Source organism: Natator depressus, chromosome 2 (assembly GCF_965152275.1).
Source record: "Natator depressus isolate rNatDep1 chromosome 2, rNatDep2.hap1, whole genome shotgun sequence".
NCBI classification, from domain to species: Eukaryota; Metazoa; Chordata; order Testudines; family Cheloniidae; genus Natator; species Natator depressus.
The window spans coordinates 61,573,977-61,862,334 of record NC_134235.1 but is presented as its reverse complement, the minus strand read 5'-3'; the positions used below and the strand labels follow the sequence as shown (position 1 = coordinate 61,862,334).

At 41.1% G+C, this 288,358-nt stretch overlaps 1 long non-coding RNA gene across 2 annotated transcripts; it reads right to left on the bottom strand.

Annotated features, from left to right (window-relative positions):
• Window positions 1–170,981: 170,981 nt before the first annotated feature.
• Window positions 170,982–177,639, bottom strand: LOC141981395 (uncharacterized). 2 transcript variants are annotated; one of them, XR_012637761.1, is made up of 4 exons: window positions 177,411–177,639; window positions 175,652–175,691; window positions 175,110–175,189; window positions 170,982–174,310 (listed from the first exon to the last, which is right to left on the bottom strand). It is a non-coding gene; the product is annotated as an uncharacterized LOC141981395 (long non-coding RNA). The 2 variants fall into 2 exon arrangements; XR_012637760.1 differs by lacking the exon at window positions 175,110–175,189.
• Window positions 177,640–288,358: the final 110,719 nt, after the last annotated feature.

Sequence of the window (288,358 nt, the reverse complement as noted above, 5' to 3'; positions counted from 1 at the left end):
CATTGGGGTCTCCCAGGCAATTTGGAGTGTATCTGTATGTAAGTGTACCACACTCTTCATCATGATATGAGTCTTTCCCTCTCTCCACCCAGCGAGCTATTTTAGCCAGTGCAGCGAATGGCAGAGGCATGGCTCCACCCATGTTCTGGCAGCTAGCATCCCCTGGGGTGCTAGGAAGGGACAATCACATTGTGCTAGGCACATGCATAGGGATGCAAGGGGCAGGAGGAAGAGGCACATTGTTCCCCCTCCTCCATCTGCATATCAGCTCCTGGAGGGATGGGGCCACAGTTTGGCCCTAATTGATCAGGATTAATGTTATAACTGATGCCACAAGAAAATAATGGATGCTAATATCAGTAAGAGAGACACCCTAAAGGTTTTTGCATTTAAATAAGATGTATTGAATTACAAAGTTGTATCTGGAAATGATTTAAAAACCAGGAGGGTTACTGAGACTATATTCAAAAATACAAGATGAGACTAGAAAAAGAATTACTGAGCAGATTTAGAGATATATCATTTCTTTCAACGAAGTCTTCCATTTAATATTCAATGAGTCAGTCTTTGCTGTCTGGAACACATTGAATTTAAACAAGAATTTGGCCTTAATACAAAAATTAGTACCATAACCAACCACAAAATGAATGTTAACTGAACACTCCATCACAGAATGCATCTTCCAAAAGGGCTTATCTGCATATGTTTATCTCTAAAATAGATAGTCTTCTCAAAATTGTGCCAATCAAAAATCAGCACATCAAAACTTCAGTGGCATGCAACCTCTGTGAAGTTTAGTCCTGGTGCTGCAACTGCAATGCCAGTAAAGAGACCAAAAAGTTTTCGGCAAAGTATTTTTGTTTTTTGTGAGGTTTTTTTGGATGAAATACAAAAACTGCATTACATTCTTGAGTGGATAGGACTGTATTAAAATTCTGAGAAAAAACAGTGTTTTTCCATCATGAAATGCGAATCTACTTAATTCATTTTCTACCTGCTGATTCTTTTGGGTTCATGTGGGATCACACACTTCTAAAAATACACCTAGTGACCCATATGTATTCCCATTGAAAGGGTTCAGAGTGGCTGATGTTCCACACACTCACTCATATACACACACAGATACACACTCCTTGAATATTCATGGACCCCACAAAAATGGCATATTGAAATGGTGGGAGAAAATATAACACATTCCATTTTTATCTTGAATTTCAGATTCTGTTTTTTAAAATTTCTTAGCGAATGTTGCACCCATTTAAGGTATTGGTTTGGTAACCCTGGAAACTGAAGTCCTCTATCCACAGAACAGCCATGGCATGGACAGTGAAAGTGTAAGCTTCCATCTTGCTAGAGTGCCTCAGCCCTAATGTGGAGGGAGCATCCGTGGGGTAAGTGGCTAGTTCAGTTTCCATACTACTTCAATTCCTGGTCCTGCAGGCTGACACTGCCGGTGAAGATGTTGATTGGGCTAAAGTGGGATGTTGACATGTCCCTCTAAAAACCTGAGTGAAACCACCAACTTATTTCACATAGACCACATAACAGCCATGAGATTGTAATGTTACCATTCTCTTTTGCCATCTAGACCTCCAAATAAATTTTCACTGTATATGGAATTTAAATTCATAGTTAAATGCCCCTGTTATTTCATATGGGTCTCTTTAAGATCTCCGGTTATGTCAGAAAACCTCTCTCTGTTTCCAGGGCTGAAGATATCAGCAGTCAAGATGGACGTATCTGCCTATAATAAGAAAACTATGCAACCTTCCTATGGAGGTGAAATGCAAAGGATTTGTACACTATAAAAATAAATGAAGTATTATACAGTCCCAAGTTTCTGATCCTACAATCTCTCCTATCCCCTACAATCAAGGGAAGTGCCATATGCCAAGGGATTGCAAGAACAGTCCCACAGTTGATTTTTCCAAATCTGATCATCATGTATGATTTGTGGACCTGCAGGACATGAGAGTAGCGTATAAAGTAAAGAATGATATAGACAAGATAGATTTTGAATTTCTGTTCTGCCGTCACAACAGAAGAACCAGAGGACTGTCAATACAATTAAAAGATGGGAAATTCAGAACTGATACAAGTAAATACTTTTCCACACAACATGCAATTAAATTGTGGAACTCACTGCCACAGGAAGTCCTGGAGGCCAATAATTTAGCAAGATTGAAAAAGAGATCGGATATTTATATGGATAGCAAGAATATCCAAAGTTGTCATAATTAATTATAAACATTTAGTTTAAGGGATATTAAACCTCATCTGCCAGGGCTTAAGCCACTCTCTGTCTCTTATAGATAAGAATGAGTCCTAACATAATTACCCCACATCTGCCTACTACAGGATTCTCATACCTTTCTAAAGCTTGTGGCTTTTATGACCATTACTGGGGACAGGATACTGGACTAGATGGAGCTCAGTCTGATCCAGTTGTATAATTCCTATATTCCTAAAACATTTGCATGTTATATTTTTTATACAACCACACTTTAACCTATGGGTCTAGTGGCAATTAGTGAATTTTCAAATGAACAGAAAACTGGCTCAATTATAGAAAATAGCACAATATGATATTTATGAAGTGCCAATTTTGTGTAATTAGAGAAAAATCAGTAATTATCTGCAGATCTATTCATTAATATTTGAATGTAGGTAAATAGAAATGTCATTTATTCATTAAAATTCAAGAAAACAAAAGAATAGCTGATGATTATTATGCATTTGATTCTAGCTCTATGTGTCTTGTAACGAGGTGGTTAAGATAATGGCACCAGTAGTGCTCAGCTGAATATAGGTTGCTTTCTTTGATGTGTCGGATAATATTCTGCTGCTGTATAATTATAATGCCAACAACCACAGTAAGAAAAAAAAACAAAAACGACAGCACGAGAATTAATCGCTTAATAGCTGTAACTATTAGTATAAGGCAAAAGTGATCCCACTAAGTTATATACAGGTCACAGGCCTCTTGGTTTATTTACTACCATGAAAAGAGCCATTTATCACCACTTAATTATCGCCACCATACAACATAATTTTTGCTATGTGATATGTATGTGAGTAAAAGTATTCCAAACAGACCATCAAGCTCTGAGCTGATCACAGTGCCACTGAGAACATGTGTAAATGCCTTATACATCTCATTACCAATAACTGCTATGAATTGTGATCCTGAGACAGAATGTTTCTGAGTATTTGAACCCAACTATTAGATTTTTATTGTCTTTAGTAATTTCGAAGGTGAAGCTGACTCATGGTCCTGAATGCAGATCTATAATTACATGATGAAGGCTATCAACTTCACAAATATAATTCAGGCACCTTCCACTCACAACTAGCACAAGATCCTGCTGGTGACAGGGCTCAAAACATTTGACTACAGATCCAATAGACAGTAGTTTCAAGACCGCGCAAACCTGTTGCAACTGATCTGGGAGCGTTTTATTGTTTTGATCTTTCGAAGTCATGAATACAACTATTCACGATTGCGCCTTTGCTTCAGATAGACCCTTCCATGTCCGCTACAAGGCATACTGAGCACTGTGACCACCATCCAGCAAATCACATAAACACACACTTAACTTTAAGCAGGCGAGTGCTGGTAACGCTGTTGACTTCAGCAGAATTTCATCCAGGCTTAAGATGAATAGGGACCAGAGCGCTCAGTAATTTACCTGATTAGACAGTAAATCCCGGATGGTGGCAGAGTTTACTGAAACTTTTCCCACTAGATTCTTATGATTTATTGGAAGATTTCAATTTATGTCATTTTCCTTTTGGGAGTTTGGTTACATCTCAAACTTTTATCAGACTAGATGCTTGTTTTTAGCCATTATAGAAAATTATTTAATTTTCTAGTAACTATTTTGTTGCACACTCACTGCAGATGGAGTTTTTGCAGGTAACTAGAGTAAATTTTGCAGTCTAAGGATCTTTATGATGGAAGTGTTGTTCACAACTGCATAGTTAAAGCTGGATTCCATTTTTGCACTTAAAACAAGGATCCAACCTCTTTATATGTTTGAAGTCTATAGATAATGTATCCTCCCCAAAATAATAGCAATTACTATCTGAGTATCGAATGAATTTTCTGAGAATTTACAAGTAAATCCAATAATAAGTGTACAAGTTAAAATTAATTACACCCTGGGTCTTTTAAGAAACTGGGCATCTGTGTCAGTCTTTTCTTTTTCCTGAATGATCTTAATGGAATAATGCAGGTGCTTTATACTTTCCATATAGTTCAAATTAATTGAAATCTTCTGCATAGGCTTTATGTGAGGAAACTAGGATGTAATTAAGATAGTTATTAATGATTTTATATCAAATTGTTCTGATTATGTAGGCTGCTGACAGGTTTAGGTAACTCTTAAGTAAGTCCATTGTGATATCAAAAGTAACTCAATGAATATCACTCACATTCTACAGCTAATTTCAGTGTAACAGTTTTATTGGTTCAATGACTCAATGGTATGAGGGAGAGTGGACACCTGTTAAGAGTTTTCACTGGTAGACTAACTGGTGCAACTGTCACTGCTCTTTAAAGATTGTGTGGCTGTGTACAAGGTGGGCATTAGTGCTTGAAATGTTCCTTATGGCACTGCTACCTCAGCAGTGTTGCCGGAGGAACTGAGGCAGGAGCCCAGATACATTGGGACACAGGGATTAAGATCTCCCTAGCCCCTCTCCACATAGTGCTAGTCTCATTAACACAGCCCTCTAAAACAAATAAGTCAATTGCAAATTAAGGGCCAGATTTACTGGTACACTTCAGCTGCTTTGTGCTGCTGTGGTAATTCAAAGCAGCTGTAAACTGTTTAACTGGCTGCTTGCATTACTTGGGTGTATTTGTGAATCTGCCCTTAAAAGTTAAATTTAAAAAAAAATTGATATTGTTAGAACATATCTTCAGATCACTAGAAATACCATATCACCATGGTTTTTTTGGGGTTTTGTGTTTGTGCATAAAATATTTAATTATTTTTAAAAATTAAGGAAATTCCTAGACAAATAATTACATTAATGTAGAGTCAAGGCTGAGGCGTGGGTTAATTTAAGGGCAAAAAACGTTAGTAGAATACTGTAATTAGCCCCGTACCAATTATTATGACTTTAGGAAATTGAAAGTTAAAAGAAATCTAAATATATTAAGGTAACAAATGCCTTGTTAAGGTACAAAACAACTTTTCCCCATGAGGGTGAAAAATAGGAAAAAATCTAATGTGTCATTTCAAATAAGTTAATCTAATCAGGGACCACAAACATTAAAACACCTTAACCATAATCAAGTCATTATTGCATGGTGTCACTAGTAAGTGTAGGTATTCAGATACGTAATGAGGCACAAATATGTAACAGGATAGATAGAACATGCTGTGAAAGATACTGCTGGTATTTTGACATTTTAGCCTATCAGTCTTGCTGTATTTGGATTTTAATACAGGCTAACAACAATCATACAAGGTGATGTGCAACTTAATACAAAGCAACCTTAGGGGATTCATGAAGCATTTATATATCACACCACCCTCCAAGTTTAGGATTAAAATGTATTATCAAATATAGATATATATGGAGAAATAAACATATCTGTGATAGTTACATTATGTTTGAAGAGAGAGACAGAAAATATCCATAGAGGTATTATATCCTTCTTGCTGCTGGCTGGCGCTGATGTGAGTTTGACAGAGTAATATTCCTACACTAATCCCATTTGAAAAAACCAACCCTTTGTGCATAAATATATATTGTAGTAATAAAATAATATTTAGGATCCATTCTTTAAAAACTGTCTTATTATTTCCTGTAGGAACAAAAAATAAAAGCAGCCAATGTCTGTAATGCAACTATGAAGGGAAAAACACTCCACTCTTACTTCGCTGTAATTGGTATTGAGCATCACAATGCACGTGCACTTGGTCTTACTTGTATACTTCAGGGGTTCCATGCTATTTCTACTTGAACCCATTTTTTGATATGGCTCAGCTCTGCAGTGCTAGCTACCTCTTGTTATGCAGTTGAAAAACTGTGGCCATTAAAAATAGGATACGGTGTGATTTTGTTTTGCAGCGCTGTGTGGAAAATCAGTTGCTGTTCATAACAGCTCTGTGGTTGGTTGATTTATAGCAGGAGGGTGACTTTGAATTGACAAGCAGGCAGTTCATGAAAAAGAATATTGTATCTTTAAGGCTTTCTGACTGATTGTGTTTAACTGTGCTACTCAGCAGGCAGTAATTAGGCTGTAGCTTTGCTGAGAGACTCAAAGCAAGGACTGTGTTGCTCTGTGCACTTGATTTTGTTTTTTAAAAAGCACAACAATTTCTGGATTTGAACAAATGGGATTTTTACTGTTTTTTAGCCAGTATGGGAGCAAACAGAAAGCAGACCCCTAGAGGCTCCTAAAGTTATCTCCCCATGCAGATAGTCTCTAGGGAGTTATGGCTGCTTGCAAAAGGAAGCAATGAGAACCATTATAGAAACACATGACACTATTGCTGAAGGTCAGAGTGGTACTGGAATAAAAGAGAGGCTGCTGATACAAAGTGACATGGCTGCCGTGTCTTCTGGCCCAGTTCACAATTTTGATTAGCATGTAGCTCAAATACATTGTTAATGTCATTAATAAATAAAAGTGCATAATAATCATGATGGAATGAACTGGTGCTTCCCCAGACTGCTTTGGTGGGAGGTGGGGGGGAGGAAGGTGAGGGAAAATGGGAATCTTAGATAAAAGAAAGCAAACAGGATATGCAGTTAGAATTCCAGCCTGAGGAAACGTTTGCTCTGGAAATACTGCCGCAGTTTTATGAAGTGGACACTGAAGTGAACAATTGCAAACAATGTCACATTGCATGTGAGAACAACTCATCAACCTTTTCCTTCAGAGCATAGTGACAATGTAACATAATGTGGAGAGGAAATACCACCAACTTTACAATCCAGTCTCCGTATAAACAGCACAGGACCCTCATTACTAAATTAGTTTGGACAACATTGTTTTCCCCTCACACCTCCAGTTTTTGTTGTTGTTTTGATATTTTTGTGCTCTGAGATATCATCAAATAATACCAATTAGGCTTTTGTAACACTTGAGATTTTATTACATGGTTGCTCTCTGAACTATAAATTAAAGATATATTCTCTTCTACTCTACCAGTTTTGTTTAAAACAATACGCTTTTTTGATTTTTTTGGTGCTATTACAGACAAAGAAGAAATGATACTGTTGATGGTATTAGCCTATGCCGTGTTTAGCAACAGTTAATAGTTTATGCCAATAGGTCATATTTTAAGTCAGAAGAATAGAAGAATATTATATATATTTACTCCAGAGTGCAAGATTGTTGTGCGAGGTCCAGCACAACTGTTGTGATGAATATGGCTCTGACTCTGAAAAAACATTGCTTCTGATAGTCCAGATAATAGTGCTGGTAATTTTGAGGTAAACTCATGTTTCCTTTAGAAATTAGTCTCCTTTACCCAACTCTCCTGTTAGCTCAATCTTTTAGTTTATCTCCTCAGTTCACCTTAACAAGAAAATAAACCAGCATGTAAATTGGCAGGAGCAGTGAGTGCATCAACCCATTGTCCTGAGGTGTGCAGTTTTTAAAAAGGGTTAATCCAAGTAAATTATGAAAGTTTATAAAAATTCTCTCGCTGAAAGATAAGAGCAAAAATTACTTTCCAAATATAGCTGGGCTTGCAACAGCTAGATGGATTCAGTGCCACTGCCTAAGATTCACCTATCTATATTTCCTGTTGTTTTCAAGGTTGATTCATTTTGTGTAGTTGATAAATGCTCTTTGGAATCAGGATATACAGAAGATCACAGATTAAATTGCAAAAGTATTTTTTCCAAGTGACAATGAGCCTAATTCACTGTCAGCTAATGCCAGGTGTTTTCCTCCCTAGTTCTTCAAAACAGTGGCTGTATAGGACTATTCACAGAGGCTTAGTGCAGGAAGGAAAATGATTACAAGAAGTTGAATAATATGAATAATTCATGACATCACATTTTGTAATCCTGGTGTTAAGCATAAAACCAGTGGTTTATTTTTCAACCAAATGTTTTTGTATCATTTCAGAGAGTGCAAAACAATAACTGCATACATAATGTGAAAAGTGTACTGGCAAATAGGACACCTTATAGCGCTTTCAGTGTCATCTGGGGTATTACAATAAGCATGCTTTGAGGCAATGTCTGTGGGTGCCCATCGTACTTTGGAATCTTCTGGAGTCAATGGAATGGCTGCCTTTTCATTTATTTTTAAAATATTGCCCCAGATCTTTACCTCTAATTTGAAAATAAATATTTATATATTGATAAAAATACATACTCTCCCCATCGCATCATCCCTGTTAATTTGCAAGGTTATTCTACTGAGAATAAAAACAGTGATTAAACCCTTTCTATTTTTCCATTACTATCTATCTATCTATAGAGAGAGTATGTAATGAGAACTGTTGTTCTCAGTTTTATTTATATATATAATTAATTGGATTAAAAAATTAATCATGATTAATCGTGCAATTAATCACCCTGTTAGACAATAATAGAATACCATTTATTTAAATATTTTTGGATGTTTTATACATTTTCAAATATATTCATTTCAATTACAACACAGAATACAAAGTGTACAGTGCTCACTTTATATTTATTTTTATTACAAATATTTGCATGGTAAAAAATAAAAGAAATAGTATTTTTCAATTCACCTCATACAAATACTGTAGTGCAATCTCTTTATCATGAAAGTTGATAAAGTCGAATTATGTACCAAAAAACCCTGCATTAAAAATAAAACAATGTAAAACTTTAGAGCCTACAAATCCAATCAGTCCTACTTCTTGTTTAGCCAATCGCTCAGACCAACCAGTTTGTTTACATTTGCAGGAGATAATGCTGCCCGCTTCTTGTTTACAATGTCACCTGAAAGTGAGAACAGGCGTTTGCATGGCACTGTTGTAGCTGGCGTCACAACATATTTACATGCCAGATGCACTAAAGATTCATTTGTCCCTTCATGCTTCATGAAGTCCATGCTGATGACGGATTCTGTTCAATAACGATCCAAAGCAGTGTGAACCACCGCATGTTCATTTTCATCATCTGAGTCAGATGCCACCAGCAGAAGGTTGATTTTATTTTTTGGTGGTCTGGGTTCTGTAGTTTCCACATTGAAGTGTGGCTCTTTTAAGACTTCTGAAAGCAGGCTCCACACCTCATCCCTCTCAGATTCTGGAAGGAACTTCAGATTCTTAAATCTTGGGTTGAGTGCCATAGCTATCTTTAGAAATTTCACATTGGTACCTTCTTTGCATTTTGTCAAATTTGCAGTGAAAGTGTTCTTAAAATGAACAACATGTTCTGGGTCATTATCTGAGACTGCTATAACATGAAATATATGGCAGAATGTGGTTAAAACAGAGCAAGAGACATACAATTCTCCCCCAAGGAGTTCAAATGTTATTAACGCATTGTTTTTTTTAACGAGTGTCATCAGCATGGAAGCATGTGCTTTGGAGCAATGGCCAAAGCAGGAAGAGGTATATGAATCTTTAGTGCATCTGGCACATAAGTATCTTGCAATGCCAGCTGCAGCATTGCCATGTAAATGCCTGTTCTCACTTGCAGGTGACATTGTAATTAAGAAGTGGGCAGCATTATCTCCCGTAAATGTAAACAAACTTGTTTCTCTTAGCAATTGGCTAAACAAGAAGTAGGACAGAGTGGATTTGTAGGCACTAAAGTTTTACATTGTTTTGTTTTTGAGTGTAGTTATGTAACAAAAACCCTACATTTGTAAGTTGCACTTTCATGATAAAGAGATTGCGCTAAAGTACTTGTATGATGTGAATTGAAAAATACTATTTCTTTTGTTTATCATTTTTACAGTGCAAATATTTGTAATAAAACATAATATAAAATGAGTACTGTACACTTTGTATTCTGCATTGTAATTGAAATTGATATATTGGAAAATGTAGAAAAACATTCAAATATATTTAATACATTTCAATTGTTATTCTATTGTTTAACAGTGTGATTAATTTTTTTAAGTTAATTGCGTGAGTTACTGCAATTAATCGAGAGCCCTAATATATATATATAAAAACTAAGAACAACGGTGACAGTCCATTGAGTGAATGCTGGCATAAAGTGTTATTTATTCCTACACAAAATGTATTGACATTTTAACAAACTTTACATTTTTTCTTTTTTGCCCTGAAATATTTATCATGTAGAATATTGGGACAGAAGAAATTTTCAATGAAATGCAATCCAGTGCTGTTTGAAGCCTGACACTATCATCTGATGGAACATCTTTCTTTCTAAAAATGACCCTACATGAGAGGGAGGTTGTTTTGCGTCCTCTGTGTTACAGTTTTCAGGTCAGAGCTTCTGGAACAATGCTCTTACATGGGGCTGATTATTATGCCATCATCCATGCTGAAATAATTGTGTACCTGGGCCATCTGCGTCTGCCTTTTCCAGCACCTTCCTAGGGACAGCTCCAGGGCACTCGCTTGAGGTCAGAATGGACTCCTACTGGGTTGTCCACATATTTGTCTTGTAGGAAAGAACAATCTGTCAATGAATTTCAAAGCTGTTTAACAAAACATCCACTGCTTCTAAATATCACAACACCAAATATCATCGATGTGTACACACCAAACAAATATATCTATGTAATGCAGTAAACACGTCAGTTAGAACTCTTATAACTGCTAGAATGGCATTTTAATCAGTTTTATTATTTAAAATAAAAAATTAATGATTAATTATGGTAGTCAGTCATCTTCAAACTGGATTAAGATTCTGGAAGCTCCTGAGAGTAATATATGAGTGTTTGTTTCGGATTTAGGCATGTTATAACCATTTTTGCCTAGTTTATATTTCTGAAAATCTAGCAGAATGAATTTGTCATTTTGTAGAATTCAGGGTTTTTAAAAATGGCTTTAGTGTATTACTATATAAAACAGGTCTTTTTAATTTAATCTTTTATTTAAAGAAATGTTTTCACCCAAGATACTAAAATAAGAACATTATAAACGTATTCAGGGAAAATGTAATAGATTTAGAGTTTAATTGTAATGTTCTGTTAAGAATTTTTAATGGAAAACCTGATGACCCAATTATAGAATGAAAGTAGAAAATCAGAACACAGTATCTGGATTTGAATATAAAAATGCTGAAATGCATAATACATAGGAGTTTGAGATCTATTCTACTTCTTGTCAAGAAGGTACAAAATTATGAAGAATTAACAGAGAGAGCAGACATCAGACCCTGTAAAAGAGCTGATCATTCTGTGGAAGAATATAAATTATATTTAAAATCAGAATAATAGTACCACAGAATTTACTCCTAAACAGACTCTCAGTGCAATGCCAAAGAAGTGATTTTCTTTTGCTCCTGTGTTGTCATCCCATAGTTCTCTATAACATCATTGCCTATAGTGTCACAAGTGTTAGCTTCTGGCCAAGACGCTACTGATTATCAATCATGGAATCTGCTGGTTTGGGGAGAGATTTTCAAAAGCAAAAAAAGCAGTTAGACACTTGACTTCTTTGGAAAGCCAATGGGAGTTGTGCGCTTAGCTGCTCTTTGTATCTTTGAAAATCTCCCTCTTACAGCATAGATTTCTCTAATGCCTACACTTCCCCCCACCTTTTCTCTTCCTAAGAGAACAGCTGCAAAGTAAAGACTCTTCGCATAACGTACCAGTTCTGGTACAGGATAGTGATCCACTACTATTTGGTACGGAGATAAAATATTAGTCTTCCTTCAGTAAATGATACTTTGGATTCTTCTTAGTGGTGGCAAGGAGGGGGTGAGTGTGGCTCTGGTGATGTCCTGATTTGGAGGAAAGAGGTTATCAAGCTAAGTTCTTAATATATTTCCCTTCACTTGATGAAAACATGCAGATATGCTGGTGCTAAAGACAGCAAACCCATTAACAACATGATATGTACTGGGTTTTTTTGTGGGTGGTCCTAAACTCCTAGGCTCAGAAAGGCATTAGGTCTTGTGCCCTTCAATAAAAAGGGCTTAGTCTACCTGAGCTGGTCCCTTGCGTGCATGGGAGGTTACGGCTCAGCCCTGTGTTGGCTCTGTGGCACGAGCTGTTCTTTGGCAATCCTCCCTTGTTAGCAGGTCTGCTGTTGATCAAACACAGCACCTATAGAGGATTATCTGTGGGATGAAGGATGTTTCCAAGCACAAACAGGCTATGACAGACCTTTTGGAACATGATGTGCAGATGTTTTTTTGCCTCCTTTCAAGACTTAAATCCACTTGGGCTTGGCTACCCCTTCACCTCTCCAATTGGCACTCACTTATACCCAGCCTCACAGCTTGGTTTGTTCTTATAGTTTTTCACAGAGAAATGACAGGGGATAGGACTGGAAAGCACCACTCTCCAACTGGATTGTGAACCATAGCATCATGCACTGGGAATGCAAATGCAAATTAGCTCACGAGCCCATTCAGGAGAAAGCCGAAGGATGAAGTATGATGACATTACTTATAATTGCCCTGGATTCCTTTGTCCAGATCTCTCAGACATGGTAGCCAATGTTTTCAACCTGGAAACACGAAGAGAGATTAAAAACTGATTACAGGCTTTGCTGATGGAGTATGCCAGCTAAACTCAAGGTTATTGGTTGATCCCGTGTAGCAGGCATGAGTTCAGCTACTGTGCTGAAGAGGGTTGGATTTGCAGGGATTCCTACAGCTTATGTTGCTAAACCTAACTCTATTGATCCTCCAAGGATTCAAGTTCCTTCTGGGATATGTTGAGTACCCTCACCTATTGAGACAATTGGGAATTGAGGGCTCTCAGCGCTCTTTGGTAGGTACTCAGCTCCTTGTAAAATCAGGTTCTTGGGGAAGACTGCGTGTAGAACAAAGATGGAGCCTTACCTCCATCTTCTATTGCCAGTCCCACTAAAAGGTGGATCAGAACAGGTAAGACTCCTGACTCCCAAAGAAGATATCGTCACAACTGAACTGCTGCCCCAGAGCCCTTTCCCAGAAGTAGGTAAAAGTCTGAAGAAATTCTTGGTGCGTCTTTAAGGGAATGAAAAGACTGATGTTTACTTGCAGACGGGCTAAGTGAACTAAGTGTTTTAAAAATACCCACAGAATTGGGAACTTCAGTTATCTGATCTTAATCCAAAGTAAAGGTGTAGCTGGAGTTTTCCAAAAAAGCAAAATAAATCCCAAATAAAATATTCAAAACTAACAGGTTCAGCCAGACCCTAAGGCCCATTTGAATAAAGCCTCAGTGTAGCCTGGAAGGAACTCTATTTCCAAAGCTGCAATTGACATAGGCAGCCCAGTGTGACCCTCAGTCACAGCGGGATTTACAATCACTGTCTAAAACAAGATTTCAGGGTTATTGATCCAGGCATGTATTGAGTTTCCTACTAAGGAGCTTTGCTAGTATGTTCAGGAAAAAGATACTTTGAAACCTAAAATAATTATAGAACGTTAATGATAGAGAACTCCATACAGTATTTAGTTCTTGCTCTTTCTTTCCACCAGTTTTACTTACACACACACACACACACACTACCCTGCAACCAATTAAAGCTGATGAGCTAGTTATAACCCCCACCAACTCAAAAACGTTATTTCAGTAAGTTGAGCAATGCAGAAATATCAGTGGCAAAATAAGGATAGTTAAGTGGAAAACATAGTCAATAATTAATCAGCTGAGTAAGATCATACATTTTTAATACATGTTTAGAAGAATCTGTGCATAATGCTGCATTTGTTGCATACCAAAGAATTTGCAAAGATATGAAATGCAGAGCATATTGTGTGCTAACTTCAAATAGTTCAATATGTGAAATCAACGAAAGATCATGCTGATCTTTTATTGCCAGTCCTGCAAGGTATTGTGTACCTTCCCCGAAAGGTGTGGCACCACTCAGCTACCATTGACTTGGGTATGATGGCCCTCAGGAGAAGAGCTTGGCATGTTTCTGCATTGGAAGCTTACTCACTACTTCCAGACAAACGATGGGTGTGTGAAAAGTTTCTGTTTGCTTGGCACATAATGCAGAAAGGTGGCTCTTTATTTACTGCTGCTTTTAACTGACTATAGAAATTATGAGTGCAGGGCTGACCAACAGCTATGCAAAAATAAAACAAGCTTGAAAACTTTCTAGTTTGGCAACAACTTGAAATTTCTGCAAAAGGCAGATGTGCTCAAAAAATTTAGTTTAGTCAAAACCCCAATTTCCAGTCAAAAAACAATTTTGACAGAAAATTTTGAAGTACTTGAAGTACCTTGTGGAATTAAGGCCACAATTCATAAAAGAAGAAGACTGTAGTGATAGGCAAATCATCACAGAGTAATGCTATGGTGACAAATGTAAACTGATTTTAAAGGAAATTGTTGGGCTCTGTACATGGTTCTGCCACAGACTTACATACCCATGAGCAAGTCACTTAATCTCCCTGTGCCTTAGTTTCTCCATCTGGATAAAATGGGGATAATAATATCAACTCTGTAGGGGAGTTGTGAGACTTAGTTAATTGCTTATAAAGCAATTAGATCCTCCAATGGAAAGTGGTATTGAATGCACAATGTTACTATTGTTTTCAAAGCTAAAGATTGTCCACAACATTTGCTCAGAGATCATATGACACAAAGTAGTACTCCTACATACTGACTAATACTCCAGTACCAGTAAGGTTTGGGAACACAACCCAAGGAACTGTAAGAAGCATAAAATTCTGGATACTAGAGAGCGATTTTTTCCCCTCTTCCTGGGACAGTACACATTGAATTTTGTCAAGCTGATGTGCTTGGTGCTTGCATAGAGAAAGAGAGTATGAATAGGTGTGAACTACCCCTGCTCCTTGAAACTCTCTGTTGGTTATTCCATGGAGCAGCCTTGATGATGACTCAAAGAAAGACCATATGTCCAGACTTCAGGCAGGATGAACAGTTGCTGTGGAAACAGTCGCAGTAAAAGGGAGAAGAGTCAAGTGAGGGGAGGGCTACATGAACAGATACAAAAGAGATGATCCCAAATAAAGAGGGTGTATGTGTAATAATCCATTGTGGAATGGAATGCCTAAAGGATTTGCCAAAACAAGAGTCAACTTTCCAGTCAAAATTACCTTGGATGTTTTTTACTTAAACCATTACGTTAATTACATTGCCACTCTCTATGCTGCTATAATTAATAGTTTTACAGTATTTCCATTATAAACTGAGAAAATGAGCACCAAGAATAGCAAATACAAAGTGACTGAAATAAGTGAAGTTTCTGGGACTGGTAATAGAATGCAGAGGTTTTTCTTTTATAACGGTAAGAAACTCCAAACCATCCAAAATAGTGAATATTGTAAGCAAAACCTTACAGGATCATTTACTTAGAGCAAACAGTATATTTTAAAAACACTGAGTGGCACAGAATTCTGAGGATGCACCATGATACCATGGCGATGGGCATCTTTATAATAACCTAAACAGCTAGCAAAGAAATCAGGAGGGTAATGAGCAGCATGGCTGATTAGTCAGAGATTGAACACTGTGGAAGAATGCCTCGAAGAAAGATATGAAAGAGAAAGAGAGAGAGCACAACTTGGAGTGAGATAAATAGACTGAGTAGAAACAAAGGCAGAAAAAGATCTGTGCTTGTAGGAGAAAGAATGAGGTCCACAGCAGAAAATACCGGGCTTAGAGAGGAGCAGTTAGCCTTGGGCCATGAAAGAGCATCAGGAGCTGAGTGAAGAGATGCCTAAATAAAAGGGTGTACATGAGGTAAAGAGAGAAAAGCTGGATGATAATAGCTATACATGGGGGTCAGGGGTCTAGCTGGAAATGGTCCAAAGAAAGGAGAGACCCTGATGATTGGAGAGGAAGACGGGCATGGTGACTCAAGAGATGACAACTGTTTCTGCTGATGAGGTACAGTTTGTTTGGTGTTTGTTTGTTAGCAGAATTGTAACAAGGTTTCCCCTCTGTCCCTTAAAAAAGAGAATTTCAATGGGATTAAAGACACATTCCTATTTGCCTTCGCCTCCGATGTCTGTACCTTATTCCTCCTTCAGCATGATTTGCTGCTCTCCTCAGTTCTACTCTCTCCCTCAGTGCTGTCCCTTGTCTCGCAGACAGGTGCTTTCCTGCATAACCTCTGCATTTGTACAATGAGCAGGCTCAAGTACTCTTGTCAAGACACCTTCAAAATGCTAATTCACATTTCCCTGTTTTTGTTTTCTCTTAGGGTTCCAGGCTCAGGTGAAATTCACTCCTATGCATCAGGCTGGCACAAGGCCTATGCGTCACTTAAGCCTCAATGACATCCTTACGGGCTTAGTGCTGGCCTGCAGCAGAAGCGGGGATTTCATCCTCAGTACCATTCAGTAGCTCTAAAACCTTTCTTTGAAAGTAAATGAATTTCAGACACATAACATCATCATGCCCCTTGTCATCACGTCTTGAACTTGGTTGTAGACTAGTGGCTTCTTGTCAATACACTAAGCTATAAGAGTCATGAATTAAATCTTCCAATCTTTTCTTCTTTGTTTGGGTACAACAATATCAGTGGGACCTTCAACACTTATTTTAGCCCTTCTATCTGCTGAGTATAAATACCAAAGCAAATTAATTGATAAAGGTGCACTTTCTTACCCTACCTCACACACTGAATCAGTGTTGGTACAAGCACTATACTTCACCTAGTACTACTGGATCACATTGTGATAGGTAAGAAGCTGTGTATTTTTAGTGTGGATGAGCACACAACTATGTAAACACTTGTGTTTCTGTAACTAATACATCGAGAAATTCCCAGTGTTAGTTGGCTGTCAAACTCCTATTTCTACCTGTGTGTGTTTTCAGCTGAATATCATATTGCCTTTTGTTGCTGTAATATACATTTCAAAAGGAACTCAAAGTTGTTCAAAAATTGGCAGAACTAAAGAAACAGTTTGCAAAGGGACTGATGCTGCAGTTCTGTATCCAACCATGCTCTAGAGGATCAATAATGGGAGAACGTTTGTATGCTGGGATTCAAGGTCAAGCCAACAATCTCCTGGAGAAAGTAAAAATGAATAATCATTTGATTAATGCATGTAGTGAAGGACCAGAAGATTAAGGGAAGATGTAATTTGGGCACTTTAATTTAGTACCCAAATATCTTTTAACAAGGACAGCACTTTGCCATTTAACTGGATTTCTCCTCACCCCCTTTTAAATAGCTAATGCTATAAACTAAGAGCTAAAATGAGTATAGTGCCACACAGTTACATAAAAATCATTCTTGGAGAATTTCTATAGCTGCCTTTTATAATACAAAACAAGACAATACCCCATATCCTTATCTTCATCAGAACTCCATTTGGCGTAGCTGAGGGGGTAGCTCCATTTGGTGTAGCTGATGTTAAGATCTTTCTAGACATGTAAGAAGATAAGGTTGCCACGCAGAAGAGCTTATAATGTACAGGCCCAATTCAGCAAGGAAGCTCAAGCCTTACTTCCTATGGAAATCAATGGGACAACTCAAATGCTCAATATTATGCTCATGTTTAGGTATCTTGCTGAATCAGGGTCTTAATAAACTATATATTCCCAAGCTCATTATATATTCCCAAACTCATTGCTAAAACACTGAAGGATGCAAGTGTGTCTGAGTGGGGTCCAGCTAACACTTCAAAAACAATTTCTCACTTACAAAATTTCAAGTCCTTGCAAAAAAAAAAAAAAGGTAATTTAGTCTGGCAATGAAAGAGTTCTAGAAATTCCCCTCTGCCTTCATCACTCATTGTTACCCCACCCATTTTATATCTATCCTGAACTGTTCCCCCTTGCAGTCTCTTGTTATATTGGTTATGAAATGTATAGTAAAGGTATTGAAATAAATAGTCTCAGAATACTTAAGGTGTTGCCTAATTTTTGTACGTTTGCACATAGTGTGATGTGCTTGAAGAATATTGTTATGAACAGCAATGGGATGAGTAATCTATTTGATATTAGGAAAGAGTGTGTTTGATTATATGATGTTGTAGATTGATGTAAGTGTATGTAGACTCTGAAAGTTTATATTTTTAATACTGTGTGATAATTATACTGCATTGTAATAAGCTAACTCGTAGTTTTTATAGCAAGTCAAGTTGTGGTATTTGTTATTGTTATTTTAGAAAAGTATAGAATAGGAAATGTGACTTTATAATCTCTTAGGGGTAGATTCTGTAACCCTTCCTCACATAACTAGTCCCATTAATGTCAAGGGATCCATTTCCAATATATTATAATGCTCACAATAAAGGCAAACACCAGGAAGGAGATAAATTTGGGCTGAATATCCAGAGTGAAATTCTGTCCCATTGAAGTCAGTGGGACTTTTGCCATTGACTTCAATGGGATCAAGATTTCACCCCCTGTGTGCAGCCTCTGTTCAGAGTACTATCATATTAGAAATGTTATTGCGCCATGTAATACGTGAAACACCTATAAAATATTTATAGAGTGACCGAGGGAGATAACATAACCACTAGCAACTGGCGTGATAGTATGCAAGATCTTCAGCTTGTGTAAGTTGGCACAGCTCCATTGAACTCATCTGAGAATTTGGCCCTGTACCTATAAGTGCTCTTGTCATATTATTTGGAGATACTAAAATTATATGAATATTCATCCTCTCTGCTAGATTTTTTAATTTTTAATCTGGTTAAAAGTATTGTACATTATAATAGATGTTGCATATTAATTTACCAGTTGGGGACATTTTAAACATAATTTGATTAAATTAACTCTCTTGTTTAACAGCAAATTTCCTTGTTTAACAGCAAATTTAGGTATTCGATGCAAATAGTAAAATAAGAGTTGAACAAAATTGTTCTTGAAAATATAGTACAAAGCTAAATACCTTTATATAGAACAACACTCTGTTGTCTTTTTTTGATGATAATTCTAACATATAAATGCAAGTGTACATCTCTGCTGTTCTGTGAAATATGGCTTAGTTCTAATTGACTGGAAGTTGTGAAAGTCTGGTTTAGAACTGAACATGTAGAGAACAGCTAAATACACAATATGGGAATGTGTTTTAAATTCTCAGCTCTTTTGTTCCCCTCTGAAGAAAATACATTTAGTTCTGAGCTGAACAATGCTGCATTTCTACCATTGCACAAAAGCAATAAGGTAATTGTTTCTTTACTATTTTTTTATTATAGTGTTACAAACTGTACAAAATAGGAAAGTCTGTAATATTAGGTGAAACCTAATTTCAGCATGGTTATCGTACAGTTTTCATTTCCCTGAGGAAAAAATAAATACATTTGCAGACTAAGATTTCAGATGCAGAAGTAGAAGTATGAATGCTTCCCCCTTTCCTTTTATTATTCACTTTATGAATTAGCCCTCGTTTACTTGTTTCGATTGGTGTCGACATATTTTTGAATACTATTAGCATTGCAATCAGGCCTGTTCTCAGGTTATTGAATACTGTGTTGACTTCTGAAATAAATAGATATGCAGTGTGAAGGACGAGCTGTCACTTTGGGAGAGCTTTGCAGATCTAAATTAAAAGGCACTTCTAATTGAAAACTGTAATAGCAGGTGGGTTAGGAAGACAATGGAACCACTCAGCCCTTTTCAGTTTTTGTGGGGTTGTGTTTGGAAATATAGGGAGAGGAGTAACTTGACAATATTATGCTACAGTAGAAGTAACAGTATTAAATTATGCTTAAGTAACCATATCACTTTGATGCACTTCAGATATTTGCTTTAGTCCCTAATGGAACTTTACTGTTACATAGAATACAGCTTTACGATGCTGATCCTAAGGAGTGAAGGATTCCTGCAATTCCTGTTCAAGGCAATGGAAGTTCTTGGTGTCCAGCATGCCTTAAATCCAACCTCTGCTCCATCATCTTCATTACGGGCCCAGTCCAAAGCCTACTGAAGACCATGGAAAGTTTCCCATTGACTTTAATAGATTTTGGATCAGGTCCTAAGGGCCTGATTCTGATCTCAGGCACACCAGTTTTACCGTTATGTAAACACCAGTTTTATCATTATTACTGGCTTCAATAGTCGCTCCTAATTTACACCAGGGTATGTGTGCGATCTGAATCAATCTCATTGATAATGAGAAAAGCATCTTTATCTATGAGGCAACATAAATAAAGGCATAAATAAAGTTAAAAGAGTTTGTATTCTTGTGTATTAACTGCAATCCTATCTGTCAAGTGTTTGTTGTAATTGCTGTGAATGGGTATTTGTGTAGCACTGATATATGAAATATCATACTAAGGATAGTTTTGCAAACAGCTACACTTCTTCATCAGTGTTTCTAGTTACATATTTTTTCCAAAAAATAAGTTCACTGAAAATAATTATGGAAAGTTAAACTAAGAGCTAAAATAACCTCTGGTTTCTCTTATTTGAATAGCTACCAGCTATCTGAGCCTGTTTTTTTCCTTTTTTATTCTGGTCCTCTAAGGGTTAACAATTGAGGCCTGTCTATAGCTCATTTCTATAGTAACAGCAAGACTGAGACTTTTTTATGGGCACCTAATAATTAGAAAGTGCTAGAAGGTATAACAATATAATGAATCAAAACTGATAGACTTGTGGGTTTCCATAGAAACATGTATAATTATGATAATCGGTCCCTGGCGTACCCTCAGAATCGTATACATTCAGTTAAATGCAATAAACATTAGGCACTATTTAGTGAGCTGTGATGCAGATTAAGAGTGTGAGATACAGGGAGGCTATGAATAAAATTGCTGTACAGTTTATCTCAAACTAATTTCCCAGATTGCTTTAATAGGCATGCTATGTGGATGTGAAGAATTGAAAGTGTATTTTGTTAGTGGTAAAGCTAACAAAGATAATATTTCATAAAGTGGCTGACTGATTGTTAATTTCAATGCAGATCAAAATTTACTGCAGCACGTTATTACATGCGGGATCACAGAACCCACAGAGCAAATGACATGGTGGGGTTCAACTGATTTATTTTGAAAAATTATAAAGCATTCTTGTTTCCAATTTTACCCCCTTCTTACCGGTTATTATTATTTTTTGTTTTGTTTATCTTGCTCTTATTTTAGCAACACACTCCACAACGTTGATGATAACAGGGCCTAACACTGATGCCAGATTATCTAGGGCAAAGCAAAGGTCTGGCAATTTGGCATGTGACTATTCAACATTATATGATCTCCCTTTCAGTTTTCGAGGTGACCTATGTTTGTGTTTTTAATAGCTTATGGATAAAAAGGATCTAAAATTCTGTGATCGCTGGTAATTTTAGGTATATGAGCTGGAATGTAGGTCCCCAACACAGCTCTCAAACAGTAAGCTGTCCATAAAGGATAGAGATCTGTGGGAAAAAAACATATGGGGGATGGAGCCTTGAGGTCACGAGTTCTGGATGAGGTGATCCATTTAATCATACTTTAATCAATCACAGTGAAATTCACTCGCATGCACTTTAAATTCTACTTAATCCATTGTTTTGAAAATGTAAGTGGACTTAACTGAGGCACTGGTCTTGCGCTGGCCTTCTGTCACACCTAGTGTGCACTTTATCTTTGGGTGGTGGGGAAAGGGGTGTCTTTTTGCTCACCTACTCCTCCAAATCAGTTTCTCCCTTTTTCCATTCTCTAGCTACTGGGATAGAGGAGATCTGCCATTCTCTCTCTATCTTGGCTCCTAGAAGCGAGAACCTTCTTCTGATCGAAGTTAGAATAAATTCAAGAGGCTTCTGTGCAGTTCTGAGCAGTTCTTCCTTGCTTTCTCCTCTCCCTGAGGAAGGAAGAGGGGAAAGCGTTTGTCCATTTTTCTCCTCTTCTCACCTCCATGCTGGGGTGAACTAGGAAATTCCTGCACAGCCAGGTCTGGCTTGCTTCTTACTGCTGTTCTTCTGAAGTCCAGGCAGAGTGAATGGAGCACAGATTAGCACACTTTCACAGCAGACCAGGTAAGTGTGAGGGATTCTTACACTGCTGGTAGGACAAAGTATCTGCATGGCACACGTTCATTTGTCACTCAGGCATTCATAAATGGACATTTCCAATGTGTAAACATTTCAGCCTTCAGCACTTCCTATGTGTTGCCCTTTTAGAAAAGAGTGACTTCCAGCGGAGACAAAGCCCCCTTGCTGGTTTGGTCAGGTCTTGAATCTGTTTTGACTCACTGGAGGAATTCTACTAGCAGGTTATGCTTCCAGGTGACCAGACTTCAATCCCATGTGCAGCTCCCAAAAGGGGAGGGAAATCAAAGTATCCAAAGAGCAACATCCAGACAGGTTTAGCACAGTCAGTCTGACTAGTTTAGCAAGGCAGATGGTGCCTTTTGGTTCACCTGATATATCTGCTGCCTTCATGATAAGTGTCAGGGTTGTAGTTTCAGGTGCAGTAACTTAACAGAGGATATACCTGAAAGCATCCATTTAAAAAAAAAAGACCCCAGCCTAATTTTGTGCCTGCAGTTTGCATCTGCATTATAGTAAACTGTGGGCATAAATTGATAGAATTTAGATAAGCAGCTACCTGATTTGACAACTTCTTCTCTTATGCTGTAAGCTCTTTGGGGCAGCCACTGTGTCTTTGTATCTTTGTGCAGTGCCATGCACATCTGGACCATTATCCAGATTAGGACTTCTGGGTGCTACTGCAATAGAAATAATATTAAGCACCTCCAGTGTCATATCTGCCTTCCTCAATTGAGTATATCTTCAGAATATAACCCTCAATTGATTTCACCCCCAAAATCAGAGGGAGGCTGTTTTTGAAAATGTGGTCCATCAGACCCAGCCACTGGGTGAGGGATTCCATTTAATGATTAAGACACCACCATAATACCCTTCAGTTGTGTTTCTGCTTGTTCTATGATAAAGTGGGTCTCCTGGGGGAAGTTTCTATCACTTCCTGAATTAAGATTTATTTTCAAACCCCCATACACAGCAGTTCTTGACTTGTACCTCTCACCTGTTGCTAGATTTCTTTGTGCGGGCAAACATCTTGTTCCCCTGTGATTTCTTTTGTCATGGCAGAGTGAACTCTTTCTCATAGGCTTACTCAAAAGGTTCATAGCTATATTTTCATCTTACTTCTTTGTGAGTCAGAGCTCCCTACAGCTCCACATCTTATTCTTCTTTCCCATGTTGCTACAGTTGATTACCTCGGTATGTGAGCATTTCTAAGCAGCAGCTGCTGATCATATATGCAGAGTTATTGACTTAAATTTCCATTGCTTGAAAAATTCTAACTACAACCTCTCTTATAATATGGTTGTTCAAATGCTAGATGTAAGAACATTTCAAATATTAAAAACTAATAGAAATTTGTTATGCAGTAGAAAAATCAGGATATGAACATTCTGTATCTTAATGTTTGTGAAGTGTGGTAATTATCACTATTGATCATTTTATTCATTAATTATCTGTGGTTACAATTAATTTCAGGCATCCACAGACCTTACAGCGGCAAAAGAGATTCCAACCTAGTAAATGGTGAATATTTTTGTGTTTAAAAATTAAAAACAAAAAACATTTCTCCTCCAGGGATTAATTTCTCCCATATTTATATCCAGGAAATGAGGTCCAGAGATCTCAATGGGAGATATTAGAAACACAACCTTATTTTTCACAATATTTTATTAAATTGAAGATAGTGTCACCCAGCCTGAGTGCCATGAGTTCAGTTGTCTTAGTTTCCAGTAGCTTTGATAAAATAATAATAACTGCTGGGACAGGGTCAGGCGAGATGGCTATAGGAGAGTAAATTTTTTTTTGAAGCAAAAGATATTTTTATTTGCATAACACACTTACAAAGTAAAAACAATGTGCAATGTGTAACACAGCAACCAATCACAATTGTTTTCTCATTAGCTTCAGGGGAGGGAAGTGTTCAAGCTTGCCCGGGCCCAGAGCAGGGGGCTTCCTCGACTCTCGTGGTCTTCCACCCTTCCGAGTTACCTGGTGGCCCAGAGCGAGGGAGCTTCAATCGACTCCCGTGGTCTTCTACCTCCTCGAGTTACGTGGCGCCACGCCCGAGTGTCACCAACAATTCCCTCTTCTGAAAGAACCCAACAAGAGGGGCAGGCTGTGGGGTGGACAAGCCGGGGAGGGTCACGTGCACCCAGGTGTGAGAGGACCCCTCTAGGGTGGTGGTGTCCACAGCAGCAATGGCTGAGGCTGGGGTCCCTTATTCTCTCCCCCAATCAAAGGGTCAGACAAAGGGACCCGGACAGGGACACCAAGCAGAGAACCTCGGACAGCGCCCACTGCTCCTCAAAAGCAACAAGGGAGTCGGTGGACGCCGCCCAGAGGAATTCCGCCCGGATACGTGAATGGACCGAGGATCGGAAAACGGCCCCACAGTCACAGGAAACTCCATCGGCCAACCTCCTCTCTCTGGTTTTATAGATGGCCATTTTAGACAGGGCCAGGAGGAGGTTAACTAGGAGATCCCTCGACTTTGTGAGGCCACGGATGGGGAGTGCATAAATAAAAAGGTGAGGGGAAAAATGCAACCAAAAATGTAATAAAAGATTTGTGAGGAGCCGGAACAGGGGCTGCAGCCTGGTGCACTCCAGATATACGTGCGCCAGGGTTTCCCTCACACCACAAAAGGGACAAGTATCTGGGATGGGGGTGAACCGCACCAAGTACGTGCCCGTGCTCACAGCTCCGTGAAGGAGCCGCCAACTGATGTCCCCGATGGGCCTCGGGACCAAGGTGGAATACAGGTTGGCCCACCGGGGCTGCTCACCCTCCAAAGGTGGCAGAAGGTCTCGCCCGTTTGTGTCGGGGCGGGACACTAGGGTGAGGGCGTGAAGGGTGTGGAGCGCGAGCGTGTATAGTTGTTTCCTTGGCACGGTTTGGAAGCGTACCGGCTGCAGTTCATGCAGCCAGCTCGCAATGAAGGGGGGGGGGAATTGGATCTGCGGGGCAGGAGTCCAACTAAAAAGTCCGGTGGGCCTGGGGTAGAGGGTGGGCGGGGCGTGCCCTCGAGCAGGACCTGGTCGAGGTAAGCTCAAGCAGCGGGTGGTAAAGTGGCCTTCACCTCCTGAAGTACGCGCCAGGCGGTATGAGGTCTGGAGAGCCGCATGCGCCGGGCGAGCATCAGGGGATCCAGCCAGTCTCCCCGGTCATAGTCCAGGAGGTCTCCGACTCTCGTGACTTCTGCCAGGATCAAGCTCTGGCACACCGAGCAGGACTCCGCCACCTGCACACGGAGCTGGGGGTTGTGTAGCAAGGGCTCCGCGAGGAGATCTACCCCCTCGGTGGCTGCTACGGACCTGGTCATTAAAAACAGTTTCCAAATTCGGAGGAGGCCCTGGTAGAAGACCAGCAGCCCAGAGAGGTCTCGCAGAAGACCTCCCGGATGGAGATAAAAGAGCTGCCAGTCATATTGGAGCCCTCGGATGTGGCGCAGGATGGCGTGTGCCAGTGTGCTCCACGCCGAACTGCCTGCACCATAGAGGAGCCTCTGTAGGGCCTGGAGGCGGAAGACACGGACCTGAGTGTGTAGACACTTCAGGCCCTGTCCTCCTTCCTTCAGGGGTAGATGAAGGACCCCTACAGGGGCCCAGTGCATTCCTGACCTAAAGAACCCCAGAATCGATGTCCAGAGGTTGGTCAGGAAACCCGGGGCTGGGACTAGGGTGTTGAGCCGGTACCGGAGCATGGACAGGACTAGTTGATTAAGCACCAGCGCTCTCCCTTGGAGGGAGAGACATTGGAGTAGTCCCGTCCATTTCTGGAGCCGCTCTATCACCCCACCCCTCTAAATTTTCCAGTTCTCCGGCGGAGAAGGATGCGTGGCAGAAAGGTAAACGCCAAGGTAGAGCAGCTACCGGATAGTCTGAAGCGCGGGTGGGAGGGAGCTTGCCTGCCGCCAGTCTCCTCCCGCCAACCCAGAGCTCTTGACCCAGTTGACCGGGGTGGAGGAGGCTGCCGAATAGATGGCCGCGCCAAGTTGCCGGGGTCCTGGATCATGAGGAGCACATCATCAGCGTACACCGACAGGACCAGCCACAGTTCCGGCTCCCGCAGCACCAACCCTGTCAACCTCCTGCAGAGGAGACAGAGGAAGGGCTCAATCGCCAGAGCATACAGCTGGCCCGAGAGGGGGCACCCCTGCCGTACTCCTCGCCCGAAGCTGACCGGTTCAGTCAGTGTCCAGTTGAGCTTAACCAGACACTCTGCAGAAGTGTACAGCACCCGGAGAAAGCCCACAAACTGGGGTCCGAAGCCAAATGCCCGCAGAGTGCTCAGGAGGTACCTGTGGTCCACCCTGTCGAACGCCTTCTCCTGATCTAGGGACAGGAGGGCGAATGACAGACCGTCTCTACGCCCAAGTTCCAAAAGGTCCAAAACCAGAAATAGGTTATCAAAGATACTGCAGTCCAGGACGGTGTAGGTCTGGTCTGGGTGGATCACATCCACCAGCACAGACCCTAGCCACAGCGAGATTGCTTTCGCTACGATTTTGTAGTCCGTGCTGAGGAGCGAGATGGGACGCCAATTTCGTAAATCGCGGAGGTCCCCTTCTTCGGCAATAAGGCGAGCACAGCTCACCTGCATGAGAGAGGGAGGACCCCGCTCTGCAGAGACTCGGCCCAGACGGTGACTAGGTCTGGGCCGAGGACGTCCCAAAACACGCGGTAGAACTCCACGGTCAGCCCGTCCATGCCTGGAGACTTATTAGTGGGCATACGATGGAGGGCTTCCGAGAACTCGGCCAGAGTGAGAGGCAACTCTAGCCGGTCTCGGTCGCTCGCGCTGACCATAGGGAGCTTCTCCCAAAGCACTCTGCAAGTGCTAGGGTTGGTCGGATCTGGGGAGAAAAGACTTGTGTAGAAGGCTTGGGCCCTCCCGCACATCTCCGCCGATTCCATGAGGGGGGTACTGTCTTCTGCCAGTAGGCAGGTGACGTGTTTCTTGGCCCCCCTTGTTTTCTCCAGGGCATAGAAGAAGTGGGAGCCGCAATCCATCTCCCAAAGGAGGCGGATGCGGGATCGAACAAAGGCGTCCCGGGCCCGATGTTCCTCGAGGGCCCGGAGCTCCTCCCGCTTCTCCCGGCACACTCTGCAGAGGAGCGGGTCTTCGGGGTTGGCGGCCAGATGCCTCTCCAGCTCTAAGACCTCCCATTCCAACTGCTCTATCGCCGCATTTCTCCGTTGGCTGGTGCCCCGGGTGTAGTCGCGGCAGAAAAGCCGGGTGCACACCTTCCCCAGGTCCCACCATCGCCGCGCTGAGGGAAAGGCATGCCGCTGCCTTCGCCAGGCCAGCCAGAATTCCCGGAAGGACGTCACAAAGCTCTCATCCTCCAACAGGCTGTTGTTAAAATGCCAATAGGCCGGCCCCGGCCTCTCTGCACAGAGGGAGGCTGTCACGGTGGCTAGGTGATGGTCAGAAAATGGGGCCAGCCGAATGCTGGAGGAGTGGGCTCGTGAGAGATGGAAGCGTGATAGATAAATGCGGTCCAACCGTGAGTGGCTCAACCAATGGGCTTCCACCCAGACAAAGGTGAACGTGAAAGTGTCATCCGGGTAGTGGTCACGCCAGATGTTCACTAGGGAGTGATGTTCAACTATCTCCCGGAGGGTGTCCGCGGCGGCTGGGCACTGCTCGGTCCCCGAGAGGTCTCGCTCCTCGAGGGTGGTATTAAAATCCCCTCCCAGGACCAGGCACTCGTGAGAATCTAAGGTGCCGAGGAAGGCAGACGCCTGCTGATAGAATTGCAGCCTCTCCGGGCCCGATGTCGGGGCATAGACGTTAACGAGGTTAACCACGAGCCTCTCTATATGGATCCGGAGTTGCAGCAGGTGAACCTGCATGGCCTTGGCAACCCCTAGCACCTCGGGCCATAGGTCGGGGGAGAACAGGGTCGCCACTCCAGCCTGCCAAATTGTGGAATGGCTAAAGTAGACCCTGTCCCCCGACTCCAGCCGCCAACTATCTTCGGCGGTCAGATCCTTATGGGTCTCCTGCAGGAAAATCACAGAGTACCCTCCCTCCCGAAGGAAGGAGAGCACCTGGGACCTGCGGAGAGCCATCCTACAACCCCGGGTGTTCAACGTTGCGATGGTGAGAGGTGTCAATGGGAGGGCGGGGGGGGGATCCTCGCTGGCAGGGACGCTCACATCCCCCAGCAGGCCGCGCAACAGTCCCTGACCCATCCCGTAGGTGAGTAATTGGTCACGGAAGACACGGACCCACCAGTAGGCGGTGGCATCCTGCTTCCCCGTCCCTTTACCTTCCCCCATGAGGGCCCTTGTGGCCCGGAGGATTTGAAAAAAATCCCCCCATCGCTGGAGAGCAAGCTGTACCTTGTTGCAGGAGCCACAGACATCCTCTAAAAACTTCCGCAGCTCTCCTCGCAGCTCATGGGGGGGTGGGGTTACGGTTTCCCGGTTGTTCCCTGGCGGGGCCCTTGGTGTAGCCCAGTGGCCCACTAAAATGGGCAAGCAGGGTGCGGACCCCTGACGGGGTGCCTGATGGGCTGGAGCTTCTAGGCCTGCCTCAAACCCTGGGGCGATAGGGGGCAGTGGAGGGAAAATAGCAGCTCCTAATGGGTTGGGGCAGGAGAACACAAAGGCCGCTCCCTGGGGGTCATCGGTTGGAAAAGGGAAGGAGACAGCCCCAGGGGCGGCAATAACATCGCAGGAGGTAGACTGGATAGGGGCAGGGGCAGAGGCGAGGTTCTGGGTTTCGGGAGGCAAGCAGCTAGATGGTGGCGCCTCCCGATCAGGCTCGAGGGTTAAGTGGGTAGGGAGGGAGCTCTCAGTGATACCGGGTGCGGGCTCTATGGTGGATTTAGCGGCTACAGCATCAGGAGGTGGATTATCTTCTGTTGGGCCCCCGCCCGGGAAAGAAATCGATTGCTCCGCACCAATGGGGGGTGCCCCTGTCGGCTCGTGTCCCGGCCGCGTGGCACCGGCTGTCACCTGAGCAGGCTTGGTGGTCGTCAGCGGGGTGCCATCAGCAGCTGGGTCGATGGAGGAGTCTGGGGGCTTCTCGGAGGTGGGAGCAGAAACAGCAGTTAGGGGGAGGGAGCATGGGGAAAAAGAGGGGTGGAGTGAGGTCGCCCAAATCGAGGTTTGCTAGCAAAAGGTCGTTCTCCCCCTGGGTGACCGGGGTCAGATCTAGGGCCTTGATCTCCTCGAACATGGAGGAGAGGACACTTTCCGTCGCTCCGGGGTTCTCCCCGCTGGCACCCACCACGACGGTTGCCTAGGGGTTCACGCGGGCTTTGGGTAGTGTCAGGACAGAAGGGGCTTCCTCGAGGGTCTCGGAGGGGAGGGTTTTCCGTGGAGGGGAGACACTACCTTCCGGTGCTACCACATCTTTCCCGGCTGACACCGGTGGATGGGACGCACTCTTGGGCAAAGCGGAAGGTTCGGCATCGGTGTCCCCCTTCCTGGTCTTCCAGGGGGCCTCCACCTTGGGTAGATGAGGCGGAGCTCGAGCCTTCCACTTGCCTCGCTTCCCCTGGACTAGGGCCCAGCCCTCCATGGCATCATCTGGGGGCTGGTTAGCAGGGGTCATATCAGGGGTAAAGGCGATGGCTCAGGGGCTTTGGCGGGGGGGGGGGGACGGTGGGGCGGCATAAGGGAGGGAGGATTCTCCCTGGGGCAGGCTCTCTCCCATGCCTGGTGGTATCTCTGCCACACCCTCCTCCATAGGTTCCTCCAGATTGTCAGCAGCGAGGGCAGGGCTCTCCCGCTCGTCTGGGCATTGTAGGGGAGGTGCCCCTTGGGCCTGAGCAGGAGAAGTGGTGGTCCGAAGAGGAGCGGGGGCGGGTTCGGGTATCGGGCAGCCAGGGGCATCAGCAATGACGGGGCCGATGTCCTGCCGGGTCTCCTTGCCAGGCTAAGGGGCAGTCCCTCCAGACATGCCCTGATGCCTGGCAGAGGTAGCACCGGGCTTCCCCTGTGGAGAAATACATCCGGCAATGGGCCCCCTGGTGGGGGACTAGGAAGGACCCCTTGAGCACCTCTCCGTCACGCGCCGCCGACGGCAGTAGAAGCTGTACTTGCCGGCGGAAGGAAAAGATGTGACGGAGGGTGGGGTCCTTGCAGCCCAATGGGAAAGGGCTGATGACAGAAACAGGTTTCCCCGGGGTGGAAAGGGCGGGTAACAGGGCAGCATTGGGGAAAAAAGGAGGGACAGAGGTCAGGACCAGGTGGACGCCCAGGTCCTCCAGCGGCTCTAGGGGGACAAACACCCCCCCCCACCGCCAGGCCCCTCTCCACCGCCTCCTGGGCGGCAGCCTCCGATGCTAAGAGGAAGACGACCTTCCCATACATTTTGGAGGCCACCACAATGGCTGAGGGCCCCACCACCCTCGCCAACGCCCGCACGTAGGTCTCCACATGGGACGAGGTGGGCACCAGGAAGCATCGGACACCATGCTTCCTTGTCATGATGGGGAAGGAGCCCCGGCCACTGTTGATGGTGGTGGACGTGATGGGTGGGAGAGATGATGAGGCGGCAGGTGGGGGGACTGCCACCGCCCGGGCATACGTCCTGGGGGGTGAGGGAGGGACACCCGCAGAGCCGGTGGAGGGGGCAGTGGGGAGGGACGCCATGGTCGGTGGCGGGGCCGCAGCAGTGGGGGTGGCCCCTGCCACAGAGGGTCTGGTGGTTTTCACGGGGCCCTTCCCCTTCTTCTTGCCCTGGCCTTTCCCGCCAGCTGGGGGGTCCCCTAGAGTCTGGAGAGGCGGTGGGCATAGCAGCGGCGGAGGTCACCTCGGTGCCCTCCATTGCTGATGCCCCAGTGGGGGCGGTGGCAGGTGGTTAACTGGAGTTGGAGTCAGGTAAAAAGGAACAGATGGTGGGATGGGCAGTTCGGGGTGGGGGGGGGCACATGAACCACCATATGCTTGTCCAGAGAGTCCTGTTTGGTTGGCTGGTGCTTCTGGCCCACACGGTGGAATCAGGGTGAGCAGCTAAGTTCAGAGGCAGATGTTAAACAGCCAGCAATGACGATGGAGGGGGCAGTGATGAGGATACTAGGGTGTGTGTGCAGGGGGACTCAGATGGATCAGGGGACAGCTCCGTGCCACACCCCCTGTGTCCCTACAAACACAGTCACGACACAGTCAAGGCCTCCCCCCACACGAGAGCACAGTTCAAAAGTTACTCAGTCTTGGGCCCCCTCCACGGCGATTTGTAGATTCCCCGGGCGGTGTTCCTCCGGTAGACGGCTGTTTCCCTTCCTTGTCCGGGCTTTCTTTTTCACAGCTGCAACATTCCAGGGATGCCGGAGCAGGTGATAAGAAATTCTCTCAGCCGGAGATGGGTCCACAAACAAACAGCAAGCGGTTGGGTCTGGGGGCTGGGTCCTTCCACTCCCCCCCTCCGGGGAGCAGGTCAGCAGGCCCCCCCTCTCTCGGGGGGGGGTTTCAGCTGGAGCGGCAGCAGCGTCCGAGGGCGGGGGGGCTAACAGCCGGCTGGCAGCCGGCCAGCACTTTAGCATCAGCAGAGAAAGAAAAAAAACACCAAAAAGAAAAGAAAGGGGGACAGCGTCTGGCTCAGTCAGGGGGGAAGCCAAAAGCAGGGGCAAAAAGCAAGAAAAGCCCAGGCCAGAAGGCAGCAATAGGAGAGCAGGCTAAGTAGGTCCCTTTTCCCTGGGTAAGGTGACAGGGAAGGTTCCAGAAGAATCAGGAACCTTCTGGAGACAAGACAGACAGGCTGATTAGAACACCTGCAGCCAATCAAGAAGCTGCTAGAATCAGTTAAGGCAGGCTAATCAGGGCACCTGGGTTTTAAAAAGGAACTCACTTCAGTTTGTGGTGTGCGTGTGAGGAGCTGGGAGCAAGAGGCTCTAGGAGCTGAGAGTGAGAACGTGGACTGTTGGAGGACTGAGGTGTACAAGCATTATCAGACACCAGGAGGAAGGTCCTGTAGTGAGGATAAAGAAGGTGTTGGGAGGAGGCCATGGGGAAGTAGCCCAGGGAGTTTAGCTGTTGCACAGCTGTTCCAGGAGGCACTCTAGACAGCTGCATTCCACAGGGCCCTGGGCTGGAACCTGGAGTAGGTTTGAGGTTCCCCCCAGATCCTCCCAACTTCTGGTCCGACACAGGAGGAGTTGACCTGGACTGTGAATTCAGAAAAATGGCCAAGCTGAGGGCTGTTGTGAAGCTCCAAGGCGAGCAAATCTGCCAATAAGCACACGACCCACCAAGGTAGAGCAGGAACTTTGTCACGCTGTACATGGCACTAGCTGGCCAACTTGTTGTCAATGTGGCACAAAAGCCAATGAGTGAATGAATTTTGGTGACTGAACTAACCTCAAGCTTTCACTGCAGTATGAAGGTTGCTTTTTAAATTTAAGAGAAGGTGATATGCTATCAGACTGGTTTCCTGCAGTGACAGTGTGTTGTATGTATACAGAAGAGACAGAAGACTTTAAAAATGTTTGAATCCTTGCTGCTTTATATACTGCCTGCAGGGGCAGAGTGACCTTTTGCTGCTTTTATTACTGCTTATGGCTGAGCTTTTGACTGCCTTCAAGAGGTCTCTCATTGGCTTTAGGAGGCAGTGGGTCCCATTTATTTAGTTTGCCTACACCCAACTGTTTATTGGAACCTTCCCCTTGCTTGGGGGGTTTTTTAGAGTGGGGATGGGGCTGCTTTCCTAAGTCCACATTTGGCCCATGGTTGTTAAAGACTTGCTTTGATTTGTAAGTTTGAGTATGAAATTCAAGTGAGTGTGAGAAATTGACTCTTTTCCTAGCTCAGCCTGTATAGGAGGTGGGTTGAGGTGGCTAATATTGTGAATCATGCTTAGTGAGACAGCAATGAATTAATTGTTTTCTAAATCACCAGCTGGAATAGCTATTCCTGAAAGTCTTAAAAGCTACTCAGAAAACTGACAGCTGTTTTTCATCTGACTGGAAAGCAGGGCATTATGGATGGCTGCAACATGTTCTGGATAAAAACTTGCAATGGGTGATTTGCAGGAAGTGTTACAGGAAAGAGTGGGATATGTGAAAGTAGTGTCATTGTGATTGTTGGCAAGAACTCTAGAAGAAGCAGCATGCATATGGGGTGCCTTGCAGAGAGATTAAAGAGTCTGGGTGTGTGTGGTTGGAATGGTGAGCACAAAGGCAGACGGACAAATAAGGTCCTGAAAACAAGTTAAATTGCTATGTTAAATTCCTGGAGAAACTGTAGGAATTGCAGTATTAGTGCACAAGTATCCAATGTATACTTCCATGTGCATGTGTGAACACATGCACACACAAAATAGAGTACATTAATAACTTATTCCTGTTGCTATCTTTGAAGTTATACTAAAGTAGCACCATTTTACTATTCAAATAGTATCTATACTGCTATCACCACAGATTATAATTAAGTCATACCATTTTATCAGTTAACCATTTTAATTGATACTTTAAGGATTTTTAGAATAATTGATTTGTAAAATCCATTGTATTTCTTAAGATGTCATTCCTCCCCCCTCTCCCCCCCGGTCTCATGCTGACCAATTAGTTTGTTTTGGCATGTTGTAAAAGCAGGCATTTTTAATCCAGAGAGGGCCTCAGATTTATTCATTTAAAAATATTTTGCCTAATTATAAATCATTATAATGACAGTTTAAAAAAATACATGTGAATCTTTCATAGTTCAAATCAAAAGTTATACTAATTGTATTCTGAGAATTATGCAAAAGAAGAAACTCAGTATAAAATTACCATGGTAAATTTAGACTTTGTAGTTAAAAAAAAAAAACCACACACTCTGTGGTTGAACTGTAATTATTGTAATATTGTAGTAAATATACAGATAATAACTTGCAGCTATTATTCAACATAATTACTATAGTCTTACTATTATTAGGATCGATTTACCATAGTTTTAATAAACTGCAGAATAATTAGTGGGTTTACTATAATAACTGTAGTTCAGTTGTAATTTTATGACAAGATCTAGAGCTTTATTATACAGTAATATATATTCTGGGATGAAATTATAAAGGGAAGTATCATTAAAAATAAAACTGAGAAGTGATTTAATGTAAGGTTTCACCATTTTTGGTATGGTGTAGTTGTATACGACAAGAATAAATACAAATTTAAGTAAATAGCTTTACAATAAAAATAAATAAAATCTATTGATTTAATTTCTTCTGACAAAAGATGAACTGAAAACACAAGAACTAAGACTTTCTTCCCAAGCGAATGGCTCATTATGGTCATCTCACCACTCCCTCACACATACAAAATTCTCAAGGTGCATATTTAGTACAGTACATGTTGTTTCCATACTGAACACAGAGTTCAGTAGTTGAAATGTAAGCTCCTTGGGGTAGTAACTTGCCTTCCAATGTGTTTGTAATATGCTTGATATACTTATGGCATGCTAAGTAATACATAAACAATAATAAAAGTAGAGGGGAAGATGTTTATCCAGATTTTTCACTTTTTTCCAGTCATCTGTGGAATGTTATATAAAAGTTGTGTCAACACCCGTGAAAAACCTGGGCACAAACTCTCCCCTACAAAGGAAAATAATTATATTGGGGATGGATTTCAATTCAGGTTGAAGTTGGGGTAAGGATCTGTATGGCTTTTGGGACATCTGCACAGAGCACCAGTGCTTTTACAGTACATCCAAATTTCTTTCCAAAATGTCAGCTTGGCTCCTGAAGGAATCATGCTGTTAATCATAGAATCGTAGGACTGGATGAGTCATGCTGTTAATCATAGGATCGTAGGACCTCGAGAGGTCACCTAGTCCAGTTCCTGCACTCATGGCAGGACTAAGTATTACGTAGACCATCCCTGACAGGTGTTTGTCTAACCTGCTCTTAAAAATCTCCAGTGATGGAGATTCCACAACCTCCCTAGACAACTTATTCCAGTGCATCCTCATTGACCAATGCCTCAGACTCTTTTCATAATGATTCACCAAGTGATGGAGGAATACATGTAAGATCACTTCAATTAGATTGAAACAATCTAACTCATGGGGTCATTCCAAATAGCACAGTGAGGCAAGCTGTATACATCCCTACATCGACAGGGACATTTGCCCTTATGTCAACCCATCAGTCTTGAACCTGGTGGTGCATCTGTAGGATAAGTAATTATATTTCTCCAATAATAATTAGGAGAATGGGGAGAGATGCCATGGAAATTGACCGTCCCCATGCTGCATGCCTAGACCCACTTGATGTGCTTCCTCTATGTTCATGGCAGAGGACGTTACCACTGGGCCGTACTCTTTTAATAAAATCTGTAACTTTATGAAATCTATTGGGCTCTAAGGTTTCTTATATCTCCACAAGTTACTCTTAGAGTGTGGAGCATGGCTTCACACTGAAAAGAACTTTAAAAAATAATTCTAGGTCAATTTTCTGCATGTGAACATTGTGAAGTAATAGCACTGGTTAGAGACAGGCGTAGTCTGGGCAGAGGCTTTTCAAGTGTCTTTGAGGCCACGGTTGAGCCACTAATGAACTTCTATCCACCCTAGAGATTCTCTTGAACAGAAGATGACACTTGTACTAAGGTATGAGGTGGTTCCATATTGTGGGCAAATGGAGACTCAGCTGATGTAAATCAGTGTTGCTCCATTGATGATGGTGGGGTTACACTGATTTACAAGAACTATTGTGCTACCATCAAGTTCATTTTTAATAATACAGTTCCTTTCTCCAAAGGATTTGAACCTGGGTTCCAGAATTGCACAAAGGTGCTGTGGCACTTGGCCTCCATAGAATCCTTCCTGGAACATTACAAAAGACCCCTCAAAGGGGAAACAAAACAATTATTAAGGATTTCTCTGAATACACTGTCTAGCTATGTTTGTATTTCCCTGCAATACTTAATTCAATGCAAGATACTAATTAGTTAGGATTAGCTGAACCTCAGCCAAGTTGGTCCATCATCCTCTGTGCGTAACTAATGGGTCAGTCTTTGTCGTAGTCGTAAATATAGATCTAGAAATAGATAAAATCATGGGATTTACAAAGAAAATTCTTCAAAGCTGCCTTCCCCTAGTACTTCATTTAAAGCACAGCTGCAAGGTCCAGACATCTATGTATGGAAAAATAGAAGGGGTAGAAATGAAAAGAAAGATGAATTGGAATGAAAGGGAGGGGAGAACTGAACCGAGCAGAGGCAAAGAGATGGATGAGTCAGATTTTTTTTTCCAAATTTGCTCTCATGTCCCTTTTCCCCCTTCTACTCAACTAGACCAAACTGAAAGGGAAGATTGAAGCAAGCCCTGTGAAATCCTAGCATTAAATACATTTGAAAGTTTGAAACTAACCTCTTTGTGAGGTTTAATATCTCTATTTTAATATGGTGCCAAGTCAGAGCATTCAGCATCTATCCAGCCTTTTAGGCATATGACATCATGCGCTCCACAGATTCTGATGCCAATGCCTTTACGAAGCACTAAATTCCTGAATACAGAGAGGCCTGGCATAAGAGCTCAAACAACTCTCTGCAGAACCTTGAAAATGCAGCTAGCTTATTTATTTTGAATTTACTGCATAGTTCTACTCTTAGCAATAGTTATTGGAGAAATGCCATCTTACTCAACAGATATATGCTCCTTGTGAGCATAGAGAATCATTTCTGCTTTCTACAGTGACAGAAATAGCATTTACTATTTACTTTCTCCTGGTAGCTCTGGAGAACCAGCACAGCTATGAGTGTTGAGTATGAACTAGATTTGCTCTGTTTTATGTACAGTCAACAACAATCCAAGTTCTAGTCTAAATTCTGTCCTCACTCCATAATTGCAGAGAGGGGGATTAGTTAAAACCATTCTTCTCTACTGAACATGATGAGATTGCACAGATGTAATTTAGGGCTTGTTCTGAAGACAATGGAGCTGCAAAAAGGGCTGAATTTGGCATACTGATTCATTATTGGTGATCATGCATGACAAGGAAAGAGCTCAGCTTGAATTCAGTGGCTGCAAGTTTGCGGCACTAGCAAATTCTTCTTTCTTTTCCTGTAAACTGAGTAAATTTTGATTTTAAAATGGTTGTGATCCAATAAACCTGGACCTACACAGTACCATTTTTAGAGTAATTTTCTAGGCTAAGTGTGCATTTGAGAGTGATAAACTCAGGTAAAAGGAGAAATACTTTCATCCTTTACAAATGAATCATTTTGACTCGCTCATAAAAACAAGACCTGCCTGTTTCTTACGTATGACAACTGACTTTGCATTGTGTTCTCTATGTTAATAGTGTGCAGGGTGCAGTGCTGGTATAACATTTTCCATAGTCTTTAAGCTAAATTCCTCTGTGGTTTTTTTCTTTTACAGTTATAGGAAGAATTAAATCTTTCCATTAACTTTATAGAAAAATAATTTCTCCCAAAATTCAGCTGCACCAGCAGTTTACAATGTGCTCTCAAGGGATCTCAAGCCAATAGCTGACTTCTGGGAAAATTAACTTCCGTTTAATTTTCAGTACTCTATAACAGAGCCCAATTAACCTTTTATTTTGGTCATTTTGAGTTACGATTGATACTTGAATTTGTCACAAGTCAGTGTTTAATCCAGTGTTATGCTGGGAGTTAGGTGAAACCCCATTGAAGCTACTTGGTGCGACAGCCACCCTTCATTCAAATGTCAGAAACAGTTAAGCTCCTTTTGGAGTAACATAGCTGAAACAAGAGGAGCCTCAACCCAAAACACCGGCAGGTAGGAGTTGAGCTATGTGAGCTGGGGGCTGGATGCAGACTCAGGCGCTGGATATTGTTTTGATGGAGCTGTGTGTGAGCAGACACAACCAGAAACAGCACAGAAGCAGACAAAGAAGACAACAAGGAAGGCCCAGAGACAGCTAGACATAGTCTGACCTCGAAAGAAAGCCAACAGAGGGAGCTTTGTAGGGAAAGTTCTGGTTGGAAAACAGGGCTTGGAATACTGAGCAAAGAAACTGCCTCCTGTTGTTTGATACCTACTATGTTCGGAGAAACTGGACTTTGTGTATATTCTTTGTAAATAATCAGGATTGCACCTAAGAAATACCTAACTACATCATCAGTTCCCCCCTTCTAATGCAAACAACACACAAGTCGCCAAATATTGGCTAACTGCTCAGAATAATGAAGTGGTACGCTGATATATTTTTAAGCCATTTCATCATATGAAAACTAATTATGTGGAAGTCTTAAGGATTACTTAGCAAAGAGATCAACATTGTATTAAAGGAATTTGCCATGCTAATTTTCACCCGTGGCTTTTCAATCTAAATACTGGACAATATCTCAAATTGGAAAAGTATCTCCGAGAACAGTTTTGAGACATGCATGCGACTTTTTTTTTTTAACTGAAAACTTGGACAAAGAGACTACAAAGGAGAGAACTTTCCCCAAGAAAGGGTTGACCCTGCTTTACTAATACTTTCACTCCTGATTTATGTATGTAAGCCAGTATGGGTCGGTACGGCATATTGGTAAAAAGTGGCTTCCAGTACCAGCCCGTATCCAGCTGACTTTAAAGCACTGCCATGGCTTTTGTTGTTAATGTCATTGCCCCTTTTGCCCCCACCTCCAGCTGCCAACGGAGGTGAGGGCAAAAGGAGCAGCTGCCCTGGGGCCAGTGATTTAAAAGGGCCTGGAAGCCCAGGCCCTTTAAATTGCCGCTGGAGCCCTGGACGGTGCAGGCCAGGCAGCGCGGATGGGCTGGCTGGGGGACACTGACCCCCAGCCCTGTCCCTTCTGCTCGAGGCCCCACCCCTTCCAGGGGCTGAAGCAGGCCCCTGTACCAGTAAGTCTTCCACTTTACTTTTTCCCCTGACATAAATACATACATCAGCATCAAGAACAATAGTTTTTACAAGATGGTCTTGTGGGTAAGGCATTGATCTGAAACTCAGGAGCTCTTTTCTCACCTTTGCTAGATATTTGCTCTGTGACCTTGGGCTTGTTATTAAGGGCTCCATCCTGCACCCATTGAAGTTAATGACAAAACTCCCATTAATGCTATGGTACAGGATCAAACTTCAGCTTCCTCTTATACTTTTACACATCAACACTCATAATTGCCCAATTTTTATGCAAACTCAAAGGAATACTAGAATAATACTGTAACATAAGATGGCAAAATGTCCCACATATCTATTAAGGAGGTTTTTGATCTTCTGGTTACAGAGTCCAGTGTTTTGAAGGGTTTTTGTTTCCACAATATGGGCTTAATCCTACTATGTGCTGAGCACTCTGGCCCTGATCTAACTAAGCACTGTCATGTGCTCAAAATTAAGCACATGCTTAAGTTCTTTCCTCAATCAGGGCTAGCATGCTCAGAACCTTGGAAGCTTGAGTCCTATGCTAGCAAGTGCCAAAGATGCTGGAACTTTGGACTACTCCCCTGTAAGGATTCTTTGAAAGAACCTTCCAGCTAGCAAAACAGATTTTGGCTTTGTGACTCAAACAGAATATAACTCAAGTTAAATCAGTAGTTCATGCACATTACATTGTGTTATGCGTCCAACCTGTAATTAGCTCAGACAACAGAGAATTCAAAACACAAGAAGCCCAATCAACAAAAGCTATTTACAGCAACAACACAAGGAAATTCTGCTGAAGTCAGATCTCATGTACTGACAGTGATAGTGACACTTCACAATAGCAGCATTTTTCTACATTCCAGCTCACGAATTCTCATTGTGAGAAGTTAAAGAGACACCAGGGAAATTTTATTAATCTGTTGGTAGAAGGAGCATATTTAGAGAAGAGATGAAAAAGAAACTCTGATACCAGGAGAAGAATTAAAAAAAAAATACACCATTGTCTTGGAATCTGGAAAAGAGAAACCTGAAAATGGTAAGGATGATGGATCTTAGAGAGAACCTTACCTGATAAGGCATAGAAATTGAGAGTAGGGCAGATGGACCACTTTTTTTGTTTTTTTTAACTGTTGTGAATACTATGGGTGAAATCCTGACCCCCATTGTCAACATGTCAACAGCAAAAAAACAAAACAAAACAAAACAAAAAACCCTGTTGATGTAAATGTGTCCAGGATTTCACCCTATTTCTTCATAGATATAAAGATGTTTGTTGCAATTCATACTCCTTTTATAGAGGAAATGGTATCAAAATCATTTCAGAAAGGTGTACTGGAGAGACTGGATCACTCAGGGAATTAATAATGAACTATAGAATGTTTTACTTCTTTATACAAGTTTATATTTGGCCCAGATCAGTGGTGACTAAAAGTTGTTACCAGCAATGGCTGCTTACTAACCTATATCAAGTGTGCTGGTAGATTTAGTATATTGTCTAGTATACAAAAAGTTTTGCACATTATCACTAACAGGGAACCTTCCTGACAGTATCAGCTGAGAGGCCAAGGACTGCAAGGGCCTGGAGACTGAATTGCTCTTTCACATCCAATTCAGTTGCTATCCCCACATCCCGTTCCTTTAGGTCATTGTTGAAACTAATTGACTGGTCAGTGTGGGGACACTTCAGCTGACCGTATTCAGCAGAGATAGCAGCAGTGCAATACATACATCTGCACTTTAGCTGTTTGATGGATAAGATGGAAGTGCTGTTAATGGGCATGTTACACTAACACCAAATTAATAATAAATAAATAAAAGAAGGGCTTGCTGAAAATCAGGGATGCTTAACAGTAGTAAAATGGGTAATTTTGCCATTTGAAAGGGTATATGCTAGATCTGTTTTGCTAGCATTGATAAGGAGATAACTATGCTATAGATAATAAAACTTAGTTCTTTTCATAGAACCAATTCTAATTCAAACATCTGTACTTATATAAAGAAGTCATTGTTGCATTTCTTAATGAAACCTACCAAATCACAGCTTTATTGAAACTAGGATAGAAAGTGTTTAGCAGTTGTATTATTTCCCATTAGTCATACTTTAAAGGAATGTGTTTTTCTTGTCAGCAATGTTGAAATTAACATATTGGGAAGTGCAATGTGATGAGATCCATTACAGAATTGCTATTCCTTTGCTTAAATAGATGTAACAAAAGGGTGTATGCCAAGAAGAAAATCAATCTTGTTCCAGAAACTTTATTATATTAATTTACTGTAGCACTGTAGGGTCTCATTGTGTGGGTAGGAGAAAGAGGAGATTCCCCAGCCAAGGGAGACCGGGGTCCCTGTGGGAGGAAGGTGAGGGGAATGATCAGGGTCTAGAATTGGGACCCTGCCAGGGTTTGAGGGCAATGGAATTTGCCCTTCCCTCAGCAAATAACTGATTTGGTGCCCCCACATCATCTTGTGATCATCTGGTCTGACTTCCTGTATAACACAGACCATAGGAGATCATTTCTAAAGCATTTTTTAGAAAAAATATCTAAACTTAAAAATTGCCAGTGATGAAGAATCTACCATGAGCCTTGGTAAATTGTTCCAATGTTAATTCCTCTCACTATTAAAAATGTAAGCCTTATTTCTAGTCTGAATTTGTTTAGCTTCAACTTCCAGCCATTGAATCATGTTATACCAGTCTCTGTTCAATTGAAGAACACATAATCAAATATTTTTCCCCCAAGTGGGCACTTATAGACTATGATCAAGTCACCCATCAACCTTCTCTTTGTTAAGCTAAATAGATTGAGCTCCTTGAGTCTATCACTAAAAGGCATGTTTTCTAATCCTTTAATCATTCTCGTGGCTCTTCTATGAACGGTCTCTGGTTTTTCAACATCTTTCTTGAATTATGGACACCAGAAACACAACATTTCAGCAGTGGTCACACCAGTGCCAAACACAGAAGTAAAATAACCTCTCTACTCCTACTTGACATTCCTCTGATTATTCATCCAAAGACTGCATTAGCCCTTTTGGCCAAAGTGTTGTACTAGGAGCTCATGTTCAGGTAATTATCTACCACAACCTCCAAATATGTCCGTGTCACTGCTCCCCCAGATTCCCCTATCCTGTAAGTATGGCCTACATTCTTTTTTCCTAGGTGTATATGTTTACATTTAGCCGTATTAAAATGCACATTGTTTGCCTGCACTGAGCTTACCAACCAATCCAGATAATTCTATCAGTGACCTGTCCTCTTCATTACTTAGTACTTCCCCAATTTTTGTGTCATCTGCAAACTTTATTAATGATCATTTTATGTTTTTTTCCAAGTAGGTCATTAATAAGTGTTAAATAGTGCAGTCCAAGAACTGATCCCTGTGGGATCCCACTAGAAACACACCCTCTCAATGATGATTCCTCATTTACAGTTACATTTTGAGACCTATCAGTTAAATAGTTTTTAATCCATTTAGTGTGTGCAATGTTAATTTTGAGTTAATTTTATGTCTTTTCATATTGATTGAAGAAAAGAAAAAGGTTGACCCTAAAGCAAGGATATTTGAAAAGATTGGGGACGTATATGTTTAAAAAAAACCAGTCCAGTACACTAGGTCACTAATTTAGAAGCTGTTGTAAAACACAAAGTTGGGAAAAAAGTATTTTAAAACATAACAGGGTTTGATGTTGCTTCTCAGCCACAGAGTTGCTAATTATTGCAAAGAGCTTAACTACTGATCCAAAAGGGTGCTGATGCAAAGAACTTTTAACTCAGTGGAAAAATTCCCATTGATCTTAATGGATTTTGGACTCGGTCCATGTGGAGAAGGTCCCTGAGCTACAAAGTTCGTATCTGGACCTGAATTTCTCCAATGTTTGGTTTGTGTTCAGATCTTCAGAGTTTTGGTTTGGTCTTTACAGAGGGAAAAGCTAGGCAAAAGGTTTGTATCTGGACTTCCTTAAAGTCCAGGTATGTGGTGTTTTAAAAATGTTATTTATTCAGGCCTCCTTCTATAATAATTTGAGACCAAATTTAAATGCAAAGTCTATGTGCGTAGTTTGACTAAAGATATACAGTACTAATTCTATATGAAGAACTCTTTGGGTTTTGTTTAAGATGGAGGGAACAAAAGTTTATGGCAAATTTCTGGCTTCTTGAAAACAGACAAAAGGACCAGGAGTTTCAAAAATAGGAGCCTAAAGTTAGGCTTCTAAATTCATACTAAGGCCCCACCCAGTCCTAGAAACAGGTACACATGTGTGTAACTCTAAGCACATGAGTAGTCCCACTGAAGTCAATGGGACCGCTCACATGCTTAAAGTTAGGTAGGTGCATGCATGTTTGCAGTATCAGAGTCTTAACACCTAAATATGGGGCCATATTTTCAAAAAAATCTGAGCCCCCAGCAGCTCCTGTTGACTTCAATAAGAGCTGTTGTGTGCTCAGTATTTTTGAAAATCAAAAGTCACATTTTTAGCAGTCTAAATATGGATTTAAAATTTTAGGTTCATATTTCTGAAAATCTGACTCTTGCTTTGCGTATGTACAGCACCTAGGTCAACGGGTCTCCAATCTCAGTTGATGCCTTTAAGGAGTACTGTATTATTTTTAATCACCTTTCAACCCTGGTTCCTTTTGGTTCCCATGCCTGACTTTATTTACTATTGTAGCTGTATGCTTTCTTTGTTTAGAATGGCATTTAGTCACATCTTGAATTCAGTTATGCTGCTTGTCCAGTGGGCTTTTATAAACAACTTTCCTTACCCTTTTTTCTTCCTAATTTTCTAATAGCAACATTGGATGGTCTCATTTTTGCATTCTTTGCAAGTGCAATTAGCCTGTTTTCCCCACAGATCATTTATTTTTCATTTTTCTGCAATTTGATTTTGCATTCTGCTGTTTTGCGTATCGTGGGATGAATGTTTCAGATGCATTTGTTCCTTTTCTGAAAAATCCTGGCCAGTATGGTGCAATGCCCTCAGCAGATGTATTAAAGCCTTATCTGAGCATAATTCTCGCTTCTATTCGCAATATATTTCTCTAAGAATTCAACTCAGTATCTTGTTTGTCTTCGCTGCAGCTGCACATTGGGTTCAGGGCTGCAAGGATATTATTTTGCAATAACTCCCAAATCTCTTTTCTGATCATTATGCCTCAGCACCTTTCCAGTAAGCAGATATTTCCTCTTTTTTATTCTTTGCTTTAAAGCTCATTATTTTGCATTTATCCGTATTGAACCATATTTGCCATCTGTTAGCCAAGGCACTTTAATGTTCTAAGTCCTCCTATATTGGACTGCCGTGTTTCTCATTATTTACTCTTCTTCTCAATTCAATATAATCTGCAAATATTGAAGGGTGAAGATATGGTAAGTGCTAGCTGGTCTTGTTTGTGTTTTTGAACAGATATAGGATGAGTTGGGATACCAGTGCAGAAAAATAATGAAAGAGAGTAATCATGATATTGAGAATGGTCCACTTCTGTCCATATATATCCATACAGTTCATAATGCATCTTTCCGTGCAGAACTGGGTCCAGTCTCAATATCAGGCTCTATACCCTTAATTAATAGATTATTTGGAAGAAGATTTTACCAATATGTAAAGTTCATATGACAATAAAGGTCTGTGTAACATTGAAAGTGATTTATTGTGAGTCTCATGTAATGAGCACACAACATTCCACAGGACTATAGAGAGAGATCCTATCTGTTTGTGTAGCCCCAAGGAAGTCAAATTCACAAACTTGTTTGAAGTGGAAAAAATTGCTATTTTTAACTATGAAGTGGGAAGTTTGTTTTGTTTGTTACTTACCAAATTCTGCCCAGGTACAAATTGTGGGTACTGGCAGATTGGCTCCAGAAGAAAAAAATCTAGTACAGTCAAGCAGGATACAAGGAACTAAGTAATCAGGGAAAGAAAACTGCACAATTATGATTCAGTAAATGTACAAAATCCCTGGATTGATTGTTCCATTTCTTTATAGCATGTAAATAACTAGATTAACTTGGTACAAAATAATATATACTAGTGTTAGTAGAAATTATGTAATAGAGGTTCAAAGCAATGTTGTGAATGAATTACAAATCCTGGATAGAATTATTTATACAAGGAATACAGCTATAATTACCCAGTCATTGACCAGTACTATGGTATATTCATGCAACATATTGATGCTGTTTAAGGTAGCATAGTCTCAAAAGATTTTTCTTCTACTGAAAAGTGCTGTAACATGCTACAAGAATTCTTTATCTCAAGAAAAATAAATGTCTTGATATTTTTTAGAACTACTGCAAATAAAGAACAGAATGTACAGAACCTTCCTTGAAACTGACAGAAGAAACTGATGGCTTTGGTACTACAGCCAAAGCTAAAATACTTAATCAAGTTAAAATTCACAACTATTTCATGGCCAAGAAATTAGAAATATATTAATTTGTCATATTTTATTATAATACAATTTCCTTTCAAATGTGTGTGTGTGAGGAGTCACTTATTTTCTTGTCTTGACTGTGATTGTTTGATTCATGCAGGCACAGCTGTATACCTGTGAGCAGTCAACTGCAGGATCAAAACACCAGTGGGCATAATTCTTAATTGCTGTGAGTGAGTCTCCTTGACTTCATTGCGACTACTTGCTTAACTAAAGGTGAGCAGATTCAGACTTTAAGGGCCTAATCCAGATCACATTGATTTCAGTGTTTTTTTGGATCAGACAGTCAGATGTCACACTGATGAGTATAATACGAATGAATGAATTGTAGAGCTGGCCAGAGGATGACGATTTCAACTCAAAGGATTTTGAGATTTTGAAATTTGGCTTTGTTTCAAATTAGATTAAACCCAAATATTTCAAAATTCTCTGCAAAAGCAAAATTTTAAAAAAATATTGTTTCAGAGCAGTCAAAATGTTTTTTTCTCCTTGACATTTTGTTTCAATTTGAGCCTTTAGTTTTTTTTATCTTATATTGTAATAGAAATAAATAAATTTTTTAAAAATGTGAAATGAAAATTTGTTTCAAAATGGAAAACATGAAATCTTTCATTCCAGACATGTTGAAATGGGTTCTTTTGCTAAATTATTGGAATTTTTTTTCCTAAATGAATTTTTGCTGAAATTGGCATGATTTCATAATTTAATCAGAACTGCATTGTCTGTCAGAAAATGCTTCCATCTGCATTTTTCTGAGCAGCTCTAGTGGACTGCTAAATATGAAGTGTTTGCAGGATAGGGAAATAGAAAAAACTACGCACAAAGCCACTCACAGCTTCACTGCACTGTCGCTTGTATTAAGCAGTTAGCTACAACACAAGAAAATAAAGTGCATTGTTCCTCCCATTGTCATATTACATATTTACCTTTATAAACATCTAAATCCATGTATTATAGAAAATAAAATATATAACATTAAAGGCAAAAGTCTGAGTTTTCCATCCTGCACAAAGAGTGAGGGATATTTAGGTGAGTTTCAGATATGGTCAGTGTCTGGAGCAATGAGTAGCACAGTTGGGAATCATCTCCCCCACCCATTTCTTCTTGCCTCAAGGTCAACAGCCATCTGGTCTGACTCACACTGTCTCTCCTTTGAGAGACAGAGCTGCTTTTCCAATCATGCCCCAGAACAAAGCCAATGGCTGAATTATGGAAAATTTAGATTATGCTGTTATAGCCATTTTCAGTATCCCAATTGTTCTGCAATATGCTCCTGCGACATTTAATGTCACAAAGTCAGCAGAAAGTTCAAGAAAGGAGTCCGGGAGGGGCAGTGTGAGGGGAAATGTGCTTTATACTAGCTTCACTCTGCACAGTAAGATAGTTCTGCAGAATGCCTAGTTTAGGTAACGAATCAAATTAGAGCTCTGAAACCTTAAAAAAATTCTGACAATAAATGCTCTCTTACGGTACATCTGTGCTGCAAAAAAAAAAGTCCTGCAGGAGCCTGGATCAACTGACTCAGGCTTGCAGAGTTCACTATATAGGCTAAAAACAGCAGTGTAGATATTCCCTCTCAGACTGGTTCCCTGGCTCTGAAACCCAGCGAGAGGGGGTGGTCTCGGAGCCTGGGCTCTAGCCCCAGTGGGAACATCTACACTGCTATTTTGAATCCCATGGCATGAGCCCTGCAAGCCTGAGCCAGTTGACCCAGTCTCTGAGACTCGCTGTCACAGGGTTGTTTTTTTGTGTGCTCTCCAAGCTGAAACGTCGTCATCTTTTTTCCCCTTCAGAGATGGGGAAATGACATTTTTTACTACTTTTAGGATCACATTAATATTTTGACATATTTTTACCATGAAGAAAATTCAAAATAGCTGTACAATGCATGTCCTTACAAAACAAAAGTGTATTAATGCTAATCCTTTCATTCGTCTGGCAGCCCAAGTACTGAGGTAACGCTCCTCATTTAATTTGCATGCATTTTGTAACAAAAATAGCGTAAATGCTATCCAGTGTGAATGCTATCCAAGCAACGAATTGCAGAATGTACTCTGTACCATACAATATGTATAAATGTATATCATCTTGAAAATATTTCGAATACATTGAGCCATTCATGCACTCTCTAGTAAGCAAATATATAAGTGATGACTATTTTGTTCATCCCATATCCTAATTCTGATAGTGACTCCCTCTCTTATCTTGGGCAAGTCACTTAATGTCTTGTCTTCAATTAGCCCCCCATGAAAGAGATTTTTAAAATACTTACTGATGAGTGAAAGGGAAGAGACTGCCTGTGGGAAAGGGGGACTCCTTACCCAGTTTCTGAGACCTGGATTGCACCTCATTTCATAAGTTTTTTTGTTTTATGTATGTGGATATATTAAAAACCCTTGCTGTTGGCTGCTTTATCTTATTTCTGCATACCTACCCTGAATTCCAGTGGCTCAGGTGGGAGATCCAAAGGATGGGCTAATGGTAAGTTATGACCCTAAGATTTGGGTACAAGTCTCTGCTCTGCCAGACTTCCTGTATGACTTTGGGCATGTAGCTTAGTCTCCCTGCATCTCAGTTCCCGCTCTGTAAAATGGGGATAGTTGAACTTCCCAACCTCATATCATTGTTGTGAGGATAAATATGTTAAACATTGTGAGGTACTCAGAAGGTATGGTAATGGGTGCTGTATAAGTACCTAAAATAGTTGTGAACAGACTGGATTAGTTTCCCTCTGGCATAGAGATAGGTGTAAGCCATGACGTTTAGATCTTCAACTTTCCCACAAAGTTCCAGGCTGTTTGGACCTGATTCATAAAAATCAGACGGAACTTGTATTCTGCTTTTTTAGCAAACAATAAACTGTATCAGGCATAGCGGGTGAATTCCTGGCCCCACTGCAATCAAATGGAGTATTGCTATTGACTTCAAAGGGTTAAGATTTCATCCGGCATTCTTATTAGATACAGATTTTAGTTCTAAACCTAAAACTAAACTCCTGCAAAATTAACAATTTGTGCTTCCTAGTTATTCTGGGTGTAAAATCTGAGATTTTTGTGACTATTCTCAAGAACTTGGATATTATAAATAAGGCAAAGTTTGGCTATTTCTGGCAGTAAGAACAGCTCTTGTTGAGATCATGGCAATATTTTCCTGAGTTATAAACAGGTGGATCTCTCACTGAACCTGAAGAGTTTTCATGGCAAACTGTTTCCATGATGGAAAATGAAAAATCTTAGAATCTAGAAAATTTTTGGTTTTTATGTGAGATCTCCAAAATGCTGATTTGTTTTATTTTGCCAATAAGCAGGCTTTCTCTTGCAGTCTTAATCTCAATCTCGTAAACATAACCCAGATAGTTTATCTAAAAGACTAAACAGTCTTTGATTAACAACCATGGGAACTGCAGGTATTAAAATCATCCCCAAGTGATTCCATAGTGTTCCAGGAATCTATTAGGAACTTATTCTGAATTACAAAGAATAATTAATTAAAAAGTATAAGGACTACAGAGCTCCATAAAGTATGCTCCCTTGAGTTCATGCCAAGATCTATATGCATGCAAAATGTCGTAAATAAGATTTAATTTGCAGTATAGTTTGCTTCTTCAATAACAAGAGGAATACAGAGAACAGTGACTTTCTTATGTATTTGTATTGCTATTGAGCCTTCCATAACAATAACTTTAGTACTGATAGAAGACCAAGACGGTCTGAAGCACAAAATATTATTCCAGTACTTGGAATTGTAGCAATGGCAATACTCTAGAGAAGATGGTCCCTCAAATTTGGCTTCGTAAAACAGCAAACCATAATGCTCTTGCCCTCAGTTGGCCAGAGTTATTAGGCTATCAAAGCCATAAGTGAATTATGAAGATCTTTAAAACATACAAACTTAACAGAACAACACCCTGCACATTCTGTTTATTCCACATATGTCTCGTGTTGATAGAGGGTCTAATAGAAGCCCCCAAAGCTATGTTTCTCCCCTTCTTAGGCCCATAGTATCTAATGGCCAAATATTCAATGGTATTTAGGCTTTTAAAGATACAGATAGGTGCCTCGAGGGATTTTCAAAAATGCCTAAACAGGTTAGGCCACTAAATCCCATTGATTTCAATGGAAATTAGGTGCCTACCTCCCTAGGCATTTTGAAAATCCCAAGAGGTGCCTATCTCATCTGCATCTTCATCTTTGGAAATCTGGCCCTAAAGCGATATTCATCAGATCACATCAATCAAATCAAATGCACGTGAGTAGTTATATTAGTCACAGTTAAGGAAAATAGTTAGGCCTCGATTTTAAAGGTATTTAGGCATTGCTGCTCTCAGTATTGCAACGGCTAATTGATTTAAGAGCCCAAGATGCACTTCTAAAAGTGATTTAGACAATGGGATTTTGGCTCCTAAGTACCTAAATCACTTCTGAAAATGAAATGGAGACGTGTAGATCAGTTAGGCATTGAAATGCTGAGAGCAGTAGCACTTCAGTACTTTTGAAATCTGGGCCTCAAGCACTTGCTTAAATCCCTCCACATCCAGGACAGCACTTAAACATTCATTTTTTTAAACTGCTGTCCTAAACAAGGGTGTTTTGCTGACTCTGGGCTATCGAAGCTAATGAGACTAATCCTGTGCCTAAAGTTCCTCATGTGTTTAAATACCTTGCTGAATCGGGGCCACAGCTCTGATGGAAACATTTAAGTGATGAAGCATGGGATGGAATTTCATGACATCCCCCAACTGCAGAATCATGTCAGATTCTATCCTAGTTTGTGAAATATATAAGTTGATGTTGGTTATGTTTTGTATATATAGACATCATATACAGGGTATCTATCTGTATACAGAGACCAAACGATGTGAAGGTATGTAGTTGACCTACTAACATCATAGTCCTTTTAAAATGCTTCACTACTGCATTTGGTACACAGAATAAAGACTGTGTATGAAAGAGACAGTCAGATCTATTTGTTTTCTATCCAAATGGTTGAAAGCATTAACTGCCATTGCTATAAGAAACAAGTTTGTCTTTACTGTCTAGTTTAAGTAGCATGGCTGAATCCAACAACTCTTTGCTTGCAAAGCTTAAAGATTAAGATTATATATATATATAGCAACAGCCTGTATTGTTTGTTGTCACTGCTGTCATTTGTGCTCTCAGCATAGTGCAATTTGGACAAGCATGCTAATTCAGAAAATATAGGCTTAAAAGCTGTGTCAAAATATATGCTTTTCATATAAGCAAGAATTTTGTGATTTAGTTTTCACTCTTTTACTAGCCCCATCTCAACCCAAATCAAGTTTACTTTCGTTCCTCCTGCTGTTAGTTGTAATTTCTGTCTAATTCCACGAGAACCACAATTAAAGACACAAGGCATTTCTTTGAGTACTATTTTGCTCATGAGTAGTCCCACTGAAATCAGTGGCGACAACTTGTGGAGTAAGGTACTACTCACTACAAGTAAGAGTGGCAAAATCTGGCCCACAGTTAATTATTTGGGGCTGGATTGTGCCACCTAGTCAGTCCATATTAAGTAGCAGCATGTTGCGGCACCATCCCAGGGAAGGAAATGTGGCTCAGGGAGACACAGTTCTCTCCCTGCTCCCCACCCACTACTTCCTCCAGGGGGTGGTTGTACACTGCAGATATATACCAAAAGCAAATATTCCAGCAAACTGAGGAGTGGAAGGGGGACAGATCCAAGGCAGGGGGTCAGATTCCACCCCTATTTACCCATTTCCTACCTACTTGTTTAGGAAGGGGAAGTAGCAGTTGCAGAGCTTCTACTTACTTCTGCATGCCCAGACCCAAGATATGGGTTTCCCTCCCAGAGATCTAAGAGGGCTTTTAACCCATAGAGATTCTTTGCACCCCTCCAGGGATATGGGGGTACAACTCAAGTAGAATATTGGGAAAAGTTTATTTCTGTTTATCACTGATCGCATGGACATGTAATATTTCCATCTACCCAAACTCGGAACAAAATGAAAACCTGGGTCATTTAGCTAAAACATGGGGAGGTGAAATCCTGGCCCCTTTAAAATCAAGGTCAAAACTCCCGTTGCCTTCAGTGGTGCAGAATTTCACCCTGGCTGTTTTTGCTTGGGGGATAATCCTTTCTGGATACAAAGCAGCAGTAAAACCCTTTTGACTGGTGTCTCTCTGTGTGATCGAGCATGAGAAATAGGAAGGAGAAAAGGTTCTGACACTGCAATAAAAATGTTTAGAGGTAATTAGAACTATATTTCCTGTACACTTTCTCAGTCTTTGCCTTTGTTTTTTCCTGGCAAGGAGTAGAGATGATGCTCCTTGGCCCAGAAAAGTTTGAATGCCACTGAACACACAGACCAGTGATTTGGTTGGGTGTTTTTCCCCTGAGACAATTCACGAGACCATTTTGAATGACATCAGTGCAGGAGGCCATCGCTAGGTGTGACATGACAGCATTCAAGAGTGTTGATTGGCTGCTGAGAAGTTTAGGAATGTTTCCTGAGATGATGTCATTCATGATGATACCTGGCAAACTCATGACCTACCCATAAGCAGATTGGCTATTTTTTAATTAGAGTTAGATTAAGCCTTTAGATTCATCCTTGAGTAAGGGTGGCATGTAACTGCGCCACACTAAGGGTATATCTAGACTATCAGAGTTACAGCGCCAGCAGTCACAGAGCTGATTAGAGAGAAGGGAAACCACTGTGTGTTCACACTGTCAGCTGCCTGCGCAATAGCATGTTCACACTTGGGGCACTTGCAGTGGTATTCGAGGCAGTGCACTCTGGGCAGCTACCCCACAGAGCATCTCTTCCTCTTCTGCCACTAAGAGTTGTGGGAAGGTGGAGAGAGTCACGGGGCATCCTGGGTCCTGTCCCAATGCCCTGTGATGCATTGCTTGACATCCCAGCAATCCCTGTGCTTCCGTCCGCATTTGGTGCCATCTTTCAATGGTTTGTGTACACCTCTTGTCGGGATGGATTCTGAACTGCTGACCAATACGCTGCTCGCTCTCACTAACATGTCATGAGTGGCAGTGGAGTTACTCCTTAAACTACAAAGGCAAGAGGAGTGCAACATTGATCTCACCAGGTGTAGCAGCAGTGACACGAGATTGCTTGTGGCATTCACAGAGGTGCTGATCACAGTGGAAAGCTGCTTTTGGGCTCGGGAAACAAGCACTGAGTGGTGGGATCACATCATCATGCGCTTCTGGGATGACGAGCAGTGGCTGCAGAACTTTTGGATGAGGAAAGCCACATTTACGCGACTGTGTGATGAGCTCTCCCCAGCCCTGCGGCACAAGGACACAAGAATGAGAGCTGTCCTGTCATTGGAGAAGTGCATGATGATTGCATTGTGGAAGCTGGCCATTCCAGGCTGCTACCAATCGGTCGCTAACCAGTTTGGAGTGGAAAAGTCGACCATTGATCGTGGAAAAGTCGACCATTGATCGTGTTGATGGAAGTGTGCAGGGCCGTTAATCGTATCCTGCTCCGAAAGACCATGACTCTGGGCAATGTGCGTGACATTGTGGATGGCTTTGCACAAATGGGCTTCCGTAACTGTGGAGGGGCGATAGATGGCACACATTTCAATTCTGCCACCAGACCACCTAGCCACTGGGTACATTAATTGGAAGGGGTATTTCTCAGTGGTTCTCCAGGTGCTTTTGGATCACCATGGGCGTTTCACAGACATTAACGCAGGCTGGTCCAGAAAGGTGCATGATGCACGCATCTTTTGGAACACTGGCTTGTTCAGGAAGCTGACTGTAATTGGTGCAGAAGATGCACGATGAAGATTTAAGAAAATTGCCTGTTGCTTTGCAGGGCTTTGTTTGCTTTCAATAAATGGAGTAAAGATTGCTTTAAACAATTTTATTAAACAACAACTGGAGGAGAGAGACAAACAACAAAAAAACACACCAGTACTGAAAGGGATGAGGGTTGGTGGGGTCCCAGGAGGAGGTGGGGTCCCAGGACTGTTAAAGATTTGTGGATGTCCAGGTATCATATGCAACCTTCTCTTTCGGAGTACAGTGCAGCAGGTACTGTACTTCAGCAGGGCTAAACCTCCGAAGGATGGGTGTTGAGTGCAGTGGATACTGGGAGTCCACAGGGCTGGACTGTGACGGGGCAGGAGTGGAATGCAGTGGGTACAGACTGGAGCCGGGAGGTTGATAAGAGAGTGTGTCAATCGCCAATTGCAGGGCTGTAATCGCCATGGTGTCTACACTGGCACCGTGGCGCTGTAGCCCCGGCACAGAAAGCTGTATGCTTCTCGTCGGGATGGTTTTTTTACAGCACTGCAACTGTGCAGTTTCTGTGCACTAAGTGGCTTGGCAGTGTGTATGCCTAGGGAGTTACAACACAGAAAGCTGCTTTACTGCGCACAAACTTGCCTGTGTAGACGAGGCCTAAGAGCAGGCCCGTCAGAGAAATGCAAATCAGAATCATACTCCTTTCCCTTTCCTATCTTGCTCAAGGGGCATGTAAGTTACTGCAGCCTTTAAAAGGAGACCGCTCATGTCACCATTGGTGACAGACTAGCTATTCTTGGTGCGTGCGGGGGGCAGGAGAGTAGTCAAGGCTCCATGTACTGTCTGCCCCTCTCCACCTGCTCCCTGTCCTTCTCCACACCGTCAATACCCCCTCCATCCTGTCGCCGCCCACTTGCTCATGTGGCGAGTGGGCAGATAGAAAGCAGAAGCTGCACTTTGTTCCAGATCCAATATCTGGGCAGGCGTAACAACAGTGGGGACAGGAGCCTGCTCTCCCTTACTCCGTAACTCAGAACACAACCTAACACTTAGTCAGGCTGGTCAGGGGTATCAACACCGATCCATCTCTAGGGGAAAGATGCTTTGAGGAGGAGTATGTTTTAGGGTACAATCTTTCTCTTCAAACTACAGACTCCAGAAAGCTGGAACAGGGAGAAAAGACACAAAGATGAATACAAATTTCCATTTTTTTGGGGGGTAAGAATCAAATCAATAAAAAGAAATGATTTTTGAAGACAGTAAAGGGTGTAGCTGCCTGGAGCATTTTGTTTGTACTTTCTGGATGCTAAAAATTACTCTGTGTGTGTTTGAATATAGCATCAGGTTAACTACAAAGGACAAAAATGCAGTTGTTTATGCTGTTCTGCACATGCTCCCTCCCTGTGTTCACTGCCCATGCCTTCCTCTTCAATTTCATTTTTTAGCTCATTGCAGACCTTGTTCTTTAATAGGAATTGCTGCTTCTCCCTCTCCCCCAATTGTATTTCTTATAAAACTTTCAGTTCGTTGCTGTGCTTTCTGTAAAGCTAGAAAACATTACATGCCAACAGAACAAGCCAAGATTAGAGCCTGCACTCTGAGCCATCTGGAAGAGTAAATTCCAATAGAGAGTAAAGCCTCAGGCTTTTCGACAAAGCATGAAAAGCTTTACCCAGCCTGACGTACACTCCCAAATTCCATAGACAGTCCCTTGCTTGCCAGTCAATTATTATATAACAATCATTGCAGTATTTCTCTGGTATATCAAATTCCCCTTTTAGAGAGCTTGTTCAGATGATTCTGGACAATAGTAATTTACTGGATGTACCTTGGCAGCCTCCCTCTAAATCGGTACAAAGAAGCAGTCTCTCTCTTTTCTCGGTTTGGGAACTGCACTGCTTAGGAACCACATAGTAATTGTCCCTACTTATTTGATATTGCTTTGGAACTCTTCAGTACACCTTCATTTTCTTTCTGCAACATCAGCATCTTAATGCACTGCACTTACAACTGTATGTCTAGTGCCTTTCATTCCAAGGACCTGGTTTGTGAAACCCTTATCTGTAAGGGTGAGGGCATTCATCTGAGGAGTCCCACTGAAGTAATGCAAGTCTGGGATGCACAATCTATGGTGTACCAAAGTGGATACAGATTACTGCCCCAATTTTATCTATGGGGAAACTGGCACAAAAACGTTATGCAACCTGCCTAGATTTTATTTACTGTGACTCAGTGGCAGTCCAGAATAGGACCCATTTTGAATATCCCTATCTTACTATGGATCTGGACAAATCTGCAGTAGCCTTAATATTGGGTGTCCAGCTATTTCTTTGTTTAGGATTCCAGAGATGTTTTGTTTAACATCTGGGCCCTTAGGACTCAGTCCTGCAAAGGGTTAAGCACCTTTTGCGAGGTGTTGAATGCCTTCAACTCCCGTTGGCCATTAATAAGGTGTAAACTTTTAACAAAGAGTGTAATTAGCCATTGGATCATCTTGCTGATGGATGTGGTGGTGCCTCTGTCATGTGAGGTCTTTAAATCAAGATTCGATGTCTTTCCAGAACAGATGATATAGCCAGAAGTCATTGGCTCGATGCAAGAATCACTCACTGAAATTCAGATAATCACAGTTTTGCCTTCTGGCCTTACATTCTAAGAAAGGATGGGGGCTGAGATTGCTGAGTATCTCCTGGGGGAAGGGTGCTCAGCACTTTGTAAGATCCACCCTTTGTGGCTTGGTTTTCAAAAGTGCAGAATAGCCAGTAATTTCTGTTGACTCCAGTGGGGTAAGGAGGTTAACTTTTTGCCTTAGTGGGTAAACTTCTCATCTCTCATAATGATCAAGCTTAAAAATATATATTTAAAAGATAAGCCAGAATTATTATTTTTTTAAATAATGGCTGACTGATAACTTTTTCCTGCCTCTCTCCTGGAACTGTGAAGGCCTTTTTATTTATGTTCTATCTTGTCCTTGTGTTTATGCCCCACTGGTTTTGATATCACATTGGGAAGAAAAAAATGACTTTACATTTGTCTGCCACATCCTGCTGCTTCTCTGCAATTTATTCTTATGCAGGCAGTTTTAAAAATGATCAAGAGTAAAGCAAAATTCCTGTGTGTTGACAAACAAATATTACCAATGGCTTGGTCAAGATTCCAAGACAATTGTGCAGGCTCTCTCTCAAACAATTACCAAACATTCTGATGATTCTTATTTATACATTAAGTTACCAGAGCTTTAGAAAGCAGAGGAAGATTCAGTTACATTAAAAATTATGTAAATTGCTGTTATGCAATTTTCCCCTCCAGCATGAAAATCATGGCTAGAATGTCCATAAAATGTGCAGTACTGTAGTTGGGGGGTGGAGGCGGGGGGGGGGGCAGCAGGGGAGAGGACATGTGTGCAGAGTGAGACATGATCACCCTGCACACATTTAGCAAAACTCTTAAGCAAATGATTAACTTTAATCACAAAGGTAACCCCACGCCTATTCATCAAAGCACTTGACCAGGTGCTTAACCTTAAGCATGTGAAAAGTCACATTGAAGTTCAAAGGGACTACTCACAGGCTTTAAGTTAAGCATTTGCTTAAGTGCTTTTTGGAATAAGGATGTGATTACTCATGTTTTTAACTGCTTTACTTTACTGGGATCTTATTCTGGACCTGGGCAATGGGGTGATTCTTATGCTATGGTTATGCTTGCTTGAGCTCATGCTACTCTTGCAGGAGTTGAAGATCATACCATGTTATTGGAAAGGTAGCTTTCTCTAGTTGTGCAATACAATAAAATCTATTCAAGATTTAATCTATGATCTTGAGTTGCTGGATTTGAACTCACCCTAAACTATTAGGAGTTGCACACGTGTCATACAGTTTATTATTGTAAAGGTAATTTTAAAAACTGAAAAGGGTTTATGATGTACTATTTTTACCCAGCATGCCGGATCTCGGGGTGCCCACGACTGAGAGGCACCTTGTTACCCACCTGGCCGCAGTAAGAGGAAGATTTGTTTGTGCTTAACTGGATGTCAGTGTCCTGACATCTCTCATCTATTAGCCACCCAAACACTCTCCTCAGGGCTAAGCCAGCCCTTGCTTTGCCTTGCAGATTAACAATAAATGCTCCTCAGTCCCTGAGCCCCTTTAAAATGTTCCCCTGTAGTGTTCAGTCTCTTATCCACTGAACACTCACAGAAATACCAGGTTTGCTATCTTTAAGTGGACACTAAACACACCAGCTTGAATGACTCAACTCAGGATCAGCTCTTTGTATAATACCACAGCACTGAGTTATATTTATGGTGCAAACAATCACAAGTTCATTATCAAAGATTATGATTTAAGAGAGCGTGTAAAGATAATGGAAACAGACAGGTTACCTTTAAAACAAAATCATAGCATGCTTTCTAGAGATTAAACTTAACAGGCTACCCTTCTGTCCAAGGAAGTCTATCTCGCCCAGATGTCCTTCATAATGCTTCCAACCAGGGCAGGATGGGATCCCATTTTCATGAGCATAATCAGACTGCCCACAATTGCTTCCTTGGGTGCAGGGTAAAAGGGTGTCTTTTTCCCTTTATCTTAAATTCTCCAAAGTTCATTGTCTGCATCCAAACACAGGGCAACTCCCCATGGTTCATTCTCTGATGAGCTCCTTTCCTGTTGACTCAGTATGTCAATGGCTATTGTGTTGGTTTTCCATGCTTAATTTACATTTCGACAGATACACATCTTACCTCTTGTCTAGAAGAAACCTGTTTTTCTCTTTAGTTGTTGACAGACTTTAAAATATATTTTCAGTACATATACACAGCTCCTTAAATGTCATCCATCCATACATATCAGAATGATTACAAGGCTCTGTGTGACATAAGTTTTAGCAGAGAACTTACATGACATCATTGATGGATAAATACCACGAAAGCAGCATGCTCGGTGTAATGAGTTTGTCAGGCCTGTTAGGAGTTGCGGTTACACAACAGTGAACTCTTTGACTGTTGGCATTGAAGGGTTCTTACAGTCATGCCCAGGTAAGGAGCTCAGAAATAGGGGATGATTTAAAAATAGGCAATTAGAAGTGGAAGACTAGGGCAGAACAATTCCATACTATGTTAGCATTGTAATAAATCACTGACAGATGCTATTGAAGTAAGCTCTGTAAAAAATATTGAGACACCTAGTTATTTTAGAACCAAAGATTATGTTCAAAATGCAATAAAGTGCAATAACCCTAATGTTAAGGAGAGCAGAGCTCTCTGGCCACATGCTTTTGTATATTTTTGAGTAAGAAGATCTGCCTTGCAATTATTTTTTTTTATTTACACATGGGTGGACTGATAGTTTGGGTCCCTTGTCACTGCATTTTCTTTTGCCACTCATGAGCAACATATGTAAATTAACAAATACAGGATTTAAAGAAAGTCTTGATATATTCCCTCTGTACAGTATGTATTCTTATATACAATACACACGCACAGACACCCACCAACACACACAGATGCTTCAACTGGTCAAACAGACAGGTCCACTTCCTGGGCAGACTATATCATACCAGTTTCCCTCACTCTGCACTGACTCTTAATCCATTTCCTGATCTTCCTGAAGATTTTAAAAAGAATCCTTAAAGTGGGCTGGGGCATATTTTCCTTAGATACAGTCTCTCTTCCCAATATTCTCCCACAAAAACTTACTTCAACTAGGATGTTACAGCTGATGGAGGCCAAGAGCGTATTTGGAGAATGGGCATTCTCAGGCATGGGCCTCAACCCTGCCACCAGCGATGAGTGAGCCTAAATCTCACTGCCTTCAGAGCACAAGATACCATTTTTTTTTTTTTTTTGCAACAGTCTTCCCTCCATAACAATGAAGACTACAGAATTGCCAGCAGTGCCCTTCCTGGAAACAAAGATTTACAGATTTTTCAGGCCAAGCAGAGGCAATTTTGATAATCTAGTCCAGGGTTTCTCACGAGGGTACTCCAGGTGGTCCATGAGTCATGTCCGGGGCCACCAGCCCCGCTGATCAACTCTTACCCCTCCCTCCTAGTGCCTCCTGCATGCCACAGAACAGCTGTTCAGGGGCATGCAGGAGGCGCTGGGAGGGCGGGGGAGGAGCGGGAACAGGGAGTGCTGGGGGGGACAGACAGAAAGACAGGGAAGAGGAGTGGCAGGGGTGAAGCGGGAGAGGGAAGAGCTGGGGTGGGGTCTGGGGCTGAGCGGGGCCCACAAAAAATTTTAAATCAAAATGGGGGTCCTTGGATTGCTAAAGTTTGAGAACCGCTGATCTAGTCTGCTAACACAGGGCCTAAGACTTCCCTGAATTAATTCCTGTTTGAACTAGAACATGTGTTTTAGAAAAATATCCAGTGCTGATTTAAAAATTGCCAGTGATGGAGAATCCACCACAACCCTCGTTCCAATGACTAATTACCCTCACTGTTAAAATTATTTCCAGTCTGCATTTGTCTAGCTTCAACTTCCAGCCATTGCATCTTGTTATACCTTTGTCTGCTAGACTGAAGAGCCCACTATCAATTTTTTGTTTCCCTTCTAGAAAATGCCAAAGGCGGCAGCAAAAATTATGATTTGGAGATCAGTGTTCTTTTGTTTAGAATTTATGCTCTTTAATGTGTATACATGATGCCTTCATCACTACGGTGCTGGCCACATTAAAAATGCCGAGGATCTTTCCATTGTCTTTCAATTAACTTCAGCGAGCTTTGGATCAGGGCCATACTTCTCCTATCCTATGTCAGTATTTTGCTTCTGTGAATGATTCAGAGTTTAATTAGTCAGATGGCATATTGGAATATATGTTTTCAAAGCAGACTGAGGAGCGCACACATGCAAATCAAATCTAACCATTTGTTAATGGAACGTGTTCATATCTATCCGCCCAGGCACCCGCTGCCCACTGTGAACTTTTCCCATTACTGCACGTCCTCTGTTGCTGCTGAGTGTGCTTGAAGCCCATGGCTTTGAGTGAATGCTGTTACTAGAGGTGCAAATCCAAAGCCATGCTCAATTCTTTTTCACTTGCAAGTCATCTACATATTGCTGTATGTCTAAAAATGGGATCATGAGAGTGAATTCTACAAATTATTCTGTGATATTTTTTGAAGGCTGTTAAAGGGTTTCACAAAAATATTTGGGGATTTATGCCTCATGAACTATGTAATCTCAAATTAAATAGATACTGTATTAAGGCATCAAAGCAACAGCTGTAATCTGTTTTTCCCAGTTTTAATAGTTTAAGAGCTGAACCTTATCAGAAACAGCTGCTACTAATGACAGCCTAACGTTTGTTATACATTTTCCATTATTTTTTCCCCTGTATTTTTTCTCTTTTAACCTATTTAACCTATTTGTAAAAGGTGGTGGTTTAGCTGTTGCCTGAGGGGTCTTATTACTCACTTGTTTTGTATGCCTGGCTTAAATATTTAAAAGCCTACACTGTGAAAGTTGTAGTGTCTGGCTGGATTTTAAAAAAAGTAGTTAGAGTTTAACTGCAGTGTGGATCAGATGGAATTTTTGTGATTATGTGATTATAGTAAAATCATTCTGATGATTTAATATTTCCTTTCACTGTTTATTAATATGTCAGCTGGATGACAATGCTTTGGGATGGAGCCATTGAAATTCATAGGATGGAATGCAGCTGTCTGCAAAAGCTTAAGGTCTCAACCCTGCAATTTGTTCCATGCAGGTTCAGTAGGGTGCCATATAGGCACAGGAATCTGCAGGACAAGTCACAGGAGCCAGGACAAAATGATTAAGGTTTGAGATAATTTCAAGTGGGAGAAGATATTAATTATGTCTTGACAAAGTTAAGCCAAAATATATTCCAAATAGGGGTGTGTGTGAGAGAGAGAGACCACACACACACCACACACACACACACACACACACAGAGTGTGGATTTAGGCTGAGCACTGCATATTTTGAATTCCAATATTATATTTAAAAATATATATGCAGTGCCATGATTATTGTCATCTGCAATATTACTAGTATTTGGTTCAACATTACGGAGTGTTTGGTTCATTTTGTTTTGATCAAGTTTTTCTGATGTTGTACAGTGCCCCAAGTACCTCAGTGGTCATGACTAGGATGGAGCTTTATACATAAGTTATTCATTATTATGTATTTATTTTTAAAAGAGCGCAGCTTCAGATGCAAAAATAATCTTTCCTCGCAGAATTGCTTTCATGGAAAAGTTGGCTTTGTAAAAATATTTAATGTATTTCTAGCTTCTCTTAATACAATTTAATAGCTGGAAACAAGGAGGAGAGCCAACGCAGTGTGACTTGATAGCCTCTGCAGACTACTCGCAAGTCCTCTGCAGACCACGGATGGTCCAGGAGCCACAGTTTGATAACCACATCACTAATCAATCAATACAAATAAGACAGCACCATCAGTCATTCTGGAAAGTTCATTCTTTCAATCATCAAACTGCATTGCCTTCTTTTTACATAAACAGGAAATACATAAAAAGGCAGCCATCAATTCTGAGCGGGGCAAGTCAAAAAAATTCAAATTGAAAAATTTCTCTGTGGAAAATAGTGACATTTTTGCGAAAGTATTCTTGAAAAATTGTCCTGTTTTCTGACCAACTGTACTCACAAGCAACAGAAATAATACATGGAAAAAAATTGACTCAGTGCAACAGTGAGCAAGGTTTGACAACTTGCTGCAGCAAAATTCTGTGAGCCAATCTGTCTGCAAGGCAGAAAGTCTATTGTGCTAGGTGTGTGCCTGACCATATACCACTGCAGCTCTTGGTCTAAGTAAGGGCTTAATTATCCCCACTTAGGCCTTTTCTAGGTTGAGACAAATTATGTTATTGGGATAATTTTAAAATGTCCATTGCACACCATGTTGGCAGGAACCATCAAATACATCAAAAATGTGTTTTAAGTCACACTGTAGTCTAGAGACCAGAACGTGGTTTTCAGACACTGTTTTCAGACAATTATGCCCAGCCCACACTGGCCATCTGAACCATAGGCGTATGGCAACGGGATGCATAGTGCTTACACATCCTTACACATCTACAACTTCCATATGGAAGGGGGGGTTCCTCCCCTCCTGCTCTTGGACACAGCTGTACACTTTGTGGGTTCAGGTCCCCATGGGAGGAGTTTGGGAGGCAGATTGAGACCAGGAAGAGAGAGGCCATGTACAGTGATGAAGAGGAGGGACCACAGGTTCCTGTCTTCCTAATTCTTCTGCCCCTCCTCATCTCTTGTAGGAGTGAGGTCCATCTTGGAATGTGAGGTCCATAGTAGAACAGTTTCACGTCGGGCCAGTGAAAAGGAGCAAGCATGAAAATGACTCTGTAGCCTGGTGGTTGCCCACAGCAGTGCTCTAAGCGCCAGCGTGGTCAATTTCATTTTCAAGGTCCAATACACTAATGCAATGCTGCAACAAATGGACTGTGGACAACGTAGAGCACATCTATTTGTTAAGCCAAGCAGTTTTATTGGGATTTATGGACCAGTCCTGCAATTGTCTATTTGTGTGGGGGACACACACATAGTCAATTGTAGGATCAGGGCCTAAAATAATATTGATGGAGAGCAAATTTTTCCATTGGTCTTTGGTTTTATAAAGATTTATTTTTCCAAAATTAAATTAAATGTTGGTCCAAACTTGACCTGGTAGTGTCCTACTAAAGAAAAAATGCCCTCAGTCCTAGATTTAGTTTCACTGAATACATTTTGCCAGTGGAGTTTAATCTAAATTATTTTTTCTATTTATTTCACATTTATACACTTAATTACCCATAGGACATATCCAGAGTATAGAAGAAAACCTTTGGTAACTTTCCTGGGAGAGCCTAGAGAAGAGTTAGCTGCATTTTTCCCTGCAGCCATTGCCTATCTCTGAATAGTTCCAGATCAGTTGGTAGTAGCTGCCTAAAAGTATGTGAAGTTGGCTGGCCACAAGGACAGTAGTATATCTCATCACTAATGAGAGCGACCTTTTCACCTCTACAGCTTTACATGATTGAAATCAGGAGAAATTAGTTTAGTAAACTCAGATCTTATGTAACTGTCAGTGCTAGAATTGAAATCGTTGGTCATAGTGCAAAGGCTGAATTAATGAATACTTGGATCTATTTAAAAATATTGCAGGAATCAGAATGAAGATAAAAGAACTGTGATTGAACCAACTAGTTTCTCTATAGTTTTTGACTGATAGGTGAAGAATAATAATGTCTCCAACGTGTCTAGCCTTCCATCTGGCGCATTACACATTTAACTGGAAAATCAGTGCTGCTGAACCAAAAGCCCCACTGCTTATACAGCTGACAAAGGCTGTGTTAGAGCACACTTAAAAATATAGACAAGAACATAGGTTTTGTGGAGAGAGTTCCATTGGTGTGTGAGCTGAAAGGTAATGTTTGAAATCTCTGCTGATCATGATTCAACCTCATCATTTCCCATTTATTGTTATAATTTAACATAATAGGGGCTTTAGATCTTAATTTTATATATACTATTATAAAATATATATACACACACACTCACCATATAAAATACTAAATACTTTTAACATATTAGAATGTTAAGATTGTTCTAAACATAAATATAGGGGAAATTATATCATTAAAATATATCATTTTATTCAATACAAAAATATAGCGGTTGGGGGAAAAAACCCAAGACCCATGTAGTATGATACACTGTTAAATTCCAGATAAAGGTGATTGGAAAATAATTGCTAAACTGAAATTCACTCTCCATGTATTTTCTCATGGGGAATTATCTCAGCTTCCACTTGAAATATAAACTAACCGCTTTTATTTTATACAGATGTAATACAAGGATGAAACACAAAAGCAGCCCCGTCCTTTGTAATTTTATGGTCCCTTCTAAAACCTTATTGTGTAAGGATGCCCTTTTATAGGAACTTTTCCACAGCATGGCTTTCTGGAGCTGATTCTTTACATTTGGCAGAGGCAAGAAGCTGTAGCTCTCAGGTGGCCATTTTGTAAATGGAGGCTGCTTTTGCTGCTGTTCCAGCTGAATAAGTATTTTTAGTTTTCCTTTTCTTATTCCTGTGAAGCGGGCACATTCTCACAGCCTCAAGGGAGTTTTGTTTTCCAAATTTTAACTCCTTCTGCTAATAATAAGAAGTATGATTATTTTCTGTTTTTTCGGCTCCCTGTATCTAAATGCTTAGATACTATTATGATGGTTGCTTAAGAGAAAACTGGAGAAAGATTATAGACATTTAACAGCATTGTCTTTGTTTGGCACTGTATGGCTGTAACTACCTCTGTATCCTACAGTCCTGTGTCCTTGAGGTTTTCTAGACTGTCCGTGTGGTAAAGAACTGTGTCTTGCGTTATTGCTTGCTGAGATCTTCACAGAGGGGTCAGACCTCAAAAGCATTTTTTCCCTTCAGACTAGAGGCTTTTATGAGTTTAACTCAACAATGTGTCCAATGCACTAGCTGACATTGAGGATAATCCTGGGATGGACATTTGAAAAAGATAACTTTTAAAAAAAACTTCTCTAAGTGCAAAAAAGGCAGCTAAAATCTGTTATCTGGTAAAAATACCATCTTCTCATGCTCATATCTTAAAAAAGCAGCCCAATGGAGTTATATGAAACTTTCCAAAAGAAATTGACCTTTGGATGAAGAAGGAATAGGAACATTCCTAACAGAATGTAATTTTCTCAGAAAGTTAGGCATTTGAAATTGGGGACTTACATTGAGTGGACTTCTTCAACTACAATTGGTAGAGTTAAAGTGGGTATCAGGGTATCTTTCCGTTGACTTGACTGGACACTGGACTGAGCCCTTATTGCCTTTTTAAGGATGGCTGGAGTTCCAAAAGAATCAGGTAGGAGACATGCTACAAAATGTCACCTTCTAGAGGCTGCCAATTCCCTTGCAGAATCCTTCCCTGAGCTCCTGAGGGAGCAGTGCACCTTCAGCACTGCCATCTCATTGGCCAGTGGCAAGATGACACAATTTGGCCCCATATTTTCAGATAAACATCCAGCCTGAGCTATCAAATGTTTTGGGTCTTGTTCATCACTACAAAGATGAAAGCTAATTAACATTTTTCATTCAAAACTCTTAACAAAAAATGACCTTGTTCACAAATTTCCCCCTAAAATTTTCTGATTTTTTTTAATGGAAACGTTTTTAAAGTAAAAATTTTTAAGAAAAAAGTTGGGGGGAGGGGTCAGTTATTTTTCCCCTGTTCTGTCCCCTTTTTCCCATATTTTCATTGGCAGAATGGAAAAAGAGAGAATAAAAGAAGGGAACAGGCGAGGAGGGTGGAAAAGTGGTCAGGGGGAAAGGGAGAGAAGGGGAAACAAAATGGCCAAAACCCAGAATGATTTTGGTTTTGTGGTTTTTCCGTTTTTGATCAAAACATTTTAAAATGCAGAAATATTTTGTGAATATTTTTGAGAAAACAAATTGTTCAAAATGTTTCATATGAAACATGCTTGCCGTTTCCATAATTCTGATATCTATTTCTTTAAGGATTTCACTCATAAAATATCTTGATCATTAACTTTCTTACCTTCCATCTGTTATGTCTCTTTTCCTGGGAATTATTTTGGGTATTGACCCTAAAATGAAGTCAACTGAAGTAAACAAAATGTTGAGGCTACCGTGAAAGAAGCAGACCCTAAACAAGCATACAGTATCTACCTTCTAATTACACTGATGCAGTGTACACTTACCACTACATTTGAAAGTGATATTTATTTGTAGGAATTTTTTTTCTGATGTGGAAAGGTAAGATTCTTTGTACAACTATACCAAAATGGCTGACTGACAACCCAGCTTTATATAACAGGGTTTGTTTGTTTTTAACATATTGTCTAAGATATTACACAGGTTAGACTGAAAAGCTACCAAGAGTTCTTAGCGCTACCAGCCTTTTCTAGTTTCTCATTCTGCTATTTTAATATATCAGGAGGAAAATCCTTAAAACATTACAAAGGGTACAGTAATGACATTGGTATAAATATCATGTACAACAGAGTTAATGAGCTAGGTATGGATGTTAAGGGTGAAAGAAATATTCACCTAGATAAAGGTTAAATGTAGTACAGGGGTAGGGTGTTTACTAGGGATTTATACTATGACTTTCTGTTGCTTTTCACCTTTTTTCACTTCAGGGAGTCACAAAATCTTTGTCAGAGTTTGTCGGAAGTAGGATTTTTTTTTTAATCTGGTCATTTTTACCATATATTGACTTTGCATTATGAACTTTATATGTTGCATATGCACATTTTGTTACTGAAAATACTTGTCTGGTCGGTTTATCCACCTGTTGTTGTTATTTATGTATTTGTGCTATGGTAATCCCTAAACATGATCAATGGTCCCATTGTGGTGGGCACTGTACAAATTCATAGACATGACAGACAACGGATGAGAGAGGAAACAGAGGAAGAGAGAGGTGAAGTGAGTTGGCAACAACAGTGAGGCCCAGCCCGGTGAGGCACAGCCTAGGTTGTGAGCTCTCCATGTCTCTGTGTTACTTGTTTGTACAATGCCTAGCACAATACCAGTGTGGGATGCTTAAGCAATATCACAATAGAAATAATTTTTTTTTAAATGTGACAACATAGTTGGAGTTAATGGCTTTGAGAAATGAAATAAAACCCTTAAGTATTATTTGTTTGTATGAGGGTATCCATGACATTTTGATTTACATTAAGAACAATTATTTCCCTGCACCAGTATAATGTTTCACCTTATGCCCTCATCCCCACCTTTCTGCCACCTCAGTATGTAGCACAGGCCAGCGTGTGACGATGCTCATTACCAAAGTTATATTTGGCCGACAGTTACCACACAATGGTATCTGAGACTGCCATAGTTTGCCCTGAATCTTAGAATGGAAAATATATGTTGACAAATAATAAATATTTAATTACATCTATGGTACAGCATTATTTCTTACTTCTGAATTTGGTCCAATGATATGAAGAAAAGAAAAGTATAAGTAAGCCATTGAAAATAATGTTGTTATTAATTCTACTGTAGACTTCCTCTAATGGATCCACTTCAACTCATCCACAGTAATTCACTCAAGTGGCAAGTACTACAGATGGATCAGGAGTAGTACAGATTATCAATCAAACATATCATATCATATAATAACTTATGGTATATGAGAAGCTGCAATGTACACACAAAACACACAAATTGATTTTGTATTAGCCCAGTAACAATTTTTTGGGAGACACCGTCTCTAGCAGTCTATAAATCATTAAAACTGAGGGAATGATTAACAACAAAATGCCTGCAGTATATTTGCTATTTGAATTGGGTTGTTTAGTTGGCTGATCATATAATTCACATAAAATTGTTCCTGCCTTTATTAATATATTTGCATTATGAGCCAGATTTTCAAACGTATTTAGGTGCCTAAAGATGCAGAAGGGCACCTCGTGGGATTTTCAAAAGTGCCTAATGGGAATTAGGTGCCTAACCTCTTTAGGCACTTTTGAAAAACCCACGAGGTGCCTATTTGCATCTTTAATGTGAAAATCTGGCCCTAACTCGTATAAATACTTACAAAACCCAGTTTTGTGAAGATACGGATTTGATTTTGAAATTCGCTTTCTGCAAACATTTGTGAGAGCAAAGCTCAATTTCCCCAACATTAATGAAAAGTAAATGTGAAGGGACACTACCATGACCAATGCATACATGTGACAAAATAGCTGTATTTTTTGTTTGTGTGCAAGTTCACACACCTTTGTTAATCATCATCCATGGATTCAGGGCCAATTTTGCAAAATTAGACACATGCAATTGCACACATAATTTGTATGCAAATAACTGATGTATCCAAATACCTGTTGTTCATATAAAAATTGTGTCTTTGCTCATGCATGTTGCATGTGCATTGATGCCTAATCTAACTGTACACTCATGAATGAAATGCCTGATTTGTGTGCATACAGTCATTAAGCAAAAATCACTTCATTGATTTATCCAATTTATCTGTCCTTCACTGTGAATTTTCAGCTGAAATAGAATGAACATAGGTGCCATGAATAGAGAGACAGACTTTTTAAAGTATGTTACTAATTGTGTAAGGGGACTGTTGCCCCCTTGCTAACATTCAGTGGGGGTGTTTTGGTTGGCTAGCTTCCAGTACTAAAAGGGGAAGGGTCTATGGGAAATCAGGACCCTGAGACTGATAGACCCCAGGAACAATGGGGAGAGGCCAATGCTCCAGGTCAGCCTGAATGACAGGGCGAGCAGGCTAATCAGGGAGTCAGGAGGCCAGGGAGGTCCTGTCCTCCGTGTGAGCTGGATTAGTCTGGGTCAGACAGAGTGGGGCCAAGCTAAGGAGAAAGAAGGGGCCCAAGCTAAGCTGGGGAGCAGAGCTGTGCCAGATCCAGAGGGACCAGAGAAGCAGCCCAGAGAGAGCAGACCCTGTCCTGGGAGCAGAGCTGCAGCCCCAAAGCTAGAGGCACAGCCCAGAGAGAGCAGACTTGCCCTGGGAGCAGAGCTGCAGCAACCAGAGCCAGAGGGGCCAAAGAAGCAGCCCAGGGAGCTGGAGGCAGAGCAGCAGCAGCAGTGCAGAGACAGAGTGGTGGAGCTGGGGCTGGAGCAGTCCGGAGCTGGGTGCGGTGAGCAGTTGGGGAGAGCGAGGGGGACCCTGGGCAGCGGGCCCAGTGCAGGGAGACGCCTCAGCCAAGAGGCTCTGCTCCGTAACCCCGACAGGGTGGGGGCTACACTGGGAAGAAGGGTCCTACCACTTAGAGCCTGATAGCGTGTGGCCACCACCAAAGCAAGTGTCCAACCCCAGCATCCCTGCAGCACAGCCAGGGCCTGAGAAGAAGGCCTGGGACTTACAAGGAACAGACTGTGAACTGCCCTGACGTTCCAGAGACACTGTTTGTGATGTTCCCTGCCACAGAGCGGGCTGATGTGTTTCCTTTCCCATTTTTCCTTAGTCTTTTTAAAATTAATTGTTGATTAAATAACTTGCATTTGCTTTAAATTGTATGTAATGGTCAGTGGGTCAGAGAAGTGCCCAGTGGGGACACCCTAGCCCCTGTCCTAGGTGACTACAGCAGGTTTGGGGGTCGAGCCCCCCAGGAATCCTGGGCCCAGCCTTGTTGAGGTTACAAGGACTCTGCCAGACAGGCGAGTGGAAGGGGAGCCCTCAAGGGTAGGAAAGCCACTGGGTAAAGGAAGTGGGAGCGAGGACTCAGATCCTTTCGCTAGCCCACTTCACCGGGGTAGTGCAGAAGCCAGGAAAGTTCCCCACAATACCGGGACTATTTCCCCTCTTACATATTTATATACTTCATCAACAGCTAAGTGCTTTTCCAGTGCAGCTTGTAACCCTTGTCCAGCCATCACCCTAACTATTTTTTAACTTTTCCTTTCTTTTTGGTAGTGATCTTTTTGTTAAAACTAATTGGGTACTTAAATATTTCTAAAGCTAGCAATTAAAAAGTACTCCATTGCATAACCAATACATCTTGGGAGGAATACATAAACAGAAAAAAACAACTGTCAAGCAGCCCCACAAATTAGAAGACAATTCTGAATGCCTTGACTTTTTCATACCTTTTATAAATAGCACAAGAAAATACTCTGAAAACAGTTGATGAGGAAGTAGATATTGCAGGCCTTCTTTATTAACACTGTACTCTGAAAATTTGAAACATAGGCAAATCTATGTTTAACTCAAGCATACCTAGGTTTGACACCAAAGACTGAAGCTAAGACTTTCGGGGGGGGGGGGGGGGATCAGTTTTCTCTTGAGAACTGAGAGTGGGAAGGGAAAAATGTCATTCTATGTGAACTATATTGATTAGCTGCTTTCAAGTCTATCAGTTATTGCAATTATATACATATAATGTTTAATGTGAGAGCTTCTGAGTTCAAATGACGGGATTATTTCAAATGCCTAAGAAAGAGAATGTAACTGTCAGTGGTCAAAATTGTAATTAGAATCAAAGAATAATTTGTGATTGGAAAGGATTTTCGAAAAGGTGCTCTCTCTCTGTCACCTTGTTTTTATAATAGCTCTGTGGAGGTGGTGAATGTCAATTACAGCAGACCTAATTACCTGAATAAGGATCTGTGGTGGCTAATCATTAATAAGTATTCAAACTATATAATTCTCACCTAAAATACTGAAAGTGTCCAATAGAATCTCATCAAAAAAAGCTAGCAGCTAAAGGCCTGGTTTTCATTTATACTGAGGCCCTCTACACAGAGCACTATAGAGGGGTCTTAGTGTAAATGAGAATCAGACCCGTAGTCTTATATCTGAGCCGTCAAATTCATTCATCTAGAGATGGATTCTGACTGAAATTAATTACATTGATTTAATTTGTTTGAAATTTAAAAATCTAACCATTCAATCCATACACATCTTTCAGATTTCTGAGGCAGGGACCCACTTTTCTTCGTGCATTTGTACGGTGCCGAGCACTGGTCCATGTCTAAGGCTCATAGATGCTGCAATATTACAAATAATTATGGCTGTCAAGCAATTAAAAATATTAATCGCGATTAAAATAATTAATTGTGTGATTAATCGCACTGTTAAACAATAATAGAATACCATTTATTTAAATATTTTGGATGTTTTCTACATTTTCAAATATATTGATTTCAATTGCAATACAGAATACAAAGTGTACAGTGCTTACTTTATATTTTTGATTACAAGTATTTGTCCTGTAAAAATACCAAAATAAACAGTATTTTTCAATTCACTTAAAAACAAGTACTATAGTGCAATCTCTTTATCATGAAAGTTGAAATTACAAATGTAGAATTATGTACAAAAACCCCTTCATTCAAAATTAAACAATGTAAAATTTTAGAGCCTGCAAGTCCACTCTGTCCTATTTTTTGTTCAGCCAATTGCTCAGACAAACAAGTTTGTTTGCATTTGCAGGAGATAATGCTGCCCATTTCTTGTTTACAATGTCACCTGAAAGTGAGAACAGGCATTCTTATGGCACTGTTGTAGCTGGCATCGCAAGATATTTATGTGCCAGATGCACTAAAGATTCATATGTCCCTTCATGCTTCAACCACCATTACAGGGGACATGCATCTAAGCTGATGACGGGTTCTGTTCGATAACAATCCAAAGCAGCGCAGACTGACACATGTTCATTTTCATTATCTGAGTCAGATGCCACCAGCAGAAGGTTGATTTTCTTTTTTGGTGATTTGGGCTCTATAGTTTCCTCATCAGAGTGTTTCTCTTTTAAGACTTTCTGAAAGCATGCTCCACACCTCATCCCTCTCAGATTTTGGAGGCACTTCAGATACTTAAACCTTGGGTTGAGTGCTATAACTATCTTTAGAAATCTCACAATGGTACCTTCTTTGCACTTTGTCAAATCTGCAGTGAAAGTGTTCTTAAAATGAACAACATGTTCTGGGTCATCATCCGAGACTGTTATAACATGAAATATATGGCAGAATGCAGGTAAAACAGAGCAGAGGACATACAATTCTTCACCAAGGAGTTCAGTCACAAATTTAATTAATGCATTATTTTTTTAATGAGCGTCATCAGCATGGAAGTATGTCCTCTGGAATGGTGGCCAGAGCATGAAGGGGCATATGAATGTTTAGCATATCTGGCATGTAAATACCTTGCCGGCTACAAAAGTGACATGCAAATGCCTGTTCTCACTTTCTGGTGTCATTGTAAATAAGAAGAGGGCAGCATTATCTCCTGTAAATGTAAACAAACTTGTTTGTCTTAGCTATTGTCTGAACGGGAAGTAGGACTGAGTGGAATAGTAGGCGCTGAAGTTTTACATTTGTTTTGTTTTGGAGTGCAGTTGTATAACAAAAAAACCCCTACATTTGTAAGTCGAACTTTCACAACAAAGAGATTGCACTACAATACTTGTATGAGGTGAATTGAAAAATACTATTTCTCTTGTTTATCATTTCTACAGTGCAAATATTTAGAATAAAAAATAATATACACTTTGATTTCAATTACCACACGAATATAATATGTATGAAAAACATCCAAAATATTCAATAAATTTCAACTGGTATTTTATTGTTTAACAGTGCGATTAAAACTGCGATTAATTGCAATTAATTTTTTTGAATTAATTGCATGAGTTAACTGTGATTAATCAGCAGCCCTACAAATAATAAATATTAATCAAAGGATTAATGACAAAGAGCCTGGTCCAATGTCTATTGACTTCAGTGGGAGTCTGTTGACTTCAGAGAGCCTTGGATCAGGTCAAAAGAGACTGAGCTCTCCTAAATACGTAAACCTCTTCATTTACAAGGTATGTGATGGAATGTCCACTCCATGCAAGGCCTGAAAGGGTAAATTAGGCCAATTACCCAATACACTGCACCTGGAGGAAATCCAGGGAGTGTGAAGACCTAATTGCTGATGAAGTCCAGCTGGGGGAGGAGCTGAGCTGGGTTTATAAAGACAGGAAGTTGGCAGCAGAAAGGGGCTGTGTGGGAAGGAGTTTGCAGTCATCTGGGGGGGGAAAGGAAGAGTGTTTGGGGCTACAGTGCCAACTAGCCTACATTTATTCTCCTGGGAGTTTGGGCTGGTAAACCTAGGGGGAGAGCCAAAAAGTAGAGCTGAGAGGCAGGAAGGAGTCCAGGGGAAGAGCAAAATGGTCTGGGAGAAAGCAGGCCACTGTTGCTAGTGTTAGGGTCTCTGGACTGGAATCCAGAGTAAAGGGTGGGCCTAGGTTACCCTACCAGCCACTGGAGGAGTGGCACAGTCAGGGCAGTGATGGGAGACTGCCCTTTTTGGAGGGACTTTGTTACCATGGAAGATGAGGACTATAATAACCTGGCTGGAGGGCTGAGTCATGAAGAAGGAGCACCCTGAGTCCTAGAGAAAGAGACAGACCATAGGATGAGGAACCAAGAGAAGGTGGCATCAGACCTGGAACCAGCTAAAACCCAGAGCAACCAGGAGGAGGCAGTCTAGTGGTGACTGTGAGTTACCCTCTGACAAGGTCCACTTAACCCACTTGGTACTTTTAGAAAAAAAAAATAGGAGAAAGGGAAGGAGTATGGACCTTGTTAAATGATTAAGGGGCTCTGAAAGTATCTAACAACTTTTGCAGAACTTGCCACTTGTTCTTTACCAACCAATCAGTGATCTGTTAGCTTTTCCTTTTTTTATGGTCTCTGTGGGACAGGGAAGATGATCCATAGCCAGCCAGCTGCTTTGCCAAGAATAGGTTGGCCTGAGGTGGTGGTATTTAATTTTCAGGGCTGGAGCTCTGGGACCAAAGACTTTTGTAGGAGTGGAGAGCTCATTAGCATGAACACATCATTAATGAGTTCTATTCCACCAGCAGTAAATCTAGCTTGATTCATGAAAATTTTTATATCTGATTCAGTTTACAGTGAGATGCATTTTGGGGAGGGAATGCAGTAACTCCATCACAGGTACTTTGGGTGTGGATTCTGGAATAAACTTGGCATGCATACAAAACTCTAGGGAAAGACAGCATCTCTAGGCCTCCTGACATGAAACAAATGTCTACTTTGCATTGGAAGGCTTGGTGTTATCATTCTTCGTGTTTAGTGATCATATTTTAAAATGTAGCTTCTACCATGTATTGGTATTTCATGTACTTAAATCTCGATATGGTGAACTCTTCATCCCATACCATGGTGAAATGTTAAGATTTTAAATGCAAGCAACTTTTTGGTGATCTTGGGCTACTTATATCTTTAATGGCTCACCAGCAGGCTCACACATTTGTTGTCTGAGCTCACCTGGGAAAAAAATGCTTGCTGCTGAAAGGCATGGGGAGAGCACTTCTGGACTTGCTCTATGGCAGTGGTTCTCAAACTTTTTTCCCCACGGGCCACTTGAAAATTGCTGAGGGGTCTCGGCTGACCACTTTAATGATCTTTCCAAATGTTGTTTGTACCGTTAGCTAACCGTTGTATAGCGCTTTTATCCAAAGCACTTTATAAAAATAAATATTTTTGTTCTACAAATAAAAAGCACACAACTCCTTTTAATATCCGTAGTCTTACCTTTCTTGTATGATGGATGTGCCCTCTTTCCCCCGTCATGTCAGCCACAGAGCTGAAGCTGGGAAAGAGGGCTGTCTCTCCCTGGCAGCTGCAGCCTTGGAGCTGGGAAAAGTTGCCTCTTTTTCTGGCCGCTGCAGCCCTGCACGTCCCAAATTCTTCCCACTGGCCCCTCCCACCTACCTCCTATTCCCCTCCAAGGTCACCACCTCACCTTACATATGCGTCTTCTCCCGCCCACTTCCTGGATCCCAATAGGGCACACAATAGCTTAGTCTCCTGAAGGCTGTAACACATTGGTCTAATTCTGGTGGTTAGATTTGGTGTGTGGGTGATGTTGGTGTCCTGTGATATACAGAGGTCAGACTATGTGATCTGGTGGTTCCTTCTAACCTCAAACTCTATGACTCTAGAAGCATTTATGTTCTTTCCATCAGTGTTGTAGTTTTTTAGTCCTTCTGGTTGTAAATTGTGATGTTTTCATTGTCCATATAAATGCCCTTTTTATTTTAATCTTGCTAATTCATTGGCCTTCAGGATATCTTATTGCAATGAGTTCCACAGACTAATGGCATATTGTGTGAAAAATATTTTCTTTTGTTTTAATATGCTGTAAGAACAGAGAGTGGAAGACAGGGACAGCAATGAGATCAGGTGGCTGCTTAAGTGCACAATGGGCATTTCTTAAAGGATATGTGGGTTTTTATTTCTTTATTTTGTTGGGCTTAGAAATGTAAAATCTATTTTCATTTCTGACAAGAGAAAAGCATTTGGATTTCATGGCACTGTGCATGCAAGTGGTCATCTTGTAGCAATAATGCTTCCAAGTAATACGTACCACTTTACATGTTCAAGTCACTGGGCAGGTATTAAGTAATCCTCACAACCCTCAGCTGTGAGAATAAATATTCATCCACAAACTGAGGCAGGGTGCTAAAATGACCTGCTCAGTGCCAAACAGCAAGTTAGTGGCAGAGCCTTTCCAGAGCTCTTGATTCCCAAATCATCATTCATTTCTCTAGATCACATTTCCTTACGAAAAGGGTGGGATGGACAGAGGGAATTACGAAGTAAAAGAATTGAGAGGAAAGGAGCGGAGCAAGATGATGGCTGCATGGATGAGTCGTCATTCATCGCACTGCTGTGAAAGCTGTTCTCTCGATCTTCAGCAATTTCTGTATAGAAATCTAGTAGTTGCCAGAGGCTTAATCTCCAGCACAAGTTTTGAGATAGTTTTGAAGACCTAAGAAAGGAAGAATCAGGTGGCAAGTTCCTTAAAGCAGTTCTTGGACCAATAAACTTCAGTGACTGTAACTGGAGTGAAAGCAATTTTGCCACCCTGTTCCTGTTGCACTGAGCCACTTTGGAAGTAAGTACAGCTGCAAATGTTGGTGTTGATTCCTTGGAAAAGACTTCTGTATTGTTGGGGCAACTGAAATGTTGTTGGATACTTTCTTGAAAGTTTTTGAATCAAGAATAAGTTCATTTATCCCTGATTAGATTGTTCTCAACTCCAGATCAATCAAACAAGGTGCATGGCTTCTAGTCAGAAATGGGTAGCCCTAACCTTTTCTAATGTCTTGATTAAATAAGACAAATTTATTTAACAGTCAAAAATGGAGACTCTTCAAACTATCATTAAAAATGTTGGGACATACTAGCCCCATTGAAGTCAATGACAGAAATACCATTGACTTTAGCAAGACCAGGATTTCACCCTTTAAGCTTAGAGCCTGGTTCTGCTTTCATTTACATTAGTGTGGAGTAACTCGACTCGGTGTCATATTGGGAGTTACACCTGTGGAAAAAGTAGTGTAGCTGAGGAGAGAATCGGCCCTTATAGTAATAACTCTCAATGAAGGATAGATATCCATCATCCATGCAAATTCTACTATCCAAGTGAAGAGAAAATGTTACCTATTGCTTAAAGGATGCCTTTCATATCCCACTCAAATTTATACAGAATCAAAAGACTTTGGAGGGGCCTAAAACAATTACCGTATTGTGTTCCCGCTCTTGATTAAAACATAAGGACTAGAGCATTTCTGTGGTATGGGTGTGTAATCTCTTTTTGACCTGTACCTATTGCCTGATCTATAGACATCTGAGGATCCTGTAGGTGAAAAACTGCCAAAACTTTTACTGTAGTTGCTTGGTTGGTAAAATAGTTCTATGTAAATAGATATGTTAAATTTTTTTGACAAAGATACTTGGAAACAATTGGTAATTGATGTACCCGTTATTGCAGAAAGCCCTTTTCAGAGCTGGCACAAGGCATAAGCAAACTAAGCATTTGCTTAGCGTCCCGAGCAGTTCAAGGGGCCCCCCATTCACTTTTTATTTGGGGTGTGTTTGGGGGTGTGTGCTTTACAGTGAGCTGTAGCTCACGAAAGCTTATGCTCAAATACATTTGTTAGTCTCCAAGGTGCCATACGTACTCCTTTTCTTTTTGCGGATACAGACTAACACAGATGCTACTCTGAAACCTAAAGAGGACCAGTAACCCTAAACTCAAAATCTTATATTAAGACTTATTCTGTCTTGGTTACTGCTCTGGTTCTAGAATCTAGAACCTTCTGGAAGTTTGAAGTTCCTGTTTCGTTTTATGATTTCTTGATAAAAACATCAGTCAATAATATTTAATTACATATTTGACATAATTGTTTTTTCCTACAGGGCTTGACCCTGCCCTCTGATAAATAATGTACATCACTGGAGGGGAAAAAAACCCCACAGCTCGTCTACTTGTACACATGAACCACAGCTGATCTTCCAAGGAACACAGAAATATGTATGATATATCAGAAGGCAGGATCAGTAAAAATGAAATGGCTTAAATAATGGCAAGAAATGGTTCTATGGCAACTCACCATACAGAGTCCTGGAAAAATATGTCTAGCCCAGAGGAAGAAAAGAAAAGGATATGTATGTAAAAATATGTATAAGAATGAGATATATAGGTAAGCAATTATAGGAAAGTAAAAATAGAGAATAAATTAGAAAGGGACATCTGAAAGAAGATGTCAAACTAAACATAATTCAGAATGTGAATTTTTTTTAAACTGTCCAGTGTTGGCTTAACTTCATTCCTACTGGAGTCCATGGAAATATTATCATTGACTTGAATGATAGTGTTCAATGGAGTTCAGCCAGCACCTAGTGCTTTTGACTATCTCACCCTTAATCAAAACAAATTTTGTTTCATTTGGGGGGTCGGGGAGAGAGAGAACTTCTGAAACAACATGAATAGGAATCAGAAGAATTAGTAACCAACAAAATAATTATGGTACTGTAAACAACAACCAATACGAGACTAGCTAATAATTCATCTTAAAAAATAAGAACAAAGAGTCAGCATATTGTATGAAGCATTGTAACTGAGGCTGTGCATTTCAATGAATGGAATACAAACTGGGGAAACAAAGTGTGGGGGGGAATAACCAATAATTTAGAGGTTAGTGGGATAACAAATGCACTGTGAAGATGAGACGTTGTTTTAAAGATGTACCTTTCTTATTTCAGGTTTAAACACAGTACAGTCCTTGCTTCAATATACAGTTGAATTACTCATTTTTTTTCTAATGAAAAACACAGTGAGAGGATTGTTTTTTAAAGTTCTAAAATGTTTTATGGAGCGCTGGGGCTGCTAAACTATGAATAAAAAGCAGACTCAATTATCGTTGGTGATTAATTTATTATGCAGATAAAGGATTAACTTAAGGAACAGTAATAATGGAAAAAAGACTGCAACTTCATTAACCACAATAGACACAGAAAAGGCCAATAGTTTTTGCTGCAACTACTGCCTGAGTCCTATTAACTTTCAAAATTCCCATTGCTGGTTGAGACACCTTGGGTAGATCCTCTCAAATGTATTTTATCCAAGAGATTACAGCCACAATTTTACTGCTACTCAGGGCATTCCTACTGTTTCTCTTCTAATATGGATGGAAGAAAACTATTCTATTTCATTTCCCTAATAACTATTCCATTTGATTTCCCAAGTGATCTCAAGCTGTCAGCCCACTAAGTTGTTGGTGCAAAGAACAATCAATATGGAATTGTCTCCTCCTGCTATTTTGATAGTGCAAAGAGAAAACAACAATTAAGTCTGCTTGGTGATCTCTGCACAGATTTCAGAGTTAAACCACCCTATTGGTCCTGATCTGGTCAAATTTGTGGCTCTCAATCCCTCCTATGAAGGGCCTAATCTTGCAAGTTTCTAACTGTCCTCACCTCCCACGTCTACTGCTAGAGTCAGGACTCTCCAGTCTCTCCTACAGGTCTGTATGTACCTCTCCATACATTGGCCACGCACTGGAATTACAAGTCCTATGAAAAGTGATAGTATAGGACTTCTGTCTGCTTTAATTAAATTTCTTTTTTTTCTGCGGTTCACCTGTGACAACAACAAAATAAACATTTTAAGAAAGTGCATTTTAAAACTCCTCCAGAATGTCAAGATTAAAACAGAGGAGTGGATCCATAAATCTGAACGAAGAGGGAAAGTGAAAGAAGCCTGTCAAAACAATATACTTCTGTTAAATCCTTTTCTAAAGGTGTAAATTGCCATTCTGCCACAACTGCCAGTCTGAGCTATTTTGTCTGATAATGAGTTTTATCAAAAAAAAAAAAATAGCTCCCTATGGCAAGAAGACAGATGGGCTATCAATTCCTGAATTTGGTAGCCCATGAAACAGATCATTTATCAATATTTATACTTTACCTGGACATAATAAAATACATTTTAAAGCTGACTTGTATTTCTACTTTCTTAATGTTCAAAATTGTGAGTTTGGATGGGATAGCTTAATTCCTAGGATTAATCAGTTGATTGATTTTACTTATGTTTTATGTCCTCAGGCCATTCCTAACTTAAAGGTACGGTGATCAGGTGTCCCATTTTGACTGGGACAGTCCCCTTTTTCAGCTCTGTCCTGTGCATCCCGACTTTTTTTGCCAAAACTGGGCATTTGTCTCTGCTGATGACTTGTGCAGGCAGCGCTGCTGCCAGCAGCAGTAAGAATGGCAATACCATACCACACAACCCTGCCTGCTGCGCAGATTCTAGTGGCGGCTCTGCCTTCAGAGCTGGGCGCCTGGCCAGCAGCTGCAGCTCTCCCACTGCCCAGTTCTGAAGGCAGTGCCGCTACCAGCATCAATCACATGTTGCACATGTGATGCTTTTGTCTTCTGGCGGGGGCTTGTGCGTATTTGTGTCATTAGAAGAATCAGTGGTTTGTGTGGTCATTTATTGCTGTAAAACTTTGAGGAAATGTCTGTGTAATTTTAATGGAGACCTCCAAAAACAGGTCAAGTTTTTAAAAAGACACCTCGACATTGGCCAACAGCAAAGTTGTATATGAGACATGTGGAGCACATTTATCAGTTGTCCATGGTAGCCAAAATGACATTACCCAGCACCTTCAAAGCAAGAAACAGAGTTGCTGATAAAAGTAAGTGTTCAACACCAAGTGTTTCAGGATTTTTTTCTGAGCCAAGACACAGAAGCTGAAAGCTTTTGCCAGTGAGCGGTAAGCAAACACTCAATGTGGCACAGACACAGTTTCCAGTCTAGTGACTGTTCATCACAATTAATTAAGAAACGATACCAACCTAAGTTTATTTGCTTGCACAAAATCTGAGGCAATCATTTGCAACATCTTAGCCCCATTTTCCATTGAAGTGGAGTTTGAGTTGAAAAAATGTTCCTTTATTGCGCTTAGTGTGGATGCATCAAACAAAAAGGAGCAAACACTAAGTCCTTTTCTTGCACAGTATTTTCTCCCACTGAGTGGAGTTGCACAAAAAATTGAGTTTTCATCTCTACCTGAAGAAACATCTGATTTGCAGTGTGCATTCATCCAGGATGTGATTGAGAAGTACTCTTAGTGACAAAATTGTTGGAATTTGTGCAGACAAGAGCAACACTAACTTTGGCAAAAGATGCGGGCAAACTTAGGAAAAGAGACCTTAAGTATTGATGCATATGGTGAATAACTGCCTCCAAACTGCAGTCGACTGTCTTCCTTTAGACATGGAGATCTTCGATGTAAAGGTTTACACATACTTTCATATCTATACAGTGCATTTTGAAGAGCTGAAAGACTTCTGTTGATTTGTCAAACTCAAATATATCAAATTACTAGAGCAAGACAGCACACGATTCCTCTCACTGGGACCAGCAATACACAGGATTTTTTGATTTATTTGATGGACTTAAAGCATATTTTTTTCTCTAGAGAAGTGCCAAAATGCTAAAGAAGCTCTTTGATGATCCTGGTACTCAACTGTGGCTTCTCTTTGCCAGCAAACTGCCACATTCCAAAAGATAATGGAGACGATCGAGGAAAAAACTTGTTGGTGACAGAAGTTGCACTGCAAATACGTTCCCTGCAAATTAACTTATCGGAGAGGCTTGGAGAAAGATTTGTCACAACAGAAGGGAAGAACCTACTGCACACTCTTGTTGAATGTGGGCAAGTAAAAGAAAAGGAGTTTTACAATGTAGTCAACAATTTTTACACAACATGCCGGTCCTGCTTAGAGACTTGCCTTTGAGTGCACCCTGCTGAGGAATATACCACAGTGGAGAGAAATGCATGACAGCCTGTTGCATGCTGTTCCAGAATTCCCACCTTAAATATGTTGGATGAGAATCATCTCTTTGAGTGGTCCAGTGCAAAATCAGTTGTCTCCAGTTGTCTTTTAGACTGGAACCATCAGACAATGCCCATGACCAAAACGTGGCAGAAAATTTTTTGAGAGCTGGACCGTAACCAAGGCTGTGGAATTTGCGCTGTGTCTGCCTGGTACTGTAGTGCCCATTGAACGTGTCTTTTCAAATATGAATGATGTGTGGTCTTCTGAAAAATCACCTTTTTGAATGTCTCCACCCTGAAGGCTGTCTTGTGCATGCAAGTTAACTTTTATCTGGACTGTACTGCACCCTACGACAAGTTACTGGAAGACAAGCAAACCCTCGGGGAAAAATAGCACCATCAGAGAAATACAGCTGGTATCAATCAGCTTCACACCCTGAAGAACAGCAGCAAGACAAGGAACAATGCCAGTAACTACTGAATTGTAAGTAATGTATATGAAATTATAAAATGCATGAACTGCGTTATCTTTTGTGTGTACTATAATTAAACTCCCCTGAGCACTGACCATCTCTTACCCAGTGTCTCATTTTCAGTTTAGGAAAATATGGTCACCCTACTGAAAGGGAACAAACCAGTCAATACTGTATTAAGCGTCTAATAACTTGTATTAATGTGTTTTTGGGTCCTCAGCTTGAATTGTATACATATTTCCCACTAGTAATCCCACAACTAGACATCTTCCAGCCATGCCTGTCAGTGGAGGAAAGCTCTCCAACCATGAGTGCTACAGCAACCTTCAGGGTACAATAGCGACTGTGGAAGAGCTCCCCTGCTGGTCTCCTGGCGTATGGAGGGAAGGATTCCTTCCCCAGCTCACATGGATTTCCCTAGAGCTACTGTAACCCATGCCTGCTTGGTGTGGCACTCTGTCCTCCTCTAGTAGTAGCTAGAGCAACTAGAGATGGATGAGCCGGCTACAGCCTTGGCTAAAAGAGATGTATCTTTTAGCTCCTGCAGTAGAGGTTCATGTACTAAGATCGAGAGGTCTCAGGTTTGTTCCCGGCCAACAACAACGAGGGTCTGTCAGCATTACACAAGCACAGTTAGTCATGTTTAAGGCTCCATGTGTGTCACAGCATGACAGTGAGAGGGAGCCCAGATTGGTAAGACAGAGGGCTCAGTGGTACCCCAGTTCCAGGTTGCACCCCAGGGAATCCATCACACTGACATACTTCTAAAAAACATAATCTTGAGTGTCGCACACACACAAAGGGAATAAGGGGCAGAGAGAAGCCAAGAAGCCAGTTTAAAGCAGCAATGTGTAATGAGCAGGATTGTTGTATTCATGTAATTGAGTGTGTGCTAAACAGTGTTGGTCAGACGTGTATTCAGTCCTTAATGGGATTGGAATTTGCTTCTGTTTTGAAAGGGTGATTTGTGGAGTATGGCCGCAAACTTTTTTTTTTTATACATAGCACCTACGAGCCCTAGTCATAGATCAGAACTTCAGTGTGCTAGATGCAGTACAAACACAGAATCAAAGAATGGTCTAAAATAATGGTGTGGATCAGGCTGTCATAAAATACTCTTATTTACTCGTTGCTCCTTACACTGTTCCCCTTAAATTGTTACTGTGTATGTACAAAAAACCCAGGAGATGAGTATTTGCCTTGGCCTCATTGATAATCTCTTGGGTTTCTGGGTCTGTCTCAATGTTACCAATTCTTGCCATGTTTGGTGGGGTTTTTTTGCTTGCTTTTAAAGCCAGGTTTTTATGTTAGGATCTGAGCTTTAGATTTTTTTTTTTTAAGTAAGTTTCTAGTCTTCATGTTTGCAGAGGAAAACATGGAACCAAAAGGCTCAAAACCAACCAGACAAACCCAGAAGACTAAGAACTCAACACGTATTTTTTAAAAATCTTGTGCTTTTTTTTTTAAGTTAATTCAATATTCTGGGGGGCTAGATTCATAACGTTTGAATGCCCGGGATTGGCAATGCTGCAATCATTACTGCACTCTGTTCTCCATGATGCCTTCATCTTCCCTAGCCAAATCTGAGAGACATGCCATTTGTTTGTTTTATTCTCTTATCCAGCAAAATTGTGTCTGACACAGCAAGGGGCAGCTGTGATTGTTATTGAAATTATAAAGGATCAAAGATTTGCTTAAAATTCAATCTAGGTAATACCACTTTACAGGATTAACTCAAGGAACAGATGCAGGTCAGCTTTTAAGATAAATATTTGCTTCATGAAGAGCATATACATGTGAATGCTCTCTTTCCTGTAAAACTTGCATCATTCCTATAAATGGGAGATCTTCAACTTTTTGTGTGTGCACTTTCTGTGTGGTGATTACTGCACTACCCCTCAAGAAACCTGAAAATAACTCTTTTTTTCATAAACTGTAATTACTTTAATTGCAGTATAATTATATAAATAATGCATTTGAGTGTAGGTTTGTTTTTCTTTGTTTTCTAAATATTATCATTTTTCTGTGTTTTCAGTTGTATAAACAGGAAACATTTAAGTTAAGATGCAGAGCAGGTGAACTGCATGTGGTACCAGGAGAGACAATCAAAAGATGATTAGGCTATTGAAAACTGTCTAACTAGGTGATAATTTTTAAGTGAGCAGGTGTACTTAGTCATTATAACTTTAAAATGGAAAATACATTTGAATTAACAACTGAAATCCTATATGAACAGGTCTTGTTTACATTAACAAAAAAAGCAAGGAAGTTCTGAACTAAGGTTGAAATTCACTTATTAATCCCAGGGATTAGTTCATTTTTTTAAGAACCAAACCAACAACAGGAAGGATATACAAACTTGCAGTTTCCAGTCAGTGATGGAAAAGCTTTTTGCTTTATAGAAGACATGTTTGTTTCCTTATTTTTATAAATGGACTGCCGAAGCTGCTAGAACCAAGGAAATATAATCATCACGTCATTATCCCAGTTGTCACATCCCTGGCAGGACCCTTCTCTTCAGGTTCCACTGGGGCCCTCCCTTCTTTATCCACAATTCCTAAGACTTCCCAGAGGGCTCATTCCTGGGAGTATTGCTTGAGTAAGGACTGGGGGAATCAAGTTGTTTAATGGTGAAATCCTTACTCTGTTGCAATCAACAGCAAACTCCCATTGACATCAATGAGGCCAGGTTGTCACCTTAAAATTTTACTAGTATCAGTTGATCCTACCATATGGTGACAATTCCACATGTTTATGTTCTCACCCCTTTTCCTAGTACAGATTCATCAGAGAGTGGTACAATATCTAGGCATGACAGAACAGCCTAACAGCGGTGGGACTAATATTGTTTTGGTTAAAGTTTTTAACTAGTCAATAAACAACCTTTGATTAATTCAAATGTGTATGTGTGTAGGCTAATCTTGTGATTAAAGTGAGGACCAGAAGTCCAGATGGGTCTACAATAGTCTTCCAATGCCACCTTCAGAAGATCACTGAATGTTTCTGTATCTTAGTTTTCACATTGTGTGAGGTGATTTCAGATTGAATTCCTTAGTGTTTACTAAAGTGCTTTGAGATCAATAGAAAATCCTCCGGGAAAAGAAATACATACATTGTTTGTATGATGTTGTCAAGAAATAGCATATAACTAAAAGTTACTCAGTCTTTTTGTTGGTTTGTTTCATTTACTTATTATATTGAAATACAATAAGCAAATCTCCACAGTATAGGATAGGTACAAACAGAACACAGGTACCGTGTCCAAAATGCTGAAAGTTAGGCATAGGAATCCACACTTCGACATCTGCCAATAACTAAGTGGCCTGATTTACAAAGGGTTGCTGGGCCCAAAACTCCTGATTTTTTTGTTATTTTATTGGTAGGCTTCTCTCTGCTACTCATTGCCAGAGTAGTCGAGCACATGTTAACAACTTTGTCCTTGTATCACTCCTGTGTGCAAGGTGTGGATTATTATCCCCATTTTTACAGGGGGAACAGAAATGTTTTCCAAAGTGGGTTGTAATTTTTGGTCCTTCGCTTTTTGAGCACATGCCACTCTCCTGCCTCAGCGCATGGGGGAACTTGATGGATCCCGCCATGAAGGGTAACAGTTCCACCAGCAGGGGGGGAAGGAAAACATTCATTGAGGGACACCAGGTAGGTCCTCTTGCCCCCGGGAGTCTCTGGCACCCATTAGCTAGCTGGGGGGGCGGGGGAGGAGAGGTGCTGATTGGCCAGCATTCTCCAGCTCCCAGGAGCAGCGGGGAACAGCAGAGCAGCACACAGCAGGAGTTTGCCTGGGATTGGTGAGTATCCGAGCGTGTGTTTGCTGGGAGGGCAGTGTGAGAGCCTGAGCGAGTGCCTGATTGGCTGGTAGCCTGCAGGGGGCGGGCATTGGGGCTGTCTGTTTCAGGGAAGCCTGGCTGTTTAAAAATAGCCAGAGCTTCGCGAACCAGCTGAGCAGCGGGGAACAGCAGAGCAGCACACAGCAGGAGTTTGCCTGGGAGTTCGCCTGGAGTGAGCCCAGTGAGGCTTACATCTTGCCAACTTCTCTGAGGAAGCTCATAGTAGGAAGGTGATATGGAAGGGGGGGGTTCAGCTGTTGTGACCTGCACTGGATGTGCCATGTTTGTCTGTCTGCCACAGGACAGAAGCAACTTTGTCTGTACAAAGTGCAAGCTGGTCTCCATACTGGAAGAGAAGATTGAAGGTCTGGAGCAACAGATAACGACCCTGCGTTGCATACAAGAAACTGAGGATTTTCTGGACAGAAGTCAGGATATGCTTCTACGGGCACAAAGCTCTAAAGATTTAGAGCAGGTTGCACAGCGGAGCCAAGAGGCCAGTGAAGAAGCTTGGCAACATGTGACCTCCAGAAGAAGAAGGGGGAATGTCCGGGTTTCAGCAACGCGGACACAGGTAACTAACCGCTTTCATGTTCTCTCCACAGGTACTAATGCGGAGAGTGGACCAGATGATACGTCTGAGGGAGGGGAGCAGAAGGAGACTCCGCTGGTTGGAAGGCATGAGATGCACTGTCCTGAGATGGGGGGTTCCACGACCACCACTCCCAAGAGAAGGAGGCGGGTGGTGGTGGTCGGGGACTCTCTCCTCTGGGGGACTGAGTCATCTATCTGCCGCCCTGACCGGGAAAACCGAGAAGTCTGCTGCTTGCCAGGGGCTAAGATTCGCGATGTGACAGAGAGACTGCCGAGACTCATCAAGCCCTCGGGTCGCTACCCCTTCCTGCTTCTCCACATGAGCACCAATGATACTGCCAAGAATGACCTTGAGCAGATCACTGCGGACTACGTGGCTCTGGGAAGAAGGATAAAGGAGTTTGAGGCGCAAGTGGTGTTCTCGTCCATCCTCCCCGTGGAAGGAAAAGGCCGGGCATGGACCGTCGAATCGTGGAAGTCAACGAATGGCTATGCAGGTGGTGTCGGAGAGAAGGCTTTGGATTCTTTGACCATGGGATGGTGTTCCATGAAGGAGGAGTGCTGGGCAGAGATGGGCTCCATCTTACGAAGAGAGGGAAGAGCATCTTTGCGAGCAGGTTGGCTAACCTAGTGAGGAGGGCTTTAAACTAGGTTCACTGGGGGAAGGAGACCAAAGCCCTGAGGTAAGTGGGAAAACGGGATACCGGGAGGAAGCACAGGCAGGAACGTCTGTGAGGGGAGGGCTCCTGCCTCATACTGAGAATGAGGGGCGATCAGCAGGTTATCTCAAGTGCTTATATACGAACGCACAAAGCCTTGGAAACAAGCAGGGAGAACTGGAGGTCCTGGTGATGTCAAGGAATTATGACGTGATTGGAATAACAGACTTGATGGGATAACTCACATGACTGGAGTACTGTCATGGATGGTTATAAACTGTTCAGGAAGGACAGGCAGGGCAGAAAAGGTGGGGGAGTAGCACTGTATGTAAGGGAGCAGTATGACTGCTCAGAGCTCCGGTACGAAACTGCAGAAAAACCTGAGTGTCTCTGAATTAAGTTTAGAAGTGTGTACAACAAGAGTGATGTAGTGGTGGGAGTCTGCTATAGACCACCGGACCAGGGGGATGAGGTGGATGAGGCTTTCTTCCGGCAACTCACAGAAGCTACTAGATCGCATGCCCTGGTTCTCATGGGTGACTTTAATTTTCCTGATATTTGCTGGGAGAGCAATACAGCAGTGCATAGACAATCCAGGAAGTTTTTGGAAAGCGTAGGGGACAATTTCCTGGTGCAAGTGCTAGACGAGCCAACTGGGGGGGAGCTTTTCTTGACCTGCTGCTCACAAACAGGGAAGAATTAGTGGGGGAAGCAAAAGTGGACGGAAATCTGGGAGGCAGTGACCATGAGTTGGTTGAGTTCAGGATCCTGACACAGGGAAGAAAGGTAAGTAGCAGGATATGGACCCTGGACTTCAGGAAAGCAGACTTCAGGGAGCGGATGGGTAGGATCCCCTGGGGGACTAACATGAAGGGGAAAGGAGTCCAGGAGAGCTGGCTGTATTTCAAGGAATCCCTGTTGAGGTTACAGGGACAAACCATCCCGATGAGTCGAAAGAACAGTAAATATGGCAGGCGACCAACTTGGCTTAACAGTGAAATCCTAGCGGATCTTAAACATAAAAAAGAAGCTTACAAGAAGTGGAAGGTTGGACATATGACCAGGGAAGAGTATAAAAATATTGCTCGGGCATGTAGGAATGAAATCAGGAGGGCCAAATCGCACCCGGAGCTGCAGCTAGCAAGAGATGTCAAGAGTAACAAGAAGGGTTTCTTCAGGTATGTTGGCAACAAGAAGAAAGCCAAGGAAAGTGTGGGCCCCTTACTGAATGAGGGAGGCAACCTAGTGACAGAGGATGTGGAAAAAGCTAATGTGCTCATTGCTTTTTTTGCCTCTGTCTTCACTAACAAGGACAGCTCCCAGACTGCTGCGCTGGGCATCACAACATGGGGAGTAGATGGCCAGCCCTCTGTGGAGAAAGAGGTGGTTAGGGACTATTTAGAAAAGCTGGACATGCACAAGTCCATGGGGCTGGACGAGTTGCATCCGAGAGTGCTAAAGGAATTGGCGGATGTGATTGCAGAGCCCTTGGCCATAATCTTTGAAAACTCGTGGCGAACGGGGGAAGTCCCGGATGACTGGAAAAAGGCTAATGTAGTGCCAATCTTTAAAAAAGGGAAGGAGGAGGATCCTGGGAACTACAGGCCAGTCAGCGTCACATCAGTTCCCAGAAAAATCATGGAGCAGGTCCTCAAGGAATCAATCCTGAAGCACTTACACGAGAGGAAAGTGATCAGGAACAGTCAGCATGGATTCACCAAGGGTAGGTCATGCCTGACTAATCTAATCGCCTTCTATGATGAGATTACTGGTTCTGTGGATGAAGGGAAAGCAGTGGATGTATTGTTTCTTGACTTTAGCAAAGCTTTTGACACGGTCTCCCACAGTATTCTTGTCAGCAAGTTAAGGAAGTATGGGCTGGATGAATGCACTATAAGGTGGGTAGAAAGCTGGCTAGATTGTCGGGCTCAACGGGTAGTGATCAATGGCTCCATGTCTAGTTGGCAGCCGGTGTCAAGTGGAGTGCCCCAGGGGTCGGTCCTGGGGCCGGTTTTGTTCAATATCTTCATAAATGATCTGGAGGATGGTGTGGATTGCACTCTCAGCAAATTTGCGGATGATACTAAACTGGGAGGAGTGGTAGATACGCTGGAGGGCAGGGATAGGATACAGAGGGACCTAGACAAATTGGAGGATTGGGCCAAAAGAAATCTGCTGAGGTTCAATAAGGATAAATGCAGGGTCCTGCACTTAGGACGGAAGAACCCAATGCACAGCTACAGACTAGAGACTGAATGGCTAGGCAGCAGTTCTGCGGAAAAGGACCTAGGGGTGACAGTGGACGAGAAGCTGGATATGAGTCTGCAGTGTGCCCTTGTTGCCAAGAAGGCCAATGGCATTTTGGGATGTATAAGTAGGGGCATAGCGAGCAGATCGAGGGACGTGATCGTTCCCCTCTATTCGACACTGGTGAGGCCTCATCTGGAGTACTGTGTCCAGTTTTGGGCCCCACACTACAAGAAGGATGTGGATAAATTGGAGAGAGTCCAGCGAAGGGCAACAAAAATGATTAGGGGTCTGGAACACATGACTTATGAGGAGAGGCTGAGGGAACTGGGATTGTTTAGTTTGCAGAAGAGAAGAATGAGGGGGGATTTGATAGCTGCTTTCAACTACCTGAGAGGTGGTTCCAGAGAGGATGGTTCTAGACTATTCTCAGTGGTAGAAGAGGACAGGACAAGGAGTAATGGTCTCAAGTTGCAGTGTGGGAGGTTTAGGTTGGATATTAGGAAAAACTTTTTCACTAGGAGGGTGGTAAAACACTGGAATGCGTTACCTAGGGAGGTGGTAGAATCTCCTTCCTTGGAAGTTTTTAAGGTCAGGCTTGACAAAGCTCTGGCTGGGATGATTTGATTGGGGATTGGTCCTGCTTTGAGCAGGGGGTTGGACTAGATGACCTCCTGAGGTCCCTTCCAACCCTGATATTCTATGATTCTATGATTTAACCTGGAATGGGGTCTTATGGAGCCTTTTTCATGTTTGTTCCAGCAACCTCACTCTACCCACATTGATCTAGGAATGGAATCCAGCCTGACAGATGCTATGGGTCTAGCAGATCGTCCATTTGGGGGTCAATTCTCCCATGAGCCAATTGGCAGAGGACCAGGGAGTTTTCCACCTTCAAGCCACAGTAAGTTAAGTAGGAATACATTTAATATCTAACCGAAGTACTTGCAGCCTGTTTCCAATGTGGTTAAAAGGATAAAATGAACAGTTCCCAGAGGTAAAAGACCTGGGATTTTGGTGATGGGCCTTGGGCTCATGGGATAGGGTGCAATCCTGTGTTGGCTGAAATCCTTTGTTGGCTGAAATCCTCACCCTTCTGCACCCTCTGTCCTCCTCATCGGGGGAGGGGGGTGGTACTAAGACTGAGAGAGCTGAGTCCAGGACTGGTAAGCTGAGGAGATCTTACCCCCAGTTATGGATTCTATGGTAAGGATCCCTGTAACCCCCACACTGGAACCAATTAAATGCCTGGTATTGGAGAGTATAGCACTGCTTGCCTGTGCTAAAGTTTTTAACTAAAGTTGCAGCCTGTCACTTAATTCTATGCATATGTCTGTCCTCATTTTGCCTTTGTCTTCATCAATCAAGTTTTGGACTCTTAGAGGTGCTGAGCACCATCTAATCTGTTATCAGTGTGGGTGTCCAGCCTTCTGATGCTGAGGCAAAATCTGAGCCACCCAAAGTTAGAAGCCATTTTTTGAAAATGTAGGCAAAAGTGTTTTCCCAAAGGTCACAAAGTCAGTCTATCATAGTTCCTGAGTCTCTGTCCAGGGGACTAACCACAGGACCATTTTCTGTCACCACCTCAAGTCTTTGAAGTCAATAACAGTTGTCGGTGCTCAGCACTTCTGAAAATCAAGCCACTTATTTAAATTCCTAAATATGGATTTGCCTAACAAATTAGAAAAGTTTGACCAGTGTGTTTCTGTTAAGCAGCAAGATAGAATAGGATGTATTAATTCAGCTAACTCCTAGTCTGTTATGGGAAGCATGAGGCTGGTTGCCAAATGCCATTAATGAAACTAAGCATGAATTGATGTAACACAATTCTTGCCACTAAAGTGCCTTATTGTCATCATAAAATGTTATAGGACAACTTTGTGTGTATATATATATGTATGTTTCTCACAAGTTCTGAGCCCAGTGACTTATACTGTATGACACTGCTCCCAATATTCTTATTAGCAAGTTAGCTCATTGGTTTGTCCTGGCTAGATTTTTAGAAGATGAAACTTATATTTAGACATGTATATAATTGAGTTCTGTTGTTCTGGGCTCATTTTCAATCTGGCCAATTGGTTTTTAGATCTTTTCTATGAACCCTCAATATCTCTGCAGTCTGCATGATTTCCTCCAAATCCTTCCTTTGTTTAAATTCTGTGGAGCTGTTTGCTGATTTGGTCAATCAAAGTATCATTGTGATCTGACAAATAAATCTGCACCACTACACTGATGTCAAACCAATTAAAAAATAAAACTCAAATTCCCCACAATGAATTATGGTTTACCATAGTCACAGCTTGCAACTCTTACTGGCAAATCATTTCATCCACTTCTAATGTCTGTTTTATTGGCACTTCTTTGAATGCATGAGGGCCAAGTTCCTCTCTTGATTACACTGATGTAAATTCAGAAAACTCCACTGAAGTCAGCATTTAGATACCCCAGCACCAAGTGCTTTAATGCGTACAGGTAGAACCGAGAGCAGAATTTGACCTGTAGTCCTTCTCAGTACACCCATCCATAACAAAAGTGTGTTTAAGTTGTGTACACTTACACAAGCATCCGGCTACTGTACTCTCTTATATCAGAGAGGCTCATCCAGTACACTTGTGTGGATTTCTTTCTAGTCCACATCATGCTTGGCTGTAATGAGACAGTTAGATATTTTCCATTTTGGAAAGGGGGAAAATGTGGCTTGTGTGTGTGTCTGAAGGAGACATGTGAAAGGGATTGTGCAGTGAGCTTCCTTGGTCTTTTGGAGCATGCCTGTGTGGCAAGGCACTGGTTTGTACTGTGTGACATTGAACAAAAAGATTAAATGTCAGTCACAAAAGTCTGATAAAACAGTTACAAGAAGAGACATTCACACTTTGTTCCCTCTTTAGTTCTGTATCCACATGTTGTAAATTGTATAGTCAGTTGCTTGACCATATGTTTATGAAATATATTCAAGAGATCAAATAACCACTATTACTTTTATTGCTAAAAGTCGTCAATAATATAGTACAGGAAGAAGATTCAGTATGATAGCAGTTTCTGGGAAGCCGTCTCATGCAGTGTTATCTTCACCTTATGCAGAAAGTGTGCTCCCAAAGTTACACCCCTAAATCGGTCCTTTTTATAACAATACTGTTTACAAATAGAAAGGTGCTAGGCACCTCATCTGAAACTAGCTTTAACCAATCAGCTGTTTACCTCTTCTTTTTTTTTCTCCCTCTGGTACCATGGTGTACTCTTTATCTCTTTGTTCTTTACACACATATTCTAGCTACCAAGGGGCATGAAGGCACTTCCTAGGTTTGTACCAGGGGAGAACAATCCTACATCTTGTCCTTTTCATTTGGAACATTTCAGTACTGCCCTGTGATAGTAACTCCTACCTGTTGCTATGGTAAAACATCCATCTGTCCTGAGCCTGACAGTTTTCTGATCTACTTAAGCCAAAGCTAATTTCAGCTAATGCAAGGTATTATGGGATACTTGACATGGGTGAACAGAATTATGGGGAGAGTATAATACATTGTTAGCATAACTTCCCAACACTTACGTTAGGCATAGTATTAATATATGTATTTGTTAACATGATGACACACATTGGAGTGCATGCACACATAAATACTGCCACCGAAACATGACAAGAAAGGGAAAAAAGCAGCAACAGCAAAAGGCAAACTTTCTTCTAATTGCCTGTTCCTGATCTCCCTGCTGTGATTTCTCTAAGCTGGTGACTTGAGAGCAATTCTGATGCCATTATTATAGAGGAGTAATTTCATAATGACAGAATTAAAGGCAGGAGAAGATTCTTGTTAAGATTGTTTAGATTTCATTTATCAGATCCTGATCTCAGTTACACAGGGTAAATCTGGAGTAACTCCACTTATTTCCGTCTGGCTCTATAGTACATTAAAGCAGGTCCTATTAATATATCTGCTCTTTTATTTAGAGTTGATTTTACTCAGGTTTCATTTTTGGTGGTAGGTGAATTATGAGGGCTATGTGAAAACAGCATAGAATTCTTCAAGAAACGATATTCCCAATATTGCCCTCCAAATATATTTTGTGGGCCAAAACTTCCTTTTATGTGGAATTTTCACAAAAATGTTGACTTTTCATATTGAAAACTGCAAAATTGTATGTTTCTCTAAGGAAACTAATATTGTGTAAATATACTTGTGAAATTTACAAACCCTCCCCTCCCCCAAAATTAGGACCTTTTTTAGTGAAAATACTACAATTTTGAACCAACATCCACAGAACATCAGTTGTGGAATTGAAACAGAATGTGGAAACTACAAGTTTTGAGGGCTTTGAAGTTTGCTGAAAATGTATTGCACAGTTCTAATTATTATCAGCGATAACTGTTCATTGCATTTTAATAACAAAAGATATTTTTGTTTCTGTAAACACAGAAATCTTCACAAGATATTTTATGCACTTGCTCTGTTTCCATTTTCTTTACAGCAGAGTATACTGTGGCCATACTGATTTGATAAGGCCTGATTTTGAAGCTCATTGAAGTCCATGGGAAGACTCCCATGATATCAGTGAGCTTTGGATCACGTGCGCACGCATATATATATATAAAACCTACACAGAGTACACCAAAAATTGTGGCAACATCCCCCCGAACCACCATTCCCAGAGACATTCTTGCTCCAGGTGACAATGGATCATCATTTCAGGCACTGTTAATCCATTCTTATAATTACAGCATTTCAAACCTACATTTAGTATATGGAAAGCCTGGATGTTCACCAGCCTGCTGTGCTCTAAGTTTCCATGTGAACCCTGCTACCATGCACTAAAAAGTCCATAATGTGCTTTGATGTCCTGCTATTTAAAATGGAAGTACCTCCAAGCACAGTACAGAACTTGTAGTGCACTGTAGCAGGGCCAGTGAGTATGGAGCAAGTTAGTGTGCTGTACATTCGTATCCTGACTTGCCACATTCTAAATTGCCATGTGATCAAGCCTGTAGTTACTTCATGATACCAGAGGGCCTGATGGAAGTCTGCACACTGCCCTTTGAACCCCAATATTTAAAATGAATCAAATGCATCAAAATGTATGCCTTATCCCAGAAGTAGGATGTGTCCTCATATTTGGAGATACAATACTTGTGTTTTCTGCAGTACTGTGATCATGACGTCTCCACTTATAAACTGAACACCTTCCATTCTTACTGTTCTTCCTCACAGCTCTTAGCCATTTAAATGGTGGAAGCTGTTTATAGTGCATTAAACATTTATGCTATTTCATGTTTCCCAAGTCATTTATTTCCATTGTCATATGAAACCATGATCCCCAAGGCCCTCAAAACACAGAGAAACAAAATACTAGTAGTGGACATCAAGAAGCAAGAAGTTTGTGGGTAATCAGCTAAGTCCACAACTGTATGAATGATAGAAGTAATGCTACCAAATACTCTGCAGTTTGTATCTGAAGGATTTAACTTTCTGCATATTTTCTAGTAAAGGAGCATTAATGATATTTTTGAAAAACAGGTGGTTATGGTGCATTTGTTCACTAAAATATACTGAAAGGTCACTTTTAAGCTTCCTGATGCATGATGTCATCTGCTGGATGAAAATGGAAAAGTCAGGAAGCTAAGCTGTTTCCTTTAATTGGAAGAGATGGCAATTTCTCCAACAAGCAACCCTATATCATAACACTACAGTTCAGAGAGAGAATTGATTGTAACTACATTGTAAACTCAAGAGCTTCCCAATCCATATGAGAGAGCTGTCCATTTGAACAGTTGTTCTGACTGGCTTGGACAATTAAGTGTTGTATACTTATATGCCAAGTATTAATTACAGTATTTCAGATGTAGTTACCATGTGCATTAGGACTCTTGGTTTGCATTTCTTCACTTAGTGATATTGTCCCTGTTTATGCTTCAATGGATACTTAGTACACTGCAGTTGCAATTTAACAAACACTATGTATGGTGAATGGCTATAAATAACTATGATGCTTTGCTTTGCTTTTGCTTTGAGTTCTAAGAAGTTGCATAAAACTTCAGTAATTATTTTGGGATCATAGTATATAAAGCATAAATACAATGCTGTATATTTACATGTAACATGAGAGGCTTTTCAAAGTGAAATTGGAAATGTCATGTGGTGATTAGAATAAGTGTCTTTATTCCTTTTACCATTGTATCTGTCAGGCATATAATATCTTACCGTTGTAGGTCTCTATCCTCGCTCTAGAGGTACTGATGGTCTTTCAAGGGAGCAAACACTGAATAAAGTGATAAATCCATTCCATTTATTGATATCAGTTATGGTCTCTTCTATAGGTCAGAAGTCTTATGGCTCACATTAGAACTGGACCTGTGCCCTTTTGCTTTCCCAAGTTAATTATTGAACTAGGAGCTCAATGGGGCCAGTTCGGAGGTAAGAATGACATTGTGTATCATAGTCAAGCTCAGGAAAATATTTAAATATGAAGGACCAAATTCATCTCTGAACCCTTTTGAAATAAATGGAATCATATAAAAAAATTCACATAATTTATAGACCACAGTAAACCCCCTGAGCACCATACTGTGTGCGTCTTCTCATTTCTAAATTCTAATTATATTCCCACTCCATCTCTTGAGAGACGGTAACTAATTTTGGTCATGATAGATCTGGGCCTAATTTGAAGCCCTGGTTCTCTCCTATCACATCACATTAGGGGGCTATTCAATCCATCAGCTCTTTTGGAATGTTGATATTGTAATATACTGAGCCGTACAACTTTGAAATGTAGCTCCCGGACAAAGATGCTATTTTATAACATCTATATTTACATGATAAACCTCTGCATCTGTTGCAGTCTATGCTAAAACCAAGAAAAAAATAAGGCCTCAGTCAAGCGCGAGATCAATAATACATTTTAGTTTAATAGAAATTACCAGTTTAATAAGAGAGAATTTTGAAATACTTAACTGAAAAATAAAATTATAGCTATGTATTAATTGGAAAAATAGAAAACAGGTCAGACGAAATTATCACAGGGAAATATTCAAAAAAGAAGCTGTTACCTCAAAAACCATCCCTAAGCTTTAAATTGCAGTATGGAAGAACTATTCCTCTGTCTTCTCTCCTCATTCATCTCTTGGATTTCCTTTCTCATTCTTCACGTCCTACAGTTGTTCTGCATGAGCAGAAAAAAGAGAGTATCCTTATTTTCTGTATGCTCTACACCAGTGGTTCTCAACCTGAGGTATGTGTAACCCTGGGCATATGCAGAGGTCTTGCAGGGGGTATATCAGCTCATCTAGATATCTGCTCAGTTTTACAACAGGCTACATAAAAAGCACTAGCAAGTCCAAACTAAAATTTCATACAGACAATGACTTATTTATACTGCTCTATATACTATACACTGAAATGTAAGTACAATATTTATATTCCACTTGATTTATTTTATAATTAGATGGTAAAAATGAGAACATAAGCAATTTTTCGGTAATAGTGTTCTGTGACACTTTTTAGTATTTTTATGTCTGATTTTGTAACCAAGTTGTTCTTAAATGAAATAAAACTTGGGGTTATGCAAGACTAATTAGACTCCTGAAAGGGGTACAGTAGTCTGGAAAGGTTGAGAGCCACTACTCTACACAAACATCTCATATTAAAGGTTCTCCTCATCCCTGGGGAATTGTTAAAAGGAAAGTGTGGAAAATTTCTTCAGTGTTGTGTTGTGGATGATTCACTTTACCGATGAAGTAAGGGGCACTTACATAAGCTCCAATATAACTGATTAATCGACACTCCATATCTGTTCCAAAGTGGCTAACTCTGAATGCACAATGATTCTTATTGCCCTGCTCCCAGCAGAATTACCAATAATAAGAATGAAGAAGCTGATATGGTTACCAGGCCCTCACTTTCAATATCAATATTCCTTGTTTATTCCTCATGCTAAATATATTTGTTAAATTCATGGATCCTACTGCTCCCCTTCATAGTCCTGATCCCCAACTGCCTGACTTAGATATCTAAGACAAAGATACTTAGCCAAATGGGAAAGTGGCCAAGAGGAGGAAAGGATCATCCCACTTAGTCATAGTGGACCCATATGGAGGGACAATAACTTCTCCAGAGATTTACTACCAGTAGTATATGGATGTGGATGAAAGCCATATGGAACATGGTCACTATCGTTCAACCACAGATAGCCTTAGGTGAACACTTATGCACAATTTATTTGGGTTAATTTCTGAAATCCTTTCATCGAATCATAGAATATCTAGTCCAATCCCCTGCTCAAAGCAGGACCAGCACCAACTAAATCATCCCAGCCAAGGCTTTGTCAAGCCAGGGCTTAAAAACCTCTAAGGATGGAAATTCCACCACCTCCCTAGGTAACCCATTCCAGTGCTTCACCACCCTCCTAGTGAAATAGTGTTTCCTAATATCCAACCTAGACCTCCCCCACTGCAACTTGAGACTATTGCTTCTTGTTCTGTCATCTGCCACCACTGAGAACAGCATAGCTCCATCCTGTTTGGAACACCCTTTCAGGTAATTGAAGGCTGCTATCAAACCCTCCCCCCCTCCTTCTTCTGCAGACTAAATAACCCCAGTTCCCTCAGCCTCTCCTTGTAAGTCATGTGCCCCCGCTCCCAAATCATTCTTGTTGCCCTCTGCTAGACTCTCTCCAATTTGTCCTCATCCTTTCTGTAGTAGGGGAACCAAAACTGGATGCAATACTCCAGGTGCGGCCTCACCAATGCCGAATAGAGGGGAATAATCATTTCCCTCGATCTGCTGGCAATGCTCCTACTAATACAGCCCAATATGCCATTAGCCTTCTTGGCAACAAGGGCACACTGCTGACTCATATCCAACTTCTCATCCACTGTAATCCCCAGGTCCTTTTCTGCAGAACAGGCTGCTTAGCCTGTAGCTGTGCATGGGATTCTTCTTTCCTAAGTGCAGAACTCTGCACTTGTCCTTGTTGAACCTCATCAGATTTTTTTTGGCCCAATCCTTCAATTTGTATAGGTCACTCTGGACCCTATCCCTACCCTCCAGCATATCTACCTCTTCCCCCAGCTTAGTGTCATCTGTGAACTTGCTGAGGGTGCAATTCATCCCATCATCCAGATCATTAATAAAGATGTTGAACAAAATTGGCCCCAGGACCGACCCCTGAGGCACTCCGCTTGATACCAGCTGCCAACTAGATATCGAGCTATTGATCACCCCATTGAGCCTGACAATCTAGCCAGCTTTCTGTCCACCTTATAGTCCATTCATCCAATCCATACTTTTTTAACTTGCTGGCCAGAATACGGTGGGAGACCGTATCAAAAGCTTTGCTAAAGTCAAGATATATCACATCCACCGCTTTCCCCATATCCACAGAGCCAGTTATTTCATCATAGAAGACAATCAGGTTGGTTAGGCATGACTTGCGGTTGGTCAATTCTTTCCATTATAGCTACTCTTCCACATTCTACAAAGAGTAACATAAACACATTGGAACATTTAACTCTCCTTTGCCTTGGTTTTCATTTTCTCTCCTCCATTTTGAATCTATTCAAACATTGTGAGTTTGAAAGTCTGACTTGAACTAGGACATGGGGGAGGCAGGTTCACATTTACACTAATGCCCTTCTATATCACACACACTGTAAAGAGGACGCAAGTATAATTTACTCTGACTTTAAGGCCCTTTTACACTGCCAGCACAGTGTGAAGGGGCCTTAGTGTACAGAAGAACAAGGTCCAGGCTGTTGAATTTAGAAAAGTCTGGGATGAGGAGGGGCAGGTGCAAAGCAGAAAATCCCAGTGAACAAAATGAATCAGTGTTTTCAAAATAGAAAAACACAGGATCTGATTGACTTCCCACTGAAGTCAGTGGCAGTTCTGCATCCAAGTGGCAGGCAAGTTTGAAATCTGTGTTCCATTGGAAGATTTGTTGAAAGTTAAAACCGACACACATCTGCAAAACATGGTCTTCAGTGAATTGGCATTTTCCAACAAATATTCCATCTAAAAATTTCTGACCAGCTGTACTCATGAGCAGAATTTGGCCCTCATGTGTTTTAGAAGCTGAACCAGAATTTAGAAGCCACCAAAATGGCTATATTTTGTCGTCTGCGCTTTGTACATTCAGGTAGGTTCCATTCCTAGGAGGATAATTCAGTTTCTCTCTTCACACAGAACGTTAATACAAACACTAGATAACTTGCACAGATTTCAAAAGAGAACTATGAAAAATGCTTTATAGCCTTAGAAAAGGAGACCCCCTTCTCTCTCTCTCTCTCTCCCCCAGCTTTATAGTGAACAGCCATTCTTTAAAAAAAATTCAGTTGAAAATGGCCAACTGAATTTTCACAAAGCATTTCTGGTCAATGTAAAACTGGGAGGGCAGGGGGAAAGAGTGTGGTTGTTTTCCTAATCTCTGGATCAAAGTGGGTGTCCTACTGCTTCTGAAACTTAACCCCAGAATTCAATGAATACAGATATGAGCGGGGGAGGTGCTTTTATTTGGAAAAAATATTTAATGTTACTTAATTTGAAAACAAGAATTTAAAAATATATTTGGTATGACAATGCTATTGTTGAAATGAACACAAATAAAACTCAGCCATCTTCTATTCCTTTTGTACTTGAGTTTCAAATAGCTACCTAAGCTGTGTGCCTGTGTCTTGAATTTTTTAGTCTGCCCAATATTCAACATCTTAGATTCACCATCCTATAACATCAGGGCACCTTTTACAATGGTGAAAGAGTAACATCACTCTCCAGTTACTAAGATAAAGCAGCCAATTTTCTGGAATAAGTCAATACAAAGAACCACCTGTACAGTTCATACATACATACATACATGACTTCTTCTGTGGTCTGGGTAAGCCTTATTCCATTTTAAATGTGTTATGACTGTCAATTCCTGACAGAGGAATTCACAAAGCAAAATGGGATGTTTAGTATGTCCATTTTCATGGATGTACCTAGATGCCTTTCAGTTCACAGCTGTTCCATAGCATTACTAGTGTTGGCGCTCCAGGAACAACCTAAGGGTCAGAGTAGATCTACACTGTAAAAAACCAAACACTACCAAAAAACGACAGCGAGTCTCACAGCCCAGATCCATTGACTTGGGCTCAGGAGGCTCAAATTATGGGGCTAAAAATAGCAGAGCAGACTTTCCTACTTGGGCTGGAGCCTGGGCTCTGCAGCCTGGCGAGAGGTGTGCAGTGTAGACAAAGGCTTGTTTCTGTGGATGTTCCAGGGTCATAACGGTCCTACTTCCTGCTCCTCCATACACGATAGGCTCCCTGTGTTCCCTCAGGTCCAAGGAACCTGAGGGCTGGGGAAAGATAGAACCTGATTACTTATCTCATTTGTTTACGTCCCCACCCTGAAGTTTTTAGCAGTTCTGTCCTGTGCAGCTGCTGTTCCCCCCTTGCTTGCTCTTCTGTTCTCAACGCTGTACTCGGATCTACCAGTGGGTGTGGAGAGGAGCAGCTGAGGAAGACAGAAGGAGAAGCAATCAGCCACCATTTCATTGTGCACTCTGCCAAGCTGGATGCTGGCATTTCTTTTAATACCTCAGGCAGCAGCCAGTCTGGGACCGTGGCTGGAATTGTGAATGACTCACATCTGTTTCACAAACCTGGGTTGCGTCTGGACTTTTGGCAGCTCTGTATGCAAAAATGTGCCACTAAAAAAGAGCAGCAGGGATAGACCATTAATATATGACGACTCTTTGCCTGGGCCCTCTGCATGGAAGGGATTCTGCGAATTTCAGGAGTTGGGGTGGGGGAGAGAATGACAGCTGTCTGCAGCACTGTGCCCTGCTCCACACCTGGATTTAATTTCTGTATAGAAATCCAGGCAGAAGGAAATGCAACTTGAAGCCATGCTCAGTTGTTGCTGAGCAGTAACAGGGGACACATCCTGTGTAAGAGTGGCTCCAGCTGGATCCATGCCTCCAGGAAGAAGAAGGAGAAGAAGACGAATTGAACAGCATGGCTATTAGCCTTTCCCTGTGAATCTTGGAGATCTGTGGGTCCAAGGAAGTGAATTTTAGAAAACCCACTGCTTCCCTAATCACTCCTGCTGATACCTTCCCATTATTTTCTCCCACTGGAGCAGATGATTTAGCCCCATATTATTAATTTAATCAATAGAAAGTTCCTCATGTCTGGAAGTTTAGTACATTATGTGGTACATTCCCGCAATGACTGGCACGGGGATCTATGTGCATAACTTGCACTAACATCAGTGGCAGCTATTGGCTTAAATCTCTCATGAATTAATAGGAAAATCAATTCCTAAGCATTCAGTCAAGCTACCTTCTTCTTCTTCTGTCATTTTACTTTTCATTGAGTTGAAGCTGCTCAGAACTTTGAACAAGCATGAAGTTGCTTTTAGAGAGAGGTTTTTCTGCCATTCCTGATGCACTGGTGCATGTATATTTATATGTAATCTCAGCTTTACTTTTGTTGCATTAGCATTCGATAAACACGTGTGGAGATGGACACACACACCATAATGCCATAATGACGACAACCACTAAGCTGATTCTGCTGGGGACAAAGCTTTCCTCAAGGCTTTCATGTTTTGTCTAGGTCTGACTCAACAAAACATACAATAATAAATTAATAAACAAGTAACTAGGTAAATAAATAATTGGATCATTGCTGATAGTTTATATAAATACAGTTTTCTTGAAAGCTGCTTGGATTCTTATTTATCTTTTCATAAAACTCAATCACTTGTGCCACGGTAGATCATTTTACTGCAGAATGAGGTCTTGAAATTGGCATCCTGGCATGTGACATATGCAGGCTCACTGTTATTCCTTCTATGGGCTTGTTTTCATCTGGGAGAGAAACACATCATCCCCATGAGAAGCAGCTTAGTGGTCCAATTATGGGTGCAATATAACCCAGACCCTCTGAAACCACAAGTTCAGATAGTACCTTTTCATGTGTATAATTAATTCCATCTACTTTATTGTTGGGCTCTTTCAGGTGAGATTTTTATAATCTTAGGTTCTGTGAACAATGAAGGTTGTATGGCATTCTTCATCAGAGTTGAAGCTTGCCATGGCTGTCTCATCCAAAAATGTCCCCCTGACGAGCTGCTGCTGTTCCCTCACCCCAGAGGTTGTTCTATAATTATACCATTTGTAAAAAAAAAAAAAAAAAAAAAAGGTCTCGTTTATATGTTCATTATAGGCAGGGCTAGTAGCATTACTTTTAGCTAAGGTTGTCCAGCACTTCCCATTTAAGACTCTGTTTTCAGTTGCTTATAACTTTGCTAAATTTTAACAGGTCAGATGACATTTTCCTTGCTGAGTGTTTTTTCCAGGATGAATTTTGTTTGGAAAGTTTTAGCAAAAATGGATCCACTATTTCCAAAAATGTGATTGGGGAAAAATGTTTTCCCCATGTCAAAAACAGTCTTACAGCTGTTTCGTTGAGATGTTCTAGAACCTCCATGCTTTTGTAAGCAGAGTCAGGATGAGCTCCACCCTGACATCTGGTGGTGAGGTGTGGCAAGTTGTGGAAAAGAACTTCAGGGGCTGATCTCATTTGCATAGGCACACCCACCCCGCCTAGAATGAGGCCATAGCTGCCCAAATGGTCACTTTGGCTTCTGTGGGATCCCCAGTGTCTCTGTTATTGGGGCAGGAAGAATAAATTGTTATTACCCTGATTATGGGAATCAAGGACAGTGGAACTGCACTTGGCCCTTTGTTATGATGGAGGGACTCGCCATCAACTAAGTAGCACTCACTAGGCAAGGGACATGGGTTCCAAAACTCTGTGAATTGAGAGAGGCTGGAAACAGGTATTAATACTTGGTGGCATCGGCCCCCTGGTGAGGGCCTTACATGCTAATTGCACTTCCTCCTCTCTCCACTGTGGAATATCAGAGCTAATTTTGATTCCATTAGGAGTCTAGTTACAGGCTGCTGAGCTGAATTCACTTTGGGCTAATGGTGCACCAGCACTGAGGCTCCCCTACTACAAGCTGAAATCACAAAAGAGCTAAACTTACTAAGAGCTGAAATCACTGAGTGTTGTGTTAAGTAGTGGGGGAGCCTGAAAATATACGGTGGAGCAGTTTGCGGGATGGCGAGCAGAGCGGCTGGTGGAGCAGAGCAGTTTGCGGGACGGCAAGCGGAGCCGTTTGTAAGATGGCGAGCGGAGCCATTCGTGAGAGAGCGGAGCCGTGCGGTGTGGAACGGAGGCATTCGTGAGACGGCGAGCGGAGCGGAGCCCTGTGGAGCTGTGGGGTAGTCAGCTTCAGGTCACGTAAGGTGCCCCTTACTTCTTTCCCCCCCGCCACAGGCACATTTTTACTCAGACTGGGGAGTAAAACTCTGCAGATAAACTTTTGGACTCTGGGGCTGCCCTGACCAGGGACAGAGACTTTTGGGTCGTTGGACTTTTGGGACTTTGGGTGATTTTGGGTTGCTGGACTCAAGAACTAAAGGGAAAGGACATGCCCCAATTTGCTTGGGGTGGGTTTTTTGCTCATGGGTTGTGTTATGAATCCTGTTCGTGGTGTTTCCCCAACATAATGCCACATTGTTTCTCTCTGTTATTAAAAGGCTTTTTGTTCCACTCAGACTATGTGCTTGCGAGAGGGGAAGTATTGCCTCTTGGAGGCGCCCAGCGGGGGTGGTATATATTTGTCCCAGGTCACTGGGTGGGGGCTCGAGCCGGTTTTGCACTGTGTTATTGGAATGGAACCCCTAGATACTGAACCCGGCCCTTGTTGCTGCCAACTCTGACAGGCAGAAGGGTTACATTTTCATAAGTGCCAGACACTGAGCAAGGTGGGGTCAAGGATTTGCCTTTTTCTGTTTCCATGGGGAAAAAAACAGCCACATTGAGCGAAGTTATACACCTTTGAAAAATCTCAGTTTGTACAGGCTCAGATGAGGCTTAGAGTTTAGCAGCCACATTCTCCAAAGACTCCACCTTTACTGAGAGCATGCTCTAGCTTCACACTGCTCCTATGTGTCTGTGCAATCTTAATTTGCCTCCCTTGTGTGTACGCATTATGATACAGCCTTTAATTATGTGAACACATTTATTCCACAGGACTTCTGACTCATTCAGTGCACAGGATATACTATGTTCTGGGGATGAATCAGGGTTGTGTAGTGAACATAGCTGTTATCTGAAGTCCCTCGGTCTCATTTGTTGCAGAAGTTGGAAGGTGTGTGTGGTGAATGATGCAGGGGACTGCAGGAAAAGAAAGCATAGTCTCATTCCTGTATGATGCTATTCAAGTCACTTAAACCAAACTTTTCTCAGGTGGCCACTAATTGTGCTTTCCTAAATTTCTGGGTGCCTTGCTGAGGTCTGATTTGCAGAAGTGCTGTGCACTCACAGTTGCAACTGAAGTCAACGGGAGCAGTGGTTTGAACATATAAAGTACCATATCATGCCAGCTTAGTACTCTGAACAGGTGCTAGGAATCTCAAATTGGGCACCCAAAATTAGTGGACCCTTTTGACTTTAATTTCTTTGTGCCTCAGCTCCCCATCTGTAAAATGGGGATAATAATACCACCTCATCTCACTGGGGTGTTGTGAAAATATGTTAATTGCTGTTCTGAGAAGCACTGAAAAATCAGGAAAAAAATTGATTTGTGTCTAATAGAAATGTTTTTTTGTTTTTTCTTGCTGAAACAAAAAATAACCCAAAAAATCATTTTGGGCAAACAATTTTTTTTTAACCCAAAATGATTCCCCCCTTCCAACTCAGTTTTTTGTTTCATTAGGTTTGGGGGTGGTTTTTTTACTCTTGTCTAAAAAAAAAACCTAGTTAAATTTCTAAATGAAACACTGTTTCAAAAAGAAAATGTGAAACGTTTATTTTTGAAAATATCTAAATGAAGCATTTTAACCTTTTTTATTTTTTTCATTGGGCCAAATCTATTTGCCAAATTCTCTAACAGTTTTGGTTGCCCCAAATCTGTATCCTTCAGCAAATTTACTGTTCAACCAAAAAAGTTCACCCAGCTCTAATTCTGAGTATCTACAGGCAGACTTGCTTTTTGCTGGGATTTCTAGTCTGGTTTTTGCAAGTGGAAAAAGCCCTTATTTTAAAAAAAACAAACACAAAAAACCAAAACCAATATGGTTGTGTCATTTATATTACCTCAATCAGGTTGAATAAATCGATTCTTTTCAGTTCTACACAGATATAGCTCACTTCAGCACTTGTGAAGGATTTGTTCCTTTCTGCATCAAAATCTGTACCAAACCTCACCATGCAATAAAAATACAGTATCGAGGGGACAATGAATTTCTGTAAAATTATATCGCACAAACCAAGCTTTCAAAAAGTACAAGTCCTACAGAAATTAAATCTTAAGTGTTTTATACATAGCTTTTCAACTGTCATCAAAGACCAAAAAAAAAAAAAAAAAAGGCACTAAGGGCTGGTCTATGAATTCTCGCTGCTCTGTGGTAGTGCTTTGCACAATAATGCTGATCTAAAAGGAAACTGCAGCTCTCTGCAATCCTTAAACTTCATGAAAAAATTCTTTTAGAAATGCTGGCATCTCCGAGATGATGTAATCTGTTCACTGGCAGGAATCCCACATAGGAATAAAAAAAATGTACCATAGGAATTTTTTATACTATCTAAAAATAACAAACAAGGTACATGACTAGTCACAATGCATATGAGTATCTGGTGAGTAGGTCAGTGTCACCTCGGTGGTTTTGTGATAGCTACAAGAATTCAGGGGAAAATGTAAGAGATAAATATCAGTCTATCATATTTTTCACTACTTGGGTGAGAAAAATCTCAATTGACTCATTCCTTTCAATGCCTCCATTATCAGCATTCTTTTTCTCACCTCCAAGGTCAGGATTAACTAATTGTCTTTCACTACTTTTACCTATGAAGAATGAACTAAATAAATTGAATCGACAGATAAAGTAGTTTATGAATAAATTAGGAAGTCTTTCCCTCTTGTCATTGTCACCCCTTGAAGTGACTGATTAGCTGTTAATCTAAAATCTATCAAGTGGATTCTTTGGGGGGTGAAAAACCTAGCTAAATAAAAACAGCTATAAAAAGCTTTTGTTTTCAGCAAGACAGAGAATGTGCGAACGCTTGGGGCCGCATCTTTCTCTCGACTCTAGAACTGGGGTTTATATGGATTTTTAGTGTCTGGAACACCAGTTCCTTTTTGAGGGAGAAGGGATTTCCAAGTCTGAGAAATTCCATTCACTTCAGGTTTCAGAGTAACAGCCGTGTTAGTCTGTATTCGCAAAAAGAAAAGGAGTACTTGTGGCACCTTAGAGACTAACCAATTTATTTGAGCATAAGCTGTAGCTCACAAAAGCTTATGCTCAAATAAATTGGTTAGTCTCTAAGGTGCCACAAGTACTCCTTTTCTTTTTCCATTCACTTCAGTATTACCTTGCCCTTCTATCCTATTCAAATGGGATGTGATTTATCTTTGTTTCTAATTAAATGCATCTGACAAAGTCCTCTGGCTCATGTTTCAAGTTAGCTTACTAACAGAAAATTCAGATTTCAGAATAGCAGCCATGTTAGTCTGTATTCGCAAAAAGAGAAGGAGTACTTGTGGCACCTTAGAGACTAACCAATTTATTTGAGCATAAGCTTTTGTGAGCTACAGCTCACTTCATCGGATGCATTCCATCAAGTGAGCTGTAGCTCACGAAAGCTTATGCTCAAATAAATTTGTTAGAAAATTCAGAGTTGAGGCTGCAACTTCATCCTCACTCTACCTAGCTATGCCTGCATATTGCAGCACATATTGAATGTAACATCCTGCACTGATCTCAGACCTTAAACTATACAGACACAAAAGAACAAATTAAGGGCAAAATCCTCCTCTCATATCTGCTATGAATGGACCAGGGATAAGCACCTCAAATTACCCACCTGCAATGCACAAACATTATTTCATGAGATCCCCTCTAGGCTTCAAATAAAGATTGTGCCAGCTGTGCACAACATCATCTCTGGGCCAAACAAAGTGCCAAGAGTGTGTGGTCTGCCCCCCCCCCCCCCCCAAAAAAAAAAAAAGAATGCTTTTACCCTGAAGTCTCTTCTCCCATTAGATATGTTCACACTTACACAGTCCACTGGACAGGAGATTGAATCAATACATGAAGGCAAGGTAAGGAATGAAACATGACCACTCAGTACAATAAATACATTAAATATTGCATTATCCTCAGCCTGATGGGAAATTCAAGTTGTCTTGGAGCATTTTATAGTTTCTATACATAGAAGTACATTTTCTCTCTATTTTGTATGTTTAGCCTGATTTACTTATACTCCAATTAAAAGAAATGTTACTTAAATTTGCTATGTTTATCCTTTGTCAACCTATCCAGTAGGAACCTGCTTTATTACTGCATGAGAGAGATTTAGTCTGCCTTTAAAGTTAATGGCAGCTATGCATGTAAATAGAGCCCTGTGTGGATACCAGATTTATATCCGCAAATGCAGATATCTGTGAATATAAAATGGACATCCGGGGAGCTGCAGGGCTCAACCAGGAACGGCAGCAGCAAAAGCAGCTACACATTGGGTTGTCACTCGCAGGAGCCAGCACCCCACGTGGGCAGCTCCTCCAGCATGGCTGTACTGCCCTCAGCCCCACCCACTGAGGCGGGTACCAGACTCAGAGACTTACATGCTCCTGGGCAAGTGTGACCAGGAACAGCTGCTGCTGAGCCTGGTGCCCAACCCAACTGGATTGGGCTGGGGGCGGTACAGCCAGGCCGGAGGAGCTGCGAGCTGCGGCCCAATGTGTGGCTGCTTTTGCCACTGCCGTTCCCAGTAGAGCCCTGCAGCTCCTTGAATATCCGGTTTATATCCACATCTGCGGATAGAAATTTGGTATCGATGCCGGGCTCTACAAAATTCCCCAGCAATTCAATGGGCAAATGTCCCACACACTGAATTAAATGTGAAAGAAGTCTGCTTTATTTACCTTTAGTTAACAAGTCACATCATATTTTATATGCCACAGAAAGAGAGAATCTCCTCAAGGTATGGTGAACTGGGAACCCAAAGCCAAATTCTTATCCACCGAACTTCATATGTCTTATTTTAACCACACATGTACCCGTGCTTCACAGTGAATGTGTTCGTCCCAACTCCCAAGTAGAATATCTTTCCCCATTCCCAGGAAGGCGCAATCTTGTGTTTTGTCATTACAACAAGCATATTGGAACAAGTAAATATATTGCCCTCTGTCCCTAGATATTGAGATAGTTAGTGGTGAACCAGTAGCTAGGTTTTTGAGATGTATTTCAGAAACCACTCTTGCAGCGGGAGATTTAGGAATGTGCTAATGAACAGAGATCTATAGACATTTGAGAGAACTGTTAGGATATAGACATTCAGGCCTGTCTGCAAAGGCCTGTACTTTAAGAATTTAGGTGTATTCTTATCACTTGGCTAGTTAGAGGTATAAAAGAAAGAATCAAAATCACTGTCTGCCAGTGTCAGGTCCTTCTCTTACTGTGACAGTCTGAGGCCCTGTTCTTAGGCTAAGGCCTTTGGCTAAGCGACAGCGGCAGCCATGAGCTGGGAAGCGACCGGTCACATCCTCACATTCCAAAGTAGTCACATTAAAAGAAGGTGCTATTGGGCTGTTAGGAATACAATCCTGTCCTGATAGTGCCTATCGCCTCCAGAGAAAGGGAAGTGCCTAGAAGATGTAAAAGGAAATTGAGGTTGATAGTTTTCTGTCTGGTAAGAACTCACTTATCAATAGACACAGCTGGGAAACTCTTATGTCTTTATAGATGTAGTTGTGAAATCCTCACTTCTGTATTGTTTTGTCATTATAGTTCCCACTTTGCTATTGTTTATTGGCATGGTCTCTGTCTGGTTCTGTGATTGTTTCTGTCGCGGTATAATTAATTTTGCTCAGTGTAAACTAATTAAGGTGGTGGGATATAATTGGTTAGCTAATCATGTTACAATATGTTAGGATTGGTTAGTTAAATTTCAGTAGAATGATTGGTTAAGGTATAGCTAAGAATATTACTATATAAATTAGGGGCAAACAGGAAGTAAGTTGGGATTTGAAAATAAGGAAAAAGGAACTTGTATTTAAGCTTGCTGGAAGTTCACCCCAATAAACATTGAATTGTTTGCACCTTCGGACTTCTGGTATTGTTGCTCTCTGTTCATGAGAGAAGGACCAGGGAAGTGGGAGAGTGAAGGAATAAGCTCTCTAACAAGAACAACCAGGCTTCAGGATTCAACCTTAAGGATGGATTTTGAAACCGTAACTTTGAGTTGGGTTTGCTTGATTTTACAGATGGGTAAATTGAAGGACAGGGATGTTATCAGCTTGATTTTTCAAAGGTACTGAGAATGTCCCATTAGTATTAAGAATCTTTGAAAATCAAGCTAAAAGTGACTTGGCCTAAGATGACATAGGAAGCTTATTGCAGACTTGGGATAAGTGCCAGCTTTGTGCTTTAGCCACAAGACCATTCTTTTTCTCTATTTAAGCATTTGTTATTGAAATTGTTATAAGTATAGGCCAGTTTTTCATCGCTCGTATAAATGGAGTTGGAATTAATTTGGTCCCTAGATTTAGTACCTTGTTTGAATACAAAATATCAGTATTTATTAAAATATTATTGCAGTGTCATTAGGAGATTTTTCAAATATCATGGTAGTTGTTTTTCTCTTTCAGTTTTCAAAAAGCTTTCTCTGTGCTGGGACAAGTGCAAGATCAGATAATAATGTGATACTTTTTCCATTATAGAACAGTCTTTAGCAGAAGGCTGAAATAGGCCCTTATCAGGTGAAGTTGTTTACGAAAGAAACAAAGCTATTCAGAAAGATAGTGTCTCTTCGTTTTTCTAAATTATTTAGAAGGAACTGTTGATCCATTGATAGGTAGATAGCTATCCCATGTTGTGTTCACCATCACCTTGCCCAGGTGTCTTTCTACTCTCTTGTAATTACTGAGCCTTAAAAAAGAAAAATGTATTTTTTCTGTGGGTAAAGTGTAGCACTTTAGATAACATTGTAGAGGCCTATTCTCCAACATACTGTAGATAAGCAGTTTTTCCTTGCATAAATAGACACTCCTCTTGGATGATTTCATTATCCAAAAACTTCCGAACAACCGGCTTAGGAGTTCAGAACTTGTCTTACCAAATGGAAGAAGACAGGCTTTTAGGGGTTGTGGCCTGTGTCACACACGAGCATTTAGGAAGTGTGCTTTCTCTCCTACATGCAGAGACAAGGGTGTAGATGTGCTCTTCCCTCTACTGGTGCCTAGACAGCCACTATCATCACTGCCCTAGAAATTTTTGATTTATAAATACAGGAGATTTGTGCTTGCAGGGTGTTTCAAAGAACACTTTTTGCAAGCTCAGGTCAGCTTTCACTTTTTGAATATTTGACTTTTTATACTATGTTTTCTATAAGTGGAATTTCCTGAAAGATGATTTTGTGATGTTTTTCACTGACATCTTGAGTTTTGATAGTAAAAAGGGATATTCGACAAAAAAGTCTGTCAAACAACTATCGAGATGGTCGAGACATTTCAAAAATCCTTAATTTTGAATTTCAAGGGGGAAAAGGGACAACATTTTAAGCATTTCTGTGTGTGTGAAAATTTAGTTCCAAGTTTGACCAATTGCGAGAGTTTAGAGAGCACCTCTGTAATACAACAGATGCAATTACCCCGTCTTTGAAAACAAAATAGTGACTTACAACCAGAGGAACACATCTGATCACTGTACTTATTCAAGTAGTCCTATGGGGTAAGGCAAGCTGAATTTGGATAGAGTCAACAATGTGAAAGATAAAATGTCTAAAATGGGCCAGCACCTGGGAAAACAAAACACTTGTTTTTCCAAGGAGGGAGAACCTAGACAAAAAGGCTGCCAGAGAAATTAACATCTATCAGCATCCCAGATAATCCCATTGACTTCAGCAGGAGTAGAATTGGGACCAAAAAACCAGTTTATAATGCCAATTGTTGGAGACATTTCTGTAAGGAGCAAGGTAGGCATTGTTCCTTGGAGCTGTACTCTTGTTGCTACAAACCCCAATGCAGCAAGCTTCCCAGCATAGGTTGGCCCTTCCACCCACCTAGAGTTCCATTGATCTTGGCGTCCACATGAGCACAAGAGGTCGGCCCAGGGAGATGAGTTTAAATTAGCACCTAAACCTGTTCATCTGACTCACATGCAGAGTCTCACTGAAGATAATAAGAGTACTCATAGGAGGTGATCGAGCTTTGGCTCAGTGTCCAAAAAGAGTGCAAAAAGTGAGCAAACATCAATGCAAGGAAAATAGAGCCCTTAAGAATTATCTAAAGGTCATAGCAAATGAATAAATATTAATGCACTTATGCAAAATCTGAGCAATGTGCTGTAACGACTGAAATATTATTCAAAGACAAGTATTGTAATTATGGGTGGGTTTTTTTCCCCCACTAGGCAGTGAAAAAGAAATCTTGGGTTTATTTTCTGCCTTTAGCTAAGGAGTTGTTGTTTTTTGTTTTTTAATTCTGATATGAGTTCTTTCAGGCTGAAAGAATAGCTAGTTAATACTTCAAAAGTATGGCACTCCTGTTGCGAAGCATTTAATTTTTTCCACCCTGTGCTGTTACTTCTAGGTGTGCTACTGGGCTGCAGCAGCTGCTAGTTTGTGTAACCCCTGGAAGTCAGAAGGCATTAGAGTCCCTAGAGCTAATACAAAATGTATGGGCATGTCATATCTGGAAATTCCTGCTCTTGGAAGGGCAAGCTTGGAGGGGAGCCAGAAAGCCTGAAGGGGAGAGGCAGGGACAAGATTTAGAGGAGAAAGGAAAGCGGGAAGAGAGAAAAGAGAAGAAAGTAGGGAGCATAAAGTGGGTGGATAAGAAAGTGAGGCCTGAAATAACTGGAACAAGAGAGGGGCTTTGGAAGGAGAGAAAGCTACTACTCCATAGTGATACAAACCTTTTTGGGATTATCTCAGCCAGATCCAGAAGGGTACATTTTTCCCTATCCCACATAGATGTTAATTAAGTGTCCCTCCCCACCATTATTCTCAAAGGCCCACGATACCTACTGCTCCCCTGGATTAGGAAGTCATAGTCCAACTACACAAACATGACAGGCAGCAGCTCAGTGGAGTGGCTATTGTGGAGGTGCCAGCTGACACACAATGACAAAAGCAATCAACAATATTGGTAGTATTTCTGTCCATTGCCTCCTACACAACATTTGTGAAAGCAAGAGTGAAGCAAGTGTTTAACAGCCAAAATGAATTGAGGAGGTTAGCGGCCTTCCTGCTAATTATTTATCAACGCACAGAGAAGCAACGTAACCCGGTGTGGTGAAAGCTGCAAGCATGCAAATCTACTGTGAGATAGTTTGTGCACATATTTTGCTAGTGCAGGGAGAGAAATGAGTGTGAGGGGATAGACAGCATAGAGGGCTGAAGGTGGCAGATTTTAATGTTATAATTTATTATTGTTTTGTTTTGGTGGTTGAGTGTTTGACCGTAGGTGATGGCTGGGCTTGCCCCCTTTATCACAGTGTAATTAATATTGTTAATGTATATGGTCTAGGGCAGTGGTTCTCAACTTGCAGCCCATGGGCTTCTTGCGGCCCAATCAGCACACAGCTGAGGCCCATGTGACCTCCTCAGGGCCATAGAGGTACATTGGATATAGCCCACATGACACATCGTGGGCCACATATACGGCCCACAAATGTAACTAGGTTGAGAACCACTGGTCTAGGGTGAGGGAATATTATGGGATAGTGAAGGAGGTAGGTGGCCAGTAGGCTTTAAATGGTAATGTTTTGAAGGTTAATCATATTCTGCTTCACAAAATCCTAACAAAGATGAATGTTGAAAAAACAACTTCATTTAACACACAACATTCACATCATTTGAAATGAGTAACCAGTGTAAAACCACACCCAGAGAACAAACCATTGTCCATATATAAGTATTCTAGAGACAGGCGAGGTGGCTTGCATGGGTTCCTGCTCTCTTTCACCTGGTCACAGGTGACAGTTAAGTGCCATGGTAATGATCAGGAGGGAATAGGTGAGAATAAGGCACTGCTACTGTCCTGTATCATGGCACTATTTTAAGGAGATAGTCCATGATGCACATGGCCTGTGGATGGCCATAGTGTGAAATTTACCTTTGTCTCTGCATGTATACACTGAAGAGCTCCCTGTGGCACTCTTCCTTCTGCAGCCACATTCACTGTCATGATGGATGTGACATGGCTTCTGTCTCCTCTTCCCTAATATCTATTTTGGAACTCAAATTGTGGGTTAGTTTGCCATGCTGCTTTTCTGTTTCTTTAGCTCCGCATCACAAATTCTGTCATTGTCCCTTCACAATCCTCTGAAGGTCAAGAACCCATTCGTCTTTGTTCTCTGCCTCTCACCACAGAGACTGGTCAAACACTCTGCCTCTCGTAGTGCTGATGGTCACTATCCTGATCTCAGGGGATGACAGAGGGCACAGCTGAACCTTTTCTTGTCAAGCGGACTGACTTCTGTTACTGCATTGTAATCTCGGGGGGGGGGTCCTTTAATGGGGCACACAAGTCTCCACACAAGGCAGGAAGGTGTTAATAGGCTATTGAAGGGCTAATTAGCCCTAACTGAGGCACGTGGAGCAGGAAGTGGGCTTCAGGGAGGGACTTAAAAAGAAAAGCCCTGCTTAGTTTGAGGAAGTAGGCAGAGAGAGCAGATGTGGAGCTGTCACTGTGGGAGAGAAGGATGGTCAGGGTCAGACTGGTGCCTAGCAGCTCTCGTGGAGGAATGGGAAGAGTTTGTGCTGCTTCATACCTGTTATGGATTTTAAGAACCCTGAAAGGGTAAGAGACCTAGCAAGAGGGCTAAGTCTTTGCAACCCAGAAAGTGTTGGAAGCTGAGTGGAGCAGAGGAAGAGAAATTGGAAACAGGGTCCAAGTGGCTGCTGCACAACACAACACTGAAAGGAGGTGCTCTGGTAAAGACATGCAGTTACATGTGGTGGAACATGCGGGTAGGTGAACAGACCTGGGACTTGAGTGGAAATTGAAGCTTGTGAGTAATTGACTGACACCTCACCCAATTTGGGTAGTTGGGAAAGATGGAGGAGCTAATATATCCGCTGTGATGGTGTGGCAGCAGAAACAGCAGCAACAGACCCAGACCCTGCTCCTGCAACTGAGGGAGAGCCTGCAGAAACATCAAATGGCACAATTTGCAGGTCAGCAGTGGTGGCAAGAGGCCCCCTTCCAGCAACAAGAGTGGTTGCAGAAGCAGTTAGGCCAAGGGGTTCTAGGGACTTCAGCTGGTACTGGAGAGGGTCCCAAGTAGCCCAAAACAAGGGAAATGACAGAGGAGCTACCAGTGTGCTTCTGGGGTTGGCCAGGAAAGTCATTTGGGTGCTTCAGTTGTGTCAAGCTTGGGCATATCATGCAAGAGAGCCCAATAATGGAGAATGATTACCTGGTCTATTTTCACAGCTAGGTTTGTGACCTGGGGTCCTCTCTGAATGGCACTAAGACTTAGCCAGACATCCTTCTAGTCAGGTGGTGTGTCAGTGGAAGGTGTGTCAGTGGAAGGCCTCATGGACTCCGTTTGCAGACATACCCTTCTCCAGTAAACAGGGGTTTGGCAAAGATGGACTGGCCCTTCCCTGTACATGTCTTGTGCGTACTTGACAAGATGTGGTCTACCCCATGGAAGAGGTTGATCTGGGGGGTCCTGCGCTGGCTATGTGTCTGGGCACTAAAGGATCTTCTGTGGCCTGTCACCTTAGGAAGAGACTGGTACTGGCCCTGATGAGGAGGCATGCAGGCCAAAAGCTGGAAGGGAAAAGGTATAGTGAACCCACAGCAACAGCCTAGGATGGGTAAAAGCAACGGTCAAACAGAAAAGGAATGGAAGGAGCTGGAAGGGCCAAGAGGAAGCCCTCAATCATCTTCAGTGATTATGGGAACAGCTGAAAGATTGTCAACAAGAGATGGAGAACATAAGCACCTCCCAACAGAAGATTATCACATAGATAATTAAACCAAGAGTTTGCACGAGCAGGGGTGAAAGCAGGGCATGGGAAACAACAGCGCTTGATGCCGGAGCAGTAGTTGGCCATACTCCAGAGAAGGGTGCCAGGGAATGGAAGTTTATGATAGAGACTGAGCAATGTACAGTAGAGACCTAAGCCATATCTCATGCAGGAGCTATGTGGGTGACCTACAGCCCCTCACCAGCATGCCAGGTAGGTGGCGGGGGCAAAAGCAGTGTTCCCTTGCAGAAGGTGAGCCAGGGGATACCCATCTGGAAGAACTGGTAGCCACAGAACATGCTCCACAAGTGACCGGGACAGGAAAGGCGCAGCATACTGCGGATCATCCGGTGACTCAGGAAGAGAGAAGTCGCTTGCTCAAGATGGTTAATGAACTCAAAGGAAAGTTGGGCCCTGCATTCAGAGACCCCAAAATCCCAGGGAAAGAAAGTGACATACCTTGTTGGGTACACTCTTAAGAGGGAACAGGTGTAAGGGGGCACATTAACCTTCATGTAAGGCAGGAAGGGGCTAGTGGGCTACTGAAGACCCTGTTAGTTCAAACTGAAACACTTGGAACAGGAAGCGGGCTCCTGAGAGGAGTTTAAAAAGAAGAGCCCTGCTCAGTTGGAGGGAACAGGTAGAGGGAACATACATGGAGCTGTCACTGTGGGAGAAGAAGGCTGGCTAGGCCCAGGGAATGGGGAAGATTGGTGCCTAGCAGCTCTCCCAAGGAATGGGAAGAGTTACTGTTGCTTTATACTTGTGGATTTTGAGGACCCTGGCAGGAGTAGAACTGTAAGTGACTTGGCCAGAGGACTCAGTCTTTGTACCCAGAATGTGTTGGAGGCTGGGTGGGGCAGAGGAAGGCTGATGAGAAACTGAGGCTGTGTGGCTGCTGCACCACACATGTTGAAAGTTGGCGCTCTGGTAAGGACGTGCCATAAGAGCGCCCTTCTGCCTAAATGGCAGGTTGCATCTGCCCGATTCACACCAACAATGGGAGTGTTCATACGAACCCAGAGAACTGTCATAGAATCATAGAATCATAGAATATCAGGGTTGGAAGGGACCCCAGAAGGTCATCTAGTCCAACCCCCTGCTCGAAGCAGGACCAATTCCCAGTTAGATCATCCCAGCCAGGGCTTTGTCAAGCCTGACCTTAAAAACCTCTAAGGAAGGAGATTCTACCACCTCCCTAGGTAACGCATTCCAGTGTTTCACCACCCTCTTAGTGAAAAAGTTTTTCCTAATATCCAATCTAAACCTCCCCCATTGCAACTTGAGACCATTACTCCTCGTTCTGTCATCTGCTACCATTGAGAACAGTCTAGAGCCATCCTCTTTGGAACCCCCTTTCAGGTAGTTGAAAGCAGCTATCAAATCCCCCCTCCTTCTTCTCTTCTGCAGACTAAACAATCCCAGCTCCCTCAGCCTCTCCTCATAAGTCATGTGCTCTAGACCCCTAATCATTTTTGTTGCCCTTCGCTGGACTCTCTCCAATTTATCCACATCCTTCTTGTAGTGTGGGGCCCAAAACTGGACACAGTACTCCAGATGAGGCCTCACCAATGTCGAATAGAGGGGAACGATCACGTCCCTCGATCTGCTCGCTGTGCCCCTACTTATACATCCCAAAATGCCATTGGCCTTCTTGGCAACAAGGGCACACTGCAGACTCATATCCAGCTTCTCGTCCACTGTCACCCCTAGGTCCTTTTCCGCAGAACTGCTGCCTAGCCATTCGGTCCCTAGTCTGTAGCGGTGCATTGGATTCTTCCATCCTAAGTGTAGGACCCTGCACTTATCCTTATTGAACCTCATCAGATTTCTTTTGGCCCAATCCTCCAATTTGTCTAGGTCCTTCTGTATCCTATCCCTCCCCTCCAGCGTATCTACCACTCCTCCCAGTTTAGTATCATCCGCAAATTTGCTGAGAGTGCAATCCACACCATCCTCCAGATCATTTATGAAGATATTGAACAAAACCGGCCCCAGGACTGACCCCTGGGGCACTCCACTTGACACCGGCTGCCAACTAGACATGGAGCCATTGATCACTACCTGTTGAGCCCGACAATCTAGCCAGCTTTCTACCCACCTTATAGTGCATTCATCCAGCCCATACTTCCTTAACTTGCTGACAAGAATACTGTGGGAGACCGTGTCAAAAGCTTTGCTAAAGTCAAGAAACAATACATCTACTGCTTTCCCTTCATCCACAGAACCAGTAATCTCATCATAAAAGGCGATTAGATTAGTCAGGCATGACCTTCCCTTGGTGAATCCATGCTGACTGTTCCTGATCACTTTCCTCTCATGTAAGTGCTTCAGGATTGATTCTTTGAGGACCTGCTCCATGATTTTTCCAGGGACTGAGGTGAGGCTGACTGGCCTGTAGTTCCCAGGATCCTCCTTCTTCCCTTTTTTAAAGTTTGGCACTACATTAGCCTTTTTCCAGTCATCCGGGACTTCCCCCGTTCGCCACGAGTTTTCAAAGATAATGGCCAAGGGCTCTGCAATCACAGCCGCCAATTCCTTCAGCACTCTCGGATGCAACTCGTCTGGCCCCATGGACTTGTGCACGTCCAGCTTTTCTAAATAGTCCCTAACCACCTCTATCTCCACAGAACCACCTCTATCTCCTTTACAAGACCATTCAGACACAACCCCAAGCAGTAAGAAAACCATAAAAAATAACATATTCTGGGTAGAGGCCTTTGCCTTCCTGAAGTCCTCCTTAGACCCAGAGATAGCAGTTGAGCATGTCTGGGACATCTCTGCAGCTCCTGCTTCCATTAAGAGATCTTGGGAGACCAGCAGTCTTCGGTGGCCACTTTTCCAGTTCAAGAATTGGACACCTCCCTCAGCATCAATCTCTGTCCTCTTGGTGTCTTAATAGCATGCTGTTCGGTATCTTGGTGCTGTCCAAAATGACCTCTGGCTCTGTAGATGCGCAGGTACTGAGAACACAGTCAAGTTCATGATAAAAGGGGTAGGTGGCATGTTAGGAGGACTTGTTGCACCACACAATTGCTAACTTGTGCCTGCTGTCTGCATTGGCAGAGACTGACAGTGGAGGTCAGCATGGCACTCTGAGCCTTACTCAGTGTAAGTGGCATCCAAATGGTGACGTGAACACCTGTGCACCTTTGATAGCAATTGTGTGTATGTAGGTTGTGGTGTGTTGGAAGTGAAGGAGGCACATGTTGGTTAGCACATGAGAATCCACTAGGACAGACTAGTGAGAACAGAGGGACTAGGGGGCTTAGTAGGATCTGACAGCTGAGGCACAAAGGACAGGAGTCTTACAGAAGTCAGACACCAGTTATTTGAAAAAAACAAAGCATCCAGCTGTCTGCTTAGCAACCCAATCCTAGAAGGCCCCTCTAGCCATTGGGGCTGTCTCTCTGATTTTTTTTTTTTTGTAGTAAGTTTTTATTTTTTCCTAGTAGGAAGTTCTGGCAAGTCTCTTCTAGCCCAATTTTGCAGACTCCAGAATTTTGGATAGCTTGGATAACCTCATTTGCAACTGAATTTTGAATCGTATAGGGTGCTCTCAAAAAAATCACTCCTGGTGCGCTCCAAAATCACTTGACTGTCTGATAGAAAGAGTGGCCTGAAGGTGGTGGGGAAACAGATTTAGACAGATCAAATTTAAGGTAGTGGCTGAAAAGCTCCGATGCAGTAAAGGCCTCTGTGATCAGATTTTTTTGTGTTGTAGTAATTGACTGTTACTGGAAGTGGTATAGACAGGAAGGCTACAGTTAAAACAACCTGATCCTGAAAGACCACTGCAAGCAGACCTGCCTCTACATCATGGGAGATCTGCATGCCTAGAGTCTGCAGGAGTGGTCTTATGGTAGATTAGGCCCTGAATGCTGAACGTACAGCTGCACTAGGCAAACCAATTTTTTAAAAAAGCCTGTAAGCTCATACAAATCAGAAAAGCTGACCATCTTTTTCAGCCCTCTGCAGTTGTAGGTGTGATAGACTGCTTCCTGTTAGCTTACTTTGATGTTGCCACACTAAGGCAAGCAAGTTTCAGAGTAGCAGACGTGTTAGTCTGTATCCGCAAAAAGAACAGGAGGACTTGTGACACCTTAGAGACTAACGAATTTATTAGAGCATAAGCTTTCGTGGGCTATAGCCCACTTCATCGGATTCATAAAATGGAACATATAGTAAGAAGATATATACCTTCTCTTCCAACATGCTTCTCTGTACGCAGAAGTCAGACACCAATTATTTGCTATATATCTATATATCTATATATCTATATATATATATAATACTTACATACAGAGAAGGTGGAATTGCCATGCAAACTGTAAGAGGCTGATTAATTAAGATGAGCTATTATCAGCAGAAGAAAAAAAACTTCTGTAGTGATAATCAAGATGGCCCATTTAGACAGTTGACAAGAAAGTGTGAGGTGTTGTCGTCATTATGAATAAGTTGGAATATGAACAAGAGGCTGCTAGGCAGCTCTCTAACTCCACATTCTACAGGCCATTATCCTCTGATCCCACTGAGGATTACCAAAAGAAACTACACCATCTGCTCAAGAAACTCCCTGAAAAAGCACAGGAACAGATCTGTGCAGACACATGCCTAGAACCCCGACCAAGGGTATTCTATTTGCTACCCAAGATCCATAAACCTGGAAATCCTGGACGCCCCATCATCTCAGGCATTGGCACCCTGACAGCAGGATTGTCTAGCTATGTGGACTCTCTCCGCAGGCCTTACGCTACCAGCACTCCCAGCTATCTTCGAGACACCACTGACTCCTTCTTCATATACACATCTTCTTACTATATGTTCCACTCTATGCATCTGATGAAGTGGGCTGTAGCCCATGAAAGCTTATGCTCTAATAAATTTGTTAGTCTCTAAGGTGCCACAAGTACTCCTGTTCTTTTTTTCTAAGGCAAGCAAGAGTAATAAACACACACCAACTAAATAGGAACTGCCAGGAAGCAAGGGAGGGGTGAAGCATGGTTCCAACCCATAATACTGTGAGCATCCCAGTTAACCCTTGACCAAGTATGTGAATTTCCTGAGTAGGGAAGGAAGGGTAAATATGGCTTTACCTTGCAGGATTTTTGATCTCGTTGCAATGGAAGGTTCAGGCTTGACAAAAGGGAGGAAGCAAGTGGACTGTCTTTTGGCTTTCATAGCCATTATATTGGGTTTTATTTGATGCCTGTAAATGTTACTGAATAGGCAACTTGTTTTCTCTGTCTTTATATGCACCATAGATGCTACTGGATGCAGGGATAGCTCAGTGGTTTGAGCATTGGCCTGCTAAACCCAGTGTTGTGAGTTCAATCCTTGTGGGGGCCATTTAGGGAACTGGGGCAAAAATTGAAGTTTGGTCAGGAGGTTGGACTAGGTGAGCTCCTGAGGTCCCTTCCAACCCTGATATTCTATGATTTGTAATCAAGATCATGACGCATCTCCCAAACACCACAGTGTTGAATTTTCATTCTGTTTTGTTTTGAAAATGTAACATTAAACCCTGGCTAAATATCAATATAATGAAAAATGGGGGAATGTCAAGCAAAGCTGTCTGCAGCCCACAATACCATTACTTTAAGATCTGGTTGTGCAGCTCAGCAGGCAAACAGTGTGCACTAGTCTAGAGCAAAATGGACTACACATAAATTAAGCTTTTCTAGGAGGCGGATGGGATATTTTCATGTAGACAGCAATGAGTGTCATCACATACAGCAAAAGGATAAACAGACTTGGGCCAACTTGATGAAAATTGATAATGACTTGTACATCCTTATTCATAGGCAGTCATATCCAGATTAAGGCAGTTTCAGCCAGCAATTTCCAGAATAATCCTACATAACACTTCCAGGCTTCCCTAATCATTAATATGTGTTGATTTGGGAAAGAGTTTTAATTTGCTGATTCAGGGGTTCCAGCAATTGCCTGCTGAATAATGAGAGGAGAAACTTTTTCATTTTCACTTCTTATTGAAGGCTAAGAGGTTATTGTTGGAAACCTTGCTGTAGAAATTCAGCCTGAAAGTATGTAGATATCTGATTTAGTCTGATTAATGACATCTATGTATGAAAAAATGATTTAGCCCCAGGATAAATTTTTCAAAAATACCTAAGTGTCCTAGGCACATTTGACAATGTTAGACTCCGTGTGCAGTCTGAAAGCTGAAGCATTTTAGGCAGCGTATCTGTTATGATCCTGTAACCACTGATTTGCACCAGTATTTTCTCCCATGAGAAAAGTCAAGGAACCAGCACAGCAGCAACATGCATTTAAAATAGGGGGTAGGCAATCTGGAGGGATTTGGTTTCTTGCTACAAAGTTTTTTCAACCCCAGCAACATTTGCTTCACAATATGTGTCCTGATGTCACTCCCAAACAGCTTTGGGAGAGTATTCCCCAGAGCACACATGGCAGGAGATGGCTCGCTATAAGGCAAAGCAACTGGCCTTCTGCCATCCTTGATCTAGGGATTGTGGAGCATGATGCCTTCTAGGCCGATGTTGTGACACACTGGGATGTAGTCATCCTGGTAACACAACACCAAACTTCCTGAACCTGAGCGTACTTAACGTCAGTGCATTCAGCAAACTCCCAAAGGGTTGCTGTGAGGATCTTCTGAATAGTTCTTCTAACAGGAATCTCTGGTTCTGGTAGAGCTAAAGTTCATTTGGGATTTTGACTGAATTCCTTCTAGATGTTTCAAGTGAAGGCAACATATTGGTCCAAATTCATCCCTGGTAAAGCTCTGAGTTTGAAGTTGGTCCATTGGTTTTAACAACCAGACAAAATACAACTGCAGCTAATATTAAATATGTGGCACATGAACTGTGTTGCTGCCCAGTAAAGAAGAGAAAATAGATGGGGTGCATTACTATTTAATGTATCAAGGTGGTAGTATCAGATAGTAGTATCTTACAATGATAGAATGTCTAGATCCTAAAATTCTTTCCAGACAGATAGACAAACTGTAAAGTGGGGTCACTAAAGACAGGAGAGAGAGATTCCATCTTCTAGCCCGCACAATATATAGCCCTCCCCTACTCAGGCTTAGCAGAGGGTGAAGACTTAGCCTTTGGAAGGTTGACAATTAAAAGAGAAGAGAAAGCCCTTTTGATAGGAATAAACATGATTTACCCTGAGTCCTGGTATCTGTTACTATAGTGCCAGGTGTGTGTCTACTAGTAGGTTTCTTACTGTATTATATAAATACTCCCCAGGTAAATTAGGTTGGCATAGGAAGATACCTAGTAGACCTCATGGGGTCTTCTGGTCTTCTTTGGTTATACAAGTCTCTGCTTAAAATATATGTATATGTTTTAAAAAATATTCCAGTAAAAAAAGGAAAAGCTTGATCAAAGAGGTTCTTGCAATATGTCCTAAAACTAGTTGGACTCTGAATAAGTCTGAGTTCCTTTGGAAATTCATTCCACAGCTGAATTGTCTCAATGGAGAGTGCTTTATCTTTGACCAGGTGAAGCTACATTGTCTCAGAAGAGTACAAATATTTTGTAGGCTCACAAATGGGGATGCGGTAGCTGCTGTAGTTGGCACCTGACTTGTTAATGGCTTTGAAGATCAAAGCTAAGGTACAAAGCCAACAATGGGGTGGGCTAGGAACCAGTGGAGGGACTAAAGTATAGCGATGGATATGCTTAATAGCAGCCTGTTCCACTGAGGAAGCAGTAGCCATATTCTGTACAAGCCGGAGCCTCTGCATTGCTCCCACCTTCAGCTTCAGTTACAATGAATGATAGCAACACAGTCTGCAGCTGATGAAAGCCTAGATCACTGTGATCCTTGTCTGGGAGGAAAAGACAATGTTTCATTGCGAACTGGAGGTGGAAGAAAGCATTTTTCACCATATATAGTAACTGATCTGCTGTGTTCAATGATAAGTTGAACAGGAGGACCTCTGTTAACAAAAGGAATGGATCCCTTCAGTAGAAGGGGAGGACATTATTGTAGCCAGTGTTCAAAGTGTTCGTCTTCCAAACAGCATTAGCTGTCTTTTCTGGGTTCAGATTGAACCACCTGTTCTTCATCTGGGAGCTGATCTCTTGTGGTCAGTGTGATATCCTTGTTAAAGCTGTGGTTTCATCTGTGGAAATTGAAATATAGAATTGAGTCTCACCAGTGTTTTGTTATCATGTTACATCATTTCTTCGTTAATTGTGGTTTTACTCTGAAAGGTGGCTCTGTAAAAATAGTATGAGTTAGCCCATGCAATCTTAATTCAGCCCTCTTGTGCATATTACTCCTGGGAGAATTCTGCACTCCAAAAAATAAAATTTGTGTCAAAAAATTAAAAATTATGGACACAATATTTTAAAATTCTGCAAAATTCTGGATATTTTATTTTTCAAAATAACACTATATAATCATGCCAGTTTCAATTATTTTGGTAATTTTTTAAAAAGACCTGCTAGCAAGTACGCTTGTAACAATACAGGCAACAAAAAAGATTCAGGAAATGTTTTCTGACAAATAGATTCCTTACTAGGAATATTAATACAGAACTTTGAGTAATAATTATTTTAAACTACAATACAGAAAAGTATTTCCTGCACCCCTCAGAAGCAGTGCAAAGGCTTGAGGGAGTCAGAGGTAATGGAAGAGCTGAGGGAGAGCGAAGTAATTGCTGGGAAGGAGCCTGGGAATGCACTTGAAATGTTGTTGAGTGTGGGTGGGAGAAGTATGGAACAGGGTTTGTGTGTGTGTGTGTGTGTGTGTGTGTTTGGGGTTGTTAGGGAATTGAGAAGCCTCTCCCATGCAGACCCTGGTTGACTGCCCTAGTCTCCCCCATTCAGTCAGGCACATCTGTCCCTGTCTCTGTGTGTCCCTTCACCCGCACTTCCCATTCAGCCAGGCATATGCACATGTCCCCATGTGGTCCTGGACCCCCACTCCCTTATATGGCCCTGCACCCTCAATCAACCAGGCATAGCTGCCCTGTCCCCATGTATCCCTGCACCCCCACTCCCATTCAGTCCCTGGCTCAGTGTTGTCACCCCACTAGCTCCTATACCTCTGCCCCTCTCCACTAGCTCTTCTGAACCCCAGTCTGTGTGATCCACATCCCCCCCCGTACTGTCTTGAACTACATGTCCACATACTACTTTTTCCCATAAGACCCCTGCCTCAAAGTGCTAGACAACCTTAACATTGCTGCCAGCTCCATCTATAATAATGGTCATTCTGAATAAAAGTGCTGTTTTACAACTGAAAACCTTGAACTGGCTGCCAGATACATTAGATCTTTGTTGTGTTCTTCTTCTATTGATCCTGAGACCTATCTGAGCCTCACAGAATGTCACTGAAGTACTTTGAGATTCTCAGATAACAGACACCATTGGCAACATTTTCTAATGGTCACTATTTTAAATGCTTCAGTTTTTGAGTGTCCAGCTTGAGAGGGGTGCTGAATGCCTGCAGTTCCCATTGATTTAAATTGTCATCAAAGGTGCTCATGCTTTAGAAAATCCGGCCCAAAGTGTTTCAAATCTGAGTACCCTAAAATCAGGGGTCACTTTTGACCCTTATATAAATGCAAAGTTTATTATTATTATTAATATATTTATTGTTATGGGACACTTAAAGCCGAGAGAAACCAAGCTGATTCTCTCTCACACACACACACACACACACACACACACACACACACAAAACAACCCACTAGAGACACACTGACTTGGAACACACAATGTGTTGAAGAGCCTGATAAAACTGAGGATTTCTAGTTTGTGAGAAATTTCAATTATTTTTTTTTAAATTTGATTTCCTTCCGAATGGGAATGAAACTAAATTTTTCAAGATTTTGTGTGAACTGGAAACCCCAAAACGGTGTTTTGGAAACAGGGACACATGGTGTTTCTGAAATTAAATATGTTCTCTGGGACCAGCAGCTGCTGAGTGAAACTGACATTTTTGTCAGTTTAACCCTGGTGAAATTGACAAGAGTGTCAATTTGTCAGCAGTTGCCTGGGCTCCCAGGTGAATTGACCTGGGCTGGAGTCTGGTGCTTAGCTGACAGTCTGGAAGCCTTGGGGTTCCGAGTCTGTGTTGTTTTTGAGTCACAGACCTTAGAAACTGGGGTACCTGGCCTCAAGGAAATTTGTATGGCAGGGCAAAGTCCAGGACCCAGAAGTCTGAGCTCCCCAGCAGCCCACCAGGCTAGCTGGCAGGGAACCAGGTAGGTTTTGCTGTGCTTGGCAGACAGAGTTCCACTGGAACCCTGCCTATGATGTGACAAAAATTTGTCAAACCCAAACTGTTTTGCCAAGATATTTCGCATTCAACAAACTAGCATTTAAGCTCGCTTGCTGAGACATAGTTACACTTCATACGTGTATATGTCTGTGTGGAATTAGAGGAATAAATCGAATCTTTCTGTTTGATGGCACTTGTAGCAATCTGAGTGACTATTGCCCTTCATTGGAAAGCACAAAATAAGCGCGGTATCAGAATGAGTGAGATAAATAGTGAGCACGGTCTATCTCTAACTCATTATATAGCAAGACCTAACAATTAGACCTGGTGGCTACATCAGTAGGAGGTGTTTAATAACTACTCTAAGCTGAACAATGCCCTCTAAAATCAGACACCGATACAGAACAGTTAGAGAGTAGGTAGAGCTTTGTTTCACATATGCATTATTTAAGCTGGGCAGAAAAGCAAACCAAATTTTATTTCTCAGTATTGTCTTTTGAAGCAATGGTGTGGAAAACTGTTTAGAAAAGTACGCATTGAAAAAGAATCTCTCGCTAAGAATAAAATGTAGTGAAAGAAGCTCAGAGCTCTCTGTTGCTAGACTGAGATGAACAAAACCAGCTCGATACCTTGGGCCAGCAGATCTGGAATTCCCTTCATCAGAAGCACTGATTCATATTGCCTAAATGTGTCATGCTGGTGAATCCTGAGGTTAATTATTAGATTATTCTAATATACATCAAAGGCTTTTGGAGGTTCCTGAGTCTTTGCAGTTTAATATGTTCATTTATCAGGAGCAGGTAGGAGAAATGAAAACTAGTTAAATGATTTTTTAAAAGTCTTTTAAAATTATCTATTATTTTCAAATCCTATTCATGGAGCTGGCTCAGTGATACAGAAGGAAGTGCAGTGCGCTGCTTGCGGGAGACCTGGGTTCCAAAGATGGTACTCACTGATTCTCACTCTTTGACCCTGGGCTTTGGGTGTACGGCTCTGTGAGCTTTTTGCATCAAAACTTGACACCAGGCAAAACTCAGCTGGGGCCTGATCCATTGCCCTTTGAAGTCAATGGGAGTCTTTCCTTTGATTTCAATAGACTTTGGATCAGGTAGTTGGTGTCTGGTTTCAGGCCAGTGCTGCCCTTTACATTCCCTCCTCTTTACAACTGGCCTAGGCTCCCCATAACTACATGAGATGAAGAGTTCAGTGGTCTTCTATTCTCTTGCATTCCTAATGTTTTCAGGGACAGTCATCTGGCTCTCAGTCTTGGACTTCAGGAGGCAGCTAGCTGCCCTCTAAATCTTGGTGAACTTTCTTTGGGGGAGTTTTTAGATAGAGGAGAATTACATGCCCACTTTACATTTCGATTCCTATTACAGAAGTATCTCTGATCTCCTTGCTTCCCCTTATCGAGGACTAAAGATGATATGCTACAGAATGCAATAGGATGATAAGAATTCCCAACTGGAGGAATGCAGAAGCTCACAATTACTTTGTGTTCTGGTATGTTTCAGTTCCAAAGTGTGGTAAAGGGACTCGATAAGTAGCAAGAGCTGGATCACAGGAAATTTTCATGGCCCTGTTGCAACAGAGCAGCATAAAGGTGTGCAAGCCAGCAGAGTCCACAAAGACATGAATGAAATGTAGGGGGAGCTGCCTACATTCTGGAACCTAAAATGCCAAAGAGGGAGTGGGCTAGTTAGCTACCCAATGAAGATATCAGGAGGGAAATGTGAGTAGCAGATTACTTCAGCCTTAATTCAAGACATGTATTGCTAAGAAGAGAACATGATCCTGTTGGCAGGAAAGCGAATTATGGTGGATGGTGAAGCTCTCTGCTCTCACTGCAAAATCACTGAGTTTTACTTAAGTTTATGTAGAAGATTTGTTACTACCTAATTTTTGAGTCTGGTGATATGAGGCTGTGTCAAGGGAAAGGAATGGGGTTATATAACTGGAAAAAGTCCTGCAGGGAGGAGGTACAAGGTAATTACATTTCATTTAAACATTGTTCACTACTGTTTGGTTGGAGCAAAACAAACGTTGTGGAGTTTTACATTTTGCACTTTCCTAAATAAGTTTTCAACAGTCTTCTCTAAAAATGAAATATTATGGAAGAGCTTATAATATGAAAAGGAGTACTTGTGGCACCTTAGAGACTAACCAATTTATTTGAGCATAAGCTTTTGTGAGCTACAGCTCACTTCATCGGATGCATACTGTGGAAAATAGAGAAGATGTTTTTATACACACAAACCATGAAAAAATGGGTGTTTATCACTATAAAAAGATCTTCTACACTTTCCACAGTATGCATCCGATGAAGTGAGCTGTAGCTCACGAAAGCTTATGCTCAAATAAATTGGTTAGTCTCTAAGGTGCCACAAGTACTCCTTTTCTTTTTGCGAATACAGACTAACACGGCTGTTACTCTGAAACTTATAATATGAACTGATTATTATTTTTTATTATGCTGTTGTGTAAGGAGGGGAAATTCTCCTTTAAAAAGCATTAAAGTTCAGAAGAACTTTTTGTTTGTTTTTACCGTAAGCACTCTTTTGCATGTCTTCCTTGGATGTCCAAAATAAACTAGGTAAAGAGTTTCAAAAATGACTAGTAGTTTGGAGTGCCTCCGGTTTTTTTGGTGTTCGTTTGAAACCTTGTAAAAGGGCATGATTTATTGGAGGGCAAATGCTCAGCACTTTCTGTAAATCAGGTCCCGTCATGTTGCCCCCCATAATCACTACTCACCTTTGACAATCCTGGCCTTCAAATATGAGTGAAAAAATAAAATACAACAACAGACGAGTCAAATAATCATCTCATTATTATTTAATTTACATGCATCATATCCATTACCTATTTATATATACTGAACATGGCACCAGTCTTTTCAGAAAAATCCTTACGATAGCCTTGCTTTCTCCTGTTATGCAAGTTTCCCCCCCCCTTGCAAATTAATCACCATTAAGTTTGTGGAAAAGTCTCTTCCACTTAATGCTTCTGTATCTTCCAAGGCATTAATATGTTTTGTTTTTACCACTATCAATCTTGAACAGATCCAGTTCCAAATTAGGATCTCAGACATCTTTAACCCATACTTTTATCTCAATTCTTAGTCTACTCTTTATCTCTTTATTTAAATTTTGAATGCATAGAATGTAGAGATCCTGCTCACCAATTCTATTACAATGATGTATGTTTCTAGTGCCTGATGTATTGAGTTACAAAACAGGATATTTCAAGAGGTATTTGTAGTGAATGAATGGAAGTTTGAACTCTTTAGCATATATTCTCAACACCATGACCAGCGGTCATTTCAATATAATTTGTTTTAATAGTAAATTAGTGAATTCATAACATTATATTAGTCAAACCAATTTGTAGATTTAAAAATTCCTCTTGCGATATAATTATCCCAATGCATTACCTTTACTTTTTACTTTATCAAGGATTCCCTCCCCCATTTTTTAACGCTTTTGTGAAATTCCTTAGACGCAATTTTCTTTTAATCACATGCTCCCTTCCAAATTTTCTGTGACCAGATTCAGAATATATCAGCTGACATTTAAGATATACCAAATAATCTAAAATCGTGAAATCAAAATAAGGAAAATGTCAATAATTGGGGGGGGGAACATTTGGGATTTTGGATATAACCTTCCCACTAAAATTCCCAGCCTGTATTTTTGTAGCAGAAGATCCTGAGTTCTATCCCCAGTGTCAGATGTGTGCAATTTGGCTGGCACTTGTGGTGACCCTTGTTTGTGGTCATAGATTTATTACATGCACACAGTATTTTTAAGCTTGTGGGTGGTACTCTCAGCTGGAGAGGTGAAGGGTGGCCCGCTCTGGAGCTGCATTGTGTGTGGGTATTATTAGGAAGAATAACAGTATCGGCTTGGCTAGGACAATCTGTCTGGTGTCCATGCTGTATTTAAGTGTCAGTGATGTTGTGTCCTTTATTTTTAACACAGAACATCTGTCCCTAATTCTGGTATGCCTTTGAAAAAGGTACCTGCTTAACCTTTCAGTATCCTTCATTCCAAGAATAAGTAACCAAGTGTTCATGATACTAATGAATGGCTTTTTGGTCCATAAACTCCAATCTCACCCTCAAGTGACTGTAATTTCCATTGGGTGCAGAAATGTCTGATTTCTAAATTACCTAGCTCTTCCTTCAAGAAACAGAATGGGTTAGGAAAGTCTGTGTGCTTTTCTTATTGTCCAAGTGTACCATAAACAGTACAGCACTATCTCCAGACTGATTAAAATGAAAACAAGAAAGCTCACTTCCCCAGTTGCACACATATGCACACTCCATACACTGATAATACAAAGACTTTTTTACCATTATGCTTCTTTAAGGATCTTTTAGTATCTCGATACCAAGGTGATAGGCACATTAGAAAGACCATAGATAAATAGCTGGACATTGGCAGTGCATGGATTATTCTACTGGTCATAGTGTATCTGAATAACAAACAAAATGTGCTCCCACTCTACTGGTTCTCTGCTACAGTAAAGAAGCACTAAAGTCAATTTATGATTCAATTCCTCTGTGACTATACCTCCATATTTTATTCTCTTCTGACTCTCTTGCTCAGTCATATACACCAATACAAACTCCTTTTTTACTTTTACATCTGAAAATTATTTTAGTTATGTGAAAACAATACATTTCTTGGTGGGAAATGTTCTTTATTATAACCTTGGGCAGTTTGAACTGCAGAAGAATAATTCACGGGTATTGCTGTGGCTAATGACAGAAAGGCTAAGATTTGAAAGAACATTTGCAATCATAAGGTTTGTACTTTTTTAAAAAATAAATAATTGTGAAGAATATTTTATGAAAAGGTCTGCAATGTCCCAGAGTTGTATCTCCCCAGTGTCACAGGCAGGGGGAGCGGGGAGGAAGAGGGTGAAAATATACCAAGGAAATGCTGTCTCTAAATTAAGTTCTGTATCTGCTCAGTTACCAAAAATAATAATTTCATCCACAGCTAGGATACAAATGTGTGGAAAGTGAACTCAGGAAATTAACTGTTTACTTCATAGAATCATAGGACTGGAAGGGACCCCAAGAGGTCATCTAGTCCAGTCCCCTGCTTTCATGGCAGGACTAAGTACTATCTAGACCAGTGGTTCTCAAATCCGGTCCACCGCTTGTTCAGGGAAAGCCCCTGGCGGGCCGGATCGGTTTGTTTACCTGCCACGTCCGCAGGTTCGGCCGATCGCGGCTCCCACTGGCCACGGTTCACCGCTCCAGGCCAATGGGGGCTACGGGAAGGGCGGCCAGCATGTCCCTTGGCCCGCGCTGCTTCCCACAGCCTCCATTGGCCTGGAGCGGCAAACTGAGGCCAGTGGGAGCCGCGATTGACCGAACCTGCGGACGCGGCAGGTAAAGAAACTGGTCCGGCCCACCAGGGGCTTTCCCCGAACAAGCAGTGGACCGGCTTTGAAAACCACTGATCTAGACCATCTCTGTCTGCTCATTGTACCAGGCTCACATTGGGCACTGACTGTCTGGATTAAGGCAAGTGTATAATGCAAATGTTTTGTAGCATAGAGAAGCAGATTCTCTTCTAGAGTTTCTGCACCATCAGAAATTGATTTGATGACTATGTCAATTACTTTTGGCACAAAGTTTTCTGTGGGTTACTTTCTGATTTTTTTTGGTTAGCTGTAACTGTTTCCTCATCTATGCATATTCTTCTGGATTTATTGACTGCATTGGCTGTCATAAATCATGCATTTTTTTCCGCAGGTGGAACTTCTGGTGATATTGTTTGGGTCACTTCTGATTATTCTTTCTACTTCACAGGTAGTAAGAGCTGTTGCTGAGTAATGCCCTCAGTTACAAAAGAGCTCCACCAACCCCAGTCTTGATTTGTGAGGTGCCTTTTGAGGATTTAACTTATCCACAAAACATCAGTGTTTGTCACAGCTTCGCCCTGGACAAATTAATGGGAAAGGCACACACACCAAGTTGGGTTTTAAGGTATTGTTTATTAGGTGGCCATCTTGGTCTGGGATAAGAACAAGGTGACCTCCATGTTGTGACAGGTTCTTGTTCCCCTACACTGAGCAAAAGGCAGGAAAGTAGAAAGAGCGGGAATCTGTTGTTGCTAAGCAACCAGTTCCTATAAAGGCAGATGAGGGGAAGGGCCAGGGGCTCTTGAGTCTTTAGGGGCTCAGGTGTCCAACGCGCTCTCTCTGTGGTGTGATACAGCCTTTCACACTGGCTACTGGCCTTCAGTAGCCACTCACTAAACAGAACTGTCATTTTGGGGTGTGTTATTTTCTTTTGGGAAAGACTCGTGTGCAGACTCGGTCCGATTAGTTAGTTCAGACTTACAACCATAGATGATGCCGTGAGGGATAGTGGGGGTCTGAGATAGGATTACATACCTGTCTTCTACACCTGTGATCCACTGTTGGTGTCCATCGCTGACCTCGCTGATCCAGACTCTGCAGCCTCTCCAGCAGCAGCACCTGAAGAAGGTAGAAGAACACCTTTGCCTTATCAAGTGTGTGTGCATGTGTGTGTTTCTATTCCAAATCTCTAGAGTCCTTAATTCATCCCCCTCCCCGCCTTCCCTCTCCTTTAGTAAATAAAGTCTTGTTGTCAGTTGACATCAGTGTGGTGGTTTCTTTTGTTCCAGCTCTGATAGATGGGCTTAAGGCGGGACCCAGTGGGAGGTATACTGTAAGGCTCCCTGAAGTCTTCTGGTCAGATAGGCCCCCTAAAAATCCTTACATCGGTTTCTGTGTATGTTTGTCTGACATGCAAATTATTTTCTGTGGCACTTTTTGATGACTGGGTTTGTTTCTGTTCTATTGAATTGCTAAGGCTGCATATTACTCTGCAGGAACATTTTGTACATTAATGTGTCAGATACTGATGCTGGTCACAGAAGATCCCATGTAACAACTTAATCATCAATCTTTCAATGCTAGAGTGCTTAGAGGGGAATTAAAAGATGGGGAAGGAAATGGATTTTAGAATATTTAAAGGCAGCCTGAAATTAGATTTTTTTTTTAATTCTACTTTTTTTTTTAAAAAAAGAAGCTTAATATCAGTAATGTCTTGTTTATCCTGATTTTTTTCTGGACATCTCCTTAGAGAGGGGTTCTCCAAAATGTGGGTCGGGACCCCAAAGTTGGTTGCGACCCCATTGGGCTACGGGGGGGGTGCGGGCTCTGGGAGGAAGTTTGGGTAAGGGAGGGGGCTCAGGGAGAGGGGTTGGGGCACAGGAGGGATTTTGGGGTGCTGGATCTGGGTGGTGCTTACCTCGGGTGGCTCCCTGCAACATGTCCCTCGGCTCCTAGGAAGAAGTCAGCCAGGCAGATCAGCATGCTGCCTCTGTCTGCAGGCGCTGCCCCACAGCTCCCATTGGCCACAGTTCCCCGCCAATGGGAGCTGTGGAGCCAGTGAGCGGGGTGGGGGCAGCGCACGTTTCTTTGCCGAGGAGCAGAAAGGACATGTCACTGCTTCCGGGGAGCCACGAGGAGCCAGGTAGGGAGCCTGCCAGCCCCGCACCAACTGGACTTTTAATGACCCAATCAGCAGTGCTGACCAGAGCCACCAGGGTCCCTTTTTGACCGGGAATTCCAGTTGAAAACCAGATACCTGGCAACCCTCCCCCCGCCCAGGGCAGTGAGGCTGGGGTGGGCTCAGGCTTTGGTCCTGTCCCCTCCTCCTCCCTGGGGTCATGAAGTAATTTTTGTTGTCAGAAGGGGTGTCATGGTGCAATGAAGTTTGAAAACAGCTGCCTTAGAGAATTCAAAGAAGTGGATTTTGGAGGTTTCTCAGCCTTTAATTGAGGGACTGGGAGTGTTAAATCTTTGAACACGTGGAAGAAAAGATCCTTGAGAAAATGCCTTTGAATTAACTAGCTTTTAAGTAAAAAGACACAAAACCCAACTTTTTAGTGGTCTTAATAACAATCACTTATCTTTGTTAATTGGTTTTCACATCCTTAGTATAATTATAGTTGCTCTCTGGTCTTCTATAGACTATTCCAGGAAAACAATGAAAACAAGATTTTTCTATTTTTTTTTCGAAAGGAGAAAAAATAGCTTTCCAGCCTTTATTTATTCATCACAAAGAAGTGAAAATGGTACCAACCCATTTTTCCCCTTTTGCAGGTCACCTTTAAAGATTCCTATTCCTGTTGTTGTTCCTTCAGCTCAATTGTGAATGAGCTATTATCTTTACAAACTCAGGCTGTTCATTTCAGACTCGTGGTCCCTACGCAATGATGCACATCAAGCAATCTTTTATTTATTTATTGGTGTAGCCCCAGGTCCAGTGTGCTTCAACAGCTGCCCTGGTAACTACAAGTTGTGGGCTACAAACTGTAGCATGTTGGGAGAACTTCCTGCCAAGATGTACCCTGTGCCCTTCCCCACCCCCCCAGGAGGTCTCATCACTGACTGAGCTGGGAGCACGTAGCAGGCAAGCAGGGAGGAGGCTGCTGGACTGTAATCCTGTTCTATGTTCTTTACAGGTACGACCAAAAAGGGCTTAGAAAGCACCCTGAGAGGAGTTCAAATGACACAAAAGGAGAACATGGGCTTGTTTGTTTTGGGGTTTAGTTATTATGGGAGTTAGAACTTGTCTGTAAGGGGGGTTGAATTGTACAATGTACCCTCTCTTCTCCCAGGAGGAGGTCTCAGGACTGACTGGGCAGGGAGCACATAGCAGGCAAGCAGAGTGGAGCCTGCTGGACTGTAATCCTGTTCTATGTTCTTTACAGCAGAGGTTCTCAACCTTTTTTCTTTCTGAGGCCCCCCCCCCACCATGGTATAAAAACTCCACGGCCCACCTGTGCCCCAATAACTGGTTTTCTGCATATAAAAGCCAGGGCCAGCATTAGGGGGCAGGAAGTAGGGCAATTATCTGGGGCCCCACACCACAGGGGGCCCCCATGAAGCTACACTGCTCAGGCTTCAGCCCCAGGTGGGAGGGGCTCAGGGACCTGGGTTTCAGGCCCATGTGGTGGGGCTTCGGCTTTCTGCTCTGGGCCCCAGCGAGTCTAATGCTGGCCCTGTTTGGAGGCCTGAAACCTGCTCGAGGCCCCCTAGGGGGCCCCAGACCACTGGTTGAGAACCTGCTTTACAGAATGACGCCTTGTGCCTGTTGGTTTGTCTGAGTGGGTCTGGTCTGAGGTGAACACACACTGACACACAATGCAGATTACACAAAGGATCCTCAGGCCCAGTTTTCCAGAGTTGTCCCTAAAGTTGCAAGGCAGGCTTCCCTTATCCTAAACAACCTCAGGGGGTAGGCTACATTTTCTTAGTAATTGGTGCCGTGACTCGGATAGGGGAAGTTTAATTTTTTGCACACAGTAGGGAAGCTGCCACAGAAGAGAACCAGGGCAGCATGGATTCACAGTTTGGAGCCATGGGAAGTTGGCCTGACCCTGGTTTGGTGTCAGTGAAAATAGAGACCCCCAATGGGTGTTGTAACCAGGACACTCCTGCTACTAAGGGTGAAGGTACTGGGAGGGAAATTTTGGGGAGGAATACAGTAATGCCACACCTCCCTGCACAGCATTAAATCTGTGGGGTTCCTGTGTTCAGGGGTGGTGCAGACTGCAGGGTAGACATAGAGGACTGGATAAAAGGTATCCAGTACCTGCTAGCAGCCATTGGCATTCCTGAGCCTTTGAAGTTCCCCACCCTCATCAGATACCTGAGTTGTGGGGGGGAGGCGTAAATTAGTCCTTAACTTGCCACCTCAGGCGAAGTTTCCAGCCCGAGCTATTGAAGAGCTTAGAGCAGAGTACAGTGACTGCCATTTATTGCTGGACCCCATGGCAGACTTTCATGAGAGACGCCAATGCCCTAGAGAGACAGCTTCATCCTATGCCATCAAGTTAGAGGCCCTACTGAGGGTAGTAGAGGAGAAGCTCCGAGAGGGCCATCCTTTCCCTGATATAAGTTGACACAGCAGTTCATGCAGGGCATCCAGGAGCGAAAAATGCTGAAATCACTAAAGAGCTAAAATTACTAAGAGCTGAAATCACTGAGCACTGTGTCAAGTAGTGGGGAGCCTGAAGATCTAGAGTGCAGTGGTGCTGTTCGTGGATAGGCTGGTGGAGCCGTTCGTGAGACGGCGGAGCGGAGCCCTGTGGAGCTGTGGGGCAGTCAGCTTCAGGTCACGTAAGATGCCCCTTTCCTCTTCCCCCCCACACAGGCACAATTTTACCCAGACTGGGGAGTAACACTCTGCAGATGAACTTTTGAACTCTGGGGCTGGACTTTTTGGACTTTGGGTGATTTTTGGATTGCTGGACTCAAGAGACGTTTGGGTTGTGGGACTCAAGAACCCGAGGGAAAGGACGTGGCCCAATTTGTTGGGGTGCGTCTTTGCTCATGGTTTGGTTAATGAACACTAGTTGTGGTGTTTTCCCAATTTAATGCTGATGTCGTTTACCTCATGTTGTTAAAGATTCTCTGCTACACCGAGACTCTGTGCTTGCAAGAGGGGAAGTATAGCCTCTTTGAGGCGCCCAGGGGGTGTGTAAGATTTTCCCAGGTCACTGAGTGGGGCTCGAGCCAGTTTTGCATTTGCTTTGATGAGAGGGAACCCCTGTGTACTGAACCCGGCCCTTGCTGCTATCAACTTGGCCTGGCAGAAGGGTTACAAATGTAATCGGATGCCTTTCGGTCTACAGAATGCCCCAGCTACCTTCCAGAGGCTGATGATTCATGTCTGGGGGATGATGATGCATGTCCTAGTATTCTCCAGGGGTGAAAGTAATAATAAATTCTTACCGGTATGGGGGCCCGGGAAGGGGCGGGGCTGGGGATCAGCCTCCCCCCAGCCAGCCCACCTGTGCTGCCTGGCCCCTGCTGCCCAGGGCTCTGGCTGCAATTTAAAAGGGCCTGGGGCTCTGGCCGCTGCTGCGGTAGCAGTGGCGGCTGGGAGCCCCGGGCCCTTTTAAATCGCTGGCCCCAAGGCAGCTACCCTTTTGCCCCTGCTGTCGGCAGCCCGGGGGGCAAAAGGGGCAAGGACATTAAAGCACTGCCATGGCACAAGTCCACTGGGTCTTCCCCATTCTTCCTAATGTTTGGCCAGCACCCAAGGCTGAAGGTAGATCTGGCACTGGGTTTTCCCCACCAGAGAGATGAGGAGGTGGAGGAGTATGTCTCCTGGCTAAGGGAATACCAAGAGAGAGCATATCATCAGGCTGCACAGTCATCTGAAGCCATCAAATTTCACCAGAAACAGTACTATGACTGTCAGATGTGAGAAGTCCCACTTGCTCCTAGAGACAGGGTGCTAGTAGCCAGGGAGAAGAAAGGGAGACAAACTGGTAGACAGCTGAGAACCAATATCATGATCAGAAGACAAGGGGACTTGCCTGTCTATGCTGTGTGGCCAGAATCAGAAGGGGAACAGGTAATACACCATAACCAAATTACACCATGCATGTTTCTACATATCAGTGGAGTCAATCAACCAAGAGGCAGGAGGTACAAATGGAGGGAGCCAAGCTGGGACTTGAGGGAAACTTCCCATTGGAGGCACAGGCAGGGAAGGAACTTACTGGGGGCTCTGAGGATAGACCATGCTGCTATAGGGGAAAGAAAACTAGTAGGGAGATGACGTACACAGGGGATCCCTGGGATATGGGGGATGGATAGTGCAATGAAGGGGAGCCAGGGCTATCATGTATTTAGTCACAAGACCCAGACCCAGACCATTTTGACTCAGACCCTCAGTACTCTGACCAGACCATGGGGACCATGGAGGAGACAGACCAAACTGAGGAGAGTCTGAACGAAACTAATTGGATTGGAGAAGGGCAGACAGAGTTGGACCAGATTGGAGAGGTGCCCAGAGATAGTTCACCAGCTCCTCGGCATTCAACAAGACAGTGAACGGCACCTGTCTGGCTCAATTGGGAACAGTGGGCTGCCTGATGAAAGAGGAGCAGAGACCACGGGTTTGGCCAGTGCTGCTGTGGGGTGATGTGGAAGGAAGCTCTTGGAAATATTTGAAAAAAGGGTTTGGCATGTGATATTCAACTCAAGAGGTTTTTGACTAAGGAAAGGGACGAGATCGCCCTTTCAATAAGTGGGGGAAGGGTGTAGCCCAAGGTCCAGTGTGCTTCAATAGCAGCCATGGCAACTACAAACTGCGGCATGTTGGGAGAACTTCCTGGTTCCTTCCAGGATGTACTCTCTGCTCCCCCGGCCCTCAGCAGGAGGTCTCAGCCCTGACTGAGCTGGGAGCACATAGCAGGCAAGCAGAGAGGAGGCTGCTGAACTGTAATCCTGTTCTATTTCTTTACAGAATAAAGCCTTCTTCCTGGAGGTTTGTCTGAGTGGGTCTGGTCTGAGGTGAACACACACTGACCCACAATGCAGAGCACACAAAGGAGCCTCAGGCCCAGTTTCCCAAAGTTTGTGTAAAAAGTCGCAAGGCAGGCTTCCCCTTGAACAGCCTCAAACTGGGCCAGTGAACAGGGGCGTGGGAGGGTGCCACATTTGTATGCTTTGGCATCTGAGAGTTAGGTCTGGCCAGTACTCTGACAATCAGGGGTAATTATTGTAATGCTTGTCTGGCAGGTCCATCCTTAAAACATCTTAGCTATATTGTATCTCCTTTAAAATGATGCTGATTGTTACCTGTATGGGACTTTGACAGCATATTAGTTCCACTTTATGTAGATTGGGCACTTGCAATTTGTACAGACCACTTTTAGCACAGATAAGAAGACTGAAAGATAGAATTCTCTGACAGTGATTAAATCTCTGACAAGTGACTTTCTGAGATACTACTTTCTTATTTGTTTGGATACTTTAAGGCATACATCACTGAATGTCTTGTTACTTGGCAAAGTGAAGGTAGCATAGCACAGTATTTCGTTCACTTTGAATATTCATTTTTAGGCTAATCTCTGCTCTTTGAGCTTGTCCAATATTAAATCCCTTAACAAATTGCTGTCTGCTGACAGAAAGGAGCTTCCTGATCCCAAATGACTCACTTTATTTGCATAATGGTGACTAAGTTCTGGGAGACGTTATACCTGAGTGGCAGAATACCCAAACAGAAGGTATCACCAGCAGCCCTGTACAACAGCTAAAGTCCATGTGAACTTGGACACTACTTCCCACCGCCAATGAATTACTGGACATCTGGTCACCGTAGAGGCAGTGGGTATTTTGAAAATGGACATCTTTAGCTGAGACTAGTCAGTGGCCTCAGTCCCACTGAGAAAATTAGAGATGCGGCCATTTTGAAAAAGGATAATTCTTCATGAGTGTCTCTCAGGGAGATGTTATTCTCCAGCCTTTGCTGAGAGATAAACTTCCAGGTAGGAAAAAATGGTAAAAAATTACCATTAATCTGAAATATTTCCTTTTCAAAACTATCCATTGTACCAGATTGAGTCAACAAAGAGGACTGGAGGGAGTGGGAAATAAGGTATGTGAATGCATGCATGCAGGGGAACATGGGGTGTACATACCAGCTGCTTTGCACTACTCTGGCAATGCAAAGCAACTATGAACCCAGGTAGTTAGTAGTCTATGACTGCTTTGTGCTGCTCCAAACAGCAAAAAGCAGCCAGAGGGTTACCCGTGTACCTGACCCTAAAAATTAAAATACAAAAATAATGTAAGGTTAACAGTACATATCTACAACGCATTAGAAATATTCTATAGTAACAGATTCTTGGAGTTTATTGTTTAGTGTTCCTGTGAGAAAAATTTAGGTTAAAAAAAAAAGGAAATGCCAAACATTTTTGTTAAAATAGAGTTAAGTTTGAGTGGACAGATCAGTAATTTACAGCAACATACACTACAGGGACATTATACTTATATTACAGGGATGTTGTAATTCCAAAAGTAAGTACAGTAACTCCTCACTTAAAGTCATCCTGGTTAACGTTGTTTCGTTGTTACGTTGCTGATCAATTAGGGAACATGCTCATTTAAAGTTGCGCAATGCTCCCTTATAATGTTGTTTGGCAGCTGCCTGCTTTGTCCACTACTTGCAGGAAGAGCAGCCCGTTGCAGCTAGCTGGTGGGGGCTTGGAACCAGGGTGGACCAGCAGCCCCCCTAGCAGCTCCCCACTCCCTTAAGTGCCCTGTGCGACAGCTGCCCAGCAGGCTATCAATTGCAGCAGTTCAGCTGTCCACTGCCATGTGCTGCTCCTGCCCTCTGCCTTGGAGCTGCTCCCTGGAGCCTCCTGCTTGCTGTGCAGGGGCTGGGAAAGCAGGGGGCTAATGTCAGGGTGTCCTCTTCCCGCCCTGCTCTTGGATCCCGCTTACCCCATTTCCATAGAGCTGGGGGAAGGGGGGGGCATGATAGGGCTCAGGACAGAGGGAGCTTCCTGGCAGCAGCTTCTGTCTCAACTTGCTGATCTACTTAAAAAGGGAATGTACTTAGAGTGGGGTCAGCGTACTTAAAGGGGCAATGCACATCTCTCTCTCTCTCACACATGGTGTGTGTCTCTGTCCCCATCTGCCATGCTGTCTCCCCTCCCTCCACTTGTGCTGCCTTGTAGAATGTGAGGCTACATTAACAACAATGGGTTAACCCTTGAGGGCTCAGTTGATTGCTAGTTCATCATTTAGCAGTAAGGCATTCCCTGGGAAATATCCCACCCTCTGACTTCACCACCTCAACCAAGCGTCACAATCATCATTGCTGTGTACCAGTATTAAATTGTTTGTTTAAAATTTATACTGTATGTGTGTATATATTTATATAGCGAATATAGTCTTTTGTCTGGTGAAAAAAATTTCCCTGGAACCTAACTCCCCCTATTTACATTAATTCTTATGGGGAAATTGGATTCGCTTAACATTGTTTCCCTTAAAGTCACATTTTTCAGGAACATGACTACAACGTTAAGTGAGGAGTTATTGTATTACCAATCTATGAAACTCAGAGTTATGATTATTCTTAGTAAAAATCCAAACATATTAAAGAACAGAAATGCACAGTTAAGGAATCCAAACAACCTTTACTCTGCCCTGCTGTGACACTATGATGGTTTAAAAATAAAAAGAGAGAGAGAGAAAATGGAATATATCTTTAAAATGTTTAATCTAACAGACAATAAAATATCTTTATCATAAGCATATGGTCATTGCATGGTGCCACTATGGGGAAACATTCCATTTCCCTATAATGTACGTTACCCTAAATTACTGATATGTATTCTCAGTTTTAACTCCAGTTTAATGTAGTTTTGATCTGGGAATATGTAATAGATATCTAGCAAAGTCAGACTTTGTCTGTTGCATGTATTTATAACACTCTCTTTCTCTTGTCACATAGAGATTAACAAGTTAGTGTATTTTATTCTCTTGTTAGATGACAGCCTTCAGTGGTATCCTTCGTATACTGTGTGTCCACAAAGGTGTGCACGAAAATTGTGTGCACAGCTGAAAATTTGCATGTGCAATTACCATGGTTGCATGTGCAAATTTATCATCTCCTTTTTCCAACAAAAGGTTGACTATGGCCACCCTGTGCAAATTTCATATTTGCAAATACAAATGGCCAATTAGATACCCAACTGGTCACTTGCTCACATAGGAGTAGAGCCTCAGCTATGCTGGTGCTGCCCTCTGATTCTGGGATCACCTATCACTAGTTTCGCCCCAGTGCAACTCAGAGAAGCATGTGGGTTGCTCTAAGTTGCTTCCAGCTGCAACAATCTCCAAAGGTCCATTGAAGTAGCAAGTGAGTGCTAATGTGTGGGGAACAGATGACACAGAACCATTACTTTAGGTCTGTCACCTAAGGAATTTCCCTTATATTAGGGAAATCCCCAGCCACATGGTTGTCTTTACAAATGCTTTGCACCACCAGAGCAGCACAAATCAGCTATCCCCATATTCACTGGGCACATGTCACCTCAGGACTGGAGGCAGAGATAAAGTTTCTAGACACCATTAAGGACTGCATCTTAGAGCAATTAGTCCTGGAATCCACAAGAGGAGAGGCAATTCTTGATTTAATCCTAAGTGGAGCACAGGATCTGGTCCAGGAGGTCAATATAGCTGAATCGCTCAGTAATAGTGACCATAATATAATTAATTAATTATATATTTTATATATATATATATATATATATTAATTTAATATATATATATTAAATTAAGATTTAATAAATAATGACCATAATTAAATTTAACATCTTTGGGGAGCGGGGAATACCAAAGAAACCCTTCCACCGTAGCATTCAACTTCAGAAAGGGGAACTACACAAAAATGACTGGTGTGGAGAAAGTGAACAGGAAGTATTATTTACTCCTCCACATAACACAAGAACCAGAGGTCACCCAATAAAATTAATAGGCAACAGGTTTAAAACAAAAGAAGTACTTCTTCACACAATACACAGTCAACCTGTGGAACTCATTGCCAGGGGATGTTGTGAAGGCCAAAACAATAACTGGGTTCAAAAAAGAATTAGAGAAATTCATGGAGGATAGATCCATCAATGGCTATTAGCCAAGATAGGGATGCAATCCCATGCTCTGGGTGTCCCTAAGTGTCTGATTGCCAGAAGGTGGAACCGGATGACTGCGGATGGATCACTTGATAATTGCCCTGTTCTGTTCGTTCCCTTTGAAGCATCTGGCATTGGCCACTGTGAAAAGACAGAATACTCAGCTAGATGGACCATTAGTCCCCCCCAGTATGGCCATTCTTATGTTCTTAGGTAAAGCAGTCACTGAAAATTTTACTATCAAGTACCTATTTGCATCCACAGCTCTTGTAACTGCATGCACTCACTAGTTAGATACAGTAATTATATTCAATATAACACAAGCAATACTATTAAATACCATGTTGCAGCCAAAATGACCTCCTTCTGCTAAGATCTAATATAAATGACCTGTGAGTAATCATCATAGTTAATTTCCTGCTTATAAAATTAAATTCTGTGCATTGTAATCAGAGTCTAGGAATCAGTAGTAGATACCATTTGAACAACAGCTTCGTGGTATATAGCTTTGCAGTGACTTCTCTGTACCAGATCCAGGCATTAAGTTAGCAAATTGTTCTTCTTAAATGACATTTAATAAGTTAGTTAAAGTCATAGGAATGACCAATAAGGAAACTGAATGAAAGCAAAATAAATACACCTATGTATTCAGAATATTACACAATAAATATCCAGGTGTAAAGCCAAATGAATCTCAGCTCTATTTGTGACTTTGCTTTGAGAACAGGGAAAAAATTCCATTTCACAATGCTTGTCCATTTCTTAAGAACTGAACATAGTAGTGATTGTTTCTTTAAATGGGGGAGGAGAGTGGGGCAACCGCTCGGTCATCTGCTCTGAACACGTATCAACTTCCCTGTGAGAATTAACTTTAATTTTGACTCAATGACTGCAGGATGGAAAAGACACCCCCTTCCTCCCTACCAGATCAAAAACAATGGCTGGATTGTGTCCAGTCCAATCTCTCACAGACATCCTACCCTGTAATGCTCCATATTTAGCACAGGACAGAGCATCATGGAGGCACATAACATGTTTGGTGGATGTTATGCTGTCCAACAGACAGCATGAGAATTAGCCAACCTAACCATTTTCAAAGGGGTATAAGGCAGCTAAATGTCCAAATCTCACTGAGAATTAATGGGAGTTTTGTGCCTAGCGCCCTTAGCTTTATTGGAAAAAATCTCAATCTTAAACCCTAAATTTTAAGTACTGAACCACACAGTGCATATTAATGGCAATGATGGGCAGAAGCCTCTCTTGTACCTAATGCCAGCTGATAGAGTTGAAGTTAATGTAATACGTTCTAGACAACAGAAGACAGAATTTTGGGAAGGACTAAGGAAAGAAGAGAATAGCAGCAAGATGGTGAAGTGGTGACACTTTTGTGAGCTTATTTGAGGAAAGAATCCAGTTAAACCCCACCAAATTCTTGCTTACTGCATTCAAAATAAAACACTGTTTTAGACTTATTCGGTTCACCGTCCCTCTTCTGTCTCCTTGAATCTTTTCTCCCACTCAAGGGAGTGCTTCAAATTACAGCTTGTCTTAACTTGTCCAGTGCTATAATACATCCTGTCCTCAGACTAACTTGTGTATGATGCACCTGAAAGTTCTGTGTACAGCTTGGTGTGCTACTATTATGCATAAAAGTAACATGATTAATCAACACACTTGGGTATATTATGTATGAAAATATCATGATTAAGAGGCCAGTTCTGACAGCATTTCTCAGTGCCGAGTAAGGCCCTGAGGGCATCAAGAGATGTCTCCCTCATAATTGCCCAATTGGGTGGATGTGGCATTGATCTGTCATGGTGTATTCTATAGTAAGAGCCGCCCCATGAGATGGAGATTCAGTAAAAGAAGCTGTATAATAGGATGCCTGGGGCAAAGGAAGAAATGTGGGAACAAACATAGTGTAAATGTGAGGCGCTAGATGTGATGAGGAGTTGGAGGAAAAGACCTTCTTGTTTGTAAGATGGGATGAAACTCACGTAAAACTCACTGGCCACGTAAAAGTCTAATGTTATCCAACAGTAAATTCTGATCACAGTGGTTAGGCTATGTTGTGATCAAGGGTGTCTGTCATTACTACTACCTTTAGGGAAAATTTTCGGCCTCAGTTACTATTTATTTGGCTTAGTAGTGAAACTAACAAGATGCCTAATCCTTCTACGTTGCATAGACCAGTAATAACTCTCTCTGGGACATAGCCAGAAAAACTATCACTACTACTTTGTTTGTTATATGTCTTTTTTGTATTGTAATTGCTATAGCATTCCATTACCATGGTCTCACAGCAGAGTCTAGAGACCACTCAGCCAGCAGAAGACTGAGACTATTGTCATCCCATCTAGAAGTTGGTACAATAAAAGATATTACCTCACCCACCTTGTTTCTATAATATCCTGGGACCAACATGGCTAGAACAACTGCATACATTTTTTCCCTCTTGGAAGTTTGTGGGTTTTAAGAATCCCAAAGAGTCTTTTCACACCATTAAAGTCTTCATTTTCTCATGTTACAAAGGAGTATTAATCCCTGCATCTGAATGTTCACTATTTTAATACAGTCTCATATAGGCAAAATCATGACTTTGTCATGCTGTACTACAGAGGTGCACTAACTCGCTACTCTTATTTATGCCAGCTTTGCACTGGTTCAACCAGTTTTTAGGATAATGAGCCTAGTGCAGAAGGGTGAATGGACTAGTAATTACTTAAAGAGAGGGGAAAGAGCTCACAAAGAAGGTCCCCAGAGTACCACCCCATATAGTGGCTCTCTACAGAGTTTTTCTTACCACCCCACACACACACAAAGGCCAAGAGGATTAATGCAGCAATGTTGCAATATTACAGTAACTCCTTAAGAATATAAGAATGGCCATACGAGGTTGACCAAAGGTCCATCAAGCCCAGTATCTTGTCTTCCAACAGTGACCAATGCTAGGTACCTCAGTTGAGAGGCACATCGCTGCAGTTGGTGGATGTGGTGTTTCCACGTCAGGATTCCACTCCTCTGCTGCAGATTTCACATGAAGAACATGTCCCCCAAGTAATGGCCTAATCCAAAACCCACAAAGTAAATGGAAAGACTGTTAATGTGAATGGGCTTGGATCAGACCCTAAATGAGCTGCCCATTTAAGCCTGAAGTCTTGCTGCCCCTTACCTGAATACATAGAGTGTGGTGGGGGGCAGGGAGGGAGAAGGATATAAAGGAGCCTTGCCCCCCGTGACAGGCTATACATTGGGGGAGCACCCTGTAACCCCCATATTCATCAGTTATATATAATTGTGATATTTCACATAAAGCATATCATGTGAGGTACCAGGGGAAAGGTTATGATTCACTGAAAGCCATTGTTCTACCTAAATATGTATACCATTAATGCATATGAAGTTATGAGATTGTGTTGTATGGTTATCACTAAAATATGCTGTGAGTTGGGGAATTGCCCAGATGTTCGATCACCACAGACAAGGACAACGGAGCTAACCAATGCCTGGACGGGTGTTGAACAACCATCAACAGCCATTGTCCACCAAGGAAGTTACAAATCAATGACTCACTTGCACAAGGCCTCACCAGGGGAATTGCTCAACCTTGCCTGGTGACTCAGCAATGCCCACTAGACATGCCTGGACTTGTGTTCTCCAAGCACATGGACTAAGGGTATAAAGCAGAACACAATGCCCCATGCTTCATCTTTTCTCCTCCCCACGCCTATGCTGCAAGCAACAAGGATGCTCAGGTTATGTCTACACTATGAAATTAAGTCAATTTTATAAAAGTTGATTTTTAGAAATCAATTTTATACATTTGATTGTGTATGCCCCCACTAAGTGCATTAAGTCGGCAGAGTGTGTCCTCACTACCATGGCTAGCATCGACTCATGGAGCAGTGCACTGTGGGAAGCTATCCCACAGTTCCCGCAGTCTCCACTGCCCATTGGAATTCTAGGTTAAGCTCCCAATGCCTGATGGGGCAAAAACATTGTCACGGGTGGTTTTGGGTATATGTCATCAGTCTCTCCTCCCTCCCTCTGTGAAAGCAACTGCAGACAATCATTTCTCTCCTTTTTTCCTGGGTTACCCATGCAGAGGCCATAGCAAGCATGGAGACTGAAAACTAGAGACTCCAAGAGAGGAGACTGGCCCAGGGTTCAAGGATGAAATCTGTGTATTATGAACTGCAATATCCAGTGGGGTGAGAATAACTGCTTAATCTAGATGTTGCCCAGTCTAATAGGATTGAGAGTTTAGACTGTGTGCTTATATGTTATTTTATTTTGGTAACCACTCTGACTTTTTGCCTATCACTTCTAATCACTTAAAATTTATCTTTTGTAATCAGTAAACTTTTTTTAACTGTTTATCTTTACCAGTGAGTTTGCCTGAAGTGCTTGGTAAATCTGCTCAGGTTACAAAGGCTTGTGTATGTCCACTTTTGATTGATGAAGTGGTGAACTGATTAATAAACTTGTATTGCTCAAGAAAGGGTCTTGAGCAGTGCATGACAGTATATTCCTGAGGTACAAGGAATGAGTGGGGGGATTTGGCTGGTGCTTGTCTCTGTGTGATTCCCGAGTGGCTCTGGGAGCATTCATGCAATCTAGTTGGGTGTGGGGCTCCACATGCAGTTGTGCTGAGTGATAACAGCGCCTGGAGGGGTTTGCTGCTTGTCACTAGCAAAACATTGTGAGAGACAGCCCAGGCTGGAGACTTAAGGGGGCACAGCGGTCCCAGGGTGCCAGGCAACACCGTGGGGACCCCGTCACACTCCCCACTTATAGGTTACCTACACTGCAATCTGTCTAGCATTGCTCAAGATAGCAGTGAAGATACGCAGTGTCATGGGCTTCAGCACAGGTGAGCAACACGAGTACATACCTAGGATTCTGGGTGAGCTTGTACAGCCCATGCTGAAGCGTCTATTACCACACTGTCACTGCTATTTGTACTCGTGATTAAAGCTAATGCACATATGTCTATCCAAGATGCAATCACAGCTCCAATTGCAGTGCAGACCCCAGAAGTACAGGGTTTGTCCTGACTCCTCAAGAGTGCAAAGAACTATGAAGTGGGGTAAGCAGGAGCTGTAAACATAGCCCTCTATATGCACTCACTGGCAAGCCACATGGGATCATCCAGGAGCTAAGATGCTGTCTGGTGGTATAGCTTCATGTGACTCCTTGTTAAGGTCTTGCCTAAGTGGTACATTATAGCCCTTAGAACTTTGTGTTTAAAAATATGAACCTGATATTTATTTTAAATATTAAATTTAAAGTTGCATGAATGTGCTGGTACATAAAGCCAGCCTGCTATAAAGACAGTGCAATGCAGCTTAGTACTACTAGACATAGAGACTAATGCTTAATTTAACTTCCAAGGATTAATTATTAATTCCATGCCTACAATAAAACTGCCAACATTTGCTTTTTTTCCCCAGCACTGGGCAGAAAATTTCCTTTTTCCCTTGTGGTAATATTGCCAGCATCACAAAAGCAAACTAGTTTTCACTGGATTTGTCACAGAAAACTACAGTAAGCGTCTGGGAATCATTGCTTTGTGTCACGGCCGAGTTAAAGCTGGAGGTCAAAGTTGGAAACTGAAACCCAGTATGTACTACATCAGCTGAATAAATGGTATTCCATGATCACTAGATCTCATTATGCCAAGAAGAGGATTTTGGCAGCTGATAAAAAGAAGTCTGAATAAAACTCATTTAACTAAATGTGAAGAAAGCTGTGCTGAAGCCAAGGTAAAGGGACATGGTCAACTTAAAAAAAAATCCTGTGTTATTTTTTTTTAAACTTGGTATTGATTCAAGCAACACTTAAGATTATTATAAATGAAACTTTAGAAAAAAATATTTGGTTCTTCCAGTTTGCAAAATTTGAACATTTTATAATATTTTGACCAGGTTTTCAAAATTTGCCACCTAAATTTAGACTCCTAAATCCTGATTCAGCCTCCCAAATACATGTGCTTATTTTCGAAAGTGTTGAGTACACAATTAGGCTAAATCAAAATGTAAACTGATTTATTAAGAATGTCTTCATTAGAGAGTTACACGCTGAAACTTAGTCTAATTTTAAATTGGTCTTTTTACACCATGCAACTTTTCTAATGCTTTAGGCCTGTCCTAATTATTGCCACATTCAAAAATCTTTCCTGTTGAAGCTGTTCTGCTGTGTATTAAAAGTAATTAAAAAATCATTAGATCAGGAGCTTGGTCTCCCACCTCCCAGAGAGATGCCCTAACTACGATGCTATAGAGTCAGTCTCATGCTCACAATCTCTCGCTCTCTCTCTGGCCCATTGACTATTTAAATATTTCTATACAGTGGAACTTCAACAGGAGAGATTGAGGGAGACCCATATCAGAATATCCTATAGCTCAGTGATTAAGGCACTCTCAGGAGAGGTGGAAGACCCCCTATTCAAATTCTTTTTCCCCCCTCAGCCAGAGAGAAGAATTTAACTGAAGTCTCCCACATACTGAGTGAATGCTCTAACCACTGGGTTAAAAGTTATCAAATGGGCACCACCATCTCCTTCCCCAGCCAGATTTTGAATTGGATCCAATCTGGTAGGTGGTATTTGAGCACACCTACCGTATTGGTCACCCAATGAAATTAGGTTTAAAAAAAAACATAAGGAAGTACTTCTTCACACAATGCACAGTCAACCAGTAGCATTTCATTGCCAGGGGATATTGTGAAGACCAAAAGTGTAACTGGGTTCAAAAAAAGAATGAGATAAGTTCATGGAGGATATGTCCATCAATGGCTACTAGCCAAGATGGTCAGGGATTAAGCAATTTGATGCATCTCTGCTATTTTTGAACATTTCATATTTCTTGGGTCTCTAAAAATGGCTGAAAATGTGAACACAGGTATTTTTTGGGGATTGCAATACTGTGGAGCTGGTGAGACAGATCCTCCCTCAGATCCCTTTCCCCTTCCTGTCTCCCCCATTTCCCCTCCCTCCCACCTCAACTACTCTGAGGGGGAGTGCCACCCCACAACAAGGACACTGGCCTGGGAAGATTGGAAGAAGAGACGAAAGAAGCAGCAGGGCAAGAGGCTGGAGCCCTAAGCTACAGCAGAGTGAGAAGGTCACGGGACCCAGGGAAGGGGCACTCAGGTATTGCCCTGAGTCAGGGTGAAAAAAAGTGGGGCAGATAGTCTGTGTGCATCTAGTCAGGTGTGGAGTGAGTGGGAGGCAGTCTGTTTTGTTGTATGCTGTGCCAGGACAAGGGAGTCTGTGTAACCCCTGCTAAAGATTCTGACCTGTGTCTGCTCCTGGCATTTAGAGGTTTGTGACCCAATTGCATTCACAGCCTTTTCCTTAAAGTTCTCAAAGTCCATATTGGGGTTTTGGACCCAAAGGGAGTTCGGAGCCTGCACAGCAGCCAAGTCACAGGTCCCTTCTGACAATCATTGCACCAAGTCCTGTTCTAGCTCCTGGGTCAGGAAGGGTCTCATTTTTTTGGTGGTGCAGAGGATCACTTAGAAGTTATTGGAAAAGTCTCTGAGGGTCTTGGTCGTTTTTTGGGCCTTTCCATTTGTTCACGGGGGGGGTGGGGTCAGTGGCCTATCAATCCAATCCGGTCACTTAAAAATATTTTTGTTGTTACTCTTCTGGTCATTGGGCTAGGCCTGCACTTCCACTAGGGCAGCTCCCCAGAGCTGGCTGAACAGGTTCTTCACCTTCTGGCACTCAGGGTGGCTGTACTTGTTAAATGTGGATTCCAGCCCTGCCTGGAAAGCTGAGAAGCTGGTCTTGCCAATCCCCGTAAACCAGGATAATCACAGGCCTCCCTTGTGATATATCAGTCATTGGAGCCAGACTGGCTGCCAGGAGGGATGCGAGGTTGGAGGGGGTTGTGGGAGAGTCTGTATGGTTCAAAGGTGTCCCTGGAACCTCAGGCATTGTCCCCAGGGATCCCTAGCTAAACTCCCTGACTCCTGTTCATGACACCACTTGTCAGATGGGCGGTTCCTAGAGTTGGGAGAGGGGTTGCAGGTCCCAGCCATGGACGTCTGCACAAAGACCAACCCTCCCTTCTGGGGCGGAGGGGGGGAATCAACATGACAAGCAATAGCACAATACTGTAACTAACCCCGACAAGCCAGAAGCAGAACCAAATCGGAATTTTTAGCAGGGGTTACAATACTATTTCCTGGCTTCAGAGGAGATATTCGTGGAACTAAGGTAATGTTCATGTTGTTTTGGCACCTGAGCTTCCAGTGTCCGTCAAAGAAGCTCATAAGTATGTGAATTACAAAATACTGTATATTAAAGGATGACTGATCATTTATAGTGTTTCAAAAATTCATTTCAGTTTGGGTTTGGTTTGAATTTTGGGCAGAGGTTCAGGTCTCTTTCTATTCTGTGTGATCTGATTCATGATATACTTACTAAAAGATGTGAATGTGACCTAATTTCTGTATTTCTAAAGGAGGGAGGTCATTGCAAGATGAAGGCTGGAGTTTTCCCAGTTTCTTAATCCTAAAGAAAATCAAATGTCTCTGAGCTTCCCCCTAAACTATACAGCCATTTCTCTCAATATCAATAGTTCCCAATGGAAGTAAAGAAAAGGGGTTTTTTGTTTTGTTCTGGTTTTAATCAGAAGATGTCTAGAATAGGATGATTCTTTTGGAAAAAACGGTCGTTTTTGAACCTGCTTACATTTCAAGAAGCAATGTGAAGTTCTTTCACTCTTTTTGGCATTTTAGGGAACAGATTGAAATTGGAGGTCACAATTTGTTTTGAATTTGAAATGGAAAACTAGATATCAGATAGATCCTGAGGCGGGACTGGATGCCTTTTATATCAGAAGATGATTATAAAATCAAAAACTAGAGCACATCTTTTATATTTTGTTTTTAATCTAAACAAGCAAAGCTTATACACAGACAGAACAGAAAAAGTTAAAGCGTTGCCATCCTGGCCTGTTTTAACACTGTCAGGCTGTTAGAGAATACACTGTCTGCATATTTTATCCCACAATTACCCAACCTCACAACAATGGCATAAAGCCACTGTTTTTAATCACTCGGCTCCTTGTCATATTTTCTCATCAATTTGGGGGTGGGGGCGGGGGCGGGGAAATAGTAGTTTGCATTAGACAAAAAAGTTTATTTTTTCCCTTTCCACTGGAGAAATTCATGTTAATTATTCTTCTGCACCTGCCTAATGGGGCTGAAGTAATTCAATTGTCATATTGTTGTAGACTGTTGCTTTGTGTAATGTATCACCCCTGCTGTTTCACTTAAAAAAATTCTATACTCCTCCATTATTCAGCAAAGCCTAATGATTATTCCAGCATTTGTACTTGCTGCACTGTTGTTTTGATTTTAATTGACTTCACTTTTTTAATTAAGTACATTGGTTTTAACACTGTTGTTGACATGCATGGTTTTGTCTTTATCAGTATTTGCTTCCATTTGCATTCCAGATCTATTGACATTTTATTTAGATTCATTCTAAAAGAATAGATAGATACTCTGCAAGGTTCATCACCAACTCTAACAACTCATTTCACATATTATTCTTATCTAATGGTCTGAAAAATGTAAAAATATGCTGAAAATATTAACTTTCTTTAAAAAAAATATAAATTGCTTTCACAATTTTTTTAAAAAGCAATGTTTGTATCATATCTTAGTATATTCTCTTACTTGCAAAGGTAAACCTAATTTGTCTTATGTACAAGTTGGACGTCTCATCCAAACATTTTATACGTTTAATTTGCATCACACAATGTTTCAGAACTATATGTGGAGAAGTTTACATAATTTATCTGCTTTCCATTTCACCTTCAAAACAAGGTGTGTTATTAGAAAGTCATCAGTACAAATGTGCACTACTGACCATGCAAAGTTATAGCCTACTATACACTTACTTTAATTATTTAAAATCAAGCAATAGTAGGTAATCTTTTAAAAGGCTAGTTTATTTCTTCTATTCCTTAAAGACCTAGTGACAGTACTTTAAAAGTGGTCTCCATAGCCTTTAAAAATACAGTAGCCAATTGATCTGTCATAGGCTCTATGCCCTTAAAGTACAACCTTAAAGAAAATCCTGTTGCGGAACTCATTCAAGTACCCCCTTTGAAAGTATGTTTCGTCTATTTATCACAGTACAGGATAATAAAGAAAGGGCTATAGATAAAATGATTCTAGGGGTTTTTTTTAACTGTAATATTAGATGTTGCTGAGCTAAGAGACAGGATTATTGTCTGAACATAGTCACTGTAAATTTAAAATGAAAAGGAACAAAATGATAATGCCACTCAACTTTTACTGGCATAATCCAGCCTATGAAAGTGTAAAGACAGTACACATGTAGCTTATTTATAGGGAAGATATTGTATGAATGCTCACATTTCTATTTTGTTAATGGACATGAATGAATGGGACCTGCCTGCCATTTGATCATTCAAGGAACAGAGGATGAGGATTTAAAAGTAGGCCCTGATGCCCTGTTTGGTGCAGCCTCCTTGCCACAGCACTGATTGTTGATGAATCACCCAGCTTTCCTTCTCTCTGAGATTGTCCTTCTGCTTGGCGTTCTTGACCTGGGTTCTTTTAGCATGCCATTCATTCTAGTGATGGCACGATTGAAAAGTGTTAGGATAATGTTGTTGCAACAAGCCCAGTTTTCACTGGCTTATGCAAGGCCCTACACTATCAAGCTGAAGAAAAGATTAACCAGCCCTATAAATATTCATATGTGTACATATATGTTTTATATAGAACTATGTTAAAAGAACATTGAGTGTGTACTGTTAATTAAGAGGATGCTAATGCTAGGGTTGCTTATACAGCTTTTACTGTATCTCCTTTTTGTATGCATTCATTATAGCATTTTGTTACATGATCCAGCATTGCCAACCCCAACTATTCAAAAATCATGGATTTGACACACACACACACCCCCTCCCCCAACTGAATTTGTTTTAACAATCATGATGAGATTATAAAAGCCAACAGTTCTGGGGGGCTTTTTATTTGCTTACTATATTTTGAGGCTTTACAGTGCAATTGGATCACATTTTCCAGCTCTTCTCCACAACCACGAGAACTAGAAATGTACGCTGTTGTTATTATTTTTAAATGAAAGCTGAGATTCTTATGTAATCACTTGTCTCCAGGATCTGGGGCTTTAAGAAAAATACCAAATATCACAAGACCTGTGATAAAGTGAATTGAGCAACACTGTGTGATTGCAAAGTATTGTTCAAGTAATACAACAGACACTTTTTTGTGACAACCTTGTAGTACTGCATAACTCTCTGAAAATCATTCACAGGCAAGGTGCTCAATGATTGAAGCAAGCACTCCTACAGACACCTGCACATTTTATACACAATGCAGTGAGCCACAGACACTTTCCTGCTTTGAACTGATGGGTACACTTTATAAAGTGCATGTGGACCACTGCACAATTACAAGATGGATAGCGAGCGAGGCACTTTACAGGCTTATCAGAAATGACATTTAGATGCCAAGATGATGAGGATTCTTAGGGGGAAAAAACCCCACAACTGTGCATGATCGGTAACTCTCCAATCAAAACCAATTTCCTCAGGACCAAGAAATGAATGCATAATTGGGAAGCTAAGGCAGAAAAAGGCTTGGAACCAGAGAAGGGCATAGCAGGGGAAATGGAAATGGAAATGCACCACTTCAGTGATGGGGAGGAAATGACTAGGAAAGGATTTCGGGCAGTGCTGTGGGAAGGTCAGCAAGAGGGAGAGGGAAAAGGAGCAACTAACAGGAAGGACGAGCTTCTGGTGAGTGTGGAGACAAGAGCAGTTTAGTTGTCTTCAGTTTTTCTGTATAGTTTGTTGAGGTCAAGAAAACCCTGCAGGAGAAGGGAGAATGAATATGAATGTGTATGATATTTGATATGAATATATCAAACAAACACAAAAGCAATCCCCAATTACAATTCTGGTGCTTGTGGGGGACAACTTCGCTACCACTCCTATGCATATAGCTTCAGTAACAGTTTTAGATACAGAAGTAAAAAGAAACTCCACTCTCACAGTGTAAATATTATAGAAATAATTTTGACTTGATTTAATGATCCTCCTGGAGTATGTAGCAAGTCACTGGGGATAGGATATATTTATTTCCTTTACTCCAAGGGTCCGTAGTTGCCTGGTCTTTAGAAATATACCAATTGATATCACCTGTAAATCTGCAGACCACAAAGACAGATTTTAAAACAGGTAAAAAAACCCCAATGTTTGTATCAACAACAAGCCCTTAGATTTTCTACTTGACACACTGCTCCTGTTACAATGAATTGTGTCAAAAAACAAAATGAGAAGATTCAATGCTCCAGCTTGTTACATTGATCATCTGATGTTTAGGAGATACTTCTTGTCTAACCTAACAACCTGACTTATTTTACCCAAACAATGTGGGGCAATGCGTGTGTACATGTGCGCGTCTGGGATTTAGCACTATGCAAAGCCAACAGTGCCAGAAAGGCCAACTGGAGAGGGCCTGCACCAGCACAAGAGATCCACAATTTCTGACACTTCACGGGGCAGAGATGTCCCATTGAAGCAGACATCACAGTTTAGGCCCAGGTCCTGCCATCAAATTAATTTAAACAGACACCTGGCCGGGGCAAAGACCCACCGGAGTCAATGGAGTTCAGCATCAATACAAGCAGATGAACTTGCAGGTCTTGCAGGATCAGGGCTTTAGTGAGTCCAAATAAATAGAGTACTCTGAGAATACGTGTTGTCCGTTTACACAGCATCTTCCATCCAAAAGCATATTACAGATTATATACATGCAGCACCACTGAACTGCAGCAGTTTCTGGAGAAGGCAGCAGAAGCCAGTTGGTACACAGAATGCTGTACCACAGTGAACGGAGAGGGTTAGTGAAGTAACTTGGAAGCACTCTTACAAAATGCATCAGGAGCCCAGCTTCAGTTTGTAAAGTCTGGGTTGCTGAAGGAGCAGTGCAAGAAGTGTCTCTGGGCCCAGAACATGAAAGGCCCCACACAGTGCTGCCACGGGGCAGAGGCAGGCACCCAGTTCAATGGATGAACCATGATAAACTGCCGAGGGGACATCACCCACCCGCAGCAGCAGCCTCCACAGTGGCACCGCGACACTAATCCCAGCCTGGTGCAAAGGGGAAGCCCTGGTGGGGAACAAGGGGCCTGGGAACGAGCCTGCCCCGCACTCACCCTGCAGGAGCAGCTCCTGTCCTGCGCGGCCAGGCCTTGCTCCCTCTCTGAGCATTGTAACCTAGTGCAGATGACAGAGGGCAACTGGGCCAAACCTGAGTGGCATTGCAACCCCATGTGGCAGGTCACAAGGCCCAGAGCAGGGAGTCGAGCCCAGACCACTGGGACAGGAGCCACTGCTGCAGGGTAAGTGCCGGGCAGGCACACTCTCTAGCCGTGCATCCTGCTGGAGGTCTCCTCTCTGCACCGGCCCAGGGTAAGTGTATATTTGCCTGGTTTTGCACCCTTGGTTTCATTTTTAAGTGGGTGCAGTTGAACCCATGAACCCACAATGAAGTTGCCCCTGTGCTGTTGCCTCGATAAAGTGGAGAAATGAGGCAGCAGTGCCAGAAGAGACCTTCAAGCACAGTGCCTTGGCACAGAGAGACACCAGGTACATTTCTCCCAGTCCCCCTGCACGGCTCTGGTCTCCCTGATCTCAGGCCTACCTATGTCCATGCACTAGTATTTTTCCCAAGCCCCTGCCCCTCAAGCCCTCCCCAGTCCTGCTATGCCTTCCCGGGCTCCTGATAAATCCAGCTCAACCCCTGTCACCCCCAAATGCCTGCTCACTCTACATACCACTGCTCCCACATCCCTGCTTGCCCATATGGTTTCCAGAGCCCCATCTCTCTCCCACAAGCCCACCCCATTCCCCCCAGCCCGGCGCTGGGACTCGCTGGGGGGGTATATGGACAGTTGGTGAATTGGGAAGCGTGCTAGCAGCCTCAGAAGATAGAAGCAGCTGACACATCAGAGCAGTTCTGCCAATTTGAAACAGTTATTTCTGAATACAGGGAACAACTCCTTATGTGTTTAATTGTAAAATTTAATGTGACCTATATCCAAGGTATTCGACGCATGTCTGAGAATTTGGGAATTTGTGGGGAGTGTACTTCTTTGCCTACAGCCAAGCCCCAAAAAGTAAGGCAAACTGGGCAAAATTTCAAAAGGGGATCATTGGAAAAAGTTAGTAGTTCATGAAAAATAAATTACATTAAAAAAAATCAGCTCTCCCATCAGCTCTCTGGTTGTGCCAGATTTGAAAACTAAATTCAATAAATATGAAACTGAGGGATTTTAGTCACAACCGTCTTTACTATGGAACTGCTGCTGCTAACTCCAGAGTAATATTCTCACGCTCTCTTTCTCTCATTCTCATTTTTGCATTTTCATGTGAAACTTGCAATTGTTTTGAGGTGTAACCTGATCATTTTACTTGAGTTTTCTTATTTAAAATTGACCAAGTTTTTATATTATCTTCGACACACATACAAATACTATTCTGTTATTAAGAAAGCTGTGCTGGACTGAATCATACTTTTAAGTTTCAGCCATTTTCACGGCTTACAGTTCATTATGCACAATGTATTAAAGCAGACAAATTCCAAATGGTACTGAGCTATCTTTTAATGTTAACTATGTATTTTATGGACTCAGTTTCCTTGTATGCACTTTAAATATTTCATCGTTTTCTTTTACTGTTGCTTTTTTATGTATTTTTTAAAACAATAGATGCTTTGGCCCAGAGTCTTAAAAATTAAATAAGCATACTATTGCCATAAATATTGCAAGCAAATACTATTATCTATGTTCATATAAATTGATCAGCATTTCATTTATAGTTTAAAATTCTATTATCATCCATTAAATTCTTAGACAGGGAAAAACTAAATCTGAGATACATTTTTCTCATCCATGTAAATGGAAAAAATACTATAAATATTACACCGTATTCTTTTACATTGTGTTAAAACAATAGGCTATTACTTTTCAAAAGGACTCATTGCTAATAGTGTTTGCAATTCCAATTTCAAATATTTTCTGTAAGCTCTAATAAATATATGTATTCAGACTTCTGATGGTTAAAAAGAACAGGAGTTATGCTAATTAGTGTATTTATACTATGTGCAAGAATAGCTAAAAAGATAAATACTTTCAGCTGAGATCAAGTTTGTAAAAATAACTCACTTATTCAGTCAGAAAGCCTACCAACCAAAAAGCCTTGAGAATATTATAGCTTTATCGGAGAAGAAAATGTTTTCTTGGAAATTCCAAGATAAGGTTCCTCTTTATTTATAAACAAAACAGAAAAATTAAGGGAAACTAATATGCAGTGAAGGTCACCCAGATAATCTTAACTCTGTTACCAGTCAACACTAAAGACTGACTAGAAACTCTAGGACAAACTTCTCTATCATACAGACGTATCCCAGTGACCACAAAATTGAACTCAGTCTAACTGATCCGTGCACATGGGTTAAGGTTGTTTCAGTTCATAATAGTCTCAGGGTGGTACTATGGGACAGCTGAGGTTGTCTGAGTAACCTTAAATGTGCATTTGCATACTTTTAAATGTTTACTTTCCAAGTTATACCTTGGAATTACCCTAGTTTCAAACTTTCTTTTTTCTTTTTCTTTTCCTTTTTTTCCCCCCTTTCCCCCACTGGATGGGAGAGGGAAGTTATTTTTGGAAAATTACAATGTTATCCTGAGTGTTTTGGCTGAAGTTTTAGATTCCTTAAATTTTCAGCATAGAAAAGAGATGACTAAGGGGGGATAATGATAGAGGTCTATAAAACCATGACTGTTGTGGAAAAAGTGAACAAGGAAGTGTTATTTACTCCTTCACATAACACAAGAACCAGGGGTCACTCAATGAAATTAATAGGCAGCATGCTGAAAACAAACAAAAGGAAGTACTTCTTCACACAGTAAACCTGTGGAACTCATTGCCAGAGGATGTTGTGAAGGCTGGGTTCAAAAAAGAATTAGATAAGTTCATGGAGGGTAGGTCCATCAATGGCTAATACCCAGAATAGTCAGGGATGCAACTCCATGCTCTGGGTATCTCTGGCCTCTGACTGCCAGAAGCTGGTAGTGGATGACAGGGGATGGATCACTCAATAATTGTCCTGTTCTGTTCATTCCCTCTGAAGCACCTGGCATTTGCCACAATCGGAAGACAGAATACTGGGCTAGATGGACCATTGGTCTGAGCCAGTATGGCCGTTCTTATGTAATTATGGGTTCCCAAAGTGTTTTTGCTTGGGGGGAGGGGGTGTTTCGGCGGGGAGGGAGGGGTTGGTCTGGAAATTTCCTTACATTTTAAAAGATGAGTAAGAATTTCTCTGTTACAGGAATCCCTGTAGGATTTACAAACCATGCAGAGACCTTGCAAACCATACAGAATGTCTTTCCCAGACAACCTCCCTCTCATCCCCAGTGCTAGGTACATTTCCACATGAGGTTTTCCCTCTTCTTTGACTCCCAGATGGGTCCCACTTATCCTTCATGTGGTTCCTCCATATAATCATCTGCATCTATAAGTAGTGTGCAGACCACCTATGGAGTCATGCAGACTTTGCAAAGCATATATGAAAATGCTGTGTTCTGTGTGTATGTAGGTGTGTAGTGGACAATTATTTCAAGGCCAAGTTGTTCAAAAGTGACTGATTTGGGGTGTCTCCTTTTCTGAATGCTCTACTTGACACTCCTTTAAGTTCTTTTGCAAATTCTGGCCCATGTAACTGATAACATGTATATGAGAGACCAAGTAATATCTTTTATTGGACCATCTTCTGTTGGCGAGAGAAACAAGGTGTCGAACTCACACATAGCTGACCTGAAGAAGAGCTCAGTGTAAGCTCAAAAGCCTACCTCTCATGAACAGAAGCTGGTCCAATAAAAGACATTACCTCACCCACCTTGTCTCTCTAATATGCTGCCGCAGCATGGCTACAACAACACTATAGTGTAATATGTATAGCAGGGCCTGGCTCAGTTCTGCAAATGTATTCAGGAGCCTAACTCCCATTCATTTCAACCAGTGCGTTGGCTCCTATGTAGGTGAGGTTTGGTAGTGCAGTGTTGCATGTGTGCTCTCTCTATCCATTGAGTAATTTGTTTTTTTTTAATAACTCTTTTGACCCCATAGCGGAAGGGATGGGACCTGCCGTAAGTAATTAAGTCTACAGCCGCATGGCTGCTTACTTTTCATCGCAGAAGATAATCAGAATGCTGTTGCTCAAGTGTAAAATGCAGAAATAAATGATCCTATATAATACAGCTTGGAGTTTTCATTTTAAAAACTATCAGTGCAGAAGAACAAAAGTAGGGAGCCCAGCACCCACTCTGGAATTTCAATGCACAGGATCTTTAACATATTTTGAGAGGCAATCTGAATATAAAACAGAACAAAATTCAATAATCTGATATTTAAAATGACTGATTAGAGTAGAGCTCTAAGTATGTAACCTCCCTCATAGCTGCTTTGAAAGAGGCATCATTGTACACATTCTCCGGTTGGTTTTGTAACTTACAAACCCCTAGTGTTTAATAAAGTGGAAAGTTTATCCTCCATACACAGATAAAATTGTGCATTACCCAGGACAAAGTGTAATTACAAAAGATACTATTTTAAAAGTTTGACTTCAGAATCTCAGAAGAATAGTATTACTCTAACTTCCAGTTGACTAGAAGTTATAAGATGATCCACTAAATTGCCTGTTTGGCCTGGAAATTTAATATTATTGTTTGTTGTTACTTGTACTGCGGTTGCGCTTCAGGCCTCAAACAAGATTGGGGTCCCGTTGTGGTAGGTGTGTAAAAATATAGTAAGAGGCACTCCTCAGCCTAAAAAGCGTATGCAGTATAAGGTAACAAAAGAAAAACAAGGGAGGGAGCGTTGGACACAGCATACAAGCACAGTGGTCAAGTTGGTGAGAAAAACACATCTTGTTAGCTCCATTTGTTCTGGCCTGGGGCAGATGACATACAAAGGCTGGAGGCGAGGGATATTATAAAAATGCATATGATATTTACACACATTAAATATTAATAATGTTAGGAAACTAGGCAATGGGAAAATGCCAAGTTCTGCAGATTTTTTTCTCAATGCTGTGAACCAGGCTAAAGTATATACACAAGTGGAGGAACATCCCAGCAGTCAGATATAATGCTAGAGGCATCATTACAATTTAGAAAGATGGTTGATGAGAGGGAGTTCATTGTCCATTTACAGAGTTTGTAGAGATTTTTTTTTTTCCTGGGTCTATATTTTTAGTCACTTTTTTCCTTTCTTTTACTAGGCCTATCTCAACACTGCTTCCTTAGGAATCTGTGGCCTCTTTCTTTTTCAAACAATACTGCATCAGTATACTCACTACCTGATTAATTTGGTTGCCTTTCCACCAAAGCCCATTGAACTCAGAGGCCCCAGTCCTACAATGACCTCTCTGTGGGCACAGGGGTTTGCTTCTACAGAACTCATGGCAGGCCTATGGTTGTCCTTCCATTGACTTCAAAAGCCTTTGGCTCCAGTCCATTTGGGATCAAGAACATCATCAATGTCCTATTCTCTTTATTCATGTCTGGAATGACAGATAGAGGAAAGAGAGGACGGAAGGACCTTATCGATACAACACTCTGTTTTAAGCAACCAGTGCCCTATTGGTGCCTTGGCTTCCCTAGCTGCAAAAATGGGGATAAGGATACTGATTTTCTTCATAAAGCTTGTTTTAGATCTATGGATGCAAAGCTCTAGATAAGAGCTAGGTATGAATTATTATTATTATTATTATCTGTGTCCTTATGCAGTTTCTCAATCATAATACTAGTTATTTTAGTGTGCACTTTGTTTCTGCCAATATTTGAGTAACCTCCCTCTCCTAAGGGGATCTCTCAATCTCTTCCCTAACAATGAACTCTGGAGCAGATGATCACATGAGTAACATTCAGACTGAGACCAAGTGATGCATCAAGTTGTGGTTTTTTTAAAAAAACTTTAACCTTCATTTTACCTGCCTGCTGACATAATCATTCTGCTTTGCAGGAGATGAAAAACAGTCATTTGCTTCTGCAATGACAAAACTGGCAAAAAGTGATTTCTCTCATGTGCTCTCTCTCTGTCTCAGTGATGTATTTGAAATTGGTGAAAAGGGGTAATTTGTCACTTTTGCTGTAGGTGCCTTGTTTTGGCACAACTCTGAACCCTAACAGAAAGATCTCAACATGTCTAGAATGATCCTTGTTATACAAATGTAGCCACGTCTCCACACTAAGATCTGCTGTATGCAGCTGTAAAAGAATATGTCTTTGCTGCACTACTTCTGCTTCCATTTGACAAACATAAAAAGCCCAGGGCATTGGTTTTGGCTTGTACATCATACCATTGAGAGTTTCATTATAATTATGTGGTCTAATGTAAGCCCATGCATTTGCAACGATGAACTCTGTAGCAGAGGACCTGTACTGTACACGTCAATTTTCACTTCAGCAAGGCTACATTCCATAGCAAGCTTTGCTTTGTGCAGCATGATTGATTCAGTGGATTTGAGTGCAGGGTCTTCCAGGTCAGATTCGACTGCTGAAATTCTCCTGTGTTGGGCTGTCAGAAAGCCTGCAAGCCACATTTTGAGCATTATTAACGTACTCACCCTGAACATCATGCAATCCGAAATGTAAGTCCATTGGAAATACATTTTTGAAATGACTATTTCTTTAAATAAATCTAACTAGAAAGAGAAGAGGATTTTAAAAACAATCTGTAAAAGGAACATTTGACACAAAACAGGTTGACATTAATTCAACCCTGGTGTAAATTCACTGTTGCAAGGAAGGCTGTCTGCATGACATTTCCAGCCCAATCAAGAGGGAAAACAATGCAAAGGATAGCATGATCAGGCCCATTATCTCTAAGCACTCTGGCCCCAGATTGTTCCATTAAGGTACAGCTCTGAGTAGGAAGCTATGTGGGGCTGTATCACCTGCCTCAGACATGGTGCTTAAAATAATTGGTTGAGGAATTCTTGGAACCACTAATGTTGATTTTTAACAAATCTTGGAACACGGGGAAAGTTCCAAGGGACTGGAGTAAAGTTAATGTTGTACCAGGATTTAAAAAGGGTGAACAGGATGACCTGGATAACTATAGGCTGGGTAGCCTGAGATTGATCATGAGCAAAATCATGGAAAGGCTGATCCGGGATGGAGTCAGTAAAGAATTTAATGATGGTAGCATAATTAATGCCAGTCAACATGATTTTATGGAAAATGGGTCTTGTCAAGCAAATTTGATATAGTTTTTTGATTAGTTTACAAATTTAGCTGTGTCAACATAATATACTTAGACTTCTGTAAGGCTTTTGACTTAGGGTATGTCTACGCTGCAATCAGGAGGTGTGAGTACAGCATGTGTAGACATTCCCAAGATAGCTTTAGTCAGGTAGTGCAAATACCAATAGCAGTGAAATTGTGGGAGCATGGACTTCAGCGTGGCCTAGCTCCACAAGTAAGTACCCAGGGCCCAGGCAGGCTTGTGTAGTGCTGCCATAGCTGATGCTGTTAGTACTTACACTAGCTAGATTAAAGCTAGTTCAGGTATGTCTATACATGCTGTGGTCACACCTCCAATTGCAGTGTAGATATACCTTCAGTCTCCATGACATTCTGATAGTCATTAGCTCTATACAAAATCAGTGTAGTCATATTACATGGATTTAAATTGGTTACTTAATAGATCCCAAAAAGTAATTGTAAATAGGGAATCATCAACCTATGGAAATTTCTAGTGGGGCTCCAGGGGGATCTGTTTTTGTCCAGTGCTATTCAATATAGTTATCAACGGTCTGCAAGAAAACATAAAATCATTGCTGGTAAAATTTGCAGATTACACAAAAGTTGAAAGAGTGGTAAACAATGATGTGAGCATGTAAGTTATGCAGTCCCATTAGGATCACTGAGTAGGATGTGCTCATTTGAATAACATGTTTTAATATGTCCAAATACAAGATCACACTTACAAGATGGGAGACAATATCCTGGAATACAATGACACTGAAAAGGACTTAGAGGTAACGGTAGATACCTAAAGCTGAGTGGGAATGGAATTTTTTGCAGAACTGCAGCCAACCAGGCAGAACTGCACCAACAACTGCCAACCAGGCAGCCAGGAAGGTGGGCAGCTCACTCACACACTCTCATGGGGGAGACAGCTGGTCAGCTCCACAACAACCCAGGGGTCATTGGGAGCTGGAGGTGGGGGGTGGAACAGGGCATGAGGTGAGCGGCTGGGAAGCCTAGTTAACCTGCCATGTGTGTAGCCGAGGAGGCTGGGAGACAGGAGTGCTGCCCCAAAGCCAGGGCTCTGAAAGCTTTTATATCCCTAGCTGTGCAGCAGCCTGCCAGATGGGTTGGAGCTCAGAGCTGGGAGCCTGGAAGCACTGAATCTGAGATACCATATCTGTCAGGCTGCCCCAGAGCTGGGGAGTCTGGAAACCCTGGGCTTTAGTGATCAGATACTTTTTTAGCCATCACATTTTTTCTCTTTTCCAAGCAGCACTCACTCTTCGTAATGCCCCACTGGTACCTGAATGTAAAGGAATAATAGAGCTAGGTCAATGCCTTCCCTGACCCATCAACAACTATGGGCAAATCCACAAAAATCTTGCAGCTTCTTTTACCTACAGTCGTCAAATAGAACAGCAAACTGTATTCCAGCTATGCACAGTGTATTCACTGTTCTAGCTGCAAATAACACCATTATACATGTCAGTTTCTTTATTTAAAAAGGAGAATTAGCACAGAGAGAGAGAGAGAGAGAGAGTGACGATTACAGCATTTTTTTTCTTTTTTCCATGCACATATGTTAGCTTTTTTTACATGTTATATTAGGTAGGAGATTCACAGACATTTAGTCACATCCCTATTTTTTTAAAAAAAATTTATTAACTGTAAGTTGGCTTGTGAACTTGGTGAGTTCAGTTTTTTTTTTTTATAAAAAGATGCTGGCTAATCAAGTAAGTTTCTTCACACTTTCTTGGCTTTATTTAGAAACTGTAAATAGTTTTGGTTTCTAACACATTCATCCTTATTTCCTAAAACTTCTCCAAATATTTTTGGGCAAAAGAAAAAAAATACTTGTTTTAGCCAGATCAGAATTTTCAGCTAAGAGAGCGGGGTATTTCATTTGCACAAACAAAAGAAAAGCCTGACCATAAAGCTCAGTATCTTGCACAATAATTCTTGAGCTGAACACTTTCAGATACATTAAATGTTTTACTCAGATTTGATTTCCAGCAGCCAAAGTGTATGCAGAGGAAAGTGACAGGAAGAAACATATTCACTGAATACTGACTAAAATTCAGCACCTTCCTTGAACCTTTCAGGTTGTTTGGAATTGATTTCCGTATTCTGACTTCCATTATCTGTCTAGTCACAGCATTTACAGGCAAGAAGGACTGAAATAAAAGGGCAACGAAGTTTAAATGTCAGCAGCCCCCCCAAATAAGGGTATTTTAAAATATCAGAAAAGGAAAATAATTTTAGAAAACATTCCATATGACTGTTACCATTCATGTTTCATCACTCACTAGAAGTAGCAAAAGCCGCTCTTATCTCTTCAAGGTAACTTTTTATTTTATAAACGTAATCTACAGACTGATACTAACTCCAATAAAACTTTCATGTCATCCCCTTTCGGAGTTGTGGTCTAGTTTTTCCAGCTCACTTCATCAGAGTCTATAACAGCAAAGACAGAATTTCTAAATTGTCAAAAAGATCCTGGTTTAGGGCATTTATAGGATAAATCATTTCAATTAGGATGAAAACAACCACTACTCAATAGCCTTTACAGGCTCACAAACTACCATACCACCCAAGATGTTAACAAGCTGGCATGTTTTGAGCATCAAAGATAGAGAGGAAACTGTGTTTACATGTTTGGCACAAAAACTAATGAGGAAAGTCAATTGGCCCTTTGTCTTGAGGGTCTGAAGAGCTGAGCTCTAATGTTTGGTTTCTTGGTTGGCACTTGTTCAAGTAATCACTCGTGGCCTGACAAAGCAGCACTTGTGTTTTATTAGTGGCCATGCTGAACTCTCCTGTCTGGGCTGTGTTCTCTCTCAATAGACGCTGCACCAGAGGGCACACTTATTTGAAAACACTAAATCAGAGCATGATGATCTTTGCCCGACAAATGAAACTAAGAGAACAGAAAAAAAATGTTTACAGCAGCTCTCCTTTTGTTAAAGGGAGGTGGGAAGACAACAACTACAATGTGTAGACACGGTGGAAATGCCAATGACAAAAAGAGCAAAACTTTTTTTCATATACATTGGACACTATTTTCAGAACCTGCTGCATTCCATTGTGCGATATCTTTAAAATCCATGTGGTGAAAAGGCTAAACTTGTTACTCACAGTATGCAATGTGGTCATGAGCAGTTTTAACTGATAGGTTCTGTCTGGCATCAATGGAAATCATGTCGGTGCAAGAAGAAGTAATACATTCCAAGGAGGCTGGGAAGCATCGCTTCATTTTCTTGACTCAGATGATGGGCAAACCTCAGCAGGTTTGTAGCTTATGTTTTGTTAAACTCAAACGCAAACTCTGGGTACTTAAGAAATCCTGTAAAATTCAGCTGGAAACAGCATGACACTGGGCTTTCTTATGAAATTGGTAGTATGCCCTGCTTTTCTTTATGCCGAAAGCATCACGAGGTCAGACTCGCAAACCTTTACGCTTGGCCATAGTCCCCTTGATCACAAGAGATAAAATGATTGATAAGGGCTTGTACGGTCTCTAAAGATGCCTTCATGGCATCACTTTCACATTGAGGACACCACTGGAACCAGAGAGATGCTAAAATGAAAAATAATGTCTAAGTTAACAATGTTTTAGACCCTTCAGTGTTTGGCTTAGGTGAAAAATTGGGTATCCAAGCCAGCTTTCTCCTCCCTTTTTTGAATCTCCCTTCTCACATCTTTAGGATTTACAGAAGTTGGATTTTCACTGTGAATATAGGTCTGAGTTTGTAGGAATCCCTTATTTTCATAAGTGTCTCCGTGAGGAATGTTAGCCAACTTTGGCCCTGAACCTGTAATACTTAAGCAAACTTTACTCATTTGACTAGTCCCATTGACTTCAATTGACTAGTCACACATGAGTAAAGCTATGCACATGGTTAAGTATTCCCATGAGCGGGGCTTTAGAGAGGGCATGTCTTAAAACTGAAAAAATCAGCAGCTTGAATCTGTTTGAAATGTACTTTTAAAAGGACAGAAAAAGTCCTTAGTAAATGTGGTTCTTTTTCAAGGACAGTTTAATTAAATCTAAATGAAATGGGTATATAATTTATTAATTCATTACACATACAGAACAGAAGCACATATTTTAAAGTTTAGAATATATGGCATATAATTATGTAAATTTTCCTGTGCAAAGTCCATGATTATGGAGGGCTATGTTAAGGTTTTTAACACGTTATAGGATCATATCTTCATTGGGAAAAAAAGCAAAAGTGCTTTTATTAATTATTATTATTATTTTATTTTAGTCTAGTATTACATGGACTAGGACCCCGTTGTGCTAGGACAAACACACAACAAAAAAACAGTCCCTGGCCCAAAGAGTTTAAACGCTATGGTATACCAGAGATGATGTTTAGATGAAGGCAGTGCCCTTAGAGCAAGTAATACAGGGCACTGTGATATCGTATTCTCCTATTGATAAAACTACAGTATCAGTGCCACAGTGTTGAGTGTAGATAGAATAGTAACACAGTTCTCCTTTTAGTGAGGTCCTTGAGGTTGCCTTCTTTACATTCAGAGGCTGAACTATATACCAAGAATGCATTTAGTGGTACTATTCCAAAACACTGTGTAGGGCTTGGTCATATGACATAAAGAAGTTGGTGAAAGTTGAGTGGCTTAAACCCCATACATTCCCATGGAAAAATTCCTCCTAACGTCCAAACTGATAGAATCCCAATGTTTGAATCAATTTCTCAGAATAAAATTTCTAGTTTTTATCATGCTCTGAAGCAAAGTTTCTTTTTATCCCTTAGTGTCAGTGGCCAAGCAATCCCCATATGGCGATAGTATGAGAACTGAATGAGTAAATGCAATACATAGCTGACGCGGCACCTTCATTTAAAAAACGTGGTTTCTATTGATTCAGACCTGCCAATACTTTAGTTGACGTAGGAGACTGGTAGTTTTCACTGACTCAGTTTTCACTGACTTTTTGTTTCCTCCTCTGTAACATTGCCATTTATTTCAGCGACTATTTTGAAATGGTTTTTTAATGTCTCAGGAGTCTTTTTGTTGTTTTTAGTGTAGTTCAGTACTTCACATTGAACTGGGACTCATCATGAACTCATGCACTGCAGTGGTATGAATTATACTTTAAAACTTAAACAAGACAAATACTAGATGGAACAGCATAAACGGATTTTCAGTATTTCCTCCAAATTTAGACCAGTTAATAGCAAAGTAAAATTCTGAAATTTGTGTACATATCATTTCCGTGGAGAGGGCAACATTTTTTTTAAAAGGCTGATGTAAATGATTTCTGATTATTAAACACTGGAGATATTTCTCAAAGATTTATAAAAGACTAACCAGATAGTGAATACTATTTGCTTGCTTAGCTGCATTGTATTACAAATACAAATTACCCATAGTTATTGTATGACTCCAGTGATAGTAGATATACTTAACAATTTTCAGATGTAAATACTACACTGTGAAATGCTACAAGTCATCAGTTTACATTTTCCAGATTTCACTATACTGTATAAATATTCTGATTTCTTATTTTTATACCTAGTTTAAATGTGGGTAAATACTTAAAGAGATATACTGAATTTCTATATTGCATTGAAAACAAACATATTCAATTCTGTTATCTACAAATTTTTTTTAATTGCTAATTTTCTATGAACACAGACATTTTGAAATTAAGAACATAAGAACGGCCCTACTGGGTCTGACCAATGGTCCATCTATTCCTGTATCCTGTCTTCTGACAGTGGGCAGTGTCAGATGCTTCAGAGGAAATGAACAAAACAGGGCAATTTTGCATGATCCATCCCATGTTGTCGACTCCCAGCTTCTGGCAGTTGGAGACTTGTGGCCACACAGAGCATAGGGTTGCATCCCTCACCATCATGGCTAATAGCTACTGACGGACCTGTCCTCCACAAATTTATCTAATTCTTTTTTTAATCCAGTTATACTTTTATACAACAAGTTCCACAGGTTGACTTTTATCTGAGCAATTCATTAAAATGTCAGCTAGGGCCTATTCCTCTAGTGCTTACACAGAGCAAATGCAATAAGAGCCAAGTCCTGCAGTAGCTACCTAAGTAATTACAGTCATTACAATGGTAGTTTTACTTGTATACAAAAAGTAGAGTTTGGCCCTCGCAGCTGAATCCTGCAACCTCTAATTACTGAGTACAGTGGTTACTGGAGCAAATAGCTGCACTGAAGCCAATGTGATCATGACATTATGGTACAAAATAAAACGGGCAGCCAAGCAGTAGAGCTGGCTAAAAAGATTCACATAAAGTGATGGATTCTGCAGAGGCTATGCTGAGTAGTAAGGGTTTACAGGACTGGCCCATTACACCTCAAGCCTGCAAGGAGCTCATCCACATATATTCCTGTGTCCAAGCAGACATTTCTCCCTGTAGGACTGAAGACTTGCTGATAAAATTTGAAATATGAAAAATATCTGCCTGTTATCTCTCTGATGGCTCCTGCCTTGTGCCACTGGAATGGTAGAACTGCGGAGATGGTGGAATAAAAGCAGTAAAACATCTTTCTTTATACATATCTTTGTAATAAACATGTTATGTGGCAGGATAGAAGGGCTTGGCACAATTAAGTTTCTTGATAGTAAATTTCCATCTGCAATATGGTTCTAGATATAATTGTAAATATGACTGTATCTATGGATATTTTTGCACTGAGATACACTGTAGTTACTGAATCAAATGAAGGCAGGAATACAGCAGTGTTAGATCAGCAGAAAAGCAATGGTGGTTGTTTGGTGGAGCAGTTCAGAGCTTCTGGCCTTCTTAGCAAAAAATGGAGACACTCATGAAAATAGTTGCAGTGTGAAATTGTATCGAATTTAATTAACTAGTGTAATGTCCATTTGGTCCTTAATTTTGCAGTAATTTCTGGCAATACTTGAGAATCTTTCCTAAACATTCTAAAAATGTTTCTGCTTCCAATAAATATAATATTTCTATAAATATGCAGCAAATATGCTGTCATCTTGGGTGCAATCCTGCAATGCTTACTTAAGCAAACCTCCAATTGACTTTAACATGAGCTTTGGTCTGCAGAACAAATTTTGTCCTTTGGCCTAAATTTTTAAACCTAGGTCCACAAGGTAAGGCTCCTAAATCCATATATAGGTTACTAAATAAAAATGGCTTGACAGTCAGAGCTGCTCAGCACCTTTGAAAATCAGATCATTTTTATTAAGTTGCCTAAATATGGACTTAGGAACCTAACTTTAGGCACCAGCCTTTACAATTTTGGCCTTTGCATGTGAGTCTTTTCAGCCAGCTCTTTACTACTTAGTCACCCTTTTTACTTCAGCTTGTAATGGAGTATGACTATTATAATTAGTAACCTTTAAACGTTCCCTTTACACAGTAAGTCCAGTTTTCAGATCACAGCCACACAGACATCTTCTGTTCTCACAAATGCACTAAAATGAACTTCATTTAGGTTCTCGTTATGTAAAAAGTCGGGAGATGAATTTACAGAGATATATTTAAAGCTGTCCTCTAGCCCAGATGACATGCAGAACATTGTTTTTAATAGACGGTACCATGTTTTATGCTGCCCTCACTCCATGGCAGAACAGCCGCTGAAATGAATGGAAGCTGTGTGTACCGTTCTAGGGTATTATGTTGTCTGTCAGTTTCTGGGGGTGCAATCTAGACAAGAGTGGGGTTGTGTCACCACCTGCTCAGTTAGCCCGGGCACCTAAAATGCCCTGCTGCTGTGGCTCACAACCAGGACGCCAGCAGCCAAGCATGCAGGTCATACTGTGAGTGCCAGTGTGCTGTACATCCCTGAATCAGCAATCCAGCCGCCAGCCAACAGCACAACACCTGTGTGCCCTGAAGTGTCCAACCCTCGCCTAGATCATGCCAAGAAACAGTTAAGGTTTGTTTGCTCCTTAAAAGAGACAAAAGCATTATTAACTTAACTGCAGTTTACACTTTAAGCACTGGTGAAATAGTTTTAAGTGATTCTCAAGTGAAATGGCTGGGAACAGTCAAAGAATGGTTGCAGTTATATTATTCTCTGTTTGTTAATTTCAGGCGAGGGAAATAGAACAAGAGATGTGTAAAGATGAGTAGGTGGCAGAAAAGGCAGGAGGAGCAAAGAAATGGATGCTGAACTCACCAAGAATCAGTTAGAAGAACTATGTGTACGGTGAGGTCTGTAGGTAGCTGATCAGAAGAAATCGGAGCTAGGGGTCATGCTACACTCAGATGCCATGAGGTAGGATGGGCACCTGCTTCCAACCGGAGGCTAGAAAGAAATTATTATATGGCACTTAGTGTTAGAAGAGCCCTAGAAAATTGAAAGGGGGGGTGTTAGATTTCCTCTTGTCTTAAAGGATAGGGGCCCACATTATTCCCTCCAAAGACAAAACCCACAGGAGGGACCTTAGAAGTAAGAAATCTCAGTGAGTATCCCCTCATTGAGATCCTCACACATGTTCAGGCAGGTAGGTACAGGAGGTTGCCCCACTGTGTTGCTGATGTTTAGGCTTGCCCCCTAACAATCAGCAAGAGACACCATCGTAGGCCCCCCAGTAGACACCGCTCCAAGCCTGCCCAGTCCACCATATAGGCTTCCTCCACCTCCCTCAATGTAAACCCTGGACAGCACAGAGAAGTTGCTACAAGGCCCAGAGGGGGAAACCAGTGCCACATAAGCAGGTGAACTCTCTCTTCCTTGTAAAAAGGAAGAAATCTATGTGTGGAGGGTCTCCTCTGTGCACGGGGCTGGGGGGTGGGGGACACAATCTGGCAGAGGGGTACACTCTACCTTTAGTGACACTGACATAACACCATTACCTTCACCAGTATACCAAAGTACAGAATTGGGCCCACTTTGTTTACTTGGCCTACTTGTCCAAGGGATTTAAACTGAATACAGTTTAGTATTGCCTAATATATGGTACTCCTGTTGGAACATTTTAGGTCTAAATATGAGCAGATCAGATATAAACAAGGTACTGCACATATAATTTTGTCCCTTAAGTCTTAACACACTTCCAAATGTCCCACAAAGCATTAAGATAATGCAAATGGACAAAAACTCCAAGCCGGGCTTCTGAATAGAAAATCTACGTCCTGCAAGTTCGATTAAGCCAGTTAATTTTCAGTCAAACAAGCTAATTTCCAGATAGATTCTTCTGATGTTTTCCCTCTGTTTGTAATTTGCATCATTAAATAGCTTGGTGTTTCAAATCACCCACAGTAGTGAGGTCACAAGGTTTTATGTTAAATAGCAACAACCTCAGCTTTTTAAAGAAGAAACAGAGCAGCTGATCTGCTGGTGCATAATTTTCTTTCTTTTTTCTTTGGGGTGAGAGAAAGAGGGATGGGAGCTTCTTATGGATCACAGACATTTTACTTTGGAAGGGAGAGCAGCTCTATAAGTCTTTGTGCTCTAGAAAGTAATACAGGATCACAGATGTACTTGATTATCAAGAAATCTTTTTTTAATGGTTTCTCCTTCCCTCCCCTCAAACAGCAGGTCATCTTTCTGACATGAATATATCATTTTAAGCGGTACAAAATTCAAATTTAAAAGGAAAAATTAAAATACCAGAAAAAAAACATGCATTGAATTTGAAGATAAAAATTGGTTAACAACATTCAATATTCTAGAAAGTGATGCTGTTCCAACTACTTGGTATATACAGTGATGGGAAACAGATGTTTCACAATTATTTCTGCCTGCACTATGTTTCCACATCTGATCCACAACATGCCATATACAGAGCGTGAATCAAGGACACCTTGGTTCAGTCTTCCTCCCCAGTAAAATAGCATTTTTTCTGTCTTTTTTTAATGGTCACACACTGTAAATTGATGGAATACAGCTATCCGGAAGCAATTTTCCTGATTCAGGAGGCTGCTTGGTCATTGGGATTGGAAAAGACTGAATCTTACAGCTTCACGCTGTTTTCACTGATGTTGAAGACACATATCAGTAAATATTCTAAAATAAAATTATCGCACCCAAACATTCCAGATCCTGTTTAACTAAGGGCTCCAGCATGCACAATCTGTTGCTAGGTTCTATTGTTGTCTTTTGTGCTACTAACATTTCTTCTTTTCCTACTGTAACATAATTTATGTATGTGTGTATATGTGTCACACATGCACACATTCATACATAAACGTGGGATATGTTCAGCAAGAAACTGTCAAATATCATGAAGAGCTTCCCTGAAAATTGAGGTATTTTGTGCATTTATATAATGCGTGTGTATGTTTATGTATGAATACATGCCTGTGCATATGAGGTATATACTCACATACACAGTGGTAAGACTATGATAATTGTAGAGGATTGTGATGAATAATCTGAGTGAGATTCGAATAGGCTGATTTACTCAGAATTGTCTCACATTTGAAAAGTCGATAGGTAGAGAAATGGCAAGATGTTCCTGGAGAGCGGGAAGCCTTGCTTAACTAAACACACTGAAGGGATATAGATGTTCTGACCTATCTACATGAAGTAAAGATAAATGAAATATAAAGCCTCATTTCGCAGGAAATATCATTCTAATTGCAATCCCATCACTGGTATTTATTTGGGCAACATTATAGTTTATGATGCATTGTACTCTTTCTTTTCTTGCAAGTTATCTGTTATTTTATTCATTACAATTAAGAGACGAGTGTTGAAAATTTGTTCTAGTTTAATTCATTATACATTTTCCCTTAGAAAGCCATCCTGTGATGTAGCAGAAGACTGTGCCTTTTCATTCAATATTTATTAAGCATAATAAAAAAGTCTGTTTTGTAGAAAACAAATTACATGTTGCCTGTCACAGGAGGGCGTCATACCAGGGAGATCTGGTGCACAGAAGACTGACTGAACCCAATGATTTTGAAGTAGGCTGTGTACACAAACATTTTGGTGTAAGGGTCCTTTACTATTAGTACGTGTGGAGACCAAGATGAACTTGCCATACATAGATCTACAAGAATGTTGAGAAAAGAAGAACAGGAATCCATTATCTGCTCTTCCCTATTTAGATACTGCAAAAGAATATGAAAGTAGTTCAACAAGGCAAATGATCCAAGAACAGTTCTTTCAAGTGTATTCTGGTGTGTGCAAACATGACATATTTAATTAGTAGTATGTTCTATCTTTTGTAAGAAACCCAAGATTTGAGATAGTATAATTACCTTTTAACAATGTACAGCTGCTAAACTTCTCAGGTAAACAGTACCCAACAATGATTTTTTTGAGCACATCACAAATAACCACTTTCCTAGTAGGACTTTTATAAATGTCAGGACACAGAAGAGTAAAACTACTGTAGGAAGGGAAACACTTTGAGTTCTTATAGATAAAGCAAGGCCTCAGAACCTCACACCTATGCAGTAATCAAAGGTGATTTAAGGCAGAACAAACAAGCAAAAAAGCCCCATTAAATAGATCATGAATTTGCTTGTGGGTCTGTAACAGATGTGTTATTAAGGATGCTTTGTTTACCCAGTTGCCAGTCTGTTGAAGAGAATCTTCCGTGTGATGCTGCTTATCGCGCTTTTAATTCTGCTTGAGCAAAATTGTTAGCCTTGAAAAAGCAATTTTTTTGGCCCCACTCTATCTGGCTGCACAGAATTTTCAAAGCACCACTATGTTGTAAAAAATGCCCTTTTAATCAGATTACCCTTGGCGAACGTCCCAAACTCAGGCTGAAGTGCAGTGCTTGTGGTTTCTCAACAGCTTACACTAAGCCTGCACCATGGAAATAATCTACTTTTAAAACCCAGGAAACAAATCGACTGCACTAAGGACATAAGTCGCTGTCATTAGGGAGTGATTAGGCTAAACATTTTTATACACTCTGGTAGCCCAGTTTCATATTGTGCATCTCTGTGCTGATAGAAAGAATGGCACCTCAGATAATTGTTTGACTCACCCACACCAAAAAGACCTGATGTTATACAAATTCAAATTAATTTCCCTCTAATAATTGCAGAAAGCAATATATACAGAGCATGATTTTCTTTTAATAAGTCGGAAAATATAATAAAATCAGCTTTACATTCAGCCCTTGAACTGGAGATTGTGAGTTTGATTAAAGGCTATACACTACAATATTTTTTGACGTACATTAGCTTCTCCTAAAAATCCTGTCACCTCCTATTAAGTTACTGCTACTTGTTTTATTCAAACATTCTTCCTTTAATACATAATTTATGTAGAAAATTCTGTGTGTTTGTGAAGAGGCAACTACCATTTTTCCAATTTACCATTATAACTCCATGTCTTCAGCTTCTGTGATACTGTATTTTTCATAGTGGGAAAATACAACATCACGATCTTTGAACAGAAAGTATTCTGCTCCCCGCCCCAATTTTCCTTTTACAAAACAGAAAGAATAAAGAATTTGGATCTGACTCTGTCTAATCAAATTATCTGGTGTCTGAGTCAACCTTGCTATTTTTGTACACACAGAGCCCAAAGAAGAAAGGATCTTGATGTCAGGTCCTGTTGACTGAAGAGCAGAAGGATTCTTTTTTTCAAACTGGAGGTTGAGCTAAGATCTGATAAAGAGAGGATATTCAGCTGGTCCAAAGCATAAGCCTGGTCCACTCTTGATCCCTACTTTGGCCATTCTGTTGATAGTTTCATTTCTAATTTATGAAACATTTCATTAATCCTCAATCTATCAGCCCCTTCTTGACAATAATGCAGCCTGACATTTGAAGGATTAATATTTATTAAACATCCTATCCTTCAGAAGTCAAAGAAATGCTCAATTCATTTCCGCAGCGAAATCTTCCAACTCTTCGCTAGCTGCAAACACCTCGCCACATCCTCAAAAAAGCAAACAAACAAAAAATCAGAAGGCTGCAAAACTAAATGAAACATGCATGAGAAATTTTTTTTTTTTAAAAAAGAGGAGTTACACGGAATACTCCTTCAAAAGACTGTTCTGTGTACATTTAAGGTATTCCTCTTTCCAAGCATATGTTCTTGCACTCGTCCTTCCACTATGCACCCCCCACTTTCCCACTTCATAAATAATTCATAGCCTGATAAATATGCAATTTCAAAAAGTGCAGACATGGAAGCACTGCATTAAAAAAAAAAAAGCTTATGCTTTTCACACAGAAGACCTGAACTGCACTGAACGGATGACCAATTTTCCAGTATTCAGAAGCTGTATTATATATATATATATGTGTGTGTGATAGGAGTGAGACTGTGTTTCTGGTCTGATTCCTTGCTTTGCTAGACATGTTGCAAATTGTCTGTGGAAAACTGTAACACAAAACACATTTTTTTAAAACATGAAGTTAGCAATGTTTAAAGTTTATTATAGACAGTAGCGATTAAATGCTTTCAGAAAAGCAATGCAGTCATTTGCTCTCTTGTTTATCGTGTGCAGATACTGCAGGTATGGCATGTACTGTACGTAATTCTCTAGTGCTAACCCCATAAAGGTCTCAATCTTCTAAGTTTTCCCTTAAGCAATAATCATTTATTTGACATCATGGGAAGATTCTTTGGAGGCCCATTTAACAAGATCAACAGCAAACTGGTCTGTCTGTTGTTTCCCTACAGGTAAAGATCTCCCAAAGTAACATGCAGTATAAAAAGCAAAGCAGAGTACCTCCATTTTGTGAACTAATTGCTTGATTACCAGACTGAAACAAAATGGAGGAAAGACTTTTTTGCAAAAGCAGCTCCTTGCTGACATGACAGAAGAGAAAAAGCATTAGAAGAAAAATGGTGCTTATAGAACATCAGTTACAAAATCACAAATATAATATGTAATATGAAAAATATAGATAATTCATACATATTCCTAGATGCCCAGGATTCTGTACAAATGGTATTTTAGTTTAACAACAGTTAAAACACAAAAATGATTTCAATTCACGAAGTGTAACCTTTTGGATGAACACTTAAATTGGAAACACCCTGGGTAAGAAATAGACCTCAGCATTTAATTTGGACTGGCTAGTTGGAAGCCTATATTTACTGTACAATAATTTCAGATTTAATTAAATCACTCTGCTGCTGCCAGTCACACCAACACCATAAAGATGATTAATTGCGTGGTTAAATGAAATATAAACTGCCTTAAAAGTAACATCAATGCACAGCTCTGCAAACAGACACCATGTGATAGATTTAAGTGCAAGAGCCTACCTGTGTCTCTTAGAAGCATGCCATAGTTAGAAAGTGGGCCCTGTGTAAGAAAGTAATCATTGTACCAAAAATAGAAGCTTTTACAAGGCATTGTTTTTCAAGACAAATCTGAATCCTTCCCCTCCCACTGACATGATTTGTTATCTTACAGAAGAGTTTTCACACAATTTGCATTGTCATCTTATGAATTGGCTACCAGTATACAAACAAGAGCTGACACACCATAATAGCAAGACTGTGCTGTCACAACAAGGCAGCTGGACAGTTATATATTCCACGTTGCTTGCATTGTATTTTGATTCACAGCAACAGCAGGACAAAGGGCCTGACAGAGCTAACCATGGATTGTCACCTTGATTTGTCCAGTCTAGCAGATATGCAGAAATGAATTATATTCTCCTGCTTATGAACACAACACAGAAGCAAATAAGCTTGCAAACAGCATTTTCCAAACTATAGTATCTGAGAAACATCCAGCATCTTCAGAGATGCTGCATATCTCCATAGGGGGAAAAAAGCAGAAAGAACTAGCAGATTAGTGAAGACACTTGAAAGCTGCCTCTTCTATAATGCAGGATATTGTAGATATTAGAAACAAATTCTTTTACTGAGTGCTATATAATTTGTCCCGTGCTCTGCTTTTATTTTTGTTTAATGCTTTGACAATGCTTCGCTATTGAAGTTTCTATCACTAATGTAAGTTCTTTGGGGCAGGGACACTTCTTATACTATTTTTTTATAAAGGCTAGCCTATTTATGGTGCTATATGCTGAATAGTAATAATGTTGAAAAAAATGTGCTTATATGTATGTGAAATCCAATAGCTATATTGAATTAAAATTTTATCTTCTAAAAGATAAAAATCAATTACTTCAAATCAATTTCTACTATTCTATAGTTCCAAACTAAATATAAAGAATGCCCTATTTTATATTTACTGGCTGGTTGTAAGTATAAAGCTCCAAACTATGAGGAAATTCACTGCAAGGTAAACACGACAATGGTTGAAATTACTGATTTTTGACAACTTTTTTTTTAATGTAACGTGCAGCATTTTAATAGACACAAATGCGTACCTGAAAAAAAACCACCAGAAATTTTCAAAAATTATAAAGAGCAAATTGTCTTCTGCCATCTTTCTTAGAGAATAAGAAATCTGGCTCCCTCTGCTTATCAGGAAAGTAAATTCTTGCAGTGAGCGATGTACATTCTTGTATTAAAAATTATTCCGGTAAGCAAAGGAAATTTTAAAAATACTTAATTTTTTTATACAAGACAACAAGCAGAGGAGTCTTCATTGTGGTTTTCTACTATCACATTTTTTATTATTAACTTTATGAAAGACATAATCAAACTCTCATTTTGCTTAAGCTACACGCCTCACCAGAATGTTCAAAATACTTGTCTCTGAAGAAAAGCCTTTCAGAAATTCATCATTTATACATCTTTTTTATTTATGAGATAAGGCTTATCAGAAGATGTACTGTACATATCACAATAATGTGTTCATTTTTGAGCATGCAGTATCTTAAGCAGCCATGGAAAACTAAATAGATGTAATATTTGTACGGTCTTTATTAGTTCTGAATCGTAAACTGGGTATTTTTGCAGTTGTATATACATTTTGTTCTACCGTTTACTGAGTGTTGATTTTTTAATAGTGAACATACACCAAAATATTACATGACATCATAATGTTTCTAAGCATAGCTGAAGCTATATTACATATTATAGAAGGAAAAAGTAAATAAAATCTTACCCAGATACAGAAATGCTAATGTGCATCCATCAAAGAGTTATACATTCATAGTAAAGGTTTCAGCACAAATAAAGCCTTTATTTTAATGTACATGTAAAAAAAAAGTAAAAGTAAAATTAAATTAAATTAAATTAAATTAAAATAAAAAAAATCTTATGATTTCTTTACCAAAATTGTTTAGGAAAACCTAAAAGCACCAAAAGAACCATTTATTGTCCAAGGAGAAAATTGTATAGATTTGTCTTTCCTCGGAATTCTATGCAGCCAACCGTAATAGCTCTTTGACAGTTCACCTGACTGCAGCAGAAATGGGAATGTGATGGTTACAGTGGATGACAGAAAGGGGCCATTTGAAGTGCTATTATGCAGTTTACATGAGAAAATTTCAGCAGATTTCAGCTTTATCTATTTATGCCATGAACATTTTTTTGTTTTGTTTTTTCTAGTTGTTCATGGCTTACAATAATGAAAGTTGCATTCACTTTTGGTGTTGCCATATAGGATTGCACAGCTTAAGATGTAAAATTTATTAAAGATTTATGAATTGGCTTTGGTGATTCACTATGGTTTAATAGTAAAACAAAAATGCATACATCAGTTCTCTCGTGCCCATGAACTATATTTTAAATGACTGTTATGTTTGTTTTCTTCCATCTGGTTTGTCTTGTAATTTCAGGTCTAATATAAACCAGATATTATATTTTAATACTTAAACGAATGAAGGAACATACACTTTTTCAGTTAGGCTGACCAGACAGCAAGTGTGAAAAATCAGGACGGGGGTGGGGGGTAATAGGAGCCTATATAAGAAAAAGCCCCAAATATCGGGACTGTCCCTATAAAATCGGGACATCTGGTTACACTATTTTCGGTGTCTGTAGAACAGACTCTACTGTAGAACGCTAAACATTGAAAATGATTTCCTCAAAGCATCTCTTTAAATAATTGAATTAAATCTTTAAATGCTTTGATGTAAGGACCCAATCCTGCAAGCTCTTATTCACCTAACTGGTCCCATTGAAGCCAATGGGACTACTCCTGTGAGTTAAGACTGCTCATGCAAACATGGGTTTGTAGGATTGGCCCCTCAATTCTTAAAAATGTAAAGGTTCCCATCACAGCTTTTGAGGTGTCTTTCCCCTGCAGCTTTGATATGTTGTACAGATGTTGATCTTAAAGGTAGAAAGAACATGTTAACTCTATTACAGCAACAGCTAAAAATACTAGTTCTTTTTTATAGAATGAAAAAGCAAAACCAGAACCGAAGCGGATGTTAATAGAGTGGTAGTTTTCCACCAAAATATTCTACATAACAAAATAACCCTGGAATGATCAGGACAAAAAGAATAGTGGTAAGGTAACTTACATTGTATTTACAAGTGATTTATAGATTTTACAAAATAGAGAAACTAAGCAACTGTACCCTTTGACATATTGTTAAGCAGATCGTCTATGATTCTAGTTTCCACGCAGGGTCAAGAGTGTTGACATGGGTTTAATCAGCTACTCCTCCTAAACCATGAATCAGAACAATTGTTGTCAGTTTCAAATAGTACAATTGCCTGAAAATAGCAAAGTATATAAAGTAAGATCACACATCAAGAATACTAAAAGTTACAAGTATTAATTGTAACACTGATTTAATTGCAAGCATTTTCTGCTTTTTGAGGCACTGAACTGGTACCAAGAGCACGACATCCGTCAATTTTTTCTCACTTTTTGGTGACATAATTACACTTGCTAAATATATTGCTCTGCCAGAATGTGTATTTTATTTTAATGCAAAACTTTTGCATTTCTTCCTCTCTATCTGTCTTTTCATATGTACATTTTTTATCAAAATTATACACTATATATATTTTATATGCCATGTATACATACATGTATTGTGCTACCTATGTTGTTGTTAGCTTCTTTGTCGGTGTACTTGGTAGGACTGGAGAATATTGGGTGCAAAGTGTCTTCATGAAGGGGAAGTGAAATCACTCACCATTAGAGATAAGTATGACAAGCTCCTTTTTACACTAGGATACACTTGTATTAAACAGAATGGCAGGGTGCCTGAGTGAGATTGCATCTATTACCAATGATGGCATGAAAATGGACACTTATTAATCACATGTTTTGAAAATAATTATCCATAGCTTTATAAATGCTATTTGGAGTAAATCTAAGTCAAGATTTTTTTCTAAGTACATTTGCATTTGAAAGATTGTTTTCTCATTAAGTAGTTTTAGGAGTTTATATTTTCTGTAAAGCAAGTATTAAGTATGTGTAACATATCTATCGTTTCCAAATGATTATAAAGTTAACATGACACCAATATTGCATGGCTAGTTTAAAAAGAAACAGGTCATAGTCATTATTCCAAAACAAAAACTTAGGCCATGTAGTATTCTATGGATGTATTTTGATTAACAGTAGGATATAAAATATAAAAATGTCCATTTATAACTAAGAAATAAATAATTAATGTTTTGGTACACAGAGTATTTAAAAGGACATTTAAAGCAAATGTGATGATCTGAAGGCTCTTTTGGGATTTTTGTGAGTAAAAATGATTTTTGTGGATAAATAATTTTCTGTGTATTTGCTTTATCTTCTGTACAATTCACAACAGAGATTAAGCAAATGTAATCTTTGCAATCAAACCAAATATAGTAGTATGAAAAAATGTATTGTAAAAAAGCCTTAGAACATTTTAAGGTATCATAGTCGAGTTTCTAATATGCATAAAATGTATCCATTAAAACCATATTTTTCATCTGACCAAATTATATATATATATTAATTTTCTCTATATATGTACAGTACAAACATTTGTAAAAAATATTACTGTAAGAAATAATTATAGTAAAACTCCATTATCTGCACTAAATATGTGCACACAATGCTTTTGTTATGACCATATTTTATTTAAATTGAAACTTTAAATTTCCTAAAATAGTAGTTAAAAATAAAGTGATCAATAATTTAGTATTTACAAGTAAAAAACTACGTTGCACTTTGACAAAAATCTATCTGCACTCTATTTTGATAGAAATGATTCAAAGGATGTTTGCAATATTCCAAAGCCTTCTTGGAAAGAAACTGAGCTATGCTGCATGATTTAAAATATTGAATGTTTTGGTTAGTCAGCATCTTGAAGCTTGTCACTTCTGGATATTTGGAAGGTTTGCGTTTTGCTTTATAAGAATATTTTGAACCGTTACTGCTGTAGTAATCGTCATCATCTGCTTCAAAGTATAAAAATACTATTTATGATTGCCGGTGCATGATAGTGTGATGACTTTAATATGTTGTATTTTGTTAAAAGAACAAATTTGTAGAAGGAAAAAAATGACACAGGAAATAAATAAATAAATGAGCAAATAAATAAAAAATGGTCTGGCTTTGGAACATATTTGTAAACAAGGCATATCTAGTTTTTAAATCTAAATTTTTTTTTAAAAAATTAATGACTTTTATAATCAATGGAAAACTTGAATATTTAAATAATTGTTTCTTCAGTCTTATCATAAATAATGGCTACCAGAACTTATAGTAAATGTTTTGACAATGATTTACAAGTCTAATAAAATTATTGTAATTGTTTCATTCTTGAAAAACATCTACATATTTTATAAATTTGATCCAAAACAACATAGAGGTCTTTTTTAAAAAAATATTTGGAGGATTTTATTTTCATTTGATAACAAAAAACCAAAAACCAAAAACAAACCTCCCCTAGAAATCTTTTCTATAAATACAGACAATAACAAAATGTGTTTGTTAAAGAGTTTTTCAGAACTTCTTTTCTAATATTAATTCGATGTCATTATCAAGACATCAAATTAATCTGGGTGTTTACACTACATGTTATTAAGGATTAAACCCTACATTTATTTGCATAGGTAAAGGATCGACTGTAGCATAGTTTGGTAATTTGAGGACTATAAATAAAGCACTCTATATAAAGAGGGGTCTATGTCCCTTTTTGTAGTCTACTTATGAATTCAAAATGCAAAACACAGTTATATATGTAGTTACCCGGGAATACAGATGATCTAAAATAAAGAAAAGACTGAAATACCTGCAACTCATCTTTTAAACCCGTGGAGCTGACCAAAAATAATTGCAGGTTGAATGTTTGGTACTGTACCACCATATTTCTTACAGTGTTTTTAAAAAAACCCTTTTTTTCTGAAATGAGTGAAGAATATGTTTGAGGCATGGCAATGGTTAATCTTTTAGAAAGGCAACTAATACATTTATGTACCTCTTTAAAATTCTCACCTGAAATACTTGTACATGGCAGTCTTTGGCAAAGGGATGCACCATCCCATGGACTACTGTATTAACTTATCTCCTGTTATTTTATTTGAGGGAGATAAACACTTCTCTGCTTATATATGATTAAAGCTACATTTAGTAAAATATACTTGCATTAGATAGGCCCTGATTCAGCAAAGTTCACTAAGCACATACTTTATTTTATGCACATGCTTATGTCATCCCTATTCAGGAAAGCACTTAATTATGTGTTGAACTGCTTTGCTGACCCTCATACTGCATGATACACAAATGCACCATGTGATACACTAAACATTCACTCATTTCTCTCCCTCTTAATGCCCCACTTTTTCTTATGCTTTAAAGAAACATTTACTTACTGTACATACCGTAGGTACTCATATAACTCTCCTACTGTATATTATGGCACACTGACTATATCTTGAGTTTTATCTGTGTCAAGTACCTTTGTAAAAATACTATGATTATCCTTTTAACGACACATATATGTGCAGGAAAAACAATTCAATAAAAGCAGGATAAAAGCTAGAATTATGCAAAACTGATGAAGATCCCCCCATGAAAAAATGTTATTTCATTTTGGGTAATTTTGAACCCCTTCAAAGTTCCCTTTATGAAATGTGATTAAAAGACCTTTTAAAATCAAAAACACACAACAATTCAAAGTTCAAACTATGAATTTTGAAGTCACCTTTTGCCCAGAACAGGTCCATTTTTGCTTGGAAATGAGTTCTCTTCCACTGGAACATTTTTTGAGTTAAAAAATCATGACACATTGAATTTTTGGCAAAATGTACACACTTTTTATCTTGAACAAACTGAAATATAGAGAATATTGCTGCAATTATTTCTCATGCTTCTGGTAAGAACTATTTCTGTTTTCTTCAGCCTGCCTCTATTCTTCTATGTTTTATTGCTTAGCTGAGTGTAGCCAAAGTAAATTCCTACAGGTAACAGTGTGAGGACCCCCTCAACACAGTTAGCTTTCCCAGTTTATCACTTTATAGTAACAATGCTGTGTCACTTTGAAAATCCCTTATATCTTATCTATGTTGTAGTGATCTGGTAGTCAGATATTATGTTGCAATATAAAGCATATATAGGACAGACAACTGCTTAAAGACATCTTAAGGGAACTGTTATTTACACTACCTGGAAAGTACTTGGTGCTTCTTTATTTATCTTGACTTTTGATTCAAAATTTACATTTGGTGTCAATATGTAGCGGATTTTGAGAGTTATTTTCAGATCCAGAGACTTATGCTGGCTGAGGCTGCCCCCACAAACCACATGGTTAAGAGCTCTGCAGAAAAGACAATGCCACCTCAATGCCTCCCAGTCACTGCCCACTTCTCCAGTACAGAACTCAGACTATGTGGAGTCCAGCACAGAAGGAATAGAGGCTCAGAGGTGGCCAAGACACCTTCTGTGCAGGACAGGAGAGTTACACATGCAGGGGGTCCCTTTTGTTTGCAAATCTTAGGGGGCTGATCCAGGTCCAAAGAGGGAAATGTGATATAATGCTTGCTTTGAGCCCAGGAGTCTCCCATTTTACAGTTGCAAGCTACAGTTGCATGCCACCTGAGCAGCTGAAAATATTAGAGAAAGGAACGTGATTGTGGCTTTGTATCCATGACAATCTTACATGGAACTTGTTCATTTTTTTTATGAGGGTGAGGCTGCGTTTGCTTGTGACTTTTGAGGGAGATAAGCATATGTAGTTACCTAAAAGTCGAGAAGGGACATCAGTGAAAGCCAGATCAAGTCTGTGATATTATTCCTTGGCCAAGATCTGCAGGAGGTCACATGGGCAAAACCAGTGTAAAATTGTTATGACAGCTTTTTATAATGTGTTGATTTGATAAGAGAGATGATGTGCAAATAAAAATGGTGAATGCTGTTAAAGGTTCATACACTAATTGAGAGCCTTTTAAGTAGTAACAAGGGGCTCTCTCTCTCACTCTGAAAAATTCCATTCATTGACAGGAATGTTTTTTATTCCAATGGGGGTTTTGTGAGTTTTAGGGTTAGAAAGACATCCCAGGGATGACTGCCTACCTATGCAAAACTAAGGGCCCAATTCCCCTGCTGCAGGGTAGGAGTATTCCTCATTGATTTCAGTGATTCACTTACATAATGCAACAAAAGGACAGGGCACAGGGAGGAGATACTGGACGTTTGCCAAATCATTTTTGCCCACCTGCTTTAATACTGAATGATATTACCATGAGAGAGGATAAAAGGAAATTCTAGGAATTTGGGGGACCAAGATTCTTGAAAGTGACTAACGATTTCCGGGTCCTCAATTGTTACATGTCTAATCTAATACCCTTTAAAGAGGCCTGATTTTTCAGATAGTGGGTTTTTCAAAATTGTCTGAAAATCAGGTCACTTTCAGGTGTCTCCAGTTGAGAACACACACAAAAAAACCTCCCCAAATCACCAATTACTTCTGAAAAATCTTGCAAGGTTGAGGTTTCATTGCAAAAGACTCTACTGTTCTGAACTGCAACATAATTCCAATGCTTTATAAAATATGAAAAACATGTATATATATATGATAAATTTGCATCTAGGATCAATCATTAGGCCTCTGTTTTTCATTTTAAGTAACAGAGTATATGAGAACTTTTCAACGAAAGCTGTACACAGTACATTTAATGATGCAGTCTATCAATGCTTTAAAAAGAATGTTAAAAATAAAGGATTTTGCCTATTTTGTTAAAATGAATATTCCATAAGTTGTGCCCTCTCAGTTGTCCTGCTGATTTATTTTAATATGAACAAAATCTAATCTCTGCTCGTAAAGCAGATTATGCATGTATTAAATTCTTTAAAATTAGAATATACTTAATGGCACATTTGTTCCAGACATGCAAAGCAGGAGAAAGTATTATACACCTAAACAACAAGAAGGGTTTTAAGCTTAGATTTCTACTTTACTACAATTCTCATTTAGTGAAATAAAGAGTTGTACAATCTACCATTCTATGAAATGCAATAATGATTTTCATTTTTCTCAGCAAATCACAAAGTTTAAATTCTTTTACAGCTTTTTTTTTAATAGGTGGGGGGAAAAAAACCCTAATGTATTGTTTTAGCCAGCTGTATCCTTGGCTCATCTGACCTTTTTCCCCCAGGAAGTTAAATTTTATTTTGCAGTTAGAAGAAATGTTTTCAAATGTTCCGTTTTTGGTCACTAAGGCTTCAATTCTGCATTGAGGGAAGTTTACTGTGCCCCAGCAGACCAGTGCTGACTCCTATAAATTTGTGAAGGTGCACAAGCTCATCCAGGCAGAATGCACTGTAGGACTGGGACCTAAAATGCCTTCCATTCAGCTCCCTGGGTGGGAAACTTCTTTGGACCTGAGGATGGGTAGGCAGCCCCAGAAGGGGTGGAGGAAGTGCATGCTGGGGAATGAATGGAGCCCTCTTCCTCCAAGGGGTCTCTACCTCCCATTGGCCAACCAGAGGAAGATGGGAGCTCATTGGCCCTTGCTCCCCTCCTCTTCATTAATTTAAACCTTTGCTCAGGCTTTTTGGAGCCTCTTTCTCCCTTTAGCAGCTTGCTTTATGGACAATGAACTATACTCCTAAAAGTGGTCCCTCTCGATTAGTCTTCAGGCACGTAGATGTAATGGTGTGAGTAAACTTGCACTGATGTTGCTTACGCTGAATCTTTGCTATGGATAATCAGAGGACTTCAGTCTTCAGGGCTGTAAGTCTGGCACCTATCATAAGTACTATTATATATAATTTATTTATTTATATGTCACTTGTTCTACAGAATAACTTGCCTTTGGCCTAAGGATATTGGAGTTCTTTTCCCTTTGGTTGGTTAGGGTGGTTGATAGGAGCGTTGATATTAGTGCTGACCAATACAGACATTAGTACCTAATTGTTTTTAAAGCAGGTAAACTCAGAGGTCATGGCAAGTGGTACAAAATAAATTATTAAATCATAAATTCACTACAAAGAAGGAGACTACAATGGAGCTGCTTGTCCCCTTTCCCTTTCCTTGATATGAGTGGGCCACTTGGTAGCTCATTATCTCCCAACAGCAGTGGAAGAGCCAAGGGAGTCAACTGACAACATAAAAGACAAAAGAAGAGAGAATGGAAGCCAGCCAGGAAAGGATGAAAGGCAGGCTTAGAACACTTGTGCTCTACCTGAGCTGCCCACCCCACATATGGGGCTGTGGCTGGATGAAAGGCTGTACATTGAACAAACTTCTGAGTGGTAGCTGCTTGAATGGTGGTCATTGAAGTAAGCAAATTCAAGTCATGTAAATGTTTAAAAAAGTTTATTGTTGGATGCATTGAGGGTTGAATTCTGCCTAGTAAAGCAGTAAAATAGGATGTCATCTCCTTTTTATATTCATCCTGAAGAGTCCTAGCTGTATGGAGAAAGATTTGGCTTCAGATGGGGAGGGGAACATTGCCCATTTTGATCAATAGAAGCAGGATTGACACATGGTGTTATTCCATAGTCAAGATGTCTATGGGATAATGTTTCTAATGTTTTTGTTGGTGAAGTAATTTTGTGGCCTCTTCTTTCTAATCAATGTGGTGGCCTCATTTTAAGGGATAGATCAGAGGCAAGGGTGTGGTAGACAGTCTCCCAAGGTATGATGAGCTTTGAACAGCACGTTCTAAAAGGAAAACACAACACTTTCTAGAATGTTTATGGTGTTACTCCTTATTTAAAATTCTGTTTTTGTTGTTAAAATTTTCACATATTCTTTTATAATGAATGCTATACGACAGAAAGATGGTGAGAGACACACTATGTGAAGCTTGTTAATATTAGTTCATTAAACTAAAACAGTCCTGATTGGCAATGAGACCCTATTCTCTTGAACATTGTAGTCAGGCTTTGAGGTAAATTATCTACCTCACAAACTATTGACCACTCTATGTCTTTCTATTTTATCTCAGGTTCTTGTACATCCCCATTATCACAGTATCTGAACACCTCATGATCTTTTAATGTATTTAGCTACATATCTTATTTAGCTATTGTCTAACCTCCATTTTCTAAGCACACTAATTGAGAAGCTAGCGGGGTGGGGGGCCAGGGCAGGGAGGTCTCCAGTGTCATCTTTCAGCTGCCAGGCTCCTGGATCCTTCTGTCAGGTTTCAGGCCAAGGCATGATACTGAAACAAGCACTTAGTGCTCTGGCAGATGGGCTCCTCTTACCTATAGACAGGTGTGTATCCACACTCATCATGTTGTACCTCTCTGCAGCATGTGGTATCACTGATTGCCACATATTCCTATTGGTCCGCCAAAAAGCTGCAGGGTTAATTTTCTCAAAGGCCAAGTACAGAGGATCGTTACGAATATATTTTCCTCCTCCTCCAAAGCCCTCACCTACAGAGTCCCGCAAGGCTCAATCCCCTCAATTATATTATTCAGTGTTTATATGAAGCTGTTGAGACAGATGGAGAAATGATGTGGAGTGAAATGTCAGTAATACTCAGATGACACCCAGCTCCACAGCTCCTTTACCTGAAACATGAACAGCTTCTCTCACCTGTGAACATAACCTCCATAAGCGACCTTCTACTGCAGCAGTGAAGCTCTCAACCAATAGGAGGAGGCTGATGAGTGCAGCCAACAGAACTTTAACGGGGGCTGGCCCTTGGCTGTGGGATTCACACCTGCAAGAGACAAGAATGGCCAGAGTTCCCACCGCTTTCAGACCTAATCTTTGAATTTAGCTTTCCCCCAGGGAGTTCTTCATACATAACACACTCATTCATATGCTTGTGTTCTCTTTCTCTCTCTTCTAAATTAATCAAGCTCATTTTCCTACAGCCTGGAAATGAAGAAGCAGATATTATTATTATTATTTCTATATTTGAATTCTTGGTCAAATAGGACAATTAGACGCTTATGTGAGAACATAGGTAGATAGAAAATAAGTTTGTGCACTAGCAAGGTGATCTTTTTAAATCAAAATTATATAGAAATTTGAAGTTTAATATTAATCAAATAATCTTCACATTTTCAATCATAAGATTTCTAACTGATAATAAAAGTTTCAAGAAACAAAAAAATTCTTCTAGCAACAATTATAACTGTTTCCCAGTCCTCGTTCTTGGCAACTTATGAAAAATGTTCTGGAAAATAACCAGTCTATGGAAAATAAAGATGTGCAACAGTAAGTAGCTAACTATTCCATCTGTTCTGAATTATTAAAAATTACTGCACCCTACCCTATTCCTAAATAAGCCCATTCTCAAATTAGAAACATCAGAAATAACATGCTGTGCAAATTGTAAATATTCAATTTCATCTCTATATCTCCTGAAGGCAGTGCCTGCCTTTTGACTGTATTACCCTACATGTCCATCACTATTCTAATATTATAGACAACAGCCAACTCAAGTACTTTTTAGACTAAAGATGGATAACGGTACTGTCTACTAATAATCTTTTACTAGTCATCGAGACAAACTGGGAACATCCCTGAACCTTATTAGTACAAATTATTTTACAAGTTGCATTTTGGGTATCAAAACATGAATCCCAATAATAGGAATAAATGGTTTTGTTACCTATGCTACTATCCAGTTATAATCATTTCAGCAAGAGGGTTAGATCATGCCAAGGTGAGAAATTGACAGAGTAATTCTGGGTGCAAATGTCTAGTACCCATTTCTGGTTTTCTTTAAATAAGCATATTTGATTTGGTTCCATAGAAATAAATATAAAGTATAAAGAAGCATTCACTATGAATTATAGAATGGCAACAGGGAATCCTGCTTTTTGATGAGTCAATGGCCATGATAATATCCTTCCTAGCATACCACTGCAAATTGATTCTGCTTATTTATTAAAATCTTATTACTTCACAAATTCACACAATATCAGTGATTATAAGCATGGGTGTGGGGGGAAGGGTATAGTAAAAAAACCCATGTATAACTGGAGAAAGAAAGAAAAAGTATTTTTGTTCACTGGGACACATCACAAAAACAATGAACTTCCACAGAAGGCTATTAAGTTCTTAAATGAAAAGTTCCCAGTGCTATTTTGTAAGGTATCTACTCTGGCACTACACACATTGAACTCAATAGGACTACACACATGCATGAAATTACTCACCCTGCATAAGTGTTTGCAGATTCAGGCCACATATAGCAATACTGGGTAAAATTTTTGAAAGCTCCTGGGTGACTTAGATGCTTTTGAAAATTAGTCTTAAACTCTTAAGTGTACTTAGGAACCTAAGAACTTTGGAATTTAGGCTACGAAGTGGATTAGACACTTGAAAATTGTCCTCTCTGTAACTGGGACTGCTAGCCATCGGAGATGAAAAAGTACGGCTATTTATATTGCAGCTTGCTCGGAGCGGTCCTTTGTTGGCAAGTATTGTCAATACTTTCCCCTTATCGTAAAAAATAATTATCAGATATATTTTATTAAAACAACTTGTAAAATGAAATAAGAGGTATAAAATGAATTAAATGTATTCACTTTGGGCCCAATCCCCTCGCTGTTCTATGCATGGAACTCCCACTCAGGCCACCTTCCTTTCGTATAATAAAAAATTGAATGTGTTTTTATCTGCCTGAACAACCTGGTTTTTCTGTATTACTTTTCTTTTGTACAATGCAATCCATTCAAGAAAGACTTCTGGGGTTAGCCCTTGCAGTTCGTTAAGGAGTGAATTAGATCTGGCATCTGGGAGCCAAGTGGTTCCTACTCTTATTTAAAAAAGAGAGGCTATCATTTGACTCCCGAGAGTCAAAGACAAACACAGTTATCCGGCACCTATGGGTATGTCTACATTGCATCAAGCCTAGACTCTGACTCAGGTTTGAACCAAAGAACCCTTCCATTTACACACACAAATCAGTTTGACTCGGGTCAGCAAGCACTTAGGACCCTGTCCTAGGACCTAACTAAGGGCCTGGGTCAAAGCCCAGACCTCCTGGGACTCGGTTCCAAGCCCTATCATTTTCAAACATGAATCCAGCTCAAGCTGCAGAACTGAGTCAGAAGGTCTGCGTAGTGCACTATGGACATGCTAGCACGGCTCTGAGATCCAGGTCCAGCAGCTGTAAACCCATATTTACAATACTATGTGGACATTCAAGCATGGAAGTGGAAACACTGAATCCGCAAACCTGGGTTCCACAAACATAGACAACTCGTCCCTCCTCATTCTGGGGAGAGGGGGCACAATCTAAAGGGGAGGAACTTGACTGCCCCATGTGTCTGCTCTGCCCAGCGACCCCCCCTCCCCACCAGATTGGATTGCCAGGTGTCCGTTTTTTTACCAGAACACCCGGTCAAAAAGGGACCTTGGCAGCTGCCCAGACTGTTAAAAGTCTGGTTGGCACGGGGCTGGCAGGCTCCTTAACTGGCTCCACGCAGTTCCCGGGAAGTGGCTGGTATGTCCCTCTGGCTCCTAGTGATGGGGGTGACTATGGGAGCTCCGCACTACCTCTGCCCACAGGTGCCGCCCCCACAGCTCCCATTGGCTGGAACTGCTGTCAATGGGAGCTGTGGGGGCGGCACCTGTGGGCGGAGGTAGTGCGCAGAGCCCCCTGGCCCCTAAGCCTAGGAGCCAAAGGGACATGTCGCCGCTTCCTGGGAGCTGCCTGAGGTAAGTGCCGCCTGGAGCCCGCACCCCTTGCCTCCTCCCGTGCCCCAACCCCCCATCCCAGCCCTGAGCTTCCTCTCACACACAAACTCCCTCCTGGAACCCTGACACACCCCACACCACATTCTCCTGTCCAAGCCTGGTGAAAATGAGCAAGTGAGTGAGGATTGGGGAGAGCCAGGAACAGAGGAAGGGGGGATGGATTGAGCGGGGTTGGGCCTTTGGAGAAGGGGTGGGGTCTCAGAGAAGGGGCGGGGCAGGGGTGGGGCAAGGGTGTTCAATTTTTTCTGTTAGAACATTGGTAACTCTACCACCAGGGCTGCCATGCTCTCCCCGCCGCATCTTACCTGCAAGGGAGGCTCTGTCCTTCTCCCACTGCATCTCTCCCCCACCTGCCCCAGCAGGTCTGGCCGCTCTCCCTGGCAGCTGGGCCTGGGCGGGGAGCGGAACAGAGCCATTTCTCATATGGCTGAAGCTGGCTGCTCAGGGTTGCAGCTCTGTGCAGCACGGTCGCTGCCTGAGACAGAGGCTGGCTGGGTCGACAGGGGTGACCACCCCTTGCTCAGGCCTGGCCGCTGGGGACAGGCGCCAAGCAAGCCAGAAATGTGCCTGGGATGGGGGAGAGGATTCTGGCTCGCTTGGCCCCTGTCCCCCGGCAGCCAGGCCCGGGCAAGGGGTGGCCTGCTGCTGCCTCTCGAGCCAGGCTTTCTCTCAGGCAGCTGCCGCGCTGCACAGAGCAGTGACCCTGAGTGGAGAGTGTGAGAAGTGGCTGGTCCGGCCCCCCTGCCTGAGCCCAGCTGCCAGGGACAGGGGCCGAGTGTGCCGAGGATCAAGTGCAGCAGAAGAAGAACAGAGCCCTTCTCTCTCCTCCCAAGCAGGCCAGGCAGAAATCTGGTGCGGGGGGGGCAGTTGACCCTCCACTTCCCCCCCTATGCATCGCCTATGCCCACAAACCTGGGTTTACAATGCAGTGAAGATATACCCTAATAGTTCCATGGGGGGGAGGATCGGGGGAGGCACATTATATGGTGTGAGGAGTGCAGAGTGTGAGAATTTGTCACCTGCATCAGAGTGCATGGTCCTGGAGGCGTGGTGGAGAATTCAGCCTAGTAACACCACATGGGCCTTATATTCTTGTTAAAAGCATTTACAAATGTTTTGGTCTTGTCTGTTAAAACACTGAAAGCTGTAAGGACTGCTTCATGCTTAGATAATTTGGAATTACATTTAATAAAGTTGTGACCTAGTTTTCATCCAAAGATGACTGTCTCTATCCTCACTGAAGCATACACGTAGCTAAAATAAAAAAAATCAAGTCTTCTCTAGGGGACAAATTCCACTTTCACTCACATCCCTCAAGACCTCAGTGGAATTGCATGGGATGTAACTGAGGGCAAAATTTGTCATTATATATTTTTACAATATACCATATAGCTAATATTCATATAGCACTATGGTAGTATAAGTATTATAATTATTGTATCCACTATAGAGCATAGACTAATTATTATATTCATTTTACTTAAAATAAGTGCTTCTCAGTAACTCAGTCACAATCTACCTACCCGGGTACTTATATGGCACTCATCAGTGTATTATCTGCGTACCTTCCTTGAGTTCAAATGATCACAATGCTCTCCATCTCATTAATCCTCCTTCTATTTTCATCTCTTCAGTCCAGCCACCAATTAAGCATGCATATATGCAGCTGCTAGTTTTAATACACTTTATTTAATTTTAGTATTTACTTCACTACTTTTAAAATACGTGTGCAGATGAAAAAATAAGCAGCTGAGGAGGTTATTTCTGAGCAAGAATGATGGGCACTACTCATTGCTTGACAAAGTAGATATTATATTTGGCCTTCCAGTAGTCCAAATACTGAAAAGGCATAGATGCTGGCTATATAGCAAACTGACCCACTGTGTTTAGAGGAAAGGTTGACCCAAACTCCGCTGTTAAAATTGTTGTACTGGCAGGCTTAATCTATTTAAACTATGAAACAGAGATGCATTCCTTATATTTTGAAATAAATTACCAATCAAGTTTTAGAGCAAATATAATTCAGTTCAGCACTGTGGCTTAATGAAGAAATGGTGAAAGAAGGAAATTACGCATTCTTTGCTTAATTCACAAAGTAAATATATACATTTTGCAAAGGTATTCCTATCAGTGGGCTCTAAAAATGCTTCCTGATCAGCTTCATCATTAGAATAATAGCTCGACAATTATAATGGCCATTTTTCTTTCCAATGTGGACCATAGAGTATTTGTCCATGCTTTTGTGGCTCCCACCTGGATTTTACAATCCACTCCATGTGGTGCAACACTCAAAGACTACTCAGAAACTTCAGCTCTTCAGCTAGTCTAGAACATGGCTTATCATGTCATCCATATTTGTTGGTTTTGTTCTATATAGTCGTAAATGGTTCATAACAACATAAGAATGGCCATACTGGGTCAGACCGAAGGTCCATCAAGTCCAGTATTCTGTCCTCTGACAGTGGCCAATGGCAGGTGCCCCAAAGGGAATGAACAGACAGGTTATCATCAGGTGATCCATGCCCTGTCACCCAACCCCAGCTTCTCGCAAACAGAGGCTAGGGACACCATTCCTGCCCATCCTGGCTAATAGCCATTGATGGACCTTCGAACCTTGGCCACCTAAGAGATGGCCCCTCTCCCTGTTTGCTGCCATGACAGTTGAGATTGTTAGCTGAAATACTCTTTGCAAATCCCTACAAGCCTGTATACCTGATGCAAGGTGTTTTTTGGTCTTTGATTCCAACACTCACTGCCACTGATGGTCCATCAGACCTCAAGCCTGTTGTCCTTCAGGATGTGTGCTACGCTTACTCAGGTTGTTCCCTGAATGAGGAAGGGGGATAATAGGGAGGAAATAGAGCTATTTGCTGGAGGAAGTCAGTTTGGTTTTATACTGTTAATGGGTTGTTTATTGTTTTCACTTTTGAGGATGAGGACATTTTATAAATGGACTATTACATAAATCAAGGGTGTACAGGCCATTTGGGAATGTAAGGAGTTACCTTTTTGGGACAGAGACACTCCATATCCTTTTAACATCACCAAAAGCCCAGGCAGGGGGAAAAACATCTGGACTTAACCAGGCACAACTGCTTCCCTCTTCTTGATCTGATTGTGGGAAGAAGCTTGATCAGGTGGGTCCTCTTTCAATAGCAAGAACAGGTGGATCCTCTCCCCATGAAAGAGGCTGTCTTCAGAAGGAAAATTGGAGATTTATGGGAAATACTTACGTGGCTGGGTGGTTATGTCTTGGGGCAAGTGTTTTATTTTTATTCTGGATTGTTGTTATTATAAATTGAAGGAAACTAAGGATCATATACCTGGAAAATACTATGATATCCTTTGTGATTACAAAGCCGAATCTACTTTAAGTTATTACTTAAATAAAAACCCCATCCCTGGAAATTGATGTTGTCATTTGGGCTTAATAAGAAGCAGGTTACTCCCAAAGTTAGATTCAACCCAGATTTTTGATATCCTACACAATAAAGAAGTTGACAATTAGATTGGAGAGAGGAGAAGAAGGCTGTCACTCAAAGCTGTTTTATATTGTTCTATTTATCAAATTAAATCCTTTAAAAAAGGAAATGGAGTTACAAATGGTGTTTTTGGTTTCTGAGGTATTTCCAGGCTGTGGGGGAAACCACAGCATAGTTCAGCTGAATAAAATCATAAATGGTGCTTATCAGAACACAAAAGGGCCTCCTGGCCAAAATTCATATGTTTAACATTCGTTTTTATGCAAAATGCAACTGCAGCATAGGGTGACTTATACATTAGGATTAGGACAAAATAAAGCAAAACTAGCAATAAGACAATATTCCTCATAAGAGAGATGCACACCAGCTTTGTTTTCCTCTCTCTCCAGCCTATCTAGATTAGCTGCTTTCAATACACACTCATTGTGTTAGAAGAGATGAAAACCTGGGAAGTTTATGGGTGTATATTGACCGCTATCTGTTTAAGACCGGATAGGGTGACCAGATCACAAGTGTGAAAAATCAGGACAGGAGGTGGGGGGTAATAGGCACCTATATAAAACAAAGCCCCAAAATATCAGGACTGTCCCTATAAAACTGGGACATCTCATCACCCTAAGACTGGATCACCCTGTGATCATTATCTCAGAAAAATACTGTGTTATAGCATAGTTGTTTCAGTACCAAAATCAATTTATTAAAACTATACCATGGATGAACAAAGCAGCATAAACAGTGGATATGTTCTGAAGAATGACGATGTTATGCTCTATCTCATTTTGTTTTGCCAAGATATTTGTGGTTTACGCCAATCAATCCACATAAGCATTTACAAGCAACCTCTCATTTTCGTAGTCCTTTCTGTTCTTCATGCCTCATTAAGTACATTAACATGTTTGATTTTTAATTTGCTAATTTAGTTCAGAGTCCAGCATGAATGCACTGCACTATCTAGTATAGCGATACCTATTAAGCCATTTTTGTGTACTTCTGACACTTAACTTACAAGCATCTAAAATCAGAAATACTAATTGTGGTTTTGTGGTGAGAAGTCAGACCTAAGAAGCTGCATTAGTTCCTAGGAGAACAGGAAATGGGAACTGACAATTGTTCCAAAGCTGCCCAGTGAAGCAATGTTTCCTTTAATACAAAAGCTATGTGAGAGATTCAAAAGCCTTATTAGGTCACCTAGTTTATTCCCCCTACCAAGGCAGGACTCTTTCCTACCGGGAATTTTCCAGTCCAATGTTCAATTTACCAAGTTCTTGTCTTCTGCCGTTTCTCTTGGGAGACTATTCCAAAGCCTAATCAACCCACAAGTCAGGAAGTTTTACCTGCTATTCAGCCTAAATTTTCTCTTTCTAATTTCAGCCCATTACTCTTAATTTTAACCCATTAAATAACTTCTGGTGAGGGCTGAGCCTTTGAATATTGTAGACTAATATCATCATGTTGCAAAATTATACATTTTTAGCTCTTTTGCCATAAGTAAACCTATCCCTCCAGCCCACTAATCATTTTTAAATGTATGTTCTATTAAGACAGAAACAATTACAAATCATTCTTGCAAAGAATCAGTTGCAGAAGTCAAATAATAGTTCATGAGCATGATTCTGTGTACAGAAACTGTGTTTAAGTGTGGAGATAGATCTCAGTGTATCAAGATATCCCTCCTCAGGAAAATCCACAAAAGAGACACTAAGGAGACAATTCGGTCAGAAAACATCAAATTATTCTTCTTGCTTTTCTTCTAACAATCTCTCAAACAATAGCCTATTAATATCCTTCTGATAATGATAATAATTCAGAACTAACTGCAAAATTCCAGGGGCAGAGCCGTATAGATATTCCTGTTTATGCAACCCTAAACTATACTGGGCTTTTTGTAATGCAAATTCCATGGCTAATGAAGTAGCCTATAAAGCCAATATGCTCTCCTCCTTTAAATCCCTCATTTAGGCCCACTTATTATTAATAATTATTTTTATTTCTGTAGCACCTAGAGGCCCCAGTCATGGATCAAGGCCCCGTTGTGTTAGGCACTGTACAAACACAGAAAAAAGAGATGGTCTCAGCCCAGTAGAGTTTCAATCTAAGTACAGGACAAAAACCAACAGCTGGATACAGACAGTCAGATCACAAACAAACAATGAACTAATACTGCACATTAAGCCTTACTGAGATTGCTGAATCGGGCCCTATGATAGTCAGATTTCCCAGGACATTATTGAGTGTTTTACTAAATTCCATGGGTGGAATTTTTAAGGAAGAGCTGGTTGGAGAAATTCCAAACACTTTTTCATTGGAATTTGCCAATTTGTTGAAAGCTAAATGTTTTATGGAGACAGTTAAATTTCAATGAAGTGCCTCTGGAACCCAGGCAGGGTTCCATTGACCATCTGGTTTTCTGCCAGCTCACTCACCCGACTCCTCGGCAGCCAGCCTGGTGGGCTGTGGGGGAGTCCATGGCTCCCAGGCAATGTCAGCTGATTGCAGCAGGACTACTCAAGAGCTTAAAGTTGAGCACATGCATAAGTGCTTTGCTGGACTGGGGCCAGAGTTGCTCCACACTTTGTGGGATTAAGCCCTTACACAACACCTCTCAAAGCACTTCAAAGTCTTTATTTAATTAAGTAGACCTCAGATCACCCCTCAGATGAATGTATTACTTATCCCAATTTTACATACAGAGAAACAGAAGGATGTATAAGTCAGTAGTGAAGTTCAGTATTTCCTGATTCCCAGTATCCTGCTCTAACTATTTGAGTACTTCTGTATTGTACGGTGACTGTAGGCAAAGACTATATTTACTATGCCTCCTAAAACTCTGAGGGAGAGGAAGAGATGGAACTAATCCCTACATTTTTCTCTAAGAATACTCTTACTCCTCCTCTTTTTCCCTTATGAAGATATTTTCTAATTATCTAATCATTCCATACTATTGGAAAAGTGAGCTTTACTAAGAAAAGAATATTATGGGCCAAAGTCTCCACTCAGCTGTGGAGTTGCCCTGGTGGAACTGCATGTCTCTTTGAAAATTGCAGGGTATGGCTGTGCTGTGCGGTCCCTGTTTTTGGTTAGTAAATGGTTATTTCTACAGCAAAATGCAACCTTAAGCACCAGGATTTGTAATCTTTCATGGTGTTTCTTCCCTATAAATATATCTCAGCTGTGTCTTTGGGAGACAAGGGAATTTTGTTTTCTAGTCTGTTTGCCCTATTTTTCCATTGTATATTTTACATGTGCCTCTGAGAGAATTGTCCCATAGGATGAAAATAAAATGAGGTGATCACAAAAAGAATTGAATGGTCCATTTAATAGAACTTTATAAAGTAAACTTTACCAAACACCAAAAAAAAAAAGAAAAGAAAAAAGAAAAAAATCTAACCCTTATTGCCAGAATAATTCCATTGACAATGGGAAGATTTTTTTTCCAAGTTAATTTAACATCAATGCACCTCTGTATGGAGGAAGACAGTATTTGAAATGTGAACTATACATACATTGCACAGAAAAATAAAAACATTGTCAAAACTTTTTTTCAAGTCTTCTATTGAGGACATGTATGTGTCTGAGCCCAAATCCTAAATCTTATAATCTGTTTGAAGGGGTTACATCAGAGCTTCTAATCTTATTTACAGAATACTCATATGTCTACAGTTCACTTAAACACATTAACATTCAAAATGGAAAAGTCTGGAAAAAGTGATTTTTGTCACCAAATTATTTGTGTGATCATTTTCACAACTTTTAAAGGGACTGTGTCAGCCTTCAGCACATTTGTTAAAGTCTACTGAGACATAATAGCTTGGTTATATTCTTTCAGAAGAGACAATGGGTGAAATCTTGGCCCCACTGCAGTCAGTGGCAAAACTCCCATTCTCTTCAGTGGGTTTCTATTCAACCCATACATTTGTTTATTTCTATATAGAGCATTTTGGAACAGACAAGAGTTTACTTAAATCAAACCTCTTCTTATAACACCAATATTTGTAAGACTACTATCATACCATATAAAATGCCATTAAAGTTTTGTGACTTTTTTAATTTCATATTTAAACTAACATAAAATTGGCATTACATTCTGTATCTGAGGAGGACCAATCTCTCATACTGCTATAACCCAGCTAAAATACTTATAGTACTTTCCTAATCCAGTACTATTTCTTGATCTACTAAAATATGTGTGTCGGGTGCGGGTGGGCTGGAAGAGGGGGGTTGCTATGTGTCATATGCATTTTATGTATTTATTTATTTATTTTAGAATAATTCTAGGCACAGCACTATCTGTGCAAAGCCATGCTCATAAAAGTATTGTTTTTGTTTGTTTGTCAGACATAATAATCAAAAAAGGACGTAGAATCAGATTAGTCCATTTGTTCAGCTAACAATTATTTCTTTTTAAGGTCCAGAAAGTTTCATGTCTGGCTAATCTTGAATGATAGTCCTAATCAAACTTTCTGTTGTCTCTTTCTCCCCGCATCTGAAGAGTGTTTAAAAGTAAACACAAACGATGGAAAGGGAATCCCAATGGCAGAAATTAAGAAATAAAATACAGGGATTAACCTCCAGCCTTATGTGCCTTTATCTCTAGTCTGCCTTGCATCCAAAGGGAGACTGTTTAACCATTAAAAAAGATTAAAGGTATTAATTAGACTAAGAGATAGAAACCTATCACCCTTCTGTCAGAGCAGACCGGAATAAACCTTCTACCAGATTAAAAAAAAATCTATATTTTTAGAGTTTGGCCTAAACAAAAGTCCTGTTGATCAGCTTTTTTTTTTTAATTCTTATTGTTGGCTAACAGATTAAACAAATGGAGCTGAAATTGAATAAACTGTTTGATGCATTTGTGTATGAGAGGCAAAAACACTACTTCCTCCTCATATCAAAGTAGTTTACAGCGCTACATACAAACAAATATAATTATGCTGGGATTTCATAAATCTATGTAAACAAAACAATAGAAGAAGATTAGCAGAAAGCTCCAGCAGTGGAACTCTGAGTTGCCTTGTTTTCAAAAAATGAATCTTCTATAGAGCACATTTAAATTATGTAGGATACTATTTTAAATGTCCTTTTCAGCAGAAACAGATATTATACCATTGTCAGTTTTATGGCATATCTCACAACAGATAAGATGTTGTTTAGAGTCAGTTGTCATGGGAAGATTACAAAATATTATTCAAGAAAGGAGACATTTTGAAGAATATGGTTTGTTTCTATCCAAGAATAACCCATTTTGAATTTTTTTCAGTCTTATGTATGATTGTAAAGTATTTCTTACAGATTAAAAAAAAGAATTTTTCTTTCAGCTTTCTACTCAAATTAGACATCCTTAGAAAAAGAATTGATGTTAATAAAATACATTCATCTCATCATGTGCTAAAGGTGACCCTTTTAGAAAAATAGATTATGATGAGGTTGGAGAATTATAATGGGCTCTGTTAAATAGCACTATTTGAAATATGTTGAAGGCAGCTGCTAAACAGCAAATTGAAAAAAATGATATTAAAGGTCACAATAAAATAAATACTTTGGGCATATACTAAGAGCTGATAAACAACAATGGACAATTTTGCATAAAGGTAATAAACACACACACACACGCACGCACGCAGTGTTACAGTCTGATCTCACCTACACCAGTGTACATCCCGAGTAACTGCCTTGGAGACGGTAGAAGAATATACTGGATTTACACTGGTGTAACTGTTATGAGTCTGTCTCACTATATTTTGTGTTGCCTTAACTTTTATTTATTTAATAGCTATATCAGGGGAGAATTTCTGAGAACTCTGCAAAGAAGTATAAACAAACAAAACATTCAAAGAGATGCTTCTGGTCCTCCAGAGCTAGTTTACTGTTTCTCCATGCCTTATGGTACGAGTAAAAGAATAGGAGTGATCACTTCTAATTCATTATTTAAGGTTTTCAGCCAACATAGGCCAACTTCTGCTCACTTACACTGGTGTAAATCCAGAATAACTTCAGGGAGAACAAATTCAGTTCTCAGTAAGACTGGGATAAATCTGGAAAAACACTTATTCGGAACAAAATTTGGCCCCATAATTTGAAGTTAATCTTCACTTATTTAAAAAATATTTAATAGTGTTATCCTGACCCCCTGACACCTAAACCTAATACAACAACAACAATTTGCTTCTGGAAAATAGTGTTTCTGGTTAAGTGATATTCTAGCAGTCTCTTCTAGGCACTCAATATCTCATTATAAACACGGAGCAAAATTCCAGGTCATGTTGTGCACATACTTACATTCAGACTGAGGTGTTGGGAACTGCATCAGTGATGAATGTACCCAAATCCTGACATGGCACAAAATATACCAACTTTTGTTCCCTCTTGTTTCGTAAAAGGCATGCTGAAGGGTGCTTCAGAAAGGGGCAAGGCCAAGGGAAGAGAGCCTTAGCACTGCTGTGAAAAAAGCACAAATTTTATGAATTTTAGCCAAATGAACTATTCTGGAGCACGAATATATCATGCACAGGATTTCACTGACCTCGATAAGGCTATTTCACAAGTGTTTGGTCACATATATATGGTAGGTTTCAGAGTAACAGCCGTGTTAGTCTTTATTCGCAAAAAAGAAAAGGAGTACTTGTGGCACCTTATAAACTGGTTAGTCTCTAAGGTGCCACAAGTACTCCTTTTCTTTTTATATATATGGTAATACGCTTTACCTCTAGTTAAACTCTCATGGTTCGGGGGGGATGAAAATACCTCCCCTGTGTCATTCTTGCTAGAGATGCACTCAGTGGGAAGTCATTGGACACGTGAGTTATGCCAGGATCAGAGTTCTGGCAATTGGCATTTCATTAGCCAGTTTTGTCATCCCAATCTCCCAAATTTCTAATCCCAATCTCCTCCTCTCGCTCACGGTCCCAGTCTTGTGCCCAATCGTTTCAATTCTGCCCCCCAAATTCCCAGCTACTTGTCTTCAGTCTCCTTACATAGCCAGATCCTCCCACCACTACTCCTCATCTAAATCAGTCCCTCTCCCCTAGTGTGGCCTTCAGTCACCTCCACACACACCTACATTCCCCATTCCCACTGTCTCCCAGTCCCAATCTCCCTCCCTAGTCTCCAGTTTCAGTGTCCTCTCCCCCCACTGCTCCTTTTCACGGCCAGTCCCAGTTGTGTTCCAGCACCCCGCTGCTTTTCAGATCTGTCTCCTCTCCCCCATTACTTCATTCCACCCTGCTCCACTGGTTCTCAGTCTCCTTGCCTAGCCAATAACAATCTCTCTTGGCTGCTCATCAGATCTTAGTCTCTCTCCATCTACTGGCTCAAAGTCCTTCCCTATTCCCCTCTCTGGATCCCAATCCCAGTCTCCTTGCCTAGACAGTCGCAGAGTCACTCTCTAATCCCAGTTCCAGTTTCCCTCTCCACTTCTGCCAGCCTCCAATCCCACTTCCTGGCTTCTCGTCCCAAACTACTCCCCCGTCAGTTCCAACTCTTGTCCCCTCTCATTTGAATCAAGCAGCTTCCTCCTCCATGAGCCCATCAAGAAGGTCCAGGTTTTACCAGAATCATCTCTTCTTTGAGGTAGCTGTCCTGGGAAATCTTCTCAGGGTGCTCACTACCCACTGCCATCTATCCAGCTATATGGGCTCAGAATCATCTTGGATGTCCTGGTTTTTTTTTTTTTTGTGCCTCAGATGTGGCAACCTTAGCAACAACCTAGACATGGAAAGTCCTGTTCAGCCCTGAGCTGGAGCCCTGTGTGGACAGAATATTCAAGGAATTTAGCTTCTTAAATCTAAGAAGTCTGTACTAAGCATGTATGAACTGTGATTTTTCAAAGGCTTGTTACTTGGCCAAATTTAGGCTGGTTTTCATGGGTGACAAAAGGCACATCCCTGACACAATGGCCACTCCGCTGAATTTTAAGTCCATGCACCAAAGTCTAGTGGCACTAGAACTTCTCAAATGAAAGGTCACCAGAATTTTTTAAGATGGGCAAAACAACATATTTTTCCTGTGCCTGGTTCTTTCTTGTGGCTGAAACTTTATTGCTAAAATTAAAAAAATAGAACTGACATCTGGCCTAGAAAATTTCAGCCCAAATGGTTAAAGTTTGACATAGTTACAAGCAATTGAAACAGGGGGTTTTATAAAAGGAAGTTCACACAACTTTAATGATAGATGGTGCGACCAGCGGTGCTTGTAATAAATATTTGGTTTATACAGGCCAAGATATGTACAGAAGGACATACTTGTACTCCAGTAGGTTATATCCATTTTGGTATATAATGTGGGTTTTGGCCACCATATTTAGAATCTTGCCATTTGGTTTTAACAAGCTTCAAATCAATTTAGTAAAAGAAATACAAAGAATTATGCAGAGATAGAGTTAATTGACTTAAATTGACTAAAAGAATTAAAATTCTTAGATAAAGCAGCCCTTTCAGCCTCAACTGAGCTCAGTGCATCGCTATGTTATACAGGTGTTTCTGAAACAGTGTGACATTTCATACCAGGAGCTCCCATAAGAATAGAATCGGATTACCAAACTTGCTACTATGTGGATCTGAGAAGAGAATGTTGACCTTAAACTAGCAAAAGCAAAGAAGTTACTACAGTGTCACCATCACTTCATTTTTCATGTATGCAAACATGCAAAGTTTTTAATAGCACATTTAACATCAATGGGAGCTCCATGCAGATAGGAAGAATATCAAAGTAGAAAACTACCATGTGGAGAGAAGAATGTTGACCTGTTCTTATCACTTATTTTAATAGATGATGTGTTTTATTCTTTTTGTTTTTAAATGGGAACACAAAATAAACAGGGAAGAAAAAGAAAAAAACATCAACAGGGAGGAAGTGCCAGTGTCACAAGTCACTTTGGCTATTGTATCATGTACACAGATCTTAGGACCATTTACAGTGTGACTAGAGCATTCTTTCACTTTTCCTGGAGCAATTGCAAGTTCAGCCTTTTGTCAAGACTTTATGCAGTTAATGCAATAATATGCTGAAACTCTGCATATTAAGGACACTATAATTACTTTCTTAAGAAAGGAACATCCAAGGATAAATTGATGAATTAAAGAACCCAGAGAGGCAACATGGGCCAGTGAACTGATAAGACTAGAAGCCAGGCACTCGAGTTCTAATTCCAGTCTTCCCATTGACTGTGGTCCCAACCCTACTCTCATGGTAATCCGTGGGGCCCAGATCCTCAAAGGTATTTAGGCACCTAACTCCCCTTGAAATCAATTGGAATTAGGCACCTAAATACCTTTGAGGATCTGACCATGGGATTTTTGCCATTCACTTCAATAGAGCAAGGTCAGGCTTATATTGCCAGACCTTGGGAAAGTCACTATCTCTCTCCCTCCATCTGTAAAACTGGAATTATTATACTTAATGACATAATCATAGCATTGTAAAGATTAATTAATGTGTATACAGTGCTTTGAAGATGGGAAGTGCTTTATGGAATTATGTTTTTATTGATTAACTTAAACTTCAATATTGTGGGTACAGTTTTGGGGCCCACAGTTACACTCATTTGGATGCCTAACTACCTGACTTGTGGGTACGGCCATGTTGTTAAACTTTGAAATGGGTACAGCTATGTGTGAAAAAAAGTGAACCTTCATTTAAGTATGGGTGAAAAACTATGTCTGCAATATTAGAGGTCTTTTTTGAAGTTGTAGGCCAGTAAGTGTTAATTATTCATAATTATTATTATTGTTTCTATAATCTATGTATAATAACACAAAAAGTTCAGTCTACAGATAGATAGATAGCCAGCCTTCTTTTTAGCTAGAAGAATCTAAAACAATTCTGATGGGTTTAAGATGCTAATTTGTCAACTAAAAAACAGCTAAACTGTTTTAAATGCATTTTTTGGGAAAAACATGTATGGACTGAGAACTTCCATGTCATGCATCAGTCCAAAGCAAATTAAAATGTCTGAGTTACTGTGGCAAACACTCAAACACAAGGTTCATAATGGATCTGTTAATAGACCCTTAGCTATAGTGATGATGCTGAGTGCCTCTATAGTAATATATTTTGAATGATTTAGTTGACTAAGTGCTTCAAAGAACACAAGAAAATATCATTTGAAGCACTAGTTCAGTTGGGCATTTTGAGCGAATGTTATTTTGAAAGCATTTTAGTTGGCTTTTCACTTCAAAACCCAGAGATGGGCAAATAATTTTGACGCATAATGGACCTGATTTTCCTCTTGCGTGCACCGGAGACTACATTGACTTCAATGGTGTTACTCCTGATTTGTTATGGGGTATGTGAGAAGAGAATCAGGTCCCATAATGCACTTGGAAAACATAATCCCAACTATACATATAAAACAATGGGGTCTATATTAGCTGTTACTACTGAAGAAAAATCTTGGAGTCATTATGGATAGTCCTCTGAAAACATCAACTCAGTGTGCAGTGCTAGTCAAAAAATCAAACACAATGTTGGGAATCATTAAGAACGGGATAGATAATAAGACAGAAAATATCATATTGTCTCTATATAAAACCGTGGTACACCCACATCTTGAATACTGCGTGCAGATGTAGTTGCCCCATCTCAAAAAAGATATATTGGAATTGGGAAAGGTTCAGAAAAGGGCAACAAAAATGATTAGGGGTATGGAATGGCTGCTGTATGAGGAGAGATTAATAAGACTGGGACTTTTCAGCTTGGAAAAGAGATGAATAAGGGGGGATATGATTGAGGTCTATAAAATCATGACTGGTGTGGAGAAAATAAATAAGGAAGTGTTATTTATTCCTTCTCATAACACAAGAACTAGGGATCACCAAATGAAATTAATAGGTAGCAGGTTTAAAACAAACAAAAGGAAGTGTTTCTTCACACAACGCACAGTCAGCCTGTGGAACTCTTTGCCAGAGGATGTTGTGAAGGCCAAGACTATAACAGTGTTCAAAAAAGAACTAGATGAATTCATGGAGGATAGGTCCATCAATGGCTATTAGCCAGGATGGGTACGGATGGTGTCCCTAGCCTCTGTTTGCCAGAAGCTGGGAATGAGCAACAGGGAATGGATCACTTGATGATTACCTGTTCTGTTCATGCCCTCTGGGGCACCTGGCATTGGCCATTGTCAGAAGACAGGATACTGGGCTAAATGGACCTTTGGTCTGACCCAATATGGCCGTTCTTATGTTCTTATCTGTAATGTTCCCTTTCCACCCTTTATATTTCTATTCCCCATCCTGTTGACGTATGGGGTGTGTCATAAATATAAAGGGAAGGGTAACAACCTTTCTGTATACAGAACTATAAAATCCCTCCTGGCCAGAGGCAAAACCCTTTCACCTGTAATAGGTTAAGAAGCAAGGATAACCTCGCTGGCACCTGACCAAAATGACCAATGAGGAGACAAGTTACTTTCAAAGCTGGAGCGGGCAGGGGAACAAAGGGTCTGTGTGTCTGTGTGTGATGCTTTTGCCAGGACCAGAATAGGAATGCAGGTCAGAACTCCTGTAAAGAGTCAGTAAGCAATCTAGTTAGATATGCGTTAGATTCTGTTTTGTTTAAATGGCTGATAAAATAAGCTGTGCTGAATGGGATGTATATTCCTGTTTTTGTGTCTTTTTGTAACTTAAGGTTTTCCCTAGAGGGATTCTCTATGTTTTGAATCTGACTACTGTGTAAGGTATTTCCCTTCCTGATTTTACAGAGGTTTTTCTTTTACTTTTTCTTTAATTAAAATTCTCTTTTAAGAACCTGATTGCTTTTTCATTGTTCTTAAGATCCAAGGGTTTGGGTCTGTGTTCACCTATGCAAATTGGTGAGGATTTTTATCAAGCCTTCCCCAGGAAAGGGCATGTAGGGCTTGGGGGGATATTTTGGGGAGAAGACATCCCCAAGTGGGCTCTTTCCCTGTTCTTTATTTATTGGTGGTGGCAGCATAAGGTCCAAGGACAAAAGGTAAAAGTTTGTACCTTGGGGAAGTTTTAACCTAAGCTGGTAAGAATAAGCGTAGGGGGTCTTTCATGCAAGTCCCCGCATCTGTACCCTAGAGTTCAGAGTGGGGAAGGAACCCTGACATGGTGGCAAAGCGGTGGGATTAATTTGAAATCATTTTGAGATTTTTTTTTACCCAGAAGCACAGAAGGATTTTAAAAGATTTTAAAGAGTTTTGTAAAAGGGGACAAAGCAACAAGCATAACAAAAGGGAGCTTGCTTTTGTGAGCTGGAGTTTCTCTACCTAAAGGCAGGGTAGTTAACCTCCTGCAGGGAAATTCACAAGTTCTTCACAGACCTGAAGAGGTGTTTTTTTTAGCTAAGAGCAGCTAGAGGGTTTTTGGCCAGGAGACAGAGGTGTTCATTACAGGCTGAGAATAACTAGCAGAGAACATAGGTATCAGGTTACAACACAACCTATTTTTTTGACAAGCCAGGTTTTGTTTGTTTGTTTTATTTCTAACTCTCAGGTGTAAAGTTAGTTAAAAACAGAGAGGCAAACATGACAGAGCCCAAGGCAGAAAAAACCAAAGAGGCTGCCCACAGGAGAGACCTGGAGGCAGCGAAAGAGGCAGAAAAAATCCAAGAGGCTGCCCACAGGCGAGCTATGGAGGCAAGGGAAAAAGAAATGGAGGAGAAGAAAAAAGAGAGGAAGCATGCATTGGAGATGGAGAAGGCAAGGGCTGAGCGGAATCTACTGGATAACCATCCTTCCCCAACAATCCACAAATGGGAGCGACTATGTCCACAGTATGATGAATCCAGTGATATTGCTGAATATTTTCTCACCTTTGAGAGACTGTGCACTCTCTATAAAATTCCTGAAGGTCACAAGATGACCACATTGGTTGCAAAATTGACTGGAAGAGCTCTGGACATATTCAATAAGATGCCTATTGATGAGGCTTCTGACTATAATAAGTTCAAGGATTTGGTTTTAAAGCAATTTCAAATTACATCTGAAACGTACAGAGTAAAATTTTGAACCCTTAAGTAACCTGGATTAAGTAGTGTGGCTTATCTAAACCAGATGAAGGATCTGTTAGATAAATGGGTCAAAGGAAGGGGTGTCACTAGCTTTGAAGGAATGTGTGATTTGATAGCTCAGAAGCAATTCCTGAATATGTCCAAGGAGGAAATAAAACAGTGTTTATGGGATAAGGAAATGGACTCAGCAGAAAGTCTTGCTTTTTATGCTGATCGATACGAGCAGTCCCAGACCACCAGAGAGGCGGGGCAAGCCGGAACAAAATGGGTGGAGGGAGGAGAGAGGAACAACCCTGGTTGTAATTGGGGCGGATACCAGAAGGGACACCCTCAGACCACACCCTACTACCGGGGGCAGCCCAAGGCCCCAACTACACACCAAGGAATACTCCAGACACCTTATCGTCCTGCCACACCCTTCTCCAGCAACCCGCCTCACCCCAGTAACCCGTCAGCTGGACGACGTTTTAAATGTAACCAGCCGGGCCATGTAAAGGCCAACTGCCCCAAGAACCCCAACAGATTACAGTTCATTACACCAGAATCACACCAGAGGTCCTCAGGCCCAGATAACTCCCAGATACCCTTGGATCGGAGGGAAACTGTGAGTGTTGGCGGGAAGAAGGTCACCGCGTGGAGGGACACTGGAGCACAAGTGTCGGATATCCATGCTTCTTAGTGGACCCCAATTTAATCGACCTAGAGATCCAAGTGACAATTCAACCCTTCAAAAGTCCAACTCTTTCAATTTGCCTACAGCCAAGTTGCCTGTCCAGTACAAGGGCTGGTCAGGAACGTGGACTTTTGCAGTCTATGATGATTATCCCATCCCCTTGCTGTTGGGGGAAGACTTTGCCAATCATGGAAGCTAGCCAAGAGGGTGGGAATGGTCACCCGCAGCCAGGCTAAGCAAGCCGTCATGTCTAGCTCTGTTCCGGAAACTTCTACCAGGACCCGGTCAGAGGTGATGGAACTGGACCCCATGCCAACGTTTGCAACAGCAGTAGTGGATCCAGTCCCAGAGACCCAGACAGAGCCAGTCCCAGAACTGGAACCGGCGGAACAACCAGATCCAGACCCATTGCCAGCACTGAATCCAGTACTTGCAACCCCAACACCAGAGGGCCCCACCGAACCTGAACTGGCAGCAGCTGATAACCCTACAAAAGAGGCTCAGCCAGAGCCTGAACCCCAACATAGTGCACGAGCGGAGAGCAGTTCACAGTCAATGGAAACAGCCCCATCCCCTACATCGCTTCCAGAGGGACCAAGCCTAGGTCCACAATCCAATGAGGAGCTGATGTCTCCAGCATCAAGGGAACAGTTCCAGACTGAACAGGAAGTAGATGAAAGCCTCCAGAGATCTTGGACTGTGGCACGGAGCAACGCACCGCCTCTCATCTCTTCTAATCAATCCAGGTTTGTTGTAGAAAGAGGACTTTTATACAAGGAAACTCTTTCTGGTGGACACCAGGAAGACTGGCATCCTCAGAGACAGTTGGTAGTTCCACTAAGTACCGGGTAAAGCTCTTGAGCTTAGCCCATGATCATCCTAGTGGCCATGCTGGGGTGAACAGGACCAAAGACCATTTGGGGAGGTCATTCCACTGGGAGGGAATGGGCAAGGATGTTTCTACCTATGCCCAGTCTTGTTAGGTATGCCAAAGAGTGAGAAAACCCCAAGATCAGGTCAAAGCCCCTCTCCAGCCACTCCCCATCATTGAGGTTCCATTTCAGCGAGTAGCTGTGGATATTCTGGGTCCTTTTCTGAAAAAGACACCCAGAGGAAAGCAGTACATACTGACTTTCATGAATTTTGCCACCCAATGGCCGGAAGCAGTAGCTCTAAGCAACACCAGGGCTAAAAGTGTGTGCCAGGCACTAGCAGACATTTTTGCCAGGGTAGGTTGGCCCTCCGACATCCTCACAGATGCAGGAACTAATTTCCTGGCAGGAACTATGGAAAGCCTTTGGGAAGCTCATGGGATGAATCACTTGGTTGCCACCCCTTACCATCATCAAACAAATGGCTGGGTGGAGAAATTTAATGGAACTTTGAGGGCCATGATACGTAAATTCGTAAATGAGCACTCCAATGATTGGGACCTAGTGTTGCAGCAGTTGCTCTTTGCCTACAGAGCTGTACCCCTCCCAGTTTAGGGTTTTCACCATTTCAACTTGCATATGGCCACGAGGTTAAGGGGCCATTATAGTTGGTGAAGCAGCAATGGGAGGGGTTTACACCTTCTCCAGGAACTAACATTCTGGACTTTGTAACCAACCTACAAAACACCCTCCGAACCCCTTTAGCCCTTGCTAAAGAAAACCTACAGGATGCTCAAAAAGAGCAAAAAGCCTGGTATGATAAACATGCCAGAGAGCATTCCTTCAAAGTAGGAGACCAGGTCATGGTCTTAAAGGCGCTCCAGGCCCATAAAATGGAAGCGTCGTGGGAAGGGCCATTCATGGTCCAAGAGCACCTGGGAGCTGTTAATTATCTCATAGCATTCCCCACCTCCAACCGAAAGCCTAAGGTATACCATATTAATTCTCTAAAGCCCTTTTATTCCAGAGAATTAAAGGTTTGTCAGTTTACAGCCCAGGGAGGAGATGACGCTGAGTGGCCTGAAGGCGTCTACTACGACGGGAAAAGTGATGGTGGCGTGGAAGAGGTGAACCTCTCCATGACCTGTGGGCGTATACAGCAACAGCAGATCAAGGAGCTGTGCACTCGCTACGCGCCAACATTCTCAGCCACCCCAGGACTGACTGAACAGGCATACCACTCCATTGACACAGGTAATGCTCACCCAATTAAAGTCCAACCTTACTGGGTGTCTCCTCAAGCTAAAACTGCTATAGAATGGGAGATCGAGGATATGCTACAGATGGGTGTAATCCACCCCTCTGGCAGTGCATGGGCATCTCCAGTGGTTCTAGTTCCCAAACCAGATGGGGAGATACATTATTGCATGGACTACTGTAAGCTAAATGCTGTGACTCACCCAGACAACTATCCAATGCCATGCACAGATGAACTATTGGAGAAATTGGGACAGGCCCAGTTCATCTCTACCTTGGACTTAACCAAGGGGTACTGGCAGGTATTGCTAGATGAATCCGCCAAGGAAAGGTCAGCCTTCACCACACATGTCGGGCTGTATGAATTTAATGGGGTCCCTTTCGGGCTGCGGAATGCACCTGCCACCTTCCAAAGACTTGTAGATGGTCTCCTAGTGGGATTAGGAGAATATGCAGTCGCCTACCTTGACGATGTGGCCATATTTTCGGATTCCTGGGCAGAACACCTGGAACATCTACAAAAAGTCTTTGAGTGCATAAGGGAGGCAAGACTAACTGTTAAGGCTAAGAAGTGTCAAATAGGCCTAAACAGAGTAACTTACCTTGGACACCAGGTGGGCCAAGGAACTATCAACCCCCTACAGGCCAAAGTGGATGCTATCCAAAAGTGGCCTGTCCCAAAGTCAAAGAAACAGGTCCAATCCTTCTTAGGCTTGGCTGGATATTACAGGCGATTTGTACCGCAATACAGCCAAATCGCCGCCCCACTGACAGACCTAACCAAAAAGAAACAGCCAAATACCGTTCAGTGGACCGAAGAGTGTCAGAAGGCCTTTAGCCAGCTTAAAGCGACACTCATGTCTGACCCTGTGCTAAGGGCCCCAGACTTTGACAAACTGTTCCTAGTAACCACAGATGCGTCCAAGTGTGGTGTGGGAGCAGTTTTAAAGCAGGAAGGACCAGATCAAGAATTCCACCCTGTAGTGTTTCTCAGCAAGAAGCTGTCTGAGAGGGAAAGCAACTGGTCAGTCAGTGGAAAAGAATGCTACGTCATTGTCTACGCTCTGGAAAAGCTACCCCCATACGTTTGGGGACGGCGTTTCCACCTGCAAACCGACCATGCTGCGCTACAGCGGCTTCATACCGCCATGGGAAATAACAAAAAACTTATTCAGTGGAGTTTAGCTCTCCAAGATTTTGATTTCGACATCCAACACATCTCAGGAGCTTCGAACAAAGTGGCTGATGCACTCTCCCGTGAAAGTTTCCCAGAATCAACTGGTTAAAATCGTCTTTGAGATGTGGAAAATATTGTTAGTATTTATACACTTGGTAGTATATTTAGAGGTGCATGTGTCTTATTAACTCTGTTCTCTCCTAGAGCTCCAGGAAGAAATCACAGCCAGTGTTTCGTCCTATCTGTGATTTGGGGGGGCGTGTCATAAATATAAAGGGAAGGGTAACCACCTTTCTGTATACAGAACTATAAAATCCCTCCTGGCCAGAGGCAGAACCCTTTCACCTGTAAAGGGTTAAGAAGCAAGGATAACCTTGCTGGCACCTGACCAAAATGACCAATGAGGAGACAAGATACTTTAAAATCTGGGGGGGGGGAGGGGGAACAAAGTGTGTGTGTGTGTGTGTGTGTGTGTGTGTGTGTGTGTGTGTGTGATGCTTTTGCCTAGACCAGAGCAGGAATGCAGGTCAGAACTCCTGTAAAGAGTCAGTAAGCAATCTAGTTAGATATGCGTTAGATTCTGTTTTGTTTAAATGGCTGATAAAATAAGCTGTGCTGAATGGGATGTATATTCCTGTTTTTGTGTCTTTTTGTAACTTAAGGTTTTCCCTAGAGGGATTCTCTATGTTTTGAATCTGACTACTGTGTAAGGTATTTCCCTTCCTGATTTTACAGAGGTTTTTCTTTTACTTTTTCTTTAACTAAAATTCTCTTTTAAGAACCTGATTGCTTTTTCATTGTTCTTAAGATCCAAGGGTTTGGGTCTGTGTTCACCTATGCAAATTGGTGAGGATTTTTATCAAGCCTTCCCCAGGAAAGGGCGTGTAGGGCTTGGGGGGATATTTTGGGAGAAGACGTCCCCAAGTGGGCTCTTTCCCTGCTCTTTGTTTAACATACTTGGTGGTGGCAGCATAAGGTCCAAGGACAAAAGGTAAAAGTTTGTACCTTGGGGAAGTTTTAACCTAAGCTGGTAAGAATAAGCTTAGGGGGTCTTTCATGCAGGTCCCCGCATCTGCACCCTGGAGTTCAGAGTGGGGAGGGAACCTTGACATGGTGCCTGGAGGGCCACTGACTTTTTAATCAGAATGATGATACAATTGCACAATATTGCACTAATATTTGTGTGTTCCTCCACCTTCTGTTTAAATGAAAACAGCACCAACCAACAAGATAGGAGAGAAAGCAGCATTTTTAAATATTAACAAAATGTAAAGTAAACCCTCCCTGTTACCCTATTATGAATCATAACCTTTATGAGAAATCATTACAGTACTATTGTCCTTGCCAGTAGGCAGACCTATCAACCATGCATTTTACAGTGTATGAGCACAAAAGATAGTACCTAAACCCTCTTTATATTCCCCTTTGGCCGCCTTTCTTGCTCTGGCCTCATTCTCTTGTTTCATGGGCAAATGCCCAGTTGGCCAGCCCTTCTGGCTAGTCCTCTGGCCTTTTTAAACAATAGAGGAGGAGGACTAAGAGTCGTCATTTTAATGTTCTTCTCCTTGGTCCCTTAGGAAAGGCCCCAGCTGATCCAAACCTTTCTTGGATTTCTCATGTCCTCACCAGTGACATTTCTAATGGTGTCTCAAACACACCCCTCATCCGACACAGTAAGACCTAAAAGCAAATTGACGCTCCCACTGTGACCATTCCTGACCTATTGGTGGAATCAGACTTTACTCTCTTGAGCATATAAGCACTAGCTGTTCAGCTCTGAAAGTGCTGTGCATTGCCGCTCGTTCTTCCAGGTGCAGGCAATTGATAACAAAGGGATTTAATTGTGTTTTAAAAGAGTGCCGCTATCTACGATCAGCAGGTATAGTGGCTACATTTAAATTCCAATTTCTACCAATGCACCTTTGTGAAAATGTACATCAGCCTGTGTGTGTTCACTACACTCAGTCTTAAGGAAAGGGTTTAGTCTTACATCTAATTCTAGCTCAATGAACCCCAGGGCATGCAAACAATATCCTTTTAACAATAACCTGGATTTATTGCAGAGGAAATATAATATTAATAAGCATCAGAGATGAATATGGTTAGTGCATGCAGAACTGCTAGCTGATCACATTTAGTTACCAGAGCACATTTCACTGTGTTATGGAGGACAGGCTGCACTCTGTTTTCATTCAAAATGTCTTTTTTTTTCTCCCCTGGGTTTTGGAGTATTTGAATTTAAATATAGGCACAGCCTGTCAAATGAAACAATCTTGGCAGCCATGCACTCTGCTGTAGAGACATTTTACTTAACACGAGTACCAACATTACGACATTTAAAATTGCCTGTATATATTTTTTTAATTATGCAGACCTCCTTTGTTTACATATGATCTTGGATATTCTGGCACTGACAGAAATTTACCAGGTTCTAGCACCGAGTTTATACTGATAATTACTCTACCTCATGAAACGAAAGCAGCATGAAATAGCCTTGTGTTGTACAATAGCCATTCAGAGATTCCACCTTAAGATCTGATTTGGTGCAGCTCCATAAAAACCAAATGCACATCCCAGGCCAATAGGCCATGTCATTTCCAATTATTACAAAGCCAGATTAAATGCCTTGTCAGCTTTTTCAGTGCTGCAGTTCCAACAAAGCCTCCTCTAATCAAGGTAAACTGCTGCCATCGCCACCCTGACCCCAGATCTCTTACTGCAGTGATTTCTAGGTTTTTTTTTAAGAAGTTCTTTATGAAAACATTTGCTATACCGTGTCTTTAAAATCATGGACTCCTACAAACAGGCTTCAGAGGATATTAAATTCTTGTTACGGTTAGGTTAATTCCCTTCCAACTTTACCATTCACACAGATCCACATACATTCATAGATGCTATTTTGTTTGTAGATTTTTATTTTCAATTGTCTGTTATGCTTTCTTTTTAAAAATGTAAAGTTAGTTTCAGTACATATGGTTTTAATTCAGAGCCCTGTGGCCTAATGGAGAAAGAAATAGAACTTGGGAGACATGACTTCTGTTCCCGGCTATGTCATGGGCTTGCTGGATGATGCTGGACAACTCACTTCACTCCCTGTGCCTTAGTCTGCCTGTGTGAAAAATGGGGATAATGATGCTGTGCTCCCCTGTACAGTGTTTTGCGATCTACTGGTGAAAAGCACTGTATGGTGGTGGCGGTGTTGCAAAAGGAACCATACTGGCAGTCGCAGCCTGAACATTCAAGTACTAGGCTTATACCCAGAACAGGAACAGCACAGGGCATCAGAAGTGCCAGCTTTCCCACACTACCCTTCCAATGTGCATCAGTTTTGATTAAGAAGCATCACTTGGAAGGGTGAGTTGATAGTTCATTCTTCCTGTCCAACTGAGACTGCCAAAATGGGTGCCAATTAGAGCAAATTAGAGTGGTGTTTTTTGTAATGTGTTCACTATGAAATGGACAGAAACCACCAACTTATTGTCCATTCTAGATCAGATCTCCTCTTAGAGCAATGCAATTAACAATGCTAGAATTAAACATGTGTTTGTGTCTCTTCCCTTAAACCACTATTGTCAGGATTACATAAATTGATTCCAAAAGCTTGCTATGGACTGTAATTTAGTAGGCTCTGTTTTAGCCTAAGATCAAGAATCTTTTTTTTTTTAATGGAAAGGGGGAAAAGTGACTTTTAAATTGAAGGAGAAAGAAATACAGGATACTTTTTAGAGATGGTTTTATTATTCCTCTGACTCAAATCTTTTATTTTTAAATGACATTTTGCAGTCCATTCATTAATGATGTGAACTATTGTCTTTGGATAGTAAGAACAAGAAAAAAATAGTTTCCTTTTTTTGAAGAAACTACAGAATCACTCATGTTCAAGTTACTTTTATTTTTAACAAGATTTTTTAAAAGATTGTTCATTTATGGAGTTTGTACACAACTATCTCATCTTAGAGATGCCATGACAGTGCACTGCACCATTGATCTAGGAACAAAGAAGTCTTCAAGCAAGATATGTACATAGTTAGAAGTGCTGAGGTAAGCATGGACAGCATAAACTGAAATGTGTATGGAAACATTTACACTAGTGATGGGCAAACCTAAAAGCATTTCAAGATCTGGTTCGGTTCTTATAAGCATTAGAAGTGGGACACAAGTACTTTTTCTTGACCCCACTGCATTTATCACTCTGGGGTCAAGAAATATCCTGGAGATAGCTATGCAAAAAAGAGATTGGGTCCAACATGGAATCCCTCTCTTAAACATCTTCTATAACATGCTGAAACAGTTCTACTGAGCTCATTAATTGGCAGAGCTTAATAACCAATTAATTTGATTTCCACTTGTACCAGACAATGAAGTCTTCAAGAATAAGAACACTTGAAGATTCCAGTACCATAGTATGTCACACCGTACCTCAAAATGACACACTGTACCCAAATATACACCACTGTTATATGATTATGATTTGTACAAAGTATGTCTTGTGAGGTATCATTTGAGAAGTCATGATTTGTTGATCATTACTATCCTGTTGAATTATGTGTTACCATTGTATGTGAAGTTAGGAAGTTTTGCTATATGTATGTTACTGAAATATGAAATTCCTTATGACACGTTCTCTGCTGGCTAACTCATTTTCTTCAGTGTAGTTAACAAGCAGAGAATTTGGCCCCGAAGCTTGGTTTGGCATACATGCAATGATCAGATGTTCAAACTACCTGGTCTTATCCAAAGAGTCTACTCTATAATCAAACATGAATCAAAAAGATAGGCAGTCATCCTAATTTACATCCCAGTCTTCACCACTGAGCTTATCACCCTCCATTCTCATTCATCATACACATCAGTCCTACCACAAAGGATATAATGACAAACTAAGGGCCATATATCTGCTTTCACCACCTGTACCACTACACTGCTAATCCACCAATATATTCTGTTGTGTGTATGCAGCTATGTGTAACCAACATTACAGCTGCAGAGTACCTGCACCATACTGGATGGGGCAGCTCTTCAGCTGGGGTAATGAAGCTATGACATTGGGGCCACCTAATGAAATTAATAGGCAGCATGTTTAATACAAACAAGAGAAAGTACTTTTTCACACAACACACAACTAACCCATGGAACTTATTGCCATGGGATGTTGTGATGGTCAAAAAACATAACAGTTAAAAAAAAGAACTGGTTACGTTAATGGAGGATAGGTCCATGAATGGCTATTAGCCAAGATGATCAGGGATGCAACCCCCTGTTCTAGGTGTCCCTAAGCCTCTGACTGCCAGATGCTGAGAATGGACAAAAGAGAATGGATCACTCCATAATTGCCCTGTTCTGTATAATTCACCTGAAGTTCTGGTATGGGCCACTGCTGAAGACAGGACAGTGGGTGTGACATACCACAGTATAATGCAGACTAATGAGTAGCTGTGTCACTCCTGCCCTCTAACCTGGGGTGCCCTTTAAACTGCTTTGAGGCAGTCCAGCCTGGACTGCTCACGAACAGTCTCCAGCATGCAAGTCACTCCCAGCTATGTCTGCATGTGGGCTGCAGCCAGCCAGCCACACCTTGGCTCTTACCAGCCTGCAGGGTGACCACAACACATTCCAAGTCTTAGATTTTCTTCCAGAAATGTATGTCCTGTACTGCCCGGCCCGCTCCCGGACAGTACAAGTTTATATAAAGTCTGTTATTTCTTTAATAGAAATAATACAACACAATTTACCACCCTCAGACACTTCAGTTTAAACACTCTGGATTAGATAAAACAATAAAGGATATTTGTTAACTACAAAGGGATAGATTTTAGTAAGGGCAAGTAAAAAGGCATAAAAGTCAGAAATGGTTACAAGAAAATAAAGTTAAAATGCTATTGGTGCCTAACTTAAACTATATGAGATTCAAGCAAAGTTTCTCACCATGTGCTTTTAGGAGCATTACTGACCAAACCCTCCAGGTCAGGACCCCTTCATCTAAAATCCAAGGCTTCCTGTGTTGCTTCAGGTGCCATAAATGCAATGGAGAGGGAGAGGGAGAGGGGTGCTTTGGGGTTTTTGTCCCTCCTTTTTATAGGTTCAGTCCCCCTCTTGAAAAACATTTCCAGTTGGGTGCCAGGAGAGAAAAAGTCTATGGGGAAAGATGTTCCCTGCTGCTTTTTCTCACCTGTCTGATGACTCTGTTTACTGCTTAAATGGAAATTAAGTGGAGCACACATTCCTTTGTTTAGGACAGACCTGTTTGCCAACCTCAGTTTGGAACATGTGTTTTAATAACAACACACACTGGAATCTAATAACTTCTTATACAATGTTGACACATATATTTTATCAGGACAATAATGACCAGCAAATTATGAGTTTTCAAATGATGACTCACAATGTAAAATGATTATTACAATAGTGTGTAGGGTGTGGACACATGGTACATTCTGTCACATTGGGCAAGATGGACCGAGTATGGCAACTTTTGTGTTATGTTCTCATAATTTACACCTGCTGAAGATCTCCTCTCCTTCCCCCTGCATTTTATAGGAGCAAAGTGGAGGTTAGTCCACACATCAACTGTATATTTGTAAAAGTAACATGTCCTTGTGCATGTGACAACAGCGTATAAATGTGCATTTATTTTCTCATGACCAAATTCAGGTTCACTTCAGTGGAAGCCTGGACCACAATATTCAGTAGAAATATCCACAGACTTCCAAGCCCCTTGAGAGAAATATCTTCAGGATTCTGGAAGAAATACTTGCTTGAATTTCGCAACAAATTAGAGATATAATTAAAAATCTTGTTAAATAATTATTTTTGTGTAAATTGAACACTAAGGGATTTAAAATATAACATTACACCAAACCTATATGGCTTTGCCCTTAGTAATACAGATGGATCTGAGTGAAGATCCCAGACCCTTAGACTCTGCAGATGTCTATCTGAGGATTTCAGTGCAATTTACAATTATTGATTAACATAGCTTCCACACAAATGTGTGATTATTGTCCCTTTTTTACAGATCAAGAAATAGGCTAATAGAGGTGGAGTGACTTGCCTGTGGTCATAATTTTTAACTGTGGTAGAACCCAGGTATTTCAACTCCCAGGCCTCTGTCTTAACCACAAGACCATCCTTCCTCCTTTTGAGAATACTGTTACTACATTTTACTACAAAAATATTAGAAATTCACTTTGCAATTGGGCTTAATTCTAGACATTTTTGCATTTTTACTTTTTCTACTTTGCCAGAATGTTGGGCTGCTGTTGTCATATCCTCACAACATTCCAGCTACATGTCAGAAAAAATCATACCCTGGAAAATAATGAGTTTTAAAATAAAGATGAAAGGAACCATACTTCTTAAAAGCCTTCCAATGGACATATTTTTACTTTGGAAATCATATAGATGATTATCACTAAGGCCCTGAAAGATAATCTTGCACAGATGCCTTGTTAAATCTAGACAATTTTCAATGTCAGGTACAAAACCATAGGTGGTTTTGACATTGTTTTTTGGTTGAAGCTCTGCTCTCTTGAATTGCCAGAGGGCCGTTGCTGGATGGAACCCATCTCTGGTTTAATAGTATATATGAGCACTTCAGTTGGTTTCATACTTAGGTCCTGCATAAACTGTACAGTAAAACTGCAGCATATACAGACCTTGTTAACAAAGACAAACACTATTACAATGTGTGTATAGGTTTAATAAAATTCAGCTTAACAGCCATAAATTCACATCTGTCCTATATACAGTACATTCCTTTGTCACACTAAGCTTTTTAAAGATATTGAGAATAAAATTCATACACACACACACACAAATGTAAGGTTGAAAATATATTGCCCTATTAAAGAATGTAAGAACATTAATAGAATGTTTATAATTTAAAAAAGAAAACAAAAACTAAACCTAGTAAGTCACAAGATTTAAAGTTAAGATTCTAACATAAATCTCAGCTCTGTCCCTATAAACCACACAAATTCTCAGCAGTTGCCACCCTCGCCAGTTGCCACACAAAATTTAAGACCCTTGACTACATGAATGGCTTCCTAAGTAAATGAATTTCAGCAGTATATTCTAAAGACTACACCTATCATTTCATTGTATCATAGCTATAAGAGGGGCTCTGCTATGTATCAGTAGTTTGTCAATGGAAATAAGGTCATATCACTGTATCCTTGAGAAGTGAAGTCTGTGCTGGAGAGAACCCCAAATGCTTTCTTAGCAATAGTGCATAGCCAATTGCTGATAATTAACACAAGTAGTTGTCTAAGCGTGCAGGACCCAGACCAAGCGGATAATGTAACAGGAACATCTAAACCTCTTCAGGTAGTGTCATGTGGTCTAGTGACTGACCTAAGGAATGAGGGCCAAGAGGAAGCTGGCAGTCATGTGCTGTGGTTCAACAAGGCTAATGGGGCTGTCTGGTACTATTGTTCTAAGACCCCATTCACCACCTGTGTGAGTGGAGGGAACTTTACGTGGCAGATCCAATCTTGGTCATGTGGAAGGTGGGGAATGAATCCTCTGTGGCATCATTTTTCACGTGCGAGGCTATGCAGAAACTGCTCTGCACAAACTCTGTGGGGTTAGGGCTCTGCTGTGTTTTGGGGGCGAGAAGAAGTGGATGAAGGGAACAGCCAGCTCCACAGAATTGTCCTCTGCTGACCCTGCAGATCTCCAAAAGGAAATCTGATCAGGAGTTAATACAGCTTGAAGCATTAACCTCTGCTGGGTCCTATCTATAGCTAACACTGCGCAACTGCAGGGGGCTCAGACAATGGTAGCATGGTTCCTAAAGGACCGTGATAAGGGTCAGTAGTTGTGGATTAAGACTAAATCTGGTGCAGGACCTGTCAAAGAAAAGGGGCTTCTTCAGCGTGTCAAAGTATTCATTGTGCATGCACAGTACATTTGATTCTGGGACATAAGCTTCAGAAAAGGTCTCACTACAGCAGAAACACCTAAAACAGGCAACCTCACCATAAAGCAGCACCTCACTAATCCACACTTTGACCTCATTCCTTGGCTGCGCCGGCGCCACTTTTTGATTGCACTCTAAGCACAAACTGCCCCTGAAACCGGAATTGCCAGCCAGCCAGCCACAGGAGGGTCACAACAGGGTAAGGGAAGACTGCAAAATGGTGGATTCTCTTCCCCTTCCCCCCAAGCCCCAATAATAGAAAAAAAAATATTCCTAACTATGCTACTCTATAAAATAGATGATTCTGCAGCCCATTTAGTCACAGCAAATCACTATTGACTCTGAAAAGAATAACTTATTCTCCTGCACGTAGTCAGATGTGTAACCAATAGGGAGGCGACACAGCACAGAGATTGAAATGCAAACTTCTAACACTGCGGGGACATCACCTGAATTTGTGAGACCCCCCTGCAGGGCTTAAAATCAATACACCGATGACTGGATTACTGTGATCTAGATGTGTACAGATGTTTTTTTCTCTGTGACAGGTATAATATTGCTAATATTTTGCATTTTAATATTTAATATTAATATATTCATTTTAAAATGTAATTTACTTAGTTAAGACATTTTAATTTTGGATAACAGTTTCAAAATCCCAGGCCACATCCTGTTCAGGTATCAGTGGATGTATAAGAAGTTAGACAGGGCATTCACCTAAATATTACAGATTAGGCACACAAAAGTATAACATTTAAGACTGAAGTCCAATATCTGATCTTGGTTACACTTGTGTAAATGTCGAGTGAAATCCACTGCAAAAAAAATAGACCATTCTCCAGGAAATCTTAGTGGTGTACAAAATATATATGACCCTACAAACTAGTGTACAGGGAAGAACTCCTGTATTAAGAACATAGTGAGGTTATGCCATTACTAAGGTACAATAGCAGCAGGAGGAGGCATGAGCAAACAAACACCAGAGCAGTGCAAGTCTTGATACTGGGATGAAACTTCTTCCTAACACAGTTTCCATTGAGCAACACACACACAAATAAAAATGTGCTATCCCGAAGTGCATCTGACACACACCCAACATAAAGGGCCCATTCAAAATGTGAAAGCTTTGTGTACAAAAGAGCTCTATGTTCAGAGAGCAGCACATAAAAGAAGATACCTGTACAATAAAACCTGCAGGTTTTGGAGCACATAATACATGCACCCTTATAAGTAGTGCTGTAGCACCACTCAGCAAACACCTGGCAGTCAGTGCCATTTGAGAGTCATAGTGTAAGACACAGAATGTGTTGCTTATTTGCATTTGGCAGCATACTTATGCTATTGCTAATATCCTCTGGCAGGTTGGTATGAGTAACCCACCTTCCCAGTCTATCTTCCTTACTAGTCACAATCTCCAAAGCTTTTCATCGCTGCTCTAATTTTCAGTAAACTCACACTGTCTCCAGTACCCCATTTCCTGTTTACAAGCTCCAGGAACCAAATTGTGTTCTGTTACATTGGTGTAAATCCAAAGACACTCCACTGAAGTGATCTACAGAGATTTCCTAGTTTACATGTCTGCCTCTCTTTAGGGAAGCCTCAATACAGTTGTCAGCATACTGAGCACCCCCAACAAGCATCTAATGTTGTGGGAATGTCTGCTGTCCACCCAAGGAGCTATTCAACACTGAAAATGTTTTAAATATAATTAAATGGATATTAAGTAGGTACCTTTTTACAGTAGATAACTATGGCATCTAAGCAGTATATATTGAAAATCTGTTTCAAATATTCAACGCTGTATGTTTTAAAAACACACACATTATAAATATATATTATATTTGTATTAATCTATGGAGAATATATATTATACCTGCAACAATGTTTTACAGCATAAGTATCTCTATATTTAACAAAATATTTGTCATACGTATGAGATTCATGATGACTATATTGTCTATTTGGGAACATGTTACAATTCTGTAATAAAATATATAATTAGTGTTAATAGATTGTGCGTGTATTTTTGATATATATTATTTATTGGTAGGGCTAGCAGCATGGCCTGTTTGTAAGGTTATCTGACACTTCACATTATAAGACCTTGTTTTCAGTTGCTTATTACTTTGCCAAACTTTAACACTTTGGACTGAAATTCTTGGGTGTCTGCCTCAGGCTCATATATATAAGTTTACAAGTTCTGGCAACCTAGAGCTTTTCAAAGATCAGAGACTTGAAATGTGGTAGAGGGTAGCCTTTGTGGCAGGGATGTGTCTTCTTCCAGCCCTGTGAAAATCAACCTAAACTTGACCAAGTTATAAGCCTTTGAAAAATCACAGTTCACACAGGCTCTTTACAGTCTTGCTAGATTTTTGCAGCTAAATACCCAGAAGATTCTGTCTGCACTGACCATGTTCCAGCCTGGGGCCAAATGGGACTTTCCCTTCAATTGAAGTTGGGTCCAGGCACCTGACCTGAGAGCAGGGACCGGGAGCCTGTCTCTCCTGTGCTCTCAGTGCTCTGCCTGCTAGGCCCAGGAACTGTGGAGGAGGATGTTGCCTGATTTGAATGCCAAGGGGACAACAGCTGGACCTGCTGGCTATGTACGGGGAGTAGATTGGGGAAATGAGCTGGGACTGAAGGTTATCAGGGGTGCAGAGTGAAATGAGGACTAGCGGTAGAGGGGAGATTGGGATAGGCTGGACAAGGAGACTAGGAGCTGAAGAGGGAAACAGTGCAGGGACTGGAAGGCAATAGGTGGGAAGGAGACTCGGACTGAGAACCAACATAGTGAGGGGAAGGAGGTGAGGGGAGAGGAGAGACTGACCTAGCAAGGAGCTGCGCTGTGCAGGGAGAGCTGGGACTGGCTGGGAAGAGATTGAGATGAGGAACCAGGGGAAGGGACACAGAGTGTACAAGGAGCCTGGGGTTTGATATTGGAACTGGGATACAGTTGGATGTAGAAAGCAGGTGGGGGTGGTGACAAGAGGCCATGGGAGAGAGATTCTGATTGAACAGGAAACTTAGAGGTGATGGACTATGGCTGGTTGGCTGGGCAAGGAGACTGGGAACAGGGCCCAGAGGGTGGCAGGAGTGGGCATGGTAGGCCAAGGAGACTGGGACTGTGAGTGGAGGAGGGAGATGGGCATGGTGAGTCCAGAGGGGTGAAATGAGGCTGTGCTGGGCAAGGAGATTGGGAATGGGAAGCCTGAAGAGTGGAGACTTGGACTGGCTAGGTGAGGAGAATTGGACTAGGAGCCACGTGTGATGAAAAGACAGGACAGGGCAGTGGAATGGGCAGAAAAGTCTGTACCCACTAGAGAACATTCTTTTTCACAGCCTGCAATGGAGCCAAGATTACTGAGCTCACCATTCCTCTGGTGTCAGGAAATATTTATTAAACCCACTGGCAAAGTGTCCCATCCACCACTAATGCTGGTCCCTGTAGAGGATGACAGCCTACTATAGCCATCATTTACTCCATTAGTTCAAATGGCAGAGGTTTGGGAATCTAAAGCTTCTAGTCCTGCTGATGACCTCTGTGTGTGTCAGTATGAGGTCACATAATGGAATTTCTGTTTTATCAGTTTGCTTTTTTAAAAAACCAAGGAAATCATAGAATCATAAAAGTGTAAGACTGGAAGGGACCTTAGTAGGTCATCTAGTCCAGTCCTCTGAACTCAAGGAAGGACTAAGTAATAATTAGACCATAAATGACACAGACTACAACATTAAAAAGACATTATCAAGGTTGCAAAGTCATAAGAATATAAGAACGGCCATACTGGGTCAGACAAATGATCCATCTAGCCCATTACCCTGTCTTCTACAGTAGCCAACACCAGATGCTTCAGAGAATGAACAGAACAGGTAATCATCAAGTGATCCATCCCCTGTTGGTCATTCCCAGCATCTGGCAGTTAGAGGCTTAGGGATAACCAGAGCATGGGGCTGCATCTCTGACCATCTTGACTAATAGCCATTGATGGACCTATCTTCATTGAATTTATCTTGTTCTTTTATGAACCCAGTTATAATTTTGGTCTTCACAACATGACATGGCAATAAGTTCCACAGGTTAGTTGTGTGTTGTGTGAAAAAGTACTTCCTCTTGTTTGTATTAAACCTGCTGCTTATTAATTTCATCAGGTGATTTTAACCGCTTGCTCTTCATGCTCATGGGGATCTGTTCGGCTTGTGCATTTATTGATTATGATAAGTTGTGGGGGGGGCGGGGGGGGGAGTTCTCTGCAGACAGACCCAGAGCTATAGGGTTACAGTGAAGCAAAGTAGCCAATGTTTGTTTGTTTTTTAATTGTGGAAAAGAGTAAAGTAACACACCTCTATTCATTTTTCCGTACTATTCATGATTTGATAGACCTCTACAATATCCCTCCCATAGTTGTCTCTTCTGTACTAAGAACAGCCCTAATCTTTTTAGTATCTCCTCATATGGAAACTGTTTCATACCTTTGGCTATCTTTGTTGCCCTTCTCTGAACCTTTTCCAGTTCCGTTTTGAGATGGGGCAACTAGAACCAGACGCACTATTCAGGGTGCGGGCGCAGTAGGGATTAATATAGTGGTATGATATTTTCTGTCTTATTGTCTCTCACTTTCCCAGTAGTTAACATTCTGTTAACCTTTTTGACCACTGCCGAGGACTGAGCTGAAGTTTTCAGAGAACTATTCACAGTGAGTCAAGATCTCTTTATGGAGTGGTAACAGCTAATTAAGAAGCCATCATTACATATATGTAATTGGGATTGTTCTTTCCAATGTGCATTACTTTGCATTTATCAATGTTGAAGTCAAGCAAAAGTTAGGAAGTGTCTTAATTAGATCCCCAGGTGCATATGCATTATGATATAGTCTTTAATTATAAAATTGCAAACTATTTTTTGCCTGGGACTTAGAACTTGTCTATATGAAGAGCTAGTGCTGTTTCGAACAGCAGTACATCAAACCACACTACAGAACTTCTTGTCCATGGCAGAAGGGTCCACATGGCAACTTAGTACTCAGCAGGCTACTGTACCCCAGCTTGCTGTGCACTTACTGTCCTTATAGACAAGCCCTTCTACTCTCTCATCTTGCACTTTTGACATTGCAGAATACTGTCATCACCTATATAGTGATTAAAAATATATTATTAGGAGTAAATTTTACTATTTTTTTGCCAGCGTGCCCTAATCGGATTTAAGATCATTTCGGGCCACTAAAATTATTAGAAAGGCTTTGTTTTATTGCAGGAATTACTGGATGAAATTCTACGGTCTGTGTTATACAGGAGAAAAGACTAAATGATCATAGTGTAGTATTACCAATCCCATGTGTTCAAAAAGAATGAGTCAGTCTCCTGTCACCCTCCCCCCCCCCCCAACAATCATAAGATTGTCTTAAAAACATGAGGGACTTTTTAAAAAAAAAACAAAAGCCAAAAATATTGGGTCTCTATTTTTGTTCTTTTGTGCCTTTTGGGGTGGGAAGCGTCACATTTTCCAGCTTTTCTCCACAAGTATGAGGGCTAGAAACTGTTTTTAAGTGAAAGCTGAGATTCCGACATAGTCACATGATTCCTGGAGCACAGACTTAAAAAAATATTGCAAGACTCACAATAAAATTGTGAGAGTTGGCCATACTGTCATTTAAACAAACTGGGTCATTAAACATATTGAATCTATTTCCCTAAGTTCAGTATCCTCACACTTTCTTGTCAACTGTCTAAATGGACCATCTTGATTATCACTACAAAAGTTTTTTTTTCCTCCTGCTGATAATAGCTCTTCTTAACTAATTAGTCTCTCACAGTTTGTATGGCAATTTACAACTTATCTGTATGTATATACAGATCTTCTTACTATATGTTCCATTCTATGCATCCGATGAAGTGAGCTGCAGCCCATGAAAGCTTATGCTCTAATAAATTTGTTAGTCTCCAAGGTGCCACAAGTACTCCTGTTCTTTTTGCAGTTACTGTTCATTGTTTTCAAACTCACTTTATATCTGCCCCTTGAAAGCTTGAAAATCCAATCTTTCATTATCAGCCTTAATACCTCAATGCATCTATGAGTACAGTTGTTTGTTACTCAATAGTACAAGATTATTGACATTACTATTTTACTTCAGAATAAAAGCAGCAACAACTCACTGTTTAAAAAAATACATAGTATAAGGAATTATAAGTACTTAATAACTAGACAGAAAGAAAAATTAGGCAGCTCAAATTTGGGTCTGCAAACCTTTGACAGTGTCATTTTAATGAGCTAATACAATAAACTTTCCTCCACCAGACATGTTTCTGCTATCTTTCTCCTCGTTCATGGAATTGTTGTCACTCAGGTCTGACACACTCAACACAGTTGGAAAGACTTTGATAGTGACCTCAATGCCTGACACAAATCATTACTGCGAGCACATTTGTTATTACATATTTGTAACTGCTCCAAATACTTTGTATCTGGCAATACCAATCACCACAGCATGAACATCTTCTTTTCTTGTAATGATAGTATACTTGAAGAAATTAAACATTTTAAGTGCAGAAGCTTGTAGTTGCTGTAATTAAAGGTTGCAAATCTGTGTTGTACAGTTGCACATGACTGAAAGAACTCCTTGCTAACAGTATCGCATTATTCTCTGTCAATGAATTTCGGACGCTAGCTTCTCCAAATAGCATCAATCATAAATTTCCTGGTGAGCAGCTGAAATGTTTGGATGGTTTTATTGAAAGGAAACTAGAAAAGCCTCATTACCAATACCGACAACACACAGGAATGCCTGGAGAAAAGCACGACAGTTGTAATCTCAATGGAAATACTTGATCATCTCATGGACAACAAAGGATGGGTGTAGAGGAAAAATCCAGTGTTCAACACTCAAAAATAAAGGAAAACTAAAATGAACAGCTATGGATAAAGATTGTAAGGAACTCTAGAGTGTGTTTAGAGGGGATATGCTCACTGCATAGAAATCAAGGTAAAAAAACTTAGAAAAAGTTTAAAAAAAAACTATTATGAGTGATCCCTCAAGGGAATTTTTATATGTCGGTTTTATACTTTCTTATGTTAAATGAAGTGAAACCACTGAGACCTCAGGCAGCTAACTGCTTCACCAGGCAAGGACTGAGTTAGTAATTTCCTTTTTATCTGGACAGTAAAAAATATTACTGTGCCACCATAACTTATAGGTTATGACAAGGCAAAACTTTATGACTTCTGGGTTTCAAAGTAGGTTGTAGAATAAAAAAACAAAACAAAAAAAGTGGATGATTCTGGGTTTTGTTTTAAAGAATGACTTTTACAGATTGAGATTCAACTAATAGATTCATGCACAATTTCTGTTGTATCCTACATTCCCTGTATTGACTTGAGATTCCCAGGGAAGACAATCCCGAGCTAGTAACAGCTTAAAATAGGAGAGTTCAGCTAGGGTAACTCTTAGCTTTTCCAAAGCCAACTGTTAAAGTTGATGATAAATTAATAGGACAACATCATTCCATTTTTTTTTAAGATCACGGTTGCTTTTCTACAGCAGAGACAATAGAAATCCTTTTCATCCTGATTTGACTAAGGACTGGAAGCCTGCTGAATTGGAGCAAACATCCAAAAGTGTGTCTGTCTAACTTCCTAGTTTCTGTTGAAGATCTTTTCTGAAAGCTACTACAATACTGAGACTGGCTTAAAGAATCTGTCTTAGGTGTTTATAGAGCTTCTATCACTGTGGTACCTATGCACTATAAGAAGACACCTCCCAGACGGAAGGCTCTCTCCAGACAAAATTTGGCCCTGTAGATCCAGAGCAGGTTCCACTAGCCTCCTGGATTACACAGTCACAGAAGCTGCACCTCACTCGAAGAAGGGTACTTCCTCTTCAGCAGTGCCAACAATAACCATTCCACTTGTGTCCAAGCCTGTGCCCTTCCCAGGGATATATCATGGACTCAGGTAAATGGGAAAAGTAGCAATGTAACTGTCAGGGTCCTCACCAGGGGCAGATTCCTTGCTGGTTTACTGATAGCCCACCAAGAAAGGTATTTTAAAGGTGCCAGTAACCAAAGCATGATATGAAAGGGAGGAAGAAAGGACAGAGACCCCAGGGTCAAATATTGTCCCCTCCTGACTCAAGATGCTCAGGAGGCAATGGAAGATGCCCTTGAATGGCACTCATGGACAGGAGAGCACAACAGTATAACGTATCATTAAAACTGAATTAGTGTAAATTTACAAAAGTTCTTGACAAAGTGGCAATTTATGTCAATGTTATGCATATACAAATGCCTCAAAATGATCAGTATATTTTTGTCTTCTCTGTTACTTACTAGGTCCCAATCCCAATCTCAAATATGGGTGCCTCCACAAAGACCTCCGTAGAACTCCTCTCAGATACAGGGGTCTGTATCAGCACATCTGTTTCCAATAGGAGCTTCTACATGTCCCCGTGTAATACAATTGGACTCCACTATTAATATGAATAAATAGAAGCCCAGGCAGCACCACTTACAAGAACACATGTTATAAGAACTCTCTTGGTACAGCTGCTGATTCTCACCCATCATGCTCACAGGGAGTTTTCCCGTCTATAAAAAAAACATTTGAGACTCCAACGTTATCACTTTTACTGGAACAATTCAAGAAGTACATTTTAATGAACTCTTTTGGCTTCTGTGACTTTAAGGGTAGTTGATCAGCACTCCTGAAAATCAGGCTATCTTCATTTAGGTTCCTAATTATAGACATACACACCCAATTTTGAAAATTTTGGCTTCAGCAGAGCTTGTTAAAAAAGACAAGAGAGGAAAAGAAACATCTAGCAGCAATAAAGTCTTTAATTCATTGGTGTGAAAATGCAAAAATTCACACTTCACCGGTTTTACAGGAAAAGTGAAAACTTATAATATTGCATCGAGTCTAGAAATTCCACTAAATTGTTTAAAAATCCATTTTTCTGTTTCCATGGTAGGTGCAAACAGTCATCAGTAGTGACATTTCCAGAAAGTAGCTTTTTGAGTGGCAAAACCTGTCTGTTCATTTAGGGGAAGTTGTGCCAGATGTTGCATGTGCAAACATTGGATATCAGCTTACTTTCCTCATGTACACAAACTCCCATTGAATTTGCACTGGCAGTACGAAATAGGGAAGGAATGCAGGATCAGGGCCTTTCCCATATTGCTTTAGTGTTTAATTCATGCTCATTGCTGCCTCTAGAAATAGTTGTTTTGGGGGAGGTTTTAAATGCCATCTTTGCCAATTTTCAGTTTATGACAATTTATTAAAATCATTTGTTGAGTTCCAGTTATGGTACTGGAATGATGGAAACTAGTTCGGAAAGCAACATTTTAATAGAAGCCTATTTATCTAATAAAATCAGCAACAATAATAAGATTTAGGCATAAAATGTAATGGTGATATGTCTGCATATCACACACAAGTAGCATTTTTTTAACTTGGCTATTAGTTAGATTCCAAGAAACTTGTCTGCCGTTTACAGTCAGCATACCATGAAAAATATGAGCCCTAACATAACTATCACACCTTCTGCCTTTTCTTCAGTCACTGTGTATAACTGCATAGCTCACATTAACATTAAGGGGAGTTCCATGCATGCATCACTTGGAGAAAACACCCTCTGAAATATTTTAACGTTATCTTCTTAGACAGGTACTATGGCATTAATGATGCAATCACAACATGCATTATTAAAGCATCAGAGCAAAGAAAAAAGAACCACAGAGGTTTCCAAACACTTTCTTCTTAAAATAGTAAAATAGATCAAATGGAAAAGCTTTGAGAATCCTGAGAGAACGACATGACTTAGCTGCATATTTCTCTGTAATTACAAAAGATCTAAAACCAACGCACGCCCTTTTTCTTTCCAGAGACAACAGTGATGTGATAATAAAGACTGACCTCATTATGTAAGCAAATCACAGATAAGATGCTCTCAATTTATCATAAACATCTAGAAGGTGAAGAGAGAAAGGGGAGTTTATGCAGGAACCAGTTGACCTCTGCCTTCTTCTTCTTTTTTTTTTTTTTTAAGATATAGATTTTCTTTCCTATGTTAATATTTCACTAGAAATGTATATCTATTACATATATTTGGGGGTGTAGAAAAAGTAGTATTTGCAGATAGTGCAACATGAGTGGTTGGTGCTAATCAGGGCCTTGGGCTGAAGGGGACTCTTACTCTCCCGTTTTTCCCAGGTAGAGAAGAAGGTGAGGAAGGAATAGATAGACTGAGGCAGCAGTACATTCTCCCTTCTCTCCAAGATAGCTGCCTTGGGAAAGAAAGGTGCCAGCCTACTTCTGGGGACACTCTTCTCTTTAATAGCTGCCAAGTAGATGACTCTACTACGCTGTCTGAGTTTACATAAGAACATAAGAATGGCCATACTGGGTCAGACCAAAGGTCCATCCAGCCCGGTATCCTGTCTGCCGACAGTGGCCAATGCCAGGTGCCCCAGAGGGAGTAAACTTAACAGGTAATGATCTAGTGATCTCTCTCCTGCCATCCATCTCCACCCTCTGACAAACAGAGCCTAGGGACACTATTCCTTACCCATCCTGGCTAATAGCCATTAATGGACTTAACCTCCATGAATTTATCCAGTTCTCTTTAAACCCTGTTATAGTCCTAGCCTTCACAACCTGCTCAGGCAAGGAGTCCCACAGGTCAACTGTGCGCTGAGTGAAGAAGAACTTCCTTTTATTTGTTTTAAACCTGCTGCCCATTCATTTCATTTGGTGGCCCCTAGTTCTTATATTATGGGAACAAGTAAAGAACTTTTCCTTGTTCACTTTCTCCACACCACTCATGATTTTATATACCTCTACCATATCCCCCCCTTAGTCTCCTCTTTTCCAAGCTGAAAAGGCCTAGCCTCTTTAATACCTCCTCATACGGGACCCGTTCCAAACCCCTAATCATTTTAGTTGCCCTTTTCTGAACCTTTTCTAATGCTAGTATAAAAGGTTTGCATTGGCTTCCTTCCCCCGCTGCTTCCTTGCACCATGTGCAATATGGGAGGTAGGATGTTCCAATGGAGAGAGTCATCATAGTTGCCATCAGATAACTTTATGTCTAACATGAAAATCATAATTACCCAGGTCTCAAATGGGAGCTTCCAAACCCTTCCTGATGGGTTTGCCCAATAGAACTGTACACATTGTATCTATGGAATTTTACCATTGACTTCAGTGAGGCCATGATTTCACTGATGGGACTCATGGCACTGCTTGCCATAATAAGTACCAATCAGCTGGGCTCACATAATTGAGTACAAACTTTTCAACAATGGCTATGACACACATTTCAAACACATTGATTACAGTAGTTGTCCGCTAACAAATTATTTGCTAGAAGAAACTTTTTATTCAATGAGGCATTTTTAGAGTAACAAAGGCAACAATTTATCAACCTTGCTACCGTGAACGTAGACCTAAGGCCATACATAAGAGCAGCAGCACTAACATTACACATTATGGTTTCCAATGTGCATTAGTTTGCATTTATCAACATTGAATTTCATCTGCCATTTTGTTGCCCAGTCACCCAGTTTTGTGAGATCCTTTTGTCGTGTCTGTTTTGGACTTAACTATCTTGAATAGTTTTGTATCATCTGCAATTTTTCCACCTCACTGTTTACCCCTTTTTTTTAACCCCTTGGTGATCTCTTGCCCTCCTCTGGCATATTCAGGACATGATGACAGATTAGTTTTTCTCTTTTTCTCATTCTATACCGGAGCATGGTCTTGTAAAACTAGCCTCTGGTGCATGTGATGGGGTATTAGCCTTGGGTAACCCAGTGAAAATCAGGGTCCAGACACCCCAATGGGAGAACAGAATGTTTACCCCAGTCCAAAATAAGCAGCTAAACCAACCGCCTAAAAATACTACATTATTTTACTGTATTGAGTAATGTTTTTTGTGAAAGCTTGTATTGCACTGAACTTACTAGTCATTCTGAGATATGTCTAGAGGGTGTGGTGAACAATGTATGTATTATATATATGCAGAAAAATATAATTGTAACTGTGGTGCAACTTCAACATCACCACACAACAGGATGGTGGAGCAATCAGACAGAGAGGGACTACCTCCCCAACCAGATGAGACCTGGCTTCAAGCACCTGGCCATTGTCCAGACCAGGAAAAACAATGAGGAACCATCAAAGCAAATGGGAACAGCTTGAAATTGAAAAGAACACCCCAGGCTTCAAAAGCTAAGAAAGGAGGCAGTTTTCCCCACTTTGAATATCTATAGTGAGGGAAGGAACAAACCTGCAAACCCTTTTAAAATGGAAAGGGGTTTAACCTGAAGAGCATACAGAACGTGGGAGAAAGCCTCAAGGCAAGGAAAGATGGATCCGTCCTGTATCTTGGGATTATTCTGGGAAAATGTTTTAAGGCAATATGTAACTCTTTTTAGAAAAGAGGTTTTATCTAACATGAAAGCATAAAGCCCGATGTTGCATCTTTATGTTTATTTTCTCTGTAACTTGTCTGTGTTTGCTTTCCCCTTATTAATTCATCTTTGAAACTTGCGTTTTTCTATTAAATCAACTTTTTTTTATTTTCACCTCAAGCAGGTCTCTGGTGTGTAAACTGTGTGGTGTGTGTGTGTCAACGAGAGCTGATAACTGGAGGGGCTGGTTTCATGCCTTTGTGGGTGACAAACCAGAGGAGAACAGTTTGAACATGTGGTAATTAAGAACTCAGGGAGGATGTATTTGTGGGGGACTCTGGCCTGGAAGGGCTGTTCATGTTACCGTGCAAGGCTGGTGAGAGCCAGTGTGTATCCTTGTGCTTGTGGGAAGCTACCATATCAGGGAACTGAACCATAGCTGCACAGCACGAAGTCCCCCTAAGTTACAGGGCAGTGGTAACAGAACCATTTACTGGCTTGGGCGGACCCCAAAACATCACAAATGCCAATGCATGTCATGTGACTGGGGCTTGGAAATGAACATGAGTCTCTTACCAGCACTCCTGGATGTTGCAACTTTATTACAAGTCTCATCCCACTTTCTCTAGCCACTCAGGGTGAGATAGGAGCAGCAGGGCTGGTTAGCTTGGAAGGGGTCATAGAGATGATCCCATCTTTCCTTCCTTCTGGGGAGGGCACAGAGTTCTTTACTTTTTCACTTCCTGAAGGTGAAGGCATGAGAATTTTGCCACCCCACTACTGTTCCTGTTTCTCGTGGGGGTTGGGCCTAGGAATTTCTTCCCTGTTTTATTTTGCTTTCTCTGTGTGGGGGAAGGGGCCTAGCGAAGGGAATAATGAGTGCAGCAAAGAAGAAAGAAAGGCTGCTGCCTCAGAACAGACAGAGCAGCAAGTCCTAGTAGCAAGTCCTAGTAGCAATAGTATTATTGTCACTGTGGCTATTATTAAAAAATGATCCTCAGCTCTGAGATACAGGAAAACCTCCCCCTCATTGGTAAAACAGGTATTTTGCACACTTTAAGCAAACTAATGGTGTGGGGGAGAGGGGCCTCAAAGAGGGATTCCAGACAGATCAACCCCTTCTTCCAGGCCCCTTGGTGGAGAAGAGTCATAACTGCCAGGAGTCACTCATCTCATGGAATTATTTGAGTGGCAGGCACAGATTTACTACCACTGTCACTCTGCCACTCATCTCAGCTGAGATGTCCCTCAGACGCTGCAACTGTGTGTGAGAGAGAGATGTTAAATAGGAAAGAGACAGAACAGAGAAGCCCAATGGGCTGCAATGAAGCCAGTTCTTGAGCCTCACCATCATCCAGACTGATCTAGCAGAAGCCTATATTTACCTGATCTAAATAAATACATAAAAGTGGGGGTGGGAATCATGACACCCAGGAAGAAAATCTCAAGCTTTTCTAGTGCAGGGAGGGTGTTCTGTATGCAGCTCCTCCTCCCAACTACTAGGCGCTATTCTCAGGCATGATGATCAGGCATACAAGGCTCCCACCCCTTCCCTTGTTACTGCTCCTCCCCCTGACCCAGTTGTACCTCACAGTCAGAGGCGGTGAGAAACAACAAGACGAAATGGATCTGTGCAGGCATAGGTGTAAAAAACTGGTTCAAAACTGTAGCTCACGAAAGCTTATGCTCAAATAAATTTGTTAGTCTCTAAAGTGCCACAAGTCCTCCTTTTCTTTTTGCGGATACTGACTAACATGGCTGCTACTCTGAAAACTGGTTCATATGTCTTACAATCTCCCTCTGTGCCCAATCCACAGAGGATGTGAGTCTGTTACAGCCCTAGCTAGGTAGTTTTAGCTTAAGCTGTAGTAGCTCATGCTTTTAGTTCTGGAGGTCTACGGTTCATTTCTCTAAGATAACAGCCATCAGGGTCTTTACAATGGAGGCCACACATGCAGGGAGGTGTGCAGGATCGAGCCCTAAGTCTTCATGACAGACAATTCCAATGCTTTATGGTGCAAACTTTGAGTGCTCATTTTAAAAAATGATTAGTTGCAGTTGAAATGGAGTCCAGGTGCTGAGGTGCAGTTATCACCCAACAACAAACTGCAAGCTCAACATTTAGGCTATGTCTATACTAGAGAGCTTACAGTGGCACAGCTGTACCAATGCAGGTGTGCCGCTGTAAGATCTCTCCTGTAGCTGCTCTACACCGACTGGAGAGAGCTCTCCCTTCGACATAATTAAACCACTCCCAACGAAGCTCTCCCGCCGACATAGCGCTGTGCACACTACTGCTTAAGACCAATGAAACTTATGTCACTCAGAGGGTGACATAATTTTTTTTCATACCCCTGAGTGACAAATTTTGCCGACATGAGTGATCGTGGACACATGGCCTTTGGAAAATTAACATTTCTGGATATGGGATATATCTGGATAAGATGGAGAATACAAAGCAGTGTGGGAAACAGTGATAAAAGAAGGGGCAAGATTATTATTTAGATTGCCAGCTCTTTGGGGAACAGACCTTCTCTTAGTTCTGTGTTTGTACAACTCCTTGCACAACTGGGTCCTGGTCCATGACTGGAATTCATAGAAGCTACCACAATAGAAATAATAATAGCAGTAGAATTTGTGCAATTAGGGAATCTTCTATGCATAAAACTGCAGGACATAAAACTGCTACTGAAAGACAATATCAACTCTAAGACATGGCAAATTATTTTCGCCAGCAAATCTCCTTAAAAGACTCTGACAATACAGTACAGACAATAATAAATTCCAGGACATCTAATGGAATAAACGTCTCTGCTATCGGCCCCCAGTACTTTGATATAATATGGTACATTTAAAAAAAGAAGAAACAGCTTATGTTATTTCAGGGCACTCAGATTTTGGAAGACAAAATGTTAGATTCCCTCAAATTTTTGCTTTTATGATTTGATTCTAGAATTAACTATTTGTATTATGAACATCTGAAGAGGCATAATAATGTATTTATAATGTCTTTGTTGGACAAAGTATTCTTGTGAACTAAAATCTAATTTGCATTTCTAACATATAGATAGTCAGAAATATAGAGTCCATCACTCTATTGTCCTGCAGTTTTAACATTTGATCAGTACACTAAAATGTACTCTATTTACTAGAAAATACAATGCGTGCCAAAGCTAAAATGCATTACAAACGTTCTGAGTGATCATACATATATATAAGATGGGTTTGGTTTTGTTTGTTTTTGTTTTTTAATAAAAAAGTTTATCTAATTGTAAGACATTTGGAGTGAAGTCCTGGCTCCATTGAAGTATATGACAAAACTCCCGCTGACCTGAATAGGGCCAGGATTTTGACCAATGCATACACTAAATACGGCATAAACCCAGCTGACATGTGACTTCTTCAGATATAGAGTCTCCTGCTGTCAACTGACTACCCAGATAGATAAAACTACTTCCCCATTCAATGTCATAGCCATCTACATGCAGTGTTGGCAGGCCATTCATTTCCATTTTATAGGAGGCATGCATAGGTTTGGTTGTATCACCACTGGTCTTAAGTCCCATAGATTCTGCAGTTTTTTGCAGCTCTTCCAGCATTTCTAGTCAGTTGTCTCTCCAAGTAAGCCACTATCATCCACATACCTGAACTTTTCAGAAGATGAATCTTTAAATATCTTATCCTCTACTTTGGCCTCAATCGGCTTTGTCATCAGATAGCCTATTAGGACATTAAATAACATTGGTGAGTGAATACATCCCTGGTGTATTCCTGCTTCTACTGAAAACCAGTCTGTAATACAACCGTTGACACAGCTAAATGTACTGTGGTATGGTTCCTCCACTAGTCACCAACTCCTCAGGCACCCGCATTGACACAGTAGTATCCATAGGGCTGATCGATGCACTGAGTCAAAAATGGCCCCAAAGTCTATAAATGTGATGTTAACTTCTGTTTGTCATCCTAGTCATTCGTAAGTAACGTTCCACAGAGCATATATAGCATGGATTGTCGATCAACCTGTACGGAAACCTCATTGATTGTCTCGTTTTTGGGGTTGAGATAATATATCAGTTGGTTCGATAGTATGAGCGTAAATACCTTCCCTGGGACTGACAACACCGCTATTTCCCTATCATTTGAGCAAGCTGATTTCTCTCCTTTTTGAATGAAGGGAAGATACAGCCGCTTTTCCAACCTTCTGGAGCTTGTCCGGTTTCCCAAACTTTAAAGGTAATTCTACAAAGCCAGTGAACCAACTCTGGGCTTCCACTTTTTGGTAGTTCTGATTAAATACTGACAAGACCAGGCTGTGATGTTGGCAGACCGGTGACATCTCATGCCAAGGTCTCCAGGTCTCAACTGAACACTGACAAATTCATAGCTGGAATCAATCTGACTCACCAGTGTGTTCATATTGTTAAAACAGATATTAGGATTATATAAGAATGTGTTTAGTGTTTAGACTTTATTGAATGCTTGCAAGTTACTGCATGCATTCATCTTATTTATAACAGCTGTATCCTATATTGTAAGGTAATATTTTAATATTTGTGATGTAAGCTTCTGCGACTGTATAAATCACTAGTCAGGAGAGAGACATTAACTAGTGTAAAGTGTTGGAACATTAAAGAAAACAAAAGACTTTGTTGTTCTACTTTTCCCCCTCCCCATGAAGATGAGTCACGCAAATGAATTCCTCCCATTAGCTGACTTCGCAGCTCAGAGCACACTGGGACAAGGGGAAAAAACACCTAACAAAAAGGAACTGGACCTCTATGCTTCTTGGATTCTGGAGGCGAGTTTTCTAAGCATAAGCAAGGGATCCCCAGATGCTTAGCCTGGAAAAGCCATACGGGACATATAGAGCTTGCTTATTATAGAAGCTTCTATTACCTCTTGAAATTTAGATTGTAACTCATTTGTGCATGTATGTTTACCTGCTTTAACCTTGTACATAACTCTCATTTCCTTTTCCTATTTAATAAATCATTAGATAGTTATGATAGGATTGGCCACAAGCATTGCTTTTGATGTGAGCTCTAAGGTGTAACTGACCTGGAATAAGTGACTGGTCCTTTGGGACTGGGAATAACCTGAATATTGCAGTGACTCTTGGTATAAAGGACTATCTATGACAAAGGTAGGCTTATTTGGGTGGTAAAACAGATCAGAATACCCAAGGGGACTGTTTGTGGCTCCATGATTAGACTCTTATAGTGCCTGAGGAGTTTACACTTGATAATTGGTTGGTTAAATCTAAGTATAGAACTCACAACCAACTTGGGGTTTGTGCCCTGGTTTTTAACTTTCTGCCCTGAAATTGGTACTTGCACTCCTGAGTCAGTGCAGGACAGTTTGACACAGGTGCTTTATCATTTTGTAACTGTTTGACCACAAGCATCACTGCCTCCCGTGTCACTGGCCTGTTTTCTGCTGGATTCATTTTTGGATTAAGTTGTAGTTTACATCTTGGGAAGGATCTGTTCATTAATTCACAAAAATTCTCATGCCAACACTTACATTCTGCATTAATGTCTTGGCTGTATTCCCCATTTGTCTGTATTCCCCAATTTGTCCTTAACTGGCAGAATCTGTGAGAGTGGATGTCCAGTTAGGACCCTCACAAAGTCTCAAATACACATTTCTGGCCATTCCTTTCAGAAGCTTCTTCAATGCACTGCATCATACTATTCCCACAATTGATTATGATCATTTCGACAGGGCCGCCTGACTGTTCAAAGATTGTTCTTTTTCTGTACCTGCCCATTTCCCCCATTCTTCAGTGACTCTGACCTTCCAATGCATCCATTCTTCACTGCACCTCTTTTTTTTGTCTCTTCCATAATTTGATGGTATCATCTGTAATCCAACATTGCTTTTTCATTCTCCTGAGTCCAGTTGTTCTCTAGCAATCTCTGAGATAGAATCCCGAAATAAAATCCACTCTTCCTCCATGGTAGGCAGATGGCATACAACAGTGGTACTCAACCAGGGGTCTGGGGGCCCCGGGGAGGCCACAGGCTGGTTTCAGGGGGTCCACCAAGCATGGCTGGTGTTAGACTTGCTAGGGCCCAGCGCAGAAAGCCAAAGCTCCCGCGTGGATGACTGCAGCCTGGGTCCCTGGGGCTGAAGCCAAAGCCTGAGCAACTTAGCTTTGTGATGCCTCCCATGGTGTGGGGCCCCGGACAGTTGCCCTGCTTGCTACCCCTCATGCTGGCCCTGGCTTTTATATGCAGAAAAACAATTGTTGTGACACATCTGGGCAGTGGAGTTTTTATAGCATCTTAGAGGGGCCTCAGAAGGAAAAAGGTTGAGAACCCTGGGCACACAATAGAGAATATTTGTTGAAAATTGCTACTGCATAACTACTAGCAATCGCTTCAAGATAATGCTTATCGTCAATGAAGCATTTTGCTTCAATAGTTACCCATCCCTAGAACTTTATTAAAACAAGTTTAGTCAAGTGTTTCCAAACTAGAATGTGATCCAAAGTTGCACTCTCACCCAATGGATATTGAAATGTATACTTATGGCAACTCTTGTGCTGAAACCAGGTAGCCATTAAAAATAGGCCATGTGTGGAAGCAAATTCTAATAGATGCTCATCATTATCTGATTTCTCTTCTGGTACGCTGTGTGGTCCCAGTTACAGTTCCAATCCAGATGTAGCATGGCCAATTCTCACATTCATCTCTCTTAAGATGACTATATCATTAGGGTGACATATTGGATATAATGTCATCTAGCAATGCATAAAACCTATACCATTGGGTTTCTTGTTCTTTGTGCCAATCTCATGCCCAGCTAAAGTGGGAGAGTTGGGCAATGGCCTGGCAAGCCATCCCTACAAGGCATCTCTAGCTTTGACATGAACAAGAAAAGGACATAACACTCTGGCGGGTTCATCTGCTACTCACAATGGAACCAAGCTTCAGTATTCATTTAAATCTTCTACTGCATGCAGAGGAGGCAGACCACATGATGACGGTTCCTCCATAACCCACAGATGGGGGGAAGCACCAGACAGAAAGACTCTATATCCACTTCTGCAGCTACATTAGTATCTGAAGGTGGAATCATGGATGGTTTGATCATTAAAATGTGCTTGGAAAAATGACTCTCCTGGCTGAAGAACTGGAAAGGTTGAATGTTGATATATGTGGCATTCAGGCGACATGGTGGAATCTGAACACTGAGAGCACAGTTCTGACTTGTAGTGGTCAGACCTTTCAATTGTTGCATGCCTGTGATACATCCAAGAGGCACACTAATATTGCCCTGGTTTTGGCCTCTAGGGCTCAATCTGCACACTTGGCAGGCTTTTCCTCCACATCTGACAGCTGCCATTTTCAGTTTGAAGGTAGGACACATGCTAATTATTAGCGCATATGCTCCACATGATGCAAGGCCTGATGCCAAAAAAGATGCTTTAGGAACATCACTGCCCAAATATTCAGTGGGCTTCTGATTTTTCTGCACTCAAAATTACTGCAGGCAAACAAAGTAACTGCATTGGAGAAAAACTCCCCTCTCCCTCCCTTGCAGGCACAGAAGGCTATGACTAGAGAGGAACCAGTGTGGCTCCATTGTGTGAGCTGGGGAGGCATGATTCAGCAATTCAATGCATACGGCAGAACAGTGGTGGCTCCTTCTGAAGCAAAAAGTTATAGGGGCAAGGGCATTGTTTGGGAAGGATTGGGGCCTGTATATGCAGAACCATTCCTCCTGCTGCCAGGTTAAGGGGGAAGGTGTGAGAGCAAAATTCAGCCATGAAGCTGTTATTCTAGGGAGAGGAATCTCTTCCCCAGGCAGACCTCCTCAGAGCACATTCTCATCTATTCAGGCTGCGGGCTGGGAAGAGGATGAGACCTTACCATGAAAAAGCAGCTTCAAGTCCCACATTTGTCTTCAGGGCTTTGTGCAGGCTCAGTCTACTTGTGCACACACTGCAGGACTGGGACCTTAATTACCAGTAAATCAGAAGCCCACTGAAAAATATGGGTCCCAAACCTCCAACATAAGTAGCCCATTGAAATCAATGGGACTAGCTGCATGCATACGGATTACTTATTTGTGGAAAGGCTGCAGAATCAGGCCCTTATTTATATGTTTGTTTAGTAGATCAATAACGTCCAAATACTGACATTTTCTAAAATACTGAAATGCATTTGAAAAACATGTATGTAGTTTGCCAGTTATTCGCTTGTATTTCTGCATTGCACAACTTTTTTCAAGTAGGAGACTAAACCAGAAAGTTGTTCCAAACGCAACTATTGGATAACAGAAATAGCAATACAACACTGCTTGGGGGGATCTAGTTACTACAGTACAGCATGTTGGAATTGTCTGACCAAATCGTTTAGAAAATGACTTTTTATATTTACAACTAATATACTGTTGATATTTTTTATATGGAACAGGAGGAACAACTACTCAGACATTAACATCATCATCCAGGCTCTTAGATAACCAGTTTAATCTTCTGCTACATGTTTTGCAAAAAGAAAATTAATATTCCTTTTACATGGAGCTTGAAACAAAGTCTAATTTAAGAAGATTAGCAGACAATTTAACGGATTGATCCAAAGATTGTTTTAATTTGCAAATAATCTCCTAAATGTAATGAAATCTCTCAAGTAACATGAAAACTATTCTAAATCCAAAACTAATGAGCTATTGATTCTTTGTTATAAAATCATTCTATTGGTCGGCAATATACCTTTGGGCCACAATGTATTACATGAGCAAATTACAGTAGCTGATGCTGACAGTGAAGAAATGACAGCAGAGTTTTTCCTCATTAAAATCCATGCTGGAAAAATGTAAAAGCTAACTTTTTCCTTTAGAAAACAAAAAAATATCAAAGCTTCTTAGTATGTTTCATTTCTGGCCAAACACACACACACAATATATATATTGAGTAGCTGAATTTCTAGTGAACCTAAACCATCTTTATTTGCAAGTCAGAAATCTATCCTTATAGTTTTTATATCTACGTTGGATGTGGTTACAGGGAATTAGACAAAGCCTGTGTAAATACATTTTGAAAGGCCAAAATTGTCAAATCTGGGTGGAACATAAATTAGCTAGGCATCTAAATTCATGCTTAGGCATCTAAATTGAAGTGGTCTGATTTTCAAAGTTGTTGAATAAAACTTTCATTGACTTTAAAGGGAGTTCTGAGTATTCAGCACCTCTGAAAAGCTGGCAAAATTACTTAGGTGCCTAAATATGGATTTCATGTTCAAGTGAGGTCAGTTCTGTCATTCTTAATCAGGCAAAACTCCCACTTCACAGATGCATGCTCTCACTCTGCCATTCACTTTCTCATGGAGGACCACCATCCTATCTACACGCAAAGGAAGAGGGTAAGAAAGAGAGTTAGTCCTTCCGGCACAGTCCTTAAATTTTCTCCAAACAAAAATTTAGTTCGACCCTAGGGCCGGGCCAGATTAAGATTCAGGCACTATAGCCTGTGTCTCAGACCCCAGCTCTTGAAGCTGCATGATGAGATCCGACTCTCACCTTTCCTTAAAAATAAAAGGTGGGAGTGTCCTTACGTTTGTGAAGAAAAGCTTGAAAATGTGAGTCAAGCAAAATCAATATCTACCTGAGTCTGCAGAGAGCTTGAAACAACAGCTCAAGGAGGTGTGAACTGTCCCATGCATCTTATCTCTAGACGTTGCTGACTTGGGGGCCCCCACCAATATCACCTCAGCTAAGGACTCTATATGGCAGGCCCCTCGATGCTGCCACCCTATAACAGCTCTGCAACGGTGGTGTCAGCGAGGGCCTCCTATGCAGAGTCCTATATACACCGTAGGATGGGAATGAAAGCCTTTCTCCAGACACTCTGTCTGTCTGAAGCCAGGGAAAGATGATTTGGGCTGGGGGAGACCCAGCCTACCCAAACAAGAGGGATGGTAGGTCCCCCACTATCTCAGCAGACAGCTCCTGTGTGAGTGGCCCCTGCCACTGCCATCCCAAGGAGAGGAAGCTGTGCAATGCCCAGTGGTATGGAAGGATTCCGAAATGTGTGGTGTGGGAAGGGCCCTGGATTGCCTTAGTCCAGCCCTTGAAGAAAGAGCTAACTCTCCCTAACCATCCTCTATGATCTCTTACAATCAGAGTCTAATCCCGTTCAGGGAGGAGTACACAGTACTGAAGATATGTGTCGGGGGAAGCCACGCAATCACGTGATTAAATCAGCCACTTACTCCACATGCAGCTCTCTCTTCAATAAATTGGAGGTAAATGCAGGCATGATAGCAAAAGTAAAAGCCCTGGGGCAGGCCAGCTATTGCTGAACAGGACAGGGCAGGAAAGCACATCACATGAACAAAGCTAGCACAATCACAGCATTATCCAGTCCTCATGCACAAATGCACACATTAAGATGTAGGAGGGATTGCTTGAGTGGAACACATTGTACCACCAGCTTGCACTGAGGGGAAGCACCATCTCCTCAAGACAAAAGCACTGATAAGATAGTCTATCTCTGTTTCTTGGGATTTTCTATCCCACCTATCACCACGGTATCTCAACATTTACCCTACCAACCAACATGGGGCAGCCTTTTGAACAAGAACCTATTGAAATCAGTGCCCATGCAGGTAAAGTACACAACAGGGGAAACCAGGAGGAAACTGTAGCTTGCGACTCACCCCTGGGACAGCACTCACTACAGCGTAGGCCCTGGTTTGATCCACTTCACCACTCAGACAAGATTTTCTCTTTACAGGGCTGCTACTCATCGTGATTTAGTGCAAAGTTTTGGACTTAATGCCCATTTCTGGTCCTGTCCTATCTTCACCTTCAGCGTGCCCTCCCTTTTCAAAACTGCAAATTTAGTAAGAATGTGGAATGAGGGCATAAGGGGAGAGTGTCTGGTAACGTGCCAAGACTAGATCTGGATGTGTAGTTGATGTCTGCTTTTGAGTAGACCACTTACGCCCCTGGTGGGAGATTTAACTGTTTTACACAGTAATTTATGTCAGCTGTAACCCTGAGCAGTATTAAGCTTTCTAAAAGGATGGATCTTGCTCTTCAAGTATTCCTATTGAAGTTGATGGGTATAAGCTAAATCAAGTGGCATTTGGTCCTGAATTCACAGAAAATGTTTTCCTGTTGAAAAGAAATGGAATGCAAAATCAAAGAATTCTGTCTCTTGCACAGAGCTAATGCAATAAGAGTGCTTGATCAAAATTTGGTGAGGTGAATGGTGGGTTCTGAATATATTTCCTGAATATAGATTATGAAATATATTAGTTTCCTTTTTTAATTTATTGCATCCTTGTTGATTTTTTTTTCTGAGCATATTACTATCCGAGTGGACACATGTACTAAACTGTCCCATCTCTCTAAATAGTTAAAGATTTATTATCATATGTAGTCAGCCATTTGTATTGTTTATGTGCCAGAAATACAGATATGTATATCATACAAATTTTAGATATAAAGAAATCATTAAATGATTGCTAAGTGCTCTAAATTAAAAACTATGGCAGTTTGTGTGAATTATCAAGGGACATTTGGACTATCCCTAGTGGTTATAGGACATTTCCATAAAGCATGGTAAGGTGAAAAATTTGCAAGGACAATCTGACCATCTGTCATCAGCTGGGTTCTGTGACACGGAGGGCTCCTCTGAAATGGCCAATAGGCCTCATGCATAACCAAGTCCTTGTGCTTTTCCATATGTTGACCTGGGCAGATAATCCTTTATAATTTTTCTGTAGCCATTTCCATGCTGCCTTTTCAAGAAAAAAGTCACTTATATAAGCTAGAAAATAAGTTTAAAAAGCTGATTCTCTGTTGACACTCTGCCTAAACAAATGCACTCTATATCAAAGACATTTTATTAATAGCTCTTTCGAGTATTCCATAAAAGCTAGGGAAAAACTGTTTAACTGAACTTTTGTGAGACTTGGATGCTTCATTTAAACTGTAAATGTAGATGTTAAGAACATTTAATACACTGCCAAGGTTTATTGCTAACAGTCTCATTACAACTAGATTATTTAAAAGCAGAATGCATTCTGAAAAAAATAAAAACATTTCTGCAGCCTAACAAAACAATGTTAGCCTGGCTATATAATTGCTCAAATAATGAAGTCCACATCTCACAGCAAAAATCAAAAATAAACTGTTCTTACAATGATGTCAAGCACCACTTAAGACTTACAAATACTGTGCTATCACATGATAGGTTTTTCACTGATATGTAAGATTTCAGCTAAAACTCTTACAATATTGGTGAAAGGAATTAAGACATGTTAGAAAAATCAACGACCAGGAAACATTTTTACACTTTAGCTAATGCACCTCACTGATTGAAAATGAAGGACGAATATAACATATGTCCAACATTTGCTTCTATCTGAACATCCAATTGTTAGCAGAGTAATAGCCACTGTCAGAAGGAAGTGAATGGAATGAATATATGATGGGAACCTCCCTTCTGTCAGTATAATGACACAATCCTATGGGCTTTATTTAGGTCTTGACACATGCAATGTTTACATACGTAGGACCAAACTCCCACCATCTTCAAACAACACATTATACATGTGTGGAAGTAGCTCTCTCACATATGGGGGAGAAATTGTTATACCACAGTCCATCACTGTATTCTTCTAGTAAACAAAGCCTTTTAATTACTTAAGGCTACATTCTCCTCTCTACAGGCATAGATCCCACTGGTGTTAGTGGGAATTGCACATGAATACTGAAGGGTGAATAGATCCATTAAGGTCTAGGCCTGCTCTCAGATCTGCACCATACACGGTATCACAAAAAATATAGAATAAGCTAAGTATCTCCCCTGTTCTTTTTATTCCACTGGGATACCCCTTTAAACATTGACATTCAGAACCACAGGACATATACAGATCTTGAGCTGTGTGTGCACTCTCTATCATGGGATTTTCATCTAGACTGTAAACTATGGCCTTGCACATCTTTCATGTTAGGGATAGTGGACCTCTTAGGAGACTTGAAAGCTAGCCTTTGTGGCCTGTGAATCCAATGGCTGCTCCTGATTTGGGTACCTAGAGACATAAAGGAGTATCTTAATCTTCATGCGTTTCTAAACTTTGCAGATGTAAAACTATATAAACTGATCACTAGGGTTGAAAGTTTAGCGTTGGTTACTCATGAAGATCACAGATTATTCACATCATTACAGCCACCCAGGGTTAGCCTTTAGGATCTGTGAAAAACATGCCCACAAGTACCTGGATTTTGTGGGAGTACTTCAACACAGTTTGCAGCTATGGGAAGCATGGCTGTCCAAGCTTCCATGCTGGAATTAAGTGATGCTTCCCAGGGGTACCCAGGGTTGTCAGGCATCTCGCTACCACCTGCCCTTAGCATGAGGAAACTTTGCCTGCTTGCTGTGGGTCAGCTTCCCAGTTCCACCAGCCACAGGTGATGCAAGCACTGACTGCCAGGCCTTCTTAGGCCCCACTCTCTCTTTACATGTTCACAATAGACACACCGTAGCTCCCAGGCACTCCAGGCATCTCCCTGGAGTGTCCAGCCCCGACCCTCTATACACTCAAAGAATCCCCAGAGCTGCCATTCCCAAAAGAATAGTACACACCAGCTTCCCAGTTACACCTCAGGATCACCACTCTGAGCAACACACACAGCATTTAGATTATTTATAGTAAAAACAAGAAGTTTATTTAACACAGAACAGAGATTCAAGAAGAAGCAAGTAGAAATAATGGAAACAAATGGTTTTATAGAAAATAAAACCTTAACTCACTTTCTAGAGCCTAAACTTAACAAGATATTGTTATGTCATACAGAGCAAAAGCTTCACCCCAAATCCTTCCAACATATTACAGCCAGGCTTGACTGTGATCTTCCACTCATAAGACAAGTCATGCTGTCCTCTTGCCTCCTCAGTGGCAAGATTCTCTGTTTCTCTTTGCAATCCCAGATAGGTCAAAACAGTCCTTTGATCTTGATTCATAAATAGAACACTCCCCTGCTGAATAGTCTTTCCTGTGCCCTTGCTCACTTGTTGATCTGGCAATCTTTTAATTAGCATCAGGCTCCGCATGCAGATTATGTGCATTGTGTATCTCACAATGCAGCCTACACATTTGACCAGATAAAAAAGAGATAAGTGTCTCCTATCCCCTGCCTGAACAGAATCTGGGTAAGGCCAGTCACCTCTTGGTGACCTACTTTTAACTATAAGTGTTCTCAGAACATACCTTTCCAGTGTAGATACATAACTTGAATAATACTCATATATACATTACACAGTGACTAAAATCACCCGTGTGTTACTGGCTATTGGAAGAGACCTCACATGCTACCCTTTGGCACACTATTATGTAGAAATGAGACCCAGGGGATCCCTCTAAACCCCTATGCACCCCTGTGCCCTCTTTTAATTGGTGCCAAGAGGTTCCTGGGTCACACACTATGGATGATGAAAGCTTCCTCCCTATTGGCTGCCTCCAGGGATGCTTCCAGCTAGGCCAGCTCCGCTCTGAACTGCCAGTGTTACCCTTAGCTAGAAAGAGCGGGAGCTCAGTAGTAAAGAGAGGCTGTGTAGCCCTGGCATGAGAGACTCTGGATTATTAACTACAGCTCTGACACTGGCTCACTCTGTGGCCTTAGTCAAGTCACAAACCTTCTGCCTTTGTATTATCCTTTTACAGATGGGAAACTAGCACTTCTCTGGAGGAGAACAAAGGAGACAAGCCCCTGTTCCTTATGGACAGTAAGTGAGTTTTTATGTGTGTTGTGTGGTTTTGTTTTATTGCTCTGCCTTTTTTTTTCCTGTTCAGTTTGCCAAGGCTGGTAGGGGGCAGTGTGCTGTGAGACACAGAACCCTGCACCGGGGCAGGGCTTCCATGATTAGGATTCCTATAAAGGCAGCCAAACAGCCAGCCAGTGGTAAGCAGAGCTGTAAACAGGGGAGTTTGAATGGGAGTTCTGTTGGAGGCGTTTTGGGAGAGAAGGGAATGTGGTGGTCTGATTTAGTTTTGGTTTTTCTTTTTCCTTGGGAAGACTTTAGGCAGGAAGGACGTGACCTAAGGAATAGAAGAGACATTGAAGATGCCTGGATGTAGAAGCTGTGGGATGTACATAATCCTGGAGTGAGTACCTGAAACTAGCTTTATTTGTATGAAGTGCCATCTGATAGAGCAGATGGAAGAAAAGATCCAAGGTTTGGAGATGCAGGTGGACACTATGGTTGAGTTTTAAAGGGGATTCAACCAGATGATGGAGGGAAAGCAAGAGGAGGCTGAAGGGAAAAGTCAAGACTCACAGATGGAAGCTGGTCTGAAGAAGTCTGAGGAGAGTCTGCTGGGTGAGGAAAGTGGCCATTGGAAGCATGTGACTACAAGAACCAGGCAGAGGAAAAGATGGGCTAGTGAAGGAGAAATAGAGCTCAGGAACAGGTTTTCTGTGTTGGAAAAGGAAGAAGGGGCATAGCAGGTAGCAACTGACGGTGGGAGGGCCAGGAAGAAGAGAAGAGCAGCTAGTCCTATAAGAAAAGGGGGGAAAGTCCATGGAGATAGCCAGAGTTCAGAGCCTCAGGAGGATACAGGATGACTTGCAGAAGACTGCAAGAGAAAATAAAACCAAGATGACTTGCAGCCAGAAAGAACAGAAGGGGGAAGGCTGGAGATTCACACCATCACCAGGAAAAGGCAGGTCTACATGACTGGTGACTCCCTACTAAGGACAGACAGACCTGTCACCAGAGCTGATCCAGAGGACAGAAGGGAGTTCTGCTTGCTGGGACCTAAAATATGGGATGTGGACCTGAGGCTAAAGAGGATCTTAATGGGAGCAGGAAAGAATCTACAGACTGTCTTTCACATGGGAACAAATGATACGGCTAGATGCTTGCTGGAACATGTCAAGGGAGACTATGACAGGCTGGGGAAGATGCTTAAGGAAATGGAGGCTCAGGTGATCCTCAGTGGGATTCTACCTGTCCCTAAAGAAGAAGAGTGAAGGCGAGACAAGATTATGATGATAACAGATGTCTTAGGCAGTGGTGTTATAAGGAGGGCTTTGGTTTGACCACTGAGAAGCATTAATGGACATAGGACTGTTCTCATGGGATGGACTCCACCTGAGTAGAGAGGGAAATAGACTTCTGGGATGGAGGTTGGCACAACTGATTAAAAGAGCTTTAAACTGGGAACTGGGGGAGGCAGTGGGGAGATTTTCCTGTAATCTCCACCCCGATTCTAATATTGAGCCGGAGGAAAATCAAGTAAGAAAGGCTACAGGAATGGAGAAAGGAACAGCTGTGGGTAGGAGAATGGATGTTAAGAGGAAAGACAGAGCTTCATTGGTATCGGCAAACAGTCAGATAGGCGACACTGGCAGAGGAATGACTTGTACCCAATTGGGTGAGGAATGTGGGTGAAGCTAAGCAGAAACAACTGAGATGTTTGAACACCAATGCAAGTGTAACCCACATGCCTAATAGGGAGATCTCTCTTTAAAAAAATCTATTAGGGAAGGGGGGTAGGAATGAGTTGTGGCTGGCTCATTGTTGGTAGGCAGATGCACAGTTAGCTCTCCACACTCAAAATTTTCTGGAATTGGGTGTGGTAGTTTTGGGTATTGTCAGTAGGTGCCCTGTTGCAGACTCATATCCCATGAGGGCAAGCAGTCAGGACAGCTGCTTTGCAAAAGACCATGTGCCCTGTGTGGGTTGGGAGAACTGAGCCCCCGGAGCAGAAAGCTGACTGTTTTCCCTAGCTCTGAAGCATTTTGCAGCGGATTAGTGATATTGTTAACCTTCCAACAGGGAAGGCCTGGCCATGTTAATTATAGAAAGGGAAAACAGAGGGAAAATAATTTATTTTATTTTAATTGTATACTTTGAATGTTGTTTGATTTTTAGCCAAACTGTTCTAGTTAAAATGTTTCCACTAGTATGAGTCACCAACTTCTCTTATTTAAATGTGATAATGGGGAAAGAGTCACTTATATTTTGCCATTCTCAGTTTTCCTCCCTATTCTCAGTTTTGTATTTTCTTGTAATTTTTTTTAAAATCTATATGCTTAACTGAGTGGTTGGTTAATTGATTACCTGACAAACTAACTGACTGGTTCCAGCAGAGGAGGAGGAAGAGTCTGCATGGATTCCAGCTGAAGATTTCTACAAGCAAGTAGAGGGAAGATGTTGCTTTTGACTCAGCAGATTTGGTGATCAACTACTCTAACTGAAACTCAGGTGAACTCAACCTAAGCTTCTGGGAACTCTGAGTTTCTTCTCACTGTGTTTCTGTGGGGACTGACCTATTTAGATTTAATTTGTTTTATTTATGTTTATGCATAACTGTGAAGATAATGTATGCGAAGTAGCTATGTTATGTTGTAAATATTAAATTGTTATTATTACTATTTATTATGTTTCTTTATCATAAGATTTTATATAGTTGCTACTTAAGAATTACGTTGGTTCCTTTTGTTCTTTTTGGACTTGATTGTGGGGAGATTGAGCCTGTACAATCCTTGCTGAAAATCCTCAGTGACTGAATTCTGGATCTCCAGCTGCTTTTCTATGAGAGATGGATGATTAGGCACTGGAGAAGGGAAATGAAGTAAACTCTAATGCACCCAAAGGTTACACAAGGAGCCTGGGTAACAAAATGGAGGAACTAGAACTACTGGTGCAGGAATTTAAATTAAATATTATAAGGATAACCAAAATATGGTGGAATAGTAGTCATGACTGGGGTACAGGAATTGAAGGGTACGTGTGCTGTTCAGGAAAGACAGAAATAAAGGAAAACCTAGCATTGTATATTAATGATGGGGTAGACTGTAAAGAAATTAGAAGTGGTGGAATGGATAATTGCTAATATAGGTCCCATTTTTAAGAAAAGGGAAAAATGTGATCCGGGAAACTACAGGCCTGTAAATTTGACCTCAGTTGCATACAAGGTCTTGGAACAAATTTTGAAAGAGAAAGTAGTTAAGGACATAGAGGTAAATGGTAACTGGGATAAAATGCAACATGGTTTTACAAAAGGTAGATCATGCCATATCAATCTGATCTTCTTTGAGAAGATAACTGATTTTTTTAGACAAGGGAAATGCAGTAGATCAGGATGTGATACAGTTCCACATGGGAAATTATTAGTTAAACTGGAGAAGATGGGGATTAATATGAGAACTGAAAGGAGGATAAAGGATTAGTTAAAGGGGAGTCTACAATGGGTCATACTTAAAGGTGAGCTGTCAGGCTGGAGGGAGGTTATGAATGGAGTTCCTCAGGGACTGGTCTTGAGGCCAATTTGATTTAACATTTTTATTAGTGACCTGAGCACAAAAAGAGGGAGTGTGCTAATAAAATTTGCAGGGGACACAAAGTTGGGAGGTATTGCCATTAAAGAGGAGGATCGGAATATCAAACAAGAAGATCTGGACAGCTTTGACAACTGGAGTAATAGAAATGGGATGAAATTTAATTGTGCAAAATCATGCACTTAGTGACTAACAACAAAAATTTTTGCTATAAGCTGGGGACTTATCAGTTGGAAGAGACATAGGGGGGAAAAGACTTGGGTGTATTGATTGATCATAGGATGACTATGAGCCACCAACGTGATGCGACCATGAAAAAGGATAATGCAGTCCTAGGATGCATCAGGAGAGGTATTTCCAGCAGAGAGAGGGAAATATTAGTGCCATTATACAAGGCACTAGTGAGACCTCATCTGGAATACCGTGTGCAGTTCTGGTCTCCCATGTTTAAGAAAGATGAATTCAGACTGGAACAGGTGCAGAAAAGGGCTACTAAGATGATTCAAGGAATGGAAAACTTTCCTCATAAGAGGAGACTCAAAGAGCTTGGCTTGTTTAGCCTAACCAAAAGAAGGCTGAGGGGAGATAGGATTGCTCTCTATAAATACATCAGAGGGATAAATACCAGGGAGGGAGAGGAGTTTAAGGTAAGCACCAATGTGGACACAAGAACAAATGGATATAAGCTGGCTATCAACAAGTTTAGGCTCGAAATTAGATGAAGGATTCTAACCAGAGTAGTAAAGTTCTGGAGCAGCCTCCCAAGGGGAGCAGTGAGGGCAAAAAACCTAACTGGCTGCAAGACTGATAAGTTTATGGAGGGGATGGTATGAGGAGACTGCCTACAATGGCATGTAGCCGATCTGTGACAGCTAATGTAAATGGTGGATTCTCTGTATCATGAAGTCTTTAAATCAAGGTTTGAGGACTTCAGTAATTCATCCAAAGGATATGGACCTTCTACAGGAGAGGGTGGGTGACGTTCTGTGGCCTGCCATGTGGAGGAGGGCAGACTGGATGATCATGATGGTCTGTGATGATAAAGTAGCTAACGTTTGTAAAGTGCTGTATGAGTGCTAAAATCCACCAGACTACACACTCAAACCTCTGCTGATTAGTGGCCTAATAGCCCAAACGCTCCTTGTAGAACTTAGGCATATTTTGGCATCTACGCACAACCTCCAGTGTAAATAAGTGGAATCCACTTGTGCAGCAGAAAGGGGAACTTAAAGATTCCCTGGCCCCACCTACACTTTTAATGAGTCCGAAAAGTCTGGGTTGTAAAATCACCTTTGCTCACCCGTCCCAAAACCCTCCGAGCTCCCCCCAAGCATAATGGTGCAATTGCAGTGGACCGGAGGAGTCTGTTTATATTTTGGGTGAGGGCAGTGACAAGTTATTCTGGAGACTTGCCCCAAAATGCTACGGCCAGCTCTGAGTAAAAGGGTACAGTTTAACCAAAAAAATGATTGGATTTAACCACATACTTAAATTCTTAATGCTTTTTCCTGAACAAGTGACCATTCAGCTAATTTGGGAGCATAAACTGCAAACATAATAGTATACTCCTAGTACACCACCTTTTTTGCACTATGTTACTTTCTAGACCATCATTAGTTATGTTACTAACAGCAAACTGCCGGTGTATATATATTTTAAGCATCTCACAGTTAATTAAGGGATGGAAATGCAAAATACAGCATTCAAAACATCATGTGGCTTTCTGACACTCCCTGCAGGATTTAGGCTCTGAAAACCAGTGAACAGATTACTAAGTTCTACATAAAGTTAGTATTGCCATCTGTAACAAGTATAGCTGTGTCCCTATGCTTTTAATAGTTCATGTTTCAGAACAGCACGTTCTATATGAGAGCACAAATAAAGACTGCACATATCTCAATGGAAATGACATCTAGACCGTGCCATGTGGTAACTGACCTTTGCCAAATACAGGTGTGGATCACTCCTCTGCCTTCAGTGACTTCTAGGCCACAAAATAGGACAGTTACTAGTGCATAGCGTGCAATATATAAAACTCATTAATACTTCATTTCTGGACTATAATCAGGGCCCAGTGGACTGTGTGGCAAGTCAGGCCTAAATTCTGCATCAAAGTCCCTGAATTCTGCAGCACACTGATGAAACTTTTGCAGCAACTTCAGATACATAATTAAAGTGGAGATTTTTAAGGAACATGGGTTTTGCTGAAAATGAATAATGCAATGAGCACAGAAGTCTCTTGGTTATTTTATACTGCCTGTTGGGTTCCATTTTCAATCTGCTACAGGTTGACATCTTCAAGAGTTAACATTGCATCATGATCAGTGAAACTGGAGTCGGAGGGCCCTTGTTCCCTGGCGGGACACTGTTATTCATGGCACACCAGTGGAACAAGGAAGATTGGCTGGAAGGAACTCAGCCACATGGAGAGAGCAGTGCACAGATGTAATGAAGTTCCACTTATCATGCATTCATCTTCCCTCTTTGCAAATGAAACATGGTGGCAGTGCTGGAGCTGTGAGTTTGCTGAAGTGTAGTAGCTGGCAATGTGAGCCATGGAATTCAGCCAGAAGGTCCCCAGAACCCTGGATTTTTCAGACATAAACCTAGTTCAGCGATGGACCCAGTGGAAGGAGGAGTTTGAGCTGTATACAGACATTGCCTTGCAAAAGGACAACTACAACAGAAAAGTATTACAGTTATTTTACCTTATAGGGGAATAAGGCAGTGGCAAAAGTCCAGTGGCATTATGTAATCCAGCACAAAAGGAGCTCAAAAGTCCACAGACCAAGGGTATCATAATACCTGTAGAGGCCATTACAACCTGGATAACCAGCATGGTGGTGGTAAATAAGCTATCAGCAAATTACACATCTGCATAGACCTAAAGCCGCTGGACCAGGAATTGAAAAGATGCCACTATGGACTACGCACAATTGATGACCTCTTGCTACAACCTTCCAAAGCCAAAATCATTCGGGTCTGTGATGAGAGGAATAGGCTTTAGCACATAAGCCTGGATATAGAGTCCAGCATGCTGACAACCTTTGCAACACCATTTGGTCACTACAAATTGCTGCACATGCCAATGCGCATAAGCCCAGCTCCAGAGGTGTTCCAGAGAATGCTCTCCCAAGCACTGGAAGGACTGCCTATGGCGAAAATAATTGCACTGTAGGTGAAGGGATCAATGACACCAAAGTTGAACAAGAAACTAATAGAAAACTACAAGTTTTCTACAATGTTTTAGGGACAAGAACATAAAATTCAACCCAGAAAAAATATGACCCAAACAGCAGGAGGTGGCATATATTGGACATCTGTTTGCAATGGAGGGACTGAAAACAGATCCCAACAAGAGCAAGGCAGTCAGAGACATGCAAGCTTCAGTGGGTTTGAAAGTAATACAGAGCTTCTAAGGCATGATACATTTTGTGTCCAAGTTCTGTTCACACCTGGCTGCAGTAGCAGAACCCCTATATCAGCTCACAAGACAGGATGTTGGGTGGGACTGGGCAGGTTCCCTAAAACAAGTATTTGACACACTGAAACAAATGATAATTGAAGCCCCGTCCTGAAATACTACCAGCCAGGAGAGCCACTGTTACTCCAGCACAATGCATTAAAGAAAGGATTGGGTATAGCTTTTTTGCAGGATTAGCCATTTACTTATGCAAGCACAGGCCTGTCAGAGACTGAACAGGGGTACACCCAAAAAGAGCTTCTGGCTGTGGTATTTGGAGTGGAGTGATTCCATCTGGAGTGGAGTGTATACCCATGGCCACCCAGCAATAGTGCAATCAGACCACTAACCCCTAGAGACTATCATGGCAAAGCCCTTCTTAGTGCTCCAAAGAAACAGCAATGCATGTTGCCTCTCCAGGGCTACCAGGTAGCGATCAGATATTGTCCAGGATGACTACTGGTGTGAGCTGACACCCTGAGCAAGGCATATATCCCCAGCATCGGAGAGCAGGGAGAAGAGGATCAGGACACTGAATCCATTAACACACTGCACTATCTCCCAGTTTCAACAGCAAAGCTGAGGACAATCAAAGAGCCTACAGAAAAAACATCCAGCTACAGGCAGTCAAGAGAGCAATACTAGCAGAGTGGCCAGAAGGCAGAAGCCAAATACCGGCAGGAGACTAATCCTATTTTCAAATTATAGATGAGCAGAATATGTAGGACGGAATCATATTTCAAGACAGAGAACCATTGTCCTCGCCTCATTACATAAGCATGTCATGCAAAAAATACATGCTTCAGACCTTAGGCTCAAGTGTGTGTTTACTGGAGAATGAATTCACAAATCTGCTCCTTGGTAGAAGGGTGTGACACCTTCTGGTTGTGTGATAACCACCACCAGAAAGAGACTGTGACCATATGAGCTGCCCATCTGACTGTGGGAAAAGGTGGGTGCAGACTGATTTACCTTCTTGGAAAAGCAGTACTTCATTACAGTGTATTACTACCCAATTTTTTCCAGAGGTTGATGCCTGGCCTGAGGCAAGAAGCAAGTGAGTGATTGGCTAACTGAAGGCTCACTTTGTGAGACAAGGCATTCCAGACACTGTATTCACCGATGAGGGACCCCACTTTGCCTCAGAAGAATTTAAAGGAATTGGCATGCAAATGTGAGTTTGATCATCACACCTCCTCCCCAGCATATCCACAGAGTAATGGTAAGGTGGAAGCAGCTTAAAAACAGCTAAGACCTGTAACACAAGGCTGTTTCTTCTGTTTCAGACCCCTTGTTAGCATTTTTGGCATAAAGGAAAACCCATCCCAGGGGTGCTAAAACAGTTCAGCACAGGCATTGATGGGATGAAGGACCAAAACCTTGCTACCAGTGAAGGGAGACCTGTTGCAGCCAAAAGGATGGAGACCCTACCGAGAGGAGATAGCCAACAATCAGAGAAAGCAGGCACTAGAGAATGACAGGTCAGCCAAGAACTCACCAGCCCTGGAAACAGGCACTCCTGTTAGAACCCAACCATTAGAGAGACACCAGAAGGAGTGACACCAGAAGGAGTGAAAGGAGAGGTGGAACCCAGGTCATATGAGGTGACTACACAAGAAGGGCAAGTGATCTGAATAAATGGAAACATGAGATAGCAAACATGACACCCAGAGAGAGCCTACAGAGATCATCACAGAACAGAGAGGGAGAGAGAGAGAGAGAGAGAACGAACAATCCACCTCAGTGAGATGAATGAGGCAGTTTTCATGTACAGGGTATTCTTTCAGATTGTCTGCAAACTCATGAAAACAATACTGCATCAGTCACACTGAAGCCATGTTTTCCAGCTTTTATTTGCAACCAAGAGGGCTAGAAATATTTTTTAAAATGAAGCTGAGATTCTGGTGCATAATCTTGTTACCAAGGTCAGGACTGAACTAAGACCAGTAGGCACTTTAGGCCAGTGACTAGGGCTCCAGCTGCTAGAGTCACATGATGAGATCAAAATCTTAGCTTTCAGTTTATATAGAGAGAGATATGTCACAACCCTTGATGAGCTCCTCCCTCTGGGATGCTCTTCAGGCCATTGTACTGGACCCAAACTTGGGTCCCACTTGCTCTTGACTTACTGGGGCTGGGCAGAGTTTAGGCCACCTCTCTATGGTTCTGGGCCTATGGCATACCCTCCAAGTACAGACCCAGTGTCTTTCACTCCTCTTGGCAGTGTTGACCCCACAGTCCAGTCATCTAGGCGCTGAAACAAGTGCTGACTCTCCCAAGCCTTGCCAGCTGTTGCATCCACTCAGGATTGCACCAAAGTTGTGGCATACTCTGGTTTACTGTTTACTGTTCCCCTCCACACGGGGGAAAGGGAGGGCTACATGACAGTGTAAGCAAGTAACCCACAGACTCTGCAAAGGAATTTCTAAACATACACAGACTTTACTCAAAAAGAAAGCACCAATTTACAGAAAAATAACACAACCTACACCCAAACCCCTCCCCTCAGGGTCCTCACCACTCTGAGAGGCCTTTGGGGTTTGGTCAGTTCTTTTAGGCATCCCAGCTCCTTCCTGCCTCCTTCTCCTTCTACTGAGTCTTCTGATTCTGATCAGGGTCTCTCTCTCCCCTTCAGCAAGCTCCTCTTAGCTTGTTCAGTTGCAGTCGTCTAAGGTTCTGCTGCTCAGAGAGTATGTGTGCCAGTCCTAGCATCTCTTTCTTTACTCCTGCTCTGGATTTTCCTTTTCTCCAGCTTCACCTCCTGCAGACCATCTGGGGGAACCAGTTTCCTTTAGTTTGGCCACTCTCTTTAGCACACTCATTGTTCTACCAGGGCAGAGCCATTCAATGTTAATGACATTTCGACTGTCCTGTAGCAGTTTTCAGTGAAGGTTGTGAAATACGTGACCAGACTTTGCTAGTAAATGGCTGATTCAACATATACAGAGAGTTAGAGTTATACAAAGAGTTATTAAGATCAATCAGAATTCATATTTCACATAAAAAAATTCCCCAAATTGTCACTATATATGGTGTTTCTAGCCCTCTTATATGCAAAAAAAAAGCTTGAAAACATAACCTGAGTGTAATTGATGCCTGCCTGAGTCTGCAGACAGTGTGAAACAATAGTTCTAATCCAAGAGGTATGAACTTCCCCATTTGTCTTAACGCTGAGACCTGCTGCTACCACAAGGAAAGACAGGATCACAGGTTAGGGACAGGCCGATAATGGGAGTGTGCACAGGGCCACAGATTGCATTAATTCAGCCCTTACAAGTGGTGAGTTCTATGGCATATTCTGTGGCTGCAGAATCGTGGCATACATGAGGCATGGTTATACATAATGTAGCGTTTAGATGCAAGCTAACATTGATGACACTTAAACAATGATCATACTGAAAGGGGCACTAGACTGCTATCTGAGCAAAGTACGTGCAAACTTCTTACACTCCAGATATTGTGCAACACATTGTAGACCTCTTCATATTTCATTGCCATGGGCACTTTTCTGGTACATGGCCTGGTGCGTCCTTTTTGCCTTTATTATGACTTTATGTGTGACATTTTAGTAAATATAGGCCAGGGTAATCCAATGTGGAATCACTGCTTAAATTATCCGTTGGATCTTTAGAACATAGGCACAAACATCAATGTGGTTCAGATAATGGTGTCCCCAGTTAGGATAAAATTTAGTATATCTCCAAGAAAGAGATTAGCAGAGAGCCCATTCTGTCTTTCAAAGCCAGATTGGTGCACCTTAAATGCAGAAAAACAATGCTTTAACCTAGTCCCCATCCCAGACATGGGATTCACCATGAGCTGATAACAGAGCATGTGTTTCGAAGGTAAGGATTTGCAAATGACTTGCACAGGTCACAAATAGCTGGATCTGCAAACAACCCAAATCTGTGAAAATCCAACAAGCCATAATTCAGGAGGAGTTCTGTTGCCCTTGCAGTCTGTAAAGATCTGCTGAAATTATTGGCTTAATCGCCTCTTTCTTCCACGGGGCAGCATTTGGTCTTTTTCATTTACATTTTATTAATGAATATTAATGAGTTTTCTGAAAACGAAGCTAGTAAAAGGCAAGGGCTCCTTAAGCCCAAAGTAGAGACAGTACTTCAAAAGTCAAGTTTTACTTGGAAAAAAGAATAACTTGTAAATTATTAAAAATATATATTTTTATTTTTAGAGCCATCTCTAAGTGCACATCCATAGACTTGGTCTCAGTAAGACCGTGGTTTGAAAAAGCATTTTCATTGCTGTTACTTAGCTATGGTATTAAAAGTCACCCTAATTTGATCTTTTAAATAAAAATGTAAACTACTAAAATAGTACAGAAGCTGAGAACTGCTTCCTTAAAATTATGAAAACACCAGACTTAACAAGCTAAGTTTCCAATAAAAATATGTAAAATTTAATTTTAGTGGAGAGCTCTGATAAATCACATAGGAAATGATGTTCCGACATATCAAAATTCAGATTACAAAGTGTAAAACGTACATCTTTCTAGTGCTACAAATGCCGAAATGGCATTTCATGTCTGCACTTGTGACATCAGAAGGCTGTGATTTTCATGCTTTAGAAAAATAACAGGATTGATTTGGCTTGTTATTTTCACTGAAGTATAGCCCCCTTTCCCTCTTCCTCTCTTGCACTCCTGCGCTCTCTCTCATAGACACACACACACACAAATATGTCTTACAGAAGTCCATGAAAAGGTTAATGTTGGCTTGGTAACTCTCTACCAATAGCCCATATCTTTTTGTAACTTACAGTTCACTATATTTTACATTCCTGATTAATAGTTTGCTGCTGCATTTTTTTGTCTTTGAAAGATATTTGAGAAACATAAATCTTTTTAACGGAAAAAATTAAAGTAGCCTGCATAAAACATATGTAAACATCTGTCCTTGACAAGGAAGAATGTAATTTCACTTCACTGGCCAAGATTATGCACAATCTTATGGAGCATCATATATATATGTTTGTAAATCATGACTAAATGTGACTAAATACTGTAATTTCCCAAAACAGCAATGTTTCTATGACCAAAAAACAAAAAATCCAAAAAAACAGCAACAGTAGCTGAGAAATGTTTCATAAACATAAAAGAAGATTTATAGCCAATACCATGTTTAGGAATGCTGAGGGGGGAAATATGGTATAAGAGAGTTAGAAGAAATATGAAAGGTGTTTAATGATTCAAATACATATGCTCCGTTGAAACTCCGAGACAGTGTTATGAAAGTGGTCAATTTATTTACAAACCACTTGTCACCACTATTTCAGTGCACCCTTGCCATTCAAGGCAGTCTTAGGAATTTTGTGGCTACAGGCATTTCAGCAGTTGAGTATTTATAGCAAACCATTCTATCTCGAGTATACAATGAGGACTAACAATTCTCTTTTGTAATATCAGTTATAGGCGAGGACAGGCCTTTTATTTAACCTTTGACCCTAAATAAACATTACAGTGACATTATTCATGATTTCCGAAACAGCAGCCAGATGTGAAATGTACTGCCAGAGTCTGCCTTCCATAGAAGGGAGCAGGTTTGAGCAGTTACTGCTGAAACAGCATTGTTGATCTGTGGCAGAATCCTTGTTCATTTCATGAGGACCTCACATGTGAGAAAGACAAGCAGGATTTGGGTCCTGCTCATTTTCTCTTGGTACCATCAAAGGCTCTAGTACAGGCAAGCTACTTAAGTATGCAAGTAGTCTTGCAGAAATCAAAGCGACTACTCACATACTTAGAGTTATGTGCTTACGTTCTTTGCTGAGTTGGGGCCGCAAAGCCCAACTCTGTGAGCGTGTGAGAACTTCCTGCCAGGCACTGACTCTCAGATCCCACTTACAGCGTGTTTGGCTAGTATGTGGAAATACTTAAACACTGTTATCCACTGTTGATCCTGAGCAATTTTCAGTCAACTCAAGTTATAAACTACAGACTACTGTCATTTTAATTTCTGCTGGTTCATTCCTAGATCTTACATATTCTGTTCTCTAAGTTATGGTCCACATATGGATTCATCAGTGTCAAAACTTATTTTGTACCCTCTAAGCAAAACAGTAACTTATTCAGATTTATTAGATCAAGGATTAATACTGAAAATTCCTCAAATGGCGATCCTAAGTATTGTAACATGCCATCAAATGTCAATTATTAAAGCTCTCTCTTTCTAATGGACTATTATTATTTATTACCATCACTTTCTGACATTTATTTTTCTGTGTTTCAGACCATAAATTGGACTGTACCTTCCTGATATTCCCTATGAAATAAATCACTATTTTGATTTCTACATCACATCGTATTGCTGGAAAAGGGATGGAGAGTTCTACTGCTTATAATTCTGTTTTAAAAATATTTCTCAAAATAAAAGAGCAATACTTTTAGACTATTGCATGGAGCAATGACAAATCTCTTCAAAGGGATGTCTGCAACCTGAAGAAATCAGCAGTATGTTAATATAAATTCAGGCACTCATGTTGAAGTCAGATTATTTCTAAATCTTACTGGATAAGCACAAACATTATCCCCTCTGCAGAATAACACTGCCCAATCACTCTTAGGCAGTCTCACTTGCCTATAACCTATAGGAGGATGCTTTGCGCACTGCAGGTTAATATTGTATGAAAACACTCACTGTTTAGATAATGAATTGAAAGCATTTTCCTCATAGGGTTGAATGCTGATCTACTGGTCTATAAGAGCCTAGTGTTGTGCTTCATCATATTGAAACTTTACTGATGAATACCTGGTACTTAGGGGTGATATCACTGGAGTATAATGCAATTAAAAGATGCAATTGTTTATGCCATGATAATGTTGCATAGGCCATATTTTTTCAAAGTCAGGAAATGCAGGAGTTGAGATTCCTATAAAAGCATAGATGTGGCCAAAATACACAAATGTAATTCCATAAATACTATATAACTATAACAATAAAAATAGAAATGAATGCCCAGATGAAAATTGAAAGCTGCCAGTCTCCATACGACTGTATTATTTGTAAGCACTTTCAGATTCCACAGTATGCAACCCAGAAACGTTGTAACCTATAGTATGCAACTCAGAAGGGACATTGTCCAAATAGTCCTGAGGTATAAGGACTTGTCTACACACCAAGTTAGTGTGCAGCAAACCGGGGAGTCCCTATGCAGCGCACCAGCTTGCCATACAGTGATGTCCTCTGTGGACACTGCTACAACGCAGTGAAAGTCCCAAAGTGCACTATGCAGAAGATATCTGGCCAGATCTTCCCTATAACCTGCAGAAGGTGGCTAAGAGGGAGGCAAACTCAGTTATGATTCCCTTGCAAAGTTTCCCCCATATTTGGGATTTATTCCCTTGCAGAATGAGCAACAGATCTAGCCCCCAAATACTCCAAAAAATCTGCACAGATCTCCTCACATGCTCTGCAGCCCCAGCAACTCAAGTCCCAACCCTTGCTCCCTAGCAGCAACTCCAACAGAGCCTTGATACCAGGGCTTCCCATCCTTTCAGCTGGTGTTTGGACAGGAGTACATGAATTAGAGCAGTATGGGGGTCAGTGCTCTTTCTGGCCAGGCCACACCTAAAAGTAATTTATTTGCTGTGTTGCCAACCCTCACAATATTTGGTGGCTTTATTAAAGACCCCGCTTCTGGAGTAATGTGCATATGTGAGACTCTCAGCTTTCCTTTTTAAAAAATAAGCTTCTAGTTGTTCATGGTTGCAGATAAAAGTTTGAGAACATGATCCAAGTGCACCTTCCCTATAGGTTCAAAAAACCAAGATGTACATAATACAGAATATGTTTTAATTTATTTATGCATTTATTTGAAATATCTCATGATCTGGGGGGACATAACTCATGCTTTTTGAATGCTTAGGATTAGCAATGATGTATTTGCCCCTGTGCAGGTGTGAAATGCATGCAATGCAAATCTCTGTTTGAGCCATAAAATGGGGTGCAAAAATAATGGCTTTGTTGCAGACAAGAGAAGCCCTTATTTCTGCCATCTCCTGTACGTCAGATTCACTTGCACACCTGAGAGGAGAACTTCACTGTAAATGTAGATTTCTTTCTCACAGAATAATAAAGATTTTTAAAAGAGTGTAAAATATTGTCTGACAAGTGTGCGAATAACACAAGCCATCCAAAGCTAGCCAATGTTCCAGTCTAGTCTGCCCTCCGACTGGCTATAGGGCTTCAAACACAAAAATAAAAAGCATCAGAGCATTGAAGGCACCTGAGTGGAGACAAGCCTGTGCCTAAGGATCTTTGCCTCTGCAGCATGACTTTCCCCTGAGTCTGTGCAATCTCCCTGTCATGGGAGCTGGGCTGGGGACGAAGCCTCAGGTCTCAACTTAACACTGTTACTGCCATCCCATCATAAATGACTGTAGACAGAGTTTACTTTAATTTACATTGTTTCTCCCTCCCAACCTAACCCTACTTTGAGTGGGTTCCAGCATCAAGAGATCACCTGGTTGCATGGGTCCTGCAGAAGTTGCTCTGTCCAGGAGCCAATGTGCAGGGTGGCAGAGCAGAGACATGGGACCTCCCTGAAGAAGTCTCTTGCCTTTGGTAGGCCTTCTGGGATCAGTGGGTTTAGAGGCCTGTGATTCACCACCTCAACCAGTCACCTTTTGTGAGGGAATAAATCCCACCTCTTCCTGAAGGAATTTCTGGGAAATGCCATAGACTACCTTTCCATTTGTGGTGTTTCCACGCCTGAGAATAGCCCATGTAGGAGAGAATTTGTCCCATAAAAATGCAGGTAAAATAGGACAAGAAACGCCCAACAGCCCACCCCTGCGCACACATACCCTTTTCACCATTCTTTCTCAAAGCAACTGTAGATCATTTTTGTTGCTGCTTCAATAACAGACCTTCCTCAGAATTTAATAAAGCATTAGTGTCTTAATCAAAACATGAATATGTGGCCTGGACTCTCACAGAAAGCATAACAGTGTGAACAAAGAGACTCAAACTGTATCTGAAGAAGTACTCTAAAAGGCAGAACAACATCTAGTTACATACTAAACAATTCAAAACAGGCCCTCTGAAGTCTTGTGGGCAAATAGCTGGCCAAAAGAGAGATCTTTAAGGATACTCTTTGATCTTCCTAATGCCCCACATCTCTGTACCCTAATATTTTATCATTTAAGCAACAACAAAGAGCCCCACAGGCAGCATAATGCAATTCTCTTGTTATATTATTTTCCCTTATGAAAGTTTGAGGGCACAACAAGAAGATGAACAATTATGCAAAGTGGGGGTGCGCATCTGTAGGCTTCTTAAAACTAGATAGAAACCAATTTTTGGAAAGGTCCTAAGTATAAAATGCCTTGAGCAGGTTTAACATCAGGGAATGACAATAAATCATGATAATACAAGAAGCAATATTTGCTTATTCTGCATTACCTAGCAGTCCCTTTGCAATTATCATTCTTTACACTCTTATCAATGAATACATCTTTTATCACTCCTACCTCTAACCCCTCAATCACCCAGTCCCTCATGCCCACTCATGCTATTTGGTAGCCGACCTCCCACAATAATTTAATATTACATTATACAGTGCATATGCAGTGCTGATAGCTATGTGATAAATTACATTTATCATGCATCTCTTAATACAGTTACATTAATCATGCGCCTGGTGCACTCTGCCCATTAATCCATCTCTGTCCTTGACTAGTGCTGCCATTTCAAAGCTTTAAGCCTCTTCAGTAAGGTGCCATTAAAAAAAAAATGAACTGTCTTGTTCCTTTCCTAAATGTGGAATTTCTTCCCCAGAATTGTCCCAAAGCCCAGGATGTCGCAAAGCGCAACCCTTGTGCATCCAGACCCCCCACCATACCCTATACCCTGAGCCTCTCACACACACACCTGCATCCGGAACTGCCTGCCAAGCCCCAACCCACCCCCCACACCCGGCCCTCCCCAGCCCCACCTGGGACTGGGGACGCCCTGGCCAGTGGCTCCTGCTAGTCTCAGCTAGGCTGGGGGTGGAGGAGGAGCAAACTTCCCCTGCACAGAGCAGCCAGGGCCAGGTCAGACCCACCCACAGAAACCTCCCCTGGCTCCACCCCACATCCCTGCTTCCTGCCCCCATCACTCCTCAGCTGTGAGGGGAGGGGTCGCTATATGGGGAGCTACTTCCCCAACAGCCCAACCCTCATGCATCCAGACTCCCTCATACATGACCCCCGCCCCACTGAGCCTCACCCACACACACATCCAGAACTCTGCACCAACCCCGCCACACCCGAACACCCACCCTGCCAAGCCCCGCCCCCCCGGTATCTGGACCCCTGTCAACCCCACCCCTGGCCCCAGACCCACCCCCCCCGAGACCCCTACACTCAAACTCCACCCCAATGTGCCCCACCCCTTATGCACCTGGACCACCTTGATGAGCCCTCCACACCCAGACCGCCACCCCATCGAGCACCATTTCCCCAGCACCAAACCCACCCACTGAGCTCCCACATTCAGACCCCTCCTGCCCCCGCTAAGCCCCAACCACCTTCACCTGGAACCCCTCATTATACTTCCCAGAGTTTGCATTGGTCATGTCTCCCACCTACAGAAGCTTCATACAATCCCATACTAATATGTAAACTTTGCATTTTTAAAACAAAACACCCCAAAGGTACTTCAACTTAATTCAATAAGGTTTGATTTAATTCCATGAGCTATGTCCAGGATATTGCAGGAAATTGCCGTATCCAACACAATGTTTTTAATTTTGTTTAACAAATTTATTTTTATACATCATTATGCTCTTGTTGAAAATGTTATTTCTGTCTTGCTGGTAATTCATCTGTGATGGATGTCATCATTGCTGCTCTGGCCCCTCCTGTATTCTTCACTTCATTTTTTCTTCCTCCTTTGGGTTTCTTCCTGCTGTTCTCAGCCTTTTCCTTCCCTTCCTGCATATCCCCTGCAGCTGCCCTTTGAATAGCCCATCAGTAGATGGTGGGATTGCAAAAACAGAGGAGAGCTATCCACTCATGCTTCTCCTCCTCATGCTCTTCATCTCTTACTTGTAATATTACAACCCAAAGACAGGTTTCAGAGTAGCAGCCGTGAGCTTTTGTGAGCTACAGCTCACTTCATCGGATGCATCCAAAGACAAAAAGCCAGTCATTATCCATCTTCCTCCTCCCACCATCTCTCTCTTGCTCTCATTGAAAAAACTATCATCACATTGGCTAAAATGCCTTACGAACATAAGAATGGCCATACTGAGTCAAACCAATGGTCTGTCTATCCAATATCCTATCTTTTGACAGTGGCCAGTGCCAGATGCTTCAGAGGGAATGAACAGAACAGGGCAGTTTCAAGTGATCCATCCCCTGTCATCCTGTCCCTGCTTCTGGCACTCAGAGGTTTAGGGACACTCAGAGCATGGGGTTACTTACTTAATTCTTTTTTTGGGACCCAGTTATAGTTTTGAACCCAGTTATACTTTCTTACATTTTATTTTCTTTAATTACCAACCAGATCATTGTTCCTGTCCATGTGCAAAACTGAAGATCCAGTGATTCAGACAGACTTTATTCATGTAAATGGGATCAGGAGTTTAGAAGTAGATCACTGCACATACAAACAATCAGAAACTGAAAGGCCAAATGTTTCCTTCCCTACTGACTTGCTTTCTGTGGTTTGGTTGCCACCAGAGTGTGCAGGGTTTTCCTTTCATAGAGTCAATCACAACTCAGAATTCTCCCTCTCTCCAGCAGGGTCTTCGCTCTTCCCTTCCTATTCTACTTCACTGCATCAGCTTGTTCCTTCCATAGCTATATTTTGCCTAGCTTTCTACTCTGTCAGTGAGTCCGAATTCTTCCTTGATGAGTGTCTATATTGTTGGCACCAAGCCACAGAAAGCAAGTTAGCAGGTAAGGAAACATTTGTCTTAAGTAACTTGAATGTCACAGACTGAGGCTGTCGCCTCTTCATTCTCCAATGGCCTCAGCCTTTTTCCCCCACATTACAGTCCTACTACACAGTGCTTCTCCCATCCATATTTTGTAAAAGGGTGCATGCAAGTTTCAATTTGCTGGCTTTTTTTTCATCTGCCCCTGAAACGACAAATTAAAATCTATGGCAATATTTTTCTATATGGCCACTAGTCCTGCTTCTGGTTTTGGAAATCCAGAAAATCCAACCATTACTTGTGAATCTGCAATGGGCCAGATTCTGCCACTCTTCCTCATGTTGCTTCTGATCTATCCTGCAAGCAGCTCCATGTGGATGTAGAGGGCTGTATGTGCAAAATTTCTTGCAGGATCAAGGGCATTCCTGCAAATAGCCCAGTAGGATTCTATTCATTGTGAGTAAGGGTGACAGAATTGGGCCTAAGGAGACTACAACGTGGGTTGGGGAAAGAGTTCATTTGACCCCAAACCTTTCCATACATCAGGGTCTGCCACAAACCCATTTGGAATGATTTACACAGTTCTAATGACTAATCAGTCCCTAATAACTCAAAGAATTAATTTCAGGCTCCTCAAGGACTTCAAACTGCAGGAGGTAGAAAACTCTCAAAAACCAAAATATTGACAAATCAAAGACACTCACCCTCTCTTCCTGGGCACAGTTGAATTAGCTGCTGTCCTGACATGTTATGGCCACTCAGAGCCTTAATCATGAAAAATTGCTTCAAAAAGAATTAACCAATTTAACTAACTCTAACAAAGCTTCAAAGCTTTACCAACAGCAGGAAACCTTCTCGCTAATTGGGAGCATATATCTGAACAAAATTAAAATTATTCAGTATAACTAACGTATTTCATGACTGCCTAAATATAATTTTTAAATAGTTTTTATCAAAATTACTGCTATTCATACTAGCCTAAGAATCTTGTTCCAAGGTCTCTCCGCTCAGTTTTATTTATTAATTATATTATTATTATTATTATTTATTATTGTATTGTAGTAGCACCTAGAAGTTTCAGCCATGGACCAGGAAGGCACTTTACAAACACAGAACAAAAGATGATCCCTGAACCCTGTGTCTCTATGTTTTTGAACAACTAACAATTATTTCTGAAAAAAAACTTGGAAAACTTCAGAGGCACTGAAAGAATGGAGGAAAGCAAATGTAGAATGAATTTTCAGATGGGAAAGAAGAGTGATGCTAAAGTGACTTTGAGGCAGTGCAAGCGTAACTGAGAACCACCAAAGTTTAAAAAAACAAAAAAACAAAAACAAACAAATGAAAAAACCTACACCCTTAGCTATAGAGATTTAAGCATTTACCATTACATGGTGCATAGCTGGAAAAATCTGATATAATTTTTGTGCTTGCACCTAATTTAAGGGCTGATCCCACACCCACTGAAATCAGCTGGAATTTTCACTTACTTCAATGGGTTTTGAATCAGGTCCCAACAGTTTTAACAGACAAATCCTAGCCACTTGCACTAAAAGTGATTGAATACACGTGAAGAAAATGGATTCACCATGATTTGAGAACTGAGGTTTTCCAGCAAAACAAGCTCACCCTCTGCCAGTGTGAAAATGTTCTTTCTACATAAAATGTATCAAATAATGGTAAATTATTGTTATGCTTTTGTAGAGATCTATTATGAGTGTAAAGATCACAATGAAAGACATTTAATGAGGTTTCACAAAACTGATCGAAGTTAACATATTCTGCTTAAGTCAAAAATGCCAGTCAACCATCAAGAACTGGTAAAATAGATGAAGATTGGCTCTTTTTATCCTGCTATATTTTTAAGGCCAGCATTCTAATCCCCCTATTTTAGAGTGGGTGGAAATAAATATATCTCAAATGTATTGACAGTTAAAGTTACAATAACAATATTTGATTAACAAGTTGGATAATCTTAGCACATAGTGGAGAAATGCATAATGGAAATACAAAAATATTAACTGCTACTAACTATAAATAATGGCATAAATAATAATAGATATTTCCCTTAATAAATTAATAATAAGGCTGTGACAATTTGCAAAGCCGGGAAATTCAGACTCTGATGCTGTCCATAACTCAAGCCATGGGGGGAAATTATTAAATTTAAATAAATTATTAATGTAAAGGATTTTATTTTAAACTTAATTAAAAGCAAGTCTGAGGCCACTGAAATTGGGGGCGGGGGGGCAGGAACAGTCCCAGTAAAGAAAGGCCCCAATCAATACATCAAGGTAGTTGAGCACAATGCTTAACTATAAGCACAGATAGTCCCATTGACTTCAATTAGGACTGAAGTAAACCGCATTTGTGGGTGAACTGTCTATGTACAACATATGAATTCCAGTTTGATTTTATGAACTTTTTGTATGTTTATGCCTTATAGCTGTCTTTCTGTAGTCTTGCATCACACTTCCTGATAGGAAGTAAGCAGTAGATGTGGTATATCTTGACTTTACTAAGGCTTTTGATACTGTCTTGCATGACTTCATAAACCAACTAGGGACATACAATGTAGATGGAGCTACTATAAGGTGGGTGCATAACTGGTTGGAAAACCATTCCCAGAGAGTAGTTAGCAGTGGTTCACAGTCAAGCTGGAAGGGCATATCAAATAGGATTCTGCAGGGATCAGTTCTGGGTCCGATTCTGTTCAATATTTTCATCAATGATTTAGATAATGGCACAGAGAGTACACTTATAAAATTTGAGGATGATACCAAGCTTGGAGGGGTTGCAAGTGCTTTGGGGGATAGGAATAAAATTCAAAATGATCTGAACAAGCTGGAGAAATGGTCTGAAGTAAATAGGATGAAATTCAATAAGGACAAATGCAAAGTACTCCACTTAGAAAGGAACAATCAACAAGACACACATACAAAATGGGAAATGACTGCCTAGGAACGAATACTGTGGAAAGGGATCTGGGGGTCATAGTGGATCACAAGCTAAGTATGAGTCAACAGTGTAACACTGTTGCAAAAAAAGCAAACATCATTCTGGGAGTTATTAGCAGGAGTGCTGTTAGCAAGACACGAGAAGTAATTCTTCCACTCTGCTCCACGCTGATTTGGCCTCAACTGGAGTATTCTGTCCAGTTCTGGGTGCTACATTTCAGGAAAGATGTTGATAAATTGGAGAAAGTCCAGAGAAGAGCAACAAACATTATTAAAAGTCTAGAAAACATGACCTCTGAGGGAAGATTGAAAAAATTGGGTTTTTCAGTCTGGAAAAGAGAAGACTGAGAGGAGACATGATAACAGTTTTTAAGTACATAAAAGGTTGTTACAAGGAGGAGGGAAAAAAATTGTTCTCCTAACCTCTGAGGATAGGACAAGAAGCAATGGGCTTAAATTGCAGCAAGGGCAGGTTAGGTTGGACATTCGAAAAAACTTCCTAACTGTCAGGGTGGTTAAGCACTGGAACAAATTGCCAAGGGAGGTTGTGGAATTTCCATCATTGGAGATTTTTAAGAGCAGGTTAGACAAACACCTGTCAGGGATGCAGGGGACCTGACTAGGTGACCTCTTGAGGTCCCTTCCAGTTCTATGATTTTATGAATCTTGTGGTAAAAAGAGGGAGAGTGGTGCCTGGGTGTCTCTTTGAATGAAATGGTTAAGGACCATGAACAACGAACAGGCACTGTCCTAACAAAACAGAAATGCTCCTGCTAAAGATTGTGGCCAAAGCTGCAGTTTTTAAAGTCTGGATTCCAAGTGGGTGGTAACCAAGCAACAGACCACATGGTGCGGGACCTTGATCACCTAATCCCGAAGGGGGCTTGAGGCTGACCAGGAGTGTCACATGGCAGGGTGGACTGGAAGTTATGAAACAAAGTTATGAAACAAAGTTCACTCAGAGCTGCTTTCTCTCACTGACAAGAACAAAAACAGAATCCTGTGTTGGAGAAGTGAATTCCAGGAGAGGGGACCTGGAATCTTGAAAGGACAATGGCTAAATCCCAAAGAATGCTCAAGAATGGTCAGAAAACTGAGGCAAGGAGACGTAAAAATGTTTCTTATTTTGTATGGATCAGTACAGCTCTTGTGCTGCCTAAAGTAAAGAGTGATCCGTATCAAAATCCCTCTGTGTGTCTTATTGGCTTCAGCTAAGAGTTAAACTGTAAACTGGAGTACCCAAGTGGATGGAGCTCTGGGCAGGGTGTGCTTAAGCTATTGGAGACAGTTGGGTGGTCACTGTTCTTGCAGCTGGACCATAGCATCACACTTCTGAGAAGGGGTGCCAGAGAGAGAGAAACTAGAGGCCAAAGAAAGATACAGTGCTTAGAGTCTACTCAGGCTGAGGAGAGCTTAAAGCACACAGACTCAGCATGTGGATCCAAACAAAACAGCCTGGAGTATGTCTGACAAGAGGATCCCATCCAGGTCTGTGACAGTACTACTTGTGTTTAAAGTAAAACACATGCATAAGTTATTTGTTGAATGAGGGTTGTTGGGTGACACACATTTATACAAATACTATGATTTTTAACAGTTATCTAATGTCTTCCTTCTTAAAATAATTTTAGAGGAACCTAGATATTTCTCCTTCCAACTACACACACTTGTTTGGCTTCCCTTGATCTGGAAAAATGTGTGACCTTTCGGGATGAGAAATCAAAGAAGCCAACACCTCATTCCCCAGTTTAGTCCTTGAGTCTTGGGCAAGGAAACTCAAACTGAGAGAAATGACTGCTGGACTGAGCTAAATAACTGATGCAGGTGGTGCCTGTCTGCTGACAGGACCTTCCAAATCTCACTTCTCTCTAATCTCTAGTTCTTCTTCTGACTTGCCCTTAGAAAAACAGGAGGAGTGTGAGCTAAGATAGAGAAGGGCAGGAAAAAGGTAGGACCAGGACGCTGCCTGCCTCCACACCAGCCTGAAAAGCTGATCCATCATGCGGGAGGAGGCAGGCTGCAACATCCCGAGGCACAGTCCCTCTGAGGAATCTCTTTAGGACTAGCAGCTATGCCAACACAGGTTTGTGCCTGTCTGACACAATCTAGCCCACAATATTTTAAAGAAGGATACAGTCCTGGATGTGAACCAGGGGAGGTTTTATGGTTATGGAAAGGATTTGGGAGCCTAAAGTATCTCAGCTTGCAAAATGTTCTGCGTAGCCTCCTGTTTCAATCACAAAAGTGCTTATGATCATGCTTGCACGGTGCCTGTGTCAGAGCTGTTTATTGCCCAACATGAGTCACTGACATTTGAAGATTGGTTCTAGGTGAGGAGCATATCCATTACAGTCAGTTCAATTCTGTCTTGTGCACAGCACATCCCACCTTAACCTTTCCTCAGCTTTACCACCACCAAAAAAAATACAACAATGTATCAGCTGCACAGCTGTAACCAGGCATTGTAAGTGACAGCCCAGCAGGAAGAACAGCCTTTATTTGTCACCTCAAGTTAATGGCGTAAATTCAGAGACCCCCCTCCTTCCTGCCCTTCTACAAAGAGAACTTAAAGTCCTGATTAATATGCAGCCCTATTAACTCTAGTGGCTCTAAGAAGGTGGTGACTGAAAGGGAAAATGAATGACCTCCTACCCAGGATTTGCCCGTTATCTGAGAGGTGAACTAAAAGCTGCAATCTGAAAGGCAACAGCATTATTAACTATTGTATAGTGAATTCATACAGAAAACACTCATCAGAACTAACAGCTCTGATAAAATTCAATTTTCATTCATCTTGTTTGATTTGTCTTTATTGCTGGCTGGCACGGGCCCAACTAAGCTGTTGCTTCTCTTCCCCTTGCCATTCAGATGAGCTCTGAAATAGAAAAAAAAATAATAAAACCTCTCTGTGCTCTGCTTGAGAGGACTGGACCTTACTAATCCAACACGTGCCATGAAGGGGAAGAGGCACTAGTTTAAAAAGTGTCCACCTAGGAGAAAACTCCAAAAAATCTTCAAAACCCAATTCTGCTGGTCATGTTACAATCAGCACTGTAAAACCTGACTCACCAATTAGACAAGGATCTATAATAATGAACATAACTTCATCTTTTACTGTCAGATTCTCTTTTATCATCCCCATTATTCTGAGACCAAGTACTAAGCACAGTGAATGTGTGCCATCTCACAGGACACAGCAGGATGAAAGTATGTTGACTAGACTGTCTCAGATAATGGGGAAAGATGAACATATACTAAAATGGCTCCCTTGCCCCGTCCAGTACTCGCAAACAGTGCACTCTCAGCCTCTTTGGTCTGATATTGTATGCCGTCATCTTTCTCCTGCATGACAGTAGGCCAAATTCATGCCGGGTGTAGACCCACTGACTTACACTAGGCATGGATTTGGCCCATTGTTTTTGTGCAATAATAGCATTATATTGAGGATAAAGTTGGCCCAATATATTTTTTGTAGGTGCCCTACTGAAACAGTGCATGAAGTCCAAGGACTGGAGTATGGTGCTCTTGTCCTCAGTGTTTCCTTATTATACGATGCTCTTCCTTTTAACGGGAGTCGCAAACCCTCCTTTTCCTCCATATTCTGAAGTCTTAGGCCTGACTATCCATTTACTTACATTGGTGTAAGTCAGGAGAAACTCCACTGAAGTCAGTGGAGTTACACTGGTGTAAAATTGGGATGAGTTAGGAGAGAAGCAGGCCCCATAGTCTTCTTTCTTCAGACATTATGAATTAATTTGAAGTGACAGTGCCTAGCCCAGTGGGGTCCTGGTCCATGTCAGGGGCTCCGTGGCATTATGGTAATACAAATAATAATAAATAAATAACAAGAACAGTTCTCTCTATTCAGGTTAACTCCATCTTATTCTCTCCTCAGCCCAAGTCTAGTTTGTGCTCTATTTGTTACCCTGAAGGGCATTTCTATTTGCAGTAGATGTTTTCAGTTTTGCTCTACACTCAATATACTACATTATTTTACTATCCTTGACATGAGTGTCTCTCATTCCTGCTGTCTGTTTGTAGGTAGTGGATACAATCTCTCCTTATTTGTGACAGCTACATTGTTCCCATTTCCCTTCTGCTCTTGAGGAGTGCATCAAGTGCCTCTTTTTCAATGTAACAAGTACCTAGAGACCTAAGCATCTGTTTACACTAGTTTTTACCTCAGGTTAATTGATTGCCAGTTAACTTGAGGTAGTTAACACATTTGTGAAGGCTAGTATGGAAATTCCACAAATGGTTTGTTCCAGGGCACAGGAGTATCTAGGGTAAGTCACAAACACTTTGCTTTGGAACAAATACTTGTGGTGTGTCTACACTAACCTCCACAAATGTGTTAGCTACCTCAAATTAGTTGGCATTTGGTTAAATTGAGGTACAAAATTAGTCCAGACAGTGAAAGTGATAAAAGTGACAGTGAGAGCTCCCCACATTTCCTCAGCTTCCTGCAATGATTCAGTGACCTGTCACATTGCCAAACCATTTCCACTTCCAAACTTCAGATATAGTGGGATAGGGGGAAAGAGAAATTTGCAGCAAGAAAAGGCTACGAGTTTGTGGTAAAGCTCACCTTTTCCATTTCATTTGGCAAGTATACAAACCAGTACTATTGGGATGAAGAATAATAAATTATCCTTGTTTTAGTCTAGCCTCATCTTGTTTTAATTGAAATCTCAATTTATTTAAATCCCTCTTAAAATAATGGAATTAAGGGACAAGTAAACACAATTCAGAATGAACCATGGTTTTCAGCTTTAAAAGCATCAGACAAAAGTCAACCCTTTGACAACAATTGTTTTAGGTCAAACAAGTATTTTTGGACTTTACACCTTAACACACTTAAAACTGCCTTCACCAAACAAGAACAGAGAAGTAGATTGCATCATGGAATAGGCCACCCAAATGCCTCAAGAACCTGTTTCAATATGGGGAAAGGGGGGGAAAGCCTCTGACTGCACACCCCTGGTTGTCACCTACCACCCCACACTAGAACCCCTATGGGGTATCCATCATTAAACAATTACATTCCACACTCAGTGGGGACCACAACCTGAGATAAACCAAACCACCTCTTCTGGCCTTCAAACAACCCCCCCACCCTCAACCTCACCACCTCATCATCAGAAGCAAGTTCCCCTCAGAGCAGGACACACCAACTCAAAGCATCACCAGACCCTACCAGAACAACAGATGCAAAACCTGCAGGCATATCTCCACTGCTGTGATGATCAATACCCCCCCCCACCACACACCTCTCAAGATCCCTGGGTCCTGCACATGCCTCTGACAACATGTGATGTGCCTCATCCAGTGCATCAAATCCCCCAACAAGAACTCTGAGGTTAAACCAGACAATCACTATGCTCTTAAATGATGTCACACAGAAAAATGATAAAAGACAAAAACACCATGTCATCCATGGGCAAACACTTTTCCACAAAGCGATCACTCTATATCTAACCTCTCAGTCCTCATCCTCAAAGGAAAACTTAAAACTTAAAAAGAGAAATCTGGGAGCTTAAATTCATAAATTTGCAGACACTAAAAATCATGGACTTAATTAAGACACTGGATTTATGTGATATTACAACAATCTGTAACCCTCTAAAACCCTTCTTTTGTCCTATGACTCAAGAGATGTTAACTGGCCACTTCACCTTGTCTCTTACAATATGAGAGACAAGATGGGTGAGGTAATATCTTCTACTGGACAAACTGTGTAAGCTTGAAAGTTTCTCTCTCACCAACAGAAGTTGGTCCAATAAAAAATATTACGTCACTCACCTTGTCTCTCTAATATTCTGGGACCCACATGGCTACTGTACAACATCTTACATTCTGTGTTTACTGTTTATGCTAAACAATCTGTTCTATCTTGTATTTAGCTGTGACACTTTCCCAGACCTGAAGAAGAGCTCTGTGTTGCTCAAAAGCATGTCTCACTTGCCAACAGAAGTTGGTCCAACAAACCCTGCTCATTACTTTACATAAGACATTCATGGTCACTCTTCACTTACCTGTTTACTTAGGCCCCTAAGCAATAATAAAACAATTTAAATACAGTTGTGTCCATGGCACTACTGCTTGCCTTTGGTGCATTTTGATCTTCTTAAGTGATCGCTACATCAAGTACTAAGTCCTTGTATCTTCCCTCCGTCCCTTTTCTTCATGAAATAAAATCCAAAAGTCCAACAAATGTGCTTTGATGTACTCCCTGGATTCTTCTTAAATATTCATGTAATATCCGGTTTTCATGATTTAAACATTTATATCAAGGGTGGCCAGGTGCCCTGTTTTTGACAGGGAAGTCCAGTCAAAGAGGGGACCTGACAGTGTCCAGTTAGATCCACTGACTGGACACGCAAAGTCCGGTTACTGTGGGAGGGGGAGGCACGGAGGTGTCAGGTCATCATCTGTACCAGTCCCTACCCAGCCAGGGCTGCCTCCTACCTGCATCGGGCAGCTGCAGCTCCCAACCACAGCTTCGCAGGCGAGTCCCTCCCAACCCAGAGGAGAAAGGGGAATAGCAGTGAGCAACGGAAGAGGAGTGAATGGGGAGTGGGGTTTTGGGAGGAAGAGGCATGGCAGATGTGGGGCCTTAGGGGGAAGAGATGGGATGGGGGAGGTTCTGGCACTCCTGCTGGAGTGTCTGGTTTTTAAAAATTACAAAGTTGGCAACCCTATTTGTGTGTCTCTCCCATTCATTTTAACAAAGCACACAGAGATAAATTCAACCACAGTTACTCCAGAATACACCCATGTAACTCCATTAACAGGGTTTACATCAGTGTGACTGAGTGAAGAAATTACCCCAGTGCATCTATAGTGCACACATATTTAATAGACAGGAGAAGGTTGCCTTCATTCCTGTCCATTCTTTGTTAGTTATAAGTTTAAATTCCACCAGCATGTTTAAATGCTTTTAAAGCTAGTCTGCACTTATGGTTTCCAGAACCTTGCAAGAGAAATCTTGCAAAGCGAACAATGGAATATCCAGGGCAGGGAGTGTCTTGGCATCTGTGTCTGTACAGCACCCAGAACAATGGGGACCCAGTCTTGATGGAGTCTTTGGGTGCTACAGTAATCTAAGTGAATAATAAAAATAAGTGTTTCTGATTATGACTCCTTGTTCTTAACTGGATATTTAAAAAGGAAAGCACAAATGATTCAAATGCACTGACAACCAGGAGAGAGTTAAACCTGTCTCTGCACTTACATTTATTTTTTCTCTAAGTTGGAACTTCCCTGGGTCTTTCTCTTATTAAAGAAAATTTGATTCACATTCAGAGAGAGCCCTCAGTCAAGACCAGTTCACTATTCTTTTACTGTGATGCAGTTAAACAACCATCTGCCCTTCCTCTATTACTCATTTAATTTATATATTTTGTCTGAACAGTTTTCATTTTAATATCATTATATCCTTATTTTTGCCAGTCATGAGTTCAGTCTCAGCTGGAGAGAATGCACTTTCCCCTCATGTTATTTTCCTCCTTTCACTTTTCTGTCAATATTATTTTATTAACACAGAGCAGGATATGGGATTAGTATTAAACAGCAACATTTTAAAGTTCATTTCACTGTTACATAAATGTTACATATCATAGAATTTAGCTCATAATATACATCACCTGTAGTGCCACACTATTTCGAAACATTTAAAGGAGAAGGTACTACTTGCTTTTTAAAGTTTTTTTTTTAACCCTTGTGATTTACACTCTACGTAATTATTGTTTTTCATTTTTTTAAAATCTGGTATATTTTCTTTCCTTTTAAAACAAATATCTCTCTGTCACTCTACTTAGTAGCTGTATGCAGTCATAAAAGGGCCACTTGGTATCAGAAAAATCATACATATTTGCCTAATAACGCCTTTTAAGTAATCTGCCCCCTTTGTTAATGGCTTTTTTTTAAAACCAGCAATACACTAGGAATCAAAATTAGCATCTAAATGAGGATGTTTTAAACGCATGCCTAGGGGTTGTAGTTTTCACCTTATTTTTTTAATAGTTTGCCACGTTAAATTATGTAAAATAGAAATGGTATTTTAGTTTTTAATGAGCTAATGTAGCCCTATCAACCCTCCCTCCCTTTCACTCGCTCTCTCTTTCTCTCTCTCTCTCTTTCAGAGTCCACAAACTGTTTTGCAGGTATGAAAAATGGCCGTGAATGAGAAACAAAGTGTCAGGAGACAGAACAGACATCCTCCTCCCCAGCAGAGACTGCCTCTCTGCGCTCCTGTGTGCTGGGAGTGTTTGTCTGACGTTTCTGTTGAAATGGAACATTTCTTCTTTATAAATAATTTATAATATATAAAAAGAAGCAATCATTTTTATATTTAACTGCAGAAGAAGAGAGTTTATTATGGCTCCAGTCAAATTGCCTTTTCATTTAATTATGGAGCTAGATTAAAAGAACTGAATATGTATACTGTAGCATGGCTAAAGGGTGACTGAAAGGTGGAGGGGAATGTGGTAACCATCTACAAGTAAAGTGTTGGAAGGGTGTAAACAGCTAGAAGGTAAAGGAATTCTTTAGGTTCGTCCAAGGAGGTCAACTAAATGGGGTTGGCTCAAGGAGAAAGAGCAACAATAGCAGCTAGAGCAGCAGGGGACATGCCCTCTCTCCCTCTCTTTGGACAGATTGTTTCTATAGGAAAAGGGGATTGGACCAACTGCTAGGCAGGAGAAGGTTGGGAGTGCGAGGAGTGGGGAGGATCTGATTGGATAATCTACTTGGTAACTCAGAAACATGGGTTGAATCGAGCAGGAGTCCAAAACAAAATCAAAACCAGAGAAATGAAAAGAGCGACCAAGATGTCCATATGCCATGACAGAATCACTCCACAACCTACCACAGTCTCCTACTCCCTGTTCTTCTTTGGCCCTTCTACCCTGTTGTGAAACCCTCACATTATATCATGTCTAGAACAAAATGAGAAGCTCCTCAGGGCACAGAATGTGTCTTTCTTTTTGGCATGACACTCTTTGCACACTTTTGATGCTATAATCATTCCTATACAAAGAAACATGTCTTAAGAAACCCTCCAGAAACTGACAAAAGTCCAGACATGGTTTTCTAATAAAGGTGTGGAGATTTATACTCCCTACATTTAGGCTGCTATAAGGTATTGCCTCAAGACAGGAGCTGCTTATTAAGGATTGTCTCTTGTACAAGTTTTGCAGAACTGCCTCTCAAAGTAGCCTTATCCCTTGAGCCATTTAAAAGTGAAGAAATCACAGTGGTTCTTAGGATTTCACTCCTTTTACAAAAGTGTCTCCATGTAAATAATAATGTACACACTGGTGAGGGAAGATACAAGTTAAAAAAACCAACAAGGCATTTGCTAGGGACATGGTCTAATATATGCTACAAGTAGCATAAATATTATGCTATATGGAACATTAGACCAAATTGTGTGGATCTATCCATTCTTTTCTCCCTAGACTCCCATGACCTTTACTCAGGTCTATTGTAACCTCATCCCTATTCTTCCCAGCCTCCTCTCAAGCTTCTGGTCCCTTCATTCCTGCCAGCTTCATTGAGGCTGTTGGTGACTTTTTTCTTTCTATTTTCCCCATTTCTGATCCTCTCCCTGAAGCTTTTGGTTCCTTCCAGGCAACCCCAAATTCTTTCCCCAGTCTGCCCTTGATGATCGCATGGGAAATTGTTTTCTAGTACTCTGTGAGACTCTCCCTTGGGCCTTGACACTGTTCTAATCCCCAGTGTTCTCAGACTTCCCTCAGAGGAGTATACTGACTTCATTTTGCAGCAGAGCTTGCAGACACTGAATGGAGTGATGCTTGGGACCAGCACAAAAATACTGTCAATTTTTCAAAGAAGACACCCATTTCCTTAAAGGGATCATCAAAGATGGTGGAGATCTCAGGGAGATGTGGGGAGGGAGAGGGTGAGAGACGTAAATATTAGTGGGGAGAATGAAAAGGGAGCAAGACAACAAGGTATTTGGAGGGGAGGAGACAATGTAGAACCCTCAGCCCACCAATTCAAACCTTGTACATCTCATTTGCAGGCACATGCACCAACATATACCAAGATCAAAAGATCCTTCTCTGTGACCATCATGTCTGCCATATCCCAACCAAAGGAGCTGTTCTGACCCATGAAGAATTTACGAAACCTATGCTGCCTCTTGTAAACCACTGACCTGGCTACCTCTTGCTGAGAGGAACTATCCTTCTTCTATGCTGACAAAACAACCCACAACAGTCTCTCAGGTCCAGAGATAAAAATGCTTGTGCAGGAAGAAGCAATCATACTTTACCAGAACTTAGCCTGGGATTGCAAACAGAAGTACTAGGAAGACTAGAAGAAGATGACCATGCCAGGTACAATCAGTGGTGATATTGTGAAACAATATGGGGTGCCGTACTGGCAATCTGCCAATGACAGGTAGCTCCATGAATCCTTTTCATGCCATGCAGATAGATGGCAGGTCAGAGTCAATGGTGAATACCTTGCAACATAGTCAACTCCTCTTTTTGAGATGGTACCGTACTAAATGCTCTGAAATCATGGTAGTCTAGACACACCAAACTCCATGTTAACGACCTCACTAACTACTTACTGGTATCTTGCCTCTGATGCCAGGGCAACATCAGCAAGAGGCTAATTTTGAGCTGGTTCCAGCCACTCCTGAACTGATTATTATTATCTGTATTACCGAGCACTAATCATGGACCAGAACCTCATTGTGCTAGGTGCTGTACAAACACAGAATAAAGAGACAGTCCCAGCCCCAAAGAGCTTACAATTTACTATCCCAGATCTCTACCAGTCTGACTTCAGGTCACAGCATGCTACAGAAACAGCACTGATCATACTGATGAAGGATGTCCTCATGGTAACAAACAAAGGTGAAGTATATTTAATACAGCTGATCACAAAGTGCTAATGATGATCCACCTCCTGCTCATGTCCAACCACAAGCCAGAGGAATGGCTCTATGCTTGCTACTCCTATTCTTTTCCAACAGATGGTCCTTTAGAGTGTGATGGGCAGCTGCTTGCCCTCACCCATAGATCCAATATGCAGAATCCTATGGGACTCTGTGCTGTCACTGCTCCCATTTAACAGCCAGGTACAATCAGTGGAGATATTTTGAAACAATATGGGGTGCCGTACTGGCAATCTGCCAATGAGTGTAGCTCATGAATCCTTTTCATGCTGGGCAGATAGCACTGGTTCCTAGGTATACAAGTGCATAATAGAGATTGGTCCTTGAATGAAGTACAGAAGGCTGGATCTGAACCTAAGGAAGACTGAAGTGATGTTTGCTGGAAGATGAAAATGCTTCAAAGGTTGGTGAACACCATCCCTTTGCCCTGCATTTACCCCCTACCATCAAAGAGCAAGCAGACGTAGGGGCAGGCTAGACTCATCACAGACCCTAGACAATCAAATGGCAGAAATCACTACACATGCCTCTTTCTGTAATGATGCTCTGACCTTTCCTCTCTGAGGATGACCTGTCCATGCAGAGTGGCTCAGAATGGACTACCATGACACTTTCTTGGGGCCTAATGGCTTAACACCTCCCTCCATTAAAGATCACCTCATTCCTCATGACATACTGCCACAACTGCAATCAGTGGAGGCACTCAAGGGGGACCATCCTCAATTTGAGAGAGAGCGGGCTGGTAGGAGGTGTGTTTCTAAGAGCTCTGAGGGTTCACTGTCATGTAACAGCAACTCTTACCAGGCCGGACAAACGCACTACACCTAACACATTGCTGTCATAATATGTATCTATAAAGAGCATCTTGTAAGGTATCCAGTGAAAGCAGGTACTACACTGGTGATTAATATCATTGAGAAATGTATGTATTAACTGTATATGAGGAATTCTGGATATTTACTGATATCATGCTTTGAAATCTGTGACCAAACAAAGGGAGAAACAGGTTTTCTTCCAGACAGTAGGGAAGGTAGTTATCTCCTGGTCTGTAATGTAAATTGAGCATTGTGGATCCAAATATAATGGAAGCTGCATTTGCATGGAAGTCAATAGTTAAAAGTCAGGTTGACAGAAGGATGTGACATCAGCATGGGAAGACATTGGAGACTAAACCCCAGGGTTTCATCCTGACTCTGGAAACAAAGACAAACTCTGGGAAATATAAGGAGAAGCAAAAATGCATTTTGTTATCCATTTAGTGAGGAGACCCCAGGTAGCGCTTGGGGGAATCATGAAAATCTGGATCCTGATTTGATTGAAAAAATCAGTAAGCTCTATGAGGGTGAAAAAACTGTTTTAGCCACAGAACTGCAGCTTGCTAAAGTTATGCCTAGTCTCTTAGAAGGGTGTTATACTTTTGCTTTCTTTGTAGCCAGTTCTGTATCCATTATCCTTGCTTTAGATCACTTAAATCTCTATCTTTGTTAACAAACTTCTCTTTGTTTTATCATGAGTAGATTTCAGTGCTATACTGTTAAGCAAAGGGTGAATTTCTAGTTCAATCAAACAAGCTGGTATGTACACTGTCACTTTAGAGATAGCAAACTTGGTAACTTCTGTGAGCATCCTCTCAAAAGGACTAGATACTCCTGGGGAGGACTCTTTCAGGGGGCTTAGGACCTGGGATGCACCATGTGTTACCTGCAAAGCAAAGTAAGGGCTCTCAGAGTCCTGATAAGTTTGTCTGGGGTGGCTTTCAGAATGGATGGCAAGGAGTTACCACCCAGTTTAGCACTAGCAAATCTCTCTCTCACTGATGCTGGGAAATTACACAGCAACCTATGGTTTTGGGCACCGTGACAAATCATCACAGGAGGGTTCTCTCTGTAGGAGGCCCCCAGATATGAAGCAATCCCCACCCACCCACCCTGATCTGAAAGAGCCCTGGTCTGTTGGCCTTCAGGATATGCTAAAAGGTATGTCATTTGTGAGGGATGATGCAGAGGGTGGAGTCTGTCCATTGCCATGAGCATATCCCTAGGGAAGAGGAGTTTTGTGTTTTTAGAAGATTTAGTGCAGTTGGGGGGGAGGGGTAAGCTGCTGTTTAATTTTACTTCTGGTAGAGGTTTGAGGTCTGGATAGGACTCTCTTTTTAGTATTGCATAAATTCATATAAATAGACAAATAAGAAGACCACGAGGAAGCTTCAATGGGACATAAAGTGAGACTACTCACACAATTAAGGGCTACTTACATGAGTAAGAGTTGCAGGATCAAGCTCTCAGTTGCTAGTTCTAGTGATTCTTGAGTGAGTAGTTGATAAAATATTGGAAATTTACACAGAGGATGAGGAGGACAGGGAACAAGATCATAATCAGTATTTAGAGATCAACTCTCCCAAGCACTGCCAGGAGGCACTGAACTCAAAGGAGTCATCCAGTGTCCTGCAGATTTGAGCCATCAGAGAGTTAGATGTTAGGGATGGTGATCAGAATGTCTGAAATAGATTAATAGACCCACAAAATATAATGCCAGAAGGGACCACTCTGATCATCTGGTCCAAACTCCTGAACAACAACGGCCATGGAATCTCACCTAAGCCTTATTTACACATTACAAATTGATGGTCATAGCTATTGTAGAATATGCTGTTCCTCAATAGCAATTCCAAATAACTCCCCATATGGAAATTATATTCTGGAATAAAAGTGATTTTAGTAAGACATCTAATTTTGACTTAAATATTTCAAGTGATGGAGAATCCACTATATCCCTTGGTAAAATGTTCCCGTGGTTAATTACTCTGCTAAAAACATGTGCCTTATTTCCATCTTTGATAGTTGCTCATGCTTTAATTTTATTTTTTACTGTTCATCACTTTTTATCATTTTAAGTGAAAAAAGCAGGTACTATAACAGGGATAATCAATAGGGTTGAAGTTTAATGCAGGAATAATCCAAATTAGTTATGGACGTAATCACCTTGAGCAGATGCCCTTGTTTATTATGATATCATCCAAGTTGGATTATTCCCTCATAATCCATAGCTCCTGTTGATAATCCCTTAAACTGATAACAATTGTTAAATAATTACTAAGAGTTAAATATTTTTTAAACTGCTATTTTTAAACTTTTCATTTGAATTCTTCCCATATTGCTATTTTTAATTTCCTTTCTGTTTTTTCTTTATTTTTTTCTTATAATTATCTGTCACATTTTAGATATTGTGTCTACTTATTCCTTATACTAAGCTTTGGCTTCATCTCATATATTTTTAATAACATTTTATGGCTAGTTTTTATAATTTAGTTTTCTGTCCTTGAGACTCAGTTCTCTAAATCTTTCCAGTTATAAATCCACTTTTCTTCTCTGTTCATTCTCTGGGTTATTTTTCTTTGATTATTTTTCTCCCCCATTTTCTTTCATTTCTTCTCTGTTGTTTTATTCAGTATACTAAATGCCGATTACAAAATAAATATACATTCACAGAAACTATTTCCCTCCCTCTTTCACCCATCCAACATTATCTAAATGATGTGAAAAGTGAAAACAAGAATTGGGTTATAATAATCTATGTATTTTCAATGTTATTCCCTTCACTCATAATTTAACATTAGGAATGTGTAAACTCCTACTAGCTGTGCTGTGTGGCAGGGTAACAAAGCCTTTGCTATTTGTTCAGCCGAGCTAATTATAGATTCCAAGGACTGCTTTCTGAGTTAGTGTTCCTCCAAAGGGAGGTACCTCAATCTGCTCAGGATTCACAGCCCTGAACACTCTCCTGGAGGCCCCAGATCATCAAGCGACTTAGGCATATGCATGATTTTAAGCATGTGTGTGATCACAATGATGTCAATGGGTCTATTCACATGCTTAAAGTTAAGCACATGCCTAAGTGCTTTGCTAGATTGAGATCACAGTGCTTACCAACAGGAGTAGTCCCAGGAATAATCATGGTATTAAGCACTGTGCTCAGTGCTAAGCGTTTACAGGAGTGGGCCCACAGTTAGTAACAGGTGAAATATATATATATTGGACAATTTTCCAAAGAAGCTGGAAGTCTGGGAGCTGCTATGACCCCTTCTGTGAGAGGATTCCAGGCACATTCAAGTGAATTTTTTTTACTTAGTACTTCTATCTATCTCATCCAAGCACTTAGTACTTTACTTAGTACTTCTATCTATCTCATCCATATTAGAGCACTTTAGGAGGGTTTAAGTCTCTCAACACACCTGTGATGTCAGTATCAGATCCATTGTACAAACAGATGCATGAAAACAATAGACAGATAACGGACATACCCAAAAGCATAAGGAGCCAGCCTGTGGCAGAGCAGAAACAGAACTCAGTTCTCCTGACTATAATTCCCCTACTCCATCCACCCACCTGAAGACCATACTCTGCCCTTTTGATTTCCAGTGTGGGATAGTACAACAAAAGAGTAAGTGCAGATACAAATAAGCAGAATGATTACCAGCTCCACATATGACCAGAGGATAACATTCAGTTCCCAACCCAGCTAATACTGTCGTCAGATTACTTAGCATTGAGATTTATGAAACGATGTGCAATTCCAGGAGTACATGCATGGGGCTATTACTTGCAAGGGAAAGGATGCAGTGGGAAACCAGGAACAATCTCAGCTTCAATAAGACTGGTCGCTTGCCTGTTTGAACTACAGTAAATGGTGGATTTTCTATAACTTGAAGTCTTTAAATCAAGATTTGAGGACTTCAGTATCTCAGCCATAGGTTATTGGCCTATTATAGGAGTGGCTGGGTAAGGATCTGTGGGCTGTGATGTGGAGAAAGTCAGATTACATGATGGTCTCTTCTGGCCTTGAAGTCTATCAAACCTTGGGTTTAAGCTGTGTAAGTTATGATTATTTCAATACATTAAAATAAATTCCTATGGCAGAAAATGAGTTGGCCAACGTTACCTTAAATTTTCACACCTACCCATTTAGTATATTAATAACACTTTGCATATGTATAGCATCTTCCATCTGAGCATTCACAATGCTTTACAATTTTCCATAAATTCAGACCAAGCTAGTTATGTATCATGCTCATTTTACAGGGGGGACAACTGAGGCACAAAGAGGTGAGCTGATATACCCAAGGTCACATCATAAATCAGCAGCAAAATTGAGAACATAGAGCAGAACCTCCAGGCTTCCAATTCTATGCTTTAACCACTAGACCTTGTTCCCACTCTTTCAAAGCCTTTCCTTCAAAAATTAACGTTCATTATTGACACAACATGTGAACATTCTTTATTTTTCATCCTCTTTGCATTAACATCTCATTTCCAGCCTCCCCTCCTCACCCCTACTGTGTTTTATTGTGTGAGAAATCATTTGTATTCATTAATACAACTTTTCGGCATGCACTATACAGGACATGAAAATCAACCTTACACTGAGTTTCACAAAATAGTGTTAATAATCTTACTGTCTGGAAGTTAGCCAACTATCTAATCATTACCGTATGAGTTCAGCAACTGCACAGCATGCCATATCACTGAGGTAACAAACAATAGATTTGTTAATTTAGTCCGAAAGCATTCTCTGTTTTCTTTAGTTTGCAACCACCTCCAAATCTGTTTTACATATCTCTGACACTGCAGTTACATTTAGTTGTGTTCCACAATAGAGAGTCTGAAAGATTTTCATGAGTGTGTGCTATTTTACAATAAAACTCACATCAGACCATTTCATTCTCTTTGCTGATCTCCTCTTGTGAGCACTTGTGAGTTAAATCAAAAGCATGTAGCTGAAAACTGGAGTTGCTTTTAGTGATTCATTCATTATCTTTACAAAATGTTCCACCTGTTTACCCCTATGAATTCAATGAAACCAGCCAAAAAAAAAAAGTAACATCTCCTTTATGAACAGAAATTTGGCCAGGAGTGTGTCTCCCCAGTTATGAAAGAATTAGCACTTGGTAAAGTTTCTAGGGATTAAGTTTCCAAATCTTTATCAGACACCCTGGATTTCATTTTTAAAGATTACTGTACTTAACTACATAATGATCTGTTGGCAATAATAATTTATCTTTTCACCATGCTAAATGCTATCTTAAAGCTACCTTACTCTACACAGTGCTGATATAGAAACACTGGATTGGTAATTAAAAGGGCAAGGCAAACTGATCTGTAAACCATATGAATATTTTATATGACTAACCAATGATAAACAATTATCACCCACATTTTGTGGGATTGGGTGGGGGGTTAATTTCACTGCTGGTGACAGCAACACTTGGTGTTTCTAAATGTGAACTTATTGTGTTTTCTTAGTAAGAGAAATGGAAAAGACTTGACAGGTCATCCGGGTTTATTCATTCTGCTATGGTAGGATTGTATATTTTCTAGTGCTTTATCCAATCTAGTTTTAAATGTTTCTAACACTGAGGCTTGAAACACTTCCAGGAGTCCATTCATTTTAGTGACGTGCAGAGAGGCATGCACAAGCTCATGCGCTATATTAAATCTAGCAGATCCTATGCCCTGTTGATGCTGCCTCTCTCAGCTCCCTGGACTCAGAGATGGGGGAGGAAGGCAGAGGAACTAACTATTGTGAGACACTGATCCCAGCAGGAGGCAGCCGTAGTAACTCCTAGTGGAAAGACCCTGGCGAGCAGCAGGGGCAGCAGTAGCTGAGGCCACTAAGTGGTCCAAATGGGTCTCCTGCAGTGTTGTGCCCCCAAGCCGCATGGGGGCTGTGTTAGTGAGATTTGCTCCCCTGGTTTGCAGGCTGTTTTAATTTAACCAAAGCACACATTTAGCTCTTTTACTTTTTCCTCAAAAATCAATTGCTTCAGACCCTAGCTAGTTTTGTTGCATTTCTGTCTGATTTGTCTCTCTGTATCTTCCAGGTTACTCCTTCTCATTAAATGGACAGTTTTACCTCAGATGGTCAGCTTTCCCAGCTGAATCGTATTTTGTTACTTCCTGCCCATATTTCTAACCTCAGCAGCACTCTTTGTGTTATTATATTTGTCTTCACCACACCTTCCAATTTAGAATCATCTAGAGAGGTCATTCATGTGCTGTTTACAACCTCTTCCATACCATTAAGATATCAAAGCAAAATGAGAACTAACAGTAACATCTCACCATAATAGATACACTGATGTTTATTATTACCTTGCTTTAGCATATATAGCACCTTCCATCTGAAAGTGCTTCAGAAATGACTGATTCTGGCCAGGTCTAAAATTTAGGTCAACTTAGCTACATTGCTCAGGACTGTGAAAAATTTCATGCCCTGTGCGACACAGATTGACCTAACTGCTGCTGTCGACACAGCTAGGTCAATGGAAAAATTCTTCTGTCAACCCAGTTACCACCTCTTGGACAGGTGGATTTCCTACAGTGACGGAAAACCCCTAAGTAGCTACGCTACAGTGGCACAGCTGCAGCACCATAGCTGTACTGTAGAGCTGTAGTGTACTGTCCTGTAGTGTAGACATACCCAAAGACTCACAATACCCCTGAAAGGCAAGTGTATATAGGTCTATTATATCCATTCTACAGATGAGGAAAGGGCCCAATCCAGTTGACTTAAATGGTCACTGAATCAGGCCCAAAATGAGGAACAAAGAAATGAAGTGATTTGTCCAAGGTGACAGAGGGCATCAGTGTCAGGACTAAGACTTGAATAGAGGTGTCCTGGTTTCCAGTACAATGCTCTAACCATTACATAACTGCCTCCTCTTTAAAAGTTTCCTTTAGTAATCTACATCACAGCAATTTTCCTTGCATGGGAACTGCTATATAAACGTATAAGCATATATGGTCTTTCAGCTAGTTTCCATCTAAGCAAATTTAAATTATTTTTGAGAATAAAATTTCTTTAGCTCCAGGCAGCAAAGTCCTCTTATAAGATCAGATTGTCCCTTTTTGCATAGAAAGTCATGGAAGAGGATGTTTTCTGAGCTTCCCTTCATGGTACTGTCATGCAAGAGGGGGTATAGTTTGCATCCACCATGGAAAAGCTGCCCCCAAACTTGGCAAACCTTGGGAAATCCACAAGAGGTCAGAGCCTTCTGTATAGATGTCCTATATTAATTCCCTCTCCACTGGATCTTCCTTCAGGCAATGCAGTTGCACAGGTGAAACTGAGGGTAGGGAGGCTAGTACTAGTGATGATGCAAGAGTCAGAAAGAACAGTTTGACTTTCAAATCCCAGGGTGAGTTTTCAGGGCTGGCAAATAGAAAAGTTATCCTTATAAAATGAGCAAATCTAGTATGGAGACAAAATGAGATGAGAAATATGGAGCCACCGACCACATTTCTTAATCCACTTTTTAGAGTCCCTTTTCAAAATAACTCCACACTTTAAATGTAGTTTAAAATAAAATGGCAGCATGACAGACTTTATTCCAACTGCATGAATTTTGTTGGGATCTATTCGACAAGCCATTTTTAAAGGAAAGATTAAACACCAAGAATCACAGAGAAGCCCAGTTCAAACAGATTCCAAACACAATGGGGTGCTGATTTGCTTCTGTAATTTAATTCATGTGCGTAATTAGTTCTGCAAAGATAGTGAGGGACATAGTGTCAATCCTGGGTCAGGCAGAGTTCCTACTGGCAAAATATCAACCGTTATGTTATTTGGCAAGAATCCCCATGTTTCTTCATAGCGTACTCAGGACATCTACAATTAATACCTTGAAATCGAAAAGAGCAGACAGAAAG